The 288,358-nt window shown below is 43.9% G+C and overlaps 3 protein-coding genes and 3 long non-coding RNA genes across 10 annotated transcripts; 3 read left to right on the top strand and 3 right to left on the bottom strand.

The window, feature by feature from the left end:
* Positions 1–17,687: 17,687 nt before the first annotated feature.
* On the top strand, positions 17,688–41,058 carry LOC121142213. The gene is made up of 3 exons (XR_005879190.1): positions 17,688–17,848; positions 32,881–33,077; positions 40,757–41,058. It is a non-coding gene; the product is annotated as an uncharacterized LOC121142213 (long non-coding RNA).
* A 98,716-nt stretch (positions 41,059–139,774) lies between these two features.
* LOC121142378 lies at positions 139,775–141,925 on the bottom strand. Its single transcript, XR_005879389.1, has 3 exons — positions 141,790–141,925; positions 140,407–140,515; positions 139,775–140,190 (listed from the first exon to the last, which is right to left on the bottom strand). It is a non-coding gene; the product is annotated as an uncharacterized LOC121142378 (long non-coding RNA).
* On the top strand, positions 141,030–204,307 carry Vtcn1 (V-set domain containing T cell activation inhibitor 1). Its single transcript, XM_021230996.2, has 6 exons — positions 141,030–141,126; positions 183,839–183,903; positions 191,930–192,277; positions 196,849–197,127; positions 200,208–200,377; positions 202,676–204,307. The coding sequence occupies exons 1-5, from the start codon at positions 141,095–141,097 to the stop codon at positions 200,330–200,332; spliced, it is 849 nt and encodes a 282-aa protein (XP_021086655.1). The 5' UTR covers positions 141,030–141,094; the 3' UTR covers positions 200,333–200,377; positions 202,676–204,307.
* LOC121142377 lies at positions 152,600–224,087 on the bottom strand. 5 transcript variants are annotated; one of them, XR_005879386.1, is made up of 7 exons: positions 223,867–224,087; positions 198,860–198,948; positions 196,200–196,292; positions 186,526–186,646; positions 186,287–186,318; positions 153,709–153,808; positions 152,600–152,963 (listed from the first exon to the last, which is right to left on the bottom strand). It is a non-coding gene; the product is annotated as an uncharacterized LOC121142377 (long non-coding RNA). The 5 variants fall into 5 exon arrangements; XR_005879385.1 differs by lacking the exon at positions 186,287–186,318 and having other exon boundaries at positions 153,618–153,808; XR_005879384.1 differs by lacking the exon at positions 186,287–186,318.
* Positions 224,088–224,127: 40 nt separating this feature from the next.
* On the top strand, positions 224,128–233,109 carry Trim45 (tripartite motif containing 45). Its single transcript, XM_005076515.4, has 6 exons — positions 224,128–224,960; positions 226,424–227,157; positions 228,701–228,830; positions 229,427–229,541; positions 231,768–231,894; positions 232,853–233,109. Exons 1-6 carry the CDS (start codon positions 224,473–224,475, stop codon positions 232,999–233,001), a joined length of 1,743 nt encoding a protein of 580 aa, XP_005076572.1. The 5' UTR covers positions 224,128–224,472; the 3' UTR covers positions 233,002–233,109.
* Positions 233,110–240,267: 7,158 nt separating this feature from the next.
* Ttf2 (transcription termination factor 2) lies at positions 240,268–272,718 on the bottom strand. The gene is made up of 23 exons (XM_005076517.4): positions 272,660–272,718; positions 272,472–272,574; positions 270,249–270,335; positions 266,946–267,012; positions 265,436–266,287; positions 264,591–264,705; positions 264,155–264,337; positions 262,415–262,542; positions 261,060–261,141; positions 259,392–259,511; positions 258,088–258,238; positions 255,853–255,958; positions 254,215–254,396; positions 253,443–253,596; positions 253,084–253,175; positions 252,312–252,394; positions 251,621–251,754; positions 250,578–250,748; positions 248,154–248,212; positions 246,868–247,018; positions 245,831–245,913; positions 243,846–243,920; positions 240,268–241,567 (listed from the first exon to the last, which is right to left on the bottom strand). The coding sequence occupies exons 1-23, from the start codon at positions 272,685–272,687 to the stop codon at positions 241,423–241,425; spliced, it is 3,351 nt and encodes a 1,116-aa protein (XP_005076574.1). The 5' UTR covers positions 272,688–272,718; the 3' UTR covers positions 240,268–241,422.
* Between the last annotated feature and the right edge of the window lie 15,640 nt (positions 272,719–288,358).

Genomic DNA, 288,358 nt, shown 5'->3' with positions numbered 1-288,358 from the left:
ATCCAGGCTTCCTAGATCAAGTATCATCTTCTAGCCCCTTTCTAGATGAAACTGGGAGGGGGGTAATGCAAGAAGATGCGTTTTTATTTACTAACCCTGATTCTTGTTCCAGCTGGTTTTCAACTTGTTCAAGAAAGGATGTCAGATGAGGAATGCCCGGGTGTTACCACTAGATTCGCAGGGAAATAACTAGGCTCCAGCCCTGCTCCTGCACTGCTATTTGCCTCTAGAAAGCATTTTCATTAAAGATTCAGGATAATACGTAGTTTAAAGCTGTGAAATTTTGAGGTTAGCTGCATGAAAGTCAGCAAACCCAAACAAGCCTAGGCCAACTCTCTGGGCCTGACGATGTATAGCTTATTTGCTTATAAAAGATGAATCTGTTGAGGAACTACTGTGTGACAAATCTGCCAAGTCCTAAGACTAGAGCAATAGGAATCTCCAATGAGCTTGCAGTTGTGTGGGCGAATAGGTGAATGGTGACCACTACCAGAGAGTGGGAGTGAGGAAAAGCTCTTGGAACAGAGGGCTAGCTTCTTAGGAGAACTCAGGGCACCTCAGCCACCTCAGTAAGGAAAGGAGGGAGGAACGGGTCAAGTGTCAGGCAACTGGGCCTCCAGTTAACTAGCGGGTCTGTTCCAGCCTAGCATGTACAATATGCATGTAACCACAGCACTCACTCTTCCTATAGTTTGCCTGATCCCCCCATATCCTTAAGCTGAGAAAGATGGTGAGGTATTGTTGCCTACACTGCAAGTAAAATGGACTCACAATTACGTATGCATGCCATCAACACAGACCTGTAATCAAAAGACTTTGGGGATCCTTGCTTTCACAGGCAGTATTCTGTGGTTTCAGGTAAATGGTTTTTCTCTTTGGATCCATTGATAAAATGGAGCTATTCAGACAAATATGAGGTACCGTGGATTATGGACAGAATACTGAACCGTTGGCTAAAATACATATATTTCAGTTCAACCTCTACCTTTCCGGGACTTCCTTATTTATAAAACCGTAAGTGTTGCCTATTACTAGAACTGTTAAGGTCAAGTAAATTCTTATTTGTAAGAATCAAGTAAGCTTTTGTTTATAAAGCTTGTGATCTGGGGAATTGACTGCATGATTCAGAAAGTAAAAAAAAAAAAGGCCAGGCATGGAAGCATGATCCTGTAACCCCAGCACTGGGAGCGAGTGGAGACAAGAGGGTCCCTGGGGCTTGCTGGCTAGCCAGTCTAGCACAAACAGCAAATCCAAGTTCAGTGAGAAGCCCCTTCTCAAAAAATAAGAGAGAGAGTGTGGTGATATTTTGTTTATGATCTAACAAAGCTTGCTTGAAGATCAGAGTGCAAATCTAGCCACACTAGTTAGCCATAGAGGCCAGGCAGTGGTGGTGTTCACCTTTAATCCCAGCACTCTGGAGACAGAGGCAGGCAGATCTCTGTTAGTCCAAGGCCACCCTGGGCTACACGAAATTGATCCAGTCTAAAAGAGAAACAGAGCACACACAAAGGTGGTCCCAGCACTGGAGTCACACACCTTTAATCTCAGCACTGAGGAGGTAGAGACAGGAGTAGTATAGCTGGGGGGAAGAGGAATATAAGACTGGAAGAAACAGGAGTTCAGGACAGTCTAGGCAGTCTGAGGATGCAGCCTGAGGACAGGATTACCCATTTGGTCTGAGCATTGGTATCAGTAAGAACTCTCCAGTGGCTGGCTGCTTTGCTTCTCTGATTTTCAGCATTAACCCCAATATCTGATTCTGGGTTTTTACTATTAAGAACAATTAGAATTTGTGCTACAAAAGGGAACTAGAGAAAGATACCTAATGTCAACTTCTGAGATACATACATAAATACACAAGTATTTACCACAAACATTAAACAAAAAGTGTATATGCAGGGCAGTGGTGGCCCAGCACTCAGAAGGCAGAGGCCAGCCTGGTCTACAAAGCAACTTCCAGGAAAGCCAGAAAAAGATGCATTTATACATACATATTTTATATATATCCACATGGAGGCAAAATAATTTTTTAAAAATTTAAAACATAAAAAGAACCCATTAGTTCAATACAAAATAAGTTTCCATTTATGTGACCTAGAGACAGAAGTATACCTAACCTTCCTCTGGCTAACTATCCTTTCCCTAATCTTAGTCTATGGGTCTCAGATGAACTGCCTTGAAAGAGGCCAAGATGAAAATAGCAGAGACACTGAAGAGAAAATCTACACATGCCCCCTCTTGAGTGCTCAGATTTGCCAGGTTGCCCAGGGTGCCCAAAAGTGCATAGAAATTCGTGACCTTGTCACTATCCAGCAGGCACTCTAAGGCTATGACCCAGGAGGGCGCAGGTGTAAGTCACACAGAAACAGACCATGATTCTTCCATGTAATACTGATTGTGCAAGCACTCAACATCCAAGCATTAGTTTGCACCGGGAAGTCAAAAGAAAGCCTGACTATATAGTATATGTCAGGGTCAAAGTCGCTGCAAGCAGCCCTTGACAGGGCAATATCCAAAGCTCTGAGAGTGGCACCAAGGCTTCTTCACCCTAAGACGTCACAGAGATCTGCAATACAGAATAAGAATCTGTAGACATCTGACAGAATCAGCTGTTCTCTCTAGTAAAGCCATAGGGACAGGGTGGGGCCACACAGCCCTCAGATGTCCACACCTCACCAGTTTACCTTGGAGGCTGGAAACAGAGCTGTTAAGATTGAGTCTTAGTCCTTCTGGGTTCCTTGTCTGTCTTCCTGTCATTCCCTTTTGGAAGGATGGTGTTTTACACCCTGTCTTTATACCTTGAAATAGTGCAGCTTGTTTTGATTTTTATAAAGGTTCATGGCTGAGCTTGCCTTGAGATGTTGGAGTTGAACTTGTGAGCAATCAAAACAGTTAAGATATCAAGGACTCTTAAAGAAGAACACATTGCATTTCACATTGGAAGATGGGCAAAAGCAGAATGCCAAAGTTTGTCTGGACTGTCCCCCAAGAGCACACATGTCGAAGGCTTGGACACCAGCTCATAACACTATTCTAAAAAATAATGGAAGCTGGTATCAGAGCCTAGTGAGAGATCTTCAGATGGTTACAGGTATGCCCCAGAGACATTGGAGGACTTGTCTCTTCCTCTTTTTCTGTTACTCCCATGAGGAGAGCAATTTTGCTTCACCTTGTGTCCCCTGCCATTGTCAACTAGCACCCCTACCAGAGGACTAAAGGTAATGGGTTTGTGGGATCGTGAATCAGGGTCTCAAGCCACGATCCGTAGTAACCTTTTCTCCTGCTACCTTGATTAACTCATGCATTTGTCACAGTGACAGGAAGCTACTAACACAATTACACAAGCATAGTAATTTATTTTTCCCTTGGAATTAGTTTCTGTGGCTTGCGACCAACTATTGAGCAATACCTAGCATGTCTTGACATGGAGGCCACTAGTATGTGAAACTTCATTCACTTTAGAAATGTAAGGGATCAGGAACCAAAGGTAATCCATTCTTTCTGGAAGCAAACAGACTTGCACCAGGGACATAAGCAGGGTAGACAGAAAAGAACAACTGTCTCCTTAGGCAGTCAGGGAAAGAAGATGTAAGTTGAATGGGCTGCTCAGAAGTGACAACGGGAAGCTACTGAATTTAGCAGCTTCTACAGACACCTCCAAAATGGGATGTTCATATCTGTATTTATAAAGAGGAACCTGATGCCAAAAAAAGGTTAAACAGTCTTTATAAATCCTTGCGTTAAAGTTACTTCAAGCCTACTCTGGGTAGCTAGCTTGGGAATATATCTTGTTGATTTATGTATCCTGGTGCTCCACTGTGTTGTAGGCATCACAGATGAATAAAATATGTGAGGTAGCCCACATATGACAAAGAATGTAGCTCTGGTACTGAGGAAACTCAGGTCTAATTTGGTATTCACATTTACCTGTTAGTTTTTTAATGTGTTCCCTGCCCTTAATTGTTTTATCCACAATATTAAGAATGAACAAACCTCATTTAAAAATTGCAAACCTCATAGGGTTGTTCCAAGAATTGAATAGACAAGTACAATGATTCCTCTATGGTTGGGATGTAGTAAACATTAATGAGTATTTTATCCTGGGCATCAGGGTGAATAGGAGTTATTGGGACAAATGAGCTTGGGGAAGCCAAGAGGTATCATGAGGAGAACAGGACTTTTACTGAAGTACCACTTAAGGCTTTTTACGCCATTCTTTGCACTCTGATTTTGCTGGACAAGCGAGTGCATATATCACATCATCAGTCTTGACTGTTCTTGACTGGAGCTAATCTAGCAAAAAAAGACTCTGTTACAAAGGATTCGTTCACATTTTTCTCTCCTGTCCCCTGCCCTTCACAGACAATAATCTCAGATAAGCATGTCTGCCCTATAGATCCTTCCTCTTTGGTGACTCTTCTGAATCCATATTTTGTAGGTGTCAAGGTCATCAGAGACTTAACAGGCCCTTCGGGTTGTGGATCTAGAAATTAGTGGGTTCTTGCTTTGTATGTAATAACGGCGAGTTTGTTTGCTTTTATTTCCGTCTGACTGTCTGCTATGGCTTATATCATGCTAACTTGGTGTTCCAGCAAAGGGCATGTAATTTGTTGACAATGTGGAAAGTAAAAGCAGTTCTTTCTCTAGAGCAGGGCTTCTAATGGAACAGTGACAGAAAAGAGGAAGAGGACCACAGGGGACTATATTTGCTCACGCTGGTGCAACAAGGTCATGTTTTAACCATCCCTTTTCCTACCTAAAATTAGCAATGATGGAGGCTGGAAAGGTGGTCCAGTGGACCTGGATCCCATTTGTATCACCCGCATGACAGTTGACAACTGTCTGTTTCAGGGGAAGCCAATACCCTCCTCTGGTTTCTATGGACACTGCATGCACAACACACACACTTCATGCACAACACACACAGACATACATGCAGGCAAAACACCTATATACTTAAAATAAAAATAAAGGAAAATCCTTTTATTTCCAGGTTTAAAAAAAAGTAATGAGGCTAAAATATAGAAAGGGAAAACCAAAAGCACATACTCAGGCTCAGAATCAAAGTGAACGTTGTAAAGCAGAAACGGAACTGAGACAGAAAACACTTGGCAGTCTACAGCCAGGAGCCCACTGGGGTTTAGGCCCCAAAGCCAAGATTTTTGTCTCCTGTGAGGTGGCAGAAACAAAACAGACTTCAAAGCAGAGAGGACAGGAGCCAGACTGAGTGTATGAGCCAATGAAAGGCTGAAAACACTGCTGCCACCCCATGCCAGGGCAGCAGGAGGACAGAGCCTGCCTTGGACCCAGGAACCAAGCCACACAGCTGGTTTCGTGGTGTCCCCACCTCACCGTGGGTGAAGTGGGAACATCGAAATACTAACATTAGACCTGGTTCTGGAATGGAGGCCTAGGAGGCAGATGGAGGTGAAAATCATTAACTTTGGAGTAGGAGGCATAACAGAAGAGGAAAAAAATATGCTAACACAAACCAGGACAAGCCAACAACAAGTAGAAATGCCCGCTTCAAAGTGATCTTAACCAGTAGGTTATAAATACATAAAAAAGTCTAACACCAATAAAGCTATTCAACAAACACTCAGAACACAAGTGTCCTCCAGATGAAGCTAACTCTACAAACTGAAAAAAATTTTTAAAGATTTACTTTTGTCTTGTTAAGACAGGGTCACAGCTGTAGGTGGTGGTGCACAGTACTTGGGAAGCAGAAGCAGGTGGATTTCTGTGAGTTCTAGGCCAGCCTGGTCTACAGAGTGAGTGCCAGGACAGCCAAGGCTACACAGAGAAACCCTGTCTTGAAAAACTTTTTAAAAAGGGGAGGGGGACCCTCATTAAGTAGCCTTGACTGGCCTAGAACTCAGTATGTAGACCAGGCTGGCCTTGGTCTTGTGAGGACCTTCCTGCTTCTCACTTCTGAGTGCTGGTGTTAAAGAAATGCACCACCACACCTGGCATAATCTACTTATTTTTAAAAGACCTTTAAATTTAATTTTAAATTATGTGTATGTGTCTGTGTGGCTATGTGTACATGAATGCATGTGCCCCAAAGGCTAAGCTTTATTTTTTTTAAATTTATGTGTATGTGAGCACATGATGCCCTCAGAGGCTAGATGAGGGTATTAGATTCCCTGGAGGTGAAATTACAGGCATTTGTGAGCTGCCTAACATGGGTGCTGGAAACTAAACTCAGGTCTTCCACAAGAGCAGTTAAGTGCTCTTAAACACTGAATCATCTCTCTGGCTCCAGACAAAGATCTTTAAGCGAAGTACATCTGTTTTTTCAAGTTAATAAATGGAGGCACAACATTCCTTTTCAAAGGACAAGAAATTATGGAAAGCATAAATTAAAAAACAGGCAAAACTGAAAAAGAACTAATAGAAATCTTACAAAATAAAAACATGGTTATTAAAGTAGGAAAAAAATTCTCTGGAGCTAAAAAAAGTAAAAGAGAAAAAGGAGCACATCAATGAGATGCACCAAAAACTCACCCAAAATACAGTCAAGAAAAATAGATACCTGCAAATTAGAGGGAAATTTCCAGACCCATGGGGCAACAAGCTAACATTAGGTTACTCCAACTTGTGTTTAATGGGAATTCCAATAAAAAAAACTGCCAAGAAGTTTAGAAAAGCTATACTTAAGGGAGTGTGAGTGGGCTCAAAGTTTTCTATTGAAAATATCAAAACTTCATATGAAGATAAGTACATTTACCCCAAGATTGTGACATAACAGATCAAGAGGATGAAGAGGAAAGATAAGTCACTAAAGGGAAAATACTGGTTATCTGCAGAGGAACTACAGCTAAATTCTCAAAGAAGACAGTTAAATATGCTGGAGATGCTGAATGACAACTATCAGCTTAGAGCTTGGTTTCCAAATAAACTGTCATTTAAGGTAGAATGTGAAGTAGTCCCTTTCATTCATAAAAACTAAGAGAGTGTGTGGATCACAGTTATACACCAAAAGAACTGTTAAAGCAAAGCCAACCAACCAAAAACAAACAAAACGAACAACAAACAAAGCATTGGTGAGAAAGTTTAAGAGAGAAGAGATACCAATGAGCAAAGGAATTGATAAAATATGAAGTGGGATTAAGTAATTCCTCCCTTTGTATTTTTATTTTTTAAATACACATTAGGCATGGCAGAACACATTTTTTTTGTTTGTTTGCTTGTTTGTTTTGTTTTGTTTTTTTCGAGACAGGGTTTCTCTGTATTGTTTTGAGCCTGTCCTGGAACTCGCGCGGTAGACCAGGCTTGGTCTCGAACTCACAGAAATCCATCTGCCTCTGCCTCCCGAGTGCTGGGATTAAAGGTGTGTGCCACCACTGCCTGGCCCAGAACACATTTGTTATCCCAGTACTCAGGTAGCCAAAGTTAAGCCTGACTCAAACAAACAAACAAAGCAAGGAAATAGATGCATGAGGGCAAATGTAAGATGGATAGTTGTAGAGCTTTAAGACCATTGTCATGTTTGGGAAAAGGCAGGAGCAATGACTTTCTCTGAGGTCTATTTTTGCTTTGAGAAGGGGTCTTACTATGTGGTCCAAACAAGTCTCCCACTCCTGGGCTCAAATGACCCTCTCCCTTCAGCCTCCCAAATAGCTAGGCCACCATGCCACTAGTCTGATCAATCTATATTCTGGTTGTTTTATACTAGTGAAAATCCAGAGCTTCTCAATCAGCAGAGAGACTGGGTAGCCAAGAATGGAAGAGAGTTAACATAGAAAACTAATAATTCAGCAGGAAGCAAAATAAATATAATATAGTCACAAAAAGCACAAAATAGAATTAAATCCAAATAGCAGTGAGTGTAATAAACTTAATGTAATTATTTTTTATAAAGACATAGAACATCATATGGTTTAAATTTAATAAAAAAGTAAATAAAAGTAATATTCAAGTAGGTGATTTTAGCATAAGACACACAAAGTAGACCACAGAAAGGTGCTATAACAAGATATATATTAAAATAATAACAAAAAAGACAGCTGATAAGGCTATAAATATTAGACAATAATCCTTTAAACCAAATATGTAGTGTAATAATAAAAGTCTTTACCAAGAAACCTAATGCACCCAACAACATGGCTTTCAATTATAGAAAGAAGAATGGCCAAAGTTACAAAGAAGAATCGACCATATGGCCAGGCGTTTTTAACAATCAGAAACAGCTAAACCAAGCAGACAAAAAAAAAAAAAAAAACAAGTAGTAGGGACTGAATCACGAAGGGCCTTGAGGGAGGCCACATTAAAGTCAGAAGGCTTTATTCTGGAAGCACCAGGAAGCCATTAAAAAGTTCTAAGCAGAGGCGTGATTAGATCACATATCCATTTTTAGAAGGGTCACTCTGACTATAAAATTGAGAATGGATTTTGGGATGGTTTAGACTACAACAAAAATAGAGCTGCTAGAAAACTCTGCCATCTAAAAGAAAGATCCCCTGAATGATAGGAGAATCCTTGGCAAAGATGGACAGACTTTCAAGAAAGCACACAGGCAGCATGACTGATTGGATAGCAGGGATGAGGACAGCATCCATAACCTTGTTAGAGACAACTTACTGCTTGGCAATAACAGGGAAAGCAGAGTTGCTTGAGGGAGTAGGTACTGTTTCCTTGCTTCTGGTTATAGTACTTAAAACTCTCCTCCCCTCAGTTTTGACGTTCAAATTGCTTGTTGAAAACTTAAATTATATTCAATATACACAAAGTAAGTACATCAACTTTTAGAAATCTACCAAAAAGAACTTTTCTTGTATGATACTGGGGACAGAATTTAGTCTCATACACAGAAATCCTGTGTAGAGATGCATCAATAACTTGGAGGAAATCACATTTGACAGTGCAAGAAAATTATTTGTGCAGGTCTAGAAAATGACTTAGCCACTAAGAGTATTTATAGCTCTTGGAGAGGATTTGGGGTCTGTTCCCCACACTCGCATGGAACAGATCACAGCCACCTGTAGCTCCAGGTCTGGGAGCTGCCACATCCTCTCTGGCCTCCACAGGCACCTGCCTGCACATGACACACAAACTCACTCAGTATCTCTCTCTCTCTCTCTCTCTCTCTCTCTCTCTCTCTCTCTCTCTCTCTCTCTCTCTCTCTCTCTCTCTCTCTCACACACACACACACAAAATAAATATAAAAACAATAGGAAAATCCAAGGCAAGAGTTGTAACTTTCAATACAATAGAGTGCACATGTTCAGGCCTGAGGTTAGTCCCCAGCACCAAAGTAAAAGAAAAAATGAAAGCAATCACTCTTTCTCAGTTTACCATGAATTCTCAGGCATACATTTCATCGTGCATAAGTCCCTTTCTTTTTACCGGTTACTATTAATTACCATAAACTAATGTTTGCATTTACAAGTAGTAATTATGCTTCAGAGAACAATGGTTTTGCAGTGACTGGGATGGGAAAGTGGGGGGTGGGGACGAGCCCATATTATACATGCAAACTGAGGTATAAAATGCTGGACATTAGGAGCTATTATTCCAAAGGCATTTAACTTGGCAGCTTCAAGCATGAAAAGAGCTTAAAGGATTTACAGATTTCCAATTATGAATTGTGAGGTTTCGTAGTTACTTTATAGTAATTCCCAAATGCAAATGAGGTGTAGATTTTTAACGTTCCAAATGTGCTATGCAATTTCAGGCTAATCTACTAAAAATGTGAATAAAGTTTGAGCCTGCAATGACTGCCCACATTGCATGAGGCCTTTTGAAACCACTGACAGAGATTTTCTTGGGAGTCTGCAGACGGGAAAGTTTTTGGATAGTAATAGAATCATAATGAGGTGGTATGTGACTCTAGTGCTATCACTTATTGTTTTGTTTTGTTTGTTCATAAGACAGGACCTTGCTATGCAGTTCTGGCTGTCCTGTACTTACTATGCAAGGCAAGCATGAACTCATGTGCTAGAATTATAGGCATACACCACCATGCTAAGCTTAATGTTGTCTCTTAAATGATGACAAGGGTGCATTACAAGAAAACAATAAACAGTCATGATTTTTTAGTTAACACTTACTTGAAGACTAATACTGCCTTAATATTCTCTCATGGAGTCTGCTGTGTAAGTCATGGTCAACCTCATTAAGAGTACACAGTTTTTAAAACTGCAGCCCTTTCTTGTCAGAAACAGTGCAAGCAAAACAGCAAAGTGGAGTCTCTCCTTTAGGGCCAGGGTCTTTCTGTGTAGCCAGTCACTGTATAGTGTCACCAACCTCAAGCTTGATGAACTATTTTCTGCAATATAGAGCTTTCACTCTTAAGAATAAATGTTGAAAACATAGAGACACTGCCATCAAAATGCTTTACTGTTCATCTCCAATAGAATGGATGTTGCAGAATGGATGTGCCATATACTCTTCTGGGTACCCCCCAAATTCTCTTAATGTACTGATTTCAAGCAGTGTGCAGGGGAAACTATAAGAATAAAATTACATTTTTTGTTATCAAAAAATAAAGTTGGGTTCTCTTTGTTTTTGTATTGGTGGTGGTTGAAATTTCCTTCTAGCTTTCGCGTTTCCTGGAAATGTGTACTCAAGAAGGAAGAGAGGAGGCAGGGAGGGAGGGACGGAGGGACGCACAGATGGACGAACAAATGAACCAATATGTGAGCAGATGTGAACATGTCTTAGGATGGACACCAGCTACCAGGAAACCCACCAAGCTTAAAGATAGAGTTAGCAGCCAACAGGAAACAAGATGAGCTGTCTCACGTCTGCTACATCTCATCATCATAATAACATAGTAACCAGGAAGCAGGAGAGAGCTGTGAGAGTTTTCCATCATTTTTCAGCAAAGCACTCTTGTCACCACAAGACAATGACTACTTTACGTCTATGAATTTGGGAGAAATGAAGGCTTTTCAAATGTCTGGCTATTTTATCAAAGTTGTTCTCTCTCTCTCTCTCTCTCTCTCTCTCTCTCTCTCTCTCTCTCTCTCTCTCTCTCTCCCCCCACTGGAGATGCGGTAGAGTGGTGGAAGAAACTCCTGAACAACAGTCACATCTGCTAATAGAACAGTAGAAACTGACTGCAGATATAAGGGCAGAGCTGGGGACATCAAGGTAGCCATTAAAACTCAGGGCTGATTAAATTTAAAAATGGAGATCACTAGGGAATGCTCTGAATAGCACATGTAGGGAAATGGCTGGGGATATGGTTCAGTAGAGAAAGGACTTGCCCATGCAAGCCTAAAGATCAGCACTTGGATCCTTGGCATCCACACAAATGCTGACTTTGTGTGGTAGATCTCCTGTAATCCCAGGCTGGGAGGTAGAGACGGGATGGGAGACTGGCTAGCTAGACTACATGGAGAGACCCTGCCTTAGTAAATAAAGTAAATGTTAGTAAGTGACCAAGGAAAACACTTTTTGTCAGCTTTTGGCCTCTATACCCAAGCGCACATGTGCTCACACAGGTGCTCACGCACACACATGTGAATACTCATATACATACATATACAAGAAAAGACTATCTAAGGAGGACAGACAGAAGGATGCAGATCTGGAAGTTGGTTTCATATGAGAAACACAGAGAGAAATGACAACTAAGTTAGGCCAACACTTTCTATAAAGGATTGCTTGTTTTAGGAGGATCACGAGTTTGAGACCAGTGTAGGCTACACAGTGAGATCCTGTCTAAAATAACAAAACCAAGCAAGCACACAGGCAAATAAACAAAAAACCTCAAGGATCTCAAACCTGGGATAACAAAGTCTGGGAACTATAGACCTTCAAATATGTTTCTAATGAAATCATACATCATGGGGCTAGAAATATAGCTCAGTTGGTAGAATGCATGCCCCATGTCTTTGAGTCCCATAAAAACTAAGCTTGGGGGTGTGCGAATGTAATCTCAGTACTCAGGGTCAGAGGCAGAATGATCAGAAGCTCAAGGTCAACCTTGAATGCAAAAGGTTCAAGTCCAGCTTAAACTACAAGAGATCCAGTCTCAAGAAAGGGTTTGGGGATATTTAGGCCACAAGTTTTCATGGAAACAATTATAGTCTTTGATTCAACTACCTTAGTCTGTTACCATCATCATCATCTTCATCATGGGTGATGCCTGGAATTCTTCATTGTTCTCTGTTAGCAAGACACATTAAGGACCTCTTATCTGTATATCATATTCTCTTAACCTTATATCTTCTTACCCATACATCACATTCACGCATGGAATTTATCTTGTTTTTAATACTTGACATTCCAGTCCTTACTCTAAACACTTAAATTAGAACCTGGGATGGAACTTGGTCACACAAGGAGCCTGAAAGCACTTCGTTAGAAACATGATTGCCAGTGTCAGCACCACCCACCTTTGGCTGAGCCTTTATGGAAGCCTCTGAGGAGAAGTTAGCTTTGCTTTCACACGTGGGTGAGAAGTGCCACCAAGCACAGATAGGACTCCGTTCCATAACAATGGTTGAATGGGCACCTTGCTCTTCTGCCAATGACACTCACAAGTTCTAACATCTGGGATGAGGATAGTACTGGAGGGACTGTCCATAAATAAACAGCCAGACAGAGAACCAAGACTTATATGTAACTGACACGAGTAATTTCATGAACATCATGCAGTTATATTACACTGCCAGCTATCAAGAATACCCACTGGAGACCACCCTGTCCCGGCTTTAAAGATTGAGCTCTGCTCCCTACTCTTTGTGTGAACACACATCCCTTAATATACCAGTGCCTCAGTTTCCTCATGGGAAGCACTAGACATAGTTGATCCTGCTTCGTAGGGTTATAAGGAGGCTCAGTGAGTCTTTAAAATCTGTATAGCTCAAGGACACAGCCTGAGACAAGCATTAGGTATACAGGCCCAACTGGTATTATTAGGAGAGATTTGTGTCCATAACACACATGAAGATCTTACACTGGTCCTCACATGTATCATAAACACACACACACACACACACACACACACACACGCCACTATAGCTTATTTTTTATGTCTAACTCAGTCAAGGCTGCCTTTCAGCTCATGTGATGGGGATCAAGAAAAGGAATAACTGTGGAGAGTCTTTAAATTCCATTTCATTTTGAAAAACTCTAATCATAGAAATGAGCATAATCACCCCAGAGCCCATTATTACCACTTTGTGAAACATCCCGAGAGCCTTATCGGTGCAATACTTCAAGCAAGCTTGTGCCTGGTCTGACTTAACCAGGCAGCAGAAGTGGCTTCCTCCTGAGAGCCCGTGGTGCTCTGCCCATGCCTTGATTATAATGGACTGGGTGATGTAGTAACTCCTTGCAGAGTGTCAGAAGTCCCTTGCTCTTTTCCACCCCTGAGTCTTTGCAAGCCCAGATCCTTCCTGCCTGTAAGACCTACCCCACCCACCCACACTCTCTACCTTGTGATACTGAACTGCAATGGCCCATCTACTGTCAGCCTTCTTCAGTAATCTAGCAGCCCGTGAGAAGCAGGAGCAGTCTGTTTTTGTTCACCATGGTGCCCTTAGTGCCTAGCAAAGTGAATAGCACATAGTGGGTCCTCCAACAATATTTGAGAAGTGAAAAATAGATATTTCTAGATATGAGAGCTTAGGACTCCACCACTTCAAGCTGTTTAGCTTAGAACAGACTGCATAACTTCTCAGATTCTCAGCTGAAATAACTTCCTTTTATGTTCTTGAAATGACTAAAAGATAGAGCAATGAGAAAAGCAGCTGGCAGAATGCCCAGAACAAAGTTAACGTTAATAGTTAATACGCGTTTTAAAAAAGCAGCAGAGCCAAGTGCACCCAAGCCTTTCATTTTCCTAATTTTGTCCCTTTCTCGTTTAATAAAAATAGATGTTACAACCATAATTGTCAGTATCAAGACCCCAGAAAACAAGGGAGACAGGAAGAAAGGTCAGAGGATACTGGGCTGCAATTCTCTGAGGTAGACATGTATTAGTACTGATTCATAAATATTCATTAGACAACTTGTAGAGGCCAGGCATAGCGTAAAGCAAAAATGCTCAGCTGGGAGCTTGTCTTCGTGCCCGCTTCTCTGCACAGAAGTTACTCCACACAAAAGCAACGTTTGCAGAACTGAAGTGAAAGATGTATTTTAAAGCTAAGTTAAATATGCCCAGCACTTGCCCATTCAAGATATTTGTTCAAAGATAACAGAATTATGTGACATTTGATTTTGTTTTGTTTTTGTTGTTTTTTTTATTTTACTTTTTTGAGGCAGGGTTTCTCTATGTAACAGCGTTGGTGGTTCTGGAACTCGCTTTGTAGACCAGGTTAGCCTAGAACTCACAGATATTTGCCTGTCTCTGTTTCCCAAGGATTAAAGGTGTGGGCCACCATAGTCGGCTGCCATATGGCATTTGGAAACCTCATGTCTGTTTGCCTTTACGGATAATAGTTTGTATTTGTTGAACATTAACTATATGCCAAGTAGTTAACTTTGGCTCTCACATATGCTTTTTAGAACCTAGTTATTTCCATTTCAGAGATGAGAAGAATTGGGTCCGCCACTGAAACGATGAAGGGACTAGATATTCCCAGTAAATCACTAGGAAGCCAGACTATCTGTCTGACTACACAGCATGAACTCAAATGACACCGGTCTTCCGTCGTCTGTGCACCCATCCCCAACACAAACACACACACACACACACACACACACACACACGCACGCATGCACACACGCATGCACACACGTACGCACGCACGCGCGCTCGCCTTCGGTCATTTGATTCTCGTTCTGAGTCTACTTTGTGAGGCTAAGCTCCTCTGGTCCTTAGTTAAGCTACAAGTCTCTCTCAGCCTGAGGAATCTGGAGGAGAGGTACTGCTGGCTCACGTGACATCTGGATTGCAGGAGGCTCTCGGCCTTCCCACAGTGCAGGGAATGCTGTGATTACACAGCAAGATCATGGGTGGGAAGGCTCGCCCATCTCTGCTCATTTAGGCATGCAGGTCCCAGCAAGCAAACTCCTCACTACTAAAGCAGATCCAAGAGGCTGCTAACCAACAGAACAAGCTTACAGGGAAAGAGCCGGAACAAGGCCGGCTTTGAGGGCACCCCTGTCAGGATGTGGATTCCATTTGGTAGTCAGCTGCTGCGTCTTCGCTTATACTGTTCGTCAATGGACAGGCTGCCCAGGTGGGGAAAGGTGGGCTTGGGAAAGCAGACAAATGACACTCTAGAGAAAATCCCAGCAGCCAACTAAGAGATCGCAAACGTCGTTAACAATCCCCTTCCCTCAGACCTCCTCCAAAACGTGCTTGAAAGGATACTCTTACCTGTAATGACAAAATTATAATTTATAAAGCCTTATGTATGTTTTAAGGATGCTTTGTAAAATCAAGAAAACGAGGCCTATTCTCGAAACACCAAACATCTACTCTCCAACCTCCACACCACCGTAGACTACTTCAGCTCCTCACTGATAGGAAGATTTTAAGAAAGAAAAAGAAAAACAAGCCATTTTTTTTTCTTCAGAGAATTCTGCAACCCACATTTGGTACTGATTCTGCATGTGAAATGTTTATTTGTTAAGAAAAATCCCGTCTCACTCCGGCGGAACATCTCTTTGGTTCTATTTCCTAGAATGAGCAGGGGGTAACTGCATGAACGATCGCCGCACTTCCCGGTTTCATTTTTCCGCATGAGGTTAACAGGGGAAAGCGTCTGCCTTTCAAGGCAGTTGCATCTGTGTGGGCAAGTGGTTGTAGGGGCTGAGGCTGTCAGTCCCCAGCTGGCCTCACAGTAGTCACTGAAGCAGTGAGCTGTGGCCAAGACCTTTTCCTGATTTAGCTGGTAGTCCGCAGAGAAATCCCACACAAGAAAGGGCCACAGAAAAGACACTGGCAACAGATTTTGCTAGGGAAGGGGATGGTGGGAGTGGGAATGGGAGTGCAGAGGCCGAGGATTTTAATCACATCTCTTCAAAGAACTGCACGGCACAAAAGTAAGCGAGAAGACAGGTCGAAATTGGTATTTCTAAACCTAAGAGACAGGAGACGCTTGTCCCTCACCCTCTCTCCTACACGCATGCCCACCTCCCTCCAACACCCAGCTATTTCTGCCCTAGATTTTGCTTTCATTCTGGAGGACTCGTTTCTTATGCCAGGTGTATAAATACAGTTATGAAACCCTGTTTGCTTCTCCGATCCCATAGAGAAGCTACCTTCTGCAGAAATAAAACTAGCTTGTTTCTGTTTCCCCTGTGGTTATATTAAAATTAGTCGCTGAATTTTCTATCCTCTAAATTGTTGAAGATAGTAGTTTTGTTTTTATTTTTTTGATTCGTCAAACAAACAAACAAACAAACAGACGTCATGCAGCCTTTAATGGGAGAAAATCCTGACATGCCTTAAGTGATTAAAGATAGGTGAGTGCATGGTTTGACCCTGTTTGAAATTCTCCTCTATCCACTAAGTATAGATAAATCTTTATGGAATGACCTATTAAGTGCCTGCTGCTGGGACTGAGCTTTGGGTTTTGTTTCAGCTATAAAATAAGGTCACTCTGCTTTTGGTAAAAACTGATGTAGCTGCTTTGATAATTAAAACTTACAGAGTCGTGACGGGATGACATATTTAAACCTTTAAAAGTTAATGCGAAGTGATAAAATTGCAAAAGGAGAAAGGATAAGGGTCCCTGACTGCAGCTCATCAAATTAAATATTAGTCATAGGGTATTTATGTCACTTTTAAGTAAAGAATTCCAAAAAGTTTCTTGAAAACTTTAAATGCAAGTCATGAACCATGCCCTGGCTAGCTTCATTATGTAAGGGAACCAACAGAGAGGGCCACGTGTTGGGGGGTGGGGTGGGAATCATGTAAGTGAATTTATACATAAGCAGCTGATGTTGCCAGTTAAGGAGCCAAGTCTCAAAGCAAATAAAACTGACTTGGTCCTCAATGTGGGTGTTTTGTTTTGTTTGAGATAAGATCTCATGTAGCACAGGATGACCTTAAATTCCTAATCTGTGTGCCTCTACCTCCCAAGTGCCAAAGTGAGGTTTTCTATGTACAGACATTTTGGTTACTTGCAAGCCTCCATGAGGTAGCTCTCTATTGCTGAAATTAGAAGTTTCCAGCTTGAGGGTGACAACGTCAAGAAGCAATACCTACAAATAAAATCAAACAAATTCTTGGGCAAAATAATTAATCTGCTTGCATCTTCATCTCCCTTCTAGACTGGGACCAATGATGGCAGTAAGTACTGGTGACAGTGTAGTGACAACAATGATGAAAGGCACATCACAAGCATCAGTACATGCCATTTTTCTCTTTGTCCCCTGCCCAGCATCTGCCACCTTCCGCCCATCATGCCCATCATTGAGTCTCATTATAGGGCTTGCCATCATTGACTCTCATTATAGGGCTTGCTAGCAGGAACAGTACACACTAGCTATACCAGAAACTGGCTCTGAGTGGTCTGTGAAGTCACATTGGTTCTCACAATACATAAACCAGACTGAGGGTTTAGGTTTCAGTCTCTTGTATGCTTAGTAGTGGTATTCACATAACTCTGAGAACAATCTGGGAACAGATCCTACTATTTACGGGGAACTGAAACATTCCCTCCAAGAGGTAGATGGAAGGCTTTTGAGACCCAGGTGGTAAACAAACATCACATGACTGGGAAAGGTGAAACTTGCAGGGTTCTGAAAGACACATTCCTCTGCTTTACAGAAACAGTTCCAAGCTGCTGGGAGACCCACCAGGCACACAGCAGAGAGATCTCTCGGACCTGTGGCAGTTGTACAGAGAGCTCTAGTGTTCCTCTGATGAGGCATCACCTATGCTTTGGCTTTGGCGGGCTTCCCAAGACACAGCTCCTTCAGAGTCATCCCGGCTCCTGTAAGTAAGCCTTCATCCATACTTTTGGTGGGAACCCCAACGCCCTGGTTCACCAACTTGGACATCGGTGCAATAATTACTTTGGACTGTTGTGAGTTCTCTTTCTAGGGGGAGTAGATGTGTGTCACATCTCCTTAGGAAAAGTCTTTCAAGCAGTGCCTACTGCCTACAAACAAAGCATCTTAGTGAAATAAGGCTACCTGTGAGGTCTGAGGAGACAACCAGCCTCTTCTCCCCAGGCAGAACACCACCTTCAGTTGAGGCTCATTTCAAATGTCACCTGCAGTTTACAGGCTGAGTGTGCATGAGGCAAGCATTCAACCTTGCCTGTTTACCCTCTGTAAAGTCTACTTGCCTCGGAGAGTCATGGTGAAAATATGTGAGTAGAATGTAATACATTATACACATGTAAAATACTGCTTTAATTTTTTTTAGCAATTTTATTTATTTTTATTTTATATGTATGAGTGTTTTGCTAGAATGTATGTCTATACAGTACCTGGGTAGAGAGCCCAAGAAGGCCAGGAGGGGGCCTCAGATCCCCTGGGACTTGAGTTTCCAAGGGATGGTAATGAGTTGTCATGTGGGTACTGGGAATTGAACCTGAGTCCTCTGGAAGAGCACTCAGGGCTCTTAGTTGCTGAGACATCTCTCCAGCCCTAAAATACAATTTTAATTGTACATTAAAATAGAGGAAATCTTGCATGTATTGTTCTCTCCTTCAATACATCAATGTGAGAACAACAAGAAAAAACTGAAAGGAAAAGTAAAAATTAGAGAGCTGAGTTTGGAGTAGTTCTTTAGAGATGTTGTTTTGAATCTTAAAAATATGTAATAGAGAAAGGCTTGATGTAATAGCATACAGCTGTAATCCCAATACTAGGAACACTGAGACAGGAGGATCGTGACCTTGAGGTCAGGTTGAACTATATAAGTGGGTTCAAGGTCAGACTGTATTGTGTCTTAAAGGGGGGACATAATATGTTAAATACTTTGAAAGTAGAATATTAAAAAGTATTTACATTTTATGTTAGGTATAACATAAAGTGGTTAAGGTTTCTTATGTCTGAGTCACAATTGTAAAACAGATGGTACAATTTTTAAGGCAACATAACAGTTTTATGTTGGCTAGCATCTGTGTAACTTCTGATGTGATCTGTTTAGATTTTACCTTGAGCTTTATTGGTCTTCTATTTACTTACCCTTCCCTAATCATTAGGCACTATTTTCTGAGGTATAAATGGCAACTACAGTAGCCCCAAGTGGCCCATCTTTGCCTTGCTGTAAACCAGATTATATAGTAGAATTGAAAAAGGTACTGAATAGCAATGCTTTGGGTTTGGAATTTTATCACTCTCTCTGGTCACTGAACCCACCAGTTATAAATTACATTTTTTATTACCTCCTAGAAAAACAAATTAAGTGATGGGCAATTCAAAATCTACATGCAAAACAGCTCTCTGAGAAGTAAAACTCAGCTGGACAAATTCCCATCCCTCCCCCACCAGGGAAAAATGAAGAAGTTGGAATACCTGACACGCCAGTTGGTCCTGTTACTTCTGCCAGCTGGGTAGGTCATGCCATGATCTCACTGGGCTCTAGAGAGGTGTCAACTATCTCTCTCACACCCCCTCAAGAACAGAGGTCCATGCAACATTGATATAGCCTGTAGCCTTCCTTAACCTTTGTACTCATTCGGGTATCTCCGCTCTCCATTTCTTACTGATGGGGCATCTGACGGAGCACAGTCCCACTTTGGAACCAGCTTCTCTGTTTTGTGAGCTGTCTTTGATAACTTTCAAGCCTAAGCTCACCCTCCTGGTTTCTTTAGTTTTGCCCTGTGTTTGTATGTCTTCTGCTCCAATTTCTTAATGTGCTTTTTTTTTATTAGAATACATAAATAAAGCCCTTTTTTTCTGATTTCCCATCTTATTTCCATTTCATTTCAGAGGCTCACAAGCTGTGTTCCCCACACATGCATATCCATGAATTCAAATCATAGTTTAGGCTATAGTTCATAAGAGACACTACCCATGATACCCGGACATTGACATTAAATCACACCATGAACGCGATGTGCCTTCCTAATTCTCTTCTAGTCCTTGTCTATCATTTCAAGGAGAAACTTTCCACTCTGTCCTTGAGTAGCTATCACTTGCCAGTCTTCCCTTTGAAAAGAGAGCAGGCCCCAGGCTGAAAGCCTTTGACACGTGTAATAGTATCTAGCTAGAGCTGTATAATGTTGTTTTGGTTTTTATTACATAAGAGTGCTTGTTTTTATTGTTACCTCTCCTATTTACAGCAAGTGATATCAGGGTTCTTTTTATAGTCCTGATATAATGGTTTGTCTTTTAAAAAGCATATGTAAATTTAAAATGAGTACCAATTTAAAGGAAAATATTAAGTACAAGGATAGAGAAGGATGTTCAAGGTATTATTCCTGGAGTGATGGAAGCTTGAAAACTAGCAGCCTAGAATCACTTAGCCAGTTTTTGCTGGCTTTCCCCCCCCCATAGCATTTTATGCTATTGTTAAGGCATATTTTTAACAGTATCCTGACCTAGAGAAAAAACATTCCATTTATGATTCCCCCAATTGAAATTGTACATAAATTATTTAATGGTCTCCTTTTATTCCTCTCAGCTATAGGGTTTTGACAACCTTTTCTTCAAATATATACTGCTAATGATTTTCTTAACCTGCTATCTATTGCAGCGATAAACAACATGACCAACAGAAACTTGGGGAGAAAAGGGTTTATTTTGTCTTCTAGCTCACGGTCAGGGCAGGAACTCGAGACCATGGGGGATGCTACTTACTGGCTTGCTCTTTACCAACTGTTCAACCTGCTTTCTTATACAACCTAGGACCACCTGCTAACAGTGGCACCACCCACAGGGGGCTTCCCCCCACATCAATCTTGATTAATATCAAGAAAATTCCCCCTCCATGATTCCCTACAGGCCAGTCTGATGGAAGCCTTTTCTCAGTTGAAGTTCCCTCTTTCCAAATGACTCTAGCTTGTATCAGGCTTTTGTCTTAAACACAGTCCCTATGCGTACAGTGTTGTCTCTACAGCACCCATTGAGGGACAGTCTTGTTTGGTAGTTTTACAAATATGCTTTTCCCTGTTTGTTTCTGGTTTGACTGACTCTGTGGCTGGTAAGAGGCCACCCGCAGGTCTTCTTGGAAGACTGAGGGTTGAGATTGGGTCTTTACCTTCTCACAGTTTAGTGATTGTCTCTGTTGGTCCTGGTGGCTCCTTTGTGATTTGGACAGGCATTTCCTGCTTCTTGCCCCTAAATCTTTTGTGTTATTTTATTTATTTATTATGCATACAATGTTCTACTTGCACATTTGCCTGCACGTCAGAAGAGGGAAGACCGCATCAGATTTCATTACGGATGGTTGTGAGCTGCCATGTGGTTGCTGGGAATTGAACTCATGACTTCTGGAAGAGCAACCAGTGCTCTTAACCTCTGAACCATTTTTCCAGCCCCCTTGCCCCTAATCTTAACATCTGGATGCAGTTAGGAGCCTGCTCTCGGGCTGGCAGCTGGAGCTTTGATTGACACGCCATGCCCAGCAGCTGCTCCTTTATAGAAAACTGGATCCCTGCTTCCTTCTCCACTTTCTTCCACGATGAGGTCCTCTTCTTTTTTAGTTTAACAACTTTATGTGTAACCCTATAGTTGATTCCACTCAGAATACTGTCTCCAAAACTTAACTACTCTAACTGCAGTATCGAGTGCCTTGGGATATGACGACTTCAACTGTTAAGTTTGTATACGTTCTTCATCTACCTCTTTCAATTTCCTAAATGAGATAATCCCGTAAAGGACTCTGCCCCATGCCTAGCACACAATTAGTCAGTGTGGGCTATTGTTGAGATTGCACTTTGACCTATTGCCCTTTTGTTTCTGATATCTGCCATTTTGGCAATGCCAGGGTCTTCCCTTGGCAGTTTGGATGTTTTTGTACTAGGCCTGTGATGAGACTCTTGAACACATCCACAGCTCTTGTCCCTGACCAGCTTTTCACAGTTGTCTATACTGCACACAATCTGTCTAGACTTAAGTCCATTAGAGGTCTCTTGTCCGAGAGTTCTGGTCATGTCTGGAGTTCACGCCCTGTCTTGATCTAGAAAGAGCTTCCATTTGTACAGAAGCTACATAGTCCAGGTAGAAAGAGGAAGGCTGGACAGACCATCTTCCTACTCCCCCAGGGAGCACCAAGCAATTAAGCCAGGAAGCTGCATCTCTTTCCTTTCAGAAAGGCTTGCCCACTGTCATATCTCCTCTCTAAAAGACCTTGAAGGCAGATACGAACTGAGAATTCGCTGTCATTTCCAAATATCAATTTGACTAAAATGCATAGTAGTCTTCGCTGCATTTGTGTATAGATAGCACTTAGGTGTCTCTAAAACTCTGGAAGGAACCCTAGGATATGACAGTATTCAGACTTAGTAGCTTATGGGATGTTGAGGCATTTATCCCCAAGTTGTGGCATCTCTATCCTTTTTGCCTTTCCTGATTTTGCCAAAAGCATGGTCTGTTCTGGGTTTCACTGCCTCTTTTTAAAAAATATATAGGATCTATTTTTATTTTCTGTGTATGGTTATTTTGCCTGCATATACATATACCACATACATGCCTAGTACCTGATACCTGCAGAGGCCAGAAGAAGGCATAGAATCCCCTGGAACTGGAATTACTGGTGGTTGTGAGCTGCACTGTGGGTGTAGAGAATTGACCCCATGTCCTCTGAAAGAGCAGCAAATGCTCTTAACGATTGGACCATCTCTCAGTGAAGCCCCTGAGCCTCACTGTTTAACTCTTTCTGTGGATTCCTCAAGACTGGTTGCACATGCACTCTCGCTCACTCTTATCAGCTGCCCACCTTGATAAAGTATACTGGAAATTTCTCTCCCTTGACCCCCCTTTTGTTTTAGACAGGATCACACTTCATAGTCCAAGTGGCTTCAAACTTACGAACTTCCTGCCTCAGCCTGTGACTAGAGTCACATAGGCATGCGGCCTGAGTTCTTGTTTCCTTCTTAAGCTCGGTAATCTTTCTGGAATGGGAAGGCAAACTTTCCAGAACCCTGCTGAGTCAGTAAGGATCCAAAGGAACTACCCCGAGTCTAAAGTGTTGTCGTTGCTGTGTTTGTTTCTTGGTTTTTAAGATTTGTTCTTAAGTTTTTAATTATGTTTATCCTGTGGGGGTATGTGCACATGAGGTGCCTATGGAGACCAGAAGAGGGTGTTGGACCCCCTGGAGATAGAGTTACAGGAGATTGTGAACTCCTGATGTGGGTGCTGGGAACTAAACTTGGATCCTCTGTGAGGGCAATACCTGCTCTTTAATGACCAAGCCTTCTCTCTTGCTCCTGTTGTGGTGTCAGTTGTTGTTTTAAGATGTTTTTGCTGGCCGGGCGGTGGTGGCGCACGCCTTTAATCCCAGCACTCAGGAGGCAGAGGCAGGTGGAGGATCTCTGTGAGTTCGAGGCCAGGCTGGACCGACAGCCTCCAAAACAATACAGAGAAACCTTGTCTCCTAAAACCAAAAAAAAAAAAAAAAAAAAAAAAAGATGTTTTTGCTGTTGTTCGTGTTTTTATTGTGTTCGGACTGATGGCAGGGCCTTTCCTATACCTCTAGCCAATGGCCCCGCTGTAACTTTTTGGTCATGCTGTTATGCTTCTAGCTTACTCTCTTTTGCTCCTACACACACACATACACATAAACACAGATTCAGGCTTGGTGATTCACCCTGTAATCTTGGCATTCTAGATACTGAAGCAGGAGGATAATGTTTTCAGGGTCAGCCTGGTCTACATGGTGAAATCCTTTCTCAGAATAGGAAGAGAAAATACACACACACACATTTACACACAACACATATTCATACACACCTCACCACTCATATATGCCCACCCATACACATGCATACACTCCTACACACATGTGCATACCTATACTCATATAAACACATGCATACACATTTATACACATGCACACACTTATACACATGCACATACACGCACTCATACATACCCTACACATTCATATGCACTCGCACATGCACATACACTCATAAATACACACATGTGCACACCCACACTGATACACACATGCACACCCCCTACATGTCCACCCACCACATGCTCACCCCCCACAAACACACATATCCACACTCATACACGCACCACACATCAAACTTTCCTCTTGCAAAGCTTCAGTATTATTCAAAAGTCTCATTTTAAAGTACTGTAATTTAAATGACTGAAGAGACTAAAAGCAAAACTAAAAAATATTCATTGCTCATCCCGTTAGTGCATGTTTGTCACCTTGAGACAGTGCTTAATAGAGGATGTGCACTTTACAAATGACAAAGTGTAAGCATCTACACAGCAGTTCCCCTACAGACCTCTAAGTCAGTCCCTAATGTTTTCTAAATTGATACATTCCACAATTTTGTTAAGGAAAGCCATATAAACTCAGTTATAGCTTCCTTTCAGCTAAATAGCCCTTAAAATAGCAAAACAGTATCTTCCATAGGAGAATTTAGTTCCATCAAGAAGCAAATAGGTTGTACTTGTCTTTTGATGCTTGCATTTCCCGTCTTCTGTGCCTAAGCCCAGCATCAAGAAGGCATGTCAGGAACAGTAGTGCAGACCTGTCAACCCGGCACTGGGAAGGAAGGCTGACAGATCCGAGCCAGGGTTGCACAGTTGGACTTTGTCTTAAAACAACCGGGAAAAGATTGACAGGGAGGTCTGGGGATCTGGTCACTGAGGCTCATCATCTCAGCCTTGTCTGTCATGCCAAGTGTGTTAAACCCCTACGTCCATTCTTTCTGTTGTTGAAGCTTCAGACATTTGGCCATGTTAAGTTCCCAAGTACAAAGTTGTACAGCCCAGGACAGAGAATACATATCCCCAGTCTGTTTCTGATTGAATGCCTATGATCAGTGGAGCTTGTCAAGCAAGATCTCTGTGTAGATGTCTGGGAGATCATACAGTCCAACATCACGGGAAGAGGTTTCACTACAAAGGCCAATGCCGAACTTTAAAGCCAAACAAAACTTTTTATTGCAGGGTGTGTGTGTGTGTGTGTGTGTGTGTGTGTGTGTGTGTGTGTGTGTGGTGTGCATACCTATGTATGGAAATATGCATACCATTCAAGGGTTTGGAAGCCAAGGGGCTGTCGGCTGCCTTGCTTTAGTACTCTTTGCCTTATTTCCCTCACTGGCCCCTAGGGATAGGCTGACAGGGCCCACGATAGTGATCCTTCTCTTTCTGCCTCTCACAGCACTGGAGTTGCAGGCATGTGTCAGTCAGGCTTTTTACATGGGTGTTGGGATTCAAGCCCAGGTCTTCATGTTCACTTAGCAAGCACTCTTACCTACTGAGCCATCTCTTCAGCCCCCAAACTCTAATTGTCATAATCAGATTTACTAATCTTTTCCTTTACAACTTCAGAATTTTGTGTTGTACTTTTAAAAGTCTTGCTCATTCCAGATTTACTAATGTGCACCCATGTACTGGTAATTTCATGTTTTACATGTAAATCTTTGAGGTATCTAGTAGTTATTTTGGCTTAAGAAGCAAGGTAAGGGTGGCTGGTAAGGTGGCTCAGTGTTTCACAGTGCATGCTATTCTTGCAAGACTCACCTTTGAGAGGATCTGAGTTCCATTTCCAGCACCCACACTGGGTGGTTCAACTGCCTGTAACTCCAACTGCAGGAGGAATCTTCTGGCACACACACACACACACACAGAGAGAGAGAGAGAATTTAAAATGATATTAATTTTTTTAAAGAAGCAAGGCTAGACTATAGTTCTTTAAAACTATATTTGTGTTTCACCTGGACACATAGTAATTGTATTTATTTATAGGGTAGAATGTAGTATTTCAATGCAGGTGTATAATGTATAATGATAAGAGTAACTGGCTTATCTATTACCTCAGTTATCATATTTTGATGTTGAGAACATTCAAAATCCTCTCTACCAGCTATTTTAAAACATTCAGTGAATTGTTATCAGCTATCCTCCTGCTGCGCTGCAGAATGTTACAAACTATTTCTCCCATCAATTTGCACTCTCAGGCTTGTGAACTGTCCTCTCTCCATCTTTATTTTTCGTTTCTTAACCTCAAAATGGCACACCAGCAACCCTCCATTATTATTTATTGAATTAATCTATTTTTCATTGGTGCTCTCTCCTCAAGCACTCTATCCCTGAGCCACACCCCCAGCCCATTTAGAAGTTCTTTAAACAGCAACTTGCCCTGTTTATTTTCAAAGCGGTTCAGTTTATGCCAGTTCTGTAAATGGTCTATAAAATTCCTATTGCAAACATAATGCCAGAAGAGCCATGGGATGGCGGACAGTTATTTAAGCCTCTTGAATCTGTCTTTCCACCTGTAATATTAAGACCATAATATCAATTTTGCATTGTTCTTTTGAGTCTTAAAATTAATTAATTAATTAAGCTGGGTCTGGAGATACAGGCCTACAGCTACTTAGGATGTTGAGGCAGGAGGATCACAGGTTCAAGGCTAGGCTGGCCAGTTAGTGAGTTGGGGTCTCACTAAAAACAAACAGGGACAGGGTAACTTTGGTAGTTGAGAGCTGACCTACCTCAGGCTAGGTTCACAGTACTGAATAAATGCTTTCACTTTAAACTACCTAAACACATCTACCTCTTCCTTCCTTCCTTCCTTCCTTCCTTCCTTCCTTCCTTCCTTCCTTTTCTCTCTCTCTGTCTCTGTCTCTCTCTGTGTGTGTCTCTCTCTGTCTCTCTCTTTATTTATTTTTGGTTTCTGTAATCAAGCAATCAAGCCAGTCCATAGACTCAAAGATCCAACTTTGAATATAAGACATGATGCCTATATTTATTTACTTCTGAGTGACTAGAGGCAGCAAAGGGGCCTTGGCTTTTTAAACATTTTCACCAAGTTGTTTTCCTTTCTATTTAGCGCCCAAGCAGCACCCTACTTGACCCTCTTGAGGGACCAAACTTCTTTTCACATCACAAATCCTCAGCAAAGCCTGGTGCTCAGGCCAAGTGACTCAGAGCAGACTAGAGTCTGAACTCCCGTTCTGGCTCCTGACAAATAAAGAATAATTAATGGAGCAAGAATAATAGCCTTTCTGTCAGCAGGTTCCTGATGTTATCAAACAAAAATCCTCCTGGAGAGTTAACTTCCTGAGGACAGGTACTTTGTCTCATTAGTGACACCATCCTAAGTTGCTAGAATAGTGCCACTAACTAAATCAGTGTGGGAAGGAGTTGGGTTTGGGGGAGCAATGTCATTTTTAGGACCTGTATCAAATAGGATTGAAACTGATCATTTTAGGTAGAGTTCAGACAGAACAAAGATACAGTGCTGCCATCAGAGGTTCAAACCTAGTTCTGGAAAGCAAGGTGTGGAATGTGCACAGGGCAGGTAGAAGGGGAGCTGCGGGAAGGTCAGTCAGTGGCCTCCATGATGCTGAAGATGGAGAGCAGACTTGAAGGTTTTCAATTGCAGAGTCAGAGGTACACGCCCATATTATGCTTACTTATTGATTTTTTGTGTGTGTATGTGTTTCAGCAATCAATATGAAGGATGGATCTGAAGAGTTTAAGGCTGTTGCAATAACAGGAGCAAAAGTCCTGACAGCTTACCTAGAGGGGCTACAGAGAAAATGGGAAAAGGGAAGGCCTTCTGAGCAGGGAAGGCAGTGGCAGAGACAGTTTAGAGACAGTTGAGCAGTGAAACTGATGGTGATGTTTTCTGAGGCAAGAATTCACACAGGCAGTATCTGTTGAACTTAAAATATCCTTTGGGGTCTGGGGAGATGGCCCAGTCAGTAAGGGCTTGCTTAGAGTTTGGATCCCTAATGACTGCATAAAGACCAGCAAAGAGAGAGTTGTATGAGGCTGTAACCCAAGCACTGGGATCAGGAATGAGGTGGGCAGGTCTGTTCTTTAGCTAGCTAGACTACCCTATTGGAGAGCTGCACTTTCAGTGAGAGACTGTTTCAAGAAAATAAGACAGAGGATTTCTGCACACACACACACACACTCACACACACATGCACACATGCACACACGCACACACGCAGGCAGACACCCACACAAATGTGAAGCTGGTCCCTGATGTTCAAGATATCAGAGCATAAGAAACAGAGATGTGTCAGCATTGCTACATCATTAAGCATCAAGGTTGCTTTTCTAATACATTTTCAGTCAGTGTAATATATGATAATGAAAGTGTCTCAGATCAATGGGAAGAGATGAATTATTCAATAAATAGTGTTAAGGAAATTGGCTGGCAAGTTGATAAAAAAAAACATGCTGCCCCTTCTCTTTCTACACACACACACACACACACACACACACACATACACACACACACACACACACCAAATAAATTAAAAAGTTATGAGTTTAAAAACTAGTAGAATTTATAGTTGAAAATATAATGAAGTTAGAAAAGTTGGTAAGGACTATATGTCTATACAAATGTATGACCACATAGATATATAGAAATATTTATTTCCTTATCTGGGTATATTTACTTAAATCCCTGAGTCCCAGTATGACAGGGGATGTCCTTCTGTATATATGTTTCTCTTATTGGTTGATGAATAAGACACTATTGACCAATGAGGCAGGAAGGTAGGCAGGGCTAGGAGAAGAGGAGAATTCTGGGAAAGGTAGGTAGAGAGTCAGACACCATAGAGGGACCAGGAGGATAGGTTGTACCATTCATTCTTTGGTAAGATAAGGCTGTGTAGAAATACATAGATTAGTAGTTATGGGGTAATAATTAAGAGAGAGCTAGCCAATAAGAAGCCCTAGATATCGGCCAACAGTCTTATAACTAATATAGCATCTGCGTGTTTATTTGGGGCTGAAGTTTGGCAGGACTTGGTGGGACAAGAACCACCAGCAACACCAATATCAATTAAATACCGCACTGTTCACACTAACATCTCTTTATTAGTTTATTTCTCTCTTCTACATCAACGAGAAACTTAGCTTCCATTATTTTCAGTGAATTTATTTACTAGATCAATTCCCTCTATACAGCCAATCTCCCATCACCTCTACTGTCCCCTTTCCTCAATACATTCTTTATTCTGTTTGGTTTCTGAGATAGTTAATCCTGGCTGTCAACATGATAGAATATAGAATCACCATAAAAACAAGTCTCTGAGCATGCCTGTGAGGAGTTATCTAGATTAGGTCAATCAAGGCGAGAAGACCCAGCCTAAGTGTGGGCGGCACCATCCAATGGACTGGGGTCCTGGACTGAATGAAAAGGGAATAGTGAGCTGAGCACCAGCATTCCTCTCTCTCTGCTTCTTAACTGCAGAGCAGTATAACCCTCTTCTCCCGATCTTTCCATCATGGGTGTCGTAATTTTTAAAAAGCAGCTTGAGAAAGACACCATGTAACAGAGTTCAAGTGGAGGGTTCTTTTAATTAGGGAAAGGGATCATAAAAAGGGGAAAGGGAGGGCTGGCCTTGAGGACAGGAACAGAGAGAGACAGGAAAGAGGCAGAGAGAGGGGGGCAGATGGGGAGAGAACAGACAGACAGTGAGGGAGAGAAAGAGAGAGAGAGAGGAATGGGAGGTGGACAAGAGGCTTTTAAGAGGGAACATAGTGAATAAGCACAGGTGATGCTCTTAGTGGCAGCGGCTAAGAGTGAATCCTGTTAGGACCCCATGGGCAGGCCAGCACAAATACCTAAATACTAACAATGGGGTGGTTTCCCCACCATAACAGATTGTACCCCCAACTGTAAACCCAGATAAGCCTTCTGTCATCAAGTATTCTGTCACAGCAATGGAAAAGGTTCCACTGTCTCAAACCTGGCTACCCACCTGAACACAGGTGTGTCTTGCTTTGCTCTATATAAAGAAGATAGGACTGAGTCATACAAAAGGGTGGGAGAAGAGGAGGGGAAGAGAAAAGGAAACAGAAGGAGAAAGAAGGGAGGATTCTTCCATCCTTTGTTGAACATGAGCCAGTGGATTCAACCTTTACAGTACAGATTAGAATCTCTACAGCAGTTCACAGCATCACAGTGTGACTGGACATAATTGGGCTTTTCGTTGTGTTTTAGAACATGTACCTAACTCATCTGTTTTGTATAAAATACTCTCTTGTGTTGGGCCTAAGAAAGGCTCGGATTTGAGGCCCAGTGTAAGCTCCCGAGCCTGGCTAGAGTTTGGCGACCTGCCTCTAACCTCTAACCCTTCACGTGGGGGGTGACTCAGGCAGACCTGATGCAAGATTGCCCCCTGCCTAGCTACCTGCCTGCTTGGTGGAATGCTATTGGTCCTTAACTTCTCAGGTCACCTCACCCTATCCTAAGATTCCCATCCCCTACCTCAGTTCTATATAAGTTCCTGCTTGTTGGAATAAATCCAGATCCTGCTTCGATAGACACCCAACTCAGTGTGTGTTTCTTCTCCTCTGTAACTAGTGGGGGGAGGGTCTGAGTTGTGGACACTCACCATCCCACTCAGCCCCTGGGAAGAGACGTGCTGGACCAGCCCTTCCCCGCTCTACCTGCAGGGAGGACTCTGCACCCTTGAAATGATGGGCTTCCTCTTCAGTGTGCTCCTCTCCCTGGTCTAGAACAGAAAGTAAATACTCCACATTGCCCAGATCTACCATGACATGTTTATTTGATTCCTTTCCATTCAACTCCCATTTTCCAAACACTTTCTGCATTTATGCATCATGGGAAGAATGCGCTACTTCCCAAAGCATCACTGCTGTCCAAGAGTTTATAACCTCCCTGGGAAAAGTAAACAGTGACATAGATCAGTAATACAAATAAAAAATAAACAGTGCAGTGGAACATGTGTGAGATCAGATCTGATTCTCATGAAGCCTGGCTTATCTGGGGCTTGGTGTTGACTGTGTTCCTAGCCTAGTAGAGCAGACTGATAGATGGTTTCTTACCAAGGACATTTTGATGTAACCACTTCTTCCTGCTAACCATTTCACGTTCTGCAGAGCAGGCGAACTCTCCCAAATTCTAGCAGATCACCATCTCCTTCCCCAGCTCACTACTCTTAGGCTTCTGATGATAATGGGAGAAAACAAGTGCTTCCCTTTAACTTTGTTACATAAATAGTATAAATCCAGACCCGGCCATGATGGCCCATGCCTTTAATCCCAGGGCTCAAGAGGCATAGGCAGGCATATTTCTGTTCATTCAAGATCAATCTCGTCTACTTACCAAGTTCCAAGCCAAACAGTACTACATAGTGAGACCTTGACTCAAATAATTTAATTAGTAATTAAATAAATAATGTAAGTTCTCTTTGGCACTGTTTCTTGTGGCTTCATAACTTTCAGGACACACTTCCAAAACATTCTCTGTGTGTTCATAATTCAAGGCCGTGCATCAATGCTCCCAGCTGTAACATAAAGATGACAATGGTATTATCCTCCTCCCAGGTTGATCATGGGTAAAGTATGAGTTGAAATAGGCAGAGTACTTCCAGTCCGGCCTGCTGTTTTATAAAAGTAACACAACCCACACCTTTTCTATCAAGACTCAGTTACGCATTTTCCTAAGATAGGCTGGACACATCCATACTTCCCTGTGGCTTGCTTGCTTTGTTCATTTAATGATACAGTGCAAATGTCTTCCCTCCTGGGGCAGTTTTTAAAGTGCAAAGAGGCCATTAGATCCTCTGAATGGTTTTTCAAAAGTGAAAAGTAGTTTGGGAGAATGGGCCCTGGTTCTTCAAGAGTGTTCTTTCAAGGTGACACGCTGCTTCAGGAAAGGACTGGGTGAAATACTGCTTGAGGGTGGTGTGTGTCTGATACTGGGAACAACTTTGGGGCTCCTCTAGCATAAACTTTGTGCTTGCTTAAACAGTAAAACCGTATTTCCCCCAACAAAATCTAATGTTGAAATAAAGCAATTTTAAGACACTTTGGGGCAAGGTGTGGTACTATATGCCTCTAGACCCATCATGCAGGCAGCAGAAGAAAATGGATCTCTGTGAGTTCAAAGTCAGCCAAAGTTGCATAGTGAGACTCTGTCCAAAAAACAAAACAAAACAAAATAAAAAATAAGCAAAAAAAAAACCACTTGAGTAAGCGTATTAGCTGAAATATATCACATTTACTAGAAAGCTTACTAATAAGATCAACAAACCTGTTTTATTAACAAAAATTGGAATCCAGGAATATATATATATATATGTATATATATATATATAGTAACTACAGTTTTATTCTGAATCAGCTTCAATAAGAGAGTAAGAAAGACACTTGTGAAAACCCTATGTCACTGTTGTATTGGTTACTGTATTTGCTGCCTGGACAAAATACTTAACGAAAACAACTTAGGTTTATATTGTCTCCTGCTGTGAGGGTACAATCCATCATGGCAGGGAAGGGACAGCCCCAGGAGCATGAGGCAGTGGGTCACACTGTTCATTGTCTGTCCTTTATTTAGTCCCGGACCCAGTCCTTAGACAGGTGACACCCATGTTCAAGGTGGATCTTATCAGTTTAGTCACACCTACTGGAAACTCCCTCATGGACACACCCAAAGATATGTCTTCTTAAGCAACAGAACCCTTATAAGTTTACAATCAAGACTAACCTAACCCACAACACCAAACCCAAGAGATTCTGCCTACCTAAAGATAACATGATACAAAAAAAAAACCATGTCTGAAAGGTTAGCATCTATTTTTCCACCAAATAAAATACAGTTCCCTTCGATTTACATGATTGCCACATAGTTCCCTAATTAATAAAGATGGAAATGGACAATTAACTTAGCTTCTGTTCTTTACTCCTTTGCATTATCCTCATAGCTTATAAACCTTGGGTTGCGCTGACTAGGTGATTTGTATTTTATTTCATTAGTGGGCTAAAGATTTACTGATTATCTCTGTTAATTGAATTATGTATTTTAGCCCATAGATCAGCATCTCATTTTCTTCGTATCAGCTCATCGTAACTACTAAACGTCCATCCTATCTTTGGTAATTTCAGCTGTTTTCTCATCCTGAGGTTTGCCTGTAAAACTCGGGAACCACTATTGACAATCTCCTGCTCTAATTAAATACTGCTGTGCCTTCCGGATTGTCACTCCTGCCTCCTTCCCCCTCAGACTGCAGATAGACAACTCTGCAGCGTAGTTGCAGCCACTGCTCCTGACTGCATGGGGACTGTGACCCCTGGCCTCTGAGGTAGGTATAGTTCTACGGAACCGTATATATGTATATATCTTTTCAAAAAGAAAACCAACAGTTCTTGCAAGTGAAAATTACAATGTGAAATATACCATATGTGCCAAGAAATACTTAAGATGCTTACAATAAAGAGGTCATATGTTCTTTTGAGAAACTACTGTGATGAAATCAAACTTGCTTGGGCTGGAGAGATATCTCAGTAGGTAAAATGCTTGTTTCCGAAGTATTAGGACTTGAGTCTGGGTCCCGAGTACCCACATAAAAAGCTTATGTAGCAGAGTGTGCCTATAATCAGGGCAGAAACAGGCAGAACCCTGGAGCTCCCTGACCAGTTAGTGAGATCCAAGTTTAGTGAGAGATCCTGTCTTAGGTTTTCTATTGCTGTGAAGACACACCATGACTACAGCAATGCTTTTGAAGGAAAAAGATTTAATTGGGGTGGCTTACATTTTCAGACATTTAGTCCGTTACTACCATCATGTAACATGGTGGCGTGCAGGCAGACATGGTGCTGGAGACAGAGCTGAGATTCCTACATCTTGAATTGCAGACAACGAGAAGTGATCTAACTCACTGGGCGTGACTTGCGCATATTTGAGACCCCAAAGTCTGCCTCCACAGTGACACACTTCCTCCAAAAAGGCCACACTTACTCCAACAAGGGCACACCTAATAGTGCAACTCCCTTTGGGGGGGCATTATCTTTCACAGATCCTATCTCAAAAACTAAGGAGGAAAGTGATAAGGAAGATATCCTATATTGACCTCTTCCCTCTACATGCATGCAAACACACACACACAAAACAAACAAACAAATGTATATATGCATGTACACCACACACACAAATTTATATACTTGCTTATTATAAACAGTTTGGAAAATACTTAAAGCTATACAAACATCTAATAGCATGATTAGAAATCACCCACATTAAAAAAAAAAACACTCCGTTTGTAGAGTATTTAAATTTTCTATAGCCTCCATTTTTCACTCAGCAATGTATTATTATTTTCCCACACATTAAATACTTTAACCATGAATTTTCTGAGCATCTTATTGCCCTTTTATTGAATACTAGTTTTCCCACTCTCTCACAAATGGTTTATTATTATGAGTGAGAAGTAATGAAGAACTTTAGACATAAATATTCATCTTTGATCTTCCACTTTGCATTAAGTCATGTCTTATGATGTCAGATTTTGTGAATAGATTAATAACTTTCTTGCAATACTCCTAAATCTCTGCCTATTTCTGTCGTAGTTTGCTTTCTGTCATAAACACCAACACCAAAGGCGACTTGGGGAAAGAAAGGATTCATTTGCGCTCACAACTCTCAGGTCACATTCTATCATGGAGGGCAGTCAGGGCAGGAATTCAAAGCAGGCACTGAAGCAGAAGCCAAGGAGGAATGTTGTTTGCACCTCATACCTTGCTCACACTGCTTTCCTGTGACACCCAGAACCACCAGCACAGGGAGGGACTGCACTGCACAGAGAGGGGCCAGACCCTCCCACATCAATCATCATTCAAGAACATGCTCCACAGGCTTACTCACAGGTCAGTCTAGAGGGGGCATTTTCTCAGCTGAGGTTCCTTCTTCCCAAATGACTCTAATTTGGATCAAGTTGACATACTCGACAGAACACAGATCATGGCAGGCTTGTGTCACTGTCACTGGCAGTTTCTGATTCCTATTCTGTTAATTATGATCTCATTTTCTTGTACCTTTTAGCTTCTAGAAGTTTCTTTGAGAGTAATCTGTGTTCACAAATTCTTGACAAATATACAAATAAAACAACAGTCTTGGTAGATGCCCAGGATATGTGAGAAGAGGTAGGACTAGCAAATGAGAAAAAAGGAATAGCAGAGGAGGAAGTGAGGGGAAGGGAAAGATTCTGGAATTGTTGACCTTTAACTTAGAAAAAGGGAAATGGAAGCCGGGTGTTGGTGGCACACGCCTTTAATACCAGCACTCAGGAGGCAGAGGCAGGCAGATCTCTGTGAGTTCAAGGCCAGCCTCCAAAACAATACAGAGAAACCCTGTCTCAAAAAACAAACAAAAAAAAAAAAAAGAAAAGGAAAAGGGAAATGGAGTAGTAGTTGGCCATAAATACCAAGACAAAATGAGTCAAATAGTATTAGACTTATCCAGAAGATAATCATTATTTACTTTGGAGCAGCTTAAAACAGCAAAAATGAGAGAAGATGGAGGGACATATCAAGGATATTGAATTAATATTACATTAAAGCCTTGATCTCTCCAGCAGCATAAATACACACCACATTCAGCCCCCAGGCATGTGTCAAACCCTGCTCTGTGTGAGTCAGTCTGCTCAGGAATAGGAAGACCTCTGTGAGTAGGGCAGACATGGTTCCTGCTCCAATTGAGCTTATCGTTTAGGATAGAGTCACTAACACGGGAACAAGTCAGTCAGAAAGCACAGCTGACGCCATAGGAAAAGTGCCCTGAAGATGCTCAGGGAGCAGCAGAGGCTAGTTTACACGGAGGACATAAGGGATGTCTTTCTGAAAGGTGACATTTGAGATGACTTTTGAGCAGAAACCAATGGTGGGAATGTCTAGGGATTGATCATTCTGGCAGAGAGGACCACAGTTGAAAGCAGAGAGACGGAATGAGTGGCCCCATCTGCCAACAGGAAGAACAGGTGTGGCTGGAGGGAATGAAGAGGGCGTTAGAGCATAGAGGAGGCAGGTGCATGGAACCAGACTGCCTGAGGCTTTACAGAGACTTCGGATTTCCCTCAAAAGATATCAGCTTTGATAGATAACAACCCTGATGCCGAATCCTTGTGTTGCTTTCTCATGTAACCTGTGCATCTCATTTACAGCTCCTTTAAAATCTACTGCTTGACTGGCAGTTAAGGGTTGCTGGGGAAGGGGTGTTCATTTTCTTCAGTGCTGTAGCCACTGATGATACCCATGTGCCTGTAAACAACCTCCCATCTAAGCAACTCTAAGCTCAGTGGGTCACAAAAAGCAAAGCAAAGCTCTAGCAAGCTTTCTCATTGGACTTTCTTTGGGCCACTAGCCCTCAAATAATGACACAGAGATTTATTGTTAACTATGAAAGCTTGGCCTTAGTTTAGGTTTGTTCAAAACTAGCTGTTACAAGTAAAATTAACCCATTTATATTAATCTACATTCTTCCACATGGCCCATTACCTCTCCTCCATACTGTAAGTTGATTTCTCTGTGTCTCAATGACTTGATCACTTGCATCTCATATTCTTCCTGAGTTTCTCTATTTCCCCAGAAGTCCTTCCTCTTCTCTCCTGCCTACCTATTGGCCATTCGGCTCTTTATTAAACCATTCAGAAAGCACCTTAGGCAGAGACACAGCTCCATAGTGTACAAATATCTCAAATGTCTTTTGGGTTGATCCACTTAACTCTTCCCTGTTTCTTCTGGTTGTTACTCAGCCTTCCCCAGCATACAAAAGACAGCAAGCAAAAGGCAACAAAAGTTCCCTACCAGGGTCTCCAGACAGCATGCATCTTTAGCCATTAGACTACAAGCACAAGGGTGCAAGGAATATGCAGGACTTGAGACATTAGCTTCCCTCCTATTCAGTTCCCTTTAGAAAGAAATTTACTATTGTAAATACTTCAAGAAGCATCCAAACTGTTTCCCTAGACCTTGCCATTGGGTGTGTGCTGATTTAATAGCTCTCTAGGGAAACCCTGATTCAGAATGTTTACCAGTTTTTCTTCTACCAATACCCCCACCATGGCTGATGAAACTACCAAGGCCATACCAACTAGCTGACACTATCCCTGGAGAGGCAGCTTCACTCCCCCACCCCCTGCCTCTCTCCTACCCCCTCCCTGTTTTCTCAGTTACTACTTGTCTCTGCTGTGGCATTGCCCTTGGTTTCACCCAGGGTTTTCTATGAGCTCTATGCACTTCATCCTGACTTATGTCAGTATAGCAAGGTCACTAGGAAGAGCAAAGACTTTAGACTGGACTTAGATCGAGCCTTTTGTGACTTGGAGCAAACTGGTTAATTTCATTGAGCCGAAGCCTCCTAACCTATAATATGATTTAAGACAATCATAAGAGATATCATAAAGATTATAGGAATGAATTGATAGGAGAAACATCGATGTTAAATTTTTGTCTCTTTAACCTCCCATGGAAAGTAAACACCCCACTCCATTTAAAAATCATGGATATGTATTTCACACCCTTAGACCTCACAACTTCCTATGACAGGTGTGGCTCTCTCACCCAGTGAACTTGACTTCAGGGCCTCTGTCTTATTTACCTGTATTCCCCAGGTGCTAGTCCAGTATCTGTACCATGGTAAGAATTCAGTAAATATGAAATAATAACCATCCTTTTCCTGTGTAATCTTGAGGAAGGCTGTTTTTATTTATTTACAGGTTGGTTTTGTGTTGTGGGATATTTATGCACTCTGAAGATGTGTCTTCTGCCTAAGGTGCCTTCTGATTGGTTTAATAAAGAGCTAAATGACCAATAGCTAGGCAGGAGAGAATAGGTGGGCCGTCCAGGAGAGAGAGGAGCTCAGACAGTAGAATAAAATTGGACGAAGTTTAGAACTGGGAGGCTCACTGGTCCAGATTCTGTTGCCAGCACAATTGGCAGGATAGGGAGGATCCAGTGGGGACCTTATTTGCATATGACTCAGTGACTCCTCCTACTGGCCCAGCCTATTGATTTTCTTGGTTCAGGGAGCTGAATGGCCCAGGGGTGATGTCATTCACCCAATAATACTCATTCTTTGCCTCTCATGTTTCTTTTGTTGCTGCTGAGTGTGTCTTATCTTTTTCTTTCACTGAGTGTCTTTTTGGTTTATATCTCTAAGTTTAGTTTTTTTCCCCTTGCTGTCCTGGAGATATATGAACCACAGCCAATAAAATGAGAGCCCTCTTTTTTCTTCACAGCTCTGAAAGCTTTACATAAGTGTTTCTTCACTTCTATTTTATGGCCAGGACCAGATGCAGAAGTGCTAAAATATTTTGATAAGAGCTGTCCTGGCAGTAGTTTTTGCTTTTACAGCTATCCAGAGGGAGAGAATTAACTAAGAAGTCAGCCCACAGGGAGGAGAGACAGAGACAGAGACAGAGACAGATACAGAGACACAGAGAGACACACACAGAGGGGGGGGGGCTAGGAAGTCTCTCTGTTGACTGAGATTCACAGTTAATTTCAAAATTTCAGTTGGACAAAGGCAGGAAGAAAATGTTTAGGCTAGGACATTTACCTAAGTGAAAATATAGCAAGTAAATTTGAAGGTCTTGTCAGCCCAAACTGTTACCCTCAGAACTCTCAAGTTAAACATGTGCACCCTAGTGACCTGTAAGGTATGAATGATTAGCATGTTGCTGGACTAGTGGACTGGGGTTCAGGGATTGTGTGAATTGCAAGGTTACTCGGTTAGCTGGTCAGTGGCTAGGCAGGTGTCTAGCTACTGTTCTCCGGGTCCCTGAGTTTGTTTGGAGGGGAGGAGGAGTGAGACACACAGGAGTATCAAATGAGCTGCCCAAGGTCACAGAACAGGAACCACTGAGGACTGGTCCTTTCCATGCTCTGTCTCTAGGTTACCGCCTCCCTCCCAGCCATGCACTGGCCTTATGTTCTTTTCTGTCTTAGCGATGTTCTCTTCATCTTGCCCCTTTTTTCATTTCACTTCATTCCACCTGAGTCCCCTCTCCATGTATCCTTTGAGAGCTGTTGTCATCCCTCTTCTGTGTTCTACCTTCATGACTATATTTCAATTTATGTGCCAGAGTCCTTACCATGTGCCAGACACCAGTCCAAGCACCCTGGAAGTGTTAATCTCTCTTATTCCCCACAACAAGCCAATGAAACAAGCCCAGGATTTATTCTCATTTTACAGATGAGGGACCCAAGTTACCTTGTTTACCCAAGGACACACAGCTAGTAGGAAAAAGAGCCAGCATTCAAGGCTGAGCAGTCTGGCTTTACAGCCTGTTCTCAGGCATTTTGCTGCAGCTGCCTCTTGTATGCCTGTCATCGAGGGGATATTCGTATCGAGATGTGCCTGGACATAGACTCTCTGGATCACATTGTTCCCTGCTCCTTCCACTCTACCTAAGGGAAATTCAGAAAGTGCAATCCAGAATCCTGGTAACTGACTTTGAGAGCAAGAATTTCCAAGGAGTATATCCAAGATTAAATAAAAAAAACAATGGGTTTTTTGTTTCTTATTTTCGAATTCTATTTTTTTCTTAATTGCTCATTCATTAGGCTGATGTTGCCTGCTATCTGAAAAATAGGTATGACATAGCTAAATAACTAAGTTGCTTAAACCGTGGCTTCATAAATATGAAATAAACTACTAAACTAGTTGCATGTGCTTGCAACTATAAAAATATGCCATCTTCCAAAGGGAGAGAGGCACTTGGGCTGACAGAAGGGAGGAAAACCAGTGTGGGAATAGTAATGAAATAAAATTCTGAATCCAATTTCCTTTGGTGAGATGTATTAGATTTTAATCATCTAACCCAAATGCCTGAAACTCATTGAAAGCCAGACCAGCTAAAAATCTGCCTTCTGTTTATTTACAGGAGTCTCATCCTTGATTTGCACCACACTAAAAACACCACGCACACCAAACTGAAGGTTACCTACCTTGGTCTCCCCCCGCCAGATGCCTGGCACATAGCAGGTGCCCAATACAAGCTTATCAAACAGAATTAAAGAGAAGCCATTGCACTGCTTATGGATTCCACATTCATCCCAGGAGACAAAAGAATGAGTGTGAGGCTATGCTCTGCTAGGTGCAAAAATGAAAACAAATGCCATCTCGAGGCTGGTAGTCTAAGAATGCAGGGACTCTGCAGGGAAGCCTCTCTGAGATGGAGAATGGCTCGCACAGCACTTTTGCTGTCAAAGTTTTCTGCAACATCACCACAGTCATTCAAAGCTGTTATATTTAATGCCATTCCCCTCCCAAGAACAAAAGAAAAAAACTCAGAAAAAGCTAAACAGTTACTCATCATATTTGACCTCAAGTTGCAGTTTGTTTCCTGAACTACTTAGATTTGAAGTAGATCTTGGTAACTAGAAGGCAGCTTACTGATTTTTCTAGATATATTCAGTGGGTTTTGTGGGGGGGGGGGTGGAGGTGGGAAGGAGTGCCCATCCTTATTGTTGAGAGAATCAATTGTGTAATATGACAAAGGACCTGGGAAATAGTTCAATAGATAAAGTACTTATAACACTGGCATGAAAACATGAGTTTGATGCTCAAAACCCACCTCAAGGAAAAAAAAGCTGGGTATGAAGGCACATGCTTGTAATCCCAGCACTGAGGAGGCAGAGGCAGGTGGATCATTCAGCTCACTAGCCTGGTATCCTAAACCACTTGGGGAGCTCCAGGACTCTGTCTCAAAAAATAGGATGGGTGGTATGCTCTCACATACATGCATATTCTCTCTCTCTCTCTCTCTCTCTCTCTCTCTCTCTCTCACACACACACACACACACACACACACACACACACACACACACACTCGACTTAATGGCATGGACAGCTACAGTCCAGGGAAGTAGAATAGGTGCTCCCTATATCCATGCAGAGCCTAAGGAATGGTGCGATGAACTAACAGGAGCTTGTCTTATTTGATCTTCCAGACACTAAGGCACACCTTTTTTTTTTCTTTTCTAGGAAAAAGTGAGAGGATGGGCAGGAGATGTGGTTTCCCAATAGAAACCTCTTCATACAAACACCGAGGCATGAAGACCAATTGTCCCCTCCAACATATGACACATGTTGCAACAGATATACTGTACTACTGATAACTTGTATGGAATTATATTTTTAAGCAATGATTTATTGGATTCTTGCTATGTGCCAGATATCATGCCAAAAGCTTTACAAATATGTTGGCTCAGTGAATCCTCAAAATATTCCTAGGAAAGACAACAGTTTGGTGTTTCCCTCAAGAAATTAAACAACAATCTAGCATATGATCTGAGGTTTCATTCCTGAGTATTTGACGAAAAGAACTAGAAGCAGGTGTCTCAAAAAAAAAAACACACATGTCCATGTTCACAGCAGCACTATTCATAGTAGCTAAAGGTAGACAGCTAGACAAAATGTTGTTGATTGCAACAGAATATTACTCAGTCATAAAAACAAATGATGTGTATTCTACTTTGTTTTCTGTGGCTGTGATAAAAATACCATAACCAAGCCAAAGAGTTTATTTTGGCTTATAGACACTGAGGGGGAGTCTATAATGGCGAGGAAGGCATGGCAGCATGCAGGCATGGCAGCCAGAACGTGGAGTTGACTGACAACATCTTCAACCACAAACATAAAGCAGAGAGAGTGAACTGGATGTGGGGCAAGGCTTTGTACTCTCAAATCAGCCCTAGTGGTGTATTTCCTCCAGCAAGTCTTCACTACTTAAAGGGTCCATAACCTCCACAACCAGCATCACCAACTAGGACCAAGTATTCAAATACATGAGCCTATGGGGACACTTCTTATTCAACCCACCACGGAGGCAGATATCATTATCCAAACTCTATGGACAAGAAGCCTGGAACTCTGGGAGAAGAGGCCAAGAACACTACAGTCAGACAAAAGATGGGTATAAGTTTTATGGGGTCTAGAATGTTTCCAACGTGGGGCTCTTTCTTAAGAAAAATAATATTAAAAAAAGATGAGAAAACCACCAGGTTACCTCAGAGGTTTTGCAAAGAGCTTTTAAATGGAGACACACTGAAGTGTGAAACTTCTTTAGGTAGAATAAAAAAATGGAGGAAATAATTTAAACCTATCACAGCATTTTTCATAACAGCAAAACCATATAATTACTAGGAGTAAATCTAATCAAAGAATGGCAAATCTTTATGCTCAACCATTGTCAAGGGAAACTTAAAAGACCCAAATAAATGGGTAAATTCATCCTGTGCATGGGTTACATGTTTCAGTATTGTAAAGCTGTCATTTCTCTCTGTATTGATCAGAGTAATTCTAATTAAAACCACCACCAGCCTGAGTCTTTTGTAGAAATTCAAAAGCAGACTCATATTTATATACAGAAATTGTAGAACAACACATTCTTAAAAAGGCAAATGGAAGAAGTTAAACCACCAGGTTTCAAGACTTACTGTAGCAGTATACCATAGGTCAGAAGACATCAGGAGAAATAAGCAGAATAACATTCCTGGGAGCAGACTGCTTATGCCTACCATCAAAAGATTTTCAACAAAGGCAATATAGTAATTCAGCGTGTGTTGACAAGGAACTTGGAGCACTGGGAGACTTCTATGGAAAAGTAGGCAAAACTGCAATCTGAACTTATACCTCTCTGTCTTGTTCTATTTCTCACTTGTTCTGTGATCTCCCCACCCACCCTCTCTGGCCACAGCCAACAGAAAGGTGAATCTGCGTGGGGTTGGGGGGGCTGTATCCTACTGTCAAGTGTTTACCAAGGAGACTGAGAAATATTCAAGTATATGGATGCTTGACTCTGACAGAACTGGTCTGCCTTCTGTCTTGAGATGCCTGGGATCCCATCGTTGGTTATCAGAAAGGGTGAGAAGGCTGTGAGAGCTAGAGTAGAAAGTGTGTTTGCACTTTCCTTGGAAAGGTCAATATCTGGTACAGAAGCCAGATGTGGTGCACATGCCTTTAATCCCAGCACTCGGGAAGAGGAGGCAGGTAAATTTCTGAGTTTGGGGCCAACCTGGTCTGCAGAGTGAGTTCCAGGACACCCAGGACTTACAGAAAAACCCTGTCTCGAAAAAAAAAAAAAACACAAAAACAAACAAAAGCTTCCTGCAGAGAGCAAAAGTCTCTACACTCAGAGCTCTTGGGTTCTGGGCTGAGGCTGTAGCTGGGGTGGAAGGGTGCTTCCTGACATGCATGAAGGCCTGGGTTCAATTCCAGCATGACATAACACCGGGCATGGTAGCACATGCCAGCACTTCGTAGGTAGAGGCAAGAGGACTAGAAATTCAAGGTCATTGTCAGCTGCATAATGAGTTTGAGGGCTGCCTGGGCTGCACGAGGTCCTGTCTTAACAAGGACCACCACCCCTGCAGGTTCTGACCCTTAGCTTCCTTTCCTGAAAAGGGGATCATAAACGTCTCCCCCACCTCATCCCACCTGCCTTTGGTTGAGTTCAAATGAAGCAGTCTGCAATCACCTTCTGAGGATTACAAAGCATCGCAAAATAAAATGTGTCATAGATGTGTGTACTTTTTGCAAGTTCAAGGTAATAGTTAACTTTCTACTTCAAATTTCAAATGTACATATCATGTATAATCTATAATTACTTTTCTTGTTCCTTTTGTGTTTACAAGAGAACCTAGCGTTCTGGTAATGATTCAGGATTCTTTCATTAGTGTCATTCTTGCATCAAAGACAACTATTGTTTAATGTTTTATTTATTCATTCTATATGTTTCAATTTTTCACTCATTCATTTATCTGTTCATTCATTCAGGATAAGTTCTTACTGACTGTCTGCTATGAGCAAAACACTATAAGAACAAGAGATAAATGAATGAATGGAGACTTGGTTCTCATTCACAAAAAGCTTAGTTCCTGTGAAAATACAAACACTCTTAAAGGCCCAGACCCACTTACTAGTTACTAAGGACTTATATATGAGGAGTACCACTCATGGAGGGAGGGCAGGCTTCACAGAGGAGGTGATATTCAAAATTGAGACCCCAAAAAGAAAAAGGATGTTTGTCAAGACAGTCTGATAAGGTGAAGGATGATCTGATGGGCTAGAGGCAGGCTGGGGGGAGGGGGCATATAGGGAGAAGAGTTAGGTAGTCACTGTAGTGGCTGAGACAAAATGAAGGCCTGACCTAGGCTCATGGAGATAAGGCTGGCCACGAGGAGAGTGATTTGAAGATTGAGAAGCAGAATCAAGATAATTTAGCAATTAGTACATTGAACGCAACGGCCAAGAGCAAAAAACATGTTCAGTTCCACCTCTAGCTCGTGGTGTGGACTTGGGCTCAATGCCTGGCCTTGTGAATTCCCAGTTTTCTCATTTAGAAAATGGGAAGTAATAGTGACTAATTCATATAGTTGCTGAGAGCTTTCAAAGTCCTCACTGTGAAAGCACATGTCACAGGGCTGTGTACAAATAGCTTTGACACAGATATTAATCCCCCCTTCCTCCTCAGCTCACACTGCAGAAGGACTCTTCTAAATTATGGAGAGTTTCCCTCTGTATTTAAGTTGGTGTCTCTTCAGGGCAGCACACCCCCTTAAATACATCTCTGGAGTTTTCATGAGAATATCTAGGCTAGATGGACTATGATTGGGGTCGTTGTGCCGCAACTATCTGAGATAGCAACCTGAGCTCCTACCAGGAATCTGGAAGTTTGTGAGTGAGGTCTGACTGTGAGACCCTGCTCTACTGTCCCATCTTCCAGCACTGCTGTCCTCATTCCACTCCTCTGTGACACAAGCAATGGGAGGTGAGGCCCTTTGCTCTCCCAGGTGCCTGCATGGCTCCGTCTCTTCCCTACTCCAGAGGAGGACAAATGAAGGATTCTGAAATGTCCCTTCAGCGCCTTCAGAAGATGCTGGCCTACACAGGCTGCTGTGATCTTGAATACAGCATTAGGAGTCACCATTCAGGAAGCGATGGATCTCTGGGTGGTTTTTCTTCACCCTAGGTGCTTAGCCTGTCCCTGTCCCCTTGTTTCTCCCATCCTCCACCCCCATCCCTGCTTGAACCTTTCCATCCCGAGTTCCCCTCCTTACCTTCATATTACCTGTGTTCTATTAACTCCCCTCAATACTCTTTTTCTGCTTGCCTGACTACAACAACTCTTTTGAAGTTGAAGACGGAAAGCCATTGTTCACACATGAGAGAGTCCATGTGGTGTTCTCTCTGGGCCTGGCTTTCCTCCCCAGGCAGGTCTCAGGGTCCTTACCACTCCCAGATGAACTCTTGGCAACTGATGGAATATGGGGGAGGGAGGGACAGTCGTTGCCCTCAGCTGTGTACCCAATGATAAGCTCATCAGGCTCTGGTGAATAGTTTAGAGCCAATGGCCACACACAGTCTGGTTCTATCAGAGTCACAAAAGGAAATAGAAAGGCATGGATGGGAGAAAGGGACCTGTAGGGAGGAGGAGGGGATGAGAGAGGTGGGAGGGAGAGAAAAGAAGGCTTGGTAAGAGAAACAAAATGCTCTATGTACATGCGTGAAATGGACAAATTTAATCAATTAAAAATCACGAATCACTATCCCAGCCCCCTTCTCCACATTGCTTCTTCCTGGGTGTCCTGGCTTGATGACATGGTGGCATTAAAGAAAGCAACACTTGAGGAGAGACAAGCATCCCCCAAGGAGGGAGGAACAGACCTTGGAAAAAGTGGTTGACTCCAAAGTGTCTGCCTGGAGAGCTGCTGATTGAAAGTCCCGCAGTCTACAGAGGACAAGATAATTAAGGATGTGAAGAAATGTTCAGTTTTGGCCAGCATTTGTTGGGTGAAATTGCGGAAAGGGAGTGACTTGTGAGTAACTTAATGATACTCTCACACACAAATGATAACCAATGAGCTCTAGTGCCTGTGGTCTCCTTACCTAATTAGGATTGATTTGCATTTTGTTTTTTCAAAGAAGATCTGAAGGTTTTCCTCTGCTGACCTCTTCCTGTTACATGCCAGATGATCGCTGCAGATTGCCCAGATCTTGGGGGCCTGGGAACCATATTAAGTCCCACGGAAGCAAAGTCATTAGTGAAATCTTCGTCTCTGCTTCTCATCTCTTGCACCTCTTCTGTGATGGAACTTGCGCTAATGTTGTGGTATAATGTGTCGAAACTTTACAAGGAATTGAGTTCTTCCACAGACCCTCTCAGTGGAGGGCCACTTGGGTCCCCTGAATGGTGTCTTTATGGTGGGGAACAGCTGGGGCTCTTGACTCTTCTCAGCAAGCCTCTGGGCTACAGGATGGGGAATCATAATGAAAGGAGGTGGGGTGGAGATGGTGGCAGTCCTCACTCAGCACCCAGTTCCCAGATATAACCAACCTAAGTCTGTGATGCTGCTGGAGGGCAAGCCATTTGAAATAGTAGTAGAAGCTAAGTGATCATTACTATCGTGGTTAGCTCTTAGTTGTCTTCTAATAAGGGTCAAGAGGGCATTCCTCCAGTCTGCAATGCACAGGTAATCCCAAACTTATCTCACATACATGTTCATTTCTACCTAGTGTCCATTTAACGCAATGAATTCATTTCTTTAAATTTTATATTTATAGTTATTTTGTCTGTGTGTATGTCTATGCCACAGAGGCCAGGAGAGGACACCAGATCCCCTGGAACTGCAATTATAGATGTTTGTGAGTCACTATGTAGGAAATTGGAACTGGTGTCCTCTGGAAGAGCAGTAAGTGTTCTTAACTGCTGAGCCATCTCTCCATCCCTGAATTTAGTCTTAATGACAACAATTCATTTTTACCCATGGGTCTCTCATACATGTCAGTATTTTTTATACACATTGCTGGCAGCAGATAGAGTATCAAAGTCTCCCTGGAATGCCTGTACATAAAACAGATTCAAAAGCAACTGCTACAACAGAGACTGGGAGCCAGAGTCCTGCCCAGAGAAACTGACGTTCATCTCCCTTGCAAGCTGCACCTCTCCAGGGACATAGCTCCCCCCAACAACATAGCTCAAACCCCACTGACACACCGAGTCTCCTTATGTATGTTCACCATGAGGTAGGTTGATTAGAACTAGTATTTTGTGGACAAGAGTAGGTTCAGAGAGCTTACAGGCAGGACTCGGTAGTTCTGGGACTTAAATGCAGCCCAGTGCTAAATATTGGCCTTGATATTCACCTACACCCTTCACTTTGCTCACTCGCCCAACCCACCCTCATGATAGTCAAATGTGAGATAAAAACTCATGAAGGGGAAAGGAAGGCTGACAGATATACACTGTCTACCAACAGAGAATCTTCCACAAGTGCTAAATGACTCATTTCTCATTCTAGAAGTGACAAGCTAACCACAGGGCTGATGAGTTGGTCCGAATGAGATCTGCTCTCTTTCCCTGTTCACCTTTAGTGATCAGAATTTAAATTTATTAATAATTTTTGTCACTGTCTGGCTGTGTCTAAATATTTAGGCAGATCTGTGCTAGTGGGTTTGTCTGTTTGATGTGCCACATATATTTATGTATTCTGACTGTCAGTCAGTAAGGAAACCAAGCCACAGGAAGCAGATGTGATCTGACAGTTGCCAAAAGTGGTTCTCATTTTCTCCAGCACTCCTTGTACCTTTCAAAATCAGGACTGGATTCTGCATTGGGACCAGAGGTTCCTGGAGAACTTCATTACCTGAAAGCTACCCCCATACTCACGTCCAGTGAAATATTCATGCCTTCAATGCCTCCCCTAACTTCTGGCTAGAGTCTTGAGTTAACATTCTTAGCCCAAACCATGTTCAAGTCAAGAACTTCATTTCACTTGACACATAAACCATGATCAGAAGCAACCGCATTTGTACATCCAGAATTAGATTAATGCCTGTCTAGAACAATGCTCTCGGAATGTTCTATCTTGGTGTCTGCTCCCATCACTTAGCACGTAAAAAATGGAGGAAACCTAGTTTTCTTGAATCCTTTTCCTTTTCTACCAACTTTACTGCCACCAAATCATTCCTGAGAGTTTTCTTGGAGGTTCTAGCTGGAGAGCACAGCTACTTTTATACCCTTGACTGAAGACTGGAGAGGGAGCCCCCTCTCTTCTGGGAAGGTTGTGGCTTAGGGAGGGACACACATGGAGCTGTGAGTGAGGAAGGGGAAGCCACCCAGATCAGCCGAATCAACATGGCAGTCAATGGGGTGGCAGATGTTGAAGCCAGGTCACCCACATCCAGCACAAGTCATTCTGATTAAATGTTTTCATTCTATCTCTGTCTTCCCCTTTGTACCTCAATCCTTGCAGTCTTAGTTCATCCATTCCCTTCTTGCTCTGCCCAGTAGATGTGGGGGGTGTTTCATCAGTCGGCCTCATTGACAGCTTTGTCTCTCTGGATTCATTCTCTTCAAGGCCTCTACAATCTAACTTTCATAAGGTTAGGGTCAAACCAAGGCCCTGCTCAGTCTACCCCCAATCTATCTCATCAGCTTCATATTCAATCACACAGCCCAGTGTCCCATTTCCCCTAACACCCCCACCCACTCGATCAGAAATTCTCCGTGCTTTTTTTTAGTAAAACACATCTAGCCACCCCTGTGCCTGTTGCACCAAGATAGTGTCAAGCCTTATTGCTCCTCACCAGCTGGATTGCAGTCATCTGAGGTTTCCTTTGTCTTCAGGGTCTCCAATTCAACTTGATGTGTTTTTCCTACTATAATAATATATTTATTATTGCAACTTTATATCCACACAGTGAGTCCTGATCCATTTCTCCTCACCTCTCCTTCCCATTTACTCATTGCTTAAATATTTGCCTCATTATATATGGAACTTTATTATATATATGTACACTTATTTATTTATTGTTTTGAAACTGAATCACTATGTAGTTCTGGCTGACCTGAGACTCACGATGTAGATCAGCCTAGCCTAGAACTCATAGAGTTCAGAGTTCAGTCTGCTTCAACTTCCTGAGTGCTGGGATTAAAGGCATATGCCACCACATCCAATTTATACATATGATCTTAAAGTATTATTACAATCAGAGAACTCTGGAGAAGAAATAGCTTTGTAATAACTTTTAATCCTCCCACCCAAGAACACAGTATATCTTTTCATTTGTTTGTAGTCATTTATACCTTTTAACAAAGTTTTAAGTTTTTCTCTGTGAATACCCCCCCTCCCCAGGTTAATTGTTAGATACCTTATTTCTTTGTTACTATGGAAGGTAGTATTTTTATTTATATTTTTTCAGCTTCCTTTTGCTGACATGGAGGATGCTGTCTTCTAGTCTTCTAAGTTTGGAACCAGATCTAAACATGCTTCATAAAAGGAGTTTTCTGTAGCAGCCGGTGCTATTAAATGTTTCTGAAATAGCTTTGATATGATAGCTGTTATTCATTCCTTGGAAATTAGGCAGATTCTACTTCTTGAAGAATATGTGTGTGTTTAAGTAGAAGGTTCTGTGTGTGTGTGTGTGTGTGTGAGTGTGTTGTGTGTGTGTGCCCATCTGTGCAGGCAGAGGAGCCAGAGGAGGAGTCCAGTGATCTGTTTCATCCACCTTAATCTCTTGAGATGGTCTCTCACTCTGGAGCTGTGGTGGTGACCAACAAGTCCCAGGTGATCATCCTCCAGTCTTTGTCCCCACAACTTGGGGTTACAGCTACACTTGTCCTGGCCCAGATTTTTGTGTAGGTGCTTGGAACCCAAACACAGGTCTCCATGCTCGCACAGCACGCACTTGTACTCACTGATCCATGTCCTTAGCTTTTATCTAGAGTCTTCTCAATACTTTATAGTAGTTTGTTCAAGCCAGCTGTAATGGACCATGCCTTTAATCACAGTACTCAGGAGCCAGAAGCAGGGGGATCTTTGTGAGTTCAAGGCCAGGCTGGTCTATATATTGAGTTCCAGGACAGCCAGGACTACATAGTGAGATTGGGGGGTGGGGTGGGACAAACAACAACAACAACAAAAAAGTTTGCTCAAATATCTTTTCATGCTTTTTTTGGGGGGGGGTTTCTCTGTATTGTTTTGGAGGCTGTCCTGGAGCTAGCTCTTGTAGACCAGGCTGGTCTCAAACTCACAGAGGTCCGCCTGCCTCTACCTCCCAAGTGCTGGGATTAAAGGCGTGCGCCACTACCCCCCAGCATTTTCATGCCTTCTTAATTTTGCCTGAAGAATCCTCCCCCACCCCACCCCCACCCCCAGTCTAGGCTACTAAGTTTGTTATCCTAGTTCTTCATTACATGTGAAATCCATGGAGCATCTTTAGTATTTCCCCCTTTACTTTTTCCTTCTTTTCTTTGTAACTTCTCATTGCCCCCACCACACCCCGCCCCTTTTAATTGACAGAGGTTTTCCTGCCGTATGACCACTAAGAAAAGAGAAGGTTTTCTTCTGTGTTGTATTTCACTTTCGGAGTTGATGACTTAACGTGAGTCTTGCTCATGGGCGCTTCTAGGAGCCTGTTTGTCTGCTGAGGATCCCGCAGCCTGTTTACTCAAGAACAGCTTCATTGAAATCTCACACTTAATGGGGTATCTAGGTTAGACATCCTTTAGATTCTACTCTTTGGGAACAATGCTCCGCTGGCTTCTCAATTTCGGTGTCATGACTGAGAAATCTGATGTCACACTCATGTTACTTGGTAAGATACTATTTTCTGTATGATTTTAGATTTGCTTTTTGAAGTGTGAGCTTTTGTTATATTAGGCACCCTCAATTATTCTTTTTGTCCTTTATTTTCTTTCTCTCATCCTTGTATTTCTTAGCTTTTATTGGTCTTTTATCCTAAAATATTTTTTATTTCAGTCAAACATAATGTTGTTTGGGGGAAACCTTAGGTTATTATTTATCCATACATTATCTCTTTTGCAATACATTCCATGCATTTCCCTCAAGTCTAAAGGAACAGCAGTTGTTCCTCATGGTTGTGTGCATTGGCTGTGTGGCTGGACTAACTTCCCAGGGACGCAACTGCAGGGTAGGAGCGATGTCTCTTTCTATGAAGTCTCTCTTCCTCAAGCTGGCTGGCCTCGACTTCACAGGATCAGAGCAGTGCTAGACACAAGCGCTTACTATGATTGTGTTTGCTCATATATACACATATGCATATGTCAAATTTACTGATTGGGTAAGGCAAATCACATTATCACATCGCATCATCCCAGAGGCACTTAGTTTTAAAAATAACTTTTATTATATTATTATACCTTATTACATATATCAATAATAATCAACCATAGTCTATCAGTTTGAAGGGATGGTCATGAAGAGTTGGAGCAAAGGGAGAGGAGGAAGTGATTAATTATATTTTTAATTTATTTTAAAAACATAAAAATGGGGGGAAGTGCCTCTTTCTTTTTTTAATTTATTTTATCTTATGTGTATGGGTGTTTGGCCTGCATGTATGTCTGTGCACCATGTGCATGCCCGGTATCCAAGAAAACCAGAAGAAGGTGTCAGATCCCCTAAAACCGGACTTACAGATAGTTGTTAGCCACCATGTGGGTGCTGGGAATTGAATCTGGGTTCTCTGGAAGAGCAGCCAGTGCCCCAGGCACTCACACTTAACACATCTGTTGCTCATGATATGTTAGTTGTTCTCCTATGAATCAGAACCAGGTGAATGATGGAGTTGGTGTCAGTGTGAGGGGACAAAGTCGTGGGGTCCAGAGTTACAGCCCACCACATCTTCATCTGTACCTTCATCCTTTCCTCCTTAATCTTCTGTTATGTAGATATTATATTTTCTACTGATTTCCTTCATTTCGTTTCTTCCTGATGCCTTTGAAGATAGTCCCTCACCTTATCATTTGTTTACAAATTCACATTTGTATCCATTCTGTAGATCCTCTCTTCAATTATGTTCTTTAAATAAGCTGCTATTTTTACTTGGCCTTTTAAATTTTTATTGTATTTACTTAGCATTAACAATATCCTACAATCTCTTCTATAGTGTATGTTACGCTTAATTTGATTTTTAGAGTCTATCCTTTCTAATATGGGCAATTAAGTTTATTATCTTTCTTTGTTTAACTGGTAATTTTTTTCTGTGATTTCAGAGGGGACAAACCTAAGCTGACTCATTTGTGTCGTTTTCACTGACTGTAAGGAAACTGCAAATAGAGGGAACAGAGCATGTGTAACAGTCCTGGTGGCTGCCTCTTTATAACCCAGCCCAGCCTTTTGTATCTCTGACCTATTTACCGATGAGGGTTTGGAGGATACTATGCTGCAATGCTACAAGCACCTCACAGGTGTTTGAGCACCTATTGCCCACATGGCAGCTGTAGACCCCGTAGGAGGCAGGGCTGTTAGAGGAAGTAGGTCATTGGGGGTAGGCCTTTGGGGTGTCATTATCCCTGGCTCCTTCCTGTCACTGTCTTTCCCTCTTGGTAGGGCTAATTTGCAAGGAGTACTCCTACATGGCCCATGCCCTGGAGCCATCCTGTGTACCTTCCCTGGCATAATAAACCCCATCTTACTGGAACAATGAGCTGTAACAAACCATTCCTTCCTTAGCTGTTTCCTGTCGGGTATATTGGTCATGGTCAGGAGGGATTGTAATGCCGTGAAGACAGTTTACAGATTAGACAGGAAGACACTCAGGAGCCTTTGCTTCTGTCTCTTCCCTTCACCCCTTACAGTAGATTTCACAACCAGTCACAGTGTTACTCTGAGGCCCCTCTGCTGGCCTTGAGTTCAAGTTTCCTACCTGCCTCTTGATAACGATTGGAGCAGGCAATGAATGATCCCTTGGGGCTCTTTTCTATGGGCACAATAATTCTGTAATTTGACTCTCATCTGAAGGGGAATTGATATCTTGCCAAGCCTAGGTATCCTTTGGAGCATTATCTCAGTTGGGTCTGTTTAGTCTGCTACCCCTGTGGACTTGCCTCCCTTGAAAGCTGAGGGTAAATTAGCAATGGCTGAATTCTCTCCACCCCTACCCTGTACTCTTTCTCTGTTTCTGTCCAGTCAATAGCCATTGCCACAAAGGCAATATTACTTAGAGGCTAGGCCATTCTTTGATCTTTTGAAGTTTGCTGGCGATGCCCTGATCCCTGGTTGCCTTGACAATGTTATCTGCTGATGATTCTTTCTTTTTTCCCCTAACTTCCTGTCTGTGTCTCTGCTTGTTGGGGGGAATCCAAGAAATTTAAAACAAAAACAGAAACAAACAAACAAAAAAAACCCCAAATAAGTACAAATATCATACATTTGTTTCCAAACCCACAGACTGCACAGCACCCAGAGTGAACCCGCAGCTGAGGGCTTGATGTGGTTAATGATGGATGATGTAGACTCGTACATTGCACTAGAATGAATTCACCACTCTGGTGTGGATATTGATACAAAAGAGGCTGAGCTTATGGTTGTACGATATGTAGGAGATGCCCAAACTCTCCAGGGGCCCCACTATGTGAGGGGTTCCACCATGTGTCCCCTCCTTACGCAGCCTGCGTGTCTCTCTGTGGACAGCCTTTTCTCCCATGAGAACAGTAGGGGCTCCTTTCCACCTCTCCCTTTCCTTCAGGCCTGACCCAGAATGCCCTTGGCCTTCTCTGACTACCCAAACCTCCCATCTTCCAGGGACAGTGCAGGTCTTGTCTTCCTTCTACACCCATGCCATTCCTCCTCTACCATCTCACCATCTAGAAACATTTTACATTCATGAGTCACGCGTATACGGGTGCCCAGCATTGCTGAGCATGCTGACTGACTGGCAACCTAGTTCATCCCCGCAGCAGTGTTACTATTCCATTCCATTTCTTCCAGGTAAGAAAACAAAAACCTGTCCCCATGAAGTGTTCAAATCCAAGACATGCTAAGCAAGCACTTTATATTTCTAGCCCAAGAAAATAAAAGCTTGAGGCAAAATATACTACATCTAAGGCAACATTGTGCCTCCGTGTCTTCTGAGCCTACCTGCTCAATCGTTTGTGACCTAGCCTCTGGCTGCTTCCCTAAAGTCACTGATGCATATTATTCCAGACATTTCTTTCTCTTTTTCTTTCTAGGTATAAACATGCTCGCCCCTCAACATAGGTTTATTTAAAAAAGCTTTGCCTATGTCTTATACAAACCTAACATATGTCACTCCCTTTGTTCTTTTCTAGATAGGGATCATGATTATGTAGTCTAGGCTGGCCTCTAACTCACAGTCCCACCTCATTCCCAAGTGCTGGGATTACAGGTGTGTGCCACCTCACCTGTCTTGATTATTATTAGCTGCAGAACCAGGAGAGGTCCTGAGTGGCTTTGCCTTCTAGCCACACTTGGAATTGCTTCGTGTCCTTGCGGTCTAGAAACCCTCTTTACTGCAATTAACTCAGTATTGAGAGCTCAGCAGGTGCTTGAACTAACTGCTCACTGATGGGAAAGGTGGAACAGAAAAAAGCTCATTTGCAGATGGCTTCTAATAGTTGTCACAAGGGCCTGGAGGCTAGAAGAAAGATCTACTATCTCGTCTAGGTGACTTTGGGGATAGGTGAGGAGGTTAAAAAAATGAACCTACTGCCTCGAGATTCCAGGAAGGGCAGAGGTATTTGTCAAAGTCTTCAGTTCACCTCCTGGGGAGGGAGGTTTGGAGGAGAAAGGAGACAACATCTATCAATTGCTTAGTGGTTCCTGCCGATGCCACACACACACACACACACACACACACACACACACACACACACACAGATAATTGCTGGGGGAAGGAGGGCAGGGACTGGAGAGCCAGCCCTGTGCCTGCCCAGCAGGATGTGGAAACATTCAGCTGGGATCTTTTTATAGTCTCAATCATCCCTGGTAATGAAGATTCTGCAATTAGAACTCAGCTGGCAGTTGTGTTGTGCTGGGGACGTGTAAGGCAGAATAGAATCCTGGGTCTGCAGGAGGGCAGGCCTGTCTGTCAGGGCAATGTGAAGGCGCCCTGGGAACAAGGGATGTGATGTGAGGACAGAGATATTTTTGCAGGCAACTCCTAGCCATCATCACACCTCGGATGAAGTTCCACTTGGGCATTACAACTTTTACATTTTGTTTAAGCTGCATCAGTTTGCAATTATCTGTCAAGATGGAGATGAGCATCATTAGCACAGGTAACATATCATTTATTTAGGCACCCCGAAGACATGGAGTTTATGATGATTTTGTTGGACCCTGAGTAGAATTTGCTTAGTCTGTGAAGGGAGAATTTATTAGAAAGTATTTTAAGAGGATTAGTCTAGTTAAGGAGGCAAACAATGGATCAGGGAGACAGCTCATTGAGTAAGGCACTTGCTGCCAAGTTGGATGACCTGAGTTCTATAACAGGGACACACACACACACACACACACACACACACAAATAAATAAATAAAAATAAAATCATTTTTAAACACCGTAAAGTTTTCAGACACTTAAGCAGAATGAGACAAACTTTTATTGAACACATACTATGTGCTATGCCCTAGCTAAATCATTTGCAGATTCATAACCTGCATTCTACTTAACCAGCTTATTAGATAGATGGCACTTTTATAAGCTCTGTTTTATAGATAGAGGCCTCCTGTCAATCACATAGCTAAGCAGTGGCAGGCTCAAACATTGAAACCAGCCAACTGTGATTCAACCACTCTTTCTCTAAGTATGGGTTGATAAGCTGGTCAAAGTCAACCTCACCCGTTCACAAAACAACTCTGGCTGCCTCTGCATGACACCGCTGCTGCAACTGGGGCTGTCATCACTGCTTTTTACAGCACCTCTGCAGTAAAGGACGGAGAAGCATCTGTTCTTGATAAATTATTAAGTCTTTCTCATTCTTTGCTAGTGGAGGTGCCTCCCAATTCATTCTCTACTGGATTTAAAGCTCTTGTTAAGACTCCTACACTCTGACAACCAAAATCACAGTATCAGAACAGAAAAGACATTCTCTCAGATTGACATATCTATCCATCCTGGCAAACCTGCCTTAGGAGCAACAAGCTCCTGTTTGAGTTGTCTCCAGTCTCTTTCACAGTCGTGAGCTCTGGGGTCACTAGTGAAGGGTTCTCTGAGAGGCTTGAGCATGGCAGACATGGTGCCAACAGATTTTGCCCTTTACCCTTTCTCTCTTGGTGAAAACCATTAGATTACAGTCCTGAAGTCAGCCCCAGGCCTATTCCCTTATTTGTCCACTGACTCAATCCTGCAACAATACACCAGTGTCCAACAATCAGACCTCATTATTTGGGTAACATGTCCAATCAGGATTTACCAATTCACCCACCCTAGCACACCCCAGCCCACCTTTTCTCCTTAAAATCTCACTCATGCAAGAAATATCTGCCACTGCAGTTGCTACTTGCTGTCTGCCTTTGCCCAATCCAAAGGCAGCCCCCACCCCTGCCCATGCTTGTCCCTCTAGGGCAACAAATCTTTGTGTGGAGAATTTGGTGTCTGGGTGTGTCCTGTACTGACTCTGCCCACCCCACCCCTGCTCTAACCCCTACAACAAGCAAACTGTAGACCTCTAGGAGTGGGGACAGTAGAGACCGCATGAAAAAAAAAATAGGGAACAAAAATCCCTTCCCATCAGTGCTCCAGTGATGTCCACTCTTGACAATTTATGCTATACTTCTTTGAGGAGGGGGTCACAGGGATAAGCCCACTCCTGGATATGTGAACGGATGCTTGTCCTACGAGGATTATTGTTTTGCAAAGGTGCAGGGTACCAGAGAGTGTGTCTGTTGCTGTGATAAACTTGGCTATGTTGTTTAGGGGAGAATTGTGGCTATATTTGGAACTTTGATCTGGAAAAGCTACTGAGTTCTTGGAGGTTCTGTGGGCACTTGGAAGGTGACTGAGAGAAATGCATGTGATGGAGACCTGGATTGTGACATTTGAGAATTCCCCCCAAAATCTCTGTCAGGGGTGTTCATGTGATATAGTTTCAATTAAGAAAGGATGTGGTGAAAGGGGGACACTCCTCCATTGCTGGTGGGAGTGCCAACTGGTTCAGCCACTTTGGAAATCAGTATGGAGATTCCTCAGAAAAATGGGAATAAACCTACCACAAGACCCAGCAACTCCACTCTTAGGCATATATCCAAAAGATGCCCATTCATACAACAAAGATGTCTGTTCCACTATGTTCATACCAGCTTTATTTGTAATAGGCAGAACTTGGAAGCAACCTAGATATCCCTCAACCAAAGAGTGGATAGAGAAAATGTGGTACATCTACACAATGGAGTACTATTCAGCAGAAAAAAGTAATGGAATCATGAGATTCGCAGGCAAATGGATGACACTAGAAGAAACCATCCTGAGTGAGGTAACCCAGTCACAAAAAGAGAAACATGGCATGTACTCTCTCATATATGGATTTTAGACATAGATCTGGGGATTGCCAGCCTACAATCCTATGGCCAGAGAGTCTGGGAAACAGAAACTTCATTTAGTGGCTAATCGAAGAAGAGGCAGACTCCCTTGGTTAAGTACTGAGCTGAACTCAAGAAAGCCAGTAACAGAGAGGGAGGACTGATGATCAAAGGGATTAAGACTGGGCTGGTTTAACACCCAGAAACAGCTGACCAGACAAAGGTTAACTCTTGAATCCCAGGCATCAGCCTGGGAATCCAGCATGGGACTGATCAAGACCCCCTGAATCTGGGTGTCAGTGAGGAGGCCTAGGTAATCTATTGAGCCTTGGGCAGCAGATCAGTACCCATCCCAAGTATACACACGGACTTTGGACTCCCATAGAACAATGTGAGGTGCACTCTCACCCTGAACTCTTGGGGAAGGGTCTAGGCCCTGCCCTATATGAAATGACAGACTATGGACACCCCCATGGAGGGCCTCACCCTCCCTGGGGGAATGAGGGGATAACGGGGGAGGGGGAATTGGGGGAGGGCATGGGAGGAGGGGAGGGCAAGGGAGAGGGACCTGGAACTGACTTGTGAAGCAACCTTGTTTCTTATCTAAATTTAAACTGGAAAATAAAATAATAAAAAAAGAATGCTTGGAAGTAAGATATGTTGCTGATTAGCTGAGGCAGAAAAATCAGCTGTGATGAAGAAGAGACCAGTATGAGTGAGGCAAAATTCTCTGAGAAGTGCTTCTTCAGGGCCAGCCCACAGAAGCTGTGGTTCAGGGGCTCAAGGGTGTACACACATCAAGCCTACATCACATCTGACAACATGCAAGAGTCTCCCATGTGGTACTGGTTTTGAACACATGAAGGAGTCATGAGAGTAGCTGAAGGTTGTTGTGTGATATGTTGATTGTGTTCTGACAGATAAAGCTTGCTTAGGGCAGAGCTAGCCACTAGCTGACCATAGAGGTTTGGAGGACTGTAGAGAGAGGAACAGGAAGTGGCGAGGGGGGCACTGGGACAGGATCTTGGCCCTTTGGGGACTGAGGAACTGAAAAGGTAAGGAGCAATTGACGGCTGCTCCCTGTTCTCTGATCTTTCAGGCTCTTACTCCCGATTTTATATTGATGGGAATTAATTAGATTAACGATTCAGAAGGTTCACACCGTGTACAGGGTTGGGGATCCTGCAGGAAGGCTGGGTGGGGCCATTGGTACAACCTCAGTTGCATTGAAGACCACATGATATTGGAGACACCAGAACCAAGGACAGCAGTGGGGGAGGTGGAGCTGGCCTGAGCTGTATGTGACAAGGACGGCAAAGCCAGGGAGGTGGCACTTATCAAACTCTTTTGCTCCCAGAAGATCATGAGTCTCAGACAATCCACACTGAGGTACTTTTGTTGTTTGTTTGTTTTGTGACAGATCTCACTGTGCAGCCTTGGCTGGCCTGGAAATTGCTATGTAGACAACTAGACTGACCTCAAAGTCATAGAGATCTGCCTGCCTCTACCTTTCCAGTGCTAATATTAAATGTGTATGCCACCATGACCAGTCCTCAACACTGAGCTTTTTACACCGAGGGACTTTGTTTTTGCTTAAGTGTGATTTATTTAATGCCCCGGTGTATTAGTCAGGATTTTCTAGGATCGAGAGCAGTAGTTCTCAAGACCCCTGGAAGCAGTGGGCCAGGTGTTCCAACAATTGAGACAGCTAAGATGATGCACCCTTACAGACCCCGAAAATAAGGACTTATACAGGTTTCTGAGTTTTGCCATGATCCCCATGGTGTGAACAGCGCCCCCTTCCAGCCGAAGCAGTTTGGAATGAGCAACGTCCAAATCCCCATATTGTTTATAAATCTTTGTTTTCATTTGAATGGGGTTGCTTATAATTGGTTAATGATCACAACCAATCTCTTTTTAAAGGAAAAAGGGGATTATGTTATGGAAATGAGTTGTATTGGTATGGTTTTTCATTTTTGATACAAATTCAAGGTCAATTTTGTGATGTGTATATTTCTCCTCTTGATTAAGTATTGTGTTTATACTAATCTTTTAAAACATAATGCATGATTAAATACAGATTATAGATAGTTACTTATAATAGTCAGAACTTATATTTAGGTAAGTTAGGTTTTCTAGATCTATAGAGATGTATTTGAGATAGATAGATAGATAGATAGATAGATAGATAGATAGATAGATAGATAATCTTCAAACCTTTCAAAGACCTTCAGAAAATGGCATTTAAAATGGTTTAGGGTTTTCTTGACAATGAGAAATGTCTGCTCCTGGCAGCACCAAATACGTCTGAGAGGAAGATGGGCATCGAAGAAACTTGTTATGGAGTTTGCTTTCAACATGGCAAGACTAGCCATTTGGGCAAGAAACTGCTCTTGCTTGAACTACTTGGACTACTTGACTGTTGCTCTATAAACTGGATATGCAGGACCCACAAGAAAGTGACTGCTGAACTCAAATAGTCTTTCAGAGTTCCTGATTCATGGAAGAGTCTACGAGACTTTCTGCCGGACAATGAAAAATGACTGACAGACTGCTGATACAGATGGATAGTTTGAAATTTCCTGCTTTGCTGAGAAGTCTTCCGGATACACTGTGGCCTATTGGCTGAAGATGGATGCCCCAACATTACAGAGAAACTTCAGGTGACTTCCCAGGCAGCAAGATGTCTCTGTCAATCCTAGTGTTTATATATTATCCTTCTATGGTCTTTGATGGAGTTGAAGACAGGTAGTTATAATTATACTTTTCCTTAGTCATGATAAAAGTTAAGCTACATATAGAACTTTGGACTCACAAGGATGGGATGGATGATATTTTCTTTAAGTCTTGCTAAATGTTGATAGACAAAATATTGTAACTTGATAAATGTTCTGTTATATATAATTTGACTATGTTAAAGTTAAGACCTTTTTTTTTTGTTTAGACAGAAAAGAGGAGACTATGGAGAAGTCCTGTGTATATGTCAATAAAGCACTGTTGGCCAATAGGGAAGCAAGATAGGTGGGACTAGGAGGCCAGGAGGACTCTGGGTAGGAGAAACACAAGGAGTCATCATGTAGCCCACCAGAGAAGTAAGATGTCTGTCCGGTAAGAGAAATACTTAGATGGGTTAAATACTTAAGTCAGAGCTAGCCAGTAAGAAACAAGCAAGGCCAATAGCTTCATAATTAATACAGTGTCTTGTGTGTTATTTGGGGACTACAATGCAGCAGAGCTCAGGCAACTGGTGAGGGAAAAAGCAAAGTGGCTGGCAAGGAAAAGTCTTCTCTCTACAGTTCTCAACCTTCCTGATGCTGCGACCCTTTAATACAGTTCAAGTTCTGGTGCACCAGCCATAAAATTATTTCACTGATACTTCATAACTGTAATTTTTCTACTGTTATGAATTGTAATGTAAATATCTGATATGCAGGATATCTGACATATGACCTCCCCAAAGGGGTCGTGACCCACAGGTTGAGAACCACTGGTCTAGAGTAACAGACTGTAGAATGAGTATCTATATAGGAAAAGGGGGATTTATTAGAATGACTTATAGGCTAATCCAACAATGGATGGCTGGAAGGAATGTCCAAGAATTCAGTAGTCACTCAGTCCATGAGGCTGGATGTCTCAGTTGGTCTATACCCTGGAATCCCAAAGAAGTAGGCTCTGAGCTCTAATGCAGTGAAGGAATGGACTTGCTGGCAAGGCAAGGGCAAGCAGACAAAGAGCAAAAGCTTCCTTCTGCCATGTCCAGCAGAAGATGTGGCCCAGATTAAAGGTGTGTGTCTTCCCGCCCCAAGACATGGATCAAAGGGGAATCTTCCTAACTCAAATTAAGCAAAAGTTCCCTCACACGTGTGCCCTCCATTGTCAGATTTTAGCACCAGATATACTCAAATTATAACCAAGAATAGCTGTCATGCCTGGCTCTTCCCTTTTGGAGTAATAAAGGGGGTGACATGTTTTTGATGTCCACAGGAGTTTAGCTAAGAGATTTGAGACTTTTTAAGTATTGGGATTTTTAAAGATTGGGGCAAATCTTTTGAACTGGTTATATTATGAAATAAACATGAAACAGAGAGGACAAGGTTATGGTTCTTAAGATTTATTTATTCACTTATATGTAAGTATGCATGCCTGCTTGTGGTTTTTAAAGTGAAACGTTTGTGTGTCAAATAGACAAGGGGTGGTTTGTGGCAGTTGGTTTTGATGTCAATTTTGCTACAAATTGGAATCTCCTGAGTGTGGGCCCTCACCTGAAGAATTGTCCTGACTTCACTAACTGATGTGGGAAAACCCACCCTGACTGTGGGCAGCACAGCCTGGTAACAGCCATGATTGAAAGGGCCTGGCAGAAGGGAATTACTGCCTTTTGTTCACTCTGCTTTCCCTGTAGGGACAGAGTTGATTTCCCCCATTGCTGCTGCTGCTGCTGCAGATCCCTTCACTGATAACAAAACCAGTGTTTCCCAGATCGGTACTGCCTAGGCACTCAGCCCTGTGGACTGGACACTTCCAGGCTGTCAGCCTCAAGGACTAGCTTCTCAGCCTCTCAGGTGTGAGACAAGTGTTGTCACTATTTTAATGTAAGTTGGTTTAATAAATCATATATATGTAACTTATTAAGCTCTGACTAATAAAATTACTGATACACCAGAATCCTGTATCAGTTGCGGTAGTAAAACACACACACACACACACACACACACACACACACACACACACACACACACGCACACGCACACGCACACGCACGCACGCACGCACGCACGCACGCTGCTGATACATCTGTAAAGTGCTTCCCTGGCATGTACAGGATCTTGGGTTCAGTCCTGAGCTGGAGTGATGGTTCAGCAGTTAAGAGCAAGCACTTGTAGAGGGTTTGGAGTCTGGATCCATGCACCCAGGCCACATGGCTCAAAACTGACCTTAACTCCAGCTCCAGGGGCAGAAGCCTGGCATCTCCCTCCATTCACATGCGCCCCTCATACACATAATTTACAATAAAACAAAACTGAATCCTGGGAGCCTACACTGATAAATCAACAATGAAAATGTTGAGAGTGCCCCTTGCTCTTTTGGAAGACTGGAATTTGGTTCCCAGCGCCCTTACTGGGTGAGTCACAATTGTTTGTAACTTTAGGTCCAGGGGATGAGACATCTTTCTCTGCAAATGTGTGCATACACACACCCAGATAAAACACATATACACAGATAAAAATAAACTAAATCTCAGAAAAAAATTAAAACAAGGCTTCATTTGTGTTTGTGGTTGTAACATTACTAATCTCATGATGGTACTAATTACTATAATAAGTGTTGGTGCTGTTTCCCTTTGAATATTGGGCCAGTGTGCAAAGCTACTCTGGAAATAAGAAACTTTGGGTACCTTACATAAGCATATCTCTCTCTCTGCCTCTGTCTGTCTCTGACTTTATCTCTATTTCTCTCTTACAGGCACACACTTTTTTGCAGATAAGAAAACTGTGAAAAACAAAACAAAAAACCTTGGGCTGAATTTTGGGCTTTGCAGAAAAATGACTCTGTTAAAACAGAAAGAGAAACCTAAGCTTGTTTCTGAATGTAACTAACTTGTCCCCCACCCTCCATCATACAGATTGTCTAGCACAAATCTCCCTTCTCCAGTTGATGTAATCCCAGGAGAGGTCTCCCAGCATGTCAATCTTAATATATTCAGAAGACAGGAGATGCAGACTCCAAGCCAATTTTCATTCATGTAAATCTGTGGTGGAAGAAATCTATATTAACAGGAATCTCCAACCGCATTCCAAGGACAGCTATCCAAAGCCATCTTTCATTATCATCTGCTGTTTTAAATGTTGTATGCCAATGCTCACTGCCATTTGAGCGGGCAGCTGAGAACTGCCTGTCCACAGACAATCCATGATCAATATTGGCATGTGCAATATGTAGACGTTGGGGCAGCATGAATATGTCTTTTGGCTTCCCAGATATTTGATAACTAGGGAGAACTAACTGGCTTGAGTTTCAAGCCGGGGCGGGGCATGGAGTGACTGGCCTGGAATCCGATCTGGGTTGGGGAGTTGGGGTGTGAGGGTTGCTCTGGAAAAGCCAGTCAAAGAGCAACATGTAGTGCAAAGGGTGTGGCTGGCAGAAGACAAGCTGTGGAGCTGTTGATCCATCCAGCTGTTTTTGAGGTGTTAGACAGTAATGGCCGCATCCCTGTGGCAGAGCCTGCTTCGAGCAGGGTGTCAGACGCCACTTGGTCATTGGGCTCAGGACACAGCCTGTACAGCTATGGGAAATGGCCCTGGGGTCAAAGGTTACAGCCTGGGAAGATCCTCTGAGAGATCCTGTGGGGACTTTAGGGAAATGTCATGAAAACCAAATTCAGGACGTTATGTACTAGCATTAAAAATAGATAGGAATAACTTAGTTAAGGTTTTTATTGCTATGAAGAAACAGCATGACCAAAAACAAACATGGGAGGAAAGGGTTTATTTGGCTTATACTTCCATATTGAAGGAACAGGAACTCAAACAGGGTAGAAGCCTGGAGACCAGATCTGAGGCAGAGGCCATGGAGGGGTACAGTTTAATTAGCTTGCTCTCCATGACTTTCTCAACCTGCTCTCTTACAGACCAGGATCACCAGCCCAAGAATGGCCCTGCCACAATGGGATGGGCCCTCCCCCATCAAAGGAAATGCCTAAAGGCTTGTTTACAATTTGATCTAACCTAAGGGAGGTAACTTCTTAATTGAGGTCCCCTCCTCTGAGATGACTTCAACTTGTATCAAGGTGACAAAAAAAAACTTTCTCCCAGAAAACAATCACTGTTGAATAGGATAGGCTGAAATATGTGAAATATTTAAATTAATAGCAAATATATATTTACAAATACTTTTGTATTTATTTACTGTATACTAAATATAATAAAGTAAATTTCTAGTGTGCATACTTTAAAAGAAAGTTTTAGTAGTGGTTTAACCCAAACCCTGGCTCACAGTCTTCCACCGATCTAAACCACCAGCCCTGGCTCTACATACTTTGGACATCTTTCTTTTTTTCCGCTTAACGTTGGTTTGTTTATGCAGCGCTGGGGTTTGAACAGATGGCCTCTTGCATGCTAGACTGTGGCCCCACTGAAAGACCCCGGCCCAGCGCAAGCAGCTGAGGCTTATGGAAAACTCCTTTCCCCCACAGCTCAGCCATTTTTTATCAGGAGGGAGCTCAGCTCAAGGTCTTCGCAGCTGAATAGTCACTACTATCTCTGTCCAGATAGGGGCACAGGTGTCTATGGTCTGCATAGCCAGCCCAGAAAGATTGGGCAGGCACAGAAACCCTTTGTTCTTCAGATAGGGCCAAGGCCGAGAATTGAGTTCTGAGAGAAACCTTAATTGCCTCTCTGTCCAGATGAGAGAAACCTTAATTGCCCTCGTTCTGAGCCCCAGCCTCATTTAAATTACCCAATCAGGGTCCCGTAACTAGGCTTCTCGCTTCTGTACTGTGCTTTTTGCTATAAAAGAACCCCTGAGTCCCCAGCTCGGGGCTCTCAGTTCCCGAGACTGAGATGCCCCGGGTACCCGTGTATTATCAATAAAGCCTCTTGCTGTTGCATCCAAGCTCGTGGCCTCGGTGTTCCTTGGGTTCGGGTCTCCCTCCTGTGAAAGTCCCCCGCCTGGGGTCTTTCATTTGGTGCATTGGCCGGGAAGTGAGACCCCGCCCAGGGACCACCGACCCACTTCTGGGAGGTAAGAATTGTCCGGACTAAATTTCTGTTGTTCTGTTGTCTGCTGTCTGTCTATGCCTGTTATTTTCTTGGGCCTGCGTTTGTAGTATACAGCTGTATGCATTTGTAAGCTCCAGGAGACGTCCTGGTAGCGTTTGGAGTACTCATTTGTTTGGGGGCCCCGTTTGTATTTGGAGTACTCATTTGTAGGGGTGGATGTCAATCTGCCCCGTTTGTATTTGGAGTACTCATTTGTAGGGGTGGATGTCAATCTGCCCCGTTTGTATTTGGAGTACTCATTTGTTTGGGGTAGATGCCTAGGAATCTGCCCCGTTTGTATCTGGGAGTCCTTAGGGACTCAGTTGTTTGGGGTAGATGCCTAGGAATCTGCCCCGTCTGTTTGGGGAAGTCCCGCTGGCCGAGGGAGTTTCCATCCTGATAGGGGACAAGGACGGGAGCACAAGGCCCCCGTCCCCGATCTGAATTTGCTTTTGACTTTCGTCAAAGCCGCGCAGCGAAAATCTGTTTGTTTTTGTTTCTTATCTGTTCGTCCGTCTGAATGTCGTTTGTCATCGCTCTCGAGATGCTCGTAACCGGACTGTCGATGCGCGCAAGAAGCAAAGATCACCTTTTGCTCTTCTGAATGGCCAACTTTTGATGTTGGCTGGCCACGAGATGGCACCTTTAACCCTCAAATTATTTTCCAGGTGAAAGAGAAAGTCATGGATCCTGGACCCCAGGGCCACCCGGACCAAGTACCCTATATAGTTACCTGGGAAGTGCCGGTCTATGACCCTCCCTCCCCCTCCTCTTCCCTAACCCCCGCCGCCGCTGCTGCGGCACCGCTCGGGCTGCGGCCCATTTCCGGTTTGCATTCAGCGTCCCGGCCGCTGCGCGAAGGGCGCCCTGAATGTGACGGCGCGACCGGCGACAATGCGAGGGGAGCTGTGTCTGCCTCCCTGCGGCCCGCGATGGACCGGGTCAGAGAGCGGCCGCCACGCCCCTCGGCCCCGCTCCGGCCCTTCCGGGCGGCGCCGTAGCCTCAGCCCGCTCCGGATTAAACCGCCCTGCCTCCGGACGGGCCATGATGGCCAGTTGCAGTACTGGCCGTTCTCTGCCTCAGATCTTTATAACTGGAAAATAATAACCCCTCCTTTTCAGCAGACCCCGTGAGACTGACTGATCTATTAGAATCGGTTCTCACTGCCCAACAGCTTTTTGCAAGTCCTCCTAACTTCGGAGGAGAGACAGCGGGTCCTTCTTGAAGCCCGGAAAAAATTGTTCCTGGGGCAAATGGACAACCTACGCAGCTTCCAAATGAAATTGATGCTGCCCAGACTGGGACTTCACCACTGAGGCAGGTAGGACCCATCTATGTCTTTAATGCCAGTTGCTTGTAGCGAGTCTCCGAGAGACGGATAAGCAATCTATAAATTTGGCCCAGGTAAGACAGATAGTTCAGAATGCAGAGGAATCGCCAGCCGCATTTTTTGAAAGACTTAAGGAAGCTTACAGAATGTATACCCCATATGACAGGGGTATACACTACCAGATGTATTGAGGGAGACAGAACGCATTTTTTAATAAAAAGAGAAGCTCAGACAGAGAGAGAAAAGAGGGAAACAGAATGTCAGAGACAGGAAATGAGAGAGACAGGATAGCAAGGGACAAGAAGCGTAACAGAGAAATGACTAAACTGTTGGCCACAGTAGTCGCAGAGACAGGATAGGTAGAGAGAGGGACAAAGGGGGCCTCACTTAGAAAGAAGGACCTTTCAGAGACCCAAACCCCCTGCCGGTCCCCCTGGAACACTCCCCTGTTGCCAGTCAAGAAGCCAGGAACCAATGACTATAGGCCGGTCCAGGACCTCCGGGAAGTCAATAAGCGGGTTGAGGACATACACCCCATGGTCCCCAATCCCTATAACCTCCTGGGTGGACTGCCACCTGACTATGTTTGATACTCAGTCCTGGATTTAAAGGATGCCTTCTTCTGCCTGCGGTTACACAAAGACAGTCAGCCACTGTTTGCCTTTGAATGGCAGGATGCAGACCTGGGAATCTTGGGACAACTTTGACTGGGGGGAGAGCCAGGAGAAAGCCTTCATGGACATCAAGAATGCTCTGCTCAGCTCCCCAGCTCTGGGGTTACCTGATCTGACTGAACCCTTTGACAAATTGACGTTGGGGCAGCCTTTGACTATCTATGCTCAGGCAGCCACCGGGCCGCTGGCTCACCAATGCCAGGATGACCCATTACCAGACTCTGTTGCTGGACAAGGACCGAATTCACTCCGGGGCTCCGGTGACCCTAGACCCCGCCTCGCTACTCCCCCTCCCGGGGAAGCAGAGACTCATGACTGCTTGCAGGTCCTGGCTGAGGTCCATGGGGCGAGAGCTGACCTCACGGATCAACCCCTTCCCAACCCCGACCATGTCTGGTTCACGGACGGAAGCAGCTTCGTACATCAAGGGGAAAGGAAAGCCGGTGCTGCATTGACAACTGAGTCAGAAACAATTTGGGCCGAGGCCTTGCCGCCAGGAACATCAGCCCAACGAGCAGAACTGATTGCCTTGACACAGGCCCTGAGACTGGCAGAAGGTAAGAAACTCACTGTCTACACAGACAGCCGCTATGCTTTTGCCACCGCTCACATCCATGGTGAAATTTATAGGCGAAGGGGGCTATTGACCTCAGAGGGCAGAGACATTAAAAACAAAAAGGAAATCCTGGCCCTCTTAGAGGCTCTGCACTTGCCAACCGCCCTCAGTATTATACATTGCCCAGGGCATCAGAAAGGTGACAGTCCAGTCGCCCGGGGAAACCGGAGGGCAGACCTGGCCGCCCGGGAGGCTGCCCTGGCTTTGGAAAGCAGCAGTCACCTCCTCCAGGCAGCTGTAGTCCCTGTAACTAATGAGGCTTCCTAGAAGACCTCCCCGTCATGGGACTATGAGATAAAAGACATCAAAGCCATGAAAAGACTGGGGCGACCCGAGTACATGATGGTCTCTGGACCTATCAAGGAAAAACTGTCCTTCCCCGCCTAATGACTAGATATCTGGTTAACAGCCTACACAAACTCACTCATTTGAGCTCCAGGAAAATGAGAGAACTGTTAGCCCGGGAAGAAAATACCCGCCACCTGTTGGGAATAGAAGAAATAATAAAACAAGTGACTGAGCAATGTGACGCCTGCGCCCGCGTCAATATGACCAGGCTAAAGCTACCCATGGGGACCCGAGCTCGGGGGCACTGGCCTGGGGTGCACTGGGAAATAGATTTCACAGATCTCCTGGTTTTTGTTAACACCTTCTCGGGATGGACTGAAGCCTACCCCACCAAGCACGAGACAACAAAGGTGGTCACCAAGAAACTTCTTGAAGAAATCTTCCCCCGTTACGGAATGCCACAGGTATTGGGGACAGACAACGGGCCTGCCTTTGTTTCTCAGGTAAGTCAGTCTGTGGCCACCTTGTTGGGGATTAATTGGAGATTACATTGTGCTTACTGACCCCAAAGCTCAGGACAGGTAGAACAAATAAATAGAACCATTAAGGAGACTATAACTAAATTATCGCTTGTAGCTGGCACTAAAGACTGGGTCCTCTTGCTCCCCCTTGCCCTCTATTGTGCCCGGAATACACCGAGCCCCCATGGCTTCACCCCTTTTGAGATTTTACATGGAACCACCATTCCCTTTGTTCAGTTCTTTGACCAAGATATTTCTGACTATGCCAATTCCTCCTCTCTTCAAGCTCACCTGCAGGCACTCCAGCTGGTCCAGCAGGAAGTCTGGAAGCCTCTGGCCCAAGCCTACCGAGAACCGCGTTTGGGTCCGGCGCCACCAGGCTAAGAACCTTGAACCCCGCTGGAAGGGACCATACACGTTTCTGTTAACCACCCCTACTGCTCTCAAGGTGGACAGGATTGCTGCTTGGATACATGCCTGGCACGTAAAAGCTGCCTTCCCTGAGGATCCGGACCCAGGATGAAAGGCTCAGCGCACTCAAAATCCTCTAAAAATAAAACTTACCCGCTCCTCTCCCTCCTGCTAATAGCCCTCCTCATAAAATCAGACACTGGTGTGGCCTCCAGTCCCCATACCGTTTATAAATTAACCTGGGAGGTTCTCTCCCAAGTGGGGGAGGTCATTTATGCTGTCACGGAACCACATGCACTTGGGACAAGGTGGCCTACTCTATGGCCTGAATTTTGTGATTTGGTAGCAGGGTTGGACACTTGGGACATTCCCCATTGCCACCCAAAGGCATGCGCCAGTGGTTCCCACCTTTACAGACGCCGACGTACATTCATATTCGTGGACTCCAGAGAAACCACCCCTGGGTGTGTTAGTCGCAGAGCCAGAGAGCAGCTAAGTTCAAAGGACTTCTATGTCTGCCCCCGAGATGGGCGTGCCTGGCAACAGGCCCAGAAATGTGGGGGATATGACTACTTTTTCTGTGCAGCTTGGGGGTGCAAGACTACAGGGGACGCATATTGGAGGCCGTCCTCATCCTGGGATAAAATACAAGTACGCAGAGGCTGGGACAAAGGACAATCTGGAATGATAGGTATGCCTCTTGCCATTTCCTTCACTGCGCAGGGAAAGCAAGCCCCGGACTGGCAGACTGGGTATACTTGGGGTTTGCGTTGGTATCTGTACGGGCCAGACAAGGGGGTAATCTTTACAATCAGATGTAAGGTGGCTCCGGTTAATCCACAGGCCATAGGCCCTAACCAGGTCCTTGCTGATCAAAAGCAGCCTAGCCTACTCATGCCTAAGGCTGATACCAGGCCCCTGACCCTGCCTAAAACCACAGCCGCTCCCGCGCCTACAGAAAGCACTCCCAAACCCCCCTCCTCGGGTCCCCCCTTGAAGGCACGGGAGATAGAATATTAGCCCTAATTAAAGTGACATATGCCACTCTGAATTTAACTCGCCCAGATAAGACTAAGGAATGCTGGCTTTGTCTGACTCCGCAACCTCCCTATTATGAAGGCTTAGCGGTTGTGGGCGAATATACAAAACAGGCCACAGCCGGGGCACTTTGTGGGGCAGTCATGCAACATAAATTGACCATCTCAGAAGTGTCTGGAAAGGGACTATATATAGGTAAAGTCCCCGCTACGCATCAAGGACTATGCAATGCCACTGAGCATTTGCTCCAAAGTAGCCGCTACTTGATAGCCCCCAATGGGACATATTGGGCATGCAACACTGGATTAACCCCTTGTGTCTCCACCACGGTACTTAATACCACCATTGACTATTGTGTTCTGATCGAATTATGGCCTAAGGTAATTTACCACCCCTCTGATTATGACTGACCTGATAAGAACTGGCCGCAGTAAGAGGGAACCTATCTCCATCACCACTGCCATCCTACTAGGGGGATTAACCATGGGAGGCATAGCGGCAGGAATAGGAACCGGTACTGTCGCACTGCAGGAAACTAAACAGTTCCAACTCCTACAACAAGTAATGTGTGCAGATGTTCGGTCTTTAGAGGAATCTGTCGCTGCCCTGGCAGAAGTAGCCCTCCAAAATAGAAGGGGACTAGACCTCTTATTTTTACAGCAGGGGGGAATTTGTGCGGCCCTTAAAGAAGAATGCTGCTTTTACGCAGACCATAACGGAGTGGTAAGAGACAACCTGGCCAAGATAAAAGAAAGGCTATCGGTTGTACAATCACTGGTCTTGACTCAGCAATACCAGCAGCTAAAGCAAAGGGATTTCGAGATGGCAGAAACCTCTGAATGAAAGATTTCATTCAGTTACAAGAGCAATGGGGGAATGAAAGACCCCGGCCCAGCGCAAGCAGCTGAGGCTTATGGAAAACTCCTTTCCCCCACAGCTCAGCCATTTTTTATCAGGAGGGAGCTCAGCTCAAGGTCTTCGCAGCTGAATAGTCACTACTATCTCTGTCCAGATAGGGGCACAGGTGTCTATGGTCTGCATAGCCAGCCCAGAAAGATTGGGCAGGCACAGAAACCCTTTGTTCTTCAGATAGGGCCAAGGCCGAGAATTGAGTTCTGAGAGAAACCTTAATTGCCTCTCTGTCCAGATGAGAGAAACCTTAATTGCCCTCGTTCTGAGCCCCAGCCTCATTTAAATTACCCAATCAGGGTCCCGTAACTAGGCTTCTCGCTTCTGTACTGCGCTTTTTGCTATAAAAGAACCCCTGAGTCCCCAGCTCGGGGCTCTCAGTTCCCGAGACTGAGATGCCCCGGGTACCCGTGTATTATCAATAAAGCCTCTTGCTGTTGCATCCAAGCTCGTGGCCTCGGTGTTCCTTGGGTTCGGGTCTCCCTCCTGTGAAAGTCCCCCGCCTGGGGTCTTTCACCACTACTGAGCCATACTTCCAGCCTTTACTTAATAAATCTGAAGCATTTTCATAACCACATACATTAGTTAACCTACTTATCTTTTAAAATTATTTGTTTGTTTGTTTGTTGTTGAGATACAGTCTCACTCTGTAGCTCTGGCTGTCCTGAAACTCACTATGTAGACCCGGCTAGCCTTGTGCTCACAGAGATCCACCTGCCTCTGCTTCCCAAGTGCTGGAAAGATGTGAACCACTAAACCCTGATGGGGTTGTTTTTCTTTATTAGGTAATTATGAGAACTCCAGTCACAGCAGTGTCCTCAGGTTGTTCTTGATGAATGTTTAGCTTCGTTCTGATCTCACGCTAGTTTGCTTCTTCTGGCCTGAGCAAGAAGAATAAATGAAATCACAGAACTATGCCTACTTTGGTTCCTCACTGTAAGCTAGAAGCCAGAGGATTCTGACCTGTCGGGTCTCTTGCCATCAACACATTTGCTTTACTGATGATGGCTAATGTTGAATGGGTAGGCGTAGCACAAATAATAAAAACCTATTGGAGTTAAAGCTGTGAATGGGTAGGCGTAGCACAAATAATAAAAACCTATTGGAGTTAAAGCTGAAGAAACTCAGAGATGCAAAGCGGCTAGCCACTAGAGAGTTCTCACCTCTACCGAGGCTGGGGGGATCCTGTCCGCAGCATGACTGAAGAGTGAATACACTGCACTCCTGTCTCCACTCACCTGATATTCCTCTCTAGTGCTGGGATTAAAGGCGCACACCACTCTCACCAGCTTCAACAGCTAACTAGTGTGACTGCTGGGATTAAATGTGTGTGCTACCACTGCCCGGCCTCTTTGGTCTTCAGGCAAGTTTTCTTTGTTAGAGCACAAACAAAATATCACCACAGGTGGGTGTGGGCAACAGTGGCTTGGGCACTGAAGAAAGGTCTAGAGTGGTGCATAACATCACCCTCCCATGCCTACCCGTAACCCCAGCTGGAAAAAGGCTTACTCTACAGCCTTGGGTGGGTGAGAGCCAGGCAAAGTCACCAAAACCAGATTAGGAAACACAGACCTTGTGTGGCAGTTAGGAATCCAGAGCCACTTGGCAAACTTACTTCTAAGAGTAAAGGTCCTTTGAGAGTCCCTCTAGCTTGGTGGTTACCATCCTTTTCACGGCCTCTGGGCTCTATGCATACTTTCTGTTGGGAGTGGTTCACTGGGCTGAATTATATGTGACTCTGCTTCCAGATTTCCTAAAGTGAGAAATTAAGGAAGAAGTTACTTTAATGACCTTCTTTCTTCCTGAAGGTTCAATCAAATGATAGGAGAGCAATCTGCATAGTAATTATAAGACCCTTCCAAGTGAATCCCTGTGCCTCAGCAGAGGAGAACATGGAAGTCTGTATCTATAATGAAACTCAGACCTATCACCTCGAAATCACAGGGAGGTTAATTCAGGCTGTGCAGTCACAATCAGAAGGGACCTGATATATAGCACACTGGTCATGGGGACAGGCTCACATTCTCAACCAGTGGAGGGTAATGGGACATAAACTGTCACCTAAAATAAGGCTTGTGCTGGCAGCTGCCTCCATCTGAGACTATGTGGTAAGTACTATGTATGACTGGTCAAGTTATGAATGGGTAGCTTACCTTTTAAGATACCAGAGCAGAACATGTGTTGCACAAAGTTCTTGCTCTAAATCCTCAAATCAAAAGATGTTATGACTAATGGCATTGACAGGTCATACTTTGAAGAAGCTGGAGGTGGTCAGAGGGAGATGTGCATATCCTTGACATTTTGGGAATGTCTACTGGTGGGGCTAGTCTCATGACTAGAGTGACATTCCTTGTGTTCTTAATATCCCAGGGTGTCATATGAAGTCTTAACTCTTTGAGATGAAATACTGCATACCTTTCAAAAGTAAGTGTCAACCAGGCGTGGTGGCAAACGCCTTTAATTCCAACACTTGGGAGGCAGAGGCAGATGGATCTCTGTGAGTTCAAAGCCAGTCTGGTCTACAAAGCAAGTTCCAGGACAGCCAAGGCTGTTACACCGAGAAACCCTGTCTCAGAAAACAAAACAAAACAATCTCAAGTCAGTCTTTGGGACTCTGATGTTAACCAAAGAGCTACAGCCTGAGGTTTCCTGCCCACCAGCATCAAGGAGGACTCCTGGACTTCCAGGTTGTTCCCAGGAATTCTCTTTACTCCCCCTTTGCTGAGGTACCTCCAGTTCTGCCCAAGGCCAGCAAACCAAGAAGACCCTGGTCATCCACCAGACTTGCGCTTGTCCAGCATGGGTCTTCAAAGCAGAAGTGAGCTTTGTTCCTTTTTTGTTTATCCCTCACAATGCTCCAGCCCTGACAAGACCTCAGAGAACAGTGTCCTTCCCAGAGCCCAGTGCAGCTCTTATCCATGTTGAGCTTAGGTTCTGCTTGGTCCAGGGCAGGGCTTATGATGGTGTCAAATTTAAGGTGGGCCTGTATGGAATTGCCTACTTACTGAGAGGCCCTGAATGACCATACATCATTCTGTGTGAACTGAGGTATGTACAGCATTAAGTACTGGTGTGGTGTGACAATGAGGACTTTATAGTATATCTCTCTCTCTCTCTCTCTCTCTCTCTCTCTCTCTCTCTCTCTCTGTCTGTCGGCCTCCTTCTCCCTCCCTCTTTTTTCCCTCTGTGTGTGTATAAGTTGGCACACCCATTTTCCATCCCTTTTCCTGATTTTTTTATTTTTATCTTTTTACTTTTTTTGGTTTTTCGAGACAGGGTTTCTCTGTATTGTTTTGGAGGCTGTCCTGGAACTCCCTCTGTAGACCAGGCTGGCCTCGAACTCACAGAAATCCGCCTGCCTCTGCCTCCTGAGTGCTGGGATTCCTGATTTTTTTTATGATGGTTTGAATGGAAATGCCCTCACCCCATAGATAGGGAGTGATGCTATTTGAAAGCATTAGGATGAATGGCCTTGTTGGAGTAGGTGTGACTTTGTTCGAGAAACTATGTCACTGGGGATGCTTCCTGATGAGATAACAATGGACTAAACCTCTGAACCATAATCCAGCCTCAATTAATTGTTTTTCTTCATAAGAGTTGTTGTGGTCATGGTGTCTCTTCACAGCAATACAACACTGGCTAAGACAGTATTTTTTTCCCCAAAACTGTTACATGATGTATGACTTTCCCATAGCTGAGATAACAAATGACCATATATTTGGTGACATGAAGCGGCAGCAATTTATTCTTGCAGTTCAAGAAGCCAAATGCATGAAATTTGTACCACTGGGAAAAACAAGTTGTCAGTAGGGATTCATTTTCTCCAGAAGTTCCAAGGAAGATTCCAGAATCTATCCTACAGTAGTTTGGTTTCTGTTGCTGTGATAAAATATGGGTGAAAAGCAACTTTGGGGAGGAAAGGGTTTACTTGGCATTCGCTTTCACACCACATCTCTATCATGGAGGGAAGTCAGGGCAGGAGTGAAAGGCATAAACTGGAGAAGAGAACATGGAGGAATGCCACTTATGTTTCTAGGACCACCTCCCTAAGATTGACACTGCCCACAGTAGGCTGAGCCCTCCTACATCAATTAGCAATCAAGAAGATGCCCCACAATTGACAACTGAAGTTAACTATGATACCCCCCTTTATTATCCAGCTTTTGGTGGTTATTGGAAATTCTTGGCTTCTGGCCCCCATTGCTATAGGCTTAGAGGAGAGCATCTTCAATAATTCTGATACATCTTTATGCTGTTCTGTCTTCTCTGTGTGTGTACTCTTCTTCTGCCTCCCCATTATAAGGATACATGTCTCTACCCAGATAATCCAGAATGCTCTTCTCATTTTAAGACCATTAATTCAATAACATCTCCAAAGGTCTTATTCTAAATAAGATAACATCGAGGTTCTAGGAATTAAGCCCTGATCTCTTCAGGGAATGCTAGTCATTCTATTAAAAATGCTTCTTATACACACACATTTCTTATGATGTTATGCACAATATTTAGTTAGTTAGTTAGTTAGTTGAATCTAGCTTTCATTGGAATGAGCCCCAGATCTCCAAAAGACAAGGGTGTCTCATGCCAGACTACCCAACCAGTAGGAAAGCAACCACCATTTGTTTAATGTCAGAGGCTTTTCCTAAAGTCTGCCTCTCTAAATTGTCACTCCAGCTTTCTCCATCTACTAGAACCCCAAAAGCAGAAACAGACAGGGAATGAGAACTAATCAACAGACAAGCTGGGCAGCCGTTGGGGCTGTTTTTGTTTAACTCAGAAGGTAGAGGATAAGAGCATAGCTTTCAGGGAACTAAACTAGAACAATGGTTCACATTCCTGCTGCTCGACTGTCTGCTAACTGATAGTCACATGACTATGTGAGGCATGGACCCAGGATCACAGCAGTGCTGTGGGACAGTACGTGACTAAAATCAGCTACTGGACATTCAGATTATTTCTCCAGAACCAATCATGAACTCCAGTGTTTCCCTACAGTCTTTCACAGCTTTTGGATCTCCAGGCTTTTCTGTGTAATGGATATGTTTTGAGTCAATAGAATATACCTTAGCCTCCCTTGGGGGGGATGAACTGGCTTTGCCATTGGTAACATTTCCAAGAAGAATCTGAAGGCTGGCGTGGAAGAAAGAAACTGTGTAGATTCAGAAGATTAGGACAACAGGGCTGCAGAGCTCCTGATAACTAAGGTCAGAGAAGATTATCAGGCAAAGGAGGACAGGAGAATAGTATCAGTGTTTTGTTAACAAAGACACCCATTCAGACTTCGGGACAAATGCTTATGCAGCCAAGCAGGGAGGACTATTGTCTGCTCTTCAGTTTCAAGGGTAATTACATTCTATGCTAAAAAGACTCTGGCAACCACTCCAGGTAAAGCTTTCTCCACCTTCCAATTGGATGGAAGGCCTTCTCCCCTTGACATACACACACTGTGACTCCTCTAGTCTCCTGAACAGAGGCTGAGAAGTCTCAAGTCAAGTTTACCAAGGATGGTGGCTGGCCAATGCTCCCCTAGGGCTCCTGTGTGTTTTAAAACCATCACAGCTCTACAGTCTTGAATCCAGGCTGTAATGTTCTCTGCACTTCCTTCCATCAGCCTCATCAAAATAGCATGCTCTTTCTCACTTGTACAACTCTGCCATCTTCTTAGATGGTGTTCATATGCACCACCCATGTTAGAACTCATGACACCACTGGTTCTACTCTCATCAAACTCACCTGTAATTTAGTTAAATTAAACCCAGAGAGTCTCCTCAGTCTTTACCCTCCTTTCTGTATCTCTGGCATTTGACCCTGCTGACTATTCCATCCGTGAAAGCCTCTTACCTGCTCTCTACTGTGTCCTCCATGCCGTGCAAAGCTTGCTTTTCATCTTCATGAGTTTTCTTCCTGTAAATCTTGTTAACCCCTCAATGTTCTCTCCTGCAAGTTTTCTCTGGCCTGTGGATCATCTCATCCACCTCTGGGAACAGCTACTATCACTATCAAAACACTGGTGATGCCCAAACATTCAGTCCCAGGCCAGCTCTCCAAATCCCCAACCAAATGTGCTGTTTCCTGCACATTTCTGTCCGTGTATTCTTCCAACACTTCCATTTTCTTAAATTTATTTATTTATTTATTTGGTTTTTCGAGACAGGGTTTCTCTGTATTGTTTTGGAGCCTATCCTGGAACTCAATCTGTAGTAAACCAGGCTGGTCTCGAACTAACAGAGATCGACCTGCCTCTGCCTCTGCCTCCTGAGTGCTGAGATTAAAGGCAAGAGCCACCAACGCCTGGCTAAATTTTTTATTTTTATTTTATGTGCATTGGTGTTTTTCATGGCTGTTGGGTCTCCTAGAACTGGAGTTACAGACACATGTGAGCTGCCATGTGAGTGCTGGGAATTGAACCTGGGTCCTCTGGAGGAGCAACTGCTGCTCTTAACCATAAAGTCATCTCTCCAGCCCCCAGCACTTCCATTTTAACCTAGTCAAATTGACTTGCTATCATTCTAAGTGAGCGTCGATCTTCTGCTTTTGTCATTTTTATTGATTTGCACATAACTTGTATTTTATATATACCATGTTATTGAACCCATTAATTAGCATGCTGATTATTTATATAAATTCTTTATTGTTATTACCGGTACAGTTATGAATGTTCGATATCCTCACTGTTATTAAAGTAATTTTTATTGAAATGTAAACTGCTAGTCACAAATACCGACTGCACAGGTCAATGACTTAATCGAGCCATCATCCGGGTCTAGAAATAGCATTCATCCGCCTCCCAAAGGCCTGCTTTGTGTTTCCCTCCCTTCCTTCAGGGTAGCCTCACTTTGTACGTGAGTTTTATCTGTTTTCAAATTTCATAAAAGCGGCATCATAGAGTACATACTGTTTTGCTTAATGTTTGTACGCTCTGTCCAATCACTCCACCTTACTTTGTTCATTTTTATTTTTACCTAGAAGTCCGTTCTGTAAATGTGACTAAAGAACATGTAAACCCTTACTAGTTTGGAAATAGCCGTAGAAAGCTACTTAAATATTCTAGTACCTGGGTTTTTGTTGGTTTGTTTGATTGATTTTTTTTTTTTTTTGGTACATACACCTCTGCAAATGTCTGCCTTGTGTCTGTCGTTTTTAATGCTTAAATGACTCATCAAGTCTGTAAATCACACAAGTGTATTAGATGGCAAAGAAAAGAATTAGAAATAACTCTTGATAGGTTTTAGTAATTAGCTGAAATGAATGTAGTTAAATTGAACAATGGTAAATGTAGGATTTCCCATTTTGCTTTAACAAACTATTATTGCACATGATATTTGCCAGTTAAAATGGAAAAACCTGAATATCCAATAACACAGGAGTGGTTATCCTAATTCTGAGTCACTTAAGTTCTAAATCCTCTTGGGATGTGCTTGGGTCTCACAGAGTTCACCTGGCTGCTGACACTGGGGAGAGAAAGAAGGGTGGCGTCAGTGTGATACAGAAAGAGACACTAATACCATATTATGGAGAAGCATGGGGAACACACTTTGGCTTTCATCAGAGCCAAACCAACCAATGAGACAAATCTCACAGCAGCACCAGCCTTGCCGGGAAGATGGGGAGACCTGAATGGCATCATCAAAGGCCTGGAGGTGATGGGCTGTGCAGGTCCTTCCTAGGCCTGTAGCTCCTGTGAGAGCAGGTTCTCTGAGAGCAAGTCATTTGCCCAGTAAAGACAGGCAAACTAGACAGAGCAACCATGGAGGTATAGGCTCCACAATTACAGAAGTCTTCCCTTCAATGACTTATCTTGAGAGGGTTTCTGGGACACTGTTTAGCCATAATGATCTTAACCCATGAACTTAATGTTTGGCATGTGGGCTAGTTCATTTTTATTGTCACCTTGACACAACCTCTAATCACCTGGGAAGAGGGAACCTCAATTGAGGAACTGTCCAGACCAGATTTGCCTGTAGTCATGTCTGTAAGCGATGGTCTTAATTGATGATTGATGTAGGAGGGCCCAGTCTACTATGAGTGGTACCATCCCTCAGCAGGTGGGTCTGCATTATACAAGGAAGCCAGCCAAGCTTGAACTTGGTGAAAGTCAGTAAGCAGTGTTCCTCCAGGGTTTCTGCTTCAGTTCCTGTCTCAGATTCCCTCAGTGACAGACTGTGACCTGGGGGTTTTCAGATGAAATAATTCCTTTATTCCCCAAATTCCTTTTAGTCAGAGTGTTTTATTATAGCAACAGTATGAGACTATAAAATTATTTTAAGGTGTGCTATGTTTGTTAACGCTATGGAACATTTCTCAAACAATGTAAAGGTGTGTTGCTTTTGTTTGTGTTGTATTTGTGTAACTCGGTGAAACTGTGATTCTTTGCCTGTCTAAAACATTTGATGAACTAATAAGGAGCTGACTGTCCAATAGTGGGGCAGGAGAGAGGATAGGCGGGGCTGGCAGGCTGAGAGGATAAATGGAAGGACAAAGAAAAGAAAAGAGGAAGAGCAAGAGAAAAGGAGAGGAGTACAATGGGGGCCAGCTAGCCAGCCACCCAGCCACCCAGCCACCCAGCCACCCAGCCACCCAGCCACCCAGCCACCCAGCCACCCAGCCAGCCAGCCAGCCACCCAGCCACCCAGCCACCCAGCCAGCCAGCCAGCCAGCCACCCAGCCACCCAGCCAGCCAGCCAGCCAGCCACCCAGCCACCCAACCACCCAGCCACCCAGCCACCCAGTCACCCACCCAGCCACCCAGTCACCCACCCAGCCACCCAGCCACCCAGCCAGCCAGCCAGCCAGCCAGCCACCCAGCCAGCCAGCCACCCAGCCACCCAGCCAGCCACCCAGCCACCCAGCCACCCAGCCACCCAGCCAGCCAGCCACCCACCCACCCAGCCAGCCAGCCACCCAGCCAGCCAGCCAGCCACCCAGCCACCCAGCCACCCAGCCACCCAGCCACCCAGCCACCCAGTCACCCACCCAGCCACCCAGCCACCCACCCAGCCAGCCACCCAGCCACCCAGCCACCCACCCAGCCAGCCAGCCAGCCACGGAGTAAGAGTGAAAGTGAGACATACAGAAGTCAGAAAAAGAAAAAGCCCAGAGCCAAAGGGGAGACAGGATAGTTTAAGTTAAGGAAAACTGGTTAGAAACAAGCCAAGCTAAGGCTGGGCATTTTTATAAGACCCCCATGTGTGATTTATTTTAAGTGAGTTGGTGTAATAAGCCAACAACAATAGAAAACTGTGTATTTTTTTCTAACTAAATCTGTTTTTACAAGTTATACCAAAAATGCATAATGTCTATCAAGACATCACTTACTCCATTTAGCAAAAGGTTATACCAAGTCTTGTTTTAGATGGGTGATCTCTTTTCTACAGATGTCCGCCCCCTCCCCCGCCCCGTCTGTTTTTCAGAGCTCTGTAACTTCGCAAAAAGGTTTTAATCGTTATTATTAGTTATGTGTATGTGGGTGGGTATGTGAATGAGAAGCCAGAGGCACCCCATTCCCCTGCAGTTGGAGCTGGTTGTGAGCCACCTTAGGTGGGTGTTGGGACCTGAGTTCCAGTCCTCTGCAAGCATAGCATTTGCTCTTAACCTCTGAGCCATCTCTCCAGCTCTGGGCAGTTGTGTAACTTGAAGCTTAACCAGCCCTATTCCTTTACGGGTTGCATGAGCTCACATCTCTGTGTGGAATGTATGACTTGTGGGGATATGAGTGAACTGTGGCAGGCATACAAAAAGCTTTTTCAAGTAAGTATGTGATCTAACAACTTGTACAACAAACCCCCTCTTTCGCCTGCCAGTGTGAGGAAATGAAACATTACAGCAGTTTCCAAAGCCCCTTCCAGATTTTGATCCTGCTTTTCCTGGAAAAGCAAACGTTCTCTCTATTTTTATAGTATTACTTCCTTACTCTTCTTCATAGTGTTAGTCCCAAACTCTTATTTTTACCTCTTAAATGTGCATATAAATTACATCAGACAGAATAGAATATATTCTGTCTTGTTTGGTGGTTTTTTTTTCTTTTTTTCCCAGACAGTCTTACCCTGTAGCCCTAGCTGTCTTGGAACTCACGCTGTAGACTAGGCTGGCCTTGAACTCACAGAGATCTGCCTGCTTCTGCCTCCTGAATGCTGGGATTAAAGGTGTGTGCCACCACTGCCCGGCTTTTTGGTGTGTCTTTAATAAAGATTTTTATCTTATGTGCATGGTGTTTTTGCCTACATGTGTGTCTATGTACCACATGTGAGCCTGGTGCCTTCAGAAGCCAGGAGAAGGCATCAGATCCCCTGGAACTGGAGTTACAGACGGTTGTTGTAAGCCACCCTGTGGTTGCTAGAGCTTGAATGCAGATCCTCTGCAGAGCAGCCAGTGTTTCTAACTACTGAGTAACCTCTCGTCCCTCCCCCACACTTTAAGATGGAGATGATGATGATGATGATGATGATGATGATGATGATGATGATGATGATGATGAGTTTGAAACAAGGTGTTACTATGTAGCCCTATTTGGCCACACAGACCATGCCAGCCTGGAACTCCCAGAGACCCACCTGCCTCTACCTCCTGAGTACTGGGATAAAGACATGTGACAATACCTAGCTCAGATTTATCTTATTTTTACTTATGTGTATGTGTGTCTGTGTGACTGTCTGTTGCATGTGTGTGAGTACCTATCCAAGAGGTCAGAAGAGGATGTTGGATCCTCCGGAGCTGGACTGACAGGAGATTGGGAATCACCTGCCACAGATGCCAGGAACTGAACCCAGATCCTCTGGTGGCTGTGGTGATACACAGTAGTACAAAGAACATCCCGAAGAGTTGAAGATAAGAGGCTGGGGGTTAAACTTTTTAAAATACCCACTTTGAATACAGTATTTAAGAGCTGTTTCTTAGTCTAAATTTTGTAAAGTTAGTTGCCTGTGTTAGCTACTGGGAGCTTGGCTATTTGTCTTCTCTTCCTGCATTTACAATAGCTTAATTTTAAACTGCTTTTGTTGTTGTTGTTTGTTTTTTGTATCCATCTATATCTGTACACACACTCACACACAGAGTAACCTTTCAATGCACTTATACAATGTAGAATACTTACAGCAAGGCAATTAACCTATCTCAAATACTTTTTTGGTTTGGAATGTTTAGAATCCTCTGTCCCTTCAAGCTCTAAATGCACAATTATTTGCCATCCACCAGAGTTTTCCTCCTGCTGTAGGACATTAGAAGTCATTCCTTTCAATTCTGCCACATCCCTGATCCATCAACCATCTCAATATACATGATCTCTACCCCAGACTCTGGGAAGTGTAAAACTTAATCACTTTTGTACACTACACTCTACTTCCACAAAATCAAGTCTCCTAGTGAACTCATGCTATTTTCCTAAAGATGATTTTTTAAATGATTTGTCTGTGTGGGGGAATGGGCACATGAGCATGGGTGCCCACAGAGGCCAGAGGAGAACATTGGATCCTCTGGAGCAATGATTTTCAACCTGTGGGTCACAAGCCCCTTAGGGGGTCACCTAAGGCCACTGGAAAGCACAGATTTTACATTACAATTCGAAACAGTAGCAAAAATACAGTTATGAAGTAGCAACAAAAATAATTTTCTGGTTGAGGTTCACCACAACATGAGGAACTGTATTAAAGGGTTGCAGTGTTAAAAAGGTTGAGAACCACTGCTTAGGAGCAAGAGCTATAGGTAGGTGGTTGTGAGTCACCCAATCTGGGTGCTGAGAACCAAACAGATTCTTTCTTTCTTCCTTCCTTCCTTCCTTCCTTCCTTCCTTCCTTTCTTTCTTTCTTTCTTTCTTTCTTTCTTTCTTTCTTTCTTTCTTTCTTTGTTTTTTCAGGATTTCTCTGTAGCTTTGAAGGCTGTCCTGGAACTAGTTCTTGTAGATCAGACTGGTCTCAAACACGCAGAGATCCGCCTGCCAGCCTGACACTGCCTCCTGAGTGCTGGGATTAAAGGTGTGTGCCACCACTGCCCAGCCCAAATAGATTCTTTACAAGGATCCAATATTTGCTTTTAACCTCTGAAACATTTCTCCAACCTCAAAACAGTGTTTTCAAACTGGGATTTCATTCTTTTTATGGCCAAGTAATATACGTTGTATATAGTAACCACATTTTCTTTGCCCATTTATCTGCTGATACACACTTGAGTTGATGAAGGGGACTATTTTGAGGCTAATTAGGATGGGATTCTCTCAAAGCCGTAGAAAGCAAAATGACCAATATACCAAGAAGAGGCAAGAGAGCATAAGAAATGTCTGGATCAGCTAGTAGGAAGGGAAGGCAGGGTTTGAACTCAAGCTGTTTGTCTTCAAAATCCACACTTTACCCACCACACTCTCTGCCTTTCTTTAGACTCTAAATTCCTCATTACAGAAAGAAGCATCTCCAACTAGAAAGGTCAATCAGAGACCTCTTCCTGGACACTGATGGGAAGACTATTCCTTTCTAGTGAGGAAGATGGCATGTCTTGAACCAATGGTGCTGTGGAATCATCCTTCTATACACTGTAAATATGTATTGCTCTCATTGGTTAATGAAGAGCTGAATGGCCTACAGCTGTGCAAGAAGAGATTGGGCAGGAGAGCCAGACTAGCAGGACACTGGGAAGAAGGGTGGAGTCTGGAGTCTCAAACAGCCACAGAGAGAAGCAAGAAAGCATGCTGTACTGAGAAAAGATACCAAGTCACATGACAAAGTACAGATAAGAAATATGAGTTAATTTAAATGTAAGAGTTAGCTGGTAACAGGTCTGAGCTATTGGTCAAGCATTTATAATATTAAGCAGCTTGTGGGACAGAAACTTCCATCTACACAATGGCCTCATGGGATAGCAGAGACTGTCAGCAGTAGAATTTGAAGCTGCCTTGACAGGAAGAAGCAGAGGTATAAAGGCGAGGACTTTGGTGGCCCCTTCACTGGCCCACAACATTTCTTGTTTTATATATGCTTTCCAATACATAGTCTCCACTCACTTTTTTCTCCTGCCTAGGCTAGGTCATACTGAGTTGCCCTACACTGGGGATGGAACCCAGGGTCCAGAATGCATAGGTAAACGCTATGCCACTGAGTCTCATCTCTAGTCCTAAACTGACACCTTGATACTTGTCAGAACAGTCTTAGCCGATATGGAAGATGGTGCTATCTCCCAAATATGTCAACATTTATGAAAAGCATCAAGACGCTTTCGAGTTTAACATAGACTGCATTTGCCTGACTGTATTTCAAGTGTGTGCGTGTGTGTGTGTGTGTGTGTGTGTGTGTGCGTGCGTGCGTGCGTGTGTGAGAGAGAGAGAGAGAGAGAGAGAGAGAGAGAGAGAGAGAGAGAGAGAGAGAGAGAGAGAGAGAGAGAGAGAGAGAGAACGATGACTGTTAATGTAAGTGCCTTGGTGGCCGTATAAATGAGTAAGTCAGATCTTCCTCCGTCAAATACTGCAGCATTTTAGGAACATCTTTCCAGGGAACCAGATGCACTGTACCTCCTCTTCTGAACTAAGCTGTTTGTCTTTTAAGTCACTTACCCTGTATGTCAAAGTGCAGGTACTTTGGGCTTGAATCCTTGACTCTCACAAATGTACATAGGAGTTGTATTTCTTCTTTGGAATTTTTTCCAAGTCATTATTATCAAAATAGCTGGAAGTCAGATGCAAGGGACAACCTTCCACCTGATTGCAAGGGACAACCTTCCACCTGTCCTCTTTTGGGTGAGTCTGCGCATATGAGGGGCTGAACTCCGCAGTGCTCACACGTTTATCCCATCTTTCCCTCATGAGTTTTATCCACAGAATAGCAAGGCAACCTTTCTTACACTGAATGTTTCCACAATGCCACCCCAGAGTTTCCAGCGGAGCACCACTAAACCCTCCATGCGGCTTTTAACTCTTTAAAGTGTACTTTCTTATGGAATAGAGAATGCATGTATGACTTGGCATTTTGAATGAATTAGACTTCCCTCGGCACCAAGAGCAGATAGCAGCCTCCTCGCTGCTGGGCTGAGGTGAGCAGTACCCAGTGTGACAAGTCAGACTCCTCCCAACACCCTGGGAGTCACTTCCTATCCAAATAGCATCCCAATTGCCTTTCTTATTCTGTTTAAAGTCAGTGTACGAAGTAATGGGTTTAACTATAGCATTTTCTATAATTAACAAATGGATACACGTCATTACACTTTGCTCTTATTCATCACCTTCCTGCCCTCCACATCTGTCCTGTGGCCTCCTGCTGGGTCCCTTCCCCCCACTCCCTAAACACTTCTGCTTTCAGGACTCTCCTCCTTTCAAGTCCTTAAAATTTTGTCCTTTTCTTTAGTGAGCCCTTTAAACTACACACACACACACACACACACACACACACACACACACACACACACACTGTGTGCATTAGTTAAATTGGTGTTAACTATAAAGTATAAATGTCAGAAAAATGATATTTGTCTTTCTGAGTATGACTTATTTTGCTCGACATAATGATGTCAGCTGCATCCATTTCCCCACATGTGTCAGGGATTCATTTTTCTTCGCAGTTGAATGCTGTGACATTGTTTATATGGTCTGCACTTTCTTGGTGGTTCTCAGTCTCAGTTCTCTCGGCCACAAAACAGGCTGCTGAACACCAGGAAACTTGAAGACAGAGCGTCTCACTCTTCCTAATGTTGTGACCCTTCCTCATGTTGTGATGACTCCCAACCATAAAATTATGTTGTTGCTGCTACATAACTGTAATTTTGCTACTGTTATGAATTGTAATGTCGATATCTGATATGTGATCCTAAGGGAACTCAACCCACAGGCTGAGAACTACTGCTATAGGACCTTTAAAGTCCTTTTCAACTCTAAACTATGTGATTAAAACTAAGTTTGTTACCAACTGAAAAGGTGTGGGTGGTCACTCAGTTCCTTTAGGCTGCTGTCATGTCTAGTGTGATCTTTCTTTTTGAGCTCACTGCTCAATGTCTACAGCCACATTGCTCTATCTATCTCCCTAGAACTACAGGCTCCATTTCCTAGAACTACAGTTACCATGTCCCTAGACCTACAGGCTCTATCTTCACATAACTACAGGCTTCATTTATCCCCCTAGAACTACAGGCTCTGTCTATCTCCCTAGAACTACAGATTCTATCTATCTCCCTAGAACTACAGGCTCTATCTATCTCCATAGAGCTACAGACTCTATCTCCCTACAATTACAGGCTCTATCTCTCTAGAAATTCACAGTGTTATTTAAAACCCTCAGTACTTTTTTTTTGTAAAGAAACTTGTATAGCTTTTTTCGCCCCATGGTTTTACAAATGTGTATTTAACCATACAACCTTTTCTGCAAAAATACATTTTAATGATGCATTTGGGACAGACTGAGTTAACAATTTCACTGCAGTTTGCATGGTAAATAGATGTCCTGATGGTCCTGGTATGAGCACATTTAAAACATGATGATGTTATTTTTATTTCTCTCACTTCCTGGAGTCACTGTCTTATGAACCAAAAAGTGATAGTTAGGACTAGGTTCCATCCTATTAATTCCCACCCCAATGTTGTCAATAGCTATAAAAGATTCCTTTCACTTGACCAGAAGAGGGAAGCAGAGGACCTGAGATGGCACGTGCAATCCCTAAGTGACTTAGGAATAACCACAGTCTGGAGGCTCCTCTTGGAGAGATTGTCCTTTGACAGGTGATCCACACACAGCTCAAATGTCATTTCAAGAATAGGCCCATTGCTGTCAGAAAACATCACCTCAGACCATTATGCATTTGCCAGCTTCCAGAGAGAATGGGAACAGCAGGGGATTATAAAGGAGCTGACAGAGATGTCTGGAACTGTAAAGTCAGGTTAGAAAGGGAACAGACTGGTGTCTACAGCAGCAGCTTCCTCAGATGAGGCCTCAGCTATCTGAGGGCTGGGATTACGGTGTGCACAAATGCAGCCATCCTAAACTGATCTTCAAGGGAGATGTTTTCCTCTTTGGGCTTGCTTTCATCTTGCATGCAGAGACTGGTAGGCAGATAACAAATGTTAGGCACTGAATCTGTATACAGTTTCTGCCTTTTCCTACTCTCTTAACAAATCATTTATAAAGACTCATATGGAGGTTGGAGAGATGGTTAAGAGCTCTGGTTGGTCCTCCAGAGGATCCAGGTTCAATTCCCAGCACCCATAAGGCATCTCACAACTGTCTGTAACTCCAGTTCCAGGTGATCCGACACCCATATGGAGAATGCACATAAACAAATAATATATTTTTATTTTTTAAAGATTTATGCTGTGTGTGAATTGCATGCATGTGTATGTGGAGGCCAGAAGAAAGTGTCTACTGGAGTTACAGATAGTTTTGTAGGACACTCAGCTTGTTAATGGGTACTGGGATCTGATCTCTGGTCCTCATAGAGCAAGTGCTTTTAACCACTGAGCCATCTAGCCAAGTCCCGATCTTCTGCCTTTCATTTATAAACAGTCTCCCTCCCTCCTTCTCTCCCTCCTTCCCTCGCTCTCTCTCTCCCTCCCCCCTCTCTCTTACACACACACACACACACACACACACACACACACACACACACACACACAAAACAGCCAAATCATACTAGTCAGTCCATGGCCCTGAACCTGCCCAGAGGAGTTTCAGCTGGTAGAATGTACACTTTTCTCTTCTGCCTGGCCCAGGGATTTGCTGATTCGGATAGTTCAGGGCACCTGACTATATTTTCTATACTCTGGCAGAGTACAATATCCAGGGTTGGAGCTCTATGGGAGGACCTTTTCTTCTGATCAGACAATCTTACAGATTCTGATTTTCCTATAACCTTTCTGGGCTGGGGGATGTGTGGTCCTTGCGACTAGTTGACTAGGGCACCTGACCAGGTCTAATTCCGTGCAATGATCTTCCAGTTTTAGATCCTAAAAGACAGGAAATTTGGAGTTTAGCCATAGAACCACCATCAGGTCTAATATTCCTCCCCCACAAAGCCTTGCTCATTACCTAGTTAATTCCTACCTCTTCTTTTGGAACCTAGCTATTCTTTTCATTGCTTGTATTATATATCATCTACCACTTCTCCATGTTGAATGTAGCCAGAAATATCAGTGGATTTATCTACTCTTCCAAGTTGACAGAGTAACTCAAGCAGAAAAAATTGTATTGTTTTGGTTTGGTTTTGCAATGCTGGGGATCAAACCCAGAGAGCCTTGTGCATGTCAGGCAAACATTCTTATCATTGAACCACATCCCCAGTTCAAAGTTTTGAATTTTTTCAAAAGATTATTTTCATCCATAGTCATTGTAAGCAAAGTCTTACCCACTGGGAAGTGATGATATGTCATGTTATGTAATATTAACATTTTTTCAGTTCCATTACTTTGCATACTGGGAATGAATATTTCTTAGTTGTGAGGCATGATACATTTAATGTAGATTCAGTTTAATTGGTTTGTGATTCCAGATGAACAAATGGGACTGTTTTAAAATTTGATATCCAATATGCTTTTCTTGTCTTTCGTCCTTTTCCTTTTTGGTCAGATTTATGTTAAAACTATCTTAGCACTTATACATGCAGGCAAAACACTCATACACATAAAATAAAAACATAAATAAAACTTCTCAAAAGCTTAAGTCTTGGAGATGGTTTTCAGACTTGACTGCTATTATTCTTTTCCTTGGTATATCACTTGCTATCTTCACTGTTTCCGCTCTCCTCTTCACAAATCCCCTTATCTTTGTTCTAACTTCTTAAATTGATGATTCAATTCTTTTCTTCAATAAGTTAAGGAATGCAAAACTGTCAGTTTTTACATTTGTTGCTCTAACTCAGATACACAAGGGAGGTTGCTGTCTGCTGGAATGTGCCCTTTCCATATAGATCTTCAGAGGGGGAATTTTCCATGTAAATGCAACTCAGTGAGGTCTCTCCAGCCAGCAAAGCACTGTCTCCCCATCATTCCATCACCGCATTCTGCTTTATTTTCACTGCACGTGGTCAATAGCATAGGGTGTCTGAAAAAATGTCCTCATTTTCATTATTTTTGAAGTAGACTATGTCTGCGACCTTTATTTTATTTTGACATAATAACTATTTGGGAGTTTGCCCTCTACCTTGAAGTGGGTGGTTTATGTGTTTGTTTAATTTCCAGTTTTATTACTTTGTGAGATGAGAAAATGGCTCATATAAATTTTTATGATTTGAAACTTACTGGGTTTATTTTTGTGTCCTATTTATGATTCCCCATGTTTTTTTGGAAATGTTCTGCCAAAGCTTAAAGTGATGGCATATTTTCTCTTTATAATGAAAAAAAATCTGTGATTTAGATTTTCTGTTTCTTGATGATTTTTATCTTAGCTGTTTATTTTATTTAGGCCGTCAAAGGCTGAGATATATGCATTTAAAAGTCTTCCATAAATATTGTATTTCAAGCATTTTTCTTGTGTTTCCAAAATACTTTATTGCTGTCACATAGATGTTTCCAGCTGTTAGTTATTTATTATAGATTGTAACTTTGTTCAGTGTAAAATGTTTCTCTTTGACCTGTTTTCAGCTTTTTGTCATGAATTCTATCTATCTGCAGTAAACCAGCCTAGCTCTTTGTGCTGTCTGAAGAGACATTGAAGAACCACTGGCCCAGGGCTCTAATGGTTCTAAGACCCTTTCTTGATTGCAGAAAAAAGAGAAAAATGGTACCCCAAAGGCCATCTGAGTATGAAGGGGGACAAAGAAGAACACATTTGCGAATCCCTCCCAAGGGTGAGAAAATGACATCTCTGGAGCCAGGAACCACACACCTGCCTACTGGCTTAGAAGTGTCCTGGCATCACAATTTTCTCCATGTGGCTGTGTGTGAGATTCACCACAGACTATGGAACTGACTCCTTGATGCCCCCAGTGCTGACTGTGTGTCGACTTAGCTAGCCAGGTTCCTAAGCATACCTAAGGAGAGGGATGAAGACTAAGACTTGATAAGGTCTGAGTCCTCCAGCAGAAAGTTCCAGTTCCTCTTTCTCTGTGTGGTTAACAGTGGTTTGTGACATCTGTCGAGGTTATTTTATGTGCCAACCTGGGCTGAGGATGACAGAGATGATAAAAACATATTTTTGGCTGTGTCTGTGAAGATGAATCAGGAAATGAGTGAAGATCTTGACCTTGTAATAGGCATCATCCAAGCCATCCAGTCCAGGAGGGTCTGATGAGAACAAGGCAGAGGAAGGCTGATTTTGTTCTGCATCTGAATATCGGACATCCACCTCTGCCCTCAGACATCAGGACTACTGTTCCTGGAATCTTTAGAAGTGGACCAATATTTACACGATTTTTCCCTTGGTCTTGGACTAGAACTAGATTACTGGTTTGTCTCATCCTCTAGTTTGCAGGCAGCAGACTGGGCTTCAGCCCCATGACTGTATGAGCCAGTCTCATAACAAATACCTTTTAGAGGCTGGAGTGATTCCGACTCAGCAGTTTAAGAACACTCACTGTTCTTGTGGAGGACCCAGGTTTGATTCCCAGTGCCCACATGTGGCGCACAACCATAAGTAATTCCAGTTCCAGGGGGTCTGATGCCCTCTTCTTGCCTCTGAGGCACATGGCACGCATATGGTGCACAGACATGTATGCAGGCAAAATACTCATGGGCATTTTAAAAATGAAAAAGACATATATTTGTATGTGTATTACTGTATATCCAGTTGTTGCAGCACTGGAGAACTTACCCAACCTTAGTCCTAGTGCTGGAGCTGAGGAGTGGAAAATGCCTGAAAAAATTCATGATGTTCCCAAGGGGCTTGCTGAGCCCTGAGAAATCATTCTCCATGAACCAAGCCCCAAAGCCATGCTCAGTCTTGGCATCATAGCATCTGGTTAGGCAGCAAAAAGAGAAGTAAAAGACAATGTAATCGTATAACCTTGGCTGTGTGGTAGGAGACTCGTGGGATTCTATGGTCCTGTGTCTAACTTTACATGAGGATGAGCATGTGTAGTCAGGGGCCTGTTTCACTTTTCAAGAGCCCTCTGCAAGAGGGTGAGGAAATTGGTGGTTTGTGAAATACTGGTATAACTGAATGCAGCAGGTGCATCTTGGTGAACGTGAAGCAATAGTAAGTAGAGCCAATACGCAAAAGAGTGGCCAGATATTTATTACTTGTAGCAGACAAGGACAGCGCCTGGGTAATCCTGGGGCAATGGAAACAGGAGGTTGTGTTCCGGACCATGCATATTCACATAGAGGTAGGCCCATTCCTAAACAGGCTCAGTTAAGGAGTAGGTCCTGAGCAGGCTCAGTTTCTGGTCATGGAGAGTAATGGTGGACAGAAATGCCTCTGGGCGTACTCAACTAGCACCATAAAGTTTTAGTGGAAATGAAATGAAAGGCTACCTTGAAGATGCATTAACGAGGAGTCTTCCCAGAAGGTGCCTGCCTCATTTAGTGGTTAGCATTGGAAACGGTTTGGACTGGCAATGCGGTTACACAGAACAAAGAGGTAGGTCTAAGTGCAGTGATGACTGTGACCATTCTCAGCTGCCTCTTCTGTGCCATGCTATTGGAAGATGTTTCTAACTGGTCAGGGTGGCCCATACTTGTGGCTGATTGGGAGAGAAATTAAAGGATCTGCTGTCATTGGAGAGGCATGAGAAAAAGTTGTACCCAGACTAGGAAACCTCTCCAAAAATATAAAGAGAAAGAATGAATAAACATTAAATCAGAAAGTGATGCCTATCACAGGAAAGCTCTGGAACCTACTAAAAGCTTCAAAAGACAGAAAGGAATTTTACCCCTCAAAGAGCCAAGCAAATCCAGCCCCATGTTCATGTCTTCCAGACCCGACCAATGAGAACCAACTAGTCCCCAACTGGGAGAGATAAGCATCCAAGCTACATAAATCTCCCCTTGGCAGCTGGGGGAGACCATGTCTAGGGGGTTCATCTGGGGGAGAAACAGACTTCTTATATCTCTTGTTATGCAGACTTAAGCAAATGTTGTCTTCATTGCCGGGAAGTTTAGTAATTCAGCTATTTTTCTTTTGATGATGAGAGGAGACCCACACTTATAATTAGCGATTTTCTTTCTAAATACAAATTTTTGTTGCCAACAAGCACCTTTTCAGTTCCTCAAAATAACCAGTATTGGGTGGTCAGGATGTGTATCTGGGCGTTGAACAGGCTGGTTTTCAGTAGTTCAATTTTGGAGCCATCAGATTTTTATTCCACAAAGGCTGCAGGAAAAGGGACAGTATCTGAGAACGGGGTCCTCTTCAAAGACAGCTCCTAGATCTCTGAGTTATGGAGATGGCAAAGGGCTGAGAAATAAGAATTACAGAAAGCCATTGTCCGGGACCAAGTCCTTGCAGTAGCTCCAGCAGCTAGCTGAAATCTGAATGGAGTCACTGATGTTCAAAGTCAAAATGAACTCACCTATCACAAGACCTGAGAGAGCAGGAAAGATGGTGCCTGAATCCCACAGGTTGCCAGTCTCATTGGCCTGAGAGCGAAGACCTGACATCCTTCCAAAAAGAAATGTGAAGTAGCCAGATGCCAACCAACTGGTTATCTTCTCAGCTTTATGTCTTCCTGTCACCACCTTGCAAGGAAATGAACTTTCAAGTAACATATCTGATCTTTGGCATCCCTTCCTTCTTCCCCTTCCTTCTTCCCCAGACCTTCTGGTAAGTCAGTTAAGACCCTCAAATGGTTGATCTGGACATGGCTTATTTAGCCTTTGTCCACATTTGTGATGCATTTGCAAAAGGGGGAAAAACTGAAAAAAACAACAACAGGTATATAAAAAGACGTGTGTGTGTGTGTGTGTGTGTGTGTGTGTTTTGAAACAAGATCTTTCTATATAGCCCAGCCGTCCTGAAATGTTGCACACTTCCCCCTTGGGGGTCTGCTGATCATCTTGTGACTAGAAGCTTCTAGCAAAACACTTCTTGTCCCCTCCTCTCAGTGAGGCCTGCATGCAAGTTCCTGTTTTCTGTCCATCCTTATTGTCTAAATGCTAATTCCTGTTATTGGCCCACCCTTTGCTGGAGGACCCTGGGAACATAGGCTTCTGACCTTGGTGGTTTTACACCATGCCTACCATTGGTATATAAGACTCCACTCTTGTTAAAATAAACGCCATTCTCCTTGCAAGAATGGGCCGCTGTCTTTGTCTTCATTTACATCCTTAGCCCTTCGCTCAGATCGTTGTGAAGTGTTGTAGCTCCATAACTGCCACCAGCTAGCTCCCTACACTGGAACTGGCTCTGTAAACCAGGCTGGCTTGGAACTCACAGAGATCCTCCTGCCTCTGCCTTCCAAGTGCTGGGATTAAAAGCATGTGCCACCACATTTGGTTGATGTCTTTATTGTCAACAGGCAGAATTAATTCTCATTTGTTCTGACAGTTTTGCTCCAACTTAGAAACTGAAGGCCAGTCTAAGTTCCTGGCTCCTGACAGAAAGCTGGTGTTGAGACCATCTAGCCAGGCAACATGAGCCGTGGGGCACAGTGGAGGATAGTTTCTTCAATACTCCTTCACCAGAAACTCCTGTGTCTTAAGTATAGATATATCATGTAAGGAAACACCTTTCTTTAAAAAGAAAAGTAGATTTTTAATGAAGAGTTAATAGAGAAATGTAAGTACCACTGTTATTAATTTGGCACTTAATGTGTGTCAGGTCTTGCTGAATAGTTTCTGTCCTTTATCTCATTCGATTCCCAGCACAGTCTCCTGAGAGACACACTATTATTGGTTTTATTTTATAGCTGTGGGAATCTAAGCTGAGAAAGGTTAAGTAATTTGCCCAGACTCCCATCCAGAAAGTGGTGGAGTGAGATTTGAAACCTAGTTCTGCCTGACTCAAAGGGGGAAGGAAGGCTAATTAACAACCACACAGGCACCTCTGAAACCATGCTACAGCAGCACACTTCCCTAGCTGAATATAATGATCTGCTGCAGCACTGAGAACTGAATTTGCCCAGGGTAGTGTGTGTGTGTGTGTGTGTGTGTGTGTGTGTGTGTATCTGTATAAGAGAGAGTGTGTGTATGTATCTGTATAAGAAAGTGTGTATGTGTGTTATGTGTGTGAGTGTATGTATGTGTGTGTGTGTGCAGGAGTGTGTATGTGAGTATATGTACGTGTGTGTATATTTTCAAGTGTGAGTGTGTGTGGGTATACATGTGTGCAAGTGTGTATGTATATGTGTATGTATGTGTATACGCAATTGTGTAAGTGTGAATGTATGTGTGTGTTTGTATGTGTATATGTGTGCATGAGAGTGTATGCACGTGTATGTGATATGGTATGTTTTCTAGAAAAGAGGGGTGGGAGACAGAGGCATCAGTATAAATTGTCTTTCCTCTTGGCCCATTTTTCTTCTGTGTCTATGAAAGGAAGTAGAAGTAGAATAAGATACATTTCTCAATATTCAGGTGTACAAATATTTACAAATGGTTATGACATTAAAACCTACAGAATAATCCATCTCTTTTCTGTTTTAATTTTGTTTATCTACGTGTGTGTGTGTGTGTGTGTGTGTGTTTTAGAAGGAGTGGTATGTGTGTGTGCCATGGAGCACAAGCAGGGGTCAGAGGACTATTGTAGGAGTCAGTTCTCTCCTTCAACTGTGTGGGTTCAGGGTGTAGAATTCAGGTCATGAGGCTTGGTGGCAGGAGTCCTTATCACATTAGCCACCAAGCCAGCTCTATTTCTATTATTTTTAAGGTTTTTCTATGTAACCAGGGCTGGACTTGAACTTGTTATGCAGCTCAGACTGACCACAAATTCATGGCCCTAGTGCCTCAGTCTCCACAGTGCTAGAATTGTAGTTATGTGTCACCACACCTGACCAGAAGAGTACATCTTGAAAAGAAGCCGTATATGTTGCCTGAAGCAAGGAGCTACTCATAAATGTCAACACTGTCTTCTATGATTTGAACTTAAGTGTCCCCACCACACCACACCCCCAGAGCTTATGTCCTCAACGCAAGTGTTCCAACATGGGCAATTGGTGACCATTGGATCTTGAGGGCTCTGTCCTCACAAATGAATTAATCCATCCATTATGGATCCATAACTTCATTGGAAGATCTTGAGGCATCAGAAAGTGGGGCCTGTCTGGAGGAAAGAGGTCATGGGTGTGGCGCCTTCCTTTGTTGGTTTCCTTCTCAGTCCTCATGACATGACAGCTGTATTCCATCCACACTCTCCAACATGAATTCCTACTATGCCACAGAGCTAAGAGCAGCAGAGTCAGCAGCCATTGCCCAGACATCTGTGAGCCACAGAACTATTTTCTCTTTTCAGCTGTTTTCCTCAGGTGTTTTGTGACAGCAATGGAAATCTCATTAACCCGCTCTCTTTAGTTTAAGGTGTAGTTTTGTAAGATAATATAATGTGTCTCTTTTTAAAAGCCTGCCAAAAGAGTGGTAACCCAAAGCTGAGGATGCAGTCCACTAGGTAGAATGTTTGTCTAGCCCTGGGTTAAATCTTCAGTAACCTACATTGGACATGGTGGAGACGCCCCTTCAATCCTGTGTTCAAAAGCTGGAGTGAAGGCAGTCAGAAGTTCAAGGTCATATTCAGTTGAATAGAAAATTCAAGGCTGGGTCACACAAGATCCTAAGACATAGAAAGGAGATGAGGGGAGGGGAGGGAAGGAGAGAAGGAGGGGGAGAAAGAAGAGAGAGTGGGGGAATCGGTGTCTCAGTATATCATGCCCTGCGCAGGCTCCTGTGTTCTGGCACACCCACTGTGAGCTCTGCCTTATGAAGCAGCTCCAGCAGCTGTTGGATTCCCTGCAGAAATCTATCAGTGACTGTGGTAAGAGGTATCACATTTGCCTGCATTCCCGGGGAGGTGCCCATGCCTCCTATCCCAAAGCACCATGGTCAGTGTGACATTGCTGATTCTCAACTTCTTTCCATCTGACTGAGAAGCTAAGTCCCACTCCCCAAGCACTTAGAACACAGCATTCTAGAGTATTCAACCGTATATATCCCCCAAGACCCCATCAGTTACTCCAGGCCCTATCCCAACCTCAGTCTCATGTCACTTAAGCCTGCTGAGTCACTCCTAGAAGGGTGCATGTCTTTTAGACTAAGTGTCTTCCGTCTGGGGCTCCACTTGCCTCTGTGTGTGTCCTTACATCATCCAAGGGTCCTATAGAAATTTGAGCATCTAGTGCTGTGTCCACTCTCTTCAGTTACATATCCCCATGGGGTAGGCCACAGGGAACTAATTGCATACCAGTGCAATACTGACTGACCATCGTGGAGGACCAATTTATCACCTAACTGAGGAGAGTGGTGAGCTTCTAGCTAAGGTTTCTGGCTTTGACCTAGGGAGCTTTTCTTTCTGGTTGTTTGATGAAAGTCATCCGTGTCTTTTTCAGTGTTATATTAATGGCATTGTTTTTACTGAGTATTCATATGTGCTTGGCGAAAAGCTAAGTACTTTACTCCCTGTATTGGTTAGGGTTCTCTAGAGTAACAGAACTTATAGAATGAATCTCTTTCTCTCTATACATAGAGAGGGGATTTATTAGAATGATTTATAGGCTGTGGTCCAGCTAGTACAATAATGGCTACCTATGAACAGAAGGTCCAAGAATTCAGTAGTTGTTCAGTCCATGAGGCCGGATGCCTCAGCTGGTCTTTAGTATACACTGGAATCCTGAAGTATTCTCTAAGGCCAGTGAAGAAACGGACTTGCTAGAGAGGAGAGAACAATAGGCAAAGAGCAAAAAACCTCCTTCCATGTCCTTACATAGTCTTCCAGCAGAAGCTATGACCTGTAAGGTGGGTTTTCCAAGCTCCAAAGATCCAGATTAAATTTAGATTCCTACCACAAAGATCCACTTCAGATTAAGCAGAATCCCTCGTTTGTGTGTCACTCTGCTTTGGCATTTTAGTTAATTCCAAATGTAGTCAAGTTGACAGCCAAGAATAGCCATCACACTACCAACATTATCTCATTTCCTCTCAAGAATTCTACAAATTAGGACCATTGTCTTAGTTTGGTTTTTTTGTGCCTATACTAAAACACCCTGACAAAAAGCAACATAGGAGAGGAGAGAGTTGTTTGGCATATAATTTGTGATATTTGGGTGCTGAATGTGTCCCCTCCATTGAACAGGCTGAGAAGCAGGACCCTGGGCTAGGTACCAGACAGAAAACCTAAGGTTAAGCTGTTGACTGCTGCAAATGAGTTCATCTGCAAGGAGAATAGCAGGACAAGTGGATGGTGTGGATGGTGCTGGAAAATGGCCACAGACCCCAAATTTTGCTTCAGGGTCTGCCACGAGCTACCTACATGAGCCACACAGTCACTTCCCTTTTCTGTATCCTTAAGAGGAAGCTGTAAGAGCTGATGCTGTTGTTGGTTCCAAGATTCTGTGATTCTTGCAAGTCACAGGAGTGGATGTCTAGATGTTGACAAAGGGAGAAAATGAACAGGTAAACAAGCAGCCCTGTCAAGCTCAGGTTCTTAGCAGCGGGAGGCCCTGGATCCAGCCCAGCATGAAGCAGTTGGCTCAGACTCCTGTAGCCACTTGGAATGCCAGACTTTCCTCGTCATCATCAGTTCAGGGGTCAGGTCAGGACCTGGCCCTTTATTTGGAAGCCATGATAGGAACTACCGAAAACAATCATTGTCAGAGTAAAACCCACAGCCCAGACATCTCACTGGGGACTGTGTTCAGGAAAATTGCACAACCGTTCAGTGCAATCAGAAACCCGACAGGGATGACATCACTGTATATGTTTCCCATGCATCTTTCAAAGCAGAACTCTTACCACAGAAGAATGAACCCGTTCACCCAATTAGAGCAATCCCGAAAATAAATAGTTATCCATAGAAGAGATCTAAAACCAATCAAAACAAGAGGTCAGGCCCAGTTCCAAGAAAAAGTCTTCATGATGTATTTTTCCAGGATTTTCTTTTGCACTACTGTGAGCCTCATGATTTCCCTGAATCTGTCATCATTTCTGGTTTCTTAGAATACTCTTGATTCTTTGCTTCAGCAAAATAGTATGGAAAATTGATCTTTGGTTCAGTTGCTGATATGAAAACTTAAGCTCCTTCATGACTTCCTGGCACCTTGCAAGCATGAGCGCTCTGGGAATGTGTCTGAGGATTAATGGATAGTATCTCACTCTTCGATGGGAGCTAACTGGACCTGACTGAGTTTCCTGGCTTGACTTTACAGGACCTGTCCTTATGCTGGAGCCGCCTGACATTCCGGATTGCACTGAGGCAGCGTGTGTCTCCTGGGTCTCTCAGACTTTAATGTGCACACACACATCACCTCGTAGAATGCCCGGTCTAGGGCCCAGAGAGGTGGCTCAGTCAGTAGAGTGCTTGCTCTGCACACATGAGGACCTCAGTTTGATCCCCAATGTCTTAGTTTGCATGTCCATTGCTGTGATAAAGCACCATAACCAAAAGCAACTTAAGGAGTAAAGGCTTTACTTGGCTCACAGGTTACAGTTCACCTTGAAGAGAAGTTGAGGCAGGAACCTGGAGACAGGACCTAAAGCAGAGGTCATGGAGGAAGCTGAATTTTTTCAATTAAGGATCACCTTCCCAGATAGTACTAGCTAGTATCAAGCTGACAAAAAACTAAACAAAAAACTGTAACCAGGATATCCCAGGTCCCTGATAAATGCTGGATATGTGGTGTATGCCTGTAGTCCCAAAACGGGAGAAATGGAAACAGGAGGATCCCTGAGGCTTGCTGGCCAGCCAATTCAGCCATATTGGTGAGGCTCGGGTCCCAGTGAAACCACAAGGTAGGTGGCTCTGGAGGAATGGCACCTGAAATTGACCTTTGTCTTCCACATGCATGCCCATATGTGGGCACATGCTCCCATCCATGTAACACCCAGAGCATTCACACAATCTGGTTCTGTAGTCTGAGGTCAGGCCAGGAGAGTCTGCCTTTCTCCTATGTCTCCAATGACAGTGAAGATGCTGATCAGTGAACTGTATTGGAATTAACAAGAGCCCAGTCGTGGCTTTCCAAATGCTTTGCACCCATAGATTCATTTGGGGGCTCATTAGAAGTACAACCTTTTAGCCAAATCCCATCCTCTGAACTAGAAACTCTGGTCACGTGATCCAGCAAGCTATACTGGCATAAGGCTTCTGATGTTTCCAACATACATACTAAAGGTTGAGGATCGCTGTATACATTATCATTATGGTTTGAATTGTTTCCCTTCATGCATGACATTATAAAACCTAACCTTCCGTACCCATGCACACATTATATGGCAATAGGGTTTCCAAAGGTTTGATCAAGTTAAGATGGTGTCATCAGTGTGAGTCTAACCCAATATGACCAGTGTCCTAATTAGAAGATGGCCATGTGAGGACACAGATACAAGGTAGTCATGTGGCAACAGAGGCAGAAATTAATGTGTGATAATATGCAAGAAACACCAAAGAAACGACTGGAAGATAGAAAAGGTTCTCTCCCACACATTTCAGAGGGAACATGGTTCTGCCAACGTGTGATTTTTAAACTTCAAAAGCTATTAAGTGTGATGTCTCTAATCTTAGCAGTAAAGAGGCTGAGCCAAGTGGATCTTTCAGAGTTCCAGGTCAACCCGCTTCACATAGCGAGTTCCAGATCTTCTCTCAAACAAAAAACAAAGACAAATAATATGGAGATTCTGGAATTGTAAGGCCATGCAATGTGTGGCATATTATGTCAGCCTTTAGAAATTAATCCAACCATGAAAAGTTTTCCCCATGTTATGATAAACAGCAGTGTCCATAGGGACAGTATGGGGAGTAGAAGGGGAACTAGAGAAAGAAGTAGAAGATGAAATAGGAAACAAGAGGCAGTGGTGGCCCTTGATTTGGAGTGTTTGTGGGCTTAACCAGTAAAAAGAAACAGTTTGTACCAAAGAAAACATACTGAGAAAGAACTAAGGGAAATAACCCCGTTTACAACAGCCTCAAAACCCAAAACACCAATAAAAACTTTATAATGAGCCTACTCTAGGGAAACTTTAAAACCCCAAAGAACAACATGGAAGAAGACATTAGGGAATGAAAGACCTCTCCTGCTGTGGATCAGTAGGGTTAATGTTATAAAAATGTCTATCAATCACAAACAATCTACAGATTCAATGCAATCCACATCAAAACCCCAATGCAAAGATTCACAGAAATAAAAAGAAAATACTAAAATTCACATGGAAGCTCAAAAGACCTCAGATAATCAAAGCAATTCTGAGCAATAAAAACACGGTTAGAGGTATTGACATACTTGATTTTATGTTACACTACCCAGCCATAGGAATAAAGACTGAAGGTGGCACGAAAACAGACATTTGGTCAATGGGATAGAGTCAAATACCCAGATATAAATCCATACGTTTACAGTCACCTGGCAAAGACACCAAAATTACTAGAGGAAAGGTAGCATCTTCAACAAAGGATCCAGGGGAAACTGGACATCTACATATAGAAGACTGAAACTAGATCCATATCTCACACCCTAAACAAAAATTCATTTCCAGTAGATCAGAGATCTCAATGTTAAACCTGTGATTCTGAGACTTCTAGAGGAAGAAGGGGAGAGTACAGTTCACGATACAGGCATGAGAAGGCATTTCTGAATGGGATTCTAGTTGTTTAGGAAATGAGGCCAACAATCGACAGGCAAGTCCTCATGAAATTAAAGTTTCTCTGCTGTAAAGGAAACTGAACTGGCAAAGCAGTAGCCTATAAAAATCAGAGAAGCTCTTTGCCAGCAATACAGATGACAGATTAGTGTCTGGACTATACAAAGGACTGAAAAAACTAACAGCAAGAAAACAAACCACCCAATTTTTAAATGGATTTGGGAACTGGACAGAGTCCTCAAAAGAAGGAATTTGAGTGGCTAAGAAATATTTTTGAAAAGTGTTAAACATCCTTAGCAACCAGGGAACCCACTACAGTTGTGGCTAGCCACACAAGATTGGATCTGTCGATAGTTCATCATAGAAAGGGGAAGCATTCATGAGGTCCATCTCTCCCTAGGGACTATTGACAGTTAATGGTTGTTGGAGGAAAGTATGTCACTTTTTCAATGGTGTAGGCACTGATAACGTCCCACATTGCAATAGATAACCTCCCACTCACGCTTGTGTAAGCAACCTTAATTAAACTCAGTGGACCACGCACACACATGGAAGGGGGAGGTGGACTTGGTAAGAACAAGAAATTTCTCAGGGGGACAGGAAGGAGAATGAGGAAGGGCAATGTGTTGTGGAAATGACTAGAATTCATTATATGCATGCCTGAAACTGTCAGCATAAATAAATAAACAGATAAATAAGTCAATATTTGCAAGTCAATTTGCAAATATTTATTGAATATTTACTAAGGGTTGAGGTCAGTATTAGACCTCAAGGAAGTAATAATGAGAATATCAGAGTCTTGTCCCTCAGTATACATCGAATTGGTAGAGGAGGGGGTTGTGTAAATAGAAGCTTACTGTTTGTGGTGGTGTGAATGAGAATGGATCCCAAAGACTAATATATTAGATACTTGGAACACTACTTCCTAGCTGGTGGAACTGTTTGGAAAGGATTAGGAGGTGTGGCCTAGTTAGAGGAGGTATCACTGAGGGTGGGCTTGGAAGTTTCAAAAGAGTAAAGAGTCTGCCATTCTCAATTTACCCTCTGTCTCCTACTTTAGGATCAAGATGTAAACTCTCAGCTATTGCTCCAACCCACTGCCTGGCTGTCTGATGCCATGCTCTCCAACATAATAGTATTGGACTCTAACCCTCTGAATACACTTTTCCATAAGTTGTTTTGATCATGGTGCCTTATCATAGCAATAAGAAAGTATCTAAGACACTGTTCAATACAGATGGTACTCTACCCTAGATGGTGTGGAATGTGAGGAGAACACCAGGCATTGTAAAGCACTGCATTACACACAGTCTCTGATGGGAAAGGTCCCGTAGGTTCAAGTGGTACAGAGCTCCTCAACGACCATGGCTGCTTTGGTGGAAGATTCAAGAAGGACACTTCATTCATTGTTTAGGGTCAACGAAAGCTCCCTCAGGGAAGTATTGTGTACACTGAGCCCTACAGGGTGAATGGCAGTTACTTAGATAAGGAGAGCTGAGTGGTTTTATAGGAATTAGGTAGGCAGGCATTTAGAAAAAGAAAATAGTATATGCCATACTGAGACAGTAGGTCTGAGGCAGACCTAGGTGTATGTAGATGGAGTTTCTTTCCCACATGGTCCCACATCCGTTTAGACCCAAATAAATACACAGAGGCTTATATTAATTATAAACTGTTTGGCTTATGGTTCAGGCTTCTTATTGGCTAGCTCTCTCTTAATTATTAACCCATTTCTATTAATCTGTGTATTTCTACATGACATTATCTTACCGGAGAATGCCAAGGCCTATCTTCCCCGAAGCTACATGGCATCTCTCTGGTCACTTCTCTTTATCTCCCTCTTTCCAGAATTCTCATCTCTTAGCCCCACCTATACTTCCTGCCTTGCTACTTGGCAATCAGTGTTTTATTCATCAGCCAATAAGAGAAACATATGTACAGAAGGACATCCCCTACCAGAGGTACCCACCCATCTCTGGGTGCTGGACAAATGGTAAGCATTATTAAAATCTGGTAAAGTCACTGTTACTGTTAAGTTCTGCATGTTTAAATTGAAAGTACTTTTAGGTGCCATGCCCATTTTTTTTCTATAAATAGGCAATGACACTGAGAAGGGGAAATTTGATTTCCTAAGTAACAGTTGTTGAATGTCCTCTTACTGTCAGCAAAATGACTGTCAATCAGCAGTGGACCATCCTCATGTCTGCCCCGCCACCTGGAACATCCTCAGAGGCTTTGAGGGAACTTGGGGAAGGCTGCAGCTGACTCTCCTGGCTCCAGAAGGGCACAGCCAAACAAGCTCTGGCTTGTACCCGACTTCCCCCGTCACAAACCTTATAAACCATTTCCACATTGGCCAGAGGTGCAACATTTCCCCAAATGGAGTGGCTACTATGGTGGAAAGGCTCTGATTGGTTCAAAACACAAGATTTAATGAATGTGATTGGTTCAAATGAATAGTGTGATTGGCCAAACCAATTTTCATGGGTTATATAAGCAATTTGTTGAGCCACCTTGACTTGGCTCTGCATGCCTGTGCCGACTCCCCTGGTGTTAAATTAAGCCCAATAAAGATATCTCTGAATGGTTTTTCTCTGTCTACTCCATTTAGCAAAGGCTGAGATGGAAAGAAGCCACAACACCAGAGGCAAGTGTGTGTGTGAGTGTATGGGCATGTGCATGTGTGTGCGTGTGCGTTCATGTGCATCCATGTGTGTGAGAGCACTTGTGCACATGTGTGTGCCCACGTGTGTTTGGTGTGGGGATGAAGGGCCACTTTACAGCCAAAGAAGCAACTGGCATTGGTCTGCACAACTCCTTGATCCCACTTTGACAGATGACTGTCCTCTTGCTGAACCCTGGAGGAACTGCCACCTCCTGGGCCCGTGGTTGCAGTTTCTGTGCCCAGTACCACTTCAGATGGCAGTGAGTTGTTGGGGTCTGGAGCACCCGACTTCCCACAATGACAGCTGGAGAGGTCCTCACTGCTGTAACCTTGCTGTGACTGCCCAGCATCCAGTTCCTAAGCGCCAGTCCCCATCCCCAAAGCAGGAAAGAATGAGCAGCTGCCTTCGGATGCTTCAATCCCCACCCCACCCCCAAGGACCACTATTGGAATCTACCCAACTGTGCCAGAGTGGGCAGTCACTGACCACGGGTGGACACTGCCTGGCCTGAGAATGTGCCTGTTCCAGAGTGATTCAGCTGGTGCTAGGGCACCCAATTCCCAATCCATCCTTGGTATGACTACAAGCAGGCCCTGGTCTCCAGAAGAGTTGCAGAGAGCTGTCAAGCCGATAGGGCAACGATCTCAGACTGCAGGCTGAGTGTTGCAATGCTGCTAAGAGCCAATGGTGCAGATATTCTATGTGTACATGGTCACTGTGGCATCTGAAATGCTAAGGGTCACCATGGCCAAGGCCAGTATGGGGAACTGTAATAAGGAGAGTGTCACAGTTGCTTATCCTGCCTGCCACAACCAACCTCTGCTTCCCTGGGGTTAGAATAAGCCAAGGGCTGGTTCTTTAGTTGCCTCCTAAATCCAGGAATTCTGGGGTAGAAGTCCGAAGGGACCATGTACTAGGACCTAATACCCCATACTCCAGAGAGCGCACCAGCACCTGAATCCTTCTGAGCAAACCTTCCCTGCCTGTAAGCCTGTTGGGATTTCCTGAGGCTTGAGGGAGGGTTGATCTCTGTAGCTTTTGTCCTTCAGCATTGTCTCCATGGAGATCTTTTCCTCAGCCTTGCTGGATGCCTCTTTTGGTGTCTGCCCCTTTTTTCAGCTTCTCTGGTAAGATGTCTGACAAGATCTGGTGAAATTACTGCATGAAAACACTTTGAACTCTCATGACTGATAGGCACAGGGTGCTTGGTATAACTAGACTTTGGCTCTTTGCTCCTTTCTTTGCTTCTCTCTCTCTCTCTCTCTCTTCCTCTCTCTCTCTCTCTCTCTCTCTCTCTCTCTCTCTCTGTGTGTGTCTCTCTCTTTCTCTATTTCTTCTTTTCTTTGTTTTCTTTTTGAGACAGGATTTCTCTGTGTAGTTTTGTCTGTCCTGGATCTAGCTCTTGTAGACCAGGCTGGCCTTGAACTCACAGGATCTGTCTGCCTTTGCCTTCCGAGTGCTGGGATCAAAGTCATGTGCCACCACTGCCTGGCTGTGGCTCTTTCTGCACCGCTCAGACCCAGATTGCTATAAACTTTCATTCTAGATCCAAATGGAGTTATTTGTGAAGACAAATTGAGACTTGAAGGCTTTTTAAAAAAGATCATGCCTCAAGGCATAGTGTTGATAAATAACATGCACTCATATGTTCTGTGATCACAAATCTTGCCCACATACTCCATGAAAGACTACCGTGTCCTGCTTCTGAGAATCCATTACTGTGGATAGTGACAAGCCTGAAATCAACCATCACAGCCACTTATTTCAACAGGTACCGGAATCACAGAAGAAAAGGTCCTTTTCTTTTGATTCTCTTAGATCTGGTAATTGAGGCCTAAAAATGGAAGACACAAAGGAGGTTAATATAAAAGAACCGAATCTATTTCACGTACATTTGCATTAGCCTGCAGGGATGACAAGGGAACCCCAGAGAGGCAGTCAGACTTGGGCGTATGTTAACAAAGGGGAAGGTGCCTCTGGAGGAAGTCACAAGGTAAAAGAAGGTCTTGAGTGATGAGAGGCAGAAATTATAGGAATGTAAATAAGTAAGAAAACTAATGGGCATAAGCGTTAATTTGGTGAGGTTTGCAAAAGACAGCTCCCTAGCAAATGGTGCTGAGAAAATCAGATCCACACCTGCAGAGGACTGAAACTAATCCCTTATCCCGCAGCCTCTAAAAAAGAACATAAAGGGGATAAGGCCTTAATGTGAGCCCAATGCTCTGAAACCACTGGAAGAAAATGTAAGGAAATCATTTCAAGACACCACTCTCAATAATGGTTTCCTGGATTTAACTCCAAAAGCACCGGAAACAACAGTAAAAAACTGAGGAAAGTGGGTTAAGAGAAAGGCTACAGAATAGAGAAAATGTTTGACAGCAATTCATGTGTGTTATGTCAACTTGACACAGGCTGGAGTTATCTAAGAGGAGAGAATCCCAGTTGAGAAAATGCCTGGAGAGCCTGTAGGGTAGTTTCTTAATTAGTGATTGATGTGGAAGTGACCGGTTCATTGTGGGTGGGGCCTGGGCTAGTAGTCTTGGGTTCTATAAGAAAGCAGGCTGAGCAAGCCATGAGGAACAAGCCAGTAAACAACACCCCTCCATGGCCTCTGCATCATCACCTGCTATATTTGATTTCTTGTCTTGACTTCCATCAATATGAATTATAACGTGGCTATGTAACCCAAATAAACCCTTTCTTCCCCAAATTGCTTTGGTCATGATGTTTCATCATAACAATAATAACCCTAACTAAGAAAATATACCAGAAGGTTAATATCTGGAATGTAAAAGCTTTAAAAAATAATAATTTAAAACTGGGCTGATGGTTTGAATAGACAGTTCTCAAAAGAAGAAATGCAAAAGGAGAGTAAATGCATGAGAATATATGGCATCATCAGCTATGGAATGGCTAATGTCAACAATAAGAAACAAACAAAGGTGACAGATGCTGGCAAGGATGGAAGAAAAAGGCACTTTCCACTGTTGGCAGAAAAATAAGTTGGTTCATCAGCTCCAGGAAATCCTATAAGGTTTAAAAAACCTAATATTAGAACTATCATGAGATCTAGTCATTCCATCTGTGAGAATAGAACCTGGGAATAGAGGAAATGAAGTCACTCTACAAATGAAAGTCCTCCAGGCCTGTGCTTATTGTGGCACTGTTCCCAATAGCTGAATCATGGAATCTGTCAAGGTGTGATTACCAACAGATTAACAGATAAAAAAGATACAGCATGTATATACACGATGGATTATTGTTCAGCTACAAAGATACATGTATATATATATATATTTATATATACTCACGGAAAAATGGGTGAAACCAGAGGATACCATGTTAAGCAAAGTAAGGCTAATACAGAATGACAGGTATATATATATATGTGTCTCGCTCCCATATGGAAATGTAAAATAAAAAAAGGTCAGCCTGAAAAACAGATATTATGACTTTGGAATGGTTCTGAGGTCAGGGAAGTTTGGGTAGAATGGTGGCTAGATGGTAAATACACTCTGTGATAATGAATGGACATACTGAAATGAAGGCCACAAATACAATTCATATAGTATAACTAATTACTAAGAAACTAATAGAGTCCATCTCAAAGTCTTTTATTAGAGTTGGGCGTGGTGGTACATGACTGTAATCCCAGCACTCAGTAGGCAGGCATGTAGATATCTGTGAGTTCAAGGCCTGTCCAGTCTATATAGAAAGGTCCAACGGAGACTACATAGTAAGACCCTGTCTCAACAAAACAAAACAGAAGTCTATTCATGGAAAATCATGAAAATCTAAATAAACTCTCTAGCTCAGTTGAGACTATTGCAGCAATTTGCATTTCTTTACTTCTCTTACTATACCACGGGTGTATGTGGTTTCAGCACTAAGGGAAATTGAATGAAAGCTATTTGAAATTGTGTGTCACCATTCCTCTGGGTTTACCATTTTCAAAATATAGAAAAAGTATACTAAAAACCAAACGCAATTATGCATATTTATATGCCTAGGAAAGTTGTATTAAAAGAGATTCATGAAATTAGTAACATGATCACCTGTGGTTAGCTGAAGTAGAAATGGGGTAGGATTCATATTTCTCCCATCTAATTCTATGTATTTGATTTTTTTATGACCATGCCCCTGCTCTGCCGTGTGTAGACTAGAGGAAGTGAATTGTAGTAGCAATAGCAATGTATCGTCCTACTGTGTGCTGGGCATCTCCTGTGGACCCTGCACGGGAATCTATAAGGACTGTCATCTCCATTTCATACCCAAGGAAACAGAAGCATAGAGTGGGCAAGCATCTGGCCAGAGTAACAAGTGACAGTGTTGGTCCGCACAGCGTAGTAGGTCCCAGCAAATGCTACTGCTGTGTCGTGTTGATTAATCGGTAGAAGGGACAAATAAAGGGGCACGTGTGCTAAAGGGGGAAGACAGCGTTTTCTGACTCAGGCTCTAAAAAGTGGGAGAATCTATGGATCAGTGAAACTCATTCCAGAGCATTGTTTAATCAGGGTTTTACAAGTTATCTTTCATTGCAAGGTAATGGGCTGTTTACATGCAGCGCCTTCCAAATGCTGAAGAGACACTGATTTTAACAGTTGCTGATGAGTGACTTGGAAGAGTTGAACATTTTCATTTAAAGCAAGTGAAAGAATTAATTGCCAGCAAATTAAAAAGAGTCATCTGCCCTTTCTCTGCCTCCTCCCTGCCTTTCACCTGGAACAGTAACAAGGGTGTGGCGAGTTCAGTCACCACCATTCACTTGTGCCTTTCCAAGCCGCCTGGGTTGGCAGCTTGTGAAATGGTATGGATTGGAGATATGGGAAAGATGTCTGCAAGTTACAGCCAGCTCTGCCCCAAGGACTGAAGGAACTCCTGCTCACAGCAAAGAGTCCTGAGATGGAGGAACCAGATGCCATCCTGTACCCTTGGTGCAGGGTAGAGTGTTTGTCACATAGTAGGAGCTTTACATGAAACAGATCCTTTTTTATCATCTCCTCCTCCCACCCTCCCGGTCTCCTTCCTTTTCTTTTTTGTACTGAGAATTGAGCTCAGGGTGAGCACACCTTCTACCTGCAAAGTCACACCCCCTAGATAGTCTAGAATGAGTCCTATAAAACATAATACTCTTTGAAGATTAAAACAGGCAGAGTCCAATAACTAAACACACCTATGTCATCACCATGACTTTAGAATAAGGAGGATTTTGTAAACCTGAAGTGAAGGGAACATAGCAGCTCTCTTTTCTCTCATTCCCTAATCTTAAAGTACAACTCAGGATTAGTTTTATAAGCATGTGAAATTTGTACATGTGCTTAAATCGCATTTTTGTGGTTCGTGGGGAAATGAATAGAATCACTGCTGTAGTGTAAACCAAATGTGGCTTCCTGGCAGTGGGGCTGGTTTCTCCAAGCAGTTGAGTTCAGAGCGTATCCACATGTAAACATCTCTCCATGGGAGCTAAGAAGGAAATCTCTGCAGGAAAAAGACACAGCAGCCTGTTTGATGGAACAGACAGCACACTCGGAGGCCCAGGAAAAGAGAAGCATGCTTAATGACTGCCCCAACCAGCAGGGCACAATGGGATTCGAGCCCATGGAAACCTGGAATGAATGAGACAAGAAACATGAGAGAGACGGACAGCAAGACAGACCTTCCCATCAAGCTGTCCTTTAATGAGAATTCTGTACAGGCTTAAATAGGGAAATGTGGCATTGGCCATGGGGCAGAGGTTGTTAGACCAGAGACGCTGAAAAGTGAGGCAGCAGGGAGGTTTGATATGCGATGGGCAGGAGATCTCACCAGGGAGTGCAGGTGGTAAGGAAGCATTGTTAAGTGATGGGTCATCTCTATGGTGCCAGGCCATCTGTGGGAAGGCACCTGCGTTTTGGGAAGTGCCTTGGGGAAAGAAAGAGATTCAGTGACCCAGTCCTCCCTTACTTTTTATTAATGAAGGAGAAGGGTCTGGACTATAGGTCTGAGAGTTGGTAGAGGAATAGGCAGTAGGTATTAGTTATTAGGATCTTAGTGGGAGTATTAAGATGGCTTTTTATGATGTCACCCTTATATTAGGGCCCTTACAGGTACAAAACAGAAGGGCCATGCGTGGAGATATCCATGAGGGGGCCGTGTCTGTCTTAGGTCAGGGGGTCTCATGGACCAGGGATGTTTAAAAGCCTCTCCCTGTCATTGGAGATGAGATCATAGGATGAATATTCCTGTCTATCAGCTATTCCTGTGAGCCCAAGTTTTACTCAAAGGGGGCTGGGGAGGGAATGGATTATTCTTAAAAAAGACTGACAATATTACAAAAGGTTTTAAATAACAACAAATGACAGTGCTGGCTGCCTGGTCCTTGACGGTGTTAACAGAGAAAGCATAGCCCACCAAGCAACTGAGACACATCACTGTGGTGGAATAAGAAATGTGACTCAGTAAATTCTGGAGTGGATCTACACCAGCACTAAAGTTCTCGGACCTCTCACAGGATGGAGACATCACCACTCTCGGTTTATATCTAGGCATAAGTATTAATGCACCCTTAAATATTTTTCATGAGTCTTTGAAACTTTGGAAAAATAGCAATTAACGTTTGAATCTGAAATGTCTCCTCGGGCTAATGTTTTGAATATTTGTTGTCCAGCTGGCAGTGCTCTTCTGGGAGATGGTGAAGCCTGTAGGAAGTGGTAGAAGTAACCACTATGGTTGCAGTAACACAAAGCACCCCACTCCTGGAATCAAGTCTCTGCATTATGCTTTCCCACTGTTGTAACTACAGTGCCTGACAGAAACAACTTTAGGGAGGAAAGACTTCTTTTGCCTGCTGGTTTCAATCAGTCAGGTGGGTAAGGGTGGGGGGACGGGGCTGTGGAACAAGTTGTTTCATGGTGGTGGGAAGGTTTCCTAGAGCTTGCTTTCATCATGGCAGACCAGGAAGCAGAGAATAAGAGGCAGGAATCAAGGGCTATGTATCACCTTCACAGACCCATTCCTAATGACACGCTTTCTACTAAATAGGCTCCTAAAGGTCCCCTCCTTCCCCGAATATGATCACAAGGAACAAATGTGCAAATGTGAGCCTATGGGGGCCATTTAGTCTTAGACCATAAAATCTGCATGTAATGTAGTCATACATAGGGCATGGTTTGGTGTTACCCTGGAAAAGAAAATATTCTGTCGCCAGTAATATATTCAGTTAATTAAGGCTAAATAAGATTATATATATATACATATATATATATGTGTGTGTGTGTATACATAATGTGTATATATGCACTTTGTAATACAGCATAAGTATTAATAACTTCTAGCTTTTAGCAGCAATGGCTATAAAAAGTAAACAATATGTACAGAACATAGAGATAACTGGATAGGCTTAGAGAGAAAAGGAGGCTAAGTACATAGTGTCTGGAAGCTAATGCAACCCTTGCATCTGTATTTAAACAGGACATCTTGTGACTACCCAAACACTAGAGACACAGGCCACTCAAAATAGTCTGGCACCAACATGACTGACTAGGATGACTACTAGGTATGCTTTATTTCATTAAAATGCCATTGTCATCCTGCATCTGACATATGAAATATCTGGTAAACCTAATATAAGGATAGACAAGGAGAATAAATAATGTTCTAGGAAAATCCTGACCCATTTCTGGAATCCCCCTTCCCCTCCCTTAACTCAGAAATATGCCCCCCATTGAAGTTTCCCATGGGAGGGGCCTGCACTTCCTTCCTTTTCTTAAGCCTCCCATCCCCCTCTCTCTAACACACATGCACACTTAACTCTCAGTACGTATTCGCTGAATGAACGTTAGTTTTGCTTCATACTGACTTTTAGTTTCTGTAAGTCAAGATGCTGGCTTGAACAATGCAAAGAACTCACGCTGAAGACGCAGCAGCATGAGCTGAGCCCCTGCTCCCCCTGCTGGTGACATTAACACCAAGTCTTTTCATGTGTGTGTTTCGGGGAGTACTGTGCTCAAGACTGGGCCTCTGTGATCAAACTGGGCTGAGCTAGGATGCTGGCTCCCTCTCACCTGGTTGTGACACGGGCTGATCAGCTCTAAGGTCCCATGTCTTCATCTGCAAAGTGAGCACATCGAAGTCCTAAGTTGCCCAAGGAAGTGATGAAGATGAAATTAAATAATACAACAGCTACTAGAATATGCTATGGAGCTAACAAACATAGCAACTGTTTATCCTCCCGTGTGCCGCCTATGCCCTTCAGAGTTCTGTTCTGAGGAAGCTGAGGCTCTGGAAGCATTCTGGAGCAGGACAGAGGTCAAAGTCTGGTGCCTGAGGAGCACTTGGGGGAGACCATTTTCCAGTCATGACATAAGGCATGTAGGGACCTTAATACTTAAGGTAGCTAAAGTATTTTGTGATGCAAAATTAATCAAATATTTATGTACTGTACATATTTTATGTTTTCTCCTTTGTTGTCCTTGTATTTAGTTATTGCCTCCTCAAATCAGTAGCTGTGAAGCATTTCTCATACATTTAAACTACAAAAGTGTTACATTTTGAAATCTTCCTTCCTACACAAAAAAGTACTGTACACTGTGGATACTGTCCACATCTTACTTTTTGTCACTTAATTATCTATTTAGTCAATCTTTCAATATCATAAGAAGTACTCTATTCACTTTTTACAACTGCATAGTATTTCACTGTATGGCTGTGCCACAGCCTAACAATTCCCCCACTGGCTGGCATTTACATGGTTGCTAATTTCCTGATACAGCAAAAGGAGACCAAACTGATGGTCAAATTGCCCCCCCCCCGACAGATGGCACACAGTCACACCTACCAGCATCCATTCCCCTTCCTTGCAACATGTGTACATTACACTTACATATTCGCTATCTAATAGTAAGGATGGAATCGTGTTGTAATTTGAATTTGTGTTTATCTTCACTATAGTGAGACTGATTATTCCTCATCAAGAGCTGCTTAACTTTACTTCTCCTGTGAATTCTTTAAATTCTTTACCAGTTTGCTCCTTGAAAATGGCATCTTTTTTATTGATCTGTAGAGTTTCCTAAGATGTTAACGATATTAGCCGTGGTCTATGAAATGAGTTACAGTCTGCGCCGTTTTCACTTGCCTTTGCTGGACTTGGTTCTGCCAAGCAGAGATTGTAGGAACTTAATCTTACAAACTCTTCTTTAGTGCTTATAGATGCGCTTCTCTTGATTCATGCAGGACCTATTTGATAATTGATCCGTGGGGAAAGGATCCTGTATATGTGTGAGGAACGATTCAATTTTCTTTTCTTTTATTCCCCACAGGTCCACAGTTGCTCATGCACTGTTTATTGAATGCTTGGTCATTTTCCCTACTGACTTGAGAAGGCATGTGTAGCCCATGCCAAGTCTAGGACATGTCTAGCCCATGAGTTTGCTTCTACATTTTTTATTGTTTCATTGATCTGTCAAAAAAAATGGGAAGTTGAAACTGTGTAAGTCACTGAGATAGCAGCCAACAGAGAAAAGATGGAGAAATTTGGAAGATGAAAGTAATAATGAATCAGACATTTTCTGCAAGAATATTTTTCACCATTTCAGTGTGAGCCTGCAAAGCAGGGCACGGGATGTCAAAAGATGCTGGCTCAGATCAGAGGTGTCCAACATACCTGAGCTCTGCCTCATTACTCATGTGGCCCTGTCTGTCTAGCCACAGACCTTGAGCACAGGAGTACCTGATGAACATGGAGACAGTTTGAACTCTTCTTAGGAATGCCAGAACTTGACACAAAAAGAATGAGGCAGTTCTTGGTAAAGGTGACTCATAAATCGTGACACTCAGGACTTGCATTGGGGCAGGCTTCTTTGCCTAGCAGCAGAGGTAGAGTAAAGGGAACTCCAGAAAAAAACAGCCTGTGCAGCTCACCAGTGAAAGGATGAATTGTGAAACTGTCAATCTGAGCAAAAGATGGAAACATCCCATTCGGACAAAAGCCTTGAGGATGAAGACTTATGCAATAGGAATCAGATCAGTGGCTGCAGAAATAGCAGTAGCTGAGTGCTTGCTTAGTATGCTCAGGGCTCTGGGTTCCATATCCACACCGGAGGAGGAGGGGAGAGAGAAACGGAGGGGAGAGGGAGAGAAGAGAAAGAAGAAGGAGGGGAGAGAGGGAGAAGGGCTGGAGAGATGCTTGTCTATCAAGAGCACTTGCTACTCATGCAGAGGTTCACAGAACCCACACTGGGTTTCTCACAACACCCTGTAACTCCAGCTCCAGGGGTTCCACCCACCTCTCAGCTACTGTGGACACCTATACACATCTTAAAAAGAAAGAAAAACCTTATTCATCAGGTATGATGACACATACCTGTAAATCATGGTATTTAGGAAGCAGAAGCAAGGTAGTCAATTTGAAGACATCCTGGGGTGACACAGCAAGTCTCAGGCCAACAATGGGTTGCATGGTAAAACCATGTTCCAAAAATAATAAATAATAAAACAAACAATAATAATAATTAAAAACAAACCAGATAGTTCCTTCCAGGAAAGATCCCTTCTTTCTTACATCTTACATTCAGTTTATCATCAGGTCAGGTCCAAAGGAAACTCCAAAAAGGCAGTCGAAATAACCAGAAATGAGTTCAAGCTGAACTGTAGGATTTCTGGTGGTCAGGTAAAAACCTGAATTCCTCAGGAACTTGTGACACTGGTTCCCATCTGCCAAAAGAAGTCATTTCCCTTATATGGGGCAGAAGGGACAAATGGCTCTCTGTGGTCGCATATCAAAGCCCATGCTGGCCTCCAGCTCCCTCAGTATCACAAGTACCTGTTACATATTTCAAAGTTCAGGCTGGCATCCTAGTCCTTCTCACTTCCCCAGGCTTCCTCCTCACAGATACCCTTTTGTTCTTTTCCTAAAGGCAAAGATTTCCTCCTTGCCCTCACTATTCACACTACCTTCTATCTCTTACTCTTATTCTCTATCTCTTGCTGTCTTCTTGCTCTAGCTATGCTCTATTCTCTATATATCACTGTTTTAGTATCTCCACTATTCTCTCCTACTGTGGTGTTTTGAATAGAAATGCTCCCCAGCCCAGACTCATGTGTTTGAATGCCTATCCCGAGTGGCACTATTAGAGTGTGTGGTCTTGTTGGCAGAAGTGTGTCACTGTGGGGATAGGGCTTTGAGGTCTCACATATGCTCAAGATATGCCCAGTGTAGGACTGTTCACTTCATGTTACCTGTGGACCAAGATGTAGAACATTCAGGTCCTTCTCCAGCACCATGTCTGCCGAATGCTGCCTTGCTTCTGGCCATGATGATAATGGACTAAACCTCTGAACTGTAAGCTAGCCCCAATTAAATGTTTTCCTTTATAAGAGTTGCCATGTCATGGTGGCTCTTTACAGCAATAGAAACACTAAGACACCCACTCTCCTTCCCTATTCCTAGCCATGTCCAGTCAAGGTCTTTTTCTCTCCTTTTTCTCTCATATCTATATTTAACCATAATATGGAGAGTAATGTCAGAAGTTTCTTTATTGTGTGCACTCACGTACAATTAGACACAATCAACGTTACTTCCAGTATTTCTTCCATGATGCTTGGTTTCTTCCATTTAGACCTGCAGAGCCTAGACTCTTGTCATCCTCACCTCATACTCCTTTTAGACCCTGCAGCTGGGATCTCATCCTTCTCTCCATGTCATCCCCACAGTTGGATATTTAAAATTTAGAACTGCTCCTTTTTTTCCTTTACAAGAATTCTGTCATTCACAGTGATGGCTTAACCTGGTGCTGAGTCATCTCTGGCCTGTCTCCATCATCCCTCTCTGGGACACTGATAGCAGACCTGCATAGAAATGTTCTAAAGAGACTCTCTGGTGTCTCTCCATCTGACAATTACACTGTTGAAACAATGGACCCCAAAGAAATAGGAATTTCCCCCCAGGAAATTTTGTGTTGGGAGAAGGAAAAGGCTTCAGCAAGAGTGGGACTTTATCTCCTGAAAAGTGATTTCACACAGTTCTCACAACTTGTCAGATACCTTACAAGGACAGATAATGACAAGTCAGTGGTGGGTGGGGCCAATGATGAGTCAATGGTGGGCAGGCCACACCTTGATGGAACTGCTTATCTGTGCATGTTCTGAGCCTTCCATTTAACCTTTAACCTCAAAGACAGACTCAGGGTATCTTCTGGATCTCTATGTAACCCCTCCCAATTGAATAAATCTCCTTTCTCTTCTTTCTACTTTTTATTTTGCTCTTTAAATAGGCTGATAGAGGATGGGTAGCCAGACCTGACTTGAGGCACAGGTCGTGACCCTCCCCTCCAAGTTGTTAACATCATCACTTCAGCTAACATCATCACATGATGCCATGTCAGTCATATTTGTCCCTCATCCCTCCTACCCTATGTGTCTACCTGTTAAAGGTCCAAATATTACCTCTGGCTGTCTATTAGGCTCTTTCAGCTAAATGAATTGTCTACAGGATCCTGTAGCTCCAGTTGTCTCTGCTGTGTGATTGAAGATAAAACAAGGAACAAAAATTGTGACTCACTCTTCTCTCTATACCTAGAGACCAGCATGGTTCACAAAATAACAGGAGTCTAAGAGCATGCTCAAATTATAATGGAACCAACCTAGTCATAAAGCAAATTAAGCAAATTTGATGCTAGCTGTTTTGTTCTTTTGGTTTGTACCCTTTTCTTCCATCTGTTCCATCATCATGAGGCTTTTGCTTTTTGCCACCTCCTCTATTGCCTCTATGAGGACTCTCCTCTTCTCTCCTAGTTCAAGTACTATCGCCTCCTCTGTCTTTACAAGCTAGCCCCCTAAACAACATTCCTGTGTGACAATGTGCCTCTGTTCTCAGCTTTCCTGTGTTATAAAAAATTGTATTTATGCAAAAAGAGGTCTATGGACAAAGATCTCTAACCACAGAGATGAACAGTCATCAAAAAGAGGATTCTAGCAAAATTTACTAAGCTATTCTCCCAAAATGTTAGTTGCAAGACTCAGTCTGCCTCTAAGGTTCTGAGGGAGTGAAGTGGCTGTCTGAGCGCTTCCCCCTGTGTTATTCCCACAAGGAGGGTCATTTAAAAGTTGGGGCTTTGCTGTTTTTCCATCGCCTTAGTGACTGCACATAAATCTACTTATATTTTAATTATCGTCTGTGGCCCCACGACCTGCAGTCATCACCCTGCCAGTCACACAGGCCATGGCCTGGCAGGGTTTTCAGTCCAGTGGCTATGGCAGAGCCAAGTGGTCATGATATGTAGGTTTAAATTAAGTCTACCATTCTATTTATCAATAAGACTTGGGAGTCAAAGGCTGGGGTGAAAACCTGCTAGGTCAGAGACACTGAGTATCAACTAGCTGACTTTGCTTTTTGTCCAGAGATACCTCAAGAGACACATCTCTTCCCTCATCTCAGAACCAAAAGGAAGCACCAAGCTCAAGTCCCTTCCCTTTCCTTCCTGTGCATCTTCTCTATATAAATTGCTGGCTTCTCTATGACCAATTCTGGTCAGCTAATTACTGGCTCTCTCCCTTGATTCAAGATTTAACTTTATTGGTAGTCTCAGGAGTATTGGAGTGAACTCAAAATATCCCACAACAGGGCTTGGTCTATGATTTCTAGATCACCATGTTATAGACACTGTTTTCTTCTTTACATTGTCCAAAGACAATGTAAATTCCTCCTATAGTTTATAAACAGTGCTGGTTGAATATGGAACTCAACATTTAAAGCCTACAGGGAACTTTCAGGATGCCCATAACATGTAGAATGTATGACAAAGAAGAAGCTGAAACAATTTCATTGTTTGTAGACAAAACAGGGTACTGGACCAGAAAATCTCCAAGGCTTTTCCAACTCTGAAAGTTTATGGTTTCTGGGCAGATAAGAACAATTTCAGGTGAATTGTGGGAGAAATAAGTTGAGGGTGGTTTTTGCACCCCCTAAATAGAGCAAAAGTTAAATAGAAATCTCAAAGCTTATCCCTGAAGTTTTAGAACATTCTTGGTCTCATTTCTCTTGAAAGGGCACAGCAAATGGTCTCTTCTCTCCCTTCAGTACAGAGGCCACAGTACTGACAGGTGTTCTGTGCAGTCAGTAGGACCAAAGGAGGAAAAAAGAGACTCCCCAGCATAAAAGCTGTGCTGTTAAGTTTTGTTTTTTGTTATTGTTTTGTTTTGCTTGTCAGCTTGACACAAGCAATAGCTATCTGGGAAGAAGAAATGCCAACTGAGAAAAATGCCTCCACCATACTGGCCTGTAGGGCATTTTCTTGATTAATGGTCAATGTGGGACAGCCCAGCCCACTGTGGGCAGGTGGTCCTGGGTTGTATAGGAAAGTTGGATAAGAAGCCATGGAAGGCAAGCTTCTGCTTCAGTTCCTGCCTTCAGGTCCCTGCCATGAGTTCCTGCCCTGACTTCCCTCAGTGACAAGAGTGTGACCTGAGAGTTGTGAGCTGAAGTACACCCCTTCCTCCACAAGCTGCTTTTGGCCACAGTGTTTATCACAGCAACAGAAAGGTAGCTAGTTTCCCGGATTTAGCTCTCTATCTGGGACCTGGAATTAAAAGATGTGTTTGCTTAAACCATCAAGAGATACAAGGTTAGGTTATCAGGCTAGATTCCAAGAGCCTGTTTCACCGTGGTTATCAAAGCATCATTCAAATTTTCAGTCTTTACACACTTAGATTAATTTACAATGTCTTGATAGAAATCTATTCTGCATTCCCTTGTGGCATTGGACCTGTCTCCTGAAGTTGAAGCTGACATACTTGTGGTGAAGTTTGTGGCCAGAGATCCAATCAGGTGACTGTAACCACAAGCTGTTCACCAAAGTTCGTATCTCCATAAAAAGACAAAATTTAATCAAACTGGAGAACAAGGGAGAATCTTTCTGGAAGATGGAGTTCTATGAGCCATCTCTCCCCACCTGTTTCAAATGTGCTATAAACTGATTATCTGTAAGAGTGGTGGCGCACGCCTTTAATCCCAGCACTCGGGAGGCAGAGGCAGGCGGATCTCTGTGAGTTCGAGGCCAGCCTGGTCTACAAAGTGAGTTCCAGGACAGCCTCCAAAGCTACAGAGAAACCCTGTCTCGAAAAAACCAAAAAAAAAAAGAGTCTACTTATCTATGCATTTATTTAGAATGTTTTGAGACCCTGATTGAGGAATCAAAGGATTTGTTTTTATCCTTTGCTGTGATTAGTAGATGATTTTATGTTCCTTGATTATGATAAATCTGTTTTGAAACTCATTATAATATCTAAATTGATCATTATCACAAATGGGTGTCAGTGCTTGGCTGTCAGTATTTTTCTTTGGACAGGGATGAATAAACAAAAATTTCAAATCATTATCTTTTGGGTTTCTGTTTTAACTACAGCAAGAAGAAAAAAACAGAGAATGATAAAGTATATTTTGAACCAAATGTGAACTCAATCATTTATTCAATAAACTTTTGTTGCGTATCAGCCATTGGACTAAGTGCTATCAAGGAGTGATGGGGAATAAATCACATTCCCTGCATTCATGGAAGTCATGGATTTGGGGAAATAAGACATATGAATAAATAACTGTAATAAAAGCAAAATGAACAAATGCCATAAGAGATGACAGAGTGCTTTGGGCATCAAGGAGATGGATACAAGATCAGCTGACAAAGAGAAGATTCCAGAGAAGCTGGCACACTATCTATGTCTAGAGGTAGGAGTCCAGATGTAGGAAGTGATAAAAGGTGTTCCGGAGGGGAAGGAGGCATGGCATGGCTTAGCTGGGATATTGGGTTGCCCATGTAGTGGAGAAAGCACAGATTTAAGTAGGTAGCTGCTTCGGTGGCTCAAATGAAGTCATACAGCTGATCCAGTTATGAGACTACAAATGCATGCAGAGCTACAGATTCGGAAGTTGTTCGGGAGGTAGGATCAGTCAGCCTTGGGGATGGGTAGAAACGAGGAGTGGAAGCCCAGATTTGGAAATCAGTAAAAGAAATTCTTGAAACCGAAGAAAAGCTCAAGAACTTGGGCTTACTGCGTGGAGAGTGCCAGTTAGACTCAGAACTGAGCACCAGAATCTGCACTTTTAAGTGTCACTAGAGGGTCTGTGCATGGGTCTTGTCCTGTGATCATAGACATTTGCTGTGCCTTGGGAACCCAGCAGTGGAAACAGAGGTTACCACTGTGGAAATAAGATATAAAGTGCCTGAGGATACCCTTTGTGAATCTTCTACAGCCAGGGATCAGGAAGATAATTCAACTGTGAAGTTCCTACTATGAGCTATGATGGGCTCTGCTCTCCCAGAAAAGACCTTGTCTTCTTGCAGCCTATATTCTAGTGAAAAATTATACATACAATAGACAAATAAACACAGGAATGAATGTTATGGGTTTTTCTAATCCATGATGAGAATAAAGCAGAATGAATCTAGAGAGCAAATGGGATGTGGGATGTTGGGGGTGAAAAGATTGATTAAATAAAAGTCTCTAAATTAAAAAGAAGATTATAAATCTCCAAGGACAGGACATTTGAGTAGAAATTGGAGATATTTCTAGAACTACCCAGAGGGAGAGTGTAGCAGGCAAAGGAAGGATGTATATAGATTCTGAGTGGAAAAAGAGCTTGTGTTTGGGGAAAGGACAGGGCCAGGCCTGGTGAGAGAGATGGAGAAGAGGTCAGAAAAGCAAGCAGGCCTGGGTGACGAAGAAAGCTTTCTTCACCATGGTGTTGAGGCCACAGTAAGGGTCTTGGTGCGTTAGGAAACTCACTATAAGATATGTTAGGAAACTCACTGGGGACTTTAAGTAGGAGAGCGACATGAAAGGATCCCTGGGCCTGCTGTGGGATGTAGGGAACCTAAGTAGAAGAGGAGGCCGGTTGGTAGACTATTGAACTAGTCCAGAGTGAGTAGCATGGGGACATGTGTAGAAAGAAAAAATGACACCGATGGCTGATGATGGTACTTGCGGAGGGTGAGGGAGGTTCCTAGGTTACTGTCTGGAAGAAGGAACAGTTGGACATGTAAGAGGTGAGCTGTGCAATGAGATGGAAGCTGGAGGAAAAGCAGAGGACCTCACCATCTTGGCATCCCTAATACCTCTCATGATGGTGCTTGGGAAGTCCTGAGCATTCAATTCATCTTCCCTTGTCTTTGTTTTTATAACAAGGTCTTGCTACTCTTACCCTTGCTGGTCTCCAATTCCTGGGCACAAATGACTTGTGCACCTCAACCTCCAAAGAGCTGGAAGAACTACTGAATGAGGCAGCCACCTTAGGGCAGATTCTTGGATTAATGTGCCTTCAAAGTATTCTTGCATTTATTGATGGAGCAAGTATAGTATAGACTGTTTAACTGAGCATGCACAGACATTCCTATGTCCCTATGAACAGACTCCCTAAAGGAAGTCACCGTGGTTGTTTTGCTTGCAGAAGGCCGTGATTTGAAAACAGCTCCAAGTGTACCCTTACCTACTGCAGGAAACAAATCTCTCTCCACTCTCTTATGTCTTAGCCTTGCTGGTTTTGACTTTGTGATCCTTGAAGGGCAAGGTTCTTGTGTACACCACTGTACTCAGCAACAAATACTTCTTGACTGAATTATCAGGTGACTCATTACGTCAGCCAAGTCAAGGAGGTGTGGATTGGAAAGAGTCTCTAGTGGATGTGAGTAGGTTTGTTAGGAGATGGTTGGAGGGTGAACTAGATGGCCCTAGAAGAAACTATAGTTTGGGGACCATGTATAGTATAAAGTAGATAGCAGACAATGGAGAGAGAGTGTTGAAAAAGTCAACAGTAGAGAACAGGGCTCTCTGCTAAGGACAATAACATAACCATGGCCAGAGAAGAATATCTGACACCCTAGAGCAGTGGTTCTCAATCTGTGGTGGGTCTCTACCCTTTAGAGGGGCACACATCAGATATCCTACACATCAGATATTTGTAATCCATAACAGTAGCAAAATTGTAGTTATGAAGTAGCAATGAAAATAATCTTATGGTTAGGGGTTACTACAACATCAGGAACTGTATTAAAGGGTCACAGCATTAGGGAGGTTGAGAACCTAGGGAAAGCATGATTCTTTTTACTTTTGTGGCAGGTGCATGTACATGCGTGCATACGTGCATGTGTGTGTTATCCATGAGAACAGTGTTTGTTAAGAGCAGAGAGTGTTATATTTATGGAGACACATTTCTGTCAGCAAATTGCAGGGGTTTTGTTTTTTGATTTTTGTTTTGAGCAATTTTGCCCCATCCATTTGCTTCTTCCTCTCGCCCTCCTTTCTTCTGGCATCCTTCCCACGCATATTCCTTCATTACTAATTTTTATATTAACTGTGCATTGAAAAGATACTACATTGAATACATCTGACTAAAAGCACATCCTTTGTTTCTTTTTACTTTGTTGTTGTTGAGGCAAAGTCTTGCTGTGCTGCTCCGGCTCCTCCCTCATTCTCCCCAGCAGTTGTCTTAGCGGCATTTGCCAGCGGGTCCAGCAAGCGCTTCTCTTCACTCATAGCCCTCTGTAGCAATGAGCCTGTCTGACTTTAAAGATGTTCAATAAATGAATGAAAGTAATCCTACTGATGGAGGTTCTAATTTAAATATCCCTTAATCAAAGGGAATATAGGAATTCTGGCCAGTGTCTGACTTTTAACATGGCCGAGGGTCCCATGGGATGCTGTTTTAGGCTGAATTGGTAATATGAAGTGCTTCCAAAGAGCCCGAGGTTACTGTGTGACTAACAGGTCACTAGAAGTGTATTAAACATAAGCGAACGGCTTTGAACCATTTCTATCAGAAGAAATGCTTTCTAAAGATCATCTGTGTCAACCAACAGCATCCATCACTGTGGGGAGACCAGGGTTCTGAAGAAGCAGTTCATTTGCCTAACTGCTAGGTCACTAACCGGGAAACAGAAACTCAAGGTGATGGAAGATGGACCCTGCCCAGAAGTCAGCAGCTTATGAGGTAGCCTGAAGCTGCAGGAGCTATGTGTTGAGGTCTTAGAGGACCAGCTCCCTGGCACCTCTTCTACACCAACAGTCCATGAACATTGAAGCAAGAGGAGCTTCATTCCAGTCAGGACTTAGGAGAATGGGGTTAGAGTGTTCATCTCACAGAAAGTTTCCCCCATTTTCCAAAGGAAAGCTTTGGGACTACATAGGTGTAGGGTTAAGGTCCCCAGACTTGGCAGAGTTCTTTGTTGCATGTGTGTTCTTTGACCCGCAGATCCAGAGGCCTGAGGCTTGATTTGAATTTTTCATGAAAATCAGACCTCTGTCCTTGTACTGAGACTAGACTATGGAGAAACCCAAAACCATGGAAACCAAACCCCAAAAATTGGGAGGTGGCTGTGCATGCCTTTGATCCCAGCACTAGAAGGCAGAGATTGGTGGATCTCTGTGAGTTCCAAGCCAACCTGGTTAGCAGAGTGAGTTCTAGAACAGCCAGGGCTACACAGAGAAACACTACTTCAAAAACAAAACAAAACGGAGACCAGAGTGGACTCTGCTCTAAGTTACTTGACATTGTGTAAATCAGTGTCAGGCTTGCTTTATAAGCAACCTTTGGCTCCATTTTGAGTGTAGACACAAAAGCAGGAGGACGCTGTACCTTGATGGGCATCTAACTAGCTCCAACTATCCAGTACAGCCCAGAAGACACAAACTGATAGTTTACCCCTAAAGGTAAAATGGGCGCCATCCCATTAATATATCAAAAAGATGGAGACATATAAGTTCATGGATATATTAAAATCACGTGAGGAAAACCATACCTGAGAACTTACCACACACCAGACCAATGAAAGGGTGCAGCATCTCACTAGGGCTCCATGAGGAGAAGAACTTCTAACACTGTGGAGATGGTGACCCCACTGACCTGTCATCTGGCCATCCAGTGTGTGCTTCAAGGGATGAGCAGTCAGAAAACACTCAACTTTTCCAGGGGCTCCAGGCCAGGTCTGACTCCACGACTGATGTGGCCTAATCAGTTATTGTCTATGTGTCCATCCATGCATCCACCTGGACCTAGCTTTACCTGTTTGGCTTCCACATCTTACACTTTGCTCCTGCTGCCCCACTTAGCAAAAGGCTCAGCTCAACTCTGCCCTTGCAGCAGCACTCCAATACACATGGCCTTTGCACCCCTATTGGATTCCTGCTTCTGTCTCTCAATTAGACCTCTTACGCTCTTTTCTAACTGTGCTGTGCCCTGTTTAATCCTTTGTAGCACCCTTTAACCTGCATATATACAAATACATAGAGTTACTACATGATAGTTAATGTGTGATCTTAGAGTTAAATTTAGTAGCTACTATTGAAATAAAAGAACCTATGTTTGCCTTGGCCAGATATCAAGGGAATTGGGACCATTTGGCAAATTGCAGCCAATGAACTAAGACAGCTCATGAACTTATTGCTAGTCAGTAAATTCTGATATGGAGAGAGAGAGCGTGTCACATTTATCCATGCTCCTGACATAACTCATTCACAACACCTGTTAGCATGCTCATTTTGCAAGTGAAAACAACACTAGGTAAATGAAGGGGAAAGTGTAACAGTTGTCTCTCCTTAGAGTTGGAGAGAGCAGATGAAGGAGGGAAGACTACATCACGATTACCTCTCTCTGGACACTGAAATGCTGCATCATCTCTCTGCTGCAGATGGAGGTTATTATAGGAAATCGCAGCTGGTCAAAGTGCAGAGAGTAAGTGACTGTGAAGTTCCCATGCCCAAATGTGACATCTATAATACAGCCTCTAAACCCTCAGAGAACATCATGGGTGGCGGTGGGGAGGGGGTGGGAGGCAGGATGACTGTAGGAACCAATGGACTGGGAGGACCACGGTGAAATAGTGTCTTCTGGACATAACAGGGTTGTTGTACTCATGAACTCTCAATATGGCTGCCTACCCAAGTCCTTCATACTAGTTAACATCAAAGCAGGAATGGGGGAAAGGCTCACAAGGCCCCACCCCTAGGTGAAGAGCTATAGGCAAAGAAAGACAGTTTCCTTCAGGGATGAGCCCTTACCTAAGTGGTCAGCCTTACATCTATGTACATATCTGCAATACTACCTGAACTCAATAGTTTTTCGTGTGTGTGTGTGTGTGTGTGTGTGTGTGTGTGTGTGTGTGTGTGTGATTATAGAATAAGAGAACATGAATTAGAGATGAATTGCGGGGTGATGCAGAAGGAGTTAAAGAAGGGAGGGAGGAGTGAGCATGACCAAAAACAACCCACTGTACTCATGTATGATATTCTCAAAAAAACCCACATGAAGTAATAGCTATAGTTTAGACAAAAGGGAGGGTGGAGACCATTCAAGGGAACGCTATTTTTCTCCTAAGAAAGGGTGGCTATTTTTATAAATTCTAGTTTCTCTTTAATTCTTTTTCATCTGCTCTGTTAGATGGTTTCTGATCAAAAGACAGAGTCTGTCAATCATCAGGACAGGAAAAAACACCCCCCAACCCCCAGGAAAGCTATCTGATGGAAAGACTTTAGCGATATGGTAAAGCCTGCTTGGAATGTGGATCAGCCAATCCCCGCTTTACCTTGTAATACACTACCTAGTTTCTACACTGTACTCAGGGGCTTGTCTAAATTATTTCCACAGGATCACAAGGATCAGGGAGTCAAGGGTAGACCAGATAGAGAGTCTGAAACATTGCATTTAATCTTTGCCTAAGTGGACCACTGAACTGGTTTTGAGTATCTTGTAAAAAATCCACCTTTCCTATTGACTGATAATTTTTTAAAAATATTCAACACAATTAATAAAGCCAAAATAGCCTACAAAGATAATAATGTATGTTTTCCTAAAGGCATCTCAATCAAGACTGTAAAAACAACAAGCAAATTGTGCTGATGGGGAAATTGGCATCCCCTCTCAGGGTTCTTAACCTCATTAATAAAGGAAGTTAAGAATGGACTCAAACAGAAGCACAGCAACATTTTATATAGTTGAAAAGAACAGCTCCAGGGCAAGCCAGCTGCAAGTCTCAGCTGCTGCCTTTAGGAGGAGCCTGGAGGGAAACAGAAAAAAGAGATGCTGTTGGAGTTACCAGGCCATGGAGGTCTGTCACATGGTAGTCACATGGCAGGGAAATGGGGAGAGAGAGAATCAGAAAAAGCATACTTATCTTTGGCCAGCATCCAAAAGAAAGAGAGAAAAACAAAAAAGAAGTTGCTGAATTCTGACTCAGGTGGGCAGACCAAGTGAACAGCCTTCTAGCAACTTGAAGATGCTGTACTGGGTAGGGAGGGAGGGAGATGCTGGCAAGGAGAAGGACAGTTTCGCATTAAAGGAATGACAATTCCACCTATTTCTTTAACACGACTTAAGGTGATTCTGCTTTCCTAGGGGCAGCCCTTCCTCCTGAGAGGTGGTCCCTTGGCCAGGTGATTAGCTCACCCAGCTGGAATGTTAGGTCTCCACCAGGCCAGGACTTTTTCATAATGGGCCTTCACTGTTCTTCTAACACTTACTTAGGCCATATGTTTAGACCACATTAGCCCTCTTCACTCATCCCTAAATGTAAACAATGCATCTCACACAACCCTTTAACAATTCTGTTACGAAAGAAAATTCTTTAAGATAAGTAGCGGGACAGTGGTGGTGGCACACACCTTTAATCCAGAGGCAGAGTGGTTTATGGATCTAGTTACAGGACAGACAAGACTCCACAGGGAAACCCTGCCTCAAACAAAACAAAAACAAACAAAAACCCAAACAAATCAAAAACAGAAAAAGAAAAATAAGCAAACCAACTTATATGTTTTTACTTAACTTTTAAACTTGTTTTAATCTTTGCTTCATCTTTTCTTATTTTAAGGGATAGAGACTATAGTTTGTAGACTTTAAGTTATATTTGTCAAATCTGTCAGCCAAGAGACTACAACTAATATGATGGGAATGAACACATATAATATCTCAGAATTTCATTGCTGAGCAAGCCTGAACTGCCAGGTCTCTGGCTGTTAGACTGATGTCTGGAAATGCTTGCATTTTATAACCCATGGATCCGCCTAGAGAGACTAGAATTTTTGGCAATCTTGCAAAATCACAAGAGTTTTAATTAAATTGCTTTCAACATAGCTTGACTTAATGAGTCGTAGGACAAAATGTTGAATTAACACAAAGAATTTCCTAATGGAGTGGAAACAAATAGGAGGTGGCTTCCCTGAGCTTTCTATAATTGGAATCACCAATCAGAAGTGTCAGCTGAAGGCTCCCTGAAGAAATCCTTTGTCTCTGAGTCAGCATACAAAAATCAAATGCTGAAAAAGAAAAGTTGACTTTTCAAGTGCAAAATCGTTCAGGGTCAGACAGAGATGCATCGGGCTTCCCTCGCTTGCTAAGAACCCATAATCTAGATGCGGAGGTGACATACGGACACACAAGATGGCTATAAATTTCAGTTGGATGTTAGAGACCTAAATATAAACACTTGGTGGCTTAAGCAGGGTGGCAGGCACGTCAGCGGGCTGCTCACTGCAAGGTTTGCTGGGGACCAAAGTGCTTCCTGAGCCGGTCCAGGAAGTTAAGGGTAATTCCTTTGGGATGGGCAGACAGGTCAGGCTTCCAGCTGAAAATCATGGTTCTTGTCAAGTTGACACAAGGATGGAAGACCAAGGACTACACCAGTCTCAGTGGGGCAGGACTATCCAGCAAGGAAGCCTGCCTTCAGGAATGGGCAGGCGGGGCTGGAGATGGCTCAGTCCCTAAGGACGCTTGCAGCTCTTGCAGAGGACCTGAGCTCGGGTCCCAGCACTGCGCAGCTGCAGTCACATGCACACAGACACCTGCATACGCATAAATGAAAATTATTTTAAAAGAACGGCCTGGGTAAATTGAGGTTTAGACCGAGAAGAGGGTTGAGAATGAAAATAAAGTTGACTTTATCCTGTAGGAAGGGAGGGTAATACTTTTGCGGTTTATGTTTACAAAAAAAGACATCTAACAAAGTTCTCTGGACTGCCTTACAGGGAGCAAATAATAATAAGAGAAATAAGACAGAAAGCTCAAAATGGCACAGTGGCAATAGAGAGACTGAGAAAAGTGTAGTAGTAATAATAATAAATTTGGAGGCTGGGCTTATAGCTCAGTAGTAGAGCACTTATGTAGTGAATGTGGGCCCTGGATCTCTTCCCTAGTACTATTAAATAAATGAATAAATAAACAAATAAATGCAGCTGTGTTTTCTGTAGTTTGACATAGATATTTCAACTTTTTATTTGTTTTGTTTGTGTATGTGAGTGTGGTATGCGATTGTGTGCATGGGGGAAGGGTGCTTACCAGTGCAGTGTAGGTAGAGAGCAGAAGTAAACTTTCCCTATCACTCCTTTGTTAAGAAAAACTGCTTTATGTGTATTTGTGTTTTGCCTGCATAGATGTCTGTTCTGAGGGTGTCGGATCCCTTGGAAATTGAGTTTCAGACAGTGGAGAGCTGCCAGGCAGGCGTTGGGAGTTGAATCCAGGTCCTCTGGAAGAGCAGCCAGTGCTCTTCGCCACTGAGCCATCTCTATCATTCCTTCTTGTTTCAAGACAGGGTCTCTCATAGAACCTGGTGCTCACTGTTTCAGTCACAGGCAAGCCATCAGTCTCCATGTTTCCACCTCCCCAGTGCTGGATTATGGACGCATGCCACCACACCTAACTTTAGTGTGGGTGCTAGGGGTCTTAGCTTAGGTCCCCATCTTCTGCAACAGCACCTTATCACCAAACCATCTCCTCAGCCAAGTTTTGAAGCAATGTTTTCTCCAAACGCTGCTCTGTCACACATCAGATCCTCACCAGTGGCCATTTAACAAAGACCTCAAGCAGCTGACATGTACACGCAGTTGTATGTATGACCACCCTCATCGTGGACATAAGCCGCAGTCTCCACTAGTCCTGAGTCCTATTGGCCGCCTGAGCACATTTCTCTGTGAATTCGCAGAAGAGGGGATTTACTCACCGGACTATGTCGAGTGTTAATGGTGTGTGGCACACAGATGTGCAGTGTGGCACACAGATGTGCAGTGAGTGTGTAGTGGGATCAACCGCTACAAAGCGAGAAGCTGGGGTGGGTGGGATACAGTCTCGAAGGCTACCGCCAATTTCCCAGGAACCCCTGAAGCTGAGGTGGCCTGCAGAAGGGATCAAGTTGAAGGGATTGTCTGGATCTTTATCAGCCTCTGAAGACCCTAGGCTGCCAGAGGAAGGGAGAATGACCTTGGTCAAGGGATGCTCTTTAAGGAAATTGCGTATTGAACTGACAGAGTCTCTCCCACGTGTGGTGGAAGCCGTTAAGTGGATTCCTTCGTTTCTGAGGAGGGATCCGAGCAGCTTATCACAGTGCCAGAACAAACCTATTGAACCTCCAGGAAGAACAGATAGGGTGAGTGTTCATGACATACAAGAGAGACAAAGCAAAGCAGAATTAGTTATACAAACCCTCATGTGCAAAGTTCTCCAACTGCATGTTCACCCGACGTCTGCAAGCAAAGCTCTGTGCTGGATTCAGTAAGGGATGGGATGTCACAGACAATGAGGTCAGGCCTCCAGAAAGAGAACCCAGGCACAGACATCCACCACATTACAAAGCAAAGTCTCACAACTTAATGTGTGTCCTAAGTGGATGCTCGTGGAGGGCAAAGAGGGTGCAAAGCCCACCCCAGCTGGGGGAGTGTGGGGACGGGATTGAAGAAATCATTGTGGCTTCTATGGCCTGGGTGGGAAGGATAGCTCCAAGGACAGAGGCAGTAGGCAGAGGCTCGGATGGAGGAAATCCTGAGCCATGGGCCCAAACCTTCTTTGAGCTCTGAGGTTGGAGGCTCAACTGCACATCCCTCAGATTCCGTAGGACCCGGGTGCTCTAGTCCAAACCCTGGAAAATCAAAGTGTTGCCTCTCAGCCTACTGATTCTTCAGTCTCACAGTATGAGTCACATAATTCTATACGACTTTCGCTCTTAAAGCTCTAATCAGCCAGTAAATCCAGCCATCCAAACTGTAACACAGACCATTGCTTTAGGAAGCAGAGTGTGGGTTATACAGAAAAGTGCTGCTGGCTTAGTTTGGTTTAAGAAGTTTAGAAGCAGAGCTGGGGAGAATGCTCAGTGGGCAAAGTATCTGCCGGCAAGCCTGAGGACCTGAGTTCAGATCCCCAGCATCATCCAGATGAGCATAGTGGTGCAAACCTATAACCCTATTGCTGGGAAGATGGGCAGAGACAGAGACCCTGGGATTTGCTGGCAAAGTATCCTAGTTGCAAATGTGAACTCCAGGTTCGGGGACAAAGTGTCTCAAAAAATATGGCAAATTATAGGGGCAGACACTGGATGCTAAACTCTGGCTTCTACATGCATACACACACACACACACACACACACACACACACATGCACGCACGAGTGCATGTGCACACACACATAGACATGTGTATACACGTACACATACACACACACCAAAAAATTTTTAGAAACCTTAAGAATCAAATAAGTAGGTACAAAGTTCTTCACTAGTGCAACCTTCCAGATGAAGAAACTGAGGCAGAGGAGAGTGAAAGGGCATCTTTAAGGCCATACAACACACTGGTGTTAGAGGTGAAACATAACAATAAACGCATAGCCTCTGTGTCCCTCCAATGACCTCCCAAATCTTTGGCTGGGGCTCTCTTGTCAAGCCTGCTAGCCTCTTTCTTCAGTTACTAGCAACAGACACCACCAGTCAACGCTCTTTCTGGGTCAAATGGCAGCTCTCATCTAAGTGTCGTCCCTGCACAGTGGAATGACAGTTGCAAAATTAGTTTTGGAGTCTGTTTTCCTGGAGCTCCTGAATGGCAAAGCGAGAAATAATCTATGGGCTTTATTGTTGGGGTAAGACAATGATTTACAAGGCCCTGGCAGAGGTCATCAGCCTCGGCTGTGATGGGAAATAAGAAATTGCTCAAAGCCTGTAATTCCAAAGAGTGACAAACACTGTAGTCACCTGAAACCATGGTTTCAGCTTGAGGTTCCCACTCGGCTTTGTGTTCATTAATTTGTTTGCTTAACTAAATCAACTTGGGTACCTACCTACTTCCTGGTATGCTTCCAAAACAGTCTCCCCCATCCTCTACTACAAATGACCCTGGCATTTCTTAAGGACCTAGATCTCTTCGATTGTTGGATGGTGACCTCACTTTAACTCAGGGTGTGTGGGACACCTTGTGACCAGAAAGGGTAAAGATGGGGGCTGAGTGCCAACCACGGTGACTACAGTGTGTGACCAACTGAAAGGAAACAATAGAAAGTGTGTTCTTGGGAACTCCAGAAACTTTAAAACAGGTTAATATTTATTGCCTGTTCCAAATGTGATGACTTCTGACTAATGAAGAAAATAAACACTGGTTTTCCTCAAGAGCAGTCCAGGTAGTCACAGATCCCTGCGTAGGAGCTGCTTGAGTCTTCTTGCTTGTTTTGTTTGGAGACAGTGGTTTGCTGTGTGGTCAAGGCAGGCCTCAAATTATTCATCCCTCTGCCTCGGCCTTCTGAGGACTGAGGCTATAAATGTGCTACCACATGAATCTTTTATTCGTAATGGTGGGGATTCAAATGTTTTAAGCTTGACTTACTGGTTTTAGCAGGAGCTGAGCACATGTAGAGGCTTTGTTGACGCCTGTTATTCTGTCTGTGAAGGTCCTCCGTAGTGCCAGTTTTGAAGTGAGACTTGCGTAGAATAAAACTTTATAGAATTACATTCAGCTTCAACCATCATAATGCATAGATATATCCTACATGCGTTAGACAGGGCAGAAACCCTTACACAACTGTCCTGTTGTGCAATAGTAAGTTGCAGTTTGCTACAAGGTGACCAGATGTGTTAGTCAGTTTTCCATCCCTGGGACAAAAATACCTGAGGAAAACAACTTAAAGGAGGAAGGATATAGTTGGACTCGTGGTTTCAGTGTGTGGTCATTGGCTCTTTTGTTCCTTGGCTGAGGACGAGGCAACGATCATGGCAGGGAGCACATGGTGGGACCAAACTACTGACCCTGAAGAGGCTGGGAATGGGTGTGGGGCATGTGTGGGGATGGGAGAGGAGATATAGGGGGTCCAGGACCTCCTACCTCCAACTAGGTCCCATCATCTGATGTTTACACTACCTGTCAACAACCCTACAAGTGGATCAATCTATCCATGAGGTCACACCCTGAATACCTCAGTTGCATCCCCAAAGTTCCACTTTTGAATACTTTGGGAAGCAAGTCTTTAACACAAGAGTTTGAACGTAAATTTAAAATCCAAACTGTTGGCCTGGAGAGATGGTTCTGCTCTTTTAGAGGACCCAATCAAGATGGGTCCTGATGGGGGCCACATGATGATGTATGAGTCTATGTGAGACACAGATTGACTCGCTTCATCCTGCGAGCATCCATGTTCGCCTGGCTTGGGGCATGAGATGTATTTGCATGAATAGTATGTGGGAAGAGACAAGAGAGAAAAAAATAAGGGTTAAAAACTGGGTATGACAGGCATCGGGAAAAAGCACAGAAGAGGGACCATCAGAGGGTCCAAGTACACCCAAGACTCTTATGACGCCACCATCCTGGGAAGAATGAGTGAGTCTGTGGCTTTGTCCTACAGTTTTGATCCTATAAAAAGCTCCAAGCTACCACTGCAGCCTCTTTTCATCCATTCCATCCTTCCCTCGCCCCTCTTTTCTGCCCTCTGTCTCATAGTTGGATGGCTTCTATTCTCCAGTCTAGCAGACTTTAGGATACTTTCTTTGTGTTTGAGCTATCTCTGTATTTCACTGATGCCTCTGGCAGCAGCAATTAGGGAATATAGCAACAACCCAAGGCGCCTGGTGCATAGCAACCTAACAATCCACTGTTCATTGAGTGGGTTATGTTAAGATTTCCTGTCTTTAAGGATCTTTCCAATCTCAAGGCTTGTTGGGAAGGTTGAATAAGATAAGTATATGTGAATCTATGACACAGAGTAGGACTCGTCAGTCAAGAAGTTTGTGAATCTAAACTCACAGGGGTCTTTCCACAGCTGTTAGGTTACATCTGCCATTATCTATTTGGGCTGGGTAGATGTGTCCTTAGTCACCCATATGTAAGACTGTACACTGGAAAGTGGATATATTGCTAGCCACGGGAGGCTATCATAGAGTGGGGATACTCCATTTTTCCATTAGGACATAGCCCATGATTACATTGGGCTGATACTTCTGCATCTGAATCCATCTAATTGTCAGCCTTTGGATGCAAGTCAGTTTCCCTCCCATAGTCCTTCAGTGCACCCACATTTTCAGTAAGAAAGCATTGCTGCCCAGGAAGCAGGCACAGGACTCTGTATGACGGGACTGTGGGGAAGACCCGAAGATTTACCATGTGCTGAGAGTTTTCTATGGACCAATTATGATCTTGCCTGTTTACCTCACTTACAAAGATGACTAAAGCTAATCCCTGTCCATAAAGAACATAAGGAAACAAAGTATACAGACACCAAAAGATGGCAAATCATTCCAAGCATGTGACAAGTGGAAGTCAAACAATAAGAGCAATGAGAATTTAGAAAAGGTTAATGCTAAGGGGCGTGGCCACGGATGTTTTCAAAGGTGAAGGTAGGCTTATTTTGGACTCTAAAGGGTGGGAAATATTTGGGCTACGAGAGAGAAGAAAAGTAGACCATGTACCAGGAGCATGGGTAAAGACAGGAAGGAACCTCATATATGTTTGAAGACAGTGAACAACAGACATACAAGCAAACACAAAAGTGTGTGTGCCTCTGCAACTGGCTTCATTCACTAACATCTTGACTAGCTTTTCATATCAGTACACATCAGCTTCCTTATACTTTTACACACATGCATAGCATTCTACAGTTTGGATGACTCTTGCTCACTCATCTGTCTCCCCTTGGTGAGTGTTTAAGTTGCTGCCAGATTCTCGCTATTGGGAACCACCGAAGGGAATCACTTGGGCCTCTGGTTTGTTGGTCCATTTGTAGGAGAAACCTCTAGAATGATCATTACTAGACTAAACTACCTGTGCATTTGCAATTGTCACTGGTATTACTAAACTGTCGTGTTGGCTACACACCCATCTTTATCATACTAGAGTGCCTGTTTTCCTATACCATTGCTAGTACAATGCCTGCTGCCCAGTCTGGAGCATTAAAATGCCTGTAGCTTTACTTGGCATTAATCTTATGGCTGAAATTACGTTTTCATACATTTTGAATGCTACTTGTGATTTCTTTATAACGAACAGTAAACTCATATCCTCCTGCCACTTTTCTCTGCGATAATGGGAAACTTTTATATGAGAAACAGCCCTTCGGGGAATGAGCTGTGAGAGCGTCCTCCATTTGCCATTTGTCTTTTGATTCTCATTTTGGTTATTGCATCAATGATATTTCCTTTTTCGGAGTCACAAACCTCCACAGAAAGCATTAACTGAAACAACGGCCACTTGTTTGCTCAAGATGGATTCAGCGAAGGCAACGCCTCCGTGTCCCACCAGGTGCCCTTGTCCTTCCATGTTGCTGGAGGAGCTGGAAGTAGCCAGCCACCTGTAGCCCAGAAGACTTCTCAGGGTGTTCACCAGACAGTTGTAAAAAACTTAAAAACAGACGAAGTACCAGCAAGTGAGCGAGTACCAGTGCTCATGTGTTTGAAGTCCTGCATCGTGTCTTCCGTTGAGCCAGTGGCCACAGGAGGTAGAGTTCTGAGGCTGGGGTCTGGACGAGAAGACAACACAGGAGAGTAAAGTAAGAGAGAACAGTCTGAGGTCATGCAGCTAGACCCCAGCCTAAATTCTTTGCCTTATTAATTCTCCTGGACTACTTTTTGGTTTTGTGCAGTTTATAACTCTCTATGGTCTTAGGTTCTGGATTCTGTATTTAGGAAGCTCTTTCTACAATTACAAAGGTAATTATCATTTTTGTATAGCCCTGTCATAGACTCATAGATTATGCTTGAACTTTGACTGTGGCATTTACCCTTGTGTTTGCTACAGTTGCAGATTTATATTCTTTTTCTTGCAGCACTAGGGGTCAAGTCCAGGGTTTCCTCAGCAAGGCTTTACTACTAAGGTACAGACACAGAACTACACTTACTGTTAAAGAGTAGCTCTTCACTGTTTGAAAATGTGGTGATATTAGCCAGGATTGGCAAAACAAAGCCAAGAACTAACAACTGTCCATCTCAGTGGCTTTGGTACAAAAGGTGTTTTCCAAGCTCATGCTCCACACATATCATGGGTGAGCATATATGGTCCAGGCATCGGCTTTGAGATCCAGACTTTCGAGTCACTCCCATCTGCAGAACAGTAGTCTTGCAAAGAGCAAGAGCAGCGGTCAAACCCTCACAGTCTCTGACAGCTTCAGGTTGGGAGCACAAGTCCCGCCTACACACATTCCATTGGCTAGGCAGGTGCAGGACCAATGCTGTCAATAGGTTGAGGAAGACTTCTCCTCCCTTGAGTGACAGCAACAGTTCATTGCTCTGGGCTGTCGTTTCTGTGGATAGACAGCTTTGGAAAAGACACATGCTGACCCGAGACTGACTGAGGACCTGGTCTCCCCGACGAAGTCCTGTGGTTATGAATGTCAGAGCTGTCTCAGCCCCTTATCCAGCCGAGAAAAGAGGGTGTCCGAATAGACGAGGCAGGAAAGGAAGAAATACCCAGGCATATGTGCAAAGAAGAAAGCGCGAAAAGGCCACCTATATATAGGGCAAGAAGAAAAGCAGGGACAGATTCTTGCCCCACAGCCCTCAGAAGGAACAAAGCTGCAAGTCCCTTCAGGCTTCAGACCGTGCGTCCACAAATGTCAACTTTCAGCCGGCCTCTTTGTTACAGTGCCTGTCTGAATGCCCCCACGTACCACAACGGCCACCTCCACCTACTTGGTAGGAGATGCCTGCTGTTTTAACAGGCACTGTTCCCACTCCAATAGGAACAGAGAACTCTGGTCAGTTAGCAATGCCTCCCAAGACTTGGGGCGGGGGATGGCATTGAACTTGGAGACAGCTGACTAGAGATTTCACCCAACCTCCAATGTACTCTGCCTTAGTGAGTATTGCAAGGATTGCATAGAACGATGAACTGCTAAGCCCACAGTTGGGCTTCTACGAGTCTATGTCTGGGGGCTTGGGCAGAGAGAAGGCATAGAACCTGCCTCAGATACTGCTCCCCTCAGATGAAGTGATAGTTCCCTGATTTTTCCAGGACTGTGGCTTGAAGCCAGAGCCTTGTGTGTGCTAGGCAAGTACTCTGTCACTGGACTGTGTTTCCAGGCCAGCTCCTTCGTAGTAACTAAATAGCAGCAACCCTTACTGAACCCTTTGAGGCTTGCAGCAATACGATCACAAGGTCTGTCCTTGCTACTTCTGCTGAGCAGTGTTTAACAACGATCACTGGTGTGTTTCAGAATAGTTCGGAGAGATTCTTCATTCTTCCTCAACACAAAGCAAGGACAAGTGACTGAGGGGACAGAAATGCCAGTGACTCTGATGTGACCAGTTAAAACTGCACACATTTATATTTGATACTCTGTCCTCCATAAAGATAGGTACAATTAATTACTAAGAATCAACTCCAAATAAAAGGACATTTTAAAAAGCTGACGCTGTTGAAAGGGATACAGGTGAGCCAGCCCTGAGGGTGTGAGAGTGGGCTATCTGGCCACACCCCTTTGTCTGCCATGTGGTGGTGAGAGGGAGGGAGAGATGCTCTCCCCTTGACCCTGCCACCGTGGTGGGCAACAGAGCTGACACCCCCACCCCCACAGCTGGTGGGCTGAGCAACCCTGCAACTCCCCAGGCCCAGAACCAGGGTAATGTGTTGGCCCACCCCAGCATCCACCCCATCTGTGATCTGCTGGAGCTGGTCCTGTGGACCCAGGGTTGCAGGACCTCCATGACACAGGGCAGCCACAGGATGCCCAGAAAGAGTTCCAGTGAGGGCCCAGTGTCAGTGGTGTAGCAGAGACCCAGGGGCCTTAAAGTAGGCCAATGACTCTGCAATAACGCCTGCATGTAAAAATGCGTAGATAAGGGGTTTACTGCATGGCTCACTGTGTCCTACTGCAGCTCCCACGAGGAGATTTCCCTCTTCATCCTCCCCACGCTTTTTCTCTTAAATTTATTTTGTTTTATTGGGGGGGGCATGAGTGAGATTGGGAGGCATGATGTGAAAGACACAAAGAATAAATAAAAAGAAAGTTTAAAAAAGGGGGGAGGGCCAAAAATACATTTTATAAGTCTCCTCTAGCAAATAACAGAGCTTTGTGTACTAGTTACTTTTCTGTTGCTGCGATAAAGCAGCATGACCAAGGCAATCTATAGAACAAAAACTTTACTTGAGCTTCCAGTTCCAGAGGATGAGAGTCCAGTGTGGTGGAGAGGCATGGTCCAGGCGTGGTGGCAGATGCGGGAGGCTGAGAGCATCCACCCTTAAGTGCGAGCAACAAAGCAGAGAGAACAAACTGGAAGTAAGGCGTGGCTGTGTAATCTCACTGCCTGTCCCCAGAGATGTACTTCTACCAGCAAGACTGCCCTACCTAAGCCTCCCCAAACAAGCAGGGAACCTACTGTTCAAACACCCAAGCCTGTGGGGGAACATTTCTCATTAAAGCTACCACACCTTACTAACCACAAGGTATTATTTTTAGAACTGGTCTTAAATTATGCTGGTATATAGAAGAGTGCCTGAAAAATGTCTTAAAAGCCGTGACTCTTGCTTTGGACTGATGAGGGTCCTATTATGGTTTGTGTATTAGAGTCCTCCTGAAGGTTTGTGTGCTGGAAGCTTGCTAATGCCTCTAACTTCACTGAGGGCTTAAACCATAGGTGAGTTCAGAGAGTGGACTGTAGGGGGAGTGACCTGGTTGGAGGAAGTAGAGTCACTAGGCATGTCTAGGAAGGCTCTATCATGCCTTGTATTCCTGTCTTCTCCTTCCTGCCTGCCATGAGCCATGATGTTGCCCCTGGCCTCACGGTGAAAGCAGCGGAGATCGCTGATCTTGGACTGGAACCATGAAGACATGAGCCAAGATAGAGCTTTCCTGTTTTACAGGTTTTTTCAGCTGTTCGTAACAAAAAATTTAACAAACATGGACCCTCTGTATTGCTTTCCTGCAATAAGATTTAATAACTTTTTTTAAACCCTGAGACATGCATAGCAGGATTGTATATGGACACGTGTATGTAACAGTGTATTGAGACGGTTCCAGTCAGAGGCATTTTTTTCCAGTGTTTGCTACGGATGTTAGAGTTGACTTACTGTGTCCTGGCAAGAGTGAAGTGACACAGGAAGTAGCACCAGAAAACTTCAGGGAGAAGTGAGGAGCGGCGTCAGGTGAAAGAACACTGTGTCTGTTGCTCACGTAACAAACCACCCCCAGCCGTGGTACCAGCTGTTGTTTCAGGGGTCTCAGCTGGAATGGCTGATCACATGTCTCCCTTTTCACACAGCCGCAGAAGAGTGCTGATGGTCAGAAATGGCATCCCAAATGCTTATGTACTCTACCTGTGTCATGTCTGCTAATGTCACAGAGGCTGAGCATCAGTGTGGGCCTGGATTACTCAAAGGCACCAATATAGGAAAGCATGTTCCTAGGGCCCTTGGTAGGTGAATCCTTGCCAGTCTTTCTGAGAAACGTTAGGCAATTCCCTGACTCTGTGAAAGGTAAAGTTTGTAGATGAGCTGAAGTTGGTCTTAGGATGCAACTTGGGGGACTTTGAAATCTGTGTCACTTTTGTTAGTATGATCTCATGTATACACATCAGCAATAAGACCTAAGGAAACTCAAATTGGTTGGCTTTGAGCATCTCTCTCATCTCTGAGGCTTAGTCTCCCCCAATTGTAAAACTCCTCCCCAGGGTTATTTGTGGGAAGGGCCATTTGAGCTCAGGGTCCTTTGGTGAGAAGCGTAGAAGCCTCACACAGTTGTGGATGCTCTTCTGCCCTGGCCAGGACTCCCTGTTCTGGGAGACATTTAACCCTGTGCACAGGAAGACATATGATTCTCAGTAAGAAGTCTGAAGCCTAGCCGGGTAAATCACCTTAAAAATTCACGAGAGGACCTTTTTTTATTCCATATGCATGAAATTTGTCTCTGTCACTTTCTTTCCCTAGGATCAATAAAAAGGAAACTGATTTTATTTCAAAAAACAAATTACTTCTGCTTCCCCTTTTGTGCTCAAACCTAACTGGCTCCTTTTTTTCCAATGCAGCATGTTCTCTCCTCTGCCTCTAACTGTGTCAATCCAACTCAGCAGATAGCTCCAGGGAGTGCTTGATTGATCACAACCCAAGCTGCTCCCTGTTCCCCATCCATCAAGTGTTACCCAGTCCTTTTTATGTCTGGGTTAGAGCTAGGACCCGATGACAAAGAAAAAGATGGTTTTTATCCTCCAGGAGCTCACAGACAAGCAATGAGACAGATGTAGAAACAGGAAAAGTGCCAGGGCTGTGTGCTGTGAAAGGGGCGGATGTGTTTATTCAACAAATATTTAATGATCGCTTGTTCTGTGCATGCCTCAAGTTAGTGTGAAATACAAAGAGGGTTAAGCTACCTTTTCTATTCTTACGTTGTGACTGCAGAGGAGACAGACGAGTCAACAGTCACAATTCAGAACCTCAGAAGTCAGCACCAGTGTCGTGTTGGGGCAGGGAGGACAGGACCTGCCAGGTGGAAGTGGGTTGGGAAGGTTTCCCACAGATTTGTATAAAACAAGAAAAAGGCAGGGATAGATTCCAGGGCAAGAGGTCAACGTATAGCCAGGTGGAGTGGCCTGGGAAAGTATGACACTTGAGAGAAAGCAGAGGAGCATGCCTGGTCCACAGAGCCAGAAGGGGGAAAGGGAAAGCTGGAGAGCTGGGCAAAGGTGAAGCCCAGGAGGAAGACAGCCTCATTGACTCTGCATTTTAAGATCAATGCAGAAGTGGGTCAGATGCCCCCTAGGGGCTGCCTTGGGAAATGATGGCACTCATAAACTAAACTTCAATTCATATTTATTTTTATTTCGTGTGTGTATGTGTACCAGAGCGTATGTATATGCACCGCGTGTGTGCATGAACCCACAGACATAAGAGGTCTTTGGAACTGAAGTCACAGGTGGCTGTGAGCTGCCTGTGACAGAGCTCTGCAGAGGAAGACTGTAAAGATGGAGGAGACCCCAAATCCAGGCGGTGGGGTGTGCCTCAGGAGACGTGGAACCTCCAGCACATCACTCAAGGGGCGTGAGCTGAGGATTCGGGTGTTGGGGTATTCAGATACAGGGCGGCTGAAGCAGAGGAGAGGTTGAAGGCACTCTGGGACATCGTGCTGTGTGAAGAATGGGCAGAGAACTTAGACACAGAGAAGCCCATCGCTTACGAGAGAGTGAAGGAAGATGACCTGGGCAGAGACATGCGGGACAGTGACCTGTCCCTCAGGTGCTGAACAGGGATCAAAGCTTCTGTCTGTCTGTCTGTCTGTCTGTCTGTCTGTCTGTCACACACACACACACACACACACACACACACACACACACACACACACTTCTTTATTGTGTTTACTGTTCCAGTTTCCCAGCCATAACTGGAGTGGTGTCAACTCGCTTCTCCAGAAATGGCAGAATGTTTTTCACCTTTCCATCCCTGTTGTGGTAATGTTCACTGTGTGGTCTGTGGCCTCTTTCCAGAAGGTCCCTGGTGACTTCTCTCAGAGGGCTGCCTATTGGGTTGCTTGCTTTCTTCCAGGGCCTTCCTTAGACTTTCCCTGGGCGATGGCATGTGGTGGCTGGAGGAGAGCAGGAGGCAGGGTCTGTGCCCTTGGCCACAATGTATAGATCTAGGGAAACTACGGCCTCCTGTGACTTCAGCTTCCCAGTTTCTAGAAGGACCTCTCTCATGGACACTTCGTAGGTTCCAGATCACTGCTCTTAGCTTAGTTTAGGGAGAGGGAAGGCGCGGGAACTGTCTCCTAAGCCCACCAACCCTGTAAAAGATGCACTAGAGAAAGGTGGAGTGTTGTTTACCTTGAAACCATGCAGGAAATCTTTACTGTAAAGATCAGTTCACAGTGAAATACTCTCTCTTAAGTCCCCTCCTCTTGCCACTCTGCCCTTCCTCCTCATACCTACTCTTTGGTGATTCCAAAAGCCCCTGGTCCAATCTGGAATGACCACAGAAGGCCTGGGGACCTCTCCTATAAAGTCACTTTGCCATCAAGGACATTCGCCTTCCAAGGGTAGAGGAGACAGCGTGCAGGAAGCAAGCTTTGTTCCTTTGAAGGCATCCTAGGCTGTAATCCCAGTGCTCAGGAGCTGAGGCAGGAGGCTTGATAGAAGTCTGAGGCAGCCTGGCATACATAGAAAGCTTAGTGAGTTTCAAGTCAGTCAGTCAGGGCTAGTGTGAAATCCAACTCAGATGCAGGACACACACACACACACACACACACACACACACACACACACACACAGAGAGAGAGAGAGAGAGAGAGAGAGAGAGAGAGAGAGAGAGAGAGAGAGAAACTGATCTGCCTTACAGTGAGAAATCAAAATGCTAACCCACTCACCTTGAACAATTTTCCCTGCAGTGTATCCACCTCTGGAATCTCAGAACAGCAACAAGAAATGGGGGACTGGGGGACTGGGAGGCTGGGGAGAGATCTCCTCATCCTCTCACTAAAAGAAAACCAGAAGAGATTTGCTCACGTAGCTGGGTCTTGTCAGAGATCTTCAGTAACATATAGTAGGGTTTTTGTCTCTTCACCTGGCCTCTCTGTGGTGCCCCAGCATGAATCAGATGTATGAGGATGACTTTATGGGGGTGGGGGGCAACCCACAACCCAGTCTACCAGCATCAGCCTGAACCAGAAGCATGCGGGAGAGACTTTATAGGGTGACCCAGACTATCTCTGGGGTCAGCACCAGCAGGAATGGGCACTTCCATCCCACCTGCAGCCTCCTGAACTCCTCTGACCAACCATGAACTTTCCCTTAGCTAGCTCTCCCTTATACAGTTGGAAGTTAAAACCTGTCTGAATTCAAGCCCTGAGGTCAGGGCTGGGAAGGCAACCCTGGGCCTTGGCTTCATGGTGCTGTTTCCTCATACCTGAGCCTTCCACAGCTGCATACACTCCTCCCAGCCTGCACTATTTAAAGCCAGTGCACAGGTACTCCTAGTGAGTCACAACACCCAGGAGGGCAGTGCAGGCAGCTCCACTCACCAGCCCCTCTGTGGGAAGGAACTCTTCCCTCGCCATGGCTTCCTTGGGGCAGATCATCTTCTGGAGGTAATGTCTCTCTCTGTCTCTGTCTCTGTCTCTGTCTCTGTCTCTGTCTCTCTCTCTCTCTCTCCATATTAAGAACAGGGATGGGGTCTTTGGGAGGTGCTGAGAACTCTGGGCTGTGCCCGGGCCACACTTGCAACCTAATCTGATCCAGCACTGGGTCAAGAAGAGGTTAATCAAATTCAGCATCAGCACAGCCTCTCAGGGAAGGCCCTGGTTGGTGGTTTATCATGGGAGGTTTTATCATCCCTGCGAGGGCAGCAGTGGGCTGAAAACCATGTGTACCACACTGGGGACTTCACAGAGATGTTCAGGCATGCTAAAACCCACAGGCAGCGAGCAGCAAAGAAAAAGGATGGCAAGCGGGCACTGGTGATGGGGTTAACACAGGACACGCTCTGCAGCCCTCAGGAGGATGCAGGCAAGTGTGCTTTGACTTTTCTGTGGGTATGATTTCTCTGTGCTACCCAGCAACTCACACCAACACCGTTACCGCAGACCTGGCTGGAAGGTGGGGGCCCTTGCTTTCCCAGGAGAGCCTGGTGTTTATTGCTGCCTAACATCTCAGAAATGAAAACAAAATACAGTAAAAAGAAGCAAGCTCATCAGCCACCGTTGGCTCCTCCGCTATATTCTCGCTGCCTTTCCCCTCAGGACATCATTTACCTTTCTGATTGGAGAGAGATGGCAGCTTTTGTTTTCCTTGAAATAGGCAGTGATTCAATGTCACTCCCAACTGATGACACTTTTCAGGAAGACATGCATGCTGGTTCTAGGGTTGTTTGAAGGACCAATCCTCCAATTTTTATGTGTCTTTTCCAGATTAAAAAGAAAAGGAAAGAAAGAAAGGAAAAGAAGGGCAAGGTTGGCAGGAAAGCGATTAACAATGAAAAGTCTATAAAAAGACCAAGTGAGCGTCACTTACCACAGACAGCCTAGAAAATTATTTTCCATGAAACAGAATTTCCCCTCACTTGTGTTCAGCAAGAGGGGGACAGGGGTATCACGGGACCAGCAGAGGGGGTCTGGGCAGCATCTCCTCCCTGTGCTGGATACGTCTCTGCCCTGGAGAGGCAACAGATAGCAGTCATCTCCATCCAGACATTCCAATCTGTGTGAATGTCTTCAGGAAGTGCCTGTGCCAGGGGTGAGCATTTTGTGAGCACATCACCCCTCCTCCCTCCTTATGCCTTACACTTTGTAGTGGCATCTGGAATCTCACTACCCCTTGTGAAGGTTCATTGTCACCTCAGAGAAACTGGCCATTTGTCCCAGGCCCTGGAGCTGCATGAATAAGGGGTGGGGCAGCTTTAAACCCACTCTCTGTCACTCTGAAAAGCCTAGGAGATGCTTGATCCCACTCTCCCCATCACCCAAGCTTAGGTTCCCAGGATGGAAAACACGAAACAAGTGTCCCTGTTGTTCCAAGGACTGGCGTGTGGGCTTTCTAATAATACATTACAACTGGCCTGACTGGTTTTGCTGGTGGATCAGCCAGAGGTGGGTGTTCAAAATGTGGGTCCTCCACCCTCTAAGGTTTAGAGGCCCATTAGGATCAACAGAGGCTTCTCTTGTTGGCCCTGGTTGGCTGGTTCACCATTTACATGTTGCATTTGCAAACACAGAGACAAACCAAGAGGGTGACAGCCTGGGAAAGGGGCACTGATCATCTCAGTGGAAAGTGGGATCAGGTGCTTCCCTCTAGATATAAAAACAAGTCACTGGGGGAAGCCCAGTGTCCCCCTCAGTGCCAACCATTTCCTTCCCTTTGCCATAATCCTCTTCATTCTTAATAGTTCCTCTCGCTAATAATAGTTTCACGACATAGCTCATGGGAGGGCCTGCCATCTTCTGAAGAGCTAACAGATTTCTCCCTTAACAGAGAGTTTAATCCCTTCAAACCTCTCGCTCAGGTTGTATGCCCCCAAGGGTAGAATGTCCTGGCACAGGAGGGGCTGTGTGATCCAGACTTTTTCATCATTATGACTGTCCAGGACACCAGCATCACTCATAAACTTTTGCCAAGTGCTGCTTGGAGTCCAAGGATGGAGAAGCTACATTCTCTTATCTGAAGGTGTTAGGTTCTAGTGAACAATGTAATATATCAGGGTATCTATTCTCTGTGGGGTGCTGCATGAGACCCTGAGACACAGGAGACCAAGATGCCGGCAAGTGTACAGTCTCATAATAGTAAGATTCCCAAGGTTCCTGTGTTATGGGATGATTGGCTCAGGGTGCCAATGGGAGCCCGTTCTTGCCCAATGCCTTGGGGAAGGTTTCCTGAGCCAGATGTCTGGGTTTCTTCTTTAAAAAATAAGTTAGTAGGGGCCCAGTTTAAAAGAGTGGGAAAGACGCTCTACATGGAAGGAGATGGAAAACTAAAACTCAGCCAGCACAGAGAACTGCTTGCTAGTTTGTCATACCATCCCAAGGTGCATTCTGAGAAGTGCTGAGAAGTGGGGCAGGGAGGTGACACCAGGTCACAGGTCACACGAGGCCTTATGTATCAGACTGAGAGGTAAGGATTGGTTATTGGTGATGATCAGCCCTCGAAGATTCTAGAGCAGAGAATTCTCAATTCTCAATTCAGAGGAATCTGAATTTTCACCTTAGGTAGGCAGAAGTCTGGAGACAATGGGAGGCAGTTGCTGACAAATAAGAACAAGGAAGAAGAAAAGATAGTAGAGGCCTGGGGAAGGGAAATAGAGTCAAGAAGCATGACAAGGTGTTGAAGAATAGAGGATTAGGTGAAGGGCAGATCCTGGAATGAGTCCCCTGGCCTCGGATGGAGCAGAGTGTGGTGAAGGGGAAGGATGGGATACAGGATGAGTTCCTTAAATTGAGTTTGAGAATTCTCCTGGGACCATCAGATGACGATGTCAAGAAAAACAGAAAGCATGGGGAAGAAACTAGGAGCAATCATGGAGAGGGTTTAAATGTCAAGAGCTCCCAGACAGGGAATGCACATGGGAGTGTCTGCTAAGGAAAGCCTATAAGGAGACAAAGGGGCCAGAGACAGAGAGGCGAAGAACACTGACATGTAGGGGTGGGTGGAGAAAAACCAGATGTCCAGAGAGGTAGAGAGATCAGAACCGTGAAACCACAAATATCAGCAGAGTAGATTTTCACTGTCCACCAGAGACTGGGGCTCCATGAAACCTCTCTATCTGAAATCATAGAAGATCATAGGACTGAGGAAGTCATTCAAAGAAGGAAACTACTTGACAGGAGAAGGCTGGATGTCTCTGTAGCACTCGAAGGTGGCTAAAACAGATGATGGAAGCTTGAGCAAAAGCTACTCACAGAGCTTTACTTTGAGTCCTGGTCTAACGTTGTCCCTGCAAATTCAAGCTAGACAATCAGACAAAATGCTTGGCAGCATTGTACAAGGTTGCCTGGTGAGAGAGCTCAGCACTGATGAGGCTAACACTTCAAACCCCACAGAGACAATAAAAGATGAGCCCAGCTTTTATCTCTGGGAGCCTATTAGACTGAAGGCTCCGGGGTCATAGGCTCCCATGAATACTTGTGTGTCGCCTGAACACATGCTCGTCCCCTTCTCTGCCCACTGCGGTGACGCTTGCTTTTTTCAGCAGCCAGATTCTGTGTCTCTTCAGCTTTGAAGTCCCTTTTGGCTTTTTCTAGGTACCTTAATTGCCTCTTTTATGTTCCCAGCCAGACTTGCTTATAAATATACATTCCTGGTGCTTCTGCTCTCCTCACTAAGGATCTGACATGATGTTTTTTTTTTCAGGGAGAGGGGAACAGTTATCCCTGTAGATACATATCTGGGCTCTGGCTGTAGACTGCCTGGGTTGATAGCATGCACAATTGTGAATGCTTATCCTCTATAAGTGTCAGTTTCCCTACCTGTAAAACAAGGCTGATAGCAGTAAGCAACTACTCGGGTTGTGTAATAATTATGTACCTGACACATCCTAGTGTTCTATAGATATCATCCATTACTATATTCATTCTATGCAAGTTCTTCTATAATGCCCATTACATGGTTGGCTAGCTATAAAAACCTATCTTCACCTCTGTGGCTGTTGGCTTTTTTGTCCTTGAAACAGATCTTGTAGATGGCATTGAGGATTTTTAAAGATCCGAGAGAGAGAGAGAGAGAGAGAGAGAGAGAGAGAGAGAGAGAGAGAGAGAGAGTATGTGTGTGTGTGTGTGTGTGTATACACCCAAATGCACACACATGAGCATTCAGAGACCAAAGAACATTGGGTATTTTCCTCTATTACTTTTGATCCTAGTTTTTACACTTGATCTTAGCCAAAAGGCTGAAAAATGATATCATTGGTTATCCATGGTTAGAAGTGGGGTATTTGTTTGTCAACTTGACACATACTGGAGTCATTCAGGAAGAGGGAATCTCAGTCATGGGATTGCCTTTATTACATTGCCTCTAAGCAAGTCTATGGGACATCTTCTTGATTAATGATTATGTGCGAGGTCCCAGCTCACTATGGTATAAGAAAGCGAGCTGAGAGCCACAAGGAGCAAGTCAGCAAGCAGTGTTCCTCCGCAGTTCTGCTTCAGTGCTTGGCTCCAGGTTCCTGCCCCACTCCCCTTAAGGCAGACCGTAAGCCGCAGTGTTAATCCCACTACAGTCTGCCAAGTTGCTTCTGGTCAAGATGTGTTTCACAGCAATAGACAGCAAACTAGGACACTCTCCTTTTTTTTAATTTAAATTAGAAACAATCTTATTTTACATACTAATCCCAGTTCCCTCTTCCCTCCCATCCTCCCCTGCCCCCCACCAATCCCTCATCCCATCACCCTTCTGTTCCCCAGGGAGAGTGAGGCCTTCCATGGGGAGCATCAAAGTCTATCACATCATTTGGGGTAGGGTGTAGACCTTCCCCCATGTATCCAGGCTGAGAGAGTATCCTTCTATGGAGAATAGGACAGTCTCTTACTGAGCCCAAGGCTCATTTTTTCCTGTTAGGCTAGCTGGCCAGGGAGCTCCTGGGAGATCTGCCTGGTTCTGTCCCCCAATTCTTGGGTTGCACCTGGCAATGCCTTGCTTTCACGTGGATGTGCTGGAGGTTTGAACTCAGGTTCTTTTGTTTTCATAGCAAGTGCTCTTATCCACTGAGCCATCTCTCCACTCCCCAAGACAGTCCATTTTAACAACACAGAGGTGTTTTTTTTGTTTTTGTTTTTTGAAGAAAAAGGAAAGTCAAGTTGGTCCTATCTTTCACACCTGTCTATGACTAGGAGACCCATTTGAGAATGAGATTTGAGAAAAACATGTCTGCATCACCACTGAGCAGCCAGATCCTGTGGTGAGGGGCTTCCAGGTGAGTCTGAGAGGCCCCACTGTGTGCACAGCTCAGCATCTACACCTTCTGATGATACAGCGTTGATAATAAGTGTCAACCCACCCTGCAACCAGGAAGGCTAGATCTCCAAGGCTCGAAAGATATTCCAAAGATGTGATGTATGGGGACAAGCAGGGGAGTCTAGGTGTTTGAGCTCAAGTAGTGCAAATTCTTTTTGTTATTAAAGCAAGCAGAACATGAGGTGATGTTTATAGCTAGCTTAAGCAAAGACAAGTACAGTGAGGGAATACACCTGGTTTTATATGTCTTATTATCTTTGGTCATGTGAAAAGAACCGAGAATATTTTTCCTGGGTCTTTGTCTTTTCCACATAAGTAATGTAGACATGTCAAAGCATTTTTTTAAATTCTTGTTTTTAAATGTATACACTAATTGTAGTTTATATAACTTTTTAAAAAGAAGGTTGCCTTGTGAGAAGAACATCTTGTACTCTGTCCCATCCATAACTTTCTTATACAGGCTCCCACAACCAAAGCAACACCCACCAGAACACAGATGGAGCCATGGACCAATGACCACGCATTCGGTAATGGTCACTTAGTTTAACTGCCTCACTATCCTAATTGTCTCCATTGCATAGCTGCAAATACTGAGTCACAATTACTGCCTCTCTGTAAGCCCATGCTGGGAACCCACACGTTCCTAGCTTATGCTCTCTACTGAGATAGTTCTCCTTCTAACCAACTTGCTTCATCTCCTGCCACTAAAGCAGAACCCAACTCAGTGCTGGCAAAACCTCACTTCCTCAGTGACCAGTGACTGCCACGGCAGAAGACTCCTGGCTGGCTGATAGGGAGCTAGACTAAAGCCCCAGAATCAGGTCTGCATTGTTCCAATAGTTGCTCTATAGATGATGTCCTATGGTTTCTGTCGCTTTGAAGAGACACCATGACCACTGCAACTCTTATAAAGAAAACATTTAATTGGGGTGGCTCACTTACAGTTCAGTGGTTTAGTCTGTTATCGTCATCATGGGAGCATGGCAGCATGCAGGCAGACATGGTGCTGGAGAAGTAGCTGAGAGTCTACATCTTTCAGGCAACAGGAAGCAGATTGAGATACTGGGTAGTATCCTGAGCATAAGAAACCTCAAATCCTGTCCCCACAGTGACACACTTCCTCCAACAAGGCCATACCCACTCTAACACAGCTCCACCTCCTAATAGTGTCCCTTCCTGTGAGATTATGGAGGTCAATTACATTCAAACCACCCCAGATGGTAAACATAGCAAAAAGAAGCACACACTCAGAACTTGGACTTTGTATCTCTATAACCCCTCAAACAACAGCAAAATAAAGCAAGGTCGTGCAGTTAAAGAATCACAGAAAAGGACATTGTCAAGGTCCCATAATGCTAGTGGCCTTAGATAAAAGCTGTGCTACCCTAAGAAGACTGTTTCACTCAACTGTCAGCTTTCTTTGTATCTGAGCATCCAAAGTTTCATTCATGTTACTCCTGATGTATGGAAAAATAGAGTTAGCTGGACCAGTCCATCTCTCCATTTCCTTGCTGTGTGACCTAAGTAAGCTATTTAATCTCTTTGTCCTTATTCCTCATCAGTAAATTGGGTGTCAATAGCTTCTTAGCCTTTAGGGTTGATATGAGAGCTAACTGATAACAGACAGACTTCTACATCTTGTAGAATTGGCACTCAGTGGGTCCCTGCTCTTACTGAATGGAGAAAAACCATGACTTGAATGGAGGGAGGGTCAGGACCATCCCAAGAAGAACCAAGAAGCGGCGTCTAGAATGTTCTAGATTTCACTAGATCAGAGATGCCTTCTTTTTAGTCCTTGCTCTGTGAAACATAGAGATGTTGAACTGGGTGGACTTGAAACCACCAATATTTTGACAGTCACCGCAATATTCCAAGTGTGGCCCAAGCAGCAGCACCCTGGAGCTGTTGGACAAACACATTCTCAGTCCCTCCAGGTCTACAGAACTGGAGTGGGCAGAGTGATCCCCACTCAATAGTTCCTCTGGGTGCCTCTGAAATCCACAGAGTCATGCATAAACAGTTCCACTCGAGCCTGTGATGCCCCAGCAAAAGGGCAGAGGTTTAATTCAGATGGACATAAACTTCACTGAGATCAGTGTTATGCCTCATTCCTCTTTAACAAAGGTTTAAAAGAGCAATGGATGGGCCTTGGTAAAAAATGAAGGCAAATGCATGGGTTTCCACAGGTAAGAAGCCTGTGTTCTATTTGCCCTTCTGTTTACCTTTTGAAATCCTAAGCCTAGCAGACTTCAAGATTTATGATGGCACTGTTCCCACCACATTTCTGCTAGTCCCAGCATGACAGTAACAGGAGAAAAGTTTCCTTCTTTTTCTGTAGATTTAGAATGAAAATATCATGGAATAAAAACCAAAGAAGACTTGAGAAACAGTGTCAGTAATATCTGGGGGCATCGAATGGCGCCTTTTATCTAGATGCCCTGGTCCTTGTTGTGTTTTCTTCTCATTCCTGCTCCCAGAATGGTCATTCCACCCATCTCATCTCTTGTCTCTGTGCAGTCCTTTGACAAGCCCATGCCTTCTCATCACCTTGGTCTCAGATGATCGTCTGACTTCATCCTTCACTGAGAAAATGGCGTTCCTTTACCTCTTCGATCCCAGCTGCCACATTCGCGCATGCCCTTTCTGTGACCTCAGACTGGACATCTGGGTGCAGACTTGCCTGGCACTATCAAAGGTCATTCCCACATGCTCCCATCTGTCTCATCTCCCAGCTCACACACACTTCCCTCTCATCACTATCCATCTTCCCTGCACGTCTGTTCCCCAATCAGCACACAGACCAGGCATCAGGATTTTCCATCTTAAAGACAAAAACTGTCGTCTTTCAGCCTCATAATGGCTCTGGCTGCCCATCCCTTCTTGCTCTTTCTCTCCTCAGCAAACTTATTGCAAGGCAGTTCAACCAGGATTGATCTGATTGGTGTCCAGGGGTTCTGAACAGAGTGGAGCTGGCCTGCCTATCCATTCCTAGGAAAACTACTTTCTTGCTATGTGGCCTTGGGTGAGCTTCCTGTCCTCTTTGTGCCTGGGCTCTTGATCTTGGAGCCATCTCAGAGCCAATACTTAGGATTGTGTGGGAATTATGCAAATTGAGCTTGATAAAGCACTTACCAAACCCTCACTGCCCTCTACCTGTTCAGTGTGATGCCCCAGTTGGATTTTCCATCCACTCCGGACCAAGATATTGCATCCATCAGTGCCTGTCATCACCTCCCATTGTCTCGTCCAGTACTTGCTTCCCCTTTATTCTCTTGCTTGCCTTTACAACAGTTCTCAATACAGATGCCCTGTGACCTCCTGGAAACACTCCTTCTTTGGTTTCCATGACAGCACAGTCTCATTTCCTGCCCCTTCCTTCTTCCCCATGGCATAGGACCCTGATCTTGGAGTCAGTCTCTGCCTCTCTACAGCTATGACAGCAGTTAACATTCTGTAGCCAGGGAACTTGCCTCTGGCACAAGGACCAGCACATCATTCCTGTCCTGTGTTTGATGACAGATTCTTTTCTTTGTCAAAAGGCTTCAGGCTCCAGGAGCAGAATGTAACAGCACAGGGACCATCACTCTTTACAGTGGCTGACAAACCCTTCATAAAGTACTAGAGAGTGTGTGTGGGTGGCGTGGGGTAGGTAAATAGGAGTCGGGGCTAGGCATGGTGGCTTATGCCTGTAATCAGTATTGGAGAGGCCAAAGCAGGGGTTTACCACGAGTTTAATAACAGCCTGAACACTGTCTCAAAAAAAACCAGAAAAATATTCTTTTAAAGTAAGCACTATGTGGTGTGGGAAGGAGCATCCTGTAGACACCAGACCAGCCACAGTCAAATGCCCTTAAAGTTTGGGACATTTCCAGACAGGTCCTGATGGAAAGCCCTGTGGAGGGAGAGTTGGATGAGGAATCACTCCAAGCAGTAAGCTGGCTTTGATTTTAGCTTCTACTTTTTCAGAGAATCCATTTCCCATCTCCTCCTTCTTCTTTTCTTTGAAGACAGAACATGTCTGGATGACTGTCTTTTCAGTTAAAGAGAAGCCACAGTCGATGGGAAAGCCTTGCTGTCCTCCTATCGGCTTTAGGCCAGGCGTCCTTCATCTAATATCTTTAATGTAAGCCTGTGGAAATTTAGCAAAAGCCCCGCCCCCTTGCTGCCACAGACACCTTCACCTTGGAGCCAGCTCTGTGGGGCTCTGCTGCAGAGGCGCTCTGCCTGGTGCTTACCAAGTCAGCCCCCTCACAAGGACAGTGTGCAAGGAATACGGGAGATGGGCTTGCCAGTCACTGCTGGCCTAGAGCAGGGGACCTAGGATCTGGGAGTGGAACAGGCTGGAGAGAGGGAAGTCTGGCCTCCAGAACAACTTTTATGCAGAGAAATTCCCACTGAGGCCTGAGGAAAAAGGGTCTTCTTCAGTTAGCTGGGCCTTTCTGAAGAGCCCTGTGGAGATAACTGTATTGAGGCTGTCCTGCAGGCCAGGCTTTGCCTGAAGGCATGGTCAGAGGAACTCCTATGCACAGTGGCAAGTTCATTCACCAGCATCCTACAACTGCTGCAGAAGTGTCCTAAGTAAGAATAAGAAGACACTTCCCATGGCAACAGCTTTACGAATGCCAGCCAGATGCCAAATGAACCACAAAACCATTCTGAGTGCTCGCTGGAACCGTGCATTTATGTCCCTAAGGCTCTCTGCTGTCACTTCCCCTTATAAATGTACGGTATTTTGAAGCATTAAGATTCAGTGTTTGAGGCCTTGCTGAGACAGCTAATCATCATATGTAAAGAGTGTGACTGTTTCAAAGAAAAGACTTACAGATGTTAGAAAGGATATTTGGCAGCTGAGGAGGAAACTGACAGAAAAGTGTGTGCTGTGCAGGCACAAGGACCTGAGCTCAGATACACGACACCCACATAAAAAGCTAAGCAACGCTGTGCACACCTGTAATCCTAGCACTGAGGGTGATCCCTATAGCCGATCTTGTCCAAGCTGCGAGCTCCAGGTTCTGTGAGAGACTCAGCCTCAAAGAGCCAGGTGGAAGACAATAGAGGAAGACACCCAACACCAATTCAGCCTTGCATACTAGCATGAACGTGTGTGCACAATCCTACACAAACATGTGCACACACAGCTTAAATGCGTACACACAAGCCATTGTCCTGGGCATGCCCGTAGGTTTTGGAATCTCTGTGGGTGGGTTTCTTCTGGGTAAGGAGAGAAGGAAGCTGCTCAAAGGGTAACACTTTGCCTTTAGGTCTTTTCCTAGTGACTTTTCTTTGTGTCCTGATATTTGACCAGAAACAGCTTAATGGAGGAAGGAGTAATTGTGGCTCATGGCTTCTGGGAACAGAGTCCAGTGCCGTGAGAGCTGCACTTATCTGTGGGTATAAGGATAGGTATTTAGACTGCAGTTAGATATTATGTTGAATGATTTAGGGAAATGGAGGTCGTAGGCTCTTCTCTAGAATTATTGACTTCTTTAGCTGTGGGTAATCGATTAGGTTAATCAACACAGTCAGGAAGGCATGATGGCAGGTAGCTCCATGACTGCAGGGACACATACCAGGGCTTGCTCACATCTCAGCACACCAGTGAGTAGGGAGAGAAGAGCGCTGGTACTCATCCAGCCTTCTCCTTTTTAATTTAGTCTAAGACCCCAGCCTATGGGATGATGCCATCCACATTAAAGCTGGTCTTACCCCTTTCAGCTAATCCTCTCTGCAAACACACTCATAAATATTTCCAAACGTGTGCTTTGTTAACACCATTGGTATTCTTAACCCAATCTCATGGGCAAATTAACCATCAGAGATTTTCAACTTTGCCCAGATCAGTAAGGAGACTGGGAGGTCTTAACATGGCCTTCTCTTTGACATTTCTCTCCCTCTTGGAAAGATGGAAACAGGTGCATTGGGATTGTCAGAGGATAGTCTGCATGGACTCAAACACTGGGTGAATAATGTATCCTCAGTATTTTGACCAGTTGTGGATCTCTGAAGAAGTCTCCACTACACACACACATACACACACACACACACACACACACACACACAGTTTATCTGTGGGTATAAGGATAAATATTTAGAATACAGTCAGAAATTATATCTAATGGAAGTAACAGGTTCTTTTCTAGGATCTATGACTTATAGCTATTGGTGGTTGGTTAGGTTTGCAGTATCACACATGAATTCCTTCCTATTGAGTGGGCCATAAGTCTATTTAGATAGCTGTTGGCTACCCCAAAGATAACGGTGTCATGATTGCACCATTGGAGATATCTTACTTGGGTGGGCCACTGTTGTAGTTCATAGGCTTTCTGTCTGGGTAGGACTTTCTCCTTTGGTAGCTTGCATAGTACCTTCCAATGCTATGAGACCTAATCCTCAGGGAGGAGACTTCCAGGTTAGTTCCAGCTTGATTCCTCCAAGTTCTGTGTCCAAAACATGTGGCATCTTCAGCAACATAATCTCACATTCTTTTCTGAAAGGCATCAAGGGCAATGAAAACTGAGTATACTTTTTCCCCATGACCAAGAATCAAGGCGAAGTTTCCCATGCCTAGCACTCGGGTTTTTGTTAGCCTATGATGTTGGAGTATTGTAGTATTGTTACCGTGTGTGTGTGTGTGTGTGTGTGTGTGTGTGTGTGTGTGTGTTTAGTAAGCTTATAAAATAATGTTTCTCTATGGCCTTAAAAATATCCTTAGTGTTATTTATCTCTCCTTCCTCCCTCTCTGTTTGTATTACCCTCCTCCTTCCTCCCCATCTAAAGTGCTCCCCCATTTTTCCCATTTCCCTCTTTATAGCACCTGTGTTTTACCATCCCATGTAATGTGTGATTTTGCTTCACTGTGAGATACAATTGTAACATTTAAGGAAATGTTGAAAAGAAAAAAACCTGAAGCTATCATGGATTAATTATTGGGACTATTTTCCTTTTTGTTTCTTCTCTTTTAAAGCCAACTACAAATAATTTAAACAGTTGTTAATACTGTGGAACCCTTTAATAGTCTACTTTTCTTATGAATATTTGCATTATTAAAACTAAACTTGGAAGCAGTGGTACAATTAAAGAATTGTCGCTTAACGCTGCAGCAGTCCATACCCTATATAGTAATACATCTTTGCATTCCTACCCTATTAGAAAATGCTGTATTAGGTCACTTGTATTAGCTACTTTTGACATCACTCTGACAAAACTCTTGATGGAAGCAACTTAAAGAAGACCTTTATTTTTGGCTCATAGTTCCATCATGGCATGGAAGGCATGATGTCTGGCACAGCTTGGTTCATGGCGGTGGGAACTTAGAGTGTAGCATGTTCACACCTTGAAGGAAAAGAAGAAGAGAATTTTTAAAGGTCTTCCCCAGTGAGTCACTAGCCAGGCCTCACAGCCTCCCCAAACAGAAAACCAACTGTGGACCACATGTTCAAACACATGACCCTGCAGAGGACACTTAGATTCAAACCATGACACTGCTCTTCCTGGAAACTTGGTCTCGAGGCTTGGTGGGATTCCCCCTTCTGCCTTTAAGAAATCTTTCAATTCAGCCAGGTGTTGGTGGTGCACACCTTTAATTCCAGCACTCGGGAGGCAGAGGCAGGCTGATCTCTGTGAGTTCGAGACCAGCCTGGTCTACAAAGCAAGTTCCAGGACAGCCTCCAAAACAATACAGGGAAACCTTGTCTTGAAAAACCAAAAAACAAATCTTTCAATTCTACTCAACCCGGTGTCTAGCTGAATGTGAGCATCATGTGGGTCTCTGCAACATGCACGACTTGGGTTCTGGGTAGTGTTTGTACATAGTTCCCAAGACAGCACTTCCCAAGGTGACTTCTAGGCTTTCTCCAGAAGAGTGCTGTAGTCAAACCAGTTTGGAAATTCTGAGGCATTAGGATTGGCCATGTGAAACTGCCGAGGGCTAGGAGTTCTTGTTTGAGTTTCGGTTGTTGTTTTGAGACATGGCTTGCTGTGTAGCTCAGCCCACCCTTGAACTTGCAATCCTTCCTGCACCAGCCTCTCAGGTGCTAGAATTACAGGTGTGTGCCTCCATACCTAACTTCTCAACTGTTTTTTACCAGTACAGCCATAAATTCAGTTGGTTGAATCTAGCACAAATGCCTCTGTGGCATTCTTTATGAATATTAGTGCTAAAGGCTTGGAGAGTTCTACCAGAGGTAAAGAAACCATTATTATGAGCCTAATGTTATGAAAATACAATCCTTTAAAAGTATACTAGAGTTACTGGGGCACAGGAAGAATAGTCACCATTGTTACATATGCAAGTCTTGGAGGTATAGAAGGAAGCTGAGGTATGTTGACCCTACATACGAGTTTTATCAGCAAAGTTACAGCATCCTGGCCTGGAGAGGGAGCAGGTCTTCAGATCTCAGGAAGAGCTTCATTAACAGAGATAGCCATGACAGGTAGTATGACAGGATCCTCAAGAGAAAGTGCTTTCAATGCCCCTTGGTGTCCCTGAGATTAGAAGAATTGGAGCTCTGAGCCACTCCCTGGAAAGGAGAGTCGGCCCTTTCATTTATAAGGAATCAGAAGGGTTGCTTGCTCTTATAGGCTTTCAGCAGGGCAAGTTCCATACCATGTGACCCCCATCTACATACTAGAAGTTAGGAAGGGACTGGTAAAAGTCTAGCTATGGCTGGGCATGGTAGGGCAAACCTTAAGTCCTAGCACTGGGAAGGCAGAAGCAAAAATGTCTCCATGAGTTCCAGGCCATCCTGGTTTCTATAGTGAGCTCCAAGACAACCAGGACTACATAGAGAGACCCTGTCTCAACAACAACGAAAAATCTAGCTATAACTCCAGGCCATCTTGGCTCTGAGCAGTATGGAGGCAGGCAGGCTTTGCTTGCAGCAGAGAAACAGAAGGAGATGATCCAGTTCAGTGAGAGCTGCAGGGTCACAGCACCCATTGCTTTTCAGCTCTCTGGAGACAGCTGTAGAGGGGTGTGGCTTGATTTCTGGCTGAGAGGAAGGAGCAGCCAGAAAGTCTTCAACCTAACACTCATTAGAAAAATAAAAAGCATATTAGTGTGGAAATCCCAGGGCAGAATCAAGGGTCTAGTCTGACATCCAAAGGACACAGGTGCTGGCTGAGCGCGTGCCCAGGAGGCCACGGAGGTTGGTACTTCCCTCTCAGGAGTCTCCACACATTTCATACCCAAAGCCATAACTCTTTTCGGATATCCCCTCCTCTAGCAAGTCTTTGTTGCTTAGCTCTGTTTGCTGCGTGTGGCAAACCTGTGGCTTTCTTTCCTCATTAAACCAGGAGAATCTTCAGGTGGCGTCTGTCGGTGGCTCACCTCAAATGATTTACTAGATAAACATGGTTGTTATTTGGACTGCTCTCTCTTGTTATTATAATTGCTAATTAGTTCCTTTCTACAGGAAGTAGTTATCCCCCTAGTTTATGGGTGTTCATCCAATTTGCCTGAAGTCTCAAGCTGAATTATTCAGTCTAGATGCAGGAAGGGCATTCAGGACTGGCTACCGCTGCTTGTGTGGACACTGCAAACATGCACACAGCCAGAATGTGAGTTTGGGTTTTGACAGCTCCTGGAGTAAAATGTGCAAGCCATGGAATGAAAGTGTTGGACAGAGGTGGCTTCAGAGTACAGTGACAGCAGCTGGCCAGAACTAAATCAAGACCTCTAGAGATTCTCCTTCCTTCCTACTCTCCCTCCCTTCTGTCTTCATTTCACTCTCCCACTGTCTGGAATTCCTTCCCCTGAGAGGGCCTTTAACATCACTGTCTGGTTCTCGTGCTACCCAATGCTCATCAGTGTGACCCACCCTCTACAGTAGCTGTGCATTTTGAGTGTTTGTCAGATACATTTAGGAATAACAGCGGTCCTCTGGGGAAGCAGGTAGAAGGTAGATGTTACCCTATGAGAACACAGAATTAATTTAATAGTAGCTAACTATAGCTTGGTGAGGTTAAATGACATGAAATAGGGGCCTAAGCATTTTGTGCCCTCACAGAGGGTGGCACTACCCAGAGAGTGTGTGCCTATGACTGACATTCTCTGACTTTCACGAGCGCTGCTGTAAATAGTCAGCTACCAGAATAAAAGCCTTTCTGGGCTCAGTGAGATGGCACAAATGGATAAAGACACATGCTGCCCAGGCCTGATGACCCAGGTTCAATGCCCAGGACCCACATAGTGGAAAGAGAGAACTAATTTCCATAAGTTGTCCTCTGACCACTGCCTGTGTGTGTGTGTGTGCACACATGCATACACAAGTAAATATGATTTTTAAAGTTAACAAAGAAACAAGCCCTTTTGATTTCTCATGAAGTAGAAATAAAGCTTTTAACTTAGGTTCCCCCAAAAGCAAACACTGGAGAAACTTGACCATGCCATGCCATATTTCAGATCCTCACATCTCATTTGTCCTGGAAATGTAGACGTCAAATCATCTTAGCAGTGTGCATGAAGTGCTCTAAGAGCAGTGGAAGAGGGAGACAAAGACACTGCCATTTCTCATTGGACATCCCTTTCCAAGAGTATTGTGTGTAATCCCATTCTGGTCAGTTTCTCCAGGCCTCATATTTTCATGTGTCAGAAAGACAGCAAGCGGCCCTCACTATGTGCAGGCTTTCCCTGAGAGAGCTCGACAGTGTGCAAAGCATTGACCGGGGCATCTGTTCTGACAGCTTCCTGGGAGCATGAGATTGAGAGCTGATGGCTTATATCCTATGCCAGAGAGATGTAAAGTCAAGTAACTTGAGACAGAGGCATGTAGGATGGTGGATGGGGGATAAGGGGGTAGCACTGGGAAGTACAAAAGATGACCATAGCAATAGTGCTGATGGCTACACATAGCTCTCTTGCATGACAAGGCATATCTATGTGCTGTCCTTTGGAGAAAAAAGAACTTAGAAAAGACACCAAGACCCCTCAACCTTGAACTTTAAAATAAGCAGAAATCTGGACAACAATAGTTTCCCAAATGCCCGCTGTTTGTTTATCATAGATTTGATTTTCAGTCACATCAGAGATGCAGCATGACATTTTGAATCTTGTGGTCAATTGTTCAGGTCACCTCTGGAGGTGGCCTTTTGATGTCCCGTCACCCCACAATCACAACCCTTAATATTAAGCTTCTCCTGTGCGCTATCATTCTTCTCAGAGCACCGCATACATTATTGATATGACAAACGTTTGTTGAACTGCTCCTAGGAGTTTTACATATATTATTTATTTAACAAACATTCATTGAACATTTACTATTGTACCTGGCACCACAGATCCTAGGGAAGTAATCATGATGGAGAATAAGGCCTCAATATTTAGGAACAGACTAGGAAAAGGAGACAGATACACAGTTACCGTAAACTATACTAGTTGCCACCACAGACTGCTGTCAGATGTCAGAAAGCCTTAGAATCATCTTGGTTATGATGCTGGTACAGTGTGGTTTAGCTGGTACAGACTGTTTAGAGGAGATAGCTTCTGTTTAGAGTGTGGATTGCCAAGCAAGGAGAAGTGGGAAGAACAGCCAGGCAAAAGGAAATGCCTGTGAGGTAGAGTAATCAGTCAGGCAGGTCACCCCAAGCCAGGTGTGATCTTCTCGACAAGGTAAGGTGGGTTCTACCATCCTCATTTTCCACCTAAGTGGGTTAAACTTACAGAGACAGGAGAAAGCAAAGGAGGACACTAGGAAGGGTGATTAGATGACAGAAAATCAAATCATTTTTGGAATAATTTGCTAATGGGAGAAGGGAAGATACTGTTGAGAGCCACGGCAGGACTGATCAGCTGACTGTCTTTCCTGACCACTTTCTCCCCGCGTCAGCAATTTCATGTCATCCATGATCACAGCAGACACAAAGGAAGTACAGCAGAATCCGGGTCTATGGGCCGCCAAAGGTTGTGTTCTTTTCTTACTTTAAAAAAAGTGTGGTTTTATTGTCAGTGAGATTGTTCAGGGCATCTGGGAAGCCAGGGGCTTGTCAGATGACTCTCAGGAGGCAGTCACCTCAGGCAGGTTCCCGGGGGTAGCAAAAGTGCTTTCCATCAGCCCCTTGGAGTCCAAACCCCAGACGTCTCAATCTGCAGCCTTTCCATAAAGTGCTTCAGGAGGGAAACGCTACAGCCACTACAGCGTTGGTGGAGAGTAATCAGTATGAGAAAGGTTACTCTGCTAGTCAAAGTTGCCAAGACCAGGCAGCTTTTGAAGAACCAAATGAGCTTTCCTCCGAGAGTTCTCCTAAAATGCAGGATAAGACTTAAATCTTTGACCAAAAGCAAAACAAAACAAAAGCTGGCTATGCTTTCTTGTGTTTACCAGTGAGTAGATGAGCGAATCCTTCCACTCTTACAGGTGTAACAAACACATTACTACCTGATACCAATAAATGTCACTTACTCTTTTTCCCTGTGCTGCCACACCTAGCTAAGCAAGCCAGGTGTCCCTCCTGTGAGCTGCACCCCCAGGCTCCACTTACCTTAATAAACCCTTTGAAGAAAAGCATTCATTTCCCAAGGCAGAGAGGATGAGACCTACATTTAACACGTGTGGACTATCCGTTAGCTTCATGGTTTTCTACCCTGAAGGCAAAAACACTTGTGACAAACAGAATTGCAAAATGGTGGCTTTCATGACTCCCCAAAGGTGTCACACTATGAAGGGCTCAGCTTGTCGGAATCCCAGAGTGTCTGGAGCTGCACACCCGGGCTCAGGGACAAGGCTGATGTCTCATCGCTGCCTAGGGCAGCTGGCAACAGCACACGTGTGCTGTTGGAGAGAACATGCATGCTCATTTAAGGGGGGAAACAACTCCCATGTAATTTAAAGCACACATTTGCTTGGGTAGGGGCTCTTGCTGTGAAAATTCTATCGAGTGCAAACTGCTGACCTGACAATCTGCTCTAATGGCCCGGGGGTGATGCCTTCGATCCAGTCTGAGATGTCAAAACTGGAGTAACTTACAGGCCAGGTGTGTAGAATGGAGAGGGAACCATTGTGAAAAATGAAACACATTTTACATCTGATGTTCCCACATTTTGCAACATTAGAGATCTTCCTGATTGCTTCTTAGCCTTCTTCCCCTCCTCCCCTCTGCAGGAAAGCTCTGTTGAGGTATAAATGATGAGGACAGAGCCTGAATTTAAGATACGTGCAATTATTTGATATTCACTGTGAAATGACATTATGTAGAGTTAATGAGTACGTCTTTCACTCCAGTTAGTATTTTGTATGTGTGTAAGTCTGTGTAGACATGGGAATATGTATATGTATGTGTGTGTGCATGTGTGTGTGAATGTGTGTGTGCATGTCTGTGTGTTCATGTGTGTATCTGTATGGTGTGTGTGTGTGTGTGTGTGTGATGAAAACACGATCTATTCTCTCATCAGGTTTTGAATGCCTGTTGTCATTAGTTATCACTGTGTATTAGGTCCCTAGAATTCATCCACTTCACATGCAAAAGCTGATACCCTATGGCCAATACCTCCCCATTCACCTACCGCCAGCCCCTGGCAGTCCCCACTGCCTCTCTGCTTTAAAGATTTCACACATAGCTGAGCTCATATTGCTCGTCTTCCTGTGCCTATATTATTTCACCTAGGACAAAGTCTTCCAGGTTCATTTTTGTCACAAACGGTAGGCTTTCCTTCTTCTTAATATTGAATAATACTCTATAGTGTATTTGTTCCCCCAACGTCTTCATGCATTTAACTGCTGATGAACACTCAGTGTTTCTGTGTGGGCGCTCTTCTAAACTGCATCACAAAGGGCGTGGGTATACAGGTGCCTTCTCAAGGTACTGTTGTTTCCTCTGGGTTTATGCTCAGATATGTGGTTGATGGGTAGTTGCACTGGTGATTTGGGGGGACTTTCTATGCAGTTTCCTGCAATGGCTGTAGCAGCCAATGTACATTGCCATCAACAATGGACAGGGGTCCCATTTTGTCATACCCTCGCTAGTGCTTCTTACCCCTTGTCTGTCTGATAAAGGCTTTCCTAACAAGTGGACGAACTAGCTCACTGGGGTCTAGATTTGTATTTCAGTCCAGCGTGGTGACGCATACCTACACTTCCAGTATTCGGGAGTCTAAGGCAAGAGAAATGAGTCAGGGCCAGCATATGCTACAAGAGGCAGGGGATAAGGTGAGGTAGTCCTTCCTTGAGGGTTAGTGGTTGGACACCCTTCTGCACACCTGTTGATTGATCATTTGGCATCTTTGCCTATCAAAAACAGGTTATTTGGGGCTTGCTACTGACTTGCTTAGGTGCCTTATGTGTTTTGGACATTGACCCTTATCAGATATGTACTTAGCAAATACTTCTTCCTTTCTGTGGGTTTTCCCTTTATTTTATTACTTCCTTCATGATATAGGAATTTTCTTTAGTCTGAGGTAGTCCCATTTGTTTAGTTTTGCTTTTAGCATCATATGCTTAATAATCATCATCAAAACATCTGGGATATTTTCCCTCTGTATTGTTTCCTAGTCATTTTATGCTTTCAGGTTTCACATTAAAATGCAAACCTCCTTCAAGTTCATTTTGCATGCATGAGGTGGGTGTTTCTGGACTGTAGTGGGACCAGCCTTCACCCTGATAGTTACAGTCTTTTGCTCTCCTACTTAGGTCAAAATGCCTGTAGAGGTATTGGTAGTTGGAATTTTCTTTGGGCCACCAACCAGCTCACAATAAAGACATGGAGATTTATTATTAATCATGAATGCTCAGCCTGAGTTTAGGCTTGTCCCACTAGCTCTTTTAAATTAATTTAGCCTGTTTATATTCATCTACATTTTGCCTCAGGGCTTTTAAATATTTCCTACTTTCCTGTTTTCTCCATGTCTGTCTAGCTGGCCCCAACTGTCTCCCTGTCATCTCCATTTCTTTTTTCCTTGAGCCTAAATTCTTCCTCCTGCTTACTCTCCCTGTCCACTTATACCTCCTCCCTCACTATTGGCTATTTAGCTTTTTATTAGACCAATCAGGTGCCTTAGACAGACAAGGTAAAACTGCAACACATCTTTACATAACTAAACAAATGCACCACACCTTTACATAATTAAGCAAATATTCTGCAACATAAACAAATACAAAACATCTTTGCATAAGCAAATATTCCACAACAGGCATTGTTGTTCACAATGGCTGCCAAGTTAGTGTTGCTGTTGGAGAATACGAGGACCTCCCCATTCTACCACCTTGCTGATATCAATTCCTCAGTCTCCTTTTTCTAGTTTACCTCTTTTCCATGCTCTTAGCACGGTATTCCTCATTCACCTGGGTATCAGTGACTAATGAGATAAAACATCCTAGTAAATACTTCAATTGGGAACAAAACCAAAGACAGCTATTTCTTCTCATTTCTTTATTATCAAACAAAGAATAAAAGCTACTACAGTGTGGCAAAACTTGCAGGACATCAGAAGCATTGGCTTCCCTAACGTCTGATGCTCCCTTAGCCAGGTTTGGGGTGACAGTAGAAAACAGATACCCACAGCCTCTTCGTTCTGCTGACTCCCAAGTGATGAGCCCAAGGGAGAAAGCCACACTGAGAAGTCTAAATAGACTGTAAGGGATAGAACAGAAAAGAGACAGCAGGGTTATGCTACCAAAGAAAAGACCAGAAAGAGTCTTCAGGGAGTTGCGGAGCGGGGAGGGGTCTTCAGGAGGAAAAAGGTTGTAGAGATAGAGGTTGAGAAAGAAGAATTATTTAAAGGAAGGTATGCTATGCTTTGCCCATATAACGCCTTTTAGTATTTTTCTAGCTGTTCACTGGCTTCATGTAAAGATTTCCGCTGTGTTGATATTTATTCTTGTTACTTTGTTTTTGAGGTGGGGTCTTCTTAAGTAAGTGCCTGGCCTGAAATGCTTTTGTCTCCTAGACTGACCTTAAACTTGTAACTCTACCTTAGCTTTCAAAGTGCTGGGATCACAAGCATAGGCTGCCAAACTTGGTGCTTAATGCTCTTTTGACATCTAGATCACAGACATCTGGAGTTTATGTGGCTACAATAAGATAAGTAATGTAGATATAGAAAAAGATCTCTTTAAGAAGGGACAGTAGTAGAGTGCAAACTCATGGCCTACACATATGCTAGACTAGCGTCTACCATTGAGCTATATAGTTCTAGCACAAAAGCTGACTTTAAATGCAGGCAAGTCCTGTTCAAGGTGGATTTTTTCTCTTTCCACTTTTCTTTTGTATTTCTTGCCCTTTTTGTGAAGAGACATCACCTGAAATAAGAGGGTAGAGTGTCATTGCGCTTAGCTACCTCATGGACATACTTTGATCCAGTAGTGGAATGTCAGCTCAGTTCCACATTTTCAGATATCTAGGTGAGTCAGGTCACTTACGAAAATTTGTCTTCTTAGTTGCCTGCTGTCACCTCAGCCCCTGATTCCTTAAATGTCCACCTCAGCATGACTCACCTATTCAGCCCCCTTCCCCAGGTGGCCTATTGGTGAGCAGGCTGCACAGTTCTAGGATGTCCGAGCTGCCAGGGAAACCCATGTGCCTTGCTTCATAAGACAACATTGACTTCACGGGGGGGGGCTCCCTTCCCTCCAGCTGTCTCTGTCCTGTGTCTCTGTCTGTCTGTCTGCCTCTGTCTGTGTCCCCTCTGTCATTTATTCTAGATGACATTAGTTTTATAAAGCATAGGTTAGACTCTCATTCTTGCTTTCTCCCAGCTTGTCCATCAGGAAATGCATAACGAGCTCTTCACAGCACATATTTGTATGTTTGGGAGAGAAAAGGGAGTACTTTTAGCACAGGAAGAAACAAAACAAAAAGATTCTCCAAAAAAATATGTTCACTAATCTCTTCTTGCCCTGAGCCCTTTTTATATTCTTTGTCTGAGGGATGTAGCTGAGAATTATGGAAGTGAGTCAAAGATTCCCTTTTAAGCTCTGTGCAATGAGCCAGCGCCTCTCTGGCATGCAGCATCTATTGTATGTTGGAACTCTGGTTCAAATTTTAAATTTAACACCTATTGCACAAAAGTAAAAAGATACAGTTCTTGCTTCCTGAAAAAAAATCCCCAAGATTAGAGGAGACTCCAATGTAGAAACAAATCACTTTAGCAGTGTGATAATGTCCATCTAGAGAAGTCTACTGGGAACTTGTGCACGAACACAGAGATGCTACCACCAGCTTCTCTGGGAAATTGCTTAGAGGGAGGGAGCACGCAAAAGAGAAAGGAGGCTGGGGCTTAGCTTTGGGGTGCTACTGAGAGCAAGGGTTGCTAATGCCTGAAGACAAAACAAAACAAAAAACAGTCAAATTACACAGTGGCAGCTATACTCTGTAACTGGCTGAAGTGACTAGAAAACTCTTTAAAGGAAGATTAGTTTAATTATTAGTATCTGCATGTGTCTGTGTGTGGTTGCATGCACTTGTGCCTGCTGGTACATGTGGAATCTAGAAAAGGGCATCAGATCCCCTGGAACTGGGATTTCAGGAGGCCGTGAGCTGCCCAGCATGGATGATGGGAACCAAACTTGGGTCCTGTGCAACAGCACCACACACTTTAACTACTGCATCTCCCCAGCTCCTAAGGGTCCTTTGTAAGAGTTTGAGAAGTAGCCCCAAAATCCTAGCAGGTAAATGTGAAAACAGTAAACTTCTCTGAGTCTGCTCTAAGGAATACTAAGACAGGCCCATTTGGCTCCAGATAGTTCAGACATGCCCCACTATGCGGCTCTCAACTTCGTAAGCATTGGTGAATGTATGAAGGACATCTGTGACGAGGAGAGGCCTTGGCCAATCTCTGTCCTCATTTCCCACAGCTTTCTCCCCAATTGCCACTCCCCACAATGCTTTATAATAAATAATCCATTTCACATTCTTCATCTCCAATTCCAGCATAAAATGTAGCATTTCGAAATAGCAAAGGAAACTCTGAAAAAGCCTGAGAGCATGCTTGTTCCCTGAATAGCAATGAGCCTGGGAAGAAGGAAACCGTGACCTACAGTGAAGGCATTGGTTGAAATTACTGCTGGGCCCGGGAGTCCTAGAGCTGTGTCCGTCACCATCCCAGCTGGCACAATGTCACACACTGAGTGCTCAGGCTGGGTGGCTATGCGGCCATGTTTAACAAGCTTTTTCTCATTTCAGCTACCTTTTTGTCCCTTCATTGACACAGCCTAGAAATCAAAACAGAACCAAGTCCAGACCATGCCTTTCTTGATGACTTACACCTCAAAGCCCTACTCTTTTCAATTAGGGAGCTAGGCAGTGCCTTTAACTGGGGACCACTGTCCAGAGCCATGAAGTCAAATTCCATGCAGGCGATGCCGCTTTGGCCCTGGTGTGGGTATTCCCAACCCAACTAGATTTCGATTTTGACAGAAGTCTGAAAAACGTCTGGCAGAAGGCTGGGACTGACTTTCATGTGCCATTGGGGGATTGCCTGGACAGAAAAGGACCCACAGTCCAGACATTCCAGCTTCTTTTCTCCTGAAGCCCTGGTCTGCTCCCAGAGTGTCTCAGGCTCAATGTCTGCCAGAACTGTTGTACTGAAAGATGAACGTATCGTTTTGTCATTGTTTCGAGTAAGATGTCTAAAGAGGGAAAGAAGCTAAGAAGCATCACAAATGTAAAACTACCGTGGCTAACTCATTTCTATCCTGCCTGTGGGTTGTGAGAGGCAAAGTTAATTGGCTTCTAGACTAAGGGAAATTTGGAGGCCACGTTTCAAAGGCCGGTTCTCTGGCCCTGGTAGAGCCTGCCTCTCAGGGTCTCTGAATGATTCCTTTCTCCTTTCATCCTCCCCCTCCACCACTTAGGCCCAACTGTCCTAGTTCTTACTGCAGACCTTAGCCTCCTGTCAGACACAAAGTGTCTTAATCAGAGTTACTATGGCTGTGATGAAACACCATGACCGAAGCAACTTGGGGAGGAAAGGTTTATTCACCTCACTTCCACATCTCTGTCCATCACCAAAGTCAGGACAAGAAATCAAACAGGGCAGGAACCTCGAAGCAGGAGCTGGTGCAGAGGCCATGGAGGAGTGCTGCTTACTGGCTTGCTCAACCTGCTTTCTTATAGGACCTAGGACAACCTGCCCAGGAGTGGCCCAACCTATAATGAGCAGGGTTACCCCCAATCCATCACTAATTAAGAAAAATGCCCTATAGCCAGATATTATGGAGGCATTTTCTCAATTGAGGTTCCCTTTTTTCAGATGACTCTAGCCTGTTTCAAGTTGACATAAAACTAGTCAGTACTAGTGTTGATATTGTTGTTTGGTTTTGGTTTTTGGTTTTTGAAGATAGGATTTCTCTGTGTAGCTCTGGCTATCCTGGAACTCACTTTGTAGACCAGACTGGCCTCAAACTCACAGAGACCCAGCTAATTACTTGGTTTTTATTATTATTATTAATATTAACTGTTGTATATCTGTTAATATTTTCCCTATATCTACCTGGCAGTTGGTGTTTGTTTGTTTGCTTATTTTAACATGTTGCGGTTAATTTTGTATTTTTTACCTAATGATTTCTGCATTCAAAGTCTGTTGATTTAAAATTTAACCGTTGTTTCTATAAACTCCTACTCATGGTATTTTCTGACTTAAAAAATTATATGGCTGGTCAGTGATGGTACACACCTTTAATCCCAGCATTTAGGAGGCAGAGGCAGGCAGATCTCTGTGATTTCAAGGCCAGGCTGGTCTACAGAGTGAGTTCCAGAACAGGCTCCAAAGCTACAGAGAAACCCTGTCTTCAAACACACACACACACACACACACACACACACACGTGCGCACGCGTGCTTGGAGAATTTTATCCGCTGAAATTCTTTGAGGTCTGAGCTAAAATGTACCTTTCTTCAGAGAACATTTACTTTTGCTACTTACTGTTAATCATTAGAGCATTGCCAACCAGGCCCTTTACAGCTAATTGTTGGTTTAGGATTCTGTGGGACTGGAGGCACCACAGATCTATGTCTCAAATGGAGCCGCTGCATTTGGGGACAGGGTTCTCAATCATGTAAGTCTCCAGTCAGGGTCCTGGACTTTTTTGATCCTCAGCTTTGTCTCTGGCATTCTGTATGTTTCAAACATGCTGGAATACATGGGCAGCCACCACATCCAGAACCTCTCTGATCTGAATTCATTGCTTACTCTTTGCCTCTTCATCTTCTTCTCTTTCCAGAAAAACCAAGAACCCAAATTTATGCATGTGTAGTTTAGGTTGGCTTTCAATTCGGCATTCTGAGTACATTTTAGTTAGATGGTTGATTTTTTTTGAGGGCTCCTTCTCCTTACTGTTGTAAAACTTTACATCTCCTACAATGTTCCTTTTCTCTGAGAGGGGAATCTTTATTTGGGGCCCCATTTCCGGAGGAAGATGTTCAAGAAGACTCAGTTTTAACAGGTAGTCACCTACCACTATTATTAGTTCTCCAGGCTTCATTCTTGAGCATAGCCAACCTGGGTTCTATCATTCCAATGTTCTAGAACATTTTGTGATAATTCATAGCACCAGCAAGATTTCACTTCGAAATCTTTAAAACCATGGTTTTCCTTTATAAAGACAAGTGATAATTTCTACCATAAATGGCTCCAAAAGTTCAGAATGGTTTTTTCCCATAGTAGCACAGTATGAATATTTATTAACCCAATGTATTTAAGAAACCATGTGTTAGACACTCTGAAGGAAACTGTCTATGAGGCAGAACCTTTATTTAACAAGCATTATAAAATCACATTTAAATTATTAAATGCTGTGCTCCATGAACCTGTGTATCAACAGGAACAAGGGTGTAGGGGCAAGAAACATCTGGGTATATTAAAGGGCCCAAAGTAATTTAGAAAGGTTGGGGAATAGATGTAGGGAGATCAAAATGGTGGGAAATGGAATAAAGTATCCATAATCTATGTAAATTTTGAGTTAATACATATATGAACTTTTTTAACATTTAGGACTGATATACAGTCTCCCCTTTCTACAGTCAAATTAATGCTTTTATATTTTAATTACATTCTTTTTCAAGATATTTAAAAGTGCAGACATTTTAAACAGGAAAAGGAAATTTTAATTTCATGATGTTTCAGTAGCCCATGTCTGGCTGGATCTATGCCAGGATGCTTACTGCAGTAGATCAGGGTGGCCCCAAAAATCAGAAGTGAAATTTGGCAGTAGATAAGGTAGGATCAAGCAGGGTGGTGGTGGCACACGCCTTTAGTCCCAGCACTCGGGGGGCAGAGGCAGGCGGATCTCTGTGAGTTTGAGGCTGGGCTGGTCCGACAGTCTCCAAAACAATACAGAGAAACCCTGTCTCCTAAAAAAAAAAAAAAAAAAGGTAGGATCATAGGTAGGTACAGGGCCTTCTGACATATGGTGTCAGGCTTAGAGGTCCTACCAGGAGGACTTTGTAAGGGAAAGATAAGCCCCAGAAGCTAGCCTGGACAAGAGGAAAATGACCAAGTGGCAAAAACTGATGTCATGAGGTAGGCTATGAGTTAATCTGGCCCCAGTGAAGAGGGAAAGACAAGATCCCATGATGGGGCCTCACAGAAACTTCTAGCTGTTGTTACAGATGGCCAGGCCCACAGAATGGGTCAACTAAGGATGAATGCTGCTCCTAGGACAGGAAGTGTCTCCCTGTATTGGATCTCAGAACAATTCTTGGTGTGATCAAGCAAAAGTCATGAGGGAAGTCCCAGAATATAGAAGGAGCAAACCAAAGACACATGATCGTCTCAGGGGCTGGTCTGCCCATGGTTACTGGCTCCAGCAGACCAGGCCTGCATGGGATGGGCCTGGAAGCCTGATTGCACACCTGCATCCCACAAGCCTTACAAGGCTGTATCTGCGGGACTGTGCCCAGCTCTCAAATTTGGGAATGTAGGGAAGGTTGAGCACTAGGAAAACTTCCTTTGAGAAGAATGGACAATATATACCCTGTTGATTTCCAACATATGAGTGTCTGTTTTCCTGGGAGACACTTTCTGGTATGCCCGAGAGAATGCAAGACAGAAACCACAGAGCGCACAGAACCTGACACTACGCCCTATTTCAGAGCATAGAGGAGCTGCACCTCTAAGATGGGGAGTAACCTGGCAGAGAAAAGCTCCGAGGGAGACAGATGGGCTTTGTTGCTAGCTTTATTAACAAGCAAACAACGAACTGACTCCAGGGCAAGGTTCTCTGAGAGGTGACCTGCCCAAGTGCTCCTGTGTCTTTTCCAGTGACAAGCCTGGTTTCCCAGGAAGCAAGCAGAGGAATGAGAAGTCAAAAGAGCTACTGTGACTTTAGGATGTTGGCAAAGGTAACCTCAATTATAGATCACTGGCTTTGCCAGGCCATATGTCTGCCTGAGTCCCAACTCACAGGGACTTACAGCTTCAATGAGTGATGGAGTAGGTGGACTTTCCCTCTCTCCTACCTCCACCCCTGTGCACTAATGGTGCCCTAGCACCTGCCCTGAGGTCCACCTCCCCTTCCTGCCCCCTTCACAACCTAAATTCATGAAGGCATGAGAAGGGAGGGCAGCTGTGGGCTGGCCACCCCTGGCAGGTGCCTGAGGCTGAGACAGACTTCCAGTGGCTCTGAGTGGCTTTTGAAAACCCACAGGGTGACTGATGGCTACTCTAAGCAGAGAACAAAAGGAGACAATGAGCCAGCCAGTGTGGTGAGAACACCGGGCTCCAGAGACAAAGGTTAGCTTGGGGCATTTTAAGATGGACTCAAACTCCAGCCTCAGTTTGAACTTGGAGACAGTGAGAAGGAATAAAGATAAATATTAATTTTACAGTTTAATGATCACAGCTAATATTTAAACTTTAGAAAGCCACTCACAGCAGCCCTACGGAAGGAGTGTTGAATGTAGACGTAGGTGTAGGATGACATCAGTGTGGCTCAACTTTAAGTCCCCTGCTCTCGGGGTTAGGAAGACAACTAGCTTCTCTTGGAGAGTTGATGTAGGAGAGGGACACAGCCCCCTCTCTGTTCCTTCAGTTCCAGCCATGACTGAGCTGTGCTCCTGCCCCCATCCATGGCTGAGCCAGAGGGGTGAGATGAAGAGAGCTAGGTGACATGTGGAGGGACTGCGTGTGGACAGAAGACCCTCCAGACTCCAGTCAGTCAGGAGAAGGGGGGTTCACAGGCAAGCCTCCACTGTTTAGGGGTGTGGTGTGAGCACCTGTCTCCTAATCCCCAGTCTGGAGAACTTACAATTAGGAGGTTGTTTTTCTTAGATGGCATAGATTGCTTATGGTCTACCTGGCATTCCTAACAGTACAAGTCCTTCTTCAAGGGAGAGTCATAAAACATTCGGGATGTTTGTTTTTAAACACAATGAAATCAGTTATATTGCTTAAGTAATCTTCTGGAATTTTCTTTCTTCTCCACTTTGAGAACAAGAAATACGGGAAGAACTAGTAATCAACCTTGTGCTGTCTTTTGTCTGGCTCTGGTTGCATGGTAGAAACCACTAGGACAATGACATGTATGCTGGCTAGTATGGGCTTCATGGCAATCAGGGACAGCTGAAAATGGAACCGGCCTACCAATGAAAAGAATGACTCCACTGCCAATTCAAATATTGTCTAGGGAAACATATCTGTTCATTAATATTCTAGAAGTTTCCATCTGATACTCCCTTTTCAGCTTTCCTTTCACAGTCCCAAGACAAAAGATAACCTGCCAAGGGAGATGAACGTTGTTTTCAACCTGTGTGTAACCGTGCATTACAGCTGTGCAGAGCATAAGGCTGGCAAGTGTTTACAGAACACTAGATTTATATAGAACATGATATGATGATTAAGAGTAATGGTAATGGTATGTTCAACCAGAGTCTAACCCTGCTCTGATTTCCCAAGGAAGAATCCTCAGGGAGTTACTCCACGTCTGGCCTCAGCTTGCTTCCTGTCTCACACAGTCGTGGGGTCTGAATGAAATATCAGTTGTCACTGTTATAATAGTAAAAGTCTAGGGAGGTACGCACAGAATACATAACTATGGCAAAGACAAGGTCAGAACAAATCCAGGGACTATCAAATCACAGGATCGCATAACCATCTAAAAGGACATTAAAAGTTTTCTCTTTGATGTTACAAACACCTTGTCACCTGTGTCTGTCCCCGTGCTTACTCTACCCCCACCTCTGCATGTTCATCTAGTGCTGAAGGAGCTGTCCTCTCAGGCCAGTTCCAGAGAGCTCTGCATAATGAGTCTAAATCTAACCCCCAGGACTTTTGCCCAGGGGCTGCGTTTCTTCCAGGGTCATGGAGAATGAGCCCATATGGCATCTTTCAAATATTAAAATGATTACAGCTTGTATTTAATTAAATTAAATTAAATCAGTTTGACTCCTTCAACAGTTCTTCAAAAGACCTGTGTTCTAACGGCGTCATGTGTGTGAAAGGTTTCCAGCTACCAGGAGGGTAAAAATTTGTAATGAATCTTTTTCTGTCCCACCAGTCAGCTCCCAAATAATGACACAGAGACTCCTTATTAATTATGAAAGCTGGGGCTATAGCTTAGGATTGTTCTTAACTAACTCTTATAATTTAAATTAACCCACATTTTTATTAATCTACGTTTTAACACATGGCTTTTACCTCTCTGTGTGTCTGACTTGTTCCATGTCTCCATGGCATATTTCACACCTAGATTCATCTCCTACTTCCTCTCTCTCTGCCTGGAAGTCCCGCCTATACCTCCTGCCTAGTTACTGACCATTCAGCTCTTTATTAAACCAATCACAGCAATATATCTTCACAAAATGTACAAATATCCCCCAACAAAGATTAAAGACTAAAAGGGAGAAGCCAGGGAAGGTGGCTATAAATACTCTACAGCTCACAGGATTGTTGCACTCCAGTAACCCATAGTGTCAAGGTTGGGAAACCCCATTCTAACTGCATGTACCAATCAGAGTGTCCAGTCTGTGCCCAAAATGTGCACAAAGAGTGTCAGTGGGCATTGCCTTCACAATGCTACATTTATTTTAAATTAGCCTAAGACTCTAGCAGTTTTTAGTTGCAGCCAGTTAAGGAACTGTTTATCTTGTTGCTGACCCACAGCTGACAGCCATAGGGTCGGCATGCTCACATTTATCATGGCTGGAACCCTTCCCTGGGAACCCTGAGGCTACCTTGAAATCTTTTGCAGTGCTTCATTCTGGGCCACCACTATCCATCATTCAGATAGTTGTTGGAAATCTGTTTCCTGGCCATGTCTCCCTCCCTAGGTCTGTGATGTTGGTAGGCAAGTCACGTTGTAATCATGGGGGTCTATACATGAGAGCACCCCATGATACTATGCTGTGATTCTTGGGGGCTAGAGAGAACAGAGAACGCATAAATAAACAGCAATTAAATGTCACACATGCTAGTCTCTAACATCACCTTGCTAAACACAACCTGTCCAGGCACCACCATTACAGCAATGTGGACAGAACAGGATGTCCCTCATCTTTCATGCACACTCAAGTCCCATGTAGCAAGTCCTCCCTCCCAAACGCATGGCCTTTCACTCACTGTTCTCAGCCCTCCTCAGTTTCCTGAGTCAAAGCTTGATCTTGTCTTCACTAAATAGAAAGAGTTATAATGGGGAGCAGTAGCAATCAACAAACACTTGTAACCCTGGATTCTTTGGCTCTGGGGGAAGAAACTTGGGTAGATGATGGTTGGGACTCAGAAGGGTGAAACTGGTACATGTCAATACCTAGAAAATGGATGTTATTTTTTCCCTTGAAGCTCGGTGCTTTGTTCTGCATGGTGTTTTAAAAACATTGTCCTTCAGGATCCAGGAAGGATTGATCCTAGAATACCTGCTCCCTGTGAAGGCACAGGCATCGGCAGAGGTCAGGTTCCCTCACAGAAGATGGCATAGGGTTTATGTATTGCATATCTATCCTCTCAGATGCTTTAAACGCATTTCTAGATTATGTGTGCTTCCTGACACAATGTGACTGCTGGGTCAGTAGTTGCTACACTCTGCGTTTCAGGAACAGACAGGCATTCCCTGGTGTGTAGATGTTTAGGTAGTTCCATGCAGGGCTTCAGGACTCGTGGTCATGGAGGGATGAGTGCTGTTCCTCCTCCCTGCTAATGAGAAGATCAAAGTAATGTCCTCAACTTTATTTACTTTATCTATTTTAAAGCCGAGTTGTTCGGATTGATTTCATTCGCTAACCTAACCTAGCTTTCAGAGTTTTAAATGCTTTCAGTTATATAAGTAGAGCCAAATGATGACCTGCCAGCTCTAACAGGGTCTATGTGTGCTTGGGAAGGAAACAGGAACCATTCACACTGGAGAAAAACAAAGAACATTTATGTTTCCTAGGCCAAGGACTCTACACAAGAGGCAGCAGCTTCAGAAACAAAAGGAGCTAACTAAGATGTGCAGGGGTGGTGGGAAGGGAGCTTTCCATCCTGAGGCCACCTTCCATACAGGTCATTGTCTAGACTTACAGCAAGTAGCCAGGGGCACAGACTCGTAAGTCAGGGTCCCCAGACCTGGAACCTAACGTAGTCACAGCTGTGAACATCTGACCTGATATAACCTGAGATCCGCTTTCCTCACGTGGAAAAGGTCACGGAGCATTGCATACCACATATGGTTATTGTTATGACTACACAACACACTGTGCATAGAGCATTGCAACACAGAACATGCCAAATAGCTATGGCCTTTTAGCAACAAATGCAGGGATGTGGACCAAGGGGAGCCCCTGTCACTGCTAGTGGGGATGTAAACTGGTGCAGTCACCATGGAAACCAGCATGAAGGCTTCTCAAAACAAAAACAAAAACAAAAAAACCCGAAGAGAGAACTGTCATTTGACCCAGCTGCACCACTCCTGGGGATACACCCAAACAACATTAAATTCTATGCACATCATCATGTATATATACATGTTCATGTTAGCTAAGACCCGGAAGCAGCTTAGATTTCTATCAACAACTGTTTTAGGAAAATGTGACTTATATACACAATGAAATTTTTTTTGTTCAGCCATAAAGGATAGTGGGACCGTGAAGGAAAATAGATGGAAATTATTGTGTTAAGCACAGCATTCCAGAATCAGAGGCAATTACACCATACTTCTCTGGATTTTAAGTTTCATATGTGTGTATATATATTTATGGGTGTGGATGTAGGTCTAGGACATGAAACTAAAAGGAGGCCAAAGAGAGAGGGGTGGTAAAGAGATGGAAAGGCGTGGGGGAGGGTGATAGAATCTGTGTGAAAGGAAAGCATGAAAGGGTGTGCAAGAAGAAAGAGTACTGGTCGAAAGGCGGTAAGTGGGGGCAGGGAAGGGAGCACAGGAAGAGTGAGAAATAACAGTGTATATGTCTCAGTTTTCACGGTGCCATGACCAAATTAGCCTGGCAAAAACAACTTGAAAGAGAAAGGTTTGTTTTGGGCTCACAGTGGGGAAGCAAATGTGGCTGGAGACTGAAACCAAGTATCACTTTCATCCTCAGGAAGCAGGGGATAGTGACCCACACTGCTACTCAGCTCACTTTTCATTCCAGCCCAGGGAATGGCGCCACCCACCGTGGGCAGGCCTTCCCACTCTAATTACCCAAATCAAGATAATCCTCCACTAGCATGCCCAGAGGCCACCTCCAGATCTCATCAAGTTGACAATTGAGATTAACTATAATGGTATGGCAAAGCTGTAATGAAACCCATTTGTTTGTATGCTAATTTAGGAACCAATTTTAAGAATGAGAGCCCTGATGTAATGAAATTTTATCCTTCAGAAATAGGGTTCTCTCTCCTAGTTTACATCTTAATATTTGCAGTAGTATCGTCTGCCATAAAATGTGTTTCTAGAACATGAGTAAGCTCTTTTGTAATTAGAAAGCAGGGGATTGGTGACAGTATTACGTGGAAGCTGTGTTGCTTTGCACAGATTTATTCTCCATGCAAGAAAAAGCTGAAATAGAAAAAACAGCAGCCTCAGTGGGAAGGGCTCTGCATGGCTTTCCATTTCATTTTCTCTTTAATTCTGAGTGAATGCCAGCAATTGAAACCTCTTCCGAGCGGTGCACCCCAGCCTCGCATGTCGAGGGCTCTCTACTTCTGTGTACTGTTCTCCTCAGCTGGTCCACTGGCTCATGGGGCCAAAAGGGTACCCATTTGATTACTCTATGTGTATATAATATTTTCTGGAGCACTGTCTGGTCCTAATGGGCTGCCTATCTTGGCCTCCAGCTTACTGACCCCGGTATGGGTTACTATTTCTGATAATGGGTCAGTTACAAAGTTTCGTGGATTTTGAGTGGTCTGTCCTTTGCCCTACTTTTCTTCCCCATAAACCTCATTACCTTTATTGCAGAACATGAGCTTTTTCAGGACATTAACAAATGTCCAGTTTCTTTCAAGTCCTGTGGAGGGCAGCTACATTCGGATGAAGGACACGGGAAGCAAGTAAACATGGCATCCTGGGGCAGGGGGGATGCGTTCCATGGCAAAGCCGGCCCCTCAGCTGGAAGGTTTCAGTTCTGCACCTCTGAAAGCAACCCGCAGCCAGACACTGAAGTGAGATGCCCAAGTCCTGACCCCACGCTGTGTGGTCAAAATGACACCTTTTCTTTGTGTTTCTGACTCAGACAGACACTGTGTAGTAACATGGCTCAGTTAATATTGTTCTGAGTGAAATCTCTTTTCATTTTCTAGAAATGTGTGGTAAAAGCCTTTTGATTGTCCTTGTTTCCCCCTGTCTTAAACAGTTCCTACCTTCCCAGAATTCCTATGGAAATTTGATTCTTTCTTTACCAAAGCCTTAATCACATTCTGCATCCTATTAAAAATGTGCATGTGTGTGCATGAGAAGTGTGTGTTCCCCTCCCTCCCTCCTCTCTCTCTCCCTCCCTCCTCTCTCTGTCCTCTCTCTCTCTCTCCTTCCCTCCTCTCTCTCCCTCCTCTCCTCTCTCTCTCTCTCTCTCTCTCTCTCTCTCTCTCTCTCTCTCTCTGTGTGTGTGTGTGTGTGTGTGTGTGATCGAATTCAGCACCATGCAAAAAGGCATAGGAAGGAGGTAAAAGATTTTACCTGGCACATGAAAAGGCAGCTGGAGAAACGATTGAAATACACTGCAAAGAGACAGTCAGCGAGCTCCCAGGGAGAGGGGATGGCTGCAGAAATGGGGTGAAGCTATCTGGTCTTACTCTTATGTGGCACTCCTGCTGGGTAGCTAGTCAGGCTGGCTTCTCACCCTCTTGTTAAGTGGCCAGTTTCATAGTGGGCACATTGTTTTCATGAGACTGGCCACCCAAGACTCCATGGCTCATTAGGAGTTAGGCTCTGGGTGTCTGTATAAGACAGCAAAAGTCAGTAAGGGAAGGCTTCAAATAGCGATGGCCTGGTTGTTAAAGTGCAGCTTTAGTTTTTCCTTTTGGCCTTTTGTCTTTACATCTAGTTTAACCATGAGTCTGCCTTAAAGACAGGGACTTTACCCCCAACTATGTGTTTTAGCTGTATTTCCTAACATATCTTTCACATAATGGGTGTATGTAATAAATATTTAATAAATTAGCAAGTTTCCCCCAAAACACTGGTTTTCATTTGGGCCCATTTTAAAAGAGTAGCTAACAAAAATGCACAGTGAATTTTAGAGCAGAGGTTACAAGACAGATTTGTTTGTTTTAAGATATTCATGTATCCAGTCCTTTGCCTGCATGTATATAGTCCTGTGCACCATATGCATGTAGTGCCCTCAGAAGCCAGAAGAGGGCACTGGATTCCCCAGAACTGAAATTATAGATGGTCATGAGCAGGCATGTGTGTGTTGGAAACAGAGTGAGGGTCTTCTACAAGCATAACGAGTGCTCTTAACCACTGAGCCATCTCTCCAGCACCTATAACACAGTTTTACATTGGCAATTTTCCTTGGTATTGTTTCTGGAAACCATTTTGAGAAAGTAAAACTCAGAAAACAAGGTAAGAACACCTCTCATGAAACATTTTGTTTGTACTTGTTCTTAGGCCCACTTGTTTCTAATTTCACATACTAAGAACACCCTGCTCCCAGAAAGGATCTCTGGAACAGTTTAGGTAAAACCACTAATTGATGGGGGAAGTCCTATGTATATGTCAATAATGCACTGCTGGCCAATAGGGAACCAAGATAGGTGGGACTAGGAGTCCAGGAGAACTCTGGGAAGGAGAAACACGGAAAGTCAAGATGTAACGCCATGGGGTAGGAAGCCCGGAATTATTCTCCGGTAAGAGAAATACTTAGATTAACAATTATGGGGTAATTACTTAAGTCAGAGCTAGCCAGTAAGAAAGAAGCAAGGCCAACAGCTTCATAATCAATATAGCCTCCTGTGTGTTATTTGGGACTGATGCGGCTCTGGAACCAGGCTGGCAGGAAGGCTTCCCTTTACAACTAATAAAATCCTATTGAACTAGAATAAACAGTGGAGACTAGAGACTAGCATGGGCTTTGATATGCACTACAGGTTAGCATTGACTTTGATATGCACCACAGGTTAGCATTGACTTTGATATGCACCACAGGTACACACCAATAGAGAACTGGAAGCCCATTTCACTGGTTTCTGAGGAATGCTACATGGCATCTTCTATCCATCCACCAGTAATCCAGACTGTTACTCTGGGACATCACTGCCTTTTGAGGGGTCTGGGTTCTTCCTTCGGACCTAACACCTTTCTCCACCAGTAACACAGTGTGATGCTTGACACCAAAGTCTTCTGCTTTCCCCATTGGTTTAATCAAGCAGAGAGTGAATGCAGAGCGTGTGTGCGGCTCTTTTAAACATCTTGTGAGCATCAATATATATTGTAGGAGACACAGAATTACCTGGAGAATGACTGACAGATTAATGGACCATAAGACAGTGGACTTCATTCATTACGAAATGGGTGGCCTAAGGAGAAATTTTTTTTTAATTAACAAGCAACAGACAGGAATTATTTAACTTGGCTGCTTTGACAGTTCCTGCTTCCCTTTCCAAGAGTCTGGAGGCTGAGTGATTTCCCAAGAGAATACACTTTTAGAAAGAAACCTCCAGCTGGCACCTAAGACAGAGCACTTGCTTGCAGACAGATGGCAACGTCCTGTGATGATGTCCAGGGACACGTGTAAGCCTGGGGGTGATGGGAATGGGCTCAACTCCTTTAACACACAGCCTCCATTGCCCTCTTGCTATCAGAGAGTATTCTAGTTCCATTCTGTTGCTATGATAAAGCACTTTGATAAATAGCAACTCAGGGAAGAAAAGGGTTTATTTCATCTGACTAGTTATAGTGCATCATTGAGGGACAGCAGGGGAGGAACTAAAGCAGGAACTTGCATGAGAAACCACGGCAGAGTGCTGCTTGCTAGCAGGCTCACTCAGGTTCATGCTTAGCTAGCTTACTTATGTAGCCCCAGGGTACTGCCCACAGTGGACTAGGCCCCCTACACCAATTAACCAATGCAACCCCTCACAGACATGCCTACAGGTCAGTCTGATTTGGGAAATTCCTCAATTGAGACTCCAGGCTGTGTGAAGCTAACAGTCAAAGCTAACTAGGACAGTGAGCATACAAGACTCTATTCAACTTTTTCCTTGCAAGTCAGCTCTCTGTGATGAACCAAAGGGATGTGGGTACAACGAGCTCATTCTGGACAGAAAGTGAAATGCTGTGTGCCACCTTTCTTATTCTGTAACATCATTCTTTGCTTCCCTGTGCCTCTGTTTTGTCCTGCCTGTTGAGTAACTACAGTGTGGGTGTCAGGAGTGTGTGAGTCGCCAGCGGCTGAGTGTGGCCAAGCCCACGTGGCGAGGCAGGCCGCCGAAGGGGAGCTTCTCAGAAATGGCTTTGCCAATGCACCCTTTGACCTGTGCCTTCTTTTCTGCCTGAGTCACTCTTACCAGGTAAACCCAGTGCCCTCCTGGAGCACGGGCTCCCCTAAGCAGAAAGAAAGGACATTCCCCCCAGGGCTCCCCTCCCCCGCCCACCGTGGATCAGCCCACCAGCCTCCACTCTGAGGAACACTAGACAAAGCATCTGAATGTAGATCTGACAGTCTAACCTTGGCTCTGCCACTCGCTAAGTGACTTTGGGGAAGATGCTTACGTCATTCGTAAAGTGCAGCCGATGTGCTTGTTTGCCTCTTAAAGTTATGGAACGGATAGATGATGTTAGCTATGAGTGTGTAGGGGACATCAGACAATTCAAGTAGTCAGTAAGTGTAAACAACACTCTCTTATTGAGCTATTTTCTTTCTCAAGTGTCACTTGTTTATCTGTTAATTAACAGCTGTCAGGATACATGTCAAAATTTGAAGTGTTTGGGTTTGGATGATGGAATTGTGGATGCTTTTATTGTCCTATTTTGATTGATTATTTAAGTTTCTAAACTTAATTGTTTAGTAAATATATATCACTTCTAAAATTTTGAGTGTTGGAGGTAGAACCTGGGATCTTGAGCATGCTAAGCATACGCGTTTTTTAATTGAATAACTTTTTTTCATACAGTATATTTTGATCATGTTTCTCCTCCCACAATTCCTCCCAGATCCTCCCCATTCAATTTTATGTTCTTTTTCTCTCCCTTAAAAAACAAACAAAAAAACAAGAAACACACACACAAAATCCATAATGTCCCCAAACTCGCCCAAGTCAGAACAAAAGAACCAATAAGAACAAAAACTGCCCAAACACAGCAAAATGAAACAAGAAGCCCACAAAAACACCAGAGTTTGTTTTCCATTGGCCATCTACTGCTGGGCATGGGGCCTGCCCTTTAGTGTGGTTTATATACACAGTGAGACGCCACTGGAGAAAACTGATTTTCCCTTTGCCATCAGACATCAATTGCAGATAACTTCTTGGTCAGGGTGGGGCCCCACGTCCAATTACCCCTCTCAGTGCAGGGAACCCATCCATCTGGCTTAGACCTGTGCCCATCTTGTGTGTGATGCAGCAGCAGTCTCTATATTTGCTGTGATGCCCCCCTTTTCATCTCTAATTTTTATTAATTTGGATCTTCTCTGTCTTTTGGTTAATTTGGCTGAGGGTTTCTCAATCTTGCTGACTTTCTTAAGTAATGAACTCTTAGTTTCATTGATTCTTTATATTGTTTTTGTTTCTCTTGTTTCTCTCTTTCTTTTTCTTTTGGTTTTTCGAGACAGGGTTTGACTGTGTAGCTTTGGCTGTCCTGGAACTCGCTTTGTAGACGTGGCTGGCCTTGACCTCACAGAGATCCATCTGCCTCTGCCTCCCAAGTCCTGGAATCAAAGGTATGTGCCAGTACCACCTGGCTGTTTGTTTCTATTTCACTGATTTCAGCCCTGAGTTTGATTATTTCTTGTGCTCTACTCTTTTGGGCGTTATTTCTTCCTGTTGTTCTAGGGCTTTCAAGTACATCACTATGTTGTTAATATGAGATCTCTGTTTTTCTGATGTAGGCACTTAGTGCTATGAACTTGCCTTTTAGAGCCAATTTCATTGTGCCCATGGGTATGCTGTGTTTTTATTTTATTCAGTCCTAAAAGGGTCTTAATTTCATTTCTGCATTCACCCATTTTTCATTAATTAGTGAGTTGTTCAGTTTTCATGAGTCTATATATTTTCTGCTGTTTCTTTTGTTGATATCCAGCTTTAATCTATGGTGGTCAAATAGGATGCAGGGTGTTATTTCAATTTTCTTATTTCTGTTGAGACTCCCTTTGTGTCCTAGTATGTCACATGATCAATTTTGAAGAAAGTTCCATGAGCTACTGAGAAGAAAGTAAATTCACTAGTGTTTGTATGAAATGTTCTGTAGATGTCTGTGAGGTCCATTTGATTCATGATGTTAGTTAACTCCAGCATTTCTCTGTTTAGTTTTTGTGTGGATGATCTGTCTATTGGCAAGAGTGGGGGGTGGTGTCACTGGGTGAGGATCAATCTGATTTTAGCTGTAGTAGTGTTCTTTATTAATTTCACTACTTAAGCTTATCTGTAATTCTTTTCACAAATCAGAAGCTTATCTAGGTGGGAACTTGCCCTGGGGTCACCACTCCCTTTATTCCACTTAGTATCGAGCTGTTATCTCCTTGAGCACTGGACTTAGCTCCCACACTTGCCAGTGTTCCTTTTCTATTCGAACTGTACATTGTGTATCTTTACTTGCTCAGCTTGATACTTTTAATTATAAATCTGGATGCGTTGCTATTAATAACCATATGACATAGTCACTACTAGGCTGTCTTGAAATTTCCTCTGCCAAAGCCATTGATCCAAAACTCTACAACATAACCTCAGGCAGATTTTTTGGACAAAAAGCAGCCACATTATTCTTCAAATATTACAATAACAGTCTACTAATATTCTTCCCCTCTGAAACCTCTTTAGCCAGGCCTCCACACTTCAAATCACCCTCAGTATCACTATATTTCATGTTTCTACTACAATGGTCCATTAAACCCTGCCTATAACACTCAACTGCTTTTCTAATCTAAAGTACCAATACTCCACTCCTGGTACCAACTTCTGTCTTAGTCACTGTTCTGGTGCTTGCTTACAGTTCCAGAGATTTAGTCTATTATCTTCATGGTGTGGAGCATGGTAGCATGTATGCATGCATGGTGCTGGAGAAGTAGCTGAGAGTTCTACATCTGGATCCACAGAAGCATGGAGGGGGGAGAGGGAAGGATATATATATATATATATATATATATATATATATATATAGAGAGAGAGAGAGAGAGAGAGAGAGAGAGAGAGAGAGAGAGAGAAACAGAGACAGAGAGAAACAGAGACAGAGAGAAACAGAGACAGAGAGACTGGGCCAAGCTTAGGCTTTTGAAACCTCTAAGGCTACCCACAATGGCACATGTCCTCCAAGGCCATACTTCCTTTTCAAGTGGTGCCACTCCCTGAAGACTAAGTATTCAAATATATGAGCCTATGGTGGCCATTCTCATTCAAACCCCCACAATGCCCTTGTGTTTGGTGAATCTTAGGATTTCAATGTCGTCTTGATGTTTTTCTTTAATGTCTTTCCATCTCTTCTGACTGTATTGGTTTTGTAGTCTATTTTGTCAAATATTAAATATCTTCTTCTGCTTGCTTCTTGGGTCCATTTGCTTGGAATACCTTTTCCATCCTTTTACCCTGAAATGATGTCTATAATTGATGGTAAGGTGTGTTTCTTGAATGTAGCAGAAAGGCGAACCCTGTTTTCTAACTCAATGTTAGTCTGTCTTTTTACTAGGAAATTGAGACCACTTATATTGAGAGTTATCAATGAGCAGTATTTATTGATCCCTGTTATTTTGTTGTGGTGGTGTGGCTCCTCCCATTTTTTAATGCACTGTTCTATGAGTATTTATTCTTTGTGTTTTCTTGAATGTACTTAGCCTCTACAGACTGAAGTTTTCCTCCTACTGTCTTCTATAGTGCTGTATTTACAGTTAGATATTGTATAAGTTTGTTTTTTATCATGGAATGCTTTTCTTTCCACATTTATTGTAACTGACAGCTTTTCTGGGTATAGTAGTCTAGGCTGGCATCTGTAATTTCTTAGTTTGTAGAACATCTGCCCAGGTCTTTCTGATGTTCAGAGTCTCCATTGAGAACTCCAATGTTAATCTAATGGGCCTTTTTTTCCCTTGCAGCTTTTAATATCATTTCTTTGTTCTGAACATCCAGTGTTTTGATTATTATGTTTTGTGGGAAATTTAGTTTACAACTTGTCTGTCTGTTATTCTGTATGGTTCTTGTACCTTGAAAAGCATCTAAAATATTTTCTGTGCCTTTAATCTGGGCTTCTTCTCCTTCTTCTATTTCTACAACTTATCAGTTTGTTCTCTTCATAATTTCCCAGATTTCCTGGATGTTTTGTGCCTAAATGTTTTTAGATTCAACATTTTCTTGGACTTTGCCATCCATTTCTTCTACCTTGTCTTCAAGACCTGAAACTCTCTTTCCCATGTTTTGTAATATGCTAGGAAGTCATATCTCTGTGGTTTTTGTTTGTTTCTTAAGTTTTTCATTTTCATTTCCACTATTATTTTAGCTTGGATTTTACTTAGTGATTATATTTTGACTTTCATATCTTGAAGTCTTGAAATGTTTTCATTATTTTATTTAACTGTGTTTCCACAGTCCTCATTAGAGTATTGGTTTATACCCTCTTTGAGGTCTTTGAACATATTCATAATTGCTACTTGGAAATCCTTGTCTTATTCTTCATCTAAGCTGAATTTCTCAAGGCTTATTGAAATAGTCTCACCAGCTTTCAGAGTAGGCATATTGTCTTAGCTGTTCATGTGTGTATTTTTGCACTGGGATCTATGTATCTGTACTTATATTTGAGGTGTTTTGGCATAGATATTTGGTCTTTTTTGGGTGGTTAGTTCTGTTCTTTGGTTGCTATTATCTACTCTAGATACTAGGAAAGTATTGTGACTGAGGAATCTCAAGGAGAGATTGCTTGTGTCAGTTGGGGATATACTGCAAAGAAATAGAAATGGTCTAAGAGGAAAGACAAAGATAGGCAGAAGAAAATAGCTAGGGAGACAGAGCGTCCACACCAAGAGTCAGAGTTCCCAGGGAGTAGAGGTGGGGTGTGGGAGGGGATCCTTCAGGCAGGCTAAGGGTAAGTCTAGAGAGGTTGGAATGGACAGGAAGGATGGTGAGCCCCTACCATTGTGGTTTCTCTGGTAGAAAGTGTTTCTGCAGATCAGCAGCTGACACAAAGGAATGGAGGTGGGCTAGAAGGGATGAGTAGGTTAATGGGAAAAAGCTAAGAGGGCCCTGTGTCTGCACCAAGATGTGGAGTCCTCAGGGAATGGAGCTAAGATGGAAAGTATGGCTAAAGAATAAGTCTGGAGAAACAGGAATTAAAGGGCTAGGGGGTACCTGGGTTCACACCTAGATGTGCAATTGTAAGCATGGGATTTGTTACTACATCCCCAGCCCACTTCTTTAAAATAAGGGACAGAAGACAGTCACTGAGAACCTGCAGGGCATGGTAGACCAGATATGAGTGTATACAAAGCGGAGAAGGCATGACCAGGTGGAGGTGAAGGTCTACAGAAAGAATCAAGAAAGAAAAACAAATAATGCAAAGAGGTGGGCAGTGTTGATAAGGGTAATTCTGAGTAAGCCATAGGCTCTCCTCTAGTGCCATTGGGTAATACAGCAAGCTATTACCATTGGTCTTCCTTCAACAGTGTTGATGGTCTTCTCTGACACCGTCAGATAAAAGGGAAGTTTCTTCACCTGTCCCCAGACTCCAGCAGGATGGGAACGGGACTTCTAAGGTACTTACAGGAAGGATTTATGCGGGAGAAAAGCTTGTGAGATGTGCTTGTAAGACATAGCACGTTTACACGGGATGGTTGTGAGGCAGTGTGTCAGATGAAACAAAAAGTAACTTCCTGTTTCTCCAACTCTGTCCACAGTGTTATTAACATCATCATTATCCTGGCTGGAGCAATTGCACTCATCATTGGCTTTGGTATTTCAGGTATGTGCCATCAATCACAGTCCATGCTCTGCCCATCTCTGTTAACCCTCTTCTCGCTCATTGTGACATGTGAGAACAGGGCTCTCCCCCAGAAAACTTCCAAGTAGAGCACTTGCTCTGTCTACTGTGTCTCATTTGCCTGAGACATTTATCTCCTTAGACTTTAGCCTTTCTAAACAGAGACCTTAGGTAAAAGGATAACTGGCTATGGCTACTGTATCATGTAGGAAACATATGCCACAGTACCCACTCTTCAGAGGTAGTTAGCTCCTGTCACACAAGAAACCATTTCGTCCCTCTTCTGATATGTCACTTCTCTAGAACATCTATTGTGGATGCTATTAATTATGATGGAAGGCATGTGAAGAAGATGGCAGCTGTCCTCTCTGAGTTGTTGACTGTTTCCCATGAACCACCTGACTAGGGCCAACATACTTATTTTAACTTGGTCTGTGACCAAGATGTCACTTCATGATGTTAGTCTTCATATTTTCAGCAGCTGGCAGCTTCTTTCCTCCATCATTACTCTCCTCCAGGGCATGGTCGGTTATTAAACAGCAGCCACAAGGCTGAACTAAAAAAGATTTGCTATACGTGTATTTGCTTACACAAGGCACCAGCTCCCTTACCCACTTTCCTTATCATCAAATATATATTCTACTTATTTTAAAATTGAGTTTCTCTCTTTAAGATTTTAGTTTTACTTTTAATTTTATGGACTTGTGTCTTGAGAGCAGGTTTGTGCATATGAGTGCAGTGCCCAGGGAGGCCAGCAGAGGGCATTAGACACCCCCAAAGAACTGGCTTATAGGCAGTTGTGAGCTGCCCAATTTAGTTGGGTAGTTAAATTCAGGTCCTCTGAAAGAGCAGTGTGCACTCTTAACCTCTGCAACATGGCTCCAGTCCCTTGTTTTTCTTTTTGACTTATAGTTCTTTGTATATTCTGGTTGCAAACAGGCTAAGTGTGTTACCAGATCTCTCCTGATCTACGGCTTGCCTTCTCACTCCTTTCATATATTCCAATGAACAAATGACCTTTGTTTTAACATAGCCAAATCCATTAATCTTTTCCTTCATATGTGGAACTTAATCTAATCAATTTTTAAAATGTTTGCCTTCCTTGAGGTCATGAAGATCTTCTAAGTTTTTAAAAGCTTTATCATTTTACCTCATGTGAGTATGCTTACAAACATCTAGAATGGCTTTTATGACATCCAGGTCAAGATTCAGTATTTCAATGTGGCTGCCCAGTAGACCCAGCACCATTTGTTGAAAATACATTCTTTTCTCTAATGCCTCCATCATCATAAACCAACGATTCATGTGTGCATTAATATATTTCTGAACTTGCTATCTGTTTCATTCTAATACAGATGGTCCTTGATAATGGAGTTACATTCCAATGTACCAATTGTATGTTGGAAACATTGTAAGTTCAGGGCAACTCTCAAACACCATGTTTAGCACACAGCAGACTGCAGAGTAAGACCACTGGCCATGTGATCATGTACTCAATGGAAGCTACACTCACCACTGGGTCTAGGCAGAGTGAGACCATTGGCCATGTGATCATGTGCTCAATGGAAGCTACACTCACCACTGGGTCTAGGCAGAGTGAGGCCATTGGCCATGTGATTATGTACTCAATGGAAGCTACACTCACCACTGGGTCTAGGCAGAGTGAGGCCATTGGCCATGTGATCATGTACTCAATGGAAGCTACACTCACCACTGGGTCTAGCACCACCACACATCACCAGCACAGGTCAAAATTTGAAGTGTACTTTTTACTAAACGAATATCACTCTGTAACATCATAAAGTCTAATAATCACAAACTGAATCACCAAAAGTGGCAGACCATCTGTATTCCTTTTTATTTACTTTCTTTTGGTTTATGTTATTTCCTCTCTCTTCCCGTAACTAAATCTTGGGTGCTCTCCTCTTCTCTTCTCCCTCCATAAGGATTTATATGCAATAGCAATTGCTAGGGGTGAGAAGCTCTGAGCCTTCCCCTCCCGCAAGGAGCTAGTGGCAGTTAATGGTGACTGGGGCTGGGGTAGGGAGAGACTCCTCAGTGGTGTAGTCACTGCTGCATCACCTATGCTCTTAGATAATCTCTCACGCATGCGCATATAAGAAACCCTAGTTAAGTCTATGGGGTCACAGGAGAGAGACAAAGTAGAAAGGAGCCTTAGAAGAAGGGAATCCACGGGAGTAGCAGAAGGACAAGAAGGGGATAATGGGGTAAATATGACCAAATTTATGAAAATCATAATGAAACTCATTATCATGTATCACTAATTAATATATGCTAATAACTAAAAGGGGAAAAAAAAACAAAGCCAAGGACTGAGGATGGATCTCAGTATCAGAACACTCACCCAATGTACAAAATCCTGGGTACCACCCAACACTGCAAAAGTAAGCAAGCAAATAAGTAAGTAAGCATTCTAAATGTGGCCCCATACAACACAAACTGCACTTATGGTGCACTGCTTGGAAGAGAGCTTGTGAGACTCTCATCAACCCCTAGTTAAAGGACATTCAGGAAGAAAGGTGATGTAACAGAAAGGTCCCTGCCACAGTAAGTGGCCCCCAGCACTGAACTATAGTCACTCACGGGCCATCTGCAACAGTTCCACACAGTGGAAGAGTTTAAGGATCAGAGGTAGGTACGTCTCAAGTTAAACAACTTCATGCCCTTTGGGAAGTAACATCATCTTCCAGAATCAGTTTTCTTCCTGTTAAAATATGTGAGATCAATGTGAGAACCTAGAAACTTCGCACATATGCATGACATAAATGGCTGACACAGCTTGACACCATGAATACTATTAATACCCATTTCCTGTTGTCAGCACCTCTTAGGAACTACACAATTTTCTGGTCAGCCCAAGGAAGACCTCTTTAAGACATCATCCAATAATGTTCCACCTTTGGGACCTGGATATGCCTCTGTCTTCTTATCAGAAGCGTTACGTGAATTACTTGGAAAACATTTGATATTTCCAAACATTACGGACATTTGTAAAAGTAGTTCCTCGTGTTTCTTATATCTATGACCTTTAGTTGTTCCATTTTAAAGTTTTTACATTTATGTGCTTCAGTGTTGGGCTGAACTAAGCCTGGGGTTTTACACATGCCAGACAAGTACTCTCACTGAATTACATTCCCAGCCCTATTGCTTTTATCTTAAAGTGGTGATATCTTTAAAATGGGTTAATTCTTGGCATATTTCAATCTGGCCTTAGTTATCAGGAAAATATGCTACAAGAAGCCTGAGCTAAGTACCAGACAGGACTGGTTTGGCCCTGGCTCCCCTACTTGCTAGGCACAGGGCACCTAAGCTAACCTCAGAGCTTCATTATACTGACTCGAAGAACGGGTCTGATGCTCATTCTTGCCTCTTATGGCTTGAAATGAGCCACTAAGGGTAAAGCATTTAGTATGATGTTCCTTTCTTACCTCCCAAGGCCCTGATCCGCTGTCTTTCCAAACTGTTGGAGTTAATGTTTTCAATCGCCAAGATTTAAGGTTCAGCACGACAAATCGGGTACACTATGAAGCTCTTTATTTGCACTGTATCATTTAGTCCTTTTAGGGACCCCATGAGGTCCTAACTTTACACATAAAAGCACTAATAAAGATCTTCGAAGCATTGCCCAGTGTCACATATCCAGAAAGTGACAGAACAGTGTGATGTCTTTGCCACGTCCCCACACACCCACATTCTGCCACTTCCCTACATCTTCCCTTTATTTCTCCGGACCCAGTATCTTAATTTTCTCTCATATGAGCAACTGCTACACACCCATTTTTCCTCTTTGGCTAGCATGGTACCCACAGGTGTCACCCCAGCCTGAAGCGGACTGTGCGTTTCCATCACTAAGCCATGTGCTTTGGTGAATTCTGTGCAGCTGTGCGCCAGTAGATGCTATAGGACCATCTACTAATGGCATCTAGTGTGTTCTACACCACTGGAATGTATAGATCCTGGACTTCATCGTGTCGAAGGACAGTTCGTTTTCTAAGTTTTATTTATTACCATTTCCATCACAGATTCTATGAAATGCTTGCCTCATGTTTCCTGTACTATCCCTGCTCCTATAAGGAGAGTCAATGAAACATTACTCTCCTGTGTGAAAACTGAGATGTGAGCAGCTTGCTCACCTCTGGTACCTCCCACGCTTTTCCTCACGCGACCAGAGCTGCGATAGGAACTGTCCCTATGTCATAGCTTTAGCTGTCAACTTGACATAATCCCAGAGTCACCTAGAAAGAGGGAACTTCAGCTGAAGAATTGCCCCGGTCAGATTAGCATGAGGTTCTTATCTGTGAGGCATTTCCTTAATTGCTACTTGATTTGAGAGGGTGCAGCCCACTGTGTGTGGTGTCACCCAGCGGCAGGTGAGCCTGGGCTGTGCAATAAAAGCAGCTGAGGGGCTCAGCAGTTGAGAGCACTTGCCTCTCTTGTAGAGGGCCCAACTTTGGTTGCCAGAACCCACATAGTGCATCACAACCACCCGGAAGTCTAACTCCAGGGGATCTGATGCCTCCTTTTGGTCTCCTGGGATACCAGGCATGTGTGGTACACATACATACAAACAGGCAAACACTCACATACATTAAAAATAAGTGTGTTCAACTAGAAAGACAGCTGAGCAAGCAGAACAGGTGATCCAGTTAGCAGCGTTAATCTATGGTCTCTGCCTCAGTTCTTGCCTCCAGGTGACTGCCTTGAGCTCTTGCTCTGGCCTCCTTCAATGATGGAATATGATGTGGGAGGAATCCCAATGGCCACTCCCTCCTCCAAGTTGCTTCTGGACACTGTTTTATTATAGCAATAGAAACCAAATTAGGATACCCTCATGAGATAATCGTTTATTTTCAGTAAATGCCCCATCTTGCTTAGCAGCCAATGAGATTATTTAAATCTGTGTCCACCACAAGAATTCTCTTTCCATAAACAGTGGCTTCTAATGCATCTCCATGGGACTCTTGTCCCCTGCACACCGGTCACCCAGGAGCCTTTCTGGTGCTCAGAAAGCCTGGAGAGTGCATCAGGCCAGGGTCTGGACATGATGTTCTTTGAGCCAGGATGTGTTTGCACATTTAAATACAGACTCTGGCTTTTGCAAATTAAGTTCCACTTAATCATCTCGAATCTTCATTTATGCATGTAACAAACAAGAATTTGTTGACTGCTGGGCCAGATGCAAAGCAAGCCAGCTCTTTGTGCTTTCTGAAGTTCTCACTGGATTTTATTCCCCCTTTATTTCCTATGGATGAGGATTCAAGCAGTGTTAGGCTCACCCCATTGGCCACATCATGAACAGGAACTCAAATGACCTGAAGCTGCAGCAGGTCCCCAGGCACGCTAAAGCTGCCTATTTTTAATCACCAAGTTCTCTAGGAGATGTGTCAGTGGATTCCCTACCTGTGGGCTCAAGGCCAATACATTAAAATGAATTCCGTAACACAATTACCAAACTAAGATATGTCATTATCGTTTCATTTCCTCCATAATTGCACTAATGATGTGGGTTTTTTTCTGAAAAAGTAATTTTCCAGATTAACTTCAATGACACTTTATAAAGTACAGTCACCTTCATTTAGGCTCTGACTGAGTCCCAGGTGGTGTTCAGCTTCACTGAGGATCTGTATGGCTCTTTATTGCCCTCTTTTTAAGGCTGTTTCTCCCGCATTTACACATGGTGACCTTAGCTCTTTACTCTTGCAATAGATTATATGAGCAGTGCTTGATTTGCATTTATTCCCGTTTACTGGGGAACTCATAGAACAGAGCAGTAAACACTATCAGACCTGCAGTTACGACTGAAACTGTTCCCTCCTTGGACAAAACTTACAGATGAGTGCATAGTCCAGATGTGAGGCAAGGAAGGAGGCAGTTACCATGATAAAGGGAAAGAAGAGTTATGGGGAGGAGTGTGTCTATTGGTTCTACTTTGATAGACTAAAGAGGGATTCCCGGAAGGACTGCCATCCTCACTGACTCCAATATGAGTGGAATGTGGCTAACCAGGGTACAGGAGAGCCAGAATTCTGGACAGGAGAAAGATGAACAGGCTTGGAAAGGCACAGAGTGTGACCACTCAACCCATGCAAGCCTTGACCTTCACATAAACAAAGATAATTGAAAATAAGCCTGAACTTTTAAAGCCATGTTCAAGGAAATACAAGGCAGAAGACAGGGAGCTGTGTTATCACACAGTCAAACCTCCCTTTGCTGTCTTTCCTAGTTTTCCAAATCTGTCACACAAAAGGCCACACAGGGCAACTGCTCCCCAAATCCCTTTCTTCCATGCTGTCAAGCCTCAAAAACGTCTTCCAGACCAGCCTATATATATGTGTGTGCCTGTTTCCTTGGCCTCTGTTTTCTAGCTATACTTATTCTTCTATTCACAGTCCTCTGCTCTTTTTATGCAAATCTATCTAGCTGAGTAGTATCTTTGGCTCTATTTCCCATTCATTACCCTCATCTCTTTTACAAAGGTCTTGGAGTCAATTAAACAATCCCAAGCCTTAATGAGCTAGAGGTGCCAAGGACACCCTTATGGCTAGAATATTTGCTTCTGTATTTGAAAAGGAACATGTACTATTTGTTCATGAATCTTTAAGTTGAAGAAAGAAAAATCAACAAACCATTGGACACAGACAAAACAGACGATGGAGGGAGACAGTGGGAGAGGAAACTGCCAGAAACAAGAGGCATTCACTGTGTGCCAGGCAGTGCTTGGCACTGAAGTCCAGGCTGGGAAATCTGCAACTCATTCCAGAACCCATAGTAACCATGGGAAATCGGTGGCTAGGTGGCAGGTGTATTCGGATTGTACTTTAAGAAAGCTACTGCAAGATCAATCAATGCATTTAAAACATGTGGGAAGGAGGCAGGCAGGAACGGTGGGAAAGCCAGTAAGGAAGCTGAAAGGAAAGCTGAGAAGAGTCCAACCCCATCATGATGATGTCTGTGAGTGTCAGAAAGGCTTGGGAGGATCATCTTAAATGCATAAGCCAGGCTTTTATGGGGAGAATATGCAGAGGTGGGCAGGACCTCCTGCAGCCCTGACTATCCTCAGCAGCCGACAAGGTTCTTACGATGAGAACCTCCACGGTCTCTTCCCCACAGTGCCTTGGATCTACTCCACGATCCTTCAGGCTCCATAACCACCACCTTAGCTTCATATCTGTGTCACAGGAGACTCTAAAACTAATCATCCCAGGGTGCCCTCAGTTAGAACAGCTGGCACCAAGAAGCCCCAGACTAGGTGGGCTGTAGGCTGGACAATGGAAGGATATGCCATAGAGTGGAGATACCACCATAGTCAATGTTCCTCCAAGTGTAGGATCAAAGAGGTGAGGAGGGTGGCGTCTAACTTGGACCAAATGTCACTAAGTACCACTCTTCATTATGATGTAGATAACACTGCAACATTTGTCCGGCCACTTCCCTTGTCGATGCCTGAGTTTCTTCATCATTCCAAGAAAGCAGAGTCCCTGCACATTAGAATTTAACTTTCTTCAGAAGTACTATTATTAATTAATAGGAAGTTTAGCTTCGTGTTACTCCCGGTTAGCTAAGAATAATGCCTTACTTGTGTAATTGCCGTTTGCAAATCAAGTTTACACACGTTTGATTTGTTCCTCACACTAACTTCTCAGAGGCTGTTATCTCGGTTTTCCTGGGAGTCAGAGGAGTCATATGACTTAGTTAAGGTTACACGGTGATTAAGGAACAAAGCCAGGACTTGAATACTCGTATCCAAACCCTCAACTCCCATGTGCTTTCCTCTTGCTGCCTCTTGAGGTGTGGGGAGATTGTTCTTGCAAAAGCTACTGTGCGCAGCAGGTCTGCTATAGATATCAACATGGCTTCCTGCTCTTTCTGTCGTGTCTTTAAAAATGCTTCTAATTGATCTGGACATCTCTGTCAGGCTTGCATTAATGAAGACCCTGGCTGTCCAAGTACCAGGGCTTCACCAGCATTGGTCCTTCCTGAATCGCAGGCAAACACTTCATCACAGTCAGGACGTTCACCTCGGCTGGAAACATTGGAGAGGATGGCATCCTGAGCTGCACTTTTGAACCCGACATCAAGCTCAATGGCATCGTCATCCAGTGGCTGAAAGAAGGGACCACAGGTTTCGTCCACGAGTTCAAAGGTGGCAAAGACGATTTCTCTCAACAGCATGACATGTTCAGAGGCCGGACTGCAGTGTTTGCTGATCAAGTGGTGGTTGGCAATGCTTCCCTGAGGCTGAAAAACGTGCAGCTCACAGATGCTGGCACCTACACGTGTCACATCCACACCTCAAAAGGCAAGGGGAATGCAAACCTTGAGTATAAGACTGGAGGTGAGTTGCAGGGTGGGGGGAAGGGAAGGACCCAGAGATATCTGAGAATAAAGGGCACAAGTTGCTGATGAAATATCATGGTGTGCTCATACGTGACCAATATTGGACCCAAACTTCCTCAGTTCTGTTAGTAGCCAACTTGTTATGCCAAGACCATACCAGCTTCCACAGTGATCTACTATAATATTAGGACTTAAAATATTTTCTTCTAGCCTCTCATCTTTGAATTTCTAGGTGTATTCCAAAAGATATTCTCTCCCCGCCCCTCCAGAGTCTCACTGTGTAGCCCTAGCTGTCCTGGAACTCATCTGTAGACCAGGCTGGGCCTGAACTCACAGAGATCTGCCTGCCTCTGCCTCCCAACTACCAAGATTAAAGGTAAGGACCACCACTCATGGTTAATAAATAGTCTCTTTAAGGTAGGGCCTGCCATTGCTAATAAGAGAAGCCTATCATCTGTGCTGGGATATTTCAAAACTAATTGGGCCCAAGCCCACATCTGAAATGAGTCTCTTCAGAGACTCCTGACACTGACTATTAGGGAGAAGTCCAAAAAGAACAAATAAAGTAATGCTTTCATATAAACTCAGTACTACCGTCCCAGTGAAACCCATACTTTCTTGTCAACCCAGTCTAATAGATATTTTCTGAAATCATCTACAAGGGATTCAGATGAATACAATGAAGAATATGAAGATGATAAATAAACAAAAGTGGTCATCCCTCCTTTCACAGAGCTTCCAGTGTAGATCTTACAGAAGTGAAGGTCTGTGTGACAAACAGCACCTTAAGAGAAGTAGAAATAGAGTGACTGAGGAGTCAAAGGAAGGGAGAGAACACACCCATGCACACGAGGGAAGGGATAAGAAGCCCCATGGAGAAGTTGAAAGGGGCCTTAAAGGGTGGGCATAAAGTAGCCTGTGCTTTGTAGTCTAAACGAGTCTTTGTAGGCCTTTCTTGAACACCTCCCGTGTATATGTAATGCTACAAAGCATAACCCTAGAGCCATACCTGGATGAGGAGAGTGACACACAACCTGTCTGAGCCTCGGCTTCTTCCTCTGAAGAGGAAGACTAATGGGCAATGCCAAACAGTAAGGGCAACTGCACTAACTTCAGTCACAAACCTAAACAGCGAGACAAGAAAACACAATACTGAATCATGACTTGGGGTCTACAGCGCACACTTAAATGTGCAATGAGGGAGACAAAACAAATTCTGTTCAGATAGAAATTCCAAATAATTGGCTTCCCCCTCCCCTCTTCAGGAGGAGGAGGTGCTGTCCGATGTCTTCCCACTCAGCTCAGTCAGTGTTCACTGGAGGAGGGAAGCCAACTTTCAAAGACACCTGACGCACATTCCCTCCCACCCACAACTGGTGTGGAGAACGCACCTTCTAGCATGCCATGTTGATGGGAGAACTTTACCCTACCACATTCTTCCTCTCCAAAACCCATAACTCAACTCTAACCATGAGAACATCCCCTAAGTCCCAACAGAAAGGCACTCTACACATACTTGAACAGAACTAAAACTGTTAGAGCCATAAAAAGTATGGGAAGACTGAGTAAATGCCACAGCCAATAAGAACCTGAGGTGACACATGACTAAAAACACGCTGGTATAGTAGATGAGATTCTGGGACAACCACAGAAAAAACAATGTTAATGGGAAAATGGGTTAATTACAAATAAAGCCTGGAGTTTTAACATGCTGGTTTCTCAATTTTGACAGAAGGACAATGGCTACATAAGATGCTACATTAGAGGATACTGAACTTTACAGGAATTATCTCTTACCAAATACTGTCTTTGGAACTTCTATGTAAATCTAAGTTGTTCACATAAAGAAACCTAATTGTAAGCTACTTTTAAAAATTAATAAATCAGGATAGCCTGGAAAGATGGCTCCGTGGTTAAGAGCACTGGATATTCTTCCAGAGGACTTGGATTTGGTTCCCAACAGGCACATGCAATGTGCATGGCAGCTCACAACCATCTGTAATTCCAGCTCCAGGGGATCTAATGCCCTCTTCTGGCCTCTACAGGCACTTTATGCACATGGTGCTCATGCATACATGAAGGCAAACACTCAGATACACCAAATAGAAATAAATGTATTTCTTTAAGAAATTAGAAACAGGAGTGGTGGCACACTCCTTAATCCAAGCACTCAAGAGGTAGAGGCAGGTGAATATTTGAGTTCCAGGGCAGCCTGATCTACACAGTGAGTTACAGGACAACCAGAGTTACAAAGAGAAACCCTGCGAGAGAGAGAGAGAGAGAGAGAGAGAGAGAGAGAGAGAGAGAGAGAGAGAGAGAGAGAGAGAGAGAGAGAGAGAGAGAGAGAGATTAGTAAAATAATTCCAAAAATTTTAAAGCTTTATCATGGGTATAATAACAGATAACCATAGGATTATTTCAAGAATCAAATAAAGTAATATTTGGAATACATCTCCAGCACAAAGTATATTCTTGAGACTTAGTTTCCCATGTCATCTCCTAGGAACATGTTCCCTACCTGCTCCAAGCATGTACATCTCATCTTCCTTACTATGGAACAAGCTCACTGGGAGTGGAAGAAAGAGGAGGGTGTGGTATCACAAGCCTGTATCCTCAGTGTGTGGCACTGAAGGCCAGGGGATCAGGAGTTCCATGTCATCCTCACCTCCATGATTAGTTCAAGGGCAGCATACATGAGACTGTCTCAGAAACAAACAGCAGCAAGGGAAAGGTTTCCTTTTGTTCTCACTCAGCATCAATCTAACACTGAGCAAAGAAGCAGCCAAGTGGCTTTATAAACTATTGGCTGTCTGGGGGTCTTGTGTGATGGCTCAGCAGGCAATGGTGCTCGATGTTCAAGTCTGTCAACCTGGGTTTGATCCCTAGAAACCATGTGTCTTAGTTACTTTTCAATTGTTCTCAATATACACCATGACCAAGGCAACTACAGGAGAAGGAGTTCATTGGGGCTTACAGTTGCAGAGGGTGAGTCTATGGTCATCGTGGTATGGAGTATGGCAGCAGGCAGGCAAGCAGACATAGCACTGGAGCAGTAGTTATGAGCTTACATCTGGTTCACAAGCATGAGGCAGAGAGAGAGCTCTAAGTTGGAATGGTGTGAGCACGTGAAACCTCACTGGGATCAAGTATTCAAAAATGAGCTTGTGGCAGCCATCCTCATGCAAATGACCACATCACATAAAGATGAAAGAGGAGAACCAGCTCTACAAAACTGTGCTCCAAGCGTCACAGGTGTGCTGTGGCACATGTTCCTTTACAGTCTTCATCATCACCATCATCACAACAACTTCTAAAAGTATTAATCGTGGACTGCCATTAGGGCATAATAATAAGCCCAGACCCTCAACACTTCCTTCCTTTCTTCATTCATCTGTCTGTCTGTCTGTCTGTCTGTCTGTCTATCTACCTAACTATTGTCTCATGTATTACATCTGGCCCACAGTTTCCTCTCCCTTCTCTCTTCCCAGCCAGTCCCTCCCTGCCACCTCCTCTCTCCCCCGATCAACTCTTTCTCCATTTCCCTCAGAAAAGAGAAGGCTTCTCAGTGATATCAACCAAGCATGACATAACAAGTTGCAATAGACTAGGTATACAACCCCCTCATATCAAGGCTGGACAAGGTGACCCAGTAGGAGGAAACAGTCCCAAAAGCAGGCAACGGAATCAGAGACAGCCCCACTCCTTCTGTTAGGAGTCCTATGAAAACACCAAACTACACAACCATAACATATTGTGAATGTTACTCTGACTAGTAGGAGGAGAAGGGATGTCTTAATTTCCAGATGTCACTTTAATGAGTAGCATCTCTTAGAATAAAACAAACAGCTGCCATTCTATTCCTAGATATCAGAACTATAGCATCTACTCAAACAAAGACCAAATCCCCATGGTGACAAGACCTGTGAGAAGGCTTGCTGTGGTGATAGGAGAATGCTGTCATGCTGTTTGTTTCTTTCTTCTTCTCCTTCCCTCTTTACCTTAAAACGTGAAATCTGGAAGACATCCAAGGCTTGGCCTAAGAAAACAGACTTTTTTCTTTCCTTCTTCCTTTTTTGTGTTAAATGATCCTTGTACCTAGAGAACATTATCTATCATAACACTGATATACATGAAACTCTGGCTCCTGGAGTTTGTGGTATTGGCCAAAGGGATACAATGCACAGCAATGCTCTGAGCAAACAAATCATTATTTATTTATATCTACAACATAATGGGCCACGCACAAACATCACCACGGGGACACACTGACTCACTGAAGAGATAGGAGTGATTGTGGTTGGTTTTTTGCTTTTGTTTTTGTTGGTTTCTTGGTTTTTCAAGACAGGGTTTCTCTGTGTAACAGCTCTGGCTGTCCTAGAACTCACTTTGTAGACCAGGCTGGCCTTGAACTCACAGAGATCTACCTGCCTCTGTCCCCCCAGTGATGAGATTAAAGGTGTACATCACCACCACCTGGCTCGTTGTGTTTTTAAGACCTAGAACTTTAAGGCTTTTTTGTGTAATCTGTCTTTCCTTGACATTCATCCTTTCTGACTTTTGACCCCTCAGCCTTCAGTGTGCCAGAGATAAACGTGGACTATAATGCCAGTTCAGAGAGTTTGCGCTGTGAGGCTCCTCGTTGGTTCCCCCAGCCCACGGTGGCCTGGGCATCTCAAATTGACCAAGGAGCCAACTTCTCAGAAGTCTCCAACACCAGCTTTGAGTTGAACTCTGAGAATGTGACCATGAAGGTTGTGTCTGTACTCTACAACGTCACAATCAACAACACATACTCCTGTATGATCCAGAACAGCATTGCCAAAGCCACAGGGGACATCAAAGTGACAGGTGGGTTTCCTGAGGCTTCCCACCCCCACTCCCCCACCCATGCTGCTGAAGACGAAACCCAGAATCTGGGGCTGCTAGCTGAGCACTCTATTCCTAAACACGCCTACCTGTTGGCCTCCCTGTGTTTTTCACATGTATTATTAGAGAGAAAATAATATATGTCCGCTAAAACTGAATTTATCTAATATGAGCAAAGCCACCAAAATCTCTAGTCTCCCAGATCCTCTAGAGCAGTGGTTAACCTGTGGGTCACCATCCCTTTGAGGGTCGAATGATCCTTTCACAGGTGTTGCCTAAGACCATTGGAAAACACAGATATTTACATCACAATTCATAACAGCAGCAAAATTACAGTTATGAAGTAGCAATGAAAATAATTTTATAGTTGTGGGTCTCCACAACATGAGGAACTGTATTAAAGGGTCACAGCATTAGGAAGGTTGAGAACCATTGCTATAGAGATTTTTATCATAATCCCAGTGGGCTCTGATTTATGTAATCAAAATCCTAACACAGCACAATAACTATAGAATATTGGTTGAAGATGGCGACTGAGCAGGTAATGGTGATGCTTGACTTTAATCCCAGCGCTTGGAAGACAGGTGGATCTCTGTGAGTTTGAGGCTAGCCTCATCTACAAAGTGAGCTCCAGGCTAGGGAGAGGTACACAGTGAGGCTGTCTCAATCTCCTCCCTCCAAAAGGGCTTGGACTGATTTTATCTCACATGCCTTCTCCTTTGTTTTCTAGAGAGCTTTAGTCTTTCTAAGTCAGTGGGAATACTTGGGTGCAGTGTAGAGACATGTTGACTATTTGACAACTGTGATCCACTACATCCTAAATTCCCCCAAACTCACGAGATCCCCACCTGTCCTGGAGAAGGTTTTGAATCTGAAGATCAGAGGTCCACCCCTCTGACTCAGTCTTACTCAGTCATCGTGGGACTGGGTGACATCTCACCAATACTGACCAGTATTGACCACTATCGAGGAAAATCTGGAAACCTTAGCCTGAAGTGACCTCTTGGCAGCCTATCCAAGAAGCCCCCTCGCCTGTCTGCAGTGCTGTAGTGCATGCCAAGCCTAGGAGGAAGCCAGTTTCAAGAAAAACCAGACTCAGCTGGAACTTCTGAGGCTGCAGCACCTTGTGCTTCGCTGAAGCTTTCCTTTAGAGGACAGAGTTGGCAGAAAGAGCCCCTGTCTTTATCAGGAGCAGAGCAATGCAACAAATACCTTGTACACTCAGGATGACTGAGTGTAACTGAGTAAATCATAGGAGCTTACATTTTATTAGAATTACATTTATGGAAGTTAATCTATGGCATGGCAGAAAATACTCACAATCATAGATCTAATAAGGTATTAATACCCAAGATATTTAAAGAACTCTTATAACTTAACAAAAATTAAGTAGCTAAAATGTAAAGGTTTTGTTTTCCAGGGCTAGACTGGCAGACACAGGGTGTTGTGCATGCTAGGCAAGCAGTCTAACACCCAATGACATCTCCAGCTGAAGTCTTGTTGCCTTTCTCCACTCTTCCATGCTTGTGTGCTTTTCATTTTGGTGTGTATATGGTGTACATGTGCATGTTTTTTTCATGTGTTTGCACACATGTACTGAAACAGGGGCTCTTAGTCAAACCCAGAGCTAGTTAGGATAGCCAGCCTGCTCTGTGGATTGATCCCCGGTTTCCACCCTTTGAGACTGGGATTACAGGTATGCTTCAATGCTCACCCGACATTTATGTAGGCTTTTGGGGATCTCAAGTCCACTCCTTATGCTATCATGGCAAGCATCTTAAGCCAGTGATGCATTTCTCCAGCCTGAGAATTGAATTTGAAAATAAGCATATGAGAAAGAGGGCAGTTTTCCAATTATGTTATTCAAATGACCAAAAAGCATACCAATATGAGCTTCATGACATCAATCCTGAGAGGAAAGCTAAGTGAAACAGCAGAAAACTAATCTCCTCAGAGCCCAAGCCCATTGAGATGGTCACCAAAAGACAGTGCACAGAATTAACAAGGGTTGGTGATGAGTAGAGGGACCGGACCACTCATGCACTGTTGTAGGACTGACCCTGTGCAATCAACAGAAAATGACGTGCTCTAAAAAACAGGCTAGTCATATGATCTGACAACCATACTTTTAGGTATAGTCAAAACAAATTAAAGAAGAGTCTCAAATAAATACTTGTATGCTCATGGCAATAGTAATACTATTTATCATAGTCAAGATAATTAAAGCCTGAAATGTCCATTGATGAAATAAATAGCAGATGGATAAAATGCACACAATGAAATACTAGTCAGCCTAGACAGTGCCAAGTATGTTCATAGCAGTTTTAAATCCCATTAGATACCTAGATAAATAGCACGAATATCATTAAAAAGTTAACCCCAGCATTAATATGGGGCCTCTAAGAAGGAGCTATTAATTGTGACTGAAGAAATACATTTGTAAGTGAGGGTCGTGGGAGAAACAGGTATTAGGCTGAGTTCATCTACTATATTTGTTGTGTTCGCAGCTAACACTCAAATGACCATATGCCAGGCACTGCTCTAAGTCCCTCAGGAATCCTTATAATAACCCTGTGAAGTAGGCCATGCTTATTTTAGCTTTCTTTGTAGAGGAAGAAATTGGAGCAAATGAGCATTGAGTTACTTACTGAAGTTAAACACCTAATGAGTGACAGAACTGAAATAGCTACATGAAATTGGATTGTCTGGAAGAAAAGCATAGAAGATAAAATTGATAGTTCCTTATCATTTTATAGAGGTGTGATAGAATCTGATGACACAAAACCTTTAAAGGCCACTGCCTAGGGAAAAGTAGTCCCAAAACCAAGGCACTGGCTGGAGCCCTCCTGTAGAAAAAGTGTCAGATTTTTCCCTTGGCTGTGTGTGTGTCCTCACGGAACTGGACCACAGAATGGACCTTGCCCCATAGGAAGGGAAACTCTTTTCAGTTGATTCTAGAAGTGTGGAGAGAGGAAAACAGAACTGCCCTTTTTAGAAACAAATTTGTCATGTGAAGGGACATCCACCTTCTCTGCGACTCTGAACGTTTTCTCTCTTTACAGATTCGGAGGTCAAAAGGCGGAGTCAGCTGCAGCTGCTGAACTCAGGGCCTCCCCCATGTGTTGCTTCCATCCTTTTGGTCGTCTGGGCACTCCTGTCTCTCTCCGCTTACCTGATGCTAAGATGAGGGGCCGTGGCCACACCAGAGCAGGCTAAGTTACTGGTACAGCAGGTGAGCTAAGCAGAGAATGTGTGCTGGGCAGCTGTAGCCCTCAACCGCTGAGCCATTTCTCCAGCCGTAGACTAAGTGTTGGGAAACAGGAGTCAGACCGCCAGCATCGTCAGCCAAAGAAAGGAATACGCTCGGTTGCTAGGGCAGGGACTTTCTCCCAGCACTGTGAAAAGCAAAGGCTTGCTGGTGCCAACCAAGAGCAGAGTCCTGAGTGACAGATATGGAAACCAGCTCCACACAATTCAACTCTTTGTGTAAATTCAAACACCTGTTCATTTGCTGAGTCACTAGTGGGTGCAAAAAACACCTTTTCAAGGAGCAAGAGCTGTTTAGCCCTGACTTATTATCCCAGGCTGCCCTGATATTCACAAAGCATAGTGAAAGGTATGTAATTGCTGGGTAAGAGACCTTTTCCCCACCCCTACCCTAGCCTGTCTATCTTGGGCTCAGGTGACTCACCAGCTAGCCTCCTGCTGAGATGTGTTCTCTGGCTCCAATTACTGATAGGACATTTCCATTTAAATGTTCTACTGCAAGTAAAATTTGCAGTTCCAGTCAGCTCTCCCACGTGAACTGTGAGACATTCCCATGATACCTGACACTCAGTCCCAGGGGGATTTCTGACTGTCCTGTGTGCTGCCATGGACCCTACCCTACAGTGTTTCCTCCGGGTTGTCTCACACTGATCCTAATCCATTTTTGCCATTGTTTATCCAAGTTAATTCTAATTTATTTTATTTAGTTACATTATGTACATGGGAGTTTTGGTCATATGTATGCCTATGTACCCTGTATGGCCCATAGAGACCAGAAGAGTGTTATCAGAGTCCCTGGAATCAGAGTTACAGACAGTTGTGAGCTGCCATGTGGGTGCTGGGAATTGAACCTCAATCCTCTGGAAGATCAACAGGTGCTCTTAACCACTAAGCCACCTCTCCAGTCCTGGACTAATTGTCTCACTGCTACAGGTGATAGGAAACTAGGGACCAGATGAAAATATTCAGACACGATTTCACCATGGTGTCTTTTTGTTCAAGAACCCAGAACAAGTCTGGGCGCAACTGTATCAGATCTTTTGCATTTTGCTGAGCAATCGGAGTCCATTACTGTCTCTCAAATATTCCCCTGCCCCCGAAACACACACACACACACACACACACACACACACCACACACACCTTTTGCTCTCTCCCACCCTGCCCCTTTTGGGAAATTTATTCTACAGCAATTCATATCCATGACTTCCTCTAATCATTTCAGAGAAGTGCTTTTCAGTCGAAGACCCCTTTCCCAAGGGCCCTTGAATCCCACATTCCCTGCCATGTTACATGGTGCATCCCACCCTCTCTGAGGAACATGTATGCCTTGTCTAGGTATTTAAGATCTGGACGCAGGCAGAGATCTGATCATTTATTTCTTGTTTCTCTTCCCTCTCTTGTTCTCTAAGCTCTTAAGACAGTGCAGTGTAAAAAGTGGATTCTTCATCAGGAAATCTGCCAGCCCCCATCACTTCTGACCCCACGGTTTTCAGCAGGGGGAGACTCTCCCAAGTCCCTTAGGGATTTCACAGGTAGAAAGAGGAACTCTATCTTCCTCTCTTGATCCCTGCTTCCACTCTAAATGAGTTTTTAAATAAGCAGCAACTAGATAACATAACCTATAGAGTATGACTTATCCATCCTTTCCTCATATTCCCTTAGAGCAATAATTTTCAGCTTTTTAAAAAGTCATGTCATACATGTAAAAGACAATGTTCACACATAGCACACACAGAGTTACCTACTCAGTTACCACTTTGCTTTCTATAGAAAATAACTTTATAGAAGAATAACTTTAAGCCAAGCAGATTTTTCCTTTGGGAAGATTTTGGGTTTAGTTTTGTTTGCTTTTCTCTAAGAACATTTCTAAAATAAAGTGATGATCATTATTAGAGACACATGTTATTATTGGCCATGGCCTTTTAGATCACACACTCTCTGGCTAGGAGTAGAGGCAGACAGTACAGTGTCTTCCAGCTTCACCCCAGGAACCTGTCCATCCTTCATCTCTCGGGTTCTATTTGTTCTGAGGACCTGCATCTCTCCTGACACTATAACTGAATGTCCTCCTGTAGCATAAGATTTAAGCCATCATCAGCCCTTCAGACCATGGCTCACTGTAGAACAATAGAATACAGAAAAATAAGTCTGTTTCAAAACAGGAAGTACACTCACACAGAGGCAAGGGGAGGTAGACTCTGGGTCCTCAGTAAACATTAGCTGAGTGCCTCTCCTGATTATCTCACTGCTGTTCTTTTCAGAATCCCAGGAATCTACAGAAATGTTCTCCACAACATATGACCTACTTTTGTATTTCTGGGAGAAAATGAATTCGTGTCTAGAAGTCTGGAGTGAACAGACAGGAATAAGATGCAAGAAAGAAAACAAAAGTAACCCACAGACACCTCCAGTAGGAACAAGATGGACCTTGAAAATAATTCAACGGAACTAGAGTGTAGTAAGAGTGCTATTACAATGTGTGTAGGGTGGGTTTTTCCCATGTCTCAGGGACCTCCCCTTACCCACCATCTCCGGGGGAGTGAGAGGATGGGCTATTCTAATGTTGCTCTGAAGGTTCCTGGATAGTTTTGATCGCCATATACTCGTTTTGTATTCAGCACATTAAACATAGTGTACACTGTGAAAAGCAGCTAATCAGCCGCCACTTCACAACTGAGAGGTGGCAGCATTTGAGTGACAAGCCCAGTGATTCACTTCTCATTAGGATGCTTTCAAAAGTGCTTTGGCTTCTCCTCCCACCTGACAAATGCCAAAGATGTAGGGAGGGTGATCATAATTGCAGAGCAAACAAAATAGTTAACTGATGCTGATTTTCCAAATAATCTGAATAACTTCCCTCTTGCAAACAAATGCAACTTATTTCTCAGATGATGTTGATTTGTGAATGGCCCATGATAGATGCTGGCCTCATCCTGCTATGTGGCCTTATGTCACCATAAGGTTTGAAGTTTCTACTTTCTATCCTGCAGGGATAGCTGTGACCTCAGTTTCCAACCTCTACATCACAGGGAGTAAAGTGGAGTGGTTTTCCCCTTTTTATCTTGCATATGACATTTGGCAATGTAGAGAGACTAATTGTCACAGCTAAAGGAAGAAGGAGAGCAGAGTTACTGGTGTCTAGAGGAAAAAGCTCAGATTATGTTCAACATTTTGCAATAGACAGGACATATCCCACTGACAAAGAACTTGTCCAATTCCAAATGTCAACCACATCAAGGTTAGGAAACCCTGAGTTGGGATAGAAAATATCCAGAAAAAGGTGAGTACAAGCAAGTCCATTTGCTTCCTGAGAGTGGGCACCGACTTCTGTCTCTGGCTACTGTTAAGAGAGCCAGATCTCCACATTGTGTGACATCCTTCAGTGAACAGTTGGCAAGTGACATGGGAAATTCTCCATGGCATTATCTTCTGCTCGATGTACTGCTACAGCCCTCTCCATCCATCCTGTGACACACAGAAAGTATGGTTTAAACGCTGCCGGATTTCCATTTCAAATATTCTAGTTCTGGGTTTTAGATCTCAAGACTGGGTCTGGACAAAACACAGGTTAAGGCAACAAAAGTGGATCTTCCTTGAAACACACAGAGACTTCTGTGTTTGGGAGTTCTGTTTGTTTCTAGGGTGCTGGAGATCAAACCACTGAGCTACATCCCAGCCCACACAGACTTCTAAAAGAAAATAGGGCAATGATCTTTGAAATGAAGACTTGAGGAATGAATCTTATACGGACAGAGAAAACTTTTCACCAAATCCTTCCCCGTGCTCATGTGTTAATCACTGTCTCCCTGGACTTTGGATCACGATGTCTGCATTATATTTTGTTACAGAAGGGTTGAGACCATTCGAAAGAATTATTAAATATGCATTCCCTACACTATTGTCTGCCTGGGTCCATCACAGAAGGTAAAAACGGAGAGATGGGTGAAAATGCTATAAGGCATGTTCTAAAGATTAGCACCTCCCACAGATAACAGGCTTTCCACAAATGTTAGTTGATTAAATGGGAAAGGATGGGAGTCTGTATGGGTTGAGTGTCCAGGATAGTTAAAGAAATTCCTACAGGTTTGTACCAGTCTAACCTGTTTCTATCATGGAAAACAGTCACAGCTCATGATAGATGAATTCAGGGAACACACATACACACACACCAATTAATTAATATGATGTAACAAAAATTATAAGTCTTGACTTTGTCAGTTTGATCATTTCAGTTCAAATCTAATTCTGTAGTCTAACCATTACTCTTAGTATTTTCAATCACGATGTCCTTTACTCAGAACTGTTAACAGAATCATTTCATGAACACTTTGGTGTCCTACAATTTTCTCTGAACTAGAGAAAAGTGCTACTTAATGAACCTAGTCTGTAACTAGTCAAGGCACACCAAGACCATGTCCTTTCTCGATGTTTTTTATTTGTTTGTTTTTGTTTTTGTTTTATTGTTTAGAGACAGGGTTTCTCTGTAGCGTTGGAGCCTGTCATGGAACTCGTTCTATAGACCAGGCTGGCCTTGAACTCACAGAGATCTGCCTGCCTCTGTCTCCCAAATTCTGGGATTAAAGGCATGTGCCACCACCACCTTGCTGTCACTGGTCTTTTAAACTAGCAACTTCCTTTGTATCCTAACAATTTACATCCACAGTGCAGGGAGAACTAATTCATTTTTGACAAAGAAATTTCTAGAACTTTATGGCATTTAGTATGACCAGTGAGATAGTTCAGGTGGCCATATATGACTCCAGTGGGAGGAGCCAGGACCCTAGGGTAGGTGAGACTGAACATGTGTCAGGGGTGGAGCAGAAAGACAGCAGTTTTTAGTGAGAGGCAGAACAGCACGTGTTCCCAGAGGATCCAGTCATATCCTGCTAAATAAGGCTCTATGAGAAATGACAATTGTGTTCAGCTTCTCCCACCTTCCCTCTTAAAACATTTTTCCAATCTACTGTCCTCTAGGTCCTGCCTACTTTGTCTTTCTACTGTTCTTTTTATTATCCCCTTACCCAGAACCCCAAAAGATGCTCCCTGATTCCCAGGTACATATAAGAAGGCATTGGAACACTGTTTTTGTAGCTGAATGTACAGCACTCTATCAGACATGGTTTCTCTTCATTGAAATGAGTGATGAGGATGAATGATAGGATATCACAAAGCTTTCAGCTAGTCAGAGATGCTTAAGGGCATCACTGCTACAGATATGTGATTCTCATCGAGGAGCCTCGAACCGCTTTCAACCGTGCTTCTGTGCATCACAGAGTTAAGAGCCACTGGGTAGCATGAATTACACTCAGAGAGACCATGTGTCCTGCATAAACATGGAATTGTCATGGAAACCAGACACAAATAACTGTCTTTATAGGAAGGAAGGAAAATAACTACCTGCTATACATCAGCATCATACTAGACATTTCTCCCATTCCATCTTTATCATTTGGTCCTAGTACCATCACCATTTTACTAAGGATAAAAAAAAAGTCCCGAGAGTTTAATCACCATAACTCCATAGTCAACAGGCTAGCCAGAATTCAAACCTCTACCTATCATCACAACCTATTTCTGAACAAGTATAAGAATGTACAGAGGGCCCAGTAAAGTTTAAAATGTTATATAAATACTGGCTTCCATTATGTTATTTGCTATAGTGTGAGTAGGCATTGGAAGTTCTCAGTTTTATTCTCAAGATGAAGAGAATAGCTTTATCTGTAGCTGTCTGTGAAGGGCTTGTCAGAGGATTCTGCATCCTATCATAGGGATACTATAACATCTTGTAGAGCTGTGCTTTTCATAGTGTAATGTGAAGAAACGAATCAGTCTAGATGTTTGTCAGCCGATGAATCAAAGACGAAAAAGTAACATGTGTGCGCAATGAAATGTTATCCAGCAGTGAAGAAAACAGTGTGCTGAAATATTGATAGATCTAGAAAATATATTAAAGTGAAGTGAGCCAGGCTCAGAAAGGCAAACATTGTATGCTCTTGTTCCTATGTGGATCCTAACCTTTAATGATTGTGTACATGTAGGTAAGGGGTATGAGAGTGAATATAGACTATGAGACTGGATTAGAGACCACGAGAAGGAGAAAGCACTGTTGACAAAGTTGGGAAGAGCAAAAGGACACACACAGCATTAAAGTAGAAAAGAGGCTATTGGGGTGCAGGATATGGAGAAGAGGAAGGGAGACGAACCAGCAAAAACAGATTCTGAGTTATTACTTTTTATTTAAATGTTGTGTGTATATGTGTATGTCTGCGTGTGAGTGCCTGTGGAGGCCAGAAGGAATCCTGTTGGATACCCTGGAACTGGGGTTACTGGTTGTTGTGAGCCTGCTGCGGTTACTAGAAACCAAATCCAGTCCTCTGAGAGAGCAGCCTGTGCTCTTAACTATCGGGCCTTATCTCCAGGGCCCCAAACAGATTCAATTTGGAAAATACCAGAGTGAAACCTAAAACTGTGCATATTTTTTTAATTGAGACAGAGAAAAAAAAGAGTTTTTTCTCCCTGAAAGAGGTTGTGCTGGTTCCCAAATCATGCCCAGTGCTCTGCTGCTTCCCTAAAGGGTTCTGCAAGACTCCTGACTCCCTCTAAGGCTGTGGTTCTCAACCTTCCTGATGCTGCATGTTCCTCATGTTGTGGTGACCCCCAAGCATACAATTATTTCATTCCTACTTTGTAGTTGGAAGTTTGCTGCTGTTATGAATCATGATGTAAATATCTGTGTTTTCTGATGATCTTAGGTGACCCCTGGGAAAGGGTCATTCACCTCCCAAAGGGGGAACACACAGGTTGAGAACCACTGCCCTGAGGACTCTACTCCTCACTGTAATGGGTGAGGATACACACAGCTAGTCATATTCTGTGTAAAGATCCTTAGCCTCATTGAATCGTTTTGCTTAGTCTGCCAAGCAGAGTGTGATAAACTAGGTGGCTTAAACAACACAATTTTGTTTTTCCAGTTTCAGAGGCTAGAAGTTCAAGATCGGGGTATGGAGAAGTTCAAGATCGGGGTATGGAGAGATCTTTCTTTGTCTTGCTGTCATCTGCCTTCTCACCGTATCCTCAGATGGTCTTTTCTGTGTGGCTGTGGGTGTACCCGATACCTATTCCTACCTTTTTTTAAAAGACTGTATGTTGTGATTTAGCTCAGGCTGACCCTGAACTCAAGACCCTTCTGGTTCAGCCTCTGCAGTGTGGGAATTACAGGTGTGTGCCTCCCTACCTGGCTCTCACTCTTCTTAGTAGAATGTCAGACACCCTGGACTCGGGCCTGCACACATGTCACCATTTAACCCAGTTAGCTGTTTAGTCTTTAATCCAACACAGTCACATACTGAGGTATACTGGGACTGAGAATTCAACATATAAATTTGGGGAAACAATTTAGTCAGTAACATTCATGTGTGCATTTGTGCACGTGAGTGTGTGCATGCGTGCATGTGTGTGTGTGTGTGTGTGTGTACTAATAAAACCAGCCATTATAAATTGTACATACTAAGCAAGAGAAATGAGTATTAGGAATTATACCAGCAGGCATATGAATGACCTTGCTTTATTTCCTCTGTTTGACCAAGAATAAATGGATAGTGTTTGCACATTAGGGCAACAACAGAGCCTGGTCCACCAGCCACCAATTCAAAGCAGGTCGGAGGATATCCGAGGAAGAGAGCACGTGACTCAGCAGGTAGATGGGAACTAAGTTGATCAATGGCCTCCCCAAACTCAGGGTACTATTTTCAGTGCTACAAAAGACCACTGGTCATGAAAATACAGCCTGTGTGCACACAATTTCAAAGACGAGCTGTGTCCGAGGGGCAGTTGGATACCATGTGAGCAAACCAAATTGTAGTACTATCTTTGGATCACAATGTTTCTTCCTTGGACTCTCAGAAAAGAAACTGGGTTTTGTTCCTGTTGTTGTTGCTGTTGCTGTTTTACCTTTTCAGCCTTTTTCTCACTAAGTCCTTGAAGATGAAGAACATACAAGGACAAAGTCATACAAATGGGACACCAACACACCAGAGTGTGAAACATAGTGTGAGACAGACTGAAATCATCAAAGAGCTTTTGGCAAAGAAGATGGCCCAGAGGCAGAGGCACTTTCCACACAAGCCCAGTGACCTGAGTTCAATCCCCAGAATCCATGCAAAAAGCCAGATGCAGAAGTGTGCATTTGGAATCAGCAGAGGATGGGATGGAAGACAGACAAGACAATCTGCCAAAGCTCCCTAAGAGGCTAGCCCCCCGTCTGTCAAGCAGCAAGACCAACATGGAAGACCCTGTGACAGCAAAGTAGAATGTGAGAGCCTACTCCTGAAAGTTGTCCTCTGACCTCCACACACAGGCTGTGGCCCCTGAAGTCACACATGGGTGCATACACACGTGCGCACACACACGCACACACACACACACACGTGTTGTAAATAAAGGAGAAGTTACTAGGAGAAAACTTACAAATAGATTTGAAGGTACAGGGCAACCCTGTGGCACTTGCGCATTGGCAGAGGGCAATGGCATTAAGTACATTGTGTACCCACTCTGGCAGGAATGAAGATTTCCTAAAGAGATATTCATGCTCTCCCTTTGGCTACCAGACTCTGGAAACAATGAACCCCAAGAAAGTGGAATTTCCTTCAGGAATATGTGGCATATATCTTCATAGTTATGTATCTTTATTGGTTTCATGTGTCTCTTTCACTGACCTCCCAAGTCCTAAGAAAGAATTCCCTATCCATCTGTCCTTGCAGCCTCCAAACTGTACTCTTCCTCCTTCCGGTCAAGATGCTTTCCTGCAGCTCCTGCAGAGGCTGCAGTACAGAAGCCTAAGCAGAGCTTTGCCGGAGCTGAAGCAGCTGGGTCTTTATGGCATTGTCAGGGATATTTCAAAGAGACTCTTACAAGGATAATAATGGGAAACTGGGAGCCATTCTTAATATTTTATAAAAGGCTAATGTGAAATGCTGTTATCAGCAATAAACTTTACAAAGCAAATAAAACAGGTTTTTCTTATTTTGTCCTTTGGAATGGAATTATATAAAACAACTATGCATTTCGTAGAGAAATTATTGTGTTTTTAAAAATAAAATAAATATTGTTATGAAGCCCTGTGGTGAGCTGCTAAGGTCAGAGATAAATAAACCATAACCTTTGCCTTACAGACACTCGTGGTACCATGAAGATAGACAAACTTCATGTGTAAGTGTGGTGATGTGTGAGGATAATTACAATAATTGAAATATATTTGGGAGCTTAATCTAGACATGAGTGGGATTGGGTGGTTATGGAAGACTTCCTGGAGTTGAGGGAACAAAACTTTTCTGGGAGATATCCAGACAAAGGGTGTGTGAAGGCTATAGAAGGAGGTCAGATAAGATGCTCAATATAAACGGAAGGGTAGTAAGTGCTAGACATTAGAGAAGTTGTATTCCATAGCCCCAAACAGACCAGTGCAGGGTGGGCAGAGGTACGTATGTGATAGCATTTTACCTCAACTTTGTTTTAGAAGCCATCTGATGACAGGTACAGTGGCGCACATCCAGCACTCAAAAGACCGAGGCAGGAGGATGGCAAGTATGAAGCCAGCCTGTTTACACAGTGAAACCTTGTTTCAAAGTAAACAAGAAAACATTTGGGGAAAGGGTGCAATAAAAACCTACATACTCTTTACCAAGCTACTACAGCAGAGAGCGAGAAAAGAGAGAGAAGGGAGAAATATGAATAACTTGGTGGTGATAACTGTGTTTGGGGAGAGTTTGAACACCCATCAGCTGCTCCCTCTTGCCCATGGTGGCTCCAACAGGAACCCAGAGCAGAACTGCAGGACGGAGTTCAGAGAGAAAGGATGCAATACAGATGTAAACATCTCAGCATGCTTTCTCTAGTTCATGCTCCTTCTCTCCTTGGGAATTTGGAGTATTAACTGGTTTCAATTACAGAGTGCAGCTTCTCTGCGCACAGCCTAGGGATGTCTGTGTAGAGCACAGGAAGCCGTGTCTGCCGGCATCAACCCCTGAGGAACACTTACCTCACTGCAGCAAAGTTTATCCAAGATACGCTGTATCTGCATTTGTACTGTGTGTATAAATGTGTACATATATACATGCTTTATGCATTCAGAGGACATATTTTTTTCCACCACCTGCAAAAACCCAGCTTTTGCTCACTGGGGGACAATGAATGTTGCTTCCACTGAGAGCACAGGAGATACACAGATTGAAGGCAAAAGAATGAATCAGATTATAGTGGAATGAACTCCTATTCAGGTAATTTTCAGACACAATGTTAATATAAACCACATAAGGTATATTCAGGGAGCTCTAGCACAGGTCTTTATCTGTTAACACTTTTTCATCTCTTCCCCTAACTGTTCTGTTGAACACAAGCCACATGGGCACAGTTCTGTGTCCCCAAAGACCCACTGAAAAGGTAAGAGATAGGATCAGGCACCAACACCCAAGGCAAATTAACGACCTTAAGTGTCACTGAGGAGGTGGGGGCAGGAGGATGAGGAAATGCACTAAACAGAAGAAATAAAGCACTCCAGGCAAGCCATTAGAACAATGCCCTGTGTAGGACACAACAGAATCCAGGCAGGTGTTAACTTGGAAGGTTGTTTGAAGCTAACTCTACTGATTATACGGTTTTGCCAAGGCCCAGAGCAGAATCCCCCAAAGATGAATTCATTGTGATTTCGCTTTAGTAGCAACCTTAAAAATGTATCAGAACAAATGCAAACTATTTAAACATTGATTTAAGTATTGATAATAAATATTGATAAATATTTAGTAGAATTTTATTAAAATCTTACCACTTTCGGTAATGCACCCATACAATGAAATATTCTTTGGAGTAAGACAAAAGAGAAGGAGCCAGGTGTGGTGCATCTCTTGAGTCCCAGCACTTGGAGGTCAGAGGCAGATGGATCTCATCCAGGCCAGCCTGGTCAACATAGTGAGTTCCAGGTCAGCCTGGTCAACATAGTGAGTTCCAGGTCAGCCTGGTCTGTCTCAAAAACTAAAAAGGTAGTGGGAAGGAGAGAGAAATGGAGGGCGGGGATGAAGAGAGAAGGAAGAAAGGAAAGAAGGAAGAGGTAGCCATCAAGCCACGAAACTACCAAGCTGTGAAACGACATGAAGGAAACTTGCATATGAGGGACCCCGGAGACGAAGCAATCAGCGTGAAAGGCTTGTCTATTTGATTCCAACTGCAGAACACTGAAAAGCAGGCAAATCCATAGAGGTATTTATGCTAGTATAAGGATATACAACAGTAGAGGTGTTTAAAGAGACCAGTGGCTGCCAGGAGTCTGAAGAGAAGACTAAAAGAGATGTAGCACAGGGGACTTTGGAGGCAGACACTGTGACGGCTGATACCCGCTGTGCATTTGTCAAAGCCTATGGAACATACAGCACCAATGTGAACCCTAATGCAAACTGTGAAGTTTAAGTGGCAACACAGTTCAGAGACAGTAACTAAGGCACCACCATGGTGCAGGACGTTGATGGAGAATGGGGTGCTCTTAGGTAGGAGAAATACATAATCTGCTCAGTTTTGCTATGAACCTGAAACTGTTCTTCATAGCCGGGCGTTGGTGGCGCACGCCTTTAATCCCAGCACTCGGGAGGCAGAGGCAGGTGGATCTCTGTGAGTTCGAGACCAGCCTGGACTACCAAGCGAGTTCCAGGACAGCCTCCAAAGCCACAGAGAAACCCTGTCTTGAAAAAACAACAAAAAAAAAACCTTATTTACACTATGACTCGGGAGATGGCTCAGTGGGTAAAGCGTTTGCTGTGTAAACGTGAGGCTCAGAGTTTGGGTCCCCAGCACCCACATGCTGGGTGGATGTGACAGGCTGCTTGGCTAGCTCTCTGTACGTAAGAGGGAAAGAGAGGGAAGACAACATGGGCACATGCAATCATGCACACACAGATAAGTTTATACTTAAAAATTATGAAAATAAACATAAACATGTATCATTCCCACATGCAATCAATGATATATTTTACATCCTTTTTCCAGTATGAATCTTTGAAAGTCAGCACTTACTTTATACAGCATATCTGAATTTGGACTAACCATATTTCAAGTGATTAACAGCTGCACGAGGCAACTGTTTCCCATGTGTTCACACATCCGAAAGCATAAGGCTAGGGCGTGGCTATGTGGAGATGCTGCAAGGGTCCTCCGCTCTTCTTCCTGGCTCTCAGACGCTAGCAGCATTGCTCCAGGTCACACATAAAATCAGAATAAGGAGAAAGCGCTGTTTGCTCAACAAAAGCAGCTTCCAAAGCAGCCTGTAAGCCTTTCCACCAAGATTACTGCCTCTCGGCTCCTTAAATACAAATATCTGGCAATACCCACTTGGTATCTCATCACAGTTCAATACTATCACAGTCTGCAACAAACACTTTCTTAGGAGATTTTAACACAGCAACGTGGAACGTTGAAGGAGAGAAGGGATTTGTCGCATTAGAATTTCTGGGAAACGACATGTATTGTTCATTAAATAGAGAAGAAAATGAGAGACGTTGCCTCCGTACAAAAGATAGAAAGTCCTTCCAGTCCTGTGCAAATAAATGAACATTTTATTAAAATGCGGCACTGATTTAAATGCTTCCTAGGAAATAGGTACTTGAGAAAAAATAGCTGCTGTCAATCTAGAATACATAACTAGGCTTTGCCTCAGTAGGCGAAGGGGATTTATATTTTCTTGCAGCTGGGAACATTATTTATATTTCCTACCAACATCTCTGGAACTAATGTATAAACGTCTCTCTATACCGTGATGTACTATAATCTACTCATGCTGTAAATGCCGTTACTAAGCTGTGGGCAACTTGTGCTCAGGAAAGTTAGCTGTCATTTGAATGAGAAGAGACACTGCACTCAATCACAGCCTGCCCTTTTATAGTCATTCTCCCGTCTCATCGCTCAGAGAAATGAGGGGGAAAGGCTTGCATTTGTTAACCATTTTAATAACTCTTCCAAAGAAGGGGGAAGAATCAGAAAGGGATCCAAGTGTAAAATCGAAAGCAGCGCAGCCTCACACATCCTGCAGAGAAAGCAGCATGGCGTGAATGACAGGGTGTGGCCCTTGTGTGTATGTGTAGGCACGTGTATACGTTCTACTTACAGTCGCAAAATCACTATTGGATGCCTAATCTTCACCTGAGCCCTCTTTCAAATGAAGGACATTTGAACATTAAACAAAATTTAGGTGTACATTAGGTTTAAGTGAAGAAGTCTTCATGGAAATTTCAAAAGTATTTTCCATCTAACTTTACATAAATAATATTGATATATTACTTAATATAATGTTGATATAATTAAATAAAATGACATATCCTAGATTTTATTTAAAATTTTTTAGTTTCAGAAAAATAAAAGTTGGGAATGTACACTAAGAAAGGAGGATAGTATTTTGTTAGCCAGCTAAGCTGAGCACTGGTAACTTTATTTAGAGTTCATTATGCTTTTCCTTATGAAACTTTAGAAACCACTCACGGTAAGTTTTTTATGAATTTTGTCTTTTTTTTTTTTTTGATTTTTCAAGACAGAGTTTCTCTGTATAGCTCTGGATGTCCTGGAACTTACTCTGCTGGCCCCAAACTCAGAGATCTACCTGCCTCTGTCTCCCAAGTGCTAGGATTAAAGGCTTTCAAGATCACTGCCTGGCTAATATATGTATATTTTTAACAACAACAATAAAAAAAGGTTAACTAGTTTCTCAGATTTCAAACGTGGCATTAGAGAGGTGTTACTGATATATATTATTAAAATTATTGGCTTGTTTAGCAAACACATTTTCTCAATAAAATTGTTTACTATACACATATACTGGTGCACACATACACACACATACATACTCACATACACATACTCAAACACAGGCACGTGTGCGCACACAGACACATACACTCACACACACCTTTGTATTGTGAAAACTGGGTTCCAGGACATGCTGAAGATACCAACAATTGCCCGTGCTCAAGTCCCTTGTGTTGTGTGTTATAGTGCTTGCATGTCACATGTATGCATTCTCCTGTGTAGTTTTAGATTTCTCTAAATTATTTATAATATCACACAATCAATATAAATGCTAAGTGGTTGTTGTATTGTTTAGAAAATATGAAACAACTATATATGTTTAGTACAAATTGAATTATTTTTTTCAATTTATTTTTATTTATAACAGTTTTGCCTACATATATATGTATGCTCACCATGTGTGTGCCTGGTGCCCTTGGGAGCAAGAAGAAGGTTCCAGATTCCCCTGGAACTGGTTTTACAGATGGTTGTGGGCTGCCATGTGGGTGCTGGGAACCAAATCCAGGGCCTGTGGAAGAGAGCAAGGGCTCCTCACCACTGAACCATCTCTCCAACCAGAGTAATTATTCTATTGATTGTAGAGCATAAGGTTTTCTTTTTGTGTTTTGTACATTAACCGTAGTTTATTACAGGGTGGGAGAGCAAGAAGAGGAGAGAGAGATGAGAGAGAGAGAGAGAGAGAGAGAGAGAGAGAGAGAGAGAGAGAGAGAGAGAGAGAGAGGGAGGGAGGGAGGGAGGGAGGGAGGGAGGGAGGGAGGAGAGAGAGAGAGAGAGAGAGAGAGAGAGAGAGAGAGAGAGAGAGAGAGAGAGAGAGAGAGAGAGAGAGAGAGAGAGAAAGAGAGGAAGGGTCTAAGAGAGTGGAGAGTGGAGGGCGGGGGACAAGAGACCAAGCAAGAGGAGAGAACAAAGAGAAAGAGCGAGCATAAGGTTTTCACTACGACAATTACATACATATATAATTTGATAATATTCAGCTCTTCTGTTAACTCTTTCTCCTGCCTTCTCCTTCCTTCCCTCCTTCTCCATATCTCTAGTCATGTCTGCTTTTTTTCTGTCTTCCTTATGAGGAAAAGCACACAATATTTGGGTTTGTTTTGTTTTGTTTTGAGATATATTCCCAGAAGTTATGCAGCTGGATTATAAGAAACATTTTTATTAAATTTTTCAAGGAGCCTCCATACTGATTTCCATAGTGGCTGAACTAAATTACATTTCCACTAACAGTGAACAGGGTTCCTTTTGTTTGCTTTCTGTTTGTTTGTTTTAATTTGTCTGGGGTTTTTTTGTGTTTTTGTGTTGTTGTTGTTGTTTTGAGACAGGGTTTCTCTATGTAACAATCCTGACTGTCCTGAAACTCACTTTGTAGACCAGGCTGAATTCAAACTCACAAAGACACACCTGCCTCTGCCTCCCGAGTACTAGGATTAAAAGCATGCACCACCACCACCTGGCCTAAGATTTATTTATTTATGTATTTTATGCATATGAGTGTTCTGCTTGGATGTATGTCTTCAGGGCAAAAGGGAACATTGGATCCCATTACAGGTGATTTTTAGCTTTCTTGAGGACTATCTTTAATCACCAGCCCCCGAATAATGACATGGAGACTTCTTATTTTAATTATGAATGCTTAGCTTTAGCCTAGGCTTTTTTTCAACTAGCTCTTATAACTCAAATTAACTTGCTTCTATTAATCTATGTTCTGCCATGTGGCTTGTACCTTTCCCCTGTACAGCACATCCTCCTCCTCTTCCTCTCTCCCCCGAAACCCCGCCTATCCTTTCCTGACTAGCTATTGGCTACTCAGCTCTTTATTACACCAATCACAGCAATGCATCTTCATACAGTGTGCAAATATCCCACAACGCATGTGGGTGCTGGGAATTGAACCTGGGTCCTCTGGAAGAGCAGTCAATGCTCTTAACTGCTGAGCCATCTCTCATCTCTCCAGCCACCTTGTTTTCTTAATGATTAGCCATTCTGACTGGGGTGAGATAGAATCTCAATATAGTTGGTCTGTATTTCCCTGCTAGTTAAGGGTGTTGAATATTGTTCATGTATTTGCATATAACATGGGCACATGTGCATATCTGTGTACATATATTCATTTAAAAAGTGTCTATTTCCATTGCTCATTTATTGACTGAACTAATTGGTCTGTTGTCCTCTTTTTAGTTCTTTATATATTACAGCCATTACTTCCAGTAGATAAATATTTGGCAAAGATTTTATGGGCTGTCTCTTCACTCCATTGACTGTTCATTTGCTATAGAGGAGCATTTTAATTTGCTCTGTCTTTGTCAGTTGTTGCTCTTATTTCCTGAACTTTTAGGGTGCTATTCAGAAGGCCATTGCCTACCCCTAGGTCTGGAACAGCTTCCAAAGTTTTGGGTCTTACATTAAGGCCCTTGGTCTATTTGAGTTGATTTTGGTACAGTGTGAGCGATAAGGATCTAGCTTGGATATCTAAACTTCATTACTAACACTTTTGCAGGAGGCACTCTATTTCCAGTGCATGCTTTGGTACCTTTGTCGAGAATCGGATGGTTGCAAGCACATGGGCTTCTATCTAGGCTGTACAGGTCTGCCACAGCACCATATTGCTTTTGTTACCTTGGCTGTAGTAGAGTTTGATTCTGTCTATCTATGAGCATGGGAGGTTTCTCTATTAGTCCAAGCCACATTGACTTGCTATCCTGGCAAGGAGCAAGCCATAAAATTAGTCAGGGTATGGGCTAAAGAGATGGCTCAGTGGTTAAGAGCACTGGCTGCTCTTCCAAAGGTTCTAAGTTCAATTCCCAGCAATCACATTGTGACTCACAACTGTTTATAGTGGGATCTGATGCCCTCTTCTGGCAGAAAGTCATACGTGCAAATAGATCACTCATGCAAAATTATATATGCCAGTCACTATTTTAATTATTCCTTGGCACATCTCTTAACATCCTAAGAGGCAGAGACCATATAATATTCATCTCTGTGTTTGGTATCTCTTTGGCCGAGAGCTTATTGCATGACATTCCTAGGTAAATGTGTGTTGGGGACCATTGTCCATTAAGTAAATGTTAAATTGCATTATTTTTCCTATCATTTGTACTATTCTCACCTGTGAAGTATATTTAAATGCTTTAATTTAATAAATTTAAGACTGCAAAGAACTGAACACTTTGACCTAATGGAAACTGAAAGCTATTAATCACCTGGTATCTAGGTGCTCATTCTAATACTATTACTTTTGTGACTGTGCCCAAAGTCCAGATGGATTTTTATTAGTTCAGTAAAACCTGTGGAAGATATGATTTTTATTTAAATTAATATAACTATCATAATCTTACAATAAATAGAATGACTAAATTGGTTGGATATTTATCTATGATATTTTGGTACTTAATAAATTTAACTGAAGAAAAGAAAAAAACCAACTCGGGAAAGTGTGTACCACCCCAAAGGTCCAGTCTAAAGCAGCATTTTCAGAACTAACTTTGAAAGTTGGCACATTTGTTAAAGCCAAGAGCTGACAGAACCCTAACAGAGGAAGTTGTGTTGAGCTAGAATGTGGTGTTTACTAGGAGTACAAAGCAAGCTTCTGTGGCCAGTGATCTACACAACAGCATGCGCACTCCACAACGACTTCTCCCATCTTAATGCCAGATTACCACCGCATGCAGCATTGAGCCTGCCTGCTACATTCGGTGTTTCCGTCATACCACCCAAAATGGTCAATTATATATATTCTTCGTGTAAGACAAATGGGCGTGCAACTAATGTCATGAGAGTATTTACTAATGTTGTTAAAAGTATATGATGTATCAGATAACTTTTAAAAACATTTATTTCCAATAAAGGTGGATAATGAACCCCAGAGAAAGGTGTAGACAGTGTGTGACCAAGTGTACCCAGCCTAAGGATGACGTGAGAGTGACACTTTCTGACAGTGTCGACTATGGGCTATTTGGGTGCCATGGCAGACACCTGTCAGTCAACGCGAGTCAAGCACAAAGGACGAAGCGCCACAAACAAGGCAGTAGAGCCTTTTCCTGCAAGGGCAGGGAGCAATGTGGAACTGATGTCTTGTGTAGTTTAGTCCAATCCTCTCCTCTGTGGAGAGCTTGAAAACTGACATCATCCTATCTCATCGTCACCTTCTCAAAATGGAACAGCTGCCCATTTATCACCAAGTGTCAGCAATGGGGAACTGTTTATACTTGCTGTCTCTCATGATTACATCACCTCATCGTCTATTCCTTCCTTCGTTCCCTCCCTCTTTCCTTTCTTTCTTTAATGACCTTGGACTCCTGGATTCTTGTCTCCACCTCCCAAGTGCCGGGACTTTTGTCAAATGCCTTACCTAGCTCAGCACAGTAAATTTTTAAGTAAAAGCCAAAACATCTAGAACTCACCGAGTCCTTGAGCCTATTCAATCCTTCCTTCTCTCAGGAAAAAGTTTGCTTTTAAATAAATAAGAATACCCTACCCAAACCTCTTGGCGCTTTTATCTTGACAGACGCTACTTCCACTAGATGGCAGTAAAGAGTCACACATGAGGAATGGGGTCACACTAACAACTTCAGAAAGCCCCAAAACCAATCTCCCTCAAATAAGCAATAGAAGGCGGAAGGCAGCATCAGGTGAGTATATAGGAAACGTGTTGTAGCTGGTAGTGGCAGTGCACACCCTTAATCCCAGAAAGCAGATTCCTGAGAATTCAAGGCCAGCCTGGTCTACATATCAAATGCCAGGTCAGCCAGGGCTAGACAGTGAAAAAAAAGAAAATAGAGGCGCATAGTGTTCTAATGTGGCTTTCTGCTGCTGTGATAACACACACACACACACACACACACACACACACACACACACACACACACACATACACACACACACCTGGAGCAGAAAACGGTTTACTTGGCTTACCTGTCCTGACACAGTGTATTGCTGCGGGAGGGCAGGGCAGGAACTGGAGCGGGGGCAGAGGTGGGAATCATGGAGGAGTGACGCTTACTGGCTTTCTCACCAAGGTCACATTCAGACATTTTTTATGCCTCCCAGGACCACCTGCCCAGGGGTAGCTCCCAAATCAATCACTAATCATGCTTCACAGACTCACCTACAGGCCAGTCTGATGGAGGCATGTTCTCAACTGAGGTTCTCTCTTCCCAGATGACCCAGTGTGTGTCACACTGACAAAAATCTCTCCAGCACACACGGGTAGCACACAGAGACACACATAGCAAAGACTCGGGGAGTGGAAGATTTCTGGAGAAGTAGACGTCTGAAGAGAGGGCATGGGCAAGCTACATTAGCAAGAGCAAGGAGACTGGTACAGTTACTTTAAAAGCTCAGGTAAATTCTGGGTAGCGCAAGGGCAGTGCAAGAAATGAAGCTGGCTGCCAAGGTAAGGTCATGCCGAAATCCCTACCCTAACCCTCCACTAATTCGCTCCTGCTGCCCCTGGGACCCTGGGCTTCTGCTACTGCCTGAACACACAAGGTATGTGCCTCTCGGTAAGCAGATGCTGCCCTTGTCTGAGTTACTCTCCTTCCAGCCACGAGTCCACACTGCTCCTTCACCACCAAGTCTCTGCATTCAGAATCTCATGAAGGGGATGGTGGTACCGGTAAAGAACCAACAGTCCACATGAAACAAGTAGACTGATGCTTCTTCTACCCATCACCCCAAGTATCACCGCCACAACAATCAAGGGAGAGCTTCGGGGTGGGAGGGGTGGATGAGGGCTAAGAACTCAAGCAACATTTAAGAGACAAGCGGAAGAAACTGAACTGTGGGTTGAGAGAGGGTGGTCAGAGAGCAAGGGAGGGGGAGGGAGCGTTTCAGGAAGTCGGCTTTTACTCGACAGCAGCACATGGCATGCTGCCAGGGTCGTTTGTACAAGAGCAGTTTCCAAGGAAGGCTGACAGCAAATGCCAGACTGCACAGCCTTAGGGGGTCAAGTGAAGGAAAAGAACTTGAGGAACAAGTGTAGACTTTCTCATGTTCCTTTTCTCTCGGTGGCAAGCACACGGGAGGAGGCGTTTGCTCTGGCTCACAGTGTGAAACGCAGTCCATCCCGGTGGGCAAACATGGCAGCCTAGTGGCTGTCAGCATTGATAGGGATGTGAGGCTGCGTGCTCACATCTGGGCAAATCAAGAAGCAGAGAGCATGGAGGAAGGAGGCCAGCCATAAAAGCCCCAATCGCCCCTCCCCACCCTTCCCAACCCCGATCCACCCCACCCCGACACAGTGGGCCATTTTCTCCAGTGAAGTTCTACCAACTAAAAGTTGCCAAATGTCCCTAAATTACTCTACCGACTAGGACTGAGTGCTCAGACATGAGCCTATGGGAGACACTTTGTCCAAGCCACCCTATTCTTCTCCGGACTCTTAGCTAGGCAGCACAGACCTGAGGGAGAAACCGAAGCATGAGTGTGAGCCCATAGAAAGATCCACCAGGAAGGAGGGGAAGAAGGCGGAAGTGGACAGGGCTGGATAGAATAGAGATCCAGGAGAAATCAGGAGGTAAAGGGATAGTGACTGATAGAGACAGAAGTAATGGTGAAAGGTAAGTCTGCCGGAACCTGTTTCCCTTTCTACATGATCACTCAATATCTGTTGGATAAACCAAGCAGTGTCAGACCCAGCATTCCTGATCTCCAGATGGGTCATCTTCCCTTCCTGACCTTCCTGATTTCCTATGAAGCCATCTGCCTCCCTGGCCTTCTGTACAGTCAACATGGCTTAACATGGCTTTACAATTAACCTTGGAGGTCAAATTAGTTATTTTATAAGAGGAGGTCAAGAAGGATTCAGAAGCTAAAGTGGCAACTTGAAGTGAGAGTGCTACAGCCTTGTACAGTCTTAAAAACGCTATGCAGTAAGGTGTTGGCAAGGGGAATGGAAAGAAACTGATGCCTGCCTGGATCTGGAAAATGAGAAAGGAGGCCGAGAGGACTATAAGATTTCAGGCTGGGAGAGTGAGCTAGGAGAATGACATGGGAAGATTCTGAGTGCAGAATCTAATGAATAGAGAAGCCCAGAGACATTTAAGGTGGGAGTTAAGGGATGGGGACTGATTTTGGAGTGGAGTTATAAATCAACACTTAGGACAAAAACCTGGGGGAGAGGTCAGTCAGTACTGGAATTATAGGTCTGGGACTCAACTCTTTAAGAGAGAATACAGATAGGAAAGATACAGAACAAAATGGAAGGGTGGGGGGAGTGTATAAGAGCAGCCCAACTACACAACATGGCTTGAGGACCAGGAGAAGTCCAGCAATATTATTACTCACGATCTACACACCAAAGAGAGAGAATACATTGCTGGTTATCAGAAGACAGACCCAAGGTCACCCTTTAAGAAACACAGTGGTGAGAGCCACCAAAGTTAATTAGGTTGAGGGCAACTAGACCAAGGGAGGACCGGTTTTCCTTTAGGGCCCAAGCAGAGTCTTCAGCAGAAAGAAAGTGGAGAGGACCGACTGAAAGGCGTCAGCGAATACGGAGAAGGCGGATGAGGTTGGGATAAAAACAGCAGCATCATGAGAAAGGAGGAGGAGATGCATAGGCTTATAATCAGGAAGTGAAGACGTTCTCCAGATAGCCACATTTTCTCCCTCCATAGAAGGTAGGTGGGCGCCCAGTGTGCATACGAAGGAAGGGTAGAGGTGACCGCAGCAGTATCTTAGACATGACATCATAAGGCTGTGTTTCTGCCCCGGGTGTTAGCTCAGGTTGACCATAAGACCTCTTCCAGGCTGTTCTCTCAAAAGCTCTTAGAAGATTAAATGAGATAATGCATATAAATTATAAAGCAGTTCTCAGAGAAGTTAGAATACTCACTATGGGAAATGTAATACGGCATGAATAAGACATGAAGCGAAGTATAGCTCAGCATCAAGGAGAGTAAAGTTCAGAGCAAGAATACATAGCAAAGCCAAGTCCACAGAGTTTTTGTGATTTGCTTCAGCATATAGGATTCAGTCAGGGCAGTGCAGAGAACAAAAGGCTAGGAAGTCTAGGTAAGGCCCGCTTTCATTTCTAAGACCTTTGAAGGCATCTTACTTTGGGAAGTCACATGACTTTTATATAAAAGTGGCTTTTGAGCCGGTCAGTGGTGGCGCACACCTTTAATCCCAGCACTAGGGAGGCAGAGGCAGGCCAATCTCTGTGAGTTCAAGGCCAGCCTAGTCTACAAAGCAGGTTCCAGGACAGCAAGGACTGTTACACAGAAAAACCCTGTCTCGGAAAAAAAAAAAAAAAAAAAAAAAAAAGGTGGCTTTTGAGTCATTTGCAGGTATTTTACTTATTGTAAAGTTAGAACCAGAGCTCAAGACTCTCTCAATAAAGACCAAGCCAGACTGTTTTGGGAGACTGTTTTGGGGTGTGTGTGTGTGTTTACATACATGTGCTAGAGATAGAATATAGAAACTCACATATACGAAGTAAAGACTCATCAATAAGCTACATCTTCAACCCAACATATTTTAGAAAGAGCCAGATGATTCTTTTTTTTTTAAGTTCATATTTCCATAGTTTGGGGCCTTCATTAAAGCATAGGTTCCGACTGTATGAATACAGTATGACATCTCTAATAAAGAGGTCCCTGAAATTGCTGTCCATAGATCTAAATCAAATAAGGAAGGCTGTAAACAAGGAAAACAGTGAGACAGACAGAGGCTAAGCTACTGGAGAGTGAGAACAGCAGTAGCCAAGGAGACATGTTATTACCATTTTTGGAATTCAGAGATCAAGGTCTCAGACCCCCGTTTAGGAAACAGCTTCCATATGAATGAATCTGAAACTCCGAGCAAAATTCTTCAAGGAGCAAAGAAATAACAATGCTCAGGGTACCATGCGTGCCCATCTTCCTAACTAGTTGTCGGCCTACAAAGGACTTGTCCCTCCCTGACATCCTCCACTGTCCCATTGTGACCAGTCAGGGGCACCCCTTTGATTGTAAAAGCGGCTACCAAACTTGCTCTGTCTGACGCCGTCCCACACCCTCTTCCGATACTATAGAATTCTGGGTGAGAAGTATCTAAACTCTTAGGTCGTGTTCCCTCCTGCCTTGAGCAAGTGAATTAAAAGCAGCAAGCACCCCAGAAACTCATATGAGTTCCATGGGGCAGCCGTTCTAAACTTTTCGGTTAGGCTCCTAGAACCAGAGCCGGAGGTACCCTTACCCTGGAAAGTGCCAGAAACTAGCCAGGTGCGGGGGTTCTGGTACCCAGCATGCTAGACCCGAGGAATTCCAGGACAGAAAATGCTTAGAAGACCGAGAAAGAGACCTGGCAGGATTTTTCCTGCTTCGCAGAGGCCTCTCCGGACAAGAAGTCGCCTACAAGTTCCAGCATGCTTTGGGCTACACCTCGGGCGACTGACAGTACCACGCACCAATGGGAGACCCCTATCAGTTTGGGGCGGATCCCATCCTGCGGCTCTCAGCGAGGCGTTTTCAAAGGTCCTGAGGCCTCTCAGGCGGCCAGAGCTCATCTTTGTGAAACGGTGACGCCGACCACACTACGCCGCTCACTCCCTGACTCCTCCTCCCGGCCCTGCCTGCTGCCATCCCCCTCTCGTCCGGCCGCGCGAATGGCCAGGCGAGGATGTGGAACTTACTGAGCTTATTGGATGGCAGCGATGTCCCTCTGGAGGGCGGCGCGGATCCGAGCGGCGAGGCCCACCCCTCTCGGACGGTGATTGGACTCTTCGGAGCCTACCTGGGCTGGGATTGGTGCGAGGCGGGGCGACGGCTCTAGGGCCTTCTTAGCAGCCTAGGGTGGCAGCAGTACCTGGCGCCGCACCCTGGGAGAGCCGGAGGACCCTCTACCTCATCGCCCGGGGCGAGGCGCGCTTGTCGCGTGGTTGGGGCGGGACCAGTGGGGCGGGAGGGGGTGGCCGTGGAGGACACGAAATGCAGGGGCCAGGGTGGTGGTGGCAGGGCTAGCTAGGGACTAGATCTAGAAGCGCTTTGCGAGGACGACTTGGGTGATCGAGGAGGGCGTGGACGTGCCTGGTATGGGATGCAGTGGAAAGGAAGGGCCCAGCCACAAATCCGGAGTAGATCTGTGGATGGTTCCTCAGAGGCACCCTCTTTCCGGTTGCCATTTTATTTGGCAACTCGAGAGCCCTCATGGTTTCTGTTCAAATTCTGGGAACTCTGTCTTTGGGTGAATTTAACCTGCATTATAGGACTACCCAAGGCCCTTTCTGATACTGGGGAAGATGTCAGAAAACAGGAAGCCGCTTCTGGGTTTCGTGCACAAAGTCCCCGATGCGAACGCATCTGGGAACTCAGGCAAGACTCACTGCCCTTCGTGTCTGGGGCTTTTCAAAGCCCCCAGGCTCTTACCTTGCTTGCACACCGTGTGCACCACATGTCTGGAAAAGCTGGAACCGTTCTCAGTAGTGGACATCCGTGGGGGTGACTCAGACACAAGCTCTGAGGGGTCAATATTCCAGGAACCCAAGTCACGCAGCTTGCAGCCACAGATTGGCATCCTGTGTCCGGTATGTGACGCTCAGGTGGACCTGCCCTTGGGTGGAGTGAAGGCTTTAACGATAGACCACCTGGCTATGAATGATGTGATGCTGGAGAGTCTGCGTGGGGAAGGCCAGGGCCTGGTGTGTGACCTGTGCAGCGACAGAGAAGTAGAGAAGAGGTGTCAGACCTGCAAAGCCAATCTCTGCCACTTCTGCTGCCAGGCTCATAGGTAAAGAGGGGGTACCCCACCTGCTGTGGCTTAAGAGTAGACCGCAAAGATACCGAGACACAAATCCCTGGCGGGCAGGTCAGAAGGAAGGCTTTCTCAGACACAAACAGCAGGGAACAACACACCACTCAGGCACATGGAAGTTATCGCAGCTGGCCTGATACCTGTAGTAATAAAATCATCATAGGTTTCAGTTTGCAACAGAGCACACTGGGTTTTCTTTCCGTTACCAATTGTTGCACCAGGTGCCGGAGACAGGATTATTGTGCTAGCATAGACCCTGTCCTTGATTTCATCCGACCACTGTAACTCCTACAGAGAGACAGGCGCTTATTTCACCCCATTCGTTAAAATGGAAACTCAGCACTGTCGTGTGATTTACCAAGTTCCCATAGCTGGGTAAGTGTGAAAGGAACTGAGTCCTTAATTCAAACCTGCCTTTTTGGTGCATGCCACCTTCTCGGCATAGGTATTGATGGAGTGGCTGTGCCTTTCCCCATAGAGGTACCTGGAGAAGCAGGCTGGTAGATGCTAATTGGGGTGTTTTGTCTTTTATCATACTCAATGAAGTTTGTTAGATCATTTACTCTTTGCCCCCCCCAATCCACTCTAGTGCATCAGAATAGAAAACAAAACAACTAGATAAGGTTTTCAGATGAACCTAGAACAGTTTTGTTTTCTGGCCTTACCAACAGAACAGTTGTCATTGCTCCCTATTTTTAACTTGTGTGATCATCTCTATGACTGTCTCATTGCCAGCGCGACAGCTGACCCGTTTTTCTCTGCAGCCACACTTGTACCAGAATTGGCATATACACTTGAGGTTGATGGGACTGTTACCAGGGAACTCTACAAACAGTCACTGCATTTTCCTAGGGATTTCCCTGAGTCCCCTAAGAGGCTGTAGGGAAGAGGAATTCAAGAGAGCTTTGATTTTAGTGCCCACTGATTTCACTTTCTACTAATGCTCATGACTTGAGGAAAATTCTGGCCTGCGGATGTACATGATGTAGGTGCTGGTCAAAGGAATGGCTTTACTAAAATGTTACTTAAATGTAAGACGAGAGTGTCAGAGCCGGCTGGCTGCTTCCACTGCTACGTAGATCCATCTGGCATGGCAGTATCATTCGGTGCTAGTCGTCCACCATGCTTTAGGAAGTGGGCGGTGCCTCTTGCTTAAACTTACCAAATTAACTCTTGAGTGAGAGTTTCCCAGCACGTAGTCTCAGTATTGCACCTTCGAAGTTGTATCCCAAGCCAAATCCAAGTACATGTGCAGTGTGTTCCAAACAACAGCCCCCAGGTAGGCCTGGGTCTCACAGTGTGGAAACTAATCAAGCAAAGAGGATCCTGCTTGATATTAGGAGTTCTGAGAGATGTGACCCCAATCTATTTAACTCCTAGAACCTCTTTGCCAAGCTGTCTCCCTCCAGAGCCATTCCTCACTTCCTGCTTCTTCGCAGGCGGCAGAAGAAGACGATGTATCATACCATGGTAGACCTGAAAGACCTGAAAGGCTACAGCCGGGTTGGAAAGCCCATCCTGTGTCCTGCTCACCCTGCGGAGGAGCTGAGGCTGTTCTGTGAACTCTGTGACCGGCCGGTGTGTCGGGACTGTGTAGTTGGGGAGCACCGAGAGCACCCCTACGACTTCACCAGCAATGTCATCCACAAGCATGGAGACTCCGTGCGGGAGCTCCTCAGAGGCACCCAGCCCCACGTGGAGGCCCTGGAGGAAGCCCTGGCTCAGATCAAAGCCATGAACAGTGGCCTCCAGGAACGGGTGGAGGCAGTGGCCGCTGATGTCCGAGCATTCTCTGAGGGCTATATCAAAGCGATTGAGGAGCACCGGGACAAGCTGCTAAAGCAACTGGATGACATCCGGGTCCAGAAGGAAAACTCTTTGCAGCTGCAGAAAGCACAGCTGGAACAGCTGCTGGCAGATATGCGGACTGGAGTGGAGTTCACTGAGCACCTGTTGACCAGTGGCTCGGACTTAGAAATCCTCATTACCAAGGGAGTGGTGGTAGACCGGCTCCGGAAGCTGAACAAAGTTGAATACATCGCCCGCCCGGGAGTGAACGATAAGATCTGCTTCTCTCCACAGGAGAAGGCGGGCCAGTGCCGGGGCTATGAAGTGTATGGGACCATTAACACCAAAGAAGTTGATCCAGCTAAATGTGTCCTTCAGGGAGAAGGTAGGGAAGTATTCCCCACAGGCACTGAGAGGACCGTGCATGGGGATATGTTTAGAGGCTTGTGAACGGTGGCTTGCTGTCTGAGAGTATAGCTCAGTCGGCAGAATGCTTGCCTACCTTGCACAAAGTTGGGTTTGATCGCCAGCACCACATAAAACTGAACATGGCTACACATGCCTGTAATCCCGGCACTCAGCAGGTGGAGGCAGGAGGGTAAGGAGTCTGAGGACTTCTTTGGGTGCATAGCAAGTGTGAGGCCTACGGAGCAATACGAGACTTTGTGTCAAAGAGAAAAAGGTAATGAGACTTGTTCAGCTAGGACTACTCTACAGGCCAAGGGGAGAGGCGCGATGACCTGAAAGGAGCGGCTCCTTGCCTTGCTCTTCATTCTCCTTTGGTCTGGGCAGGGAGGCTTGAGCCAGTTCCATCTCAGAAGAGCAGAAGCTCCCAAGGATTTTAAGCACCATCCTTTGGTGTGATGGAGCCTGGCCACCCTCACAGGAGATAACAGCACTGAGTAGGACAAAGCAAAATCTGCCAAGACACACATGGCAACTCCTAGTGCTTGGGTAGCTATGATGAGGGCTACAGAACAAGGAGGAAGACAAAAGTGACGGCTTCCTTTCTTCCCTGCCATTTTGGGTCACACAAACTTTCTATCGTTGGTATTTCAAAGGATTTGTAGGTTGAGGTCTTTTGTTTGTTTGTTTGTTTGTTTGTTTGAGACAGGGCCTCACTGGGTAGCTCTGGCTCACCTGGAACTATGTGGAACAGGCTGGTCTTAAACTCACAGAAATCCACCTGCCTCTGAGTGCTGGGTTTAAAGGGGTGCATCACCAGGCCCAGCTATAAATGGTTCCTTTATACCAGTGTTCTGTTGCTAAGTTAAACATGTTATTCAGACATATTTCACAGATAATCTTGTATGCAAGAGTTGCCTTCATTTTAACTTCTGCAAGGAATTTCTAAGTCTTTGGAAGTCACAGATCCCTCTGAGAATGATCTTTCCCAGAAATACCCACCAAGGGCATACAGTTTCAGAAGCTTCCTTCATAGGCCTCTCATAGTTCACAAGCTGGGGCTGAGAAACCTGGTTTCCTCAGCATGCTGCCCTTCAGGCTGTAGCCAGTGGATAGTCCTCAACACCTTGGCAATAGCTTCTGAGTTGCAGGGCCTTTCAGAACAGGGATGCAGCAAGCTGAACTGCACTATCAGCTTCCTATTCTAGTAGGATCCAGGGCTTGCAGGAGGTAGTTTTGAGGATACTAGTCTACAGGTCTAAAGGCTCTCTTTGGATACCTAGATTAATCCTGAGTATTTGCAGTTTCCTTAGGGCTGAATTTAAGATGCAGAACCCCATGTGACCCAAGAGCAGCTGCTGCGGAACCACTTACCCAGACCTCTGGGAAGGGTGCCCAAGCAGTATGGCCTAGAAGGCGAGAGGGTAGTTCAAATAACTGGGAAGCACAAGCTTTGTTGGTCTGACTGGGGGGCATTGACATCTCTGTTTGCCTGTGACATGAGTGCTCTTTGTCTTCTGCAGATCTCCACAGAGCTCGAGAGAAACAGCCAGCCTCATTTACCCTGCTTTGCAAGGATGCCGCAGGAGAGAACATGGGCAGGGGGGGCGACAACGTCCAGGTGGCAGTCGTCCCCAAAGATAAGAAAGACAGGTGTGTGCTGTTAAACTCATCGTGTGTAGTAGGCAGTGGGGAAAAACCAGGGCCTTTGAGTTACTGGAGATATAACTGGACTCCTTCATCGTATGGTTCCATAAGGCCATGAGAAAATGATTCCACACAATTAACCAAATGTGTCCCCTATGTAGGTTTCATGGCGTAGCTTCCGTTTTCTCTTAATATAGCTGCCTGCTTCCTCCAGATTGTCCTCATTCCAAACTTTGGGATAGACAGAATTTTTTTTGACATGTGACAGGATTTTATCATTTTTAAAACTTACTCTATTTTCCTATTAAATTGCTCCAGGATTGTGTTTATATTTTTCCTTTTGCAATTGGTATAAGGAGAAGAGACCACAGGACAGGAAGCACAACAGAGACCTGAAAGAAAGAGTTCAGGAACATCCTCCAGGCTCTCAGGATACTGGACTACAGTAGAACTGATGCTACTTACTTTCAGCTTGAGGGGCATTTATAATCCAAATTAAATGTAATGAATGTAACACCACAGACTCTGGCCTCATATGGGCACAGCTGGAGCAGGCTCAGGAGATGGAATGGCCTTTTGAACTCTTAACTTCTTTTATTCAGCCCAATCAGAACAGTGGTCCAGGACAACAAGGATGGATCATACCATGTTTCCTTCACCCCAAAGGAAGCTGGAGTCTACACTGTGTGGGTCTGCATCAGAGAGCAGCACGTGCAGGTAAGGAAGGCCCCACGCTCACTGTAAACTCAGGATCTCTCCTAGGTCTCTCATAGGACCAGCTGTTGAAGAGATGAAATAAACTGTCCTTTAATCCCAGCACTCAGGAGGCAGAGGCAGGCGGATCTCTGTGAGTCGAGGCCAGCCTGGTCTACAAGAGCTAGTTCCAGGACAAGCTCCAAAAAATACAGAGAAACCCTGTCTCGGAAAAAAAAAAAAGAGAGAGAGATGAAATAAACTGTCCTTTGTTCTTCATCCTGGACACAGCCCCGATTCTGTGACTTTTGTTCCTACTAGAGGGTGCTCATGGCCCTAACACCTCTGCCTACTTTACTGTACTTTATCCTCTTCCTGGTTAGTTTTGGGGATTCTTAATCCAGGGAAGAGGTCTTGACCACAGGGGAGTCCCTTAGCAGACAAGCACACGCATTCGATGGTTTTCAGCCTTTCCACACTGTGAGCGGGCCACAGTTGGCAGGATTACAGCTCCTCCTGTCTTCTGCCCAATCACTTTCTGCCTAACCATCAGCACATAGGACATAAGTGTATCTGTACCATGGTTCCAGTCTCCCCACAAGTAAGTATAACACTTTTTGGTTTAGGAAGTTTTTGGGTTTGTTTGTTTGGTTGGTTGGTTTTGGTTTTTAGAAACAGGGTTTCTCTGTGGCTTTGGAGGCTGTCCTGGAACTAGCTCTTGTAGACCACAGAGATCCACCCGCCTGCCTCTGCCTCCTGAGTGCTGGGATTAAAGGCATGCACCACTTCTGCCCAGCCTGGTTTAAGAAGTTTTAAAATCTCTGCTGACATTGGAGCAATCATGATCATGTTAATCGTGTGACCTGTGCACTACAAAGACTCATTTGGAGCTATCACCTCTGATCTAATCACAGTATGCCAGGATGGGTTGGATGTTTTTTCTTCAAATCCTACTCAGACAGATCAGTCTTGCTCCAGTAGTCAGTAGCTCTGTAACCAAAATTCGAATTTGAACCTATTTAACTTTGGGTTGTTTTGTTTCCTTTTGTGGTTGTATGAGCTAGCAGAGAGTATTGTTATAGTCCGTAAGCTGGCCTACAATTCTCTGTAGCCAGGCTGGCCTTCAATACTTGATCCTCTTGCCCTGACCTCCGAAGTACAGGAACTACAGGATGTGCTTGTCATATTTGCTGCCAGATTCTCTTTTTCTTTCTTTCTTTCTTTCTTTCTTTCTTTCTTTCTTTCCTTCCTTCCTTCCTTCCTTCCTTTCTTTCTTTCTTTCTTTCTTTCTTTCCTTCTTCCTTAAGTTGTGTTTTCTAGCCTTCCACTACTGTGATAAATACTAGAGCTATAAATGTAAAAGAGAGAAAGGGTTATTTTGGCTCATAATTTTAGAGGGTCAGTCTATGGGGGGAGACTTAACATTGGGAAGTCTTCTAGGGTACTGGCTTCCTCTTTGTCTTTGTCAGACAATGTGGCTCTTACATAGGGACAGGAAAACTACAATACTTAATAGACATCTGTGTTTAATGTGGGAAAGAAATTAAAAAGAAAAAGTGGATAGTTGCTAACTTGAGACTCATTAGCCACACATTCTAACCCTTTCTCTCTTCCATGTACCCTCACAGTCCACCAATAAGATAGACAGTTGTGGTGTCCAGGGTCTACAGGTGGGAGATAAGCTGTGAGTTGTGAGGAGACACGTGACCGAGAAGCTGCCAAAACACTGCACATGTCCTAGCTTGTGGTTGTGGCAGCCATGTAACTATCCATGAGATGCCTCAAAATTGATATTGAGACTCCTAAAGACTGCATTCAGTCACACAAAAGCCTGAGACAGGGTGACTATATGTGGAGTGGGTTACACTCCCACTTCATTCAAGGCTGGAGGGAGGCAGAAGCCATACAACTTGAGCCAACCCCAAGCCAATTCAGATGTCACTGAAAATGCAGCTGGCCCTGTGGAATGGTCTTCAGTGCCCAGAGGCTCAGTGGCTACACGAACCATCAGTGTCCTGGTGAAATGTGGGGACTCTGGTGCATGGCAGAAGGGCAACACACATCTGAGTCAAGTCTCACTGCACTTACATTTGCCCCATCCGGCCAAGAAGTCCTTATTAAGATCTGTTTCTGCCCCACATCCTTGTCCCTCCTGTGACTTAGCCTGCTTATCATACACTGATGCTCAGCACACCCCCCTCCCATTGATACCTGAGGTGCCATTCTTTGCTCTTGGCCTGACCCCTTCAGGGCTCACCATTCACTGTGACTGTGAGGAGAAAGCATCGCCCACATCCAGGGGTGTTTCACTGCTGTACCTTCTGCTCCAGCGGAGGCCAGAAAACTGCACGCTGTGCCTGTGGCGGCACCATGCCAGGTAAGGATGGTCAGGGTCCTCGCCCTTCTCTGCCTCACAGCTAGTGTGTTTTGACCAAGGCTGTACTTCTAGAATCCCAGCCTCATGTGTGGAGGCAGGACAAGGAGCACAGTAAGCCTCCTGCTCTGAATTGAAATGACAGGCTTCAAGGTTCTGGGTTCTGGATACAGTTCACTGGTCCACAGGCCTTGTGTCCAGCCCACAGGCCTCCTGCTTCTGTGGGATTCTCAGATTCAGTCTGCACCCATTCTAGCAGTCTGAGCACTGTGAAATGCAGGCCCACCCCAAATATGGAGAAATCTCAAATGGTGAGTAGTGATTGAGCAATGTCTGACTCTCAGGGAAGGCAGGATCTCCAGGCAAGAAATCCAAATATATTTTTTAAAAGTTATTCTATCATGGGGTTCATGAGATGCAATCATGTGCATCTTCCAGAAGACCCAAGTTCAATTCCTAGTACCCACAACTGTTTATAACTACAATTCAAGGGATTTGATGCTTTCTTCTGGCCTCTGTGGGTACCAGGCACACACATGGTACACAGACATTTGCACAGGTAAAACACTCATATACATAAAAAAATAAAAAATTTCCATCATGTCTTTAATGGTGGCCCACAAAATAAGCTGCCGTACCCTCATGGCAATCAGTCCAGGATCTGTCTCCTTTTTCACTAATCTACCTTTGTTTTTCATGTCACTCATTGTATATAGGTAAGATCCAAACCAGTTCATATAACAGCTAAAATGCAAACTAGATCATCTTCAGGTTGCACTTTGGACCATTTTGAGAGCCTGGCCTGGCTATGATGCCTCAATAGTTCTGGTTAGAGTGGAGTGAAATGGGTAGTTCCTTTGGAGAAATTTTCACTGCGTAAGTCTGAATGTTGCTGGGTTTAATTTGCATAGCAAGAGCTGGGCTCTGTTTCCAGTTGCCTCCCTCCCTTCGTATTATGCAGGTGGGTACCTTGGCTGTGGCCATGGACACAAAGGACACCCAGGCCGTCCGCACTGGTCTTGCTGTGGGAAGTTTATTGAGAAGTCTGAGTGCACGTACACAGGAGGGCAGAGTGCACCGAGGAGTCTGCTTAGGACCGTGGCTCTCTGATGGCTTCCTGGGCACAAGTTCAGCCAGGTAACCCTGAAGTCAGCACTACTTACAGTGTGCAGAGGACTCAAAGAGACTGTCAGAATTAAAGACAAAGTGCTTTCTCTACCTTCAGAGTTCAAGTGCTTCTTTGTGTATGTGAGCTGCTCACTTACCATGGCTGAGTGTGGGCCACCACACCACTGCACCACTCTTCAAGCAGGCCAGTGATCTACTCCACGGAGGCTCTTTTCTGTTTCATAAGGCATCAAAGTGTTTATGCCATGGGAACATAAAGATCATGGAGCAGAGAGGACATTACATCCTTACTTTCCATTGTATTACAACTCTTCAGTCTGTCCCTAGAATTTAAGTACCTCTTTCAGAGAATGAAAACCCTTTGCCCCATTCACTTTTTGTTAGTATACTTTCAGTGGCTTTTCTAGTACGTGGCCTATGACAATTACAGTGATTTTGCTGTTTAGCTGAGAGCCTGGGTGGTGACTAATCTGTGGGCACACATAGACAGTTAACAAGGAGGAACAGTGTGGGAAGACCTCACCCGGCTGTTGCAGTTCTTACAGCAGATGATGGGGAGTCCTCCATCCTCACAGCTCTCACATAATAGAGGGGTTTAGCTATGTCTATATCCAACAACAGCTGGAAGCATTGACTCTGCAGGGTACCCCTAGTGGCTACAGGATTCTGTGAAAAAGACTTAGCATTGCCTCAGCCCTGCCAACGTCTTCCCTGCATATACTTTGTGTGTTCTGGGATCCTTGGTTTCTTATATAGCAGTAAACTCAGCATATAATAGATATAACTGAAATTTGCATTATAAGATTTCTTAGGAAGTGATGACTCATTGGAGTGATGACTTGGATAAAGCAAAGGAAGTGACCCACTTAGTTGGCAGCCGTCAGGTCACCACAGAATAATTTCCTTCTTGGAACTGCTACATTTTAGCTATAGATATTAAGATACCAAGTTTCTTCCTTTTCTAGAAACTTTCCCCTTTAGCCCCATTCTGTAAGCAAAATCTGATGTTCCCAGAAGACATGGCTGCCCATCACCCTCAAGTTGGTTGTTGATAGTTCTTAATTCTTTATGTCTCTGGCCCTAGAGTCGGGTGCCTCTTGAGCTTACCATTGTTGCTTTGAGATCACTAGTTCTCAGCCAGGAGTGGTTTTGCCCCACCTCAACCTCCCTGAGGCATGTCCAGCAGAACCTTGGGGATACAGGACCTAGTAGCATCCAATGGGGTTACAGGTCAGACTTTGACAGTGTCTAGGATAGCCTCCTGCATTCTGCTAGACTGACCCTTTCCAGTCTCCTCTGCTCATCCTTGCAGATTCTGTTCTCTGTACACCCAGGCAAGCTGAAGCACAGTTCCCATTTTGTTCCTGTTCCCAAGATCTCATTCTGTCACTTAAAACTATTTATACACAGCGACTCCCAAGTTCCCCTCCAGGTCTTACATCACATCTCCCCTCGTGCGTACAGTAAGCACCTCAAATTAAAATGACTTCCAGTGTCCAGTTCTCACTGCCTGCCATCGCCAAACTGCTTCTCCTGTAGTCCTGCACTTTAAAAGCACAACTGTGTCCTAAGGTTGGGGGAGCCTTGGAAACATCGTGAGTGTCACACACCATATCCAAACCACAGGGCACTCCCATCAGCCTCACCTTCACTCAAGACTACTGCTCTCTGCATCCACTTCTACTCCCCTGGTCTGAGATGCCAAGACTTCCCACCTGAAAGGTTTGCCATTGTCTCCCAGCCAGCCTGCTTCTGCCTATCTCCCCCACTTACACTATACTCCCCAGTAGACAGCCTTTGAAAATGTCACACCGTTCTGCTCAGTACCCTCCAGCGACCTCCCGTCTTACTCAGAACGAATTCAGCACACATGCTACACATTCCTGTGGATGACCAGCATGGTCTAATCCATGATCTCTTCCTACCCGGCACCTACTCTCCTCTGTTCAGTCATGGTGGCCCTTCTGGGTATACCTCAGCCTTCTATTGGAGCCTTATCATCACTGGCCTTCTGTCTGACATGCCCTTCTCAAAGATGCATGCTTCATGATTCACTCTGATTTCTTCAGTGTCAACTACCATTCTATTAGTGAGCTAACTACCCTGTATAAAATGACAGTGTCCTGCCCAGGAGAAGGCAGCACCCTGCTTTATCATCATCTGCCATATATAATATATCTGCTGGAGACTTTGAGCTCCCCGAGGGCAGGGACTTGACATTTAGTAACTGTATTATCCCCATGCAGGGCAGATTTTGGCTCATAGAAGAGACAATAGCATGTTGTTTTCCATTTGGCTCTGCTTGGTATGTTTTCATGAATTAACCAAATATCACTTGGGAAAATGTTTAACCTTCTATCAAACTTGTTGGATAAAGTATGTGCACCCAAGGGACCAGCCTTGAATTTTCCAATTACCTCAGACATCTAGGGAGTCTGCTGCCATGAAGTCTCTTAGATTACATCATCTTTCCCAGGTGTCCTCATGAGTCAGTGCAGTCCATTACATCAAAGTTCATGAGTCTCACTTGGAAAGGTCATAACAACTGGACCCCTTTCTAAAGGGGAAGCTGCATCACTAGAGAAAACTTTGATTTCTGTAGGACATCCAGGTTCTGACTAATACCTAGGTCACTAAGCAGTATTGCTGGTAACGGTTCTGTTATTGGAGGCCTCTAGGGGTGCCAGGAGGAGTGGCTCTTCCTTGGCTTGTACAATAATAGGATCTGTGTAATACAACTGCTCTAGCAGCTAAAGATCCATGGAAAGTCAAAGTGATCTGAAAAACCCCAAACTCCATGGCAAGGAAAAAGGAATTGGAGGCTCCAGGGACTGTCCTAGGATACAGTGTGTTTCAGATACTGAAGCATCCAGATGCAGCTCTATGACATAAGTGATGCGGCTTGTGTTACAGCCAAGAAAAAAAGCCTCCCTCTGGGATACTGTAACAGGGTAAACGGCTGTCTTGGGAAGTAAACACTCATGTATCTGCCAGCCCACCATTCTCTAACCTCCCTGAAATCACAGTTCAGTATTACTCCAGAGGATGTGTACCTGTGCCATGTGTGGCTGGAGGAAGAGAATGCCAATTAGGAGCAGAACAGAGGAAGAGGCGTCCCACTGTGTATCAGCTCCTACATATTGAGAAGGCATTTCTTCACCACTTCCTCAAAGCTCTCCCAGGTCAATTTCTGTGATGATCCCTTCCAACTACAAGGTCCTCTATCACAGCTATTGCTACCAGGTGACAGTATTAACGCTCGTCTCCCCTACCGGATGCCAAGCCGCAGGAAGGTAAGCTTATGTTTGGCTTTGCTTCCCCTTACAAATGGAGTACTCAGCAGAGCCTTGCACATAGTAGGTGCTTGATATATATTTCAATTAATGTACAAGTATTTGAGCAACAGAAGTATTCCCCATCTGTCTCAATTGGGGTTTCTATTGTGAAGAAATACCATGGCCACAGCAACTCTTACAAAAGAAACACATTTAATTGTGGTGGCTCACTTACAGTTTCAGAGCTTCAGTCCATTATCATCATGGTGGGACATGGCGGTATGCTGAAAGTCCTACATCTTGCAAGCAACAGAAAGTAATCTGTGTTACACTGAGCGAAGCTTGAGCAAATGGGACCTCAAAGCCTGCCCCCACAGTGACACACTTGCTTCAACAAGGCCACACCTCCTAAAAGTGCCACTCACTGTGAGCGTCTGGGGGCCAATTGCATTCAGTCTACCACAGCATCCATTCTTTCTTACGAGTCTCCACCTATAGTCAGACACAGCTATGTGTGGAGCCTGGGTAGAAAGGACTCGAGACAGTAAGCACACCCGACAGCAGGCTTCTCCCATTTCTTTTCCATCCCTCAGTTGTGGACTCCTATAGTATATTGTTCCCAGTTGGCCCTAATTTCATTGTTACCGATGAAAACACTTTAATGCAGATTATATGCCTAAGAATTCAGTCTATTATTCCTCTTTGTGCTTGCAGATATGCCTTTTCCTTCTTCCTGTGTGCTGCTTAGTTTGCCAACTTGATAGAAACCAAGCTCATCTGGGAAAATGCTTCCATCAGATTGGCCTATGGAGTGTTTTCCTGACTAATGATTTATGTGGGTGGTGCCACCTGAGTTGGTGGTCCCAGGTTCTATAAGAAAGCAAGCTCAGCAAACCACAGAGAGGAAGCCAGGAAGCAGCACTCCTCCATGGCCCCTGATTCAGTACCCGTCCTGTCCTTCCTCCGAGAGTGTGACCTTGGAGTTGTAAACTGAAGTATACATCTCCCCCCACACTTGGTTTTGGCCATGTTTTACCTGAAGAATAGAAACCTCACTAAGACAAGCTGTATTAGAGCAGTATAGCATCCCATTCCATAAATTCAGCTCTGCAGAAATTAAATATCCAGAGAACAGGAGGCCATACAGTCCTGGTGGCCCCACGATTATCCTCTTGGTGTAGGAGAATCTGGCTTCACCTTGGAGTCCTGCAAAGAGCCATTTCACTGAGCAAGTGATATCCAGGAGGAAATAACATTGTGTCTAAGGGGCCACAATAAAGCACTGGAGGAAGACATGGTGGTGCATGCCTATACCTAGCACTTGGGAAATAGAGGAAGCCTGGGTTGCAGGCTGTACAAGACCCTGAATTAAAAGAAAACAAAAACTAACTCACGTGATCGCCAAAGAAAGGGGTCACAACCCATGAAGGTATTATTCTGCCAATTGCTATTCCCAATTGCATGCCAACAGGAGTCTTGGAGTTTGACAGGGCCTGGAATACCACCTGGCTGTGGTGTGTTGAATCTTCGTTTTTGATCAACATTTAAGGGAAAAATCAAATATAAACCTCCATGTAGGAAACGCCTTGTAAATTTGATGTTTGAGAACGTTGTGCCTTGGTGACAATTGCTCAGTCTGTTCTACCAGCTGCACCCACGTTCTGTTTGCTGCTTCTAGCATTGTCCTATGGCACTGTCACTAGTACTGTATGGCACTTCAGGGTTTAGAAAGAGTTTTACCTGGATTGTTTATGGCCAACCCAGATGAAGTAGGCAGGCAAATGTGAAAAGAAACCTGGCAGTGGGGGTTTCTGCACAGGCTTGGTGACACTGGCAGTACTCAGTACAAACTCACCCTCTCACCAAGAAACTCAACAGGGAGCTATGCATGGTGGCTAATGCCTTTAATCCTAGCACTCAAGATGGCTGAAGCAGGAGGGTTCCTACAAGTTCAAGATCAGCTGGGCTAAAGAGACCCTATTTAAAACAACAACAACAAGAAGCCCCCCAATAATAACTTGATTCATATAAACTAAAATGAACATACAGCCTGAAGTACAGCCCAGTGATACAATGCTTGCCTAGTATGCAAGAAGCCTGGGAAAGCCCAGTGATAAAGTTCTCCGTAGCATGCAGACCCCCTAGATTCAGCCCCCAGGACAACAGAGGAACAAAATAAATGAATTAAACCTGAAGTGGACACCAGAAAGCCACTCACAGCATTAACTAGGATTTAAGAGCACATTTGGAGCATCAGGTGGTTCCACATTTTCGACCCCCACAGACATCACTAACATCTCAATTGGTAGGAACACTTAACTACCTCAGACACAATTGGGAAGTTTTGCTGGCTAGCCATCAGGACAGGAAAAATGAAGGAAAGTCTTTAAGATACCAGAAGTCTACCTCAGAGGCATTTGTCAATGGATCTTGAATATAGCTTAGAATTTCTGTATTCTCCAAATAAAGATTTAAATGTGAATGCTAGGACTGTCTCAACAGTGCTGGGAGTGGACATTCAGTGTTTACTTCACAGGCAGACATCACTGATCTGTCTGGCAAAAGGTCAACCATGTGTTCCCAGGGTAGACTGTGATATATGCTAATTCATACACCATATAGACTGAAGGCTGCAATGCCCAAGGGACCTGGCATTAACCTGTGGCAAGTAGTCAGCTAATGGCTGTCAGACTTGGACATGCTTGCTAAGGGCCATTCCTTCTCAGGCGTCTCTATCATTACTTTGATCCTGTAATTTCAAAATGGGAATCTTACTGTAACTGTGAAGTTCTGAAAACAAGGTCCACCTTACAAATGAGAAGACCAAGCATAAGCTTTTAAAACTCACATTAATTAGCTGTGCATCTAGCTAAGGTGAGGCCAGAATGAGAACTCAGTGCCCATTTTTACCTGCTTTTACAAGGGGCCTTTCAAACAGACCACAGAGTCTCCTGTCACACTGACTAGTGAGCATAGGGTTCATGCCTTTACCCAACTAGAGGAGACAGTTCTTTCTAGGAAAGTGTTGTTCTGTTTTCTTAGAAGTTAGCAGTGTTTTGAAAACTAATTAATTTCCTGATGAGAAAGTTTCACATTGTCTATCAGTCAGCACACTGACAAGCCCAAATCTCAGCGACTTAAAGGGTTTCTCCATCACAACATAGTCCAGTGTGGTAAGGGTGAAGGAGACACATCTGAAGAAGACCTAGTCCCCTGCCGCTCCAAGACCAAGTCTGACGAGACCGTCTATGGCCCAAATTAAATTCAGAACCCCGCTCTTTCTGCCTCCTCCATGACGATTCTTCTACAGATGATTCTTCTACAGATAGTAGGAACCACTGAACACACACACACACACACACACACACACACACACACACACACACACACACACACACGAACTCACAGTAACTGTGACTTATGCACAGATCAAGCCAGACAGATTCCAGGATGGATGGATGGAGGGCTTTAAATTCCCAGCCATAGCTTAAGAGCTATAGCCAGCTAATGGCTGCTGGGGAAGGGGCGGTGTCAGTTTGCTTCAGGGCTACAACCTCTGTTGACTGCCAGTGCTCCAGGGCATGGCCCTGTGCACATACTGTCAGCATTGAGCAGACTCAATGGATTTAAAAAGAGTACATGATATTGAGAGGGGAAAGTGGATACGGTATGAAATTCTCGAGCAATGTTTTTTTAAAGGAAAAAAAAAGAGAACCCCTGATCTAGTGGTAGTTACCCTTCCTATGCCACGACATCTATCTTTCCTTCAGTTCCTATTTTGAGCAGGCTAACAGAAACAACAACAAGAAACACTTAGAAAGTTGCACAGGACACCCGATTTCCTTATATTACTTCTCTCCACGCTCTCCCAGATACAACTCAGAAATGAGGACCCTACTTGCAGCAGGTGGTCTCTGGATACTCTGAGGAAAAGAAGATGGGGTTTGGGGAACACATAGCATTACCTCTGTGACACTGTCCAACACATTTATTAAGACTACACCAATGATAACACAAGGTGGTACATGGTATAAACTAAATGATACAACAGTATTAAATGCTACTGATAACTAAAATTGACATCAGCATTAAATAATACAAATACTACATGATAGAAATACTGTGATACCAAATGGCTCAGATACTAAACGATACAGTGCTGAAACTGAGTAACACAGTCACACTGATGTTGAAATACTCCTAAATGAAACAATGATGCACAGGTTAAATGACAGACGCTAGATGATACCATGATGACTATGCAACATCTGTTTATATGCAAAATATCTTGACCCTAAGTCTGAGGAACTGTCTAGATTCATCCAGCCACATAGGAATGGCTGGTTACATGATCTTCCGTCTTCTCAGCCTACAAAGAGGTTTACAAGGAGCAGCCCGCCAGCAAGGAGACAGGACAGAGCCTATACAGAAAAGGTAATTAAGACCAGGTGCCCCATCAACTGAGGGCTTTGTGGCTGTTTGATAGACAGGGTCTCACCATGTAATTAAGGCTGCCAAAGAACTCAATATGTTACACAGACTAATCTCAGACTCAAGATCCTTTTAGCTTTGCCTCCAAAGTGCTGGTATTATAAGCATTTGTCACCATGCTTGTAATGACTTGTTGGGTTTCACCAAAGCATTTGTACAATTCTTCTAGACTTATTTTCCCAGACCATCTAACTTCTAAGACTTGGTCTCACTCTGTAGGCCAGGTTGGACTAGAATTTACCCTGTAGCATAAGCTGGCCTCTAACTCACAATCTTGTCTCGGCCTCTCCAGTGCTGGGATTATATAGACTATGACTGGCTTCCAAAGCACTTCTGTGCTTTGTTTTGAAAGTCTTTAACCCAGGCCAGCCTGGAACTCTCCATCCTCTTGCTTCATAAGTGCTGGGATTATAGGCATGCACCACCATGACAGGCTCAATCTGAAATAACCAACTGGTTTCTATGGCATCACACAAGTGGATAAACATGTTGAACTAACCAGTTTGTTAACATGGTGACCCATGCTCAATTCCTGGAAGAGGAATATGCCCCAGTTTAAGTAAGATGGCATCTAAGGCTCTAGGATCATGGAAAGATCCACTCCAGACCCTAGCACATACAGCACTGGCAGAGGAAGCTAGATGCCAAAGAGGACCTTGAGGTCAGCCAGTGTGAGCTTGGTGACAGATCCTCCAGATCCTGAAAGGACCTGTTTGGCCAACTCTTTCTTTTTTTCTTGGAGCTGTAAGATCTTCTCTTCCACTGTCCCCTCACAGACGAACCTAGAACAAATGATAACATATGTCAGCGTCTAAGCAGCTTACCAAAGTGTGCATTCGAACTTCCCTCCACTTCAGTTCTAAAGGAGATGTCTCCCTGGCATTAGATGAGAGCAGAGAATCCACACAACTTTGACGAAATACGTCTGCCTAAAGTGATGCGCCTCAGACTTTCTGAAGTAAGGGCTACTGCAGTAGACATTTCTATCTAAAACAAATGTAAAGGCCCAGCTTTTACTCCAATTCTATTTTGACAAGGTCAGAAGGGCCTCAAAGGTCAAGATTCTGACAAGCGTCTGTGTGTTTAAGTGCAGAGTGTCTAATTTCTTAGCTAATTCATACCATAAGCAGGTTTTTCAAATCGAAGTCACCATTCATTCAAGTACCAACTAAGTATGTATGCATTTATATACACATATACCACGTCCTATGGGAAGTGACAAAACAAGTATATTTTTTTCTTTGTAGGAGAAAACAAAGATATGAACATCCAATAAAAATAACAAAACTAATAAGACCATGAAGTGGTACAGTGCAAGTGTATCCAGGGTACAAAAGGCAATTGGTGTAGGGCTCCATGACAGTTAACTCTTAATCCGTGGTACGCAGGATGAGCAGGTGTTTGCTAGATGAGATGGTGGAGTAGGCACAGCATCCCAGGGAATGAGAATTTGTGTAAACTGTGGCTGAGCTTTAGAAAATGGCATATTTAATTAAATATTTAATTAAAGATCATGCTGTCCAGTCAAGTCTACTGGTAGCAAAAGTTCAGGAGCTATGGGCCAGATCCTCAGTGGTTATCCCCAACACACGGAGACCCTGAGAGTAAATCTACAGGAAGTAAGCCATTGAAGAACGTATGCCATGTCCCAGCAGCGATCAGTCAGAAAGAGTCCTCTGCTGGCAAGGCAGGACAGGCATCAGCAGAACCGTATAGGGAGCTGGCAGTGGGGATGGAAAGGAAAGGGTGGTTAGCAGCTCAGAAAATACAACTGAAGGCCTGGGCATGGAAGAGGGAGAGGAGTCTAGTTTCTGGCTGTACAGCTAGATAAACCGGTACTACCCACACAGATATGGCACATGTATGTACTGAGGAAATAGGAAGCAAAACTTGCAGACTGACATTTTTACCCTGGAGGGTGTGATTATACTTGGCACATTCACATGTTCAGTAAGCAATCATTCTGTTATCTGAACACAAAGCAGATGAATGCAGACGGATGAGAATGCATACTTAGTTTTAGATGTTTAGCAGGGATCCAGATATCCAGGTTGGAATTTTAAGAGACAGAGGAATTAAAAATATAGATTTTGAACTTAGTGGAGTGATATAATTAAAGGAGAATATAGAATGAGCAGAGAAGAGAGCTAAAGACAGGAAACTAATTATCATTGCATGTGGCAAATTTTGGATGTCACCAAAATTTGACCCTCAACAGGGACGGTGTCTATGAAATGGGTGGAAGCACTCTACAAGACTGAGGAGGGGATGGAGGTAAGCAGTACTGACTGTGACTCCTAAAGTCTCCACTAGACCCTGTCATGCAAAGGAAGCAAACACGAGGGCCATAGGAAGAGTGGACTGTAGCACTGAGGCACGTTCTGATGTTCTTAAAGTTATGTGGGCCCCAAAGAGGAGCACTCTGCAAAGTAACAGCCTGTGCTCTTCAAAGACAGTGTCACAATCAGAAAAGAGCACTGGCAGATAAAAGGATACACAGTCATGACAACCAAATGCTACCTGGGATGTGGGATCTTCTGCTGTGAAGGACAGTATTGGGAGATAGGAACCCGAGTATGGGTTGATCAGGCTTGGATTATACTGATGGTAACATTCTAATGTTGATCACTTCACACACACACACGCGCGCACACACACACACACACATAAGCACGCACGCACGCGCACACACAAACACGGACACACGGACACCCGAATACAGGAACTTTCTGGTAATTTCCTTGCAACTTTTCTGTATGACCAAGACTGTGCCATGCCAAAAGTTAAAAAAAAGTGGGGGGTGGGGGTGGGCAGGGAACAAGCCCTTCAGAGATACCCCCCTTGGTGAGCTGTGGCTTATTACCAGACACGCTTGCTTTTTGGCCGTGACCAAAATGTTACCTCAGATTGCTTCTTCCCTTCCTGACCAGTACCCTGAGGTATACTTGTAGAACATCATTAGTGCAGTGGTCACCAAACACTTCCTAGTCTATGACAAGACTCCCCAAAGGCAGCTTTCACACAGGAAGATGCTGAGAAGGGCCTGGAACCTCTGCTTACCTGTGCACGACTACATCCTTCTCCTGTCCTACTCTGTAAATCCGGTCACAAGCTTGGTCTTCAAGTGAGGGGTTCCTGTTAAGAGATGTAACTCAGAAACTCCAGCATCCTACACAGGGCTGACAAAACACCGCCTAATGGCAGGTCCAGACCACAGTTCATTTTAGTATGTTTCTTTAGCTAAAAATAGTCATTACATTTTCAAAGGAGTTTAAGGAAACAAACAAAGAAAAAAGAATATGCAACAGAGTTGGATGGTGGTGTACACCTTTAATACCAGCACTCAAGTGGCTCTGGGGAATTTCTGTGAGTTCAAGGCCAGTCCAGTCTACAGAGTGAGTTCCAGGACTGCCAAGATTACAAAGAAACCCTGTCTGAGGCAGATTTCTGTGAGTTCAGGGCCAGCCTGGTTTATAGAGAAAGTTCTATGACAGCCAAGGCCAACTTATCTTGAAAAACAAACAAAGACTATGCAACAGAGAACTATGTGCCCTGCAAAGTGAAATACGCTTACAGAAGACTGTCAAGCTTGTTCTAGAAGGCACTGACCTAAAAACCCACATCCTTTTACTGAGAAAGATCATATCCTCTACTGAGAAACTGGGAACAGGCTCCTAATAGCTCTTAGGACTATCATCAGTCAGGCTCTCTGAGACACAGAAGTGAAAGCAGGATTCCTATCCAGTCTTTACTAGCTGCTGACCATGGATAGAGGCTTCAGAACCTCCTTTGAAATATAAGAGCTGGTTAATAATCTCAAATATTTCCTTCAACTTTAGTGTTCACTGAAGTCCACTAAAGAGGCATAATTTGTTTCCTTCCCTATAGATCCTCATCAACTCTAAATGGACCTCATCTTTCCTCTTTAGAATCTGGGTAATATTTCTCCATCCCAAAACTGGTAGAATTCCTAGTATGCTTTTCTCGCTTCTGTGTATATGAATCCTAAGTAAACCTACCTACATTCTCCACAGATAAAGCAAGTTGGCCTCTTTGCGCCAGTTGAAGCTGTGTGGAGAAGTAGACACATCCTACAAACAGTACTCAGAAAACAGTATGATGGTGCAGGCCTGTCCCAGCTACTTACAACACTGAAGCATGAAGATCACAAATGCCTAAGGCCTGCCTGGACTACAGTTCAAGTTCAAGGCCAGATTTCACGACTAGTGAATCCTATCTCAAAGTAAAAAGTAAGCTAGGATCAGCAAATGCAAGGCCCTGGGCTCAGTCCCCAGCACCACAAAACAAAGCCTGAAACAGCAATCCTGGTTTACATAAGTAGAAAATCAGAAAGTGGCACTGTGAGAGGTCACCTAGTCACATGTGACCTTCTCACTTGTCTTGTACTAGGAAGGGCACACACCAAGGTACTGGCGCCACACACAGTGAAGCTGGTAGCTGGACATAACAAGCATTTCCATCAGTTAGAAAATCCCTCTTCTTCCTTCTGGAGTAACTACGGTTGAGACTTCCTTGATTCCTTCTCAACAACTATGTCTGGAAAATAGCACTCTAGAAACATCAAACTGAGCAGTGTAGTTCTCAGTCATGAGAAAAACCTGTGTTCTTCTTTTGTTTGGTGTTTTGAGACAGGGTTTCTCTGTGTAGCTGTCCTGGAACTTGCTCTGTAGACCAGGGTGGCCTGGAACTCAAGAGATCCACCTGTCTCTGCCTCCTAAGCACTGGGACTAAAAGCGTGTGTCATTACACCCAGCTTCTTCTTTTTCTTTTCCTGTGTTCTTCATTTTTATGGGTAAAAATGTTAAATTTTTTCTTTTTAAAGTTGGTGATCAATAAAATTCACGAACTACTTCAAATAGCCATGAAATGCTCACACAGCAGTGCTGGAATGTCAGCCAGCCTTATAGGCAACTCAAATGGGCTGTACAGATGTCTCCATGACTCCCTTAAAGGTACACAACCTAAGGTTAGACCCTGCTGCTCTCCCTGACATGCTGCAACAACTCAAAGGAAACCCTGGTTACCAGTGCATGTCCAGAAGGAAAAGATGGTTCCCTCCAGTCAGATTGAGTCCAACACCACCAGCCAAGAGGGAGATTAGCATAACCTGCAGAAGGAAACATTCTATTAGCTTCTGCACACTGGGTCTCATAATCATCTGCCATGGGTTAGGTCAGTGCCCCAAAAGTCAGGTGGCAAAGGCTTGGTCTCCATCATGACACTAGTTCAGAGGCGGTGGAACTTTATGGGGTCGGTGCTATTGATCTTCAAGTCATTGGGAAATTCCTTTAAAGGTATAATGAGACCTTGGTCCTTGACTCTTTCTCTGTCTTCTTTACTTCCTTGCCATGAGATGTTCCCTTATCAGAAGCCCAAAAGCATCAGGGCTCATTGACCATGCACTACTGAAACCTCCAAAGCAGCCAAAAGCAGCCCCTTCGCTTTACACCAGGTGTTTGTAGGTACAGAAAGAGCTGACCAGCATCATTCCACCTCTTATTCAAGGTCAAAACACAAGAAATATGTTCCTTTCACATTCTCCCAAAGTAATGTTCTGAAACATTAGGATGCTATTTCTCAGACCTCATCTTTGAAAAAATCCTCACATTCCATAGAGCGTCAACCTCAAAAAGCAGTCTGCCAAAATATACAGACACTGTAATTTAGATCCTCGGTGGTCAGCTTTGCATTAACCAAATTATGACTAGTCTTAAGACCATGTCCTCCACAACTCAATCACCCTCCCTTCCATTCAACTAGTGCTTCCTGAGTCCTGACCTATCACACGACCCTGTTCTCCTGCGGCTCAGTCAAAGGCCCACAGACCCTCCAGGCTTCCTCCTCTACAGAAGTCCCGTAGCTCTGCTGACTCTTCAGTTTAGTTCTCATAAAGTTACTTGTGCACTTTAGCAAGGACTCCCCAATAAATGTCTAATAAATTATAAATATTGGGAAGGATCAGGACTGAGTACTTTTTAGGTTGAGTTGCTACATTATGCTATTTTATTACTAAGAACAATATGCTGCTAAATTAAACAGGCCTGCTGCACCTAACTCATACCTGAGGCCCCCGGGAGTGGTTAAATGCCTCCACCAAATCCATTCTCTGTTTGGGATTGACAGAGCCATCTATGGTGGCATAAGTGAGTCCGTGCTTCCTGAGGTGCAGTGCTACCACTTGCAGCATGCTGGTCCACTGAGAGACAATGACACTAGAGAGGAGAGAACAAAAACCCAAACCATCAAAGACTATGCAGTCTCCTCTGCAGGCTGTAACACTACTAGTCTCAAGATACAAAGTGCACACCAGCAGAATCCGTTACCTAAAGGGAAAGGTCACGCTGTGCTTGGGACAGTGACTCCCAAAGGCCTGCATGTAAAGGCTTGGTCCTGGGGTAGCAGTGTTGGGGGCGCTGTGAATGATGATGAGGTAGAGCCTGGGGGAGGCAGTCCTCCCTGCTTCCTGGCTTGACATGTGGCTACTTGTAGTGTCATGTACCCTGGCTAATGTCATTTGCTCCCTCACCCACAGCCTAAGTCAATGGGAGCCTCCAGTCGTAACTGAAGCCTCCAGAGCCATGAGCTACAAACTCTGTCTGCTTTCTAAGTGTCTCCTGCGAGACCACACATGGTAGTGGCATGAAGCTAACATGGGCACACATTTAAGGTCACGCTGGCAGTTTATAGTCCTCCCATCTACTTCTAAGCTCCACTCTCACCTGTTAGAGCAAGAGACAAGGGCTGCTAGGCCAAAGCAATACCTCCAGCTGCCTTTTGTTGGGTCCTAGTGCTCATCCAAAAGCAGAAAAGGGACACTGGCTACTTGCCCTGTGGCCACTAGAACAGCTGCTAGGTTGCTCACCCCAAGAATGGCTTACCCAGAGCTTTTATTAAGGAACTGTTTACATATGCAAATGCAGCTACATTATATAGATGTATCTGTGTGTGTGTGAGAGAGAGAGAGAGAGACAGAGAGACAGAGAGAGAGAGACAGAGAGAGAGAGAGAGAGAGAGACTATACAGGTGAAGATGCAGCAAATGACAAAAGGAACCCACCTGACTATAAGCCTTAGCTTAAGCAGTAGCTCTCTGTTTGACTTAGGAGCTGTGGCACAGCTCTCCTCCCATTCTTCCATTCTTTTACTGCTTCAGACACCTACCTTACCCAGATTCACAGGGGTGTGGTAAGCCAGGGATCCCGGTCAATGCACATCACAATATTTCAATTAGAAATTACAGGAATTTACACCATAACCTCAGTGCGTTCTGCAGGGCATGACTTAAGCTAAGACTTGAGAGCATCACAAGCATCAACTTTCCTTGCAGAAGTAGTGAAATAACACTCACCTCTTTTGGGACCCTGGGCCTTTTCGGATTGCCTCCAGTTCTGCCAGCAGAGAAGACACCTAGGAAAGGTCACATAACATTGCAGTTTAAGCCATTCACTTTTGTCTCTTCTCTCTGAATTACAAAAGCAATGTCCTGGACAGCCTCTATGCTTCTGGCCTGGCTGTCCACTCACTCTCCTGCAGCCAGAGGCTACTTCTTAAATGTAAGCTACTGCCCTCTCCTCTCTATGACTTCCTACTGAGGACAGAGCCCAAGCCCCTTCTGACCTCTGGGCCCATGCTGCTCTGACCTCTGTTCCATTCCTTACTAAGCCCTCCTCAAAGGACACGTCAGTCATACTGACATTCTTTACCTGATAGGTCACACCTGTTCCCTCTAGTAAGAATATCATGTCAGCTTAATGTCTTTTTGGCTTTAAAATTTTTTTTTCAATTTTTTTAATTAAAATACAATTATATCACTTCCCCTTTACAATTTTCCCTTCAACATCTCCCATGAACCCCAGTACATCCTCTCAAATTGATAGGCCTTTTTATTTATTATTGTTACATATAAACACATATAAATATAACCTACATAGTCTGTTTGGTATGGCTTGTGTACACTTGATTTTAGGGCTGACCATTGTGAACTGGATAAGCAATTACGGGCCCCAGCCCTGGGAGAGGCTGCCCCATCTCTCAGCAGCAGTCTTTGGCTGCCTGTATTTTTTTGCCAGGGGTAGGACCCTGTGAGACTTCTCTCTTCCACATTAGTATGTCTATTTGGTACTGTCATTGTTCAGGTCTTGTTTGGCCATACTGTTGGGGTATCATGGGTGACACTTAAGTGTGGGTCAGGTGCCTTGATGGGGGATGTTCTTCTGTATATATGTTTCTCTTAGCGGTTGATGAATAAAACAGTTTGGTCAATAGAGGCAGGGAGATAGGCGGGACTAGGTGATGAGAATTCTGGGAAAGGTAGGCAGAGAGAGACTGGGAGGAGATGCCATGTAGAGACCAGGAAGATAGGATGTGACAGGCGTTCTCTGGTAAGATAAGGCCATGTAGAAATACACAGATTAGTAGTTATGAGTTAATAATTAAGAGCTAGCCCTGGCCATCGGTTTTATAATAATAATAGCATTTGTGTGTTTATTTGGGGCTAATGGTTGCGGGACCAGGCAGGAAAGACACTCCAGCAACAGTGTCTACCACATATGTTCTACTCCTGTTTCTACTGTCCCAGTTCCGAGCATAAGTCACAATCATTGCTTAGTAATCATCCTTTGCTATCAGGACTTCAGGTGCTATGAGAAGCTGGATGCCACGTGTCTGGCTCACTCCTGTACTCCTGGCCTCCACAATGCTGGAGGAGGGAAGGCTCTAGCCTAAAATTCACAGAAGAAAGCAAAAGAGCTTGGCAGGCTTTAAGCCACTCCCTCTTAACAAAGCCTAACATGATCTGCGTCTCCTAATGGCTCATGCTAAGAAGCCGAGTACTAGGCAAGGGCATAGCAGCTAATTCCAATGATGCTAAAGTATACAAGCTGGACACATACAGAGCTCTTAGTATTTTTCAGTTGTTTATAGTAAATACCTAGGTTCATGTTCTCAAACTGTAACTAACAGCAAGATGCCTCAGCAGGTAAGTGTGCTGAACCTCACCTGGCGAAAGAACACTAGCCCCATAGGTTATCCTCTGATTTCCACAACTGACTGACAAACACACAAACTGAAACATGCAAACAAAACAAAGCCTTTAGATTTCAGTTAAGAGGCAGCATTTCTCTTTTGCCAAGATGTTCCTCTGGCAGTGACTTCCTTTCTAGTCCACATCTTTAAAAAAGCTTTGGTAAGAGTGGAAAGGAAACGTAAGGTTGGAAGAGAGAAAAGCAAGCCCTACTTTGAGGGTATGTGGGCTAAGGAAGCATATTGTAAGCCAAATGAGAGGCAGGACTCCAATTACAGCATAGCTTTGTCTTTCTGTAATAAAGCCCTTTAGCCTTTAGTGAACTGGAGCTGACTGACTAATGACTAAACAGGACTCACAGCTGGAAGCCATCCAACAAGTCAAAGCAGTGTCACTGCACACTGCACGGTCTCCAGGGTCATGTCTGCAGTTCTCCTTCCAAGCTTTCCCTAAATCCCTCATTTGCTCAGTCCCCACTCCTAGCATAAAACTGGCAGCCCTTCCCTAGTAATCTGTGACAGAGAACCTACCTTGATGGCAGAGCTGTCCCAAATCATTTCCTGAAAGCCCACCATGAATGAAGCTTTAGAGTTCTTTGACAAGGTGAGGCTTTAAGCCTAGAGGGGCCTCTAGAATCTGATAGTTATAATCCTGCTCTCGCACGGCTCTTCTGCACACAAGTGAGGTACTCCAACACAGGGCAGAAATGTGATTCCATCGTTCTGTAAAGCACAGAGGTGACAAAAGTACCTTGGTGCTCTTTCGTGTGTTGTCAAAAAGCTCCACCTTGAAGCATGTGCCATTAAGACAAACGGTGGGCGATGGCTCTGAGAAGTCGAGTTTGGACAAGGTCAGAGCGCTGAGCTGTTCTTCCAAGGACAGGACGAGGCCTTCGCTCTCCAGCTCTGTCGGGTCTAAGGCCTTGGAAGAACAGAGAGAAGGGATGGGAACGGGGCAGTGGAGGTGATAAGCATTCTTTGCAGCTACTTTCCAACACTGGAGAGCAAACTATCTTTTCTCTCCAGTTCTATGGAAAAGGCCCTGTCTAAAGCACAACCCTTAGGTTTCTCGTCAGATAAACCATACGATCAAGTTTAAAACATGCCAGACAGATTACATGACATTCTATTTTCATAGTTCATTCTCTGACAAAGGACAACACTAAGCAAAGAGAATTCTAGATATGCCTCTGTCTAGTGTAAAGCTACCTTCCAGTTTGTATTTGAGTTTTCATAATCCTCAGCACTAAACAACAGTAACTACATAAGCTCTATGACACCCCGAGATAGCAAAGCATGCACAAATGGATTCCTTGACATCAGTCACTTCCTGGTCTAAAACAGTGTGAATCTAGAACAAAACAAAAGTGTGTGTGTGTGTTTTAAATGAATCTGCCGCCATGGAAATCGTGAGAATTCACAGACATTAATATAAAACACATGAAGTCAGTTTCTTCTTCTCCCACTGTAGCCCTGCAGACCAGCCTTTTCCTTTACTTGGGAGCCTGGGTGCCAGCCACAGAGGACTACAGAAGTGACAGTAGACTAGAGCAGCAGTTCTCAACTGTCCTCATGCTGTGACCCTTTAATACAGCTCCTCATGTTGTGGTGACTCCCAACCAAAACATTATTTTTGTTGCTACTTCAGAACAGTAATTTTGCTACTGTTACAAATCCTAATGTAAGTGTCTATAGTTTCTGATGATGTAGGCAACCCCTGTGAAAGGATCATTTGACCCCCCAAGGGCTTGTGACCCATGGTTTGAAAACCACTGGACTGGTGCGTTCTCTCACCGACTTCAGTAGAGACAGGTGGCAGCAGCACTGGCGAAGTCGTAGAAGCTGGGACAGGACGTGGACGGTGCTGGGTCTCTGTGAGTCTGCTGCAGCGGAGCTCCGCGGCACACTGGACCCAAACTCCTGGGCCACTTACAGAGAGAAGACAAGCCCCAGGAAACGGTACAGGATTAAAACAGGGAAATGTGGGGCAGAACTGGGAACTGAGTGAGGCTAGTTAACCTTTTTTTTGTTCTGAGAGTCAATAACTGAGCTGTAACATATTTAAAGAAAAAGATTCTTGGGTGCTATGTGTACCAAGGTATGCATGTGGAGGTCAGGAGACTACCCACAGAAGTCAGTCCCACCCTCCTTCCACTACATGGGTCCCAGGAATTGAACTTGGGTCCTCAGGCTTGGTGTCAAGCACCTTCCCCAGCTAAGCCTTCTTGACAGCCCTACAACACACGTTTATGAAGTCAGATGAAAGACTAGGTTTTTCTGTTGTCCTGCCTTGCCTATTTTAAATAATGCAGATTTAGAAAACAGAAAGAAGTCCTTATGTTTTGAGATCAGTGTATTTTTCTCTGGCTTAACAAGCTTTGATAAAATATAGTCTGTGACCTGGGGCCCATAAGCTGTTTCTGCTATATTAACAGCTAGAAGTCCCACTTTTCAGTGGCTACATGTTTGAGTGTCCCCAACTTACCTCTAGTGAATGGATTATCAGGGCTTCTTCCAGGGTGGCTGCCTCTACCTTCGTGTCTCTTTAGATAGGACCGGAGAGCTGACCTATCTCAGAACAACAGAGGAAAGACATATATTACAGCCACTAAGGTCAGACTTCTTACAGTGTTTGTTGCTTAACTTGGAGTAGGACCTGGGCAAGTTAGAGAATGTACTGGCTAAATGATACCCAGCTCACAGCAAACATGAGTCATATACAAAGAAATAATCAGTTATTATTATTTGCAATAGACAAACTTTTGAAAATTCATAGTAAGTATAAAGTATAAGAAGACAGAAAACATTCTTGGAAACAAAAAAATGCCATGTGAAAGGGGGCAAAGGAGAATTCCAAGAATGACAAAAGTTCTAGAGAAAGTGCAAAAAACAAATATGAAAGATTACAAAGCTGAGATGCCGTGTAGTAGGTTAAAGGTCAAAGAGAGTCAATATTCAATACAGTCCCCAAAGGAGCAGATAGATTCCACACCCTGACTGCTTTGTAAACAAGCCTATTAAAAGTGGGGTCAAAATTCTGACTTCAATGAGTATGAGACAGAGATACACCAAGGAGAAGGGAGGGAAGGAAAAGGGCAATAAGAAAGAAATACAGAGTTTGGAGGTGTTCCAGAATATAAAGATGTAGCACGTTAGAATCATACGTGAAACTGGAGGAAACCCAAGTCCAGGCTCCTCCCTAAGCCAAGAAAAGAATAACTAAAGCACAAGAGAAGGTGCTCCCTCAGGACACACACCTTGACCTTGCAAGAAAGACGTCATAAACAGCCCGTTCATCTTCAGAGAGCTTTAAATGGTGCAGCTGAAGTCTACGCTGGGGCAGTAGCACCTGCAAGAACGAGACGAGGAGGCTGGAGCGAAGCTCTATAAACCAACAGACTCTTCAGAGCAAGCCCCAGCACACCAGCCTTCTGGTGCAGGTCTCTGCACAGCAGCCCCTTCTCTGGCTAGGACTTCGCTAACACAGCACCATGGATTGCTTGAAGGAGGATCTCCTCAGAAGGAAAGAGGCTCCTGACACAGGGCTAGTCTACCTGGGGTCCTGGTTACCACCCACTTCCCTGGCCTTGTTGAGGATAGGCAGAAATCTGGTTACCAAAGGTTTACCAGTAGAATCCAGTTGGTCTTTTGTTCTCCTCAGCAAAAGGCTCCTGGTTAAAATGCTTAACCGCTCTCCTCCTTTCATTGAACCGTTGTCAACCTGACTCTTCCAAAGACTGAACTCATCAAACGGGGAACAGCGGAGAAACCTTTTTTAGGGCCAGGAAGGGCACAGAGCAGGGAGAGGATGGAATTAGTGTTCAAAGCAAGACACAATGAAAACAAACCAGAACGGTTACCTCTCATCCCATCCCATCCCAAAATGGATTCCATAGCAATATTTCCCACACAGGCCAAAAGAACCCAAGCCAATCAGGAAAACCACACTGTAAAGATGTGCATTTGACAATGTAAGTCACAACATGACACACTGCTAGAATTTATGGCTAAAGCATTACTGTTAGCAAAGAAATGCCAAAGTCTGCTATGGGCACATTTGAAAAAAATAAGCATTTTGAAGCCAGCATTCTCTTCTGCTTGACTGAAATAAATTGCTATCCTGACTTTAGTCCAAGGATTTTCAAGCAAAGTAGCTTAAAACAGCCACTGGACTGAAGAATGGTAACCTTAGCTTCCTTTAATTCACAGGTATCAGCCTGTGAACTGACAATACTTCCTCATGAATATCCATCCTTTGCCTTTAAAGCTTGTCACCTGCTACACGAGATAATCTGAACCCACAGAGCTTCATCCCTGAACATGAAATAATGAAGTGTTACAAGCTAGGGACAGAGGTTCACTTTAGTGAGCCCAAAGAGGTCACTCACTTCATCAGTGAATACATATCCAACAGGTTGTTCTGAATGGGGGTTCCAGTCACAGCCCACCGGGCCTGAGCTTGTAGCTTACACACAGCAATGGATGTCTGGACTCGAGGATTCTTCACATTATGAGCTTCATCCAATATGATTCTAGCCCAGACTACTTGAAGCAAAGGTGCTGAGATGCCCTGGAAGAAACAAAGTGATAGCCAACACCAGTAAGGAACATGCATGCTCCTCAAGGAGGGGACCTGACCACAGTGCTGAGGACCCACTCTGACCCTCTAATTTGCTTAGACCTTTCCACTGAACTAAGTTCAGAAACCAAGGGCAGACCTCCTCAAACAGTTCAAACAAATGGTCTGAACTTAAAATCCTAAGGGTAAAAATGCCTTGTAATTTAAGTTTCCTTTTGCTCTTTCAATCCACATTCAGTAATTGCATTAACAATGTTTGGCTAGGCACGCCTTTAATCCCAGCACTTGGGAAGCAGAGGCAGGCGGATCTCTGTGAGTTCGAGGCCGGGCTAGACCGACAGCCTCCAAAACAATACAGAGAAACCCTGTCTCGTAAAACCAAAAAAACAAAAACAAAAACAAAAAACAATGTTTGGCCAGGAATATACTAAGTAGAAGGCTGAAAATTCATTCACTTAGCAAAATAGTTACTAAATTTACTACAAGTCTAATTTTAGGTGTAAGATGCTAAATCAAAAACATAAAGGCCAGCTCACACCCTTAAGGAGCCCAAACTCCAGCAAGAGAGAAAAATGTAAGCAGAGCATGAAGCCTGTTCAGAGGCCAGTCAGTATAGGACAGAGGATGTCCGCTGCACCAAGACTTCCCTTCCCCGCTCAGCAGAGCCCCCACCCCAGCTGCAAAGCCACAACCAAGTGAGTACCAGGTGCCAGCGGAGACACTCATCCAAATGCTGACAAGGGAGCAGCACAGAGAGGCTTCCTAAAACCTAAGGGTGGCAGCTTAAGCACAGTATCCAGAGAAAACCGGAGGGAGGCAGGTGTGACAGTATGCAGAGCGTGCAGTGTCACAGGGAGGAGGCAGAGGAGGAGACATGAGGGGTAGAGAGAGAAAGACTGTAAGGTACCCGAGACATTATGTCATGGAATTTGGGTTTTATCTCAAGAGCTATGGAAAAGCACTGAATGGTCAACACAATAAAGCCTGTACATCAGCTAAGAGTCCTGGAATCAGCCAAGAACCAAGAATTTCTCAGGGTTATCTTGCAGTCTTTGACTCGTCTGTTATTTGCTAGGCAATAACAGGGTAATGCATACTAAACATAACACACAAGAGCACACCCCACATAGTCAAAGATGAAAGCAGAGAATGAGACTCCTCTGAATCCATGTGTGACTATTATTACAACTACAGTGAATGTTTCTTTAGTTCTAAAAACTGTCCAACGGTGCCAAGTAGTGTTTTATCACTGGGGTGCTTGTCCAGTGGGAAGAAGGACTCATGTCCATAGGTAGAGTATTTGGAACATTCTTCTCCTTGTAGGAAAATACCTTTGCTAACTGTCCCATTAGACTACATGGGGCTCTACCTCTGTCTCCTTGGCATCCCTAAGCCCCACCTCCCTGGCATGCCCAAACCCCACCTCCCTGGCATGCCCAAGCCTCACCTCCACACTGAGGTTTGCACCTGGGACCTCTCCCTCTTGCTTTGTTGTGGGAATTTCCTTGGCCAGAAGGCTGTAAGTAGTAATCACGATGTCATATGTAGAGAGTCTGCAAGGACACAATACAAAGCAAACAGTAAACAATTGCTCCTGGAGCCTGCCAGAGGCACAGTTGGCTTCTTTATAAAAAGGCCTAGGGAGCTGGGAGAAAGAATAGCAGGGGTAGGGTGCTTGCCTAGTATCTTCAAGGCTCTGGGTTCAACTTGCAGTACTGCAAAAATAAAACTTAGGATGGGAAGGAAAGATAGCAAAATTGACACTGAGTAATTATGTCCTTGGAACATACATGCACTCACTCTGTGTGTGTGTGTGTGTGTGTGTGTGTGTGTGTGACATAAGAGGCAGGTTTTCATGCCAGACTTTTCTACCTCTTACCAATGTGATCATTTTTACTAAAGTATGTTCACTTTAGTAAACAACCTCTGTTTCCATCCAGTGAGTAAGAAAGGAAAAGTTCTCACTGTAGTCATATTAAGTTTGTAATGATCTGATCAGAATAGTAAGTAGGACAGGTTGGAAACTGATATTTAATGGTTCAAGGTGGGTGAGGCTGATGTCTCCAAGAAAGAGACCTTCAAAGTACTGTTACCCCATGCCAATGGTACTTTCTCACAACCACTTCACAACAGATTTGTGAAAACCCGTTAACTTAGTTTTGGGTTTTAATGTTTAACTTAGTAAGCTTTCAGCTCACCTCTCCTACATTATTTACACTCAAAGGTTCTTATTAATCTTAGTCTAATAGATTTAATACCATGTATCTGAGAGATGACACTAAATTCTTGTGGTAAAATGATACTCCTAATTCCAAATGGCAGTATCATCTATGAATTCTCAGCATCACTACCATCTATTAATCTGCAGCATCAAATATAAGTGACTGGTGTCTTCTCAGTAACAAGCCCGTTGTACTCAAAGTGCAAATCAAGTGAGCTCTAATCGTTTCTAAAGCTCCAGAACAAAAGCAGGCGACAGTCAAGTCTGCATCCTGCCAGTAGTGCACTGACTATGAGAACAGGTGTGTTAGACTAAGGTCAGACTCTAAAGATGGCTCAGAGGTTAAGAGCACTTGCTGCTATCTAGCACAAGTGTGGTTCACAACTACCACTAACTCCAATTCCAGGGACTCTGACGCCCTCTTCTGGCTTCTACAGGTACATGCATGCATGCATGTGATGCCCATATGTAACACTCGTGCATATTAAATAAACAAATCTTTAAAAATTAAAAAATAAACCTTTAGAGATTAAAAAAATACATATTTAAGAATAAAAGCCACCAATCTGGTAACTGACCCCTGGACAGTGCCTGCACTGTTCTGTGGTATACAAAATATCCAGCAGAAAATGGTTGGAGATAGCTCACTTGGGAGGAGGAACAATGCTCTTTTCCTTGGTTAAATAGCAAATATTTGCCTCAGATTCCCACATCCCAATTACAAACAGAAAACAATATCTTTAAATTACCAAGCAGGTCTAGATGTAGCTTGGTAGTAGGGTGCTTAGCCTCTAGCACTAGAAAAAAACCCCACAAAAACAACTACCTCCAGAAACCAAAAAATAAAGATTACCATCTAGGGTGATCTTTTCTCCCTCCCAAGCATCTCCTTCCAAGAATTTTTAGTTAAGTCTAAAAATTCTGCATCACAAACTGTAATGTTTAAACTTTTTGAATAGTTGATGTATGAAAATGCAGCCATAAAAACTTTTGGAATACTTTATGTATGCAAATATAGCCATAAATACTCACACATCCACACAGCCTACAGCAGGTGAATGACAGATGCTAGCAAGATGGCGTGCAAGACTAGGTGCTTCCTTTCACACTCAGTGAAATAGAGGATGAGAGGACTCAGACTTCAGTGCCCAAGAGAGACCTTGATATTTCCCCATTTCCCAGGGTTTACCAGGGAATGTGGCTGCCACTTGGAGGCAGCTCAGGCACTGCAAGCCCCTCCCACTGCAGCTTTGGTTAGGGAAAGTGACCAGTGCACAGCAAAGTAAAACCACTGAACCACAGTAGATGTATCTAAGTGCAGTAGATGTATCTAATCTAATGAGATTGAAAATCGGCCTCAGTCCCCTCACGATTAGCCCTGACAAAGAGAAGGAACGGGTAAGCAGAAAGGCAAAGGGCTCCTTGGATGGGCTGTAGGTGCATCCAGGTACTGCCACTTACACTTTTGCTTGCCGATTCCTGTTTGGCCCATGGTAGAGATAGATTCTGAGTTTGTTGCTGTTCACTCGTTTCTCTACCTCGTTCTTCCAGTGATGGATCAGGGAAGCGGGGCACACAATTAGTGTTCCACGGGAAGTAAAAACAGAGGAGTCTTGAGGGGGGAAAGCAATACCTAGTTACATTTATTGAACAGCCTTGAGCATTAACTTTCTCTTGACTGACTTTGCCCCTTCAATATATATTTTTAAATACTGTTTTATTTCTACACAAAGCAAATGGAATAGGAAATGGAAGCAATTTTAAATCAAAGCACTTAATTGTTTTCTTCCTATAAAAGTACAGATTCTGAGTCTAAAGACGGGGAGGAAAGTGGGCAGTGTGTGGCCATCTAAAAAGCAATGCTCTTTCACAGTGGCCAGAAGTGGAAGCAGGAAGCAGGCCCTTTCCTAAGGCCTCCTGAGATGATTCACTACAGGGGATTATTGGTGTTTTCCCCAATAATATACTTCCACACTAAAATACAAACACAAGGCCAGGCAGTGATGGCACACACCTTTAATCTCACCACTCAGAGGAGTCAGAGGCAGGAGGATCTCTGTGAGTTGGAGTCCAGCCTAGTCTACAAAGTGAGTTCCAGGACAATCAGAGCTGTTACACAGAGAAACCCTGTCTCAAAATACAAAATACAAAAACAACCAAATATATATATGTGTACGTACACACACACACAATTACTATATGTTAAATAGAACCTATATTTAAGTAGAAAAAGCCTCTTCTAAGACAGCCAATGCTATGTGGAACCATCTAGTGACACAGTACTTAGTATCACTGGGTGAGGGGCCCAGCTGCAACAGTGTTTACCACAGGCCCTGAGAACAGAGCCACAAGCCTCTACCCACATAGCAAAGCAGGACTTGTGTTGTGTTCACAATAATTTACAGTACTAACAAAAATTATACAGCATCTTAAAAATATGCATCAAGTTATATTTTTAAAACAAGAAAAAATTGAATGTGCACCTTTTAAAAAGCACATTAATTTGGTTCTACTCAGGAGTTTAATCCAAATATCAACAGAAAACAGTAATTACTGTGTTTGAACTAACTCTTTCACTTCAGAATTTTTTTTTTTGAAGTTTAAGTAGAAGTCATTTATAACCGGCATATTCAGCATTAGAACAACACAGGAAAGTAGCCAATGTGGCTACTAACCGATTAATTAAATGTGACCTTTCATAGCTTGGAAACCTCCCCCTGCTGACTCAAATAAGGTTGGAAATGGCAGAAGGCGCTTATATCTACCATCCTTGGACAGCCACGTCACAGGGAAGCTTTTGTCCTTTTCCTTGCTTTTCTCCTGATTCTTCTTGGTTAGGATAAGTGCAATCATTGTCAAGGTTTTTCCTAAGCCCATATCATCCGCTGGAAAAATAAGACAGAGAGTCAACACAACTTCAGAAGAAGACTCCCCAGGCAAAAACTGACCTGCTCCCTACCCAAGTGGGGTCTTCGTTTTTGCAAAGATGATCTGCTATTTTGTGGAGAGCTAATTCAGACACTCAGCATACAATAGTTAGATCTTACTCTTACCCCAGTTTCTATTACAGTGGCATTTTTCTAACAATGGATTGACTCTTTCAGTTTCATGATGTTGCTTGGTTTTTGTTATTTCCAAAAGCAAAAATGTTTAGCTAACATATCCTATCATCTATTCAACTGAAGCTTCCAACAGTCCTTCATGTACTTCTTTTAGTCATCAAAGGCCATAACTGAACACCTCATTATATATTTGTATATTTGTATGTGTGTGCACGCAAATGTGCATATGTGTGTGTGTGTGTGCACATGCACACACATAAGCATCACATACTAAGACACATGTGTAAGTCAGATCTCTCCTCCCACTTTTTACATAAATTCCCAAAATCAAACTCCGGTCACCAGCCTTTTACAAGTGCTTCCTTGCTGAGCCAACTCACTAGACTGACATTGTTTGGGTTGTGACTGTCTATACCAGCAACTGAGCTTACCTAACTTATTTTTCATTCCATTTGTGACACTCAGGTTCTCTCAGGTTGTTATATTCATTCAAAATAATCATTGTAACCGAGTAGAAGTAAAATGTGAGCAATTCTGCTTCTGCCACAGTCAGGAGTCAATATAGGAAACCTGTCTACAAACCTGAGAGTCCTGCTCCCAACATTAGGACTTGGTTTCCCTTAGGAGGCAACATGTAAGGAAGGCTCTCACATTTCAGAACTGACAGAAGTGACTCACTCTGCCCACACCATTTGTATACAACGTAGTTCTGTGCCAAACACTACCTTTCCTTCTGAAGGATGGAATCTTGTTGTGTACCAGGATAAAAGTGCCTATGCGATCGCTCCTAGAAAGCTCCCTGGGCAATGAGTTTCCAAAATGCTTCTCTGGTTGGAAACACCCTCCAACCTACTAAGTGTGACCCATGTAGCCCACTAGGAACTTCAGAAGACTGTGCCCAGGATTTTATCCTGTGGGCCTTCTGCTGATTTTGATCCGTGTAAGTTATGGTTGTGGGATGGACTAGATGTTGGAGGTTCTACTACAAATGTCTGAACACAGGACACATGGAGCTGACACTGGGTGGCCTTAGCTTCCTTCAACATCAGAGCAAAGTCACAATCAATTTGTAGTTGTGGCTGTGGCCTGTCTTCCTGGAATGCTTGTCTCATGTTCCACAGCTTCTAGGGACTGTGGAGCCAGCACTTGGTCAGAGGCAGCTAATGTTGGTGCAAACACTTCCTTCCATTGGTAGGCTATGTATTTTTAACCAAGTTCTCAACATTTCTACACTTCAGTTTCCCATCTGAAAAAAAATGGACGTACCTTCCTCACAGTGTTGTGACAACATCAAATGAAACAATACAGCAAGGTTAATATAGTGCCTAAGAATCCAATAACTGTTGGCTCTTATTATAATAGTAAACTTACCCAGAATCCCTCCTTGTGGCTTCTGACTTTCCCGCCACAGTAACCAAGCTAATGCTTGCTTCTGGTGGAGTAGCAAAGGGACCTGACAAAAATACATCAAATGTCAGAATGAATTCTTAATGAGAGGCTATGGTGAACGCTGGCTTCACTCTACTCTTCCTTTGTACAGGCAAGCCCTCTACAGTCTAGCTGTTGTCATGAGCTACTGGTTTCTCCCGTCTGCTATGCTGAAGTCTTCCATCCGGCTAATGGTCAGCATCTCTATTAGGATGCTCCTGTCCATGTCTCCACACCCACTAAAAGCCCATGTTTGTCTTCTCAATTAGAAACCTCTGATGGTCACTTGACTTTTACTAGCCTTTCTGTGTTTCTCATAACCCTTATATTTGGCTCTCCTCTATATCCAACAGGCCAATATAGACTGCTAGTAACAAGCTGGGGTAGCCCTTGACCTAGTGACTTCCTCCCAGTTTTCTGTGCTCGTTTCCTTTGTACTTGGGAGAGAACGAACCTTCACAAAGCATTCATTGTCCTTCACCGAGTGACCACAACTGCACAGTGCATCTTGAACCATTCAAACCTACATTCATTTGCCAATGCCAGGCTCTACTGCAAGGGATTCTCCCTATCCAGTATCATTTTCTGCTCCTTCCAGCTCAGGAAGGATGCCAGCCATCCATCATTCATTAATACCAACTTCCTTGTCTCCTCCCTCACCACAATCTCACTGTCCTGTGCTATTTTTATCCTTTTTGCTCTCTAAATAGCTATAATTTTTTTTAAGGTATAAAAGTACTTACTGGCTGTGCAGTGGTGGCGCACACCTTAATCCTAGCACTCGAGAGGCAGAGGCAGGCAGATCTCTATGAGTTTGAGGCCAGCCTGGTCTACAGAGTGAGTTCCAGACACAGAGAAAACCTGTCTCAGAAACACTGCCCCTGCCTCAAAATAGCACTTACTGAGTCAGATGATGTTCTCCTTATTCTGAGTTCCCTTTGTACTCTCTATATGGGCTATGACACAGACACACTGCAAGATGCTCTTTATCTCTACCTGATGGTCACATTTGTCCTATATATCTCCATCCCCAGTAGAGCATCACAAGCAACAATTGTTTTACACCGTGTAGCACCTACAGGGCCAACGCATGGATCCTTTGCTGCTGTAGAAACGTATAACTTTATGACTTGAAAAAAAAAGGTGCTTTTTTGTTATGTGGGGTTTTTTCAAACTATTCTCACTGTTCAACAAAAAAGAAGAAACTACTACAAGGGAAGGGAAGCCATTATCTGCTGGTTTCACAGTGCTCTCTGTAAGGTGCTGGAGACTCTATACTGGTAGTCTCCCTGGCTCACCTTCAAGCCAGCTGGGTCTTCTGCCACTGCTGTTTCACCAGGACAAGATTCCAGTGACCGATGCAGCTCATCAATGGCTTCACTTGTGATTTTCCACACACTATGAAGGTGCTGCTGGTTCATATGGCCTGTGAACAGACAAGTGGTACCCAAAGATGCCACAAGTGCCGCGTCCTGAGGGCTGAGGATGCAGTGCAGTTGACAGAGTGCCTGCCTTGCATATGCTGATTTGATCCCCAGCACTATACAAACTAGGATACAGGAGACTCTGTCTCTCAAACAAAAAAGCAGCAAGACAAGTACTGTATTCTCGCTAGAACCTCAAAAATATAATTATTTGCCAAATGATGGATCTGTATTAAGTAAAAATTCCTACCTCAAGGTTCTACTGACCTCCCAAGCTTCTCTACTTCCACTCTGTTTGCTTAACCACACGAACTATAATTTAGAACAAAACAATCTGTAATTCTTTTCTAGAGTTGAAGATCAAACTCGAGGCCTTGAACAAGACAGGCAGGCATTGCTACTAAGTTACATCTCTAGCCAAGTCTTCAGGATTTTTGATCATTTATTTTTCAGTTCTGAAAAGGAGTGAACAAAAATGTCATGTTGTGCAGTAATTCTGGAAGCAAAGGTCTCTAGATTGAAAGAAGAAAAGCCAGCAAGAGTAAAAGCCACGCATGAAGTCATCTGTGAGGTGCAGGTCACCAGCTGACTATGAATCATACTACACTGTTTGCCCTCTCATCCCACAAGGATGAGCTACCCAAGCTGTTCACAGTTCTGGTTTCATGGTATCTAGACAAGGGGAAACTTTAAGTTTTAAAATGTCTTAAAACTGTCTTACTAGGATTTTTTCCAAGACTTATCCCATGCTCTTTACCTCGATAACCTGCTATAATTTAAAGTTTCTCCAGGTGACTTCCAAATAATGAGCACTCAAGACTGCTATGCTGTGCGACCAAGTGTTTTGTCAAAGACCTTTTAGAGTGGCCTAAATTAAAATATCACCCCATCTATTAGACACTCCCTAGCAATGCTGCTCTTCAATTGTTTATACCTCCAGTTGTTCCCATTGGGAGAGAACTGCCTTTGACTTCCCAATTTCTGCCAGCCCACCTCAACTCCAAGCTCCTCTTTGGCAAATCAAGTCATCAGACAGCACAGTGAAGACTCTGTCTGGGAGCCAGGTGTGGAGGTGCACACCTTTAGTCCCAGCACTCAGGAGACAGAGGCAGAAAGATCTCATTGAGGTTAAGGCCAACATGGTCTATACAGCAAGTTCCAGGCCAGGCAGGGATACAGACCCTGTTTCAAAAAAAAAAAAGAAAGAAAGAAAGAAAGAAAGAAAGAAAGAAAGAAAGAAAGAAAGAAAGAAAGAAAGAAAGAACCCAAGACTACAGGGACCTGTAAAGTTGTCTGGGAACTTAGCTAACTAGGTATGATTGCTTTCTATGTGTCTGAAGATCATTGGTCACCACTCACATCCTTCTGCTCTGAAAAGTTACCTGCTGGCCCATCTCCCTCCTAATAAGCTAATTTTCACTCACAACACTAGCCTATGTGCCCATCTCTGGCAGTAGCCAGTCCCTAGAGGGTCCTAAAACAACTGTTCCCAGCTCTACAAAGACTCAAGGTCTTAAACACATGTGCAACTTTGAATTCAAAAATGACTTCCCTTCTAGTGGGCGCAAATACCCCTGCTGGGCAGCCCATAGCTACAGCATCAGCTCGTCTTACCTCCTGAGCACTGGCTGGATCCTTCAGAAGTTCCTTGGCGGCCTGCCTTTAGTCCTAGAGAGCCTGCCAGCTGGACATGATGACTGGGAAGGGGCTGGGGAGGCAAGAAGTGTGGAGGGTCAGCAGCGGTCTTGGTAGTCTTGGTCTGCTGAGGTTCCCGAGAGCTACAGCTGTCCTTAGTTCCTGCTCAGCACATAAGGGAAGAATGGATTAAAGTGAGAGAAACAAGTAAAGGCAATGCGAATACAGTCAGAAGAGGCTTCACTTCAGCTGTGCTAGACCACAGGAAGCAGGAATGCTTTTATAAATAACAATAGACACCATTGGAAGAAAACTCAGAAGCGAAGAATAAAACAGAAAAAAATGAATACAATCTTTATCAAAATGTCTCTGTCAAGTTCACAAACACAGAGTTCTGGGGGAAACCCCATCTTACCTTGCTCTGGGGAGAGAGCCAGAGCACCGAGTGCATCTTCCAACGCCTGGATTTGCTTAAGCAACTTCTCACCCTTGTCAGGGAGAGCCTGGATGTTCACCGCAGCCAATGTGCCCTAAAAAACAGACCCTATTGAACGGAACTGGCTTCTCAAGTCATTAAAGGACAACTTCAGATTAAAATGGCTTAGCATACCAAAATTCTGAAAGGAGCTTTAATTATGAATGTAAAAACCAGGATTAAAAAACAAAACAAAACCCCAACTAGCTTAATAAGCCTAAGTATAAACACAGGAAAGACAGGTATCAAACAGTCACCTATAAAGCCCTCTCAGGAATCAATTCTGTAAGGGTCTCCCAGATGCGAATAAGAACCCAAACCTCAGAGCAATGGTTCTCAACCTTCCTAATGCTGTGACCCTTTAATGCAGTTCCTCATGTTATGGTAACCCCAACATAATATTCCCATTGCTGTTTCCCGAATAATTTTGCTACTGGCATGAATCTTAATATAAATATCTGTTTTCTGATGGTCTTATGCAACCACTGTAAAAGGATCCTTCAATCCCCAGTAGGGTCGTGATCCACAGGTTGAGAACCACTGCTTTAGAGGCAAAGCACAAGTCAAGACTGGCCTGCCCTTTTTTTTTAAAGTTTCAATTATGTGTATTTGTATGTGTCTGTATATAAACATGCAGACCTAAGTGCAGGTACCCAAGGAGGTAAGAAGAGGGCATCAGATCCTCTGGAGCTGAGGCTACAGGCAATTTTGAGCCACCTGATATGATGCTGGGAACTGAACCCAGGTTCTGCAAAAACAATCTACACTGCAGGCCCAACACTCACCTTCTTCTGCCTCAGCTGTGTTGTCAGGTTTGCACGCTGGGCTGCTGAGTCGGGTGACTCTCCCTTCTTGGAAACACTTGAAGCAGCAGGTATCTTACTTTGCATACACTGATCAGAAAGATGAAGGTCCCCCCTCTTCTGTGAGTCCACAGTCAAGTCAAAGAGAAGTGGGGACTCTGGCCTACTGGAAACACCATCATCTTCCTCACTGCCATCACTGCTGAAGGCAGCATGGCGGATCTCTCCCAAGCAAAGCCGAGGAGCTCCTTCCTGGGAGGCCTGTGCACCGGGGGCCTCCCTATTCTTGAGCTGCTCCCTGCTGACGTGTTGCTCTTTCTGGGCCTTGCTTTCTAGATTCTGGCCAGGAACATTCTGAGGCAAAAGCTGGGTTTCCTTTTCTCTCCGAGGTTCTGCCTTGTTTGGGTCATCTCGACTCCCACTCTCTGACATCTGAGGAACCACAGGAGTTCCTCGGAGCGTATCTCCATGGCCTTGTTTGGAAGCCATTCCTTCCGTCTCAGTTTGGGGCTGAAAGTTTGTGTTCTCTTGTTCTTTCCCCTCAGCCCCAGACTGTCTTTCTGTCACCAGGTCAGGGGAGGGATCTTTCTCCATCCTGCACTCAGGCTTGGGCTTCTGTTCTTTCTTTTGATCCAAGAGCTCGTCTTTGCTTTCTCTCAGCTTATCAGCTGTCTTTCCCTCACCTTCTCCTACGCCCAGCTGTTTCCAGAGAGTTGCTTTTGGATTACTGTTAAGCACCTTAAACGGGTTTCTTGGCTGGCTGGGAGAATGAGGAAATAATTGAGATGCCTGTGGAGGCTTGCTGGGTACACAGTGTTCTTTAGAATTAGGATCCTATGGACAAGGAAGATAGTCCACTGTGAGATAAAGTAAGGCCACCCTTGTATCTAAAATGCCTCTTTGGAGGAAATGGGAACACAGCAAACACAACCCATGCCTAGTATAACTTCTGCATCTAAAAGAGAAAGATGGCAAATTCACAACAAATCTGTTTCTTTCGCTGCCTTGTTCCTTCTCTGTCCAGGACTCAAGGGAGAGTGAAAACTAAGCCAAAGCACCTTTGGAGCCACAATGTGTATTTCTCTACTGTTTACACGAGTCACCACTTCCCCAGTCTAGTCCCCATGTACTGCACATGAACAGGGCCTCTCCTCCACTCATATTCTAGGAACCTTAAGAGTTACATTTAGCTTATGTCAAAATCAAGTAAATACTATTCCATAAAAATACGGAAATTTAGCCTCCTTTTCCTAAGTAGGAGGACACTGACTGCTTTTATGACACTGGAAAATATTTGCGTGAAACAGGAAGGAAATGTCATCATGTTGACCACTGAAGTGACTTTGAATTAGCAGTCACACAGCTCTTCAGGGCTCTCTTAAGGCAGTGTGACAGACCCCAGCAGTTCGTAGGGACTTGGGGTGCTCTCTGTCAAAGAGACTCACTACACCAGCTTCCCACAGCGTATAGAAAACAGATGGGGAATTCCTACCTGCCACGGGACATTTCCACACCAGCGCTTCCCCTCCGCCTTACTTCTAGCACACCGGAAGAACAACCTAGCGGAGTGTAAAGTACAAATAATTAAGGCTACAAACAGTCTTTGAGAGTTATAGTTTACTTTTTAATGTTTAAAAAGTTTTTAATTTGTTTTTCATGTGTATGAGTATTTTGCCTGCATGTGAATGTATGTGTAGCACATTCATGTAGGACCTATAGAGGCCAGAAGATAGCACTGAATTCCCTGGAACTAGTTACAAGCCTGTAGCTGTCGTGAGCTGCCTGATATGGGTAGTGGGAATGGAATCCATGTCTTCTACAAGAGTACAAGAGTAGCAAGTACTGATCATCTCTCCAACCCCATAATTAGAAAGAGAGTGTGTGTGTGTGTGTGTGTGTGTGTGTGTGTGTGTGTGTGTGTGTGTGTGTGTGACCATAGCCCAGGCTGACCACATCCAGAGATCTGAATTCAGGTCTTATGCTTGCAGTTAGCAGGTTACCTACTGAGTTGAGTCATCCCCCCAGCCCTCGCAGAAGACATTTTTTAAGGGGTAGAAAGACAAGAACAAAAATGATACAATAACCAGAGAGTATGAACAGGTTTGTTCTTATTCTGTATGAAGAACAAATGAAATGGAAAAGTGATCAGCAATGGCTGCTAAAACCAAAGGGGAAAAAAAGGACAAAAAAACCAACCAGATATTGTGTGTGCCAGAAGGGAAGTCACAAAACTTCTTCTAAAAAAGGAAGTTGCCACACAAACAAGATACTAGTAAACTACGCACTACATCACATAGCCGATTCTTCACAACCTAGGGACTTCCAAGGCCATCATCATCACCACTATTCCAGATGAGAAAGTGGAGAGAGCAGCACACTGAATTGCACTAGCAGGAAACATCTTGCCATTCCAATTCTTTTCAAGCAGTTTTTTCTGAGTAACTGACTCAGCTTCACCTTCTCAATTCAAGCTTTCAATTGGCGGTGTCTGGAAGTAGCCGGACCCCTGAAATACCACTTCACAATCATGGGAACTCAGATTCCCTTCCTAACCTCTCTAATAGTAGTCTTACATCTACCTGTAAAACAGAGCTACTGCAACCAATCACAGATGGGCATGGAAGACCAAGGTAGCAAGGTGTCACAGGGCTGCCACTCGGTGGCAGCTATTCTCTCAGCTGCCCTTTTCCTCCACTGTGTTCAGTTTTGAATCTCCATGGTTCTTTTAATGCAAATTAGGAATCTATTGGTTGTCTTCCCCTACTTATAGAGGTAGGTGTTCTTGTACAAAGGGGTAGGTGATCTTAAGTGTCAGGAGAACAAGACTGCACCTAACATAGATTTGCCAGCCCCACTCTACTAAAAGAAAACAATTGTTTTAAATTACATTTGCAGGCTCGGGAGATGGCTCAGTGAATAAAGTGCTTTCCATGCAAATGTGAAAACTGAAGTTCTGACCCCCAGGACCCACACAAAGTCCAGGTGGGTATGGCAGCCTTACTCATAGTTCCAGAACTCAGGAAGCAGAGACAGAGGGTCCCCAGGACAAACTGTCTAGGTAGGCTTGCAGAACTTGTGAGCTTCAGGGTCAGTGAGGACCCTGCCTTGGTAAGTAAAGTGAAGAAGTGACCAAGACAGTCACTCAACATAATCAACTTCTGGCCTCTACACACATTCACACAGATGTACAAACACACACCCACAAAATACAAGCATACACATACCCCCACACACACACATACAGAACAACAATAAACATTCCATTTACAACAGGATTAAAAACAATCAGAGGAACACATTCAGTAAAATGAGAATGAGCACTTTATAATGGAAATTATTTTAAAACACTGAGAGAAAAATTTGAAGTCATACTACATCATGCTCACAGACTAGAAAAGTCAATATTGATGTCTGCTCTCTCAAAACTGATCTGTGAAAATTATGCAACCTCAACAGGGTTTTCTGTAGAAATTTTAGAAGCTGAATCTATATTTGATATGCAAATACAAAGATCCTACAAATGCCAGCACAATCTTGAAGAGGTTGTAAGACATACTATTTTATATTCCCCATCAATTAACATGCATTTACATGCAAGAATATGTAAATGAACCAAGGACAAAAATTAACCACTTCAGACATTGACCCAAACCTAGGGTCAATTGATTTTTTTTTTTAAACAAGGATGCCAAGCATTTCAATGTACTTGGGCTGGGGACAAAGACTCAGAATACATAAGTTCTAAATGACATAGACTATTACACAAAAACTATCATGTATGACCTTGACTTCTCAGCCAACCCTTGGTCCTAAAGTCTCCACCTAAGTTAAGGCTAGGGGTACAGTGCGGTGGTGGAGTATGCCCTGCGTTTGATCCCAACCAGCCGAATAAATAACCACCAAACCAAACATTTGCAGTTCTCTGAAGTGGTCATGTTACTTCCTGCCTTGGTAACCTAATGCAATATAATTTTTTAAAAAGAACATTATGTACCTGGTAAGTTCCTACTTACCTTTTAATACTTATGACAAATAATATTTCCCCTCTGTATGAACTTCCCTGCCCTTCCCAAGGGAAATGGCACTTTATTGAGTACTTAGCATGCTATTAGCAGAACTGAAAGTTGACAAGTTAGTGAGCTGATGTTATTATCAATCGGACAGCTGGAGGAATAACAACAGAGCTGGTGATCCAGAAATTAACCACTTATTTCTCAGGATAACTAGTTGCTCAGCATTTAGCACAGTGGTTCTCAACCTCCCTAATGCTGCAATACAGTTCCTCTTGTTGTGATGACCTATCACCATAAAATTATGGTTGCTACATTGTGACTATAAGTTTGCTACTGTTATGAATCCTAATGTAAATATCTGATATGCGACCCCTGCTAAAGAGTCATCCGCCACCCCAAGGGGTCTCGCTGAGAACCACTGACTTAAAGGAGTGACAAGGTAGATGATGCTCAATATGTGCAAACATGGTTTGTTCCTCAGTGATGACTTTTAGAGAATAGCCAGGCAGTGGTGGCACAGGCCTTTAATCCCAGTACTCAGGAGGCAGAGGCAGGCAGATCTCTGTGAGTTCGAGACCAGACTGGTCTACAGAGTTCCAAAACAGCCAGAGCTACACAGAGAAACCCTGTTTCAATTCACCCCCCCACCCCCCCCACCCCACCCCCCGCCACACACACACCAAAAGAACAATAAAAAACATATCTAGCTGCAATCCTTTCAGGACTAAAAAAAGGAAGAAAGAAAAAAAAAATGCTTCTAGATGCTCCTTATGGACACTCACCTCCATTCTTTCTTGCCCTGTGGTAGAAACAAGCCCTGAAGCTCTACCACGGAGTCCTCATGCAATAAACAATGAGAAACAGGAATACTAGAAGGGAAAAAATAGGAAATATTCTTAGGAGACAAGGAATAGAAGCCAACAGTCTGAAGTCAGATCCAAGCTTGAATTCTTTTTTTTTATTGATCTATTTGGAGACAAGTCTGTCCTGGAACTTGCTACAGAGACCAGTCTGGCCTCAAACTTGCAGCAATCCTTCCTCTGCCTCTCAGAGTCCTAGGATCACAAGCATGTGCCACCACTGACACAATAACTACACATCTTTACACTAAGAATTTACGTGTGGCTTGTAAATCCCATACGTCATTATCCAAGTGGCTTCCAAAGGAAAGGATCCAGAGTTTCTCTTTTTCTACTTCCTAAAATAAACCATGGCAACAATTATGTTTTTCTTCATGACTTAGGAGTTTAAAACTGCCTGTTATATGATGTCTACACTGCAATACTCCCAGGAATGACTTGTAGTCTAAGATTGGCTATAAGGTGGACTCATTGTGAATTCTCCTCAGGTTCCCATTACCCTTTATCCATTAATAAACCAATTAGCTGTCACCTCCTGCTACTCATGTACCTACCTCTAACAATAATTTACTAACTTGCTTCTTGCTTGGCATATTTTTTAATGTTCCTCCTAGCTTACAAAAGAAACATATGTGCAACACCGAGACTGAACAGGTTTTAGACAAGGTCTAAAGCATTGTCCTGTGACTTGTAAAACTGTTTCCAGCCTGCAGTCTGCCATTAGACACACCTCAAGCCTCAAGTCAACGTACTGTACTAGTTTATATTGCAGTGCACTCAAGTAAGTGACAATCCATCTAAGAATGTTAACTCCCATCAGGTGGTGGTGGTGAACGCCCTTAATCCCAGCACTCGGGAGGCAGAGGCAGGCGGATCTCTGTGAGTTTGAGGCCGGGATGGACTGACAACCTCCAAAACAATACAGAGAAACCCTGTCTCGTAAAACCAAAAAAAAAAAAAAAAAAAAAAAGAATGTAACTGCCATCAGGCGGTGGTGGGGAACACTCTTAATCCCAGCACTTAGGAGGCAGAGGCAGGAGGATCTTTGTGAGTCAGAGACCAGCCTGATCTACAAAGCAAGTTCCAGGACAACCAAGGCTACACAGAGAAACTCTGTCTCTGGAAGAAAAAAAAAAGGAATGCTAACTCTCTTTTTAGAGGACTTTTTTTTTATTATTTTATGTTTAGGGGTATTTTGTCTGCATGTATGTCTGTAAACCAAGTACAGGTTCTGCAGAGGCCAGAAGAGGGCGTGAGATTCCCCTGGAACTGAAATTTATGAGCCCCTATGTGGGTGCTGAGCCATCTCCCCAATCACCAAGAATATTCCTCTTAATGTTGAACCAAACCTGATATTGATGCTTATTTCCTATAAACATGAGCATGCTTGTGACTCACAACATTGGAGCAGGGGACCAAACCTCAATATATTTAGAAACTAGGAATAAATAGTAAACCCTGATGCAAAATGAAGACACAAATCATACAACTCATTCTAGGACTAATATCCATTACAAAGTTATGATACTGAAGAAAATAACTTTGCTCTACAAAGTTCAGCAGACAAGAGAGTGGGAAAAAATGTTAAATGATGCCGCTGTTTAATTCCACTTAGACAATGCAGACAATTGATATATAAGATTGTCACACTTGAGAGCAGTATTAGCTTTCCTCACTTTGAAGAAGCTTGACGTTTCCAGGTCTTAAGCCTTCAGGTCCACAGAACCCGAGCTGCGCATGGATCTCTGAAGTTTCTTTCAGCGCTACTTCCTAAACAAACTGGATCTCTCTGGAGAAGTACTCCCTAAAGAAACTGATTATTAACCTCACACCCACCACTTGATTCAGGAAAACAGCAGGTATCTAACTCCTAATGTTTTAAACCTCAAGCATTAAAAGGGGAGACCTAAAATTGGTGCAAAACTAGAGAATTAGTAATTCCCACGTCCGCTGTTTGTCTTCACTTTCTAGAGGAAGCGCAAAGGATGCTGGGGCAGAGGGGAAAGGCTAAGTAAGGCCAGGCAGGTGACTAGAAACTTTAAGTTGAGCCTGGAAGGATCTACATACAGGGGGAACCCGCGACCCAGACACGTAAGGGACCAGGCTGGGTCACTCTGTGGAATGGGCGCCGGTCTCGAGACTTACTCGGTGGCCTGCACGAAGCCGCATGTGTTCGTCTGGCACACGTAGAAGCTCTTTCCCTTATTCGGGCCATCGCGGACGCCGGTCTTTAAGAAGCAGACAGTCCCTGAGAAGACAAGAAGGTCAGCAACGGCCACCCCAGGCCAGTCCCACAGGCCCGGTGAGGGAAATCTCGAGACTCGGAGCCCTACCGTGCTTCGGACATTTAACAACTTCCATGACGCTAACTGGAAGCGCCCCGGGCACGCCGGGTTTCCGTCCTTGACCCCGCCCCCACAACGCTCCGCCCATCGGATCCGGAGAACCAATCATATGGGAGGTTCCTTCACCTTAACCAATTACCGCCGCCCTCAGGCTGGGCGCGCCGAAATCAAACTTGGAGTGACGGGGCGTGGCCGGGGTCGAGGGAGGATACGGGCAGGTTCCTGGGCCTTGGAGAAAGCAAGGGCAAGGGAGGCTGAACCCGGGAGAAGGCAATGCTTAGTGAGGTTGAGCCTGAGCGACTCCTGAGGCACCCGGGGGAGCCAGAGCCGTTCGTTCGCTTGCTCGGGAAGCAGCCGCTGTGTGCAGAGACACAAGTTTGAGACGGCCGATTGGCAGGAGAGTCCCTTAAAACTGCGGGAATATATTGTATTGTCTGGAATAGAGTTGGCTTCCTTGGGGACCGGGACAGCCTTTAAATGAGTGTGGCGTCCTCCCCTCAAAGTCACCCAACGTCGAAGAGGCCTGAGTGTGCGACCTCAGAACAGCTGCAAGGATCTCAGTTCGAGGCTCAGCTCTGTGACCTCGCAGTGTTGGTGAAGTTCTTAAGGCCACCTAGTTTGCAAGCCTCCGGTCCGAGAGAAAAACCGGAGGAAAATACCGGACCTCGCCTGCAGACCAATTTTACTTTGTGTATTTTGCATGGTCAAACCTTTTGAACTTATTTTTTATTTGTAGTTTTAAAAGTCGAGAGTGACGTTGAAAGAATATTGAATTTGAAACTGTAATCCATGAGCTAGAGACACGGCTCAGAAGTTAAGAGTGCTTGCAGAGTTTGGTTCCTAGCACCTACTTCCGGTCACTCACAGCCAGCTCCAGGTCTCCAGGGACTTCACACTTAACTTGTGCACACCCAGAGACCCATACACAGAATTAAAAATAAATAAAATTTTAGAAATTGTAATCGATTCTATTAGTGAACAGAAGGGGAGAAATGACTGTCGGAGCTTGGTTGCAATAGAGATGGCTTCATATTTATGTCCCAGCCATACAGAGTGGCACACGCAATTGCTGTGAGGATGGAAAAGCTGCAGTGTCTAAGAAGTCTGGGCTATATGGAGAATGTAAGATTTTAGGAGTCCAGAGGAGGGAAGAGAGACCGGAGGTGTCATTTGTGAATTAAGCAGTTCTTCCTAAATAGCTCTTTTGGTACCCCAAGAAGAGTAGGTGTTTGAGAAATACAAAGCTCACTTAATGCACACATTTAAAACAGTTATTCTAACCACAAGGGGCTTACTGAATGGAGGAGACTGAACTAGCCTAAACCTAGTGCTTACTTACATATAAAAGAGTATTTAAATGTCAAGATGAATGGAGCCAGCAGCAAGTTCTGGAGAGCTGGGGAAGACAAGGATTCCCAAGTGCATTCAGTGTAGCCACAGTTCCCCAGTGAAATCTTACAAATAGGTGGGGCATTTGCTATGTCTCTAGATTGCAGTTTGAAGATCTGTATGTGCGTGTGAAATAGACACTGTGTGAGGAGATGGAGACCATAAATGCTTGGTTTGTGGAAAGAGGACCATGGTGAGTCTTTCTTGTACAATATAATTTTGAAACAAGACAAAGTTCGGGTCTCAGATGTGGCATTCCAGAAGAATCTTTTCCTCTGCAGCTGCCCATCCACAGAGGTCCAACTCAGCAAAAAATGGATACAGAAAACTTACAGGAAGGGAGACTATCTTCTGTAAATTTAGGATCTGCTAAATCAAAATGTTTAGACAACCAAGCAGATACAGGTTTTGTGTATGTATATTTCATATGTAGTCTTAGCCTAAAAACCTGTAGAGACCTTGAAAAATGAGCTTTGTAAATCTCTATTTTGAGTTGAGTGTAAGTTCTGGTTTTCCTGGTAGCTTGGTGTCCTTAGAATGAATGCTTGGAGTAGATCCTAAATCTAGATGTTTTAAATGAATGGGTTAACAATCTAATAAACTAAAGTATGGGGCTGACCCAAACACCAAAGTTTATGTTGAAATTATTCTGTAGCTGGATTGTGACAACAACTGCACTAAAACTAAACACAGCTATTTATTTATTTTGAGAGTGTCTTAGGACTAGCTCAACCAGGTCTAGAACTGGATATGTTTCCCAGTTTGGCTTCCAATACACAATCCTCCTGCCTTAGCTTCCTGAGTGATGAGTTTGTAGACCTGCATCCACATGCTTGGCTTAGAATTGTACCTTTCAAATAAGATCTAAACTAGGTCTCAAGAAAACTGTTTTTTAAAATGTGTAAGTGGTGCCAGAACCTTCCATGTGAAAGTAAATGGCAGCCATGTTAACATCCTTAGGAAATAGCCTAGGGGTTGAAGAACTGGGTAGTAGAAACCCTTTCATTTCAGATGGTGTTGATCCAGGGTGATACATGCATTTTAGTTCCTGAGGAAATGAAAACAAATCTGCCCAGCACTATGCTGCCTAACATATGTTAAACTTATTGGGCAGTCGTTAGATACTGGAGATGAGAGGACCAGCCAAAACCCCAAGATATTCCTGTCAGCATCATTTAAAAATATTCAGCAATTTAAAATGTCATGTCATTTGTCAGATTCTACTAGTTCCTCAAGCCTTGTTTATTAAATATGTGCTCTAATGTGGTTTTCCAGCCAGCTGTCAGTTTCCTGTTTTGTGGGGCGGGGGTAAGAAAGCAGTTCTGGGAGGCCTGGAGCACGCTAAGTACTGAGTCACTGAATACCACCCAACACCTGGTTTTCTGAAGCTCTAGACTGTGGTAGGCTGAGTACCTCATTCCTCCTGCAGCATTCTGAGAAGGGAGCTTGTCAAATCTCAGCTTTCTCCAAGGCACCAGGTTCCTTATAAGATAAGGGCTTTTATCAAATGATTACATTTAGCAATACATAATCTTTACTGCCAGTTTTAAAGACTTAGGATAGCCAGGTCTGGTGGCTCATCCCTGTAATCCCAGCATAAAGAAGGAGGATTGCCTTGAGTTCAAGGCAAGTCTGGGCCACGCAGAGAGTGCCAGGCTAGCCTGAATTATACAGCAAGACCTTGTCTCAAAATGAATGACTAGGGTCTTCTCTCTCTCTCTCTCTCTCTCTCTCTCTCTCTCTCTCTCTCTCTCTCTCTCTCACACACACACACACACACACACACACACACACACACACACACACAATGATTATGGTGCTAAACTAAAATTTAAACATTTCAAATTTTCAGAGTCATTCAGTGACTCAGATATTTCACCGGTGTTTCATCAAACATTTGGGTATTTGCTGCAAGCATGCAGATAGCTTAACAAAGTTAAGACCAAATAAAACAAAAGTCCTGTCATTTTATAAATAATCACTAGGTGGCAGCATATTAACGTGAAAGCCACGCAGAAGGCCAACCCACTTGTGTTTCATCCTTTTTGCTTAAAAATATATACTGCTCATTCAATTTTATTTTGTTTGATGCCTTCCCAATATGTGAGAGTTTTAAACTTGTCCTTTTACAAAGGCACAAATCAAGATGATAAGGTGGGCAAAAATCTTTATAGTCTGAACCATCAATCAGTTTGACAAATGCTTTAAATTTGGCAGTATTAGATTCCAAATTTCCCTGTTCTTAAAATATGATGCCAAGAGTTTTTCAAAGCAATTTATTCTCCTTGTACAATTCCTTAAAGTGTTTTTTTAATGTATAGAGTTGCATTGCCAACTGGTTTTGGAACTCTTGTATATAGTATAATGTGTATGTGCACATATATGTATATGTGCATGAATGTGTTTGTGTGCATGTGGAGGCCAGAGATTGACATCAGATATCTTCTAGTTCTCCATCTTGCTTTTTGAGATAGAGTCTCTCAATGACCCTGAATTACTGGCTGACCACCAATCTCCAGGAATCCACTCATGCAAACCACACCTGGCTTCTAAGAGCGCTGGGATCCAAGCTCAGGTCCTCATGCTTATGTGACAGGAATTTTACTAGTTGTGCCCTCTTCACTGCTCTTCCCCACAGTTTCAGGCCATTTTTATCATCCTGAAAATTCCATCAACCTAGTGGTCCATCTTTCAATTTTTGCCTTCTGAACATCTTATATAAATGGAGTCATGGAGCATGTTGATTGCTTCTGTCTCTTTTTTTTTTTTCTTTTGGTTTTTCGAGACAGGGTTTCTCTGTATTGTTTTGGAGGCTGTCCTAGAACTCGCTTGATAGACCAGGCTGATCTCGAACTCACAGAGATCCACCTACCTCTGCCTCCCAAGTGCTGGGATTAAAGGCGTGCACGCTCGGCTGCTTCTGTCTTCTTACAGGATTCCACGGAGGTTCAGCATGCCTGGTGTACCAGCATTCCATTCCTGTTGACATGGGGGTCACTGGGAACAATGTTGCTATGAGCATTGATTGACATACAGATAACCACATGGGCTTTGTTCTCATTCTTCTTGGGTAGATGATTGTAAGTGAAGCTGGGTCAAATGGTGAATTAGTTTCTTAACAAATCACCAAATCACTTCCCAAGCTGACTGCATCATGTTATTTTCCCTCCAGCGGTACACGAGGTTCCCCTGGTCACCACATCCTCACCGGCACTTGGTGTTATCTGTCCTTTTTAATTATTGTCATTCTAACAGACATAAAATGGCATCTCACTTTTAATTTGTATTTCCCTAATGACTATTGATGTTAAATTCTTTTCATGTGCTTTAGGGCCACATCTTCTCCCAGTTTAAATGGTCTTGAAAAGGCTTTTTCCATTAAAGGTTTGTATGGCAGTTAAACCAAAACCAAAGCAAAAGTGGCATTAATCCAAGGACATCAGAGAGACAATAATGGTTTGTATAATGTTACACATCAAAATTGTTTGTGTATTCTGACTATAGTCAAGCCAATATTTGGAGACATCAGACTATAAACTCTTAAAACTCTGTATTACATGGCTCTGTTTCTATCCCGCTGGGAAGTTGAGTTGGCAGATCTGTGTTGTTTTACTCTCTGTAACTCTGTTGCTCTTATGATTTCAAAAATCCACTAACACCGTTAAAAGCAAGTCCACAGGGAGATATGACAAAGAGAACGTGCCAGAATAATAATCACGATTATGTAAGATGGCAGGATCTGAGATGCCCTCCCCGAGTTTTCATTCCCATGTAATGTCATTACACCGCCATGGAGTGGCCTTGGGATAACATCTCTGAACCTCCCTCATAACCCTCTATATATGCTTACTCCTAAGCTTGGCTATTGAACCCCATCCTGTAATTAGCTTTCTCTTTTGATTCGCTTTATTTCCTCCCACTCTCTTTTTGGTATCTAAGTTCATCCTTTGAACCAAGTCCTTTCTTCTTTTTGCTCATTTCCAGACTAGTTGTTTTGCTTAATTCTAACTATGTTCTCAACCCTGATTTCCAGTGCTCCTAAGAAGCAGAAACACTTCTCACTGCTTCCCTGAGGCTTCAACCATGCTACACACAGATGACCAGGACGAGAAGGCTGTTGTGGCTGTGTACAAGTTGCCCTGGGTTACCTTTCCCCCGGGTGATGACACATGGCACATGGGCACTGGCTAAGTTCTTCTGTTGAGAAGGAATGCGCTACCCCATGTTCTGAAGATTCACCCCCTCTCAGGACACTGGGATTTTAGTGGCTGAAACCACCTACGTGGATCTGGCGATGGCTCCCCACAGCTCCTTCACTGGTTCACATAGGAGCTGGAATAGAGCAGTCTCTGCATTGCACTACTATATTTCAGAGCAAAATGCTCTTAAATGGTCCACCCACAGCTGAGCACTTAGCGTTATTTATACTCAGCGCTTGGACCAGCTATGAGTCCCTGCATTAACTGCTACCCACTGCAGAGAAAAGCTTCTCAGACCAAAGTTGAGAGCTGTACGAATCTATGGGTATAAACAAGTATTTACAGTGCAGTTTGATAACATGACCATTTGGCAAAACAACTGCAGTAGGTTTTCCTCTAGGGCACACAATTCCCCAGCCATGGTCTTTTGACCAGGTTTACAGTACCAGACACGAAGTCTTCCCTGTGGATCAGGGCTCGTAGCTGATCAGAAAGCAGTGGCTATTCCTCAGATAGTCATGCTATACTATTTCACAAGTGTGCACATTTTTTTCCAGGCAGTTTGGTATTGTAGCATGCAGGACCTGGGCAAGACTATTGATGTTTTTCTTCCCCAGCGGCCTGCATAGCACCTGGCACTGTTGTAAGCTAGGGAAAACCTTTCCTGGTTAGTTCTAGATTGATTTCTCTATGTCCTGCATTCAAAGTGAGTATTATCTTCAGCAATACGGTCTTACCACATAGGTATGATGAGCAAGCAGGAAGAATGGTATTTGTTTCTTGGGTTGGACGATCATAGGTTTCCATATAGATTTTCATGCACTGTTGTTGGCTAATCCTTCTGCCAGCGCCTCACTTCCCCACCCCCACCCTCCTCCATGTCTCTACCTCACTTTGCCTCCTTCCTTAAGGTGTCCATTCTCCCGTGGCTTGCTTCTACTTTCCTGGCTTCCACATATACCCCAGGCTTAAAAAAACCAAAGATTGAAGCTAGAATCCACTCATGAGAGACAACATGCAATGTCTGTCTTTCTGAGCCTGGGTAGCCTCGACTATTTTCCAGTTCTATACATTTACCTGCAAATATCATGATTTCCTTTTGCTTTACAATGGAATAATACTCCATTGCGTATATGTTATATGTACCACATTTTTCTTATCCATTTGTCAACTGATGGGCATTTTGATCTACTCAACTGCCTAGCTATCATGATTATAAGGGACTAGCTATAAGGAACATGAATATGTAGTTATCTTTGTAGTAAGATTTAAGTCCTTTGGATGTATGCCCAGGTTCAGGGAAGAGGGAACAGATGAGGAGAACTATGAAATGCAGACTTTTGGTCATACCATGACTGTCATATGCACTAATTCATAGCAGCTGCGGTTACCTACACAAGACCTATACAAGACTGAGCCAGTCAACATTCTAAAATAGATTGGGGGAGGAGGCTGAGGCCCTACTGCCATCAGATGAGCTATTTGCAGTTGATAGCTACTGTGAGAGGGAAGTCACTGTCATTTGAGGACATGATCACTGGTAGGTTGCTCATACCCCAGTGGACGATCCCAACCCATGTATGTATGTGCAGTACTGGTTGCCATTGGGGTATTAACAGTTTTTAAAGGACTGTGAAGCTGGGAGGGAAATGAAGTGGAGGGACTAAGAGGAGTTGGAGGGAGGTGGTAGTGGATGCATCCGATCAACATACTTTATATAAGTGTATTAAAACTTTCAGAGGCTGGGTGGTGGTGGCGCACGCCTTTAATCCCAGCACTTGGGAGGCAGAGGCAGGCGGATCTCTGTGAGTTCGAGACCATGCCTGGTCTACCGAGCAAGTTCCAGGACAGGCTCCAAAACAATACAGAGAAACCCTGTCTCGAAAAACAAACAACAACAACAACAAAAAACCTTTCAGAGAATGCAAAGAAACTATTCAAAACAAAAATATTCTTCAAGAAATAGCAACCTTTTGAAAGCACGATTGATCTGGCTGTTTCACTGAGCAAAACTCCCCAGTGGCTCTCTATTAAATTGGAGAGGGATATAAATCTTCCCTGGGTTCATGGGATCTGTCCCAACCCATCTTCTTTCCTGCCTGCTACAATCCTGCCACTCGCCTGCCACATGCCTACCCCATCTGCCTTCAATTCCTCCAATGCCTAGCTTCCCTATGCCCTTTGACCTCTGTTCCTTCATTACCGTCAGCCCCCACTGCCTTTTCTGGTTCTTTAAAGGCCCAGTCTCCCACCGCTGAAGCCCTAAGCAGTACCTTTGACACACTTGCCCTATGCGCATTTCCACAGAGCCTCTTCCCTGCTGTTCTCGCTGGGAGAGCCCATTCCTTCTCCACATAGCGCTGTTACATAGTTGTCTGCTTGCCTATTCAGTGTCCATCTCTTCCACTGACCATGCGCAAGTGCCAAGATCAAAGACTAGTTGTGTTCAGCTAAATGACTGTTCTAAATACAGGTCATAGAAATTCAATATATGCCTGTTACATGGGTGGGTGAAACCAAAGTGAAAGGAACCTTAACATCACTTAGTGTGCCTTCCGGTCCCTTCCACAGTATCCCTGATGGATATGGCACAGCAACTCCTGGTCACAACCAATTCTCTGTTATTACGTCAGTAACTTCTAATACCAGCTGAGGCCGGCAAAGAAGGAATCGTCTGCAATGTCCACCTTCTTGTCATTTGAAGTTACAGGTGCATTGAGTCTTTTCTTGCATCACTTTAAAATATTTTGATACAGTCATTTCATCCTCTTCATTTATCTCATGCATTTTTTTCTTCCAGAGATACCTTTCCAACTGCCACAGTTCTCTCCCCTGTGGACCCCCTCCCTCAGTCATGTTTTTCAAGGGATGTTTGCTTCATTTCAGGCATCTCAGATGAGAATACTGCAGGATACGTATCGCCTTTATTTTGGTTCTGAGCAGTTTATCATGTGGCTCCTCCTCCCCCATCTCTTTGTGGCAAATGTGTCAAGCTAGTAATTTATGTCGAATATGCAATCAACCTGGACCATGGCTTTCATTTTTCACACATATGGACTCCAGATGCCCAGTGCATCTAATTTGCTTGAACTTCACCATGGATTCTGAATTTCATCTTGTTAGTTTGCTCCATCCTTCTAGCTTGTCCAGACCTTTTTGAGTCTTTTTTCTCCGGGCTGACTTATTAGTGCTACCTCCTGACTGCGCACTTGACAAGCCTACCCTCTTTGCCTTCAGCCGTGCTGTCTATAAAGCTGCCAAGCCAGGCAGAGCCTCCCTCCAGGTAAACATGATGCCATCGCCATTTGGTCAAGGATGGAGTTACAGTGTTCACTCTGTTACTGTTGTTCATGGATGCTGTCCTATTGTCTCTGTGTTGATCAGAATTGTAGCATAACAGAAAAGGAAATAAGGCTAATCTGGCCTGACTTGGATCTTTTTTTCTTTTCCTTTTTCTTTCTGTTTTTTTTTCTTCTTCTTTTCTTTCTCTCTTTTTGTGAGTGGCACAGGAATAGGCCCGAGACCACAGAGGGATATGGCTCTCCAGGACATAGCTTTTGCCTTACACCCGACCGGTGACTCATTCAGCCACATCATCTGTCTGGTTGATTTGTCTCACAGCATCTATCACTTCCTACTCCTGACCTGCCTGCCTCCCCCTTCCTCTCCTGTTTTGTGGTCTTCTCTCAAGGTTCATGCCCATTTGGATGAAGGCCAGGAAGAGTCTAAGCAGGGCATTTGCTACATGCACTCACAGTGAGAAGAGCTAGCTATCTTGATGAGATCTGAGGCCACCTCCTTATAGGCCACAGTGTAGAAGACCTGCTGAACCACACGGTCCAGCTCGCTGCATACTTCCTCCTAACACTTCCTCACCCTGTTTCCTGGCCTGACCTTGTGTCATCATAACTGGAAACCAACAGTCTCGTGTCCACACACAACAGACACTGCTGCCCCAGCGAGGCAGTAAGGCCAGCCCAGCTCTGTGAACACTCGCCGCCCCTGTCTCTCAGGATATCTGAAGGACGTCTTCCTAAAAGCTTGCGGTCTGCTTCTCACCACTGGGCCATCCTGAGCTACCCATGCTGCTGGGTGGAAATCAGAGAGCCCAAGAGGGGGCAGGGAAAGTGTGGCTCTTCTCTCTGTGGGCTGTTGTTTCTGCTTTCTCACCTTCAGGAACTAGCTGCCTTGGTTTCTTCTCTTCCATTCCTCTTTCACTCCTGCTTGGTTCTCTACCCCTCCCTCACCCAGGACACCTCTCCTGGTTCAGCGCGGTGGAAAGCAGCCCTGCTGAATGGCTGTGGTAGGAGCAGTTGCATCCTGGCTCTCTGCCCCTTCCCAGAGCTTTGCATGCATCCTTAAGCAATCTCTGCATCCTTAAACTTTTTCATGATGACACCATTCCTGCCACTTCAGTAATTGCTTATTTCTCAGGGAAGAGCTGGAGCATGGCTAAGTGGCAGGTGGGGAAATTTTGCTCACTTCATCTGACTGATTTTGCTTTTAGGTTGTACACGCCATGCATGTGTGTACGTGCGTGCAAGCGTGTGTGTGTGTGTGTGCGTGCGCGTGCGCGCGCACACGCGCGCTCACCTATACAATAAAACATACCAAGCCTATAGCACTTGAATAACTTACTTCCACTGAGAAATGTTATCAGACTCAAAGAACATTCACCTCAGGTAAATACAGGACAAACAGCTCATTGATTATCCTGACAATTCTGCTACACCATTATGTTCCCTCACAGTTCACAGGAGGAAGCCAATATATTGGTATTTAGAGAAGGGGCTTTAGGGAGATAGTTAGGTTTAGCTGAGTCTCTAAAGGGGGAGACTCTGTGGCAGTTATTGATGCCCTCCCCAGAAGACACAATAGGGGTGGGGAGAGAGCTCAGTGGGTAGAGCATTTACCACGCAAGGGTGACGACCTGAGTTTGGATCCCTAGAACCTGGGTTAAAGCTAGATGTGGTAGCACACTGTGATGGCATCTGTAACACCAGTACTCCTCCAGTGAGATGGGATACTAGGGTGGGAGATGCCCTGGAAACCTGTGGACCAGCTGGTCTGGCATACGAGACTGCAAATAAGAAACCCTGCTCAAACATGATGGGAGCAGAATCCAACCCCCGATGCTGTTCTCTGACATCCATGAGTGTGCCCGGCATACATGTGCCTGCAAGGGGGGGGGGTGGAGAGACTGAGGGAAGAGAGAGAAGAAAGATTGTTCTCACGTCCAGAAAGCACAATGAGGAGGAAGGCAGCTCAGATCATCTACAGGCCAGGACCATCAGCTGACAGTGGATCGGCACCTTGATCTAGGATGCAAGCTTGAGAGCTGTGAGAAGATAAATTTCTGTTGTGTCAGTCAAAACGCCTCTGGTGCTTTGCTCTGGGCCCAAGCACCGCAATACAAATCCCCAAACTAACTGTTTCCTATCTACCACTGCATATGCTTCCTTGTACATTGTTTTCCAGATGCGCCGTTTGCACTCAAAGCCACATGTAAATTGAATTAGCTAATTAATACAGGGTATAACGTATCCCGGGATAGGAGTCCCCAGTGACTCCATTTCTCAGTATTTTCCATGTATTTATATATCTTTGCTTTGAACTCCTGGACCAAATCACACTGGCTTCTCATTTAACTGAAAAAGTGCCCAGACCACATTGTCTAAATGTTCCTCCATTCCCCTTGCCCTGGCAGCTAGATTCTTTTTCTGAAACTGTCCTCCATTTGCCTCCGTGGCTGAGAACGGGCAGCAAACCTGTTCAGTCCTGTTTTGTGATAGTCTACGCTTGTGTTCGGACCCTACATTTTGCTCTCTTTAGAAGTATACTGAGAACTAGAACACAGGTAGCTAGCTAGTGTTTCCTTTTCAGGAGCTGGCAAGTGATGACGACTCCTAAAGATATGAGTGCCGACTCCCTCATGTCCATCTCATTTAAGAGCCTCACACGGAGCCCTATCAAGTCAGGGACATTAGCTTCAGTTCGTGGATCTCGAAGGGGCAAAAGGTCAAAGTGGTTGGTGAGAAGTACTTAGTAGCTCCAATCTGCCTTATTGGAGCTTGCTTCTTGGTGAGGGCACCTGTGTTTATTAAGCCCCTTGTGAGGACCGACAAACTACTAAGCCGGTGCCACCTAGCCCTGTGTTGACGCATGGGAAGCATAATGATGCATGGAGCTCATCTCTTGTTTTGCTGAATGTCTTTCCTCACTCCAGTGCCACAGGTATACTTCTAAGTACCTGTGTGCAAGGGCCTGACGCTGGGTGGAGAGGGCAACCATAACACTGGAAGCTGAGCCCACTGCTTCAGATGCCTGCAGCTCCACTCAAGGTTTTCCCTCAGGAGAGCTGTTCTCTATGCACGGAACTGCTGTTTGTCAACTTTAGGACCTAGAAGGCACCTGGAACCATGCTTAAGGGAACACTGGCCATTCTGAGATCAGCACCCTTTTATCGAGCACGTGGTATCTTGAGCAATGACAACCTGAGACCCCTCAATCTTCTGCAGCCAGCAGGGTGGTAAGGATAACTGCTGCCAGACAGGCCATTAAACAATGCAAAGACCCCCTAAAGACAGACTCGAGAACTTGTAGCGTCTGCCTTCAGCGACAGGAGACCATCACAAAACTGGCTCTCCTGTGTCTGTTTAAATTGCCTCATAAGGCAACAAAGAGTGGCCATGTACTCAACGTGTGCTGGGCTGAAAGGAACTGTGTGGAAGTCAGGGCTGAGTACAAAGGGTGCCCCTGCTTCCCCAGGCAAATTCACCTCTCTCAAGAGCCAGCTGGCACTTGGAGGGTCCTGGGACCTACCGTTGCTGTCCTCCCAGTGCTCCTCTTATATTAGTTGTATGTCTCTGTTCCTGGGAGGGTGGAGTCTGCCGCTGACGAAGCACACTGTGACAGAAGGAGCAAGCACTGCTGCTTTGGAAGTCACAAGACGGAACTGGGTTTCCCTGTTTTATACTTGTGATGGATAGCTGTAAGTGTCAACTTGATTGGGCTAAAGAATACCCAGGTAACTAATACAGAATTGTTCCTGGGTGTGTCTGGGAGGATGTTGTAGGAAGAAATGAGCAAGTGAGCCACATAAAGATCTGCCCCGTGGACTGGAGAGTTGTGTCAGTGGTTAAGAGCACCTGTTGCTCTTGCAGAGACCCAGGTTCAAGTCCCAGTGCTCACATGGTGGCTCACAACCATCTATAACTCTAGTTAAAGGGGTTCTGACACCCTCTTCGGACCTCCATGATCACCATGTACACCCAGGGTGCACGTAAATACATGAAGGCAAATTATTCAATACACATACAATAAAATGAGATAATCTAAAAATTTTTAAATAAAAAGATCATCCTCCAGGTTGGTAGCTATAAACTATCACCAGCACAAGTAGAACAAGAAGCCTGAGAAAGGGCAAATTCTCTTTTCTTGAGGTTGGATATCAACCCTTGAACATCTGAGCTTTTGGTGCTTGGGGCTGCAAGGCCTTCGGTTCCCAGGCCTTAGGCCCCAGTGTGGGAATCACCTCATTAGCTCCCCTAGTATCTCAGGCCACTGGATTGTGATGAAATCACACCATTAGCTTCGCTGAGCCTCTGGTCCACAAACATTCTGCTAGAGATTCATTGCCTCCATGTCTGTGTGAAACAATTCCCAGAATAAAATTCCTTTTATATCTCTGTTCAGATCCTGTTGTTTCTGTTTCTCTGGAGAACTCTGACTGATTCCATTTTCTTCCCAGTGTTGTCACAGAGATTCAATCCTCCTAGACCAGAAACTTCTGCATGCCTGGCTCTTAGTTTAAGTCATGTCACACAGTCAGTACCACAGGATGCTTAGTAAATATGTGTGTCTCATCATTTCCCTTTTTTACTAAAATTCTACAATGTCGGTCATTTATCTGATTCCCAATTTTTAATTTTAATGATATTTATCATTTTGCCATATAAAATGTGAGGTGATTTTTTAAACATTATTTCTAATTACTCGAGCATTAGTCACTAGAAGAAGCATTTTCTCCTCAGTACAGAAGCAGCAGCAGTAGAAATTAGTAAACATATTTGTGTAGATTTATTTCTGGTCTCCAATTCTGCTCTATTGGACTCTTTCTTTATATCGACATCTTTCAGTTGGTCTTTTTTTTTTAAGATTTATTTATTTATTATGTATACAGTGTTCTGCCTCCATGTATGCCTGCAGGCCAGAAGAGGGCACCAGATCTCATTACAGACGGTTGTGAGCCACCAAGTGGTTACTGGGAATTGAACTCCGGACCTCTGGAAAAGCAGTCAGTGCTCTTAACTTCTGAGCCATCTCTCCAGCCCATCAGATGGTCTTAATTATGGCACTTTACAGAATTTCCTGGATTCTAATTATGTAGTTCCTTCAACTTTTTATTTTTAAACGTGGTCTTCTTGACCCCAAATAATTCATGTATTTATTTATACTAGAATGAGCATGTTGATGTGTGGGCAGAGGTTGCTGTCCCACCCAGTCTTGAAGCCCAAATAAGCACACAGAGGCTTATAGTAATTATAAACTGTTAGGCCAATGGTTCAGGCTTCTTATTAGCTAACTCTCTCTTAATTATTAGCCCATTTATATTAATATGTGTATCTCCATGTAGTCTTGGCTTACCAGAGAATGCCTGGACCTCTTTCTTCCTCCGGGGCTACATGGTGTCTCCTCCAAATCACTATCAGCATTCCTCTTTCCAGAATTCCAGTCTGCTAGCTCTTCCCATAAGTCCTATCTAGCTACATCCTGCCTGTCCATTGGCAGAAACAGCTCTATTCATCAACCAATGAAAGAAACATATATTCACAGCATACAGAAAGACATCCCCCATCATTGATACCTAAAAATAACCTGGGATTTGAGTCCGGATTCTAATAAGTGTGAAACTAATGAAGTTTGGGGCTTGGCAAGTATTCATTATAGAAGGGGGAGGCTGCACTCTGTGAATAAGAGACCAATATCTCCAGCACTTCCCCAAGCTGTGACACCAAAAAATGTCTCCAGTACTGGCAAATATTCACTAGGGAGCAAATTTGCCCCTTCCTTCATTGCTAATAGCTGCTTTATATCAGGAGATCAGCTCAAAGATAATTGACATGTTAATGATGCTGAGCCTTTTAACTATGAAAATAGGTTCTCTACAATAGGTCTTTTTTTCAGCCCAGCAACGTCTTACTTATAGTAGAATATGTAGAATTTTTCTACATATTTTCTTAAATTTATTCTAAGGCATTCGCCATTTTATTCTATTATAAATATGACTTCTAAATTATTTGTTATCAAACTACAGTTCACTTTTTTTTTTTGTATTGCACTTGAATTTCCTACAAATGTAATCGAGTCACCTGAAAATGAAGACAGTTTAATTTCGGTTTCAATCGTTTTACTTTTGATCTCTTTGTCCTGTTGTATTGTTGTGAGGTAAGCCCACAAGAGACCACCACATGGACACTCTTACAGAGGAAAGGAAAGTCTTTACTGCCCAAATCGTGCAGCCCCGAAACTTACAGCTCTTTGTCTTTTATGCACAAAACTTGCATCCTGGTTGGCACACTTGAGGTAGCACAAAGCAGAACTTCAGAAGCCAAAAAGCAAGGTTAGTTAGTTAGTTCATTAAGGAACTTTTTACTCGGAAACTTTCCTGGACTATGAACTAGGTCTTTGTTTCAGTTTGGGGGCCAACACAATGGGTTTTAAGGTCAGAACGGTGCCTCTCACATGGCATCAGCAGTGCTAAGGTCCGGGGGCCTGTTATAGTATTATATTTTGAGAACTTTCAGTCTGGTATTCTAGAGACACGGTGCAGGCCAGCATCCCATCACATTGCTAATAACTGAATGTGGCACCCTTTGTTCATTTGAGGACACTCCCCTCTATTGTCTGTTTTCTGAGAAATGTGTTGGACATGAGCCCTAGAAACCACTAAATCTTTTCTTGCACTTACTGAGATGATGCAGAATTTTCTCTACGTTCTGTTAACACAATGATTTACATAAATTGAATTTTTCATGGTAAGCCAGTTTTGCAATTCTTAATAACACAGGCACAGTGGTAAATTGTGATTAGATCATGG

Source organism: Mesocricetus auratus, unplaced genomic scaffold (genome assembly GCF_017639785.1).
Source record: "Mesocricetus auratus isolate SY011 unplaced genomic scaffold, BCM_Maur_2.0 Super-Scaffold_100009, whole genome shotgun sequence".
NCBI lineage: Eukaryota > Metazoa > Chordata > Mammalia > Rodentia > Cricetidae > Mesocricetus > Mesocricetus auratus.
This window is presented reverse-complemented; position numbering and strand designations above follow the sequence as displayed.

Coding starts and splice junctions, on each gene's coding strand:
- Vtcn1 (XM_021230996.2), top strand. CDS start 141,095: ATGGCTTCCTTGGGGCAGATCATCTTCTGGAG. Junction 183,904..191,929: donor CATTGGCTTTGGTATTTCAG/GTATGTGCCATC, acceptor CCTGAATCGCAG/GCAAACACTTCATCACAGTC. Junction 197,128..200,207: donor AGGGGACATCAAAGTGACAG/GTGGGTTTCCTG, acceptor CTCTCTTTACAG/ATTCGGAGGTCAAAAGGCGG.
- Trim45 (XM_005076515.4), top strand. CDS start 224,473: ATGTCAGAAAACAGGAAGCCGCTTCTGGGTTTCGTGCACAAAGTCCCC. Junction 224,961..226,423: donor TTCTGCTGCCAGGCTCATAG/GTAAAGAGGGGG, acceptor GCTTCTTCGCAG/GCGGCAGAAGAAGACGATGT. Junction 229,542..231,767: donor TCAGAGAGCAGCACGTGCAG/GTAAGGAAGGCC, acceptor TGACCCCTTCAG/GGCTCACCATTCACTGTGAC.
- Ttf2 (XM_005076517.4), bottom strand. CDS start 272,687: ATGGAAGTTGTTAAATGTCCGAAGCACG. Junction 253,176..253,442: donor ATTCTACTGGTAAACCTTTG/GTAACCAGATTT, acceptor TCGTTCTTGCAG/GTGCTACTGCCCCAGCGTAG. Junction 247,019..248,153: donor GGCCCAGGGTCCCAAAAGAG/GTGAGTGTTATT, acceptor TCTCCTCTCTAG/TGTCATTGTCTCTCAGTGGA.